Source organism: Streptopelia decaocto (assembly GCF_964273445.1).
Source record: "Streptopelia decaocto genome assembly, chromosome: 3".
Lineage (NCBI taxonomy): Eukaryota > Metazoa > Chordata > Aves > Columbiformes > Columbidae > Streptopelia > Streptopelia decaocto.
Window position 1 is genome coordinate 74,580,695 of NC_138656.1, and position 262,907 is coordinate 74,843,601.

Below are 262,907 nucleotides of genomic sequence, written 5' to 3' on the forward strand. Positions count from 1 at the left end.
CGGCAAAGTCTGCATTGTCAGCATGGTTGTGTAGCACGGGGGACTGGCACAAATACGACCCGAAATGGAAGACCCAGAATGAAGTGTAGCTGACAGCTCAGTTCACCAATGGGGGCATCCATACCCCTGCCGGTCGCATTCCTGACTGGGGCTGCAATGCAGGGTTTTGTTGCTCAGCTGTTTAAATACTGTGAAGTTAGATGTTTTCTTCTATAAAATAAATGGCATTGTTTTACATGCTGTATGAAAAAGGCACAGCACAAACTTTGCAACACAATTGTGCCTTTCCCCCCATTTTTTGAGTGAATAACTGCCAAAGTGCTATCACTACAATGTCTAAAAGGTAGTAACATCTTCCCTCTTTAAGTGATGCCATTTTGCTTCATGGCTTATCCTGTTGACTTCTGTGGGTGTAAGTCTGAATTTTAAGCATTAAACAAAATTCCACACTTGGTGTATAAACAAGTAAGTAACATAATGGCCTTTCCTTCTAGCCCCAGTTGCAGTGACCATCTGGAGACTTCCCTGTTCAACTTTGGATGAACTTCAACTGAAGTATGAGAGCCAGTTTAGCTCCATACAAGCTGTTCCAAGCCTCATTGTTGCTATTAGCAGTTTGTCTTAGTGACAAGGCTCCATTTTGCCTATTGAAGCTTTGGTTTTAGTGATTCAGCGTGTTTCCATTGTTCACAATTGAGAGCAGATCATTCAGGCTCTTATGTTTCCAGTGCTGTGGATACAAAGCAAAAAGGCAGGTCTTGTTCACAAAAGCTTATTATCCCAGAGTGGGGTTTTTTGTTGTTCTTTTTATGAGAGTGTGTGGATAGATGCACAATAGATGCAAGCTCTTTTGAGGGGCAGGTTCTTTTCTTGGTATCCTTGCACAGCATTTATCGCAACGGGGCTCTTTTTGCCTTCAGCCTTCAAAGCAAGCCAATTATGCAACAGAGCGAGGACCAAAACCCCAAGGTTTTGTTAAGGGTGGCTGCAGCTCCTCAGCCTGTATCTAGCTGTTGTCAACAGGCGGTGCATCATCACAATTCATCAGGGCACAGGTGACACTTAGAGAGGCCACACAAGAGAAACTGGATTTTATTGTCCTGTAAGTCCGTTGGCAACAATGGCTTGGACAATGTTCGCACTGAGGTTAAAGTTGTGGTGATATGTAAAGTTGTTTGAAGGACACATTCTTTGTTTCTGGTGACATGAAACTGGGAGTTACTGTCAAAACAGTGGAGTAGGACTCTACAGGAAAAACTGGAAAACACCAATAATTTGAATAGCAGTAACAAGGAGGAGTGCAGGGTCACGAACCTGGAGGCTTAATAATGAGCTCTCAGCTCATACCAGAAATGCTTATCTGTTGAAAGCAATGGAGACACAGAAAGCCCTGAGTGCATTGGTTAATCATCTATTGTCTTTGAACTATTGGTGTGGTGTAATGTGTGATTCCAGACAAGTGTGATTCCAGAGTGTTCTGAGGAAGAATTTTTCAAGAGTGATGGGGAAATATTAATGCTGTTGTCCTCGTAAATCTGCACCTGGAGTTGTCTTTACAATATTTGTCATCCATGTTGGAAGACAGATGAATTCAGCTGGAGCAGGTGCATTGAATGGCTACAGGGATTAGCATTGGGCACTTGTAATATACGGGAGTAAACTGGATGAACTTCACTTACTTGTTCTAGCAGAATAAAGGCTAAGAAAGAATGCAGCTGTGCTCTATAAATACAAGTGTGAATTAAACACAAGGAATGAGAAGGCATATTTAAACAAAAGAACAATGTTGCCTTGAGCAAATAGGTGTGTGGGGCTTGACTGTGATCAAAGTTCCTAACAAAAGGTTCTACAATACTCATAGGAGGAAGAAAACAAAATACTCTTTAGATAGGTTTTAATAAATGTATGGAAATGACTGTATGAAATAGTTACCTACAAAAAGAAATCAAGCCCACAAGGTCCCTTTTGCACTGTGATCCTAGGCTTCCTGAAGTATATAGTTAAGAACATGTTTTCATTTTGATTTTTGTTAAGCATGTATTATGCTTATCTGTGCCAGGCATTATGTGTGCCTGAACAGCACTCACTTTTGGACTAAGAGTTTGCAAATGCAAGTCTTAAAGACTCCAGTCTTAAACTAAATCAAGCAGACCATTTCAGAGAGGTAGAATTCACAAAGGTACCCATCTTCAAAGAATTCAACTTAGGAACATAGAGTTGGGGCCCCTCCTTCACCAAAATACTTCTGCTTCCTCATCCTCATGTCCTTTCTCTCTTCAGCCTTCCTCACCTTAGTCTCTGGCTTCTCAAATTTGTTACCTGTTCCTATGACACTTAATCCTTCCCCTCTTCCATGTGTTTTCTACCTCCCGGTGTTTCACAGCTTGCCTAGACAACATTTCTGTGCTTCTCTGTGTGTCTTCCCAAGCTGAAACATCCCTTCTTGGGTGGCACAACCAAGTGCCTAGTGCTTTTACTCCATACACCGCAGTGCAGGAGCTTGTCTCCCTGTTGGGATTAGTGTTGGCAAACGGCAGTTGCAGCCCAGCAGCTGCCCCAGGTCACAGTGCAGTGCTGGGGGGTGCCGGGCCAGTAGTCACCACCTCCCCACCTCTGCTTCTGCTCCCGTATGGCTGCATCTCTCACACCCGCCTGCAGCAGCCTTTCAGACAGTCTTTCCTCTGCCCTGTAACTCCAAGGGCTTCTTCTCTCCCACCACCATGCATCCTCCCCCAAAGAGAGGCATCTAACCCAGGAGTCGCCATCGCCATCCAAGGTGTCTGAGCTGGCACATGTGACAACAACCTGTCCATCACACACCACGAGCAGTATGGTGAGGCAGGCCACGCAAACCTGTCCACCGACCAACGCAGTGATGACGTGCAAGAACAGTCCCTCTCTAGCTTAACAAATTTCAGTTCCCAGCACCTTGAAGTCCTTTTCTGCACAGATTGTGCCTCAGCATTTGCTTGCGACTCTCAATAGCACTTAGACCTTTATTGTAGGGGTATCAGACCGCAGCCTGGGCTATAAAACTGCAGGCAGGAGCAGGCAAAGCCGCCTGGCTGGGTCTCTGCTGCTTCCTCTGGATGCCCTGCACCGCTGAGCTACAGACACCTTTTATCGCTGCTCAACAGTGAGCACGGGGGATGCTCATGCTGGGTGGGAAAAAAAAATGTTTACAAAAGAAATGGTTGGCTTGGAATCCCTTAATTGCATCTGGACACTAGTCAAGCAAAGGTGTGGTAAGCTAATTAAAATGATGGTGTTTTCATTTCCTGCCGCTAACATTCCTGCAACTGGATACCTTCCTTTTTAGTTGAGAGACGTAGTGAAAAATAACAAATTTAGGTAACCTTTTTTGCTACTCTGACTTCTTTTGCTTATTTCCCTGCCCTCTCTGTTGGCATTGTGGGCACTAGTTTAACATGAAGCATGACTGCTGTGTAACCCGAGCAGTGATTTTTAGACACACTATGCAGAAGCTCTTCATCCCTTCTCAGTTGTCCACCTCCTGCATGGGAGTCCAGTGGTATTGCTCTCAGTGTTCTGAGGGGCAGAGCTGAAAGGGGGGCCCTAGGACACCCCAGGGATGGTAAAAAGCTCATTCCCCAGTGCAGATTTTCAGACAGATCAGTTCCTAGGTGAATCATAAAAGTGATGGAGAAGTGACTGGCACTATGTAAGGGGAAGCTACAATGAAGTCATAGTAACTACTGAGTGTCCAAGGCCTGAAAACCAAGAAATGAGGGAACAGAGAAGTTGCAGCAGGCAGGGTAAATTTTCCTCCGAATTTCTTACCATGAGTCTGTTAAGGAGGGTGAGGGAAAAACACATACATAGATACTCCATAGACTGCAACATCAAACTGAAGTTGTACCTATAAACCTTACAGCAAAAGCTCTTAACAATTTTATTTTCAAAAGTAACTTTTCCACAATACAATGTCCTTACAGTTTCTCATTATCTGAAGAAAAAACTTTTCACTCTCAAACATTTAAGTAGATTGCTTGTTTGCTAAAGCTCCAGCTTTTGTTTCCTTCAGGAAACACTGGAATTACCTGGGTTTGCTGTGTGCTAAGGTTACTCCTACCCCTGCTGTGGCCCTACTGCAATGCCATAAAACTTCCAACTCTATCATTTCAGTAAATTGTTTTTTGAGGCAGCTGTACAAAATGTTTGCACAGGCAGGGTTTTGTTTTTTGTTGTTTTGTTGTTTTTTTTAACACCCTTCCTGCTCCCTGGATTTCTCTACTTCTTTAACAAGGGTTTTTGAGAGTCTAATTATCCACCATAGAAACTTTACTGTTTTTAACTCTGGAGCCATGACTTGGCACTAGTAGCATCTGCACAGAGCGCTGCTCACACATACCCCTCACAACCGCTATATCTACAGGTAAGCTGGGGTGTTAATCTACTTCAGGAACTGCTGAGGGGCCCTGAGTCAACTACTTTGAAAAGGTTTTCTAATACGAAGACAGAAAAAGTCTCTTAAATATCCTCTTGCAAAACTTGAGGAACTCTTGCTTACATCCTGAAGCTGTTCGACCGTGCTGGTTCCCAAGCTCTCACCTCTGGCTTGGTGAAATTCCAGCATCAGGTTGGGAAGGGCAGAAAGAATATCAGGTATGTGGTTCCCAAAAATGCCAAACAGCTGGGAGTGGCAGCAGGGCAGAAGCCTCGTTGGGTGCCTTTAATATAATAGCCCAGAAATTTCAGTATCTGCCCAGGAGTTTTGTGTTTGAGCCTTTACAACCTTTAATTCAAAGACGGGTCTCAACTACTAACATAAATGCCATGCTATTGAGAGTTGCAGAATGGATGTCCGTTTATCTGGTTTGTACCTTCTTTACTGTGTATTTCACTGCATAGTTATTCTGCATTCAGAAATCTACCAACAGAAGAAACTCTGAAGGGCCCATGTCAGAACAGCCAGCTGCTCTGCTCATCTGAATGCTGGAGACTGGAATCTGAGCATTGCTTTAAAAAAAAAAATTAGTCCCAGTGTAAGAACAGTTCCCCTTCACCTACCCCTGGGAAACATGGAGTGGAGATCTTTGCCTTGACCCAGTTTTTCCATCAGAGTCCCCTTAACGTCAGGGGAGGTTTTAAGAGAAAGATTGCCAAGCATAAACAGGCATTTTCCTCTGGGCCATAAGTCAGTCCAGAATTAATTTCCAAGGGAGAGCACAATTCTCTGCCTGTTTTCTTCTGTGAGTAACACTCCAAGGCTCTTCACATCCCTCCAGGAATGCTCTCCACAGTCACGATTTTATCTCAAAATCATGGAATGAGACAACGGTGAAAACAGTCTGTTAGGACTCTCACTTCATCATTGCCCACTAACAGAAAAAAAAAGTTCGCTGAAGACTGTGCTATGAAAAAAAGCCAGATAGCATCAGACTAGAAACAAGGTGCACCTTGATTTTTAATATTAAAATTTAATTTCACTTTTTAAATTTTAGTCATGTGGTATTTTTAATTGCATACCATTTTATCGTGTGGGAAAGGTATTGGAACAACTCACCTTGGGGTGTGGAAAATTCACCAATTCATTTGCAATTTTTAGGAATAAGGTGATTTTTTTATATATAGCTGACAGTACAATCCAAGACAAGACATAACTCAGGAAGATTCTGTATGTTACTATATCAGACTACATCTCAATCATTTTCCCCACCCTATACTTTTTACACGTGTATACACTGTAGACTATGACTGAAGGCGAATCTGATACAAAAACAAATCTACGAACTTAATCCTTCATACTTTTTCAACTTTCCAAAAATGGAAACAACATTCACAACAGGTTGAGTTGTTTAGTAGGTCTTCCTGTATACCAACATCATGGTCTGGAAATTTGTTTCAAATAGCTATTGTGTTGAATGACTGTCCATGAAGAAATAGGTGGGATTACTCTTAGGGAGAGTTAGACTGAAGAAGATAATGTCTTTCTTAATAAGTATTCATTTTAAGTGCTGATTACAAAGAACAGAGACAAAGGAAGAAGATAACTACTCAAGGACTACTAGGCATCTTTCCCCAGAAGAAATCTGGAATTCATCATTCTTACAGTGGATGTAACCAGAGTAATCTGCATGATTTGTAAACCTGGTGGTTATTTCACCTCCTGCATGAGTTTGTAAGAAGCAGGGACTTTTTTTTTTTAATGAACTATCTGTATGTTATTCCCATTTCCTTTTGTATTTACCTGCTGGTGAAGAGATCCTCGATACCTTGTTTCATGACAGCTTGTCTGGTTGTTGCCATTACAAAAGTCTATGGTCCAGAAGGAAACTAAGCCCTCTGGCAGCCACGCAGTTTTCACACTGAAGTCCAGGTTAGTTATTTAATGGGCCAGATACCTTACACATCCTCTAAAGACGGAAAAAAGCATCTCCACAGCCATAAGATACATAATTTCAACTTGGTGTTTTTAATATCAGTTAGAAAGGATTTTTAATAACCCAGACATATTTACTTAATGATTCACTTTGCCTTAATTACACAGTAACAAGCTATGTGATTCCATCCTGAATTACTGCATTTGGTCTTCTTAAAATGGATTATTATTTCTGCAAAAGAGAATTAACTGCAGGAGACCATTTTCGGACCAATCCATGGGCTTTCTTGCTTTAGCTGACTAGCAAGTCCCATGTTATGAAAAAGAAGCAGATTTCTGATGCTGAAAGACACCATGGTCGTGCCTCTTCACTTCTTCTAGCTGGATCATTGGGAATTTTACTTGTTTTTCAAACCATTTGGCTACAGTGAGAAGCTGCTTCTCCTGGAATGAACGTCCAATGAACTGAAGCCCAACTGGCAAGCCTCTCTCTGACAGAGCTGTAGGAACATTTATGGCTGGCAGTCCTGAAGGAAAAAAAGATATACATATGCACACTTACTATTAAACAAATCCAGTTGGAGAAATTTTCATAATAATTCTAAGAGAACCAGAAAAAACCCTATGTAGTGGAAAAAGACCAGTTAAAATAATTTGAGTCAATGAACTAAGGATATTGCTAGGTGATCACAATACATGAATTAGAGTGACTCAAGGAGTCAGCATCCTCTGAAAAGAGAATCAACTCTCCTTAGAGATTTTGGTCTCTGGAATGGATTCATCTTATCTGCAGCCCACACTCAGCTCCAAGGTGCCCCACTTTAAAATCTAGTCTTCCATTTTAAAGCATTTAATCAATAAACTAACCTTACACCTGGTTATCATTGTAAGACTTAACAACACAGAGGTGAAACATCTTCCTTCTAAAGAAGAGGTTAAATAGCTGAAAGGATGTACGTTAAAAATTACTAGGTGGGGACAATGTAGTTAAATCCCTGCCCCTACCCACCAGCCATATTTGCAGCCTGTGTTAGGATGTCATCTTGTGCGCTGCGGGTTCTATTGTCTTCTTTGATGAATTCCGTATATGGAGCTGCATCACTCAGAGTGGTAGGAGTGAGTAAAATATCAACACCGCTCCCGAAAACCTTCACAAAGTCATTGGCAATGAGCCGTCTGACTTTCTGTGCCTTGACAAAGTAATTTTCATAGTTCCTAGAAAGAAATACAGGCATGAGAGCCCGACACTTTAATTCCCCAAATACAGAACTTCTTAGTTACTGTAGAACAGACAAGCTCAGTATTCCTTCTGGTTAAAAGACTAACACTGGTACTTGAGTTTTTGATATACCAGAAGCTTAGTCATCAAACATGGTGTTTATGGCCTCATAGCAATGAAGCTGTCAGAGAAGGAAGAGATGAGGGCATACTGCTAAAGAAAGGTGAAGGGAAAACGAAACCTAGTTTACAATAATTAACTAAAAATCAAAACAACACTTATGACCATTCTGAAACTAAACTGTGTATTGAATTTCACTGCAGGGCAGCACAACAAAGCCTAGAAACAATACAGAACTAAACAGGCCTGGAAAAAAGGCATTAATCATTTAGGATTCAATCCAACAAGATAGTTAAAGCATGTGAAAAAGCCCCATCATCCACAGAGGACTCCAAAATGGACTTGAAACAATGTATATGTTTGTAGTATGCTTCTCTGTCGAATACTATAAAGACCTTATCTTTCCCTATCCTTTTTTTTTTCCTCATGTAAACATGTGCTCTGCGGATTTCAAAACTGTCTTTACACAATTCTGAAGCAGAAACAAAGTAGTCAGCTTTATGTGTATTTTTCCTAGTAACTTCATATGCAGAACTGGTAAATGTGGAATCCTTACATTGAGAGAAGTTCAGTTTCAAAAGTAATTGGTATCTAAAACCACAGCTGTCAAAAAAAGAAAAAAAAAAGGGAACAGGGTATTGTAGATAAAACACCTGAAACTGCCCAAAAGACACTTTGTTAGAGTAATCTAAAGATTTATGAAATCATTCTAGCTGTTAACTGCAGAAAGACCCTAAGTGCCACATCTGCACATCTTTTAAACACCTCCAGGATGGTGACTGAACCACTTCCCTGGGCAGCCTGTTCTGGTGCCCGACAACCCTTTCCATGAAGAATTTTTTTTTCTAATACCCAATGTGAACCTCCCCTGGCACAACCTGAGGTCATTTCCTCTTGTCCTATCTCTTGCTACTTGGGAGAAGAGACCAACACACTCCATACTACAACCTCCTTTCAGGTAGTTGTAGACAGTGGTAAGGTCTCCCCTCAGCCTCCTTTTCTCCACTTCCCTCACTGCTCCTCATCAGACTTGTGCTCCAGGCCCCTAACCAGCTTTGGTGCCCTTCTCTGAACATTCTCCAGCACCTCAATGTCTCTCCTGTAGTGAGGGGCCCAAAACTGAACACATTATTCAAGGTGCAGCCTCACCAGTGCCGAGTACAGTGGCACAATCACTTCGCTAGTCCTGCTGGCCACACTATTCCTGATACAAGCCAGGATGCTGTTGGCCTTTCTGGCCACCTGGGCACACTGCTGACTCATATTCATCTGGATGTCAATCAACACCCCAGGTCCTTTTCCTCCAGGCAGCTTTCCAGCCACTCTTCCCTGAGCCTGTAGCGCTGCCTGGGGTTGTTGTGACCCAAGTGCAGGATCCAGCACTTGGCCTTGTTAAACCTCATGCAATTGGCCTCAGTCCAACAATCCAGCAGGTCCAGATTCCTCTGTAGAGCCTTCCTACCCTCCAGCAGATCAACACTCCCACTCAACTTAGTGTTGTCTGCAAACTTACTGAGGGTGTAGTTGATCCCCTCATCCAGATCACTGATAAAAATATTAAACAAACTTCCTGAACAATAACCTAGTTATTTTCCAGATTTCAAAAGCAAGATAAAAATGATCTCTAAAATGCAACACTGGCAGGAGACACAGATGGTTTTTCTCTACTATTTATTCTAAGAATGCTTTCTGAACCCTGGGTTCTGTTCTTCAAAAATAAATCACCGTGGACAGGAACAGGACTCTCCTGCTCAGTCTTGATGGAAGCCAACTGTATATTCCTTCACGGAAGAGTGAACTACATGAATTTTAAAGCAGCCTTACGAAAACTGATCTGGACCATTGTAACCAGAAGGAGCACCCTTGGCAGGAATATCGGCATTCCATAAAATGCTGGTTGTTAGATACTGACTGACAACATTCCTGCCTCTAAGAGCAATTAGAAGTCACATCTGATGAATACTCTTACTGACAGAGCTCTCTCTGTAGTGCACTTCCTTTGAGACTGATTACAGGACTAATGTATCTGTTACTACCTGAATAAAGCCAGAGGAAAACAGCACTTCTACTAACATGAATTAGGACTGTTGGATAAGGACTGAAAACTAAGGAAAAAAAGTCAAATTGATCCATGTACCAGCTTCTCTACATGAGCTGGATAAAAATCTGTCTTCTGTAAAGACACCAGTTCAGTACTTTTGCCAGTGCCTTCCGTTCCCTGTATACTGAGGCAGAGAACTATAGTTAATTTAATTGCCATGTTTTCTGGCTTTCTCTAGAAGACCTCACTAGAATGCACATGCAGTTTTTCTATGTAACTTTAATGAGATTAACAGCTACAGAACTTTTAACACCAGGACAGTAAAGGCTTCAATGTGATAACACAGGATAGATTTTTGCTTAATTTAATCAATGGATGCCAGTAATACTTTGGTAGGGGAAGAAAAAAAAGTTGGTTTACTTATTTAATTCAGGAGACTCACTATTAAGAAAACATTTTCATTCATTTGTAACAGTTCACTGGGTATTATATAGATAAAGCAATAATAACAATACAAGTAGCTACTAGTGTAAGGACAATTTTTTTCATGTCATGATGAACAATTAATCACCATTTCTTAAAAAATTGTTAACTTGGTAAATTTGAGTTTCAAGATGTTCTGCTTACTGTTTTAGCAAGAAATAGTTTCCTGACAGAATTCTTCCTCTTACAACATCATTAAAGCCTTCTCGCCGTGTTGCAGCATACATGCTTTCTGTGGACTTGTTCATGTCAGAACGGTGTCCTGAAAAGAAAAAGCAATTTGGAAAGGAATACTTTTTGTAGTCCTTAAGATTTAACAACATAATGTAATGTTACATATAGTAATACAATGGGCCACTGTTTGCTGCAGTCTGACATGCTACTGTTCTGGAAAACCAATGAAGACTATCCCTGGCTTATTATAGCAATAGTAAACAGATTTTAAGCGCGGACACTCGTGTCTAGAAGTTAAATATATTAAAATCTGTATTTATTTATTCACTGTTATTTGGACAGGGCTTTTACTCTATTCTATCTGGGAGAAATAACACTAAACATTCAACCATGAAAGCATATTAAAACCAACACTTTTTAATGGCATCCAGCAAGGTTTCTACTGTCTGAGAAAAAAGTTTTTTGAAAAGCCTTACCGTATTCCAGTCCATCAAACCTGGCCATATTTGATGCCACTTCTGCTGTGCACAGCACATGGTAGCAGACAATTGAGTAACGAGTGTGTGGTAGACTCACTTCAATTACTTTAGCCCCTGCATTCTTAAAGAGGTCAGCGGCCTTTGACCAGAGAGCCAGAATTTCACTAGAAAGCCCTGGTGCGTGATACTCCTTAGAGAAAAACAAGAAGGGGAGTGATTTTACATACTGGTTTACTTCTAATGCCCACCAAAATGCAAATACGCCTTGCTAAAATACATCAAAACTATTACCTCACCACTATGTGATTTCAAGTACTTATTAAGATTCTTGCATCTACTAAATATTATACAATCAAACAGTATTAAATTAAGAGGATTCAGTCTTCTTAAGAATATCATGTTCATCTCAGTAGGATCAACCCACATATCGCAGACCATGGAATTTCAGCAGTTTCTTCTGAAGGAGAAATTGCCCAGTTATCCACTTATTTGTCTATTCATGGAGAACATACTGCACTGATCTGCAGTTCATGGGCTAAAATCCCAATTAAACCTAGTTCAGGTTTAAATCCTGACATTAGGGCTGCTGTGAGTAGGAAAGATAAAAAGAAATTATGGCCACAGCCTATCAATGGCAACCAGCAAACTAAAACAAACACCACAGCCCAACAAAGAAGAATTACAATCAAGGGGTTGGGAGAAGACTCAGATAAGCTTAGTTCCTGTTTAAGAGTGAAGTTAAAGATATTCTATTAAAATTTGGTAGTTTTGAAGATACTTCCTTTAGTTCTAACCCACAATATCGGGGTCATAATACTGTCTGATTTCTGAGTAGCTATGTCCCATGTTTAATATATGCATGTATCTGTTTAGGATAATCTTTAGCAGTAGAAAACAACTGTCTAAAGGATATGAATAATTAACCAATACCACTATTTTATATTTCTCAAAATCTAAACCGTATGCAGGTAGTTAATTTTCTAGGCACACAATTTTTGCATTTCACAGATTGTGCCTAAATTGCAAGTATCCTTATAGCTACAAACATGATTGAATTGCATATGTCAGATTACAGTTGTCTATTTAAAGATTAAATATTTAAATCCCTGTTAGAACTCTGCGAATCACAGCGCTTTGTGCCACTCAACTGCCTTTAAAATTCTGCTTCATATTAACATGGTGCCATTCAGACAAGTCTCTCAAAGCACTGCACAAAGCAGTACTAACCTCACCGTATGAGAAGGCACTAAGAGCAACTTGTTTGAGGTTATACAAGTGACTGATGAAAGACCAACAGAGAGAACAGAGTTCCTCATTTCCCTTGGAACTTCCTGACAGTGCTTCCCACAACCATGACAAAATGTTTTAGATGAAGCATCAGCATATGCTCACTCCAAATCGCCTGCACAGGCAACAGAGCACATACTACTCTTTTCCAGAAGCTGCTTGTACTGTCTTCACTGTTTCGGAGCATGAGAGACCAGGAGGTGGTGGTCAAGACAGAAATATTTGTTGGTTATGTGTCCTATCTGCTGTTCCTGTCCACAGCTGTTGACAGGATTTAAATGTTACCTTTGGAATGCCTATCGAGAGCTTGCTGACATCAGTCAAATTGGGTAGTTCAAATGGCTTAAAGTTGTCCTGAATTGTGGTGGAGTCTTTAGGATCATGCCCAGCAAGTGAACCTGAAATATGACACGACAGAACAGGAAAATGTACACTGGGCAGCCAGAATTCAATTTGTTTTGAGACAATGTTGTAAACAAAGGCATGTTGTTTACAAAGACATAGGAATACCTAACACAACTGCTGCATCATCCACACATCTGGTGAGGATTCCTGGCACATCCATGGAGTTCACTAGAGGAATGAGACCATGGCGAGAGATCAGTCCGTATGTTGGCTTTAAACCTACTACACCACAGTGAGCAGCAGGGTTTCTGGTAGATCCTCCCGTGTCTGACCCTAAGGCTCTATGGTTTCAAAAGGATCATCATTAGTAAAATAATTCAGAACATTTTAAAATAATAAAACTGTATGGCTTTAAGATGCATGGATTTAAAAACACATTAATTCTTCCAGATTAGAAGTCATAATCACACAGCCTAAAATTCAGTCTGCTCCCTATGTCTGCTATTTTTTATCTGTTCTCTTCTTTATCCTGGGGCTTCTGAATTAGTCATCAGGAGAGCCCAGTTCTCTCCACAAAGCAGAGGTAAACGGGCAGGATTTAGGCCATCCGAATATGGTCTAAATATCTACTTCTGCCTTCTCTGTTGGTTTGTTGTTCCAGTTCTGTAGACTCCAAAAGATATGTCTCATAAGATTTAGTGTATGTTTTTCAGAAACTTATATCTTATTTATGCAGTAGCCAATAGACTATGAAGCAGCATTTTCAAATATGCAAATAAATAGAAACATAGCACACTTTTTCCTCCTAATAAGAGGGCATACTTTTCAAAGTCTAAGATGATTTTCCTGTTTTCAAACCTACAAAGCATTGCATCAGAACTCCCAGTTTAGAGTAGCTTGTGTGCATTTTAAAAATACAGTTATTTGTGTTTGTTTAAGTTGACTTCTTTTTTTTGTTTTTGTTCCTTCACAGGCAAAACCTTGTTTTTTCTAAACTGAATTTTTTATTTTAAAAAATATAATGGAATTGGAAATTCATATTGAAGTGAAACCTGCTCTTCTCCTGTTTTTAATAATTTTAACTCAAGCACTATCTAAAACAGCTTCATCCAAATCTTTGCCAAAAATAAATTAAACTTCAGAAGGAGGTATAATTTGTATTGAAATGGGTATGTGAATTCTCCCATAGGCATTTGTTTCTGAGATGACTGAAACAATTCAATTGACTTTGCTGAAGTGGAATTTTTTCAAAGCTTTTGTGTTGATATAAAACATCCTCGATTTTGTAGCATTTATGTACATCCAAATATCAAATTGAAAAGCCAAATACTGGCAGCATTCCTGATGCTTGAAAGAAACGAATAGAGTGGATATACCATAACTTATAGGCAATAAAAAAGCTGGACAAAAAATCTCCCTGATCTGACAAAGTGCTGAGCAGCGTACACTGGGAGTTCAGCACACCCACCAACCTAAGAGAAGGTGCCAGACCCCATCAGAATCAGGCCATTCTGACCAGCAGCCCCTGGGAATGGCTGCACCGAGTTCAGCTTCAACAGCAGTAAAATGTTGAGTAGACTACATCCTAGCAAAGGGCAACCTGATGAAGAAAGGTATAATTTAAAAAATAATAATAAGATAAATTGGGGGTTGTATATAAAAATATGTTTTTTTAAAAAGCTCTAATCAATACCAGCAAAAAATATTTTAACAATAAAATAGATACTTATAATATACTCTGTGGGGAAACAAGGACAAAGTAACTAAAGAGCATTCTTAAATACCTTCCAGTTAAGAGGACAACTGAAATAATCTTCTATAAAATGTGCTTCACTATGTAGCTCTAAAAGCTGCACAAAATGAAAGGTGTAAAGTTTTAAGGATCAGATTTCTTTTAACAGTTGGATGGAGAAGACAGTATAGACAACTGATTTGTTAAATAGTGTGCTGATATTCCATGTGGATAACAATTGTAAAAAAAAAAAATCCGTCTTGTTTAAATTCCTTTAAAAAAAATAAAAAAGAACCCCCCAAAACAAGCAAACAAACAAAAAACCCCCAAACTAAAACTGTCTTCTAACTTCTAACGACAGACAGGTTTGTAAGGTTTGTAAGTATTTGTGTAGTAAGTATTTGTGTATCCCTTTGTTAAGACAGGGATTTGAAAGCTTTTAGAACCCCAACCTCATGTTTTATTACATATCTTGGCTATAAAAAGCAGGGAGGAAAGACTACTATACTGTTATAAATTAAGGGATCTTCTCATTTACTGAATTACATTTTCAGGGTATATTTGTGTAATGCACTTACTGAGGAAGAGGATGTGTCACAAACCCCATGTTAATTTTAAGACAGTACATGGGAATAACAATAAAACTGTTGTTCCTTTACTGTCATCACCATTTTACTTCAGGAAGTCCAAAGTGGTCGTACCAGTACACTGAATAACACTCTAAAATGAATGAGCCTGAATTTGGCTACACGGATTCCTTCTGGCTTCATGATATGCCACGAATAAACTAGGGATGCTGAAATAAATTCTTTCGTGCCAGTGCAAATAGCCCTCCCATTTCAAACTAGACTAAGAGAAAAATTATCAAATTAAAACCTTGCAACATATTTTGAGACATTTAATTAAAAAAAAAATTAAAAAGCCTCTTACGCAAAACATGTGAAAGATGACACAGCAGCCGCACTGCCTCCTGAGCTCCCTCCCGTTATTACCCAGTTAGACTCTTCATCCTCAGAATGGGATTTTGGGACAGATTTTTCCTTGTACTGTCTTGAATAACTCCAGGGATTTCTGACTGGTCCAAATACCCCATCTGTACTCCCAGATCTAAGATAGTCAGACAGGACAAATACAGACAGAAGTGACAGATGACACATTGCATTCACCAAGTTTTTTTTCTTTACCCAATTCCTTATCCTTCATCCTAAAAAATTCAATTTCAACACAAAAAGACTGGTGTATGTAAATCCTTGTGCAGTCAACTTCAATGTTACGCAGAATACTAAAGTTTATAGATCTTCATCCCTTTCTGACACAGAACCTGAACTCGTACCTCTTTCTAACTTCTGCTACTGCCTCTGAAAAGAACATAACCATAGAATCGATTTAAGCAATGTAAGAGTAATGTTGCATGTCTCCTTCAAAACAAAGGTCTTCTGATCTCCTAACCCCACATTCAGAACACGCAAAGAAGACGACCACAGTCTTGTGGAAAACCATGCTGCTGGCAGATGGGGGGATGTGGAAAACCTTGCAGTAGCAGGAACAAGCACTTCTCTGTAAATAACACACTATTACTCACTCTGTAGCCCTCTCCTGAGGCCACAGTTTGCTGGTTCAGAGCACTAGACTGGCTTCTCAGAAACTGGTTTTAGTAAGCCTGTGACCACCTAAGTGTGAGCTGCCACCAGGAGCGAAGGCACAGGGTACTTTCCTCCTTCCTTGCCATCATCTCCACCTCATGCTCCCCCTGGCTCCAGGGTGCCACTGTCATCAGCGAAGTCATCAGAGTGCGCAGCTGAAAATTAACCTTACTGAGACATCTTTACTATCAAGCTGGATCAGCTCCCCGATGCAGCGGCGTTGCTGCTAGCATAAGAGATCAGGCAAACACACAGACCAGAAATGAGAAGACGGGGTGCGACAAGCTTTTTAAAGAGAATCCTGTGCTTTAGTGAGCTTCGGCCAGTTTAACATTGCATAATCAGTTTTTTTCATGCTTTTGCCCTACTCTTCCTCTGAAGAGTGTCTCTTTGACACAGAAATTACTTTATCCAAACAATACAGTCAAAGTACTTCCACTCCATCCACGTGAATTCCCAATCAAACCTCTGGTTTTGGTTTAGCTAAAATAAAAACAAAACCAAAACACAACACTCATTGTTTCTCACAGGTAACTAAAGTCCCAGACATTCCTTTCCAGACCCAGCAGCTGCAGTGATAGAGACTCCCATCCCTAACAGCCCAATTCTGTTCCCTGCTATAGCTTGGCTGCTTTCATCCATTTGCTGGAGAATCAATTTGTGAGAGCATTTTCCAACGCGCTCCTGACAAAAAGTCACCAACATTAGCTTAGCTAATTTAAAGTGCTGCTCTAGATTAGCATCTTTGCAGCAAATCAGGAAGTACTTGTACAAATTACTCCAGTGGCTGACTGGCAGAGGCAGTGATTGCCATTGGGGGCATGATAATAATTAGCTAACAGCAAAAACCACCAGTAATGAGAGAGAAAAAGGCAGCAATTAACTGGCAATGTAAGCAATTCTACTAACACACGACTTGATCTGGAAGAAGTCTGCTTGTCCTTGGCTTTCTGCAAAGGCTGTATCGCTTCCTCCCCCTCAAACGCAGTTATAGTTAGACACTACGTTCATAAAACTCAGCATTTATATCATTTACACAACAGTATAAATATTCAGGGAGAAATTCATATAACTCTATATACTCTTCACAGGTAAGTATTCATTCTTTTCTGTTCTCACAGAAAGGAGTTAAGCATTACGGGAACAGAAGGTGTGTATTCTGTTTAATGTGCAATCACACATTAAAAATAATAAACATCACTCACCCCATTGCAAATTCATCTAGGTTTGTTTTGCCTAAAAGCACAGCTCCCTGATCCAGTAACTTCTGAACTACTGTAGCATTGTAAGGAGAAATATAACCTGAAAACAATCAGAACAATTAAACGTGACTGGTTAGATACAGTTGATTTTTAGAAGTAGCTACTCCGAACACTTCAAAGTTGTCATTATTTGTGCGTAAGAATTGTTGGTTCACAGCGCCAAAATTTTGCTTCAAGATAACATGAGTAATGGATTATACATTTCTAGAGTGTAGAGCTAAAACTTCACATAAACAAGTTACCACAAGGGTAGCAAATTACTATATTCAGCCAATTTGCAGGAATTGTCTAAAATTAGAAGTCTCCCATTACCATGAGATAAAGGAGCATATGGTTCACCACAAGCTGAAATACTAACTGGCTATCCTGTGATCAGACCCTTGACCACTTAGACCTTACATAAACTAGGATGAGAACCATAACACTTAAATGAGATCCCAAGTAGCAACCAATTCCTTCTGTGAATATTGAGAGGGGTTTCTCCACCCCCACCTTCAACGGGAACAAGGAAAATATCATTCCTAATACTCTCAGCCACTACACTGCCATCAATCACAACAGGTCTGAGAATGTGCTTTAAGGAAAAGTACCTCAGGTAATATAACACTTTTTAAAATGGCAAAGTCACATTTTGTTTCTTCTGCTATTAAAAAACCCCATAATCAGATTCGGGTTCTGCTAATTTACTTCAGCTATCTTCCATAAAACTTTTCAGTTCTGCTTTGTGCAGAATAAAAGAGATATAAGAAATGTTTTCTACTTTTGCTTTTACTATGATAACATTCTAACGCCTTGAAAATGTTAATGGCATGTTAATAGAAACAATGAGCTTGGGAAATTTCAAAAAAATTAAAACACCTTATAGAACATGTCCATATATCAGGAATATAGAGAAAATGTCTACTCTTACTTAAGTCAACAAGACAGAACAGCAGCAAATGGTACTGACTGCTCTCCTACAGACCTAAAAGTAACACAAAGGAAAATGTGAACTATAGAAAATTATATTTTAGCATATGGGCTATAATAAAGATTATGTTGTTAAAAGCATGTAACTATATTAATAAAGGAGATAACGTGCTTACACAATAAAAAAGATGTGTCTATAATACCAGACAAGCCTGGCAGAAGAATTTACACAAACATGTTTTCGCAAATTAGTTCAGCTAATTTTTTTAAAATATTTAGATTTCTGGAAGACTCCATTCCATAATCCCCCTAAAGAAAAGAGCAAGAGCTCCAAAATGAGATCTGATTTTATGTTAAAAGCTCTACTGTACCTTTTAGCATGTTTGATGCACATGTTGTCTCAATGCCAGCTGTATTAAAGTTGTCTTTTACTGCAATAGGAATTCCATCTAAAACACCCAGTGGCTGACCTGCATTGGGAATTATTGCAAAGACAACAGCGATTAAAGCAAAGTGTGCTATATGTATAGTCTTCTCATCAATTACAACTTATTTTACATGCTCCTTTGGGTGTTTATTGAAAACAAAAACGCTAGCCACTTAGCATTTGATGGTGGTCAGGCACATTTGCAAGAATCACCTTCCATTCTTACTCTAGCATGGAACATTCTGCCCAGACCAGACTTGGACCTGCAAAGAACAGCTCTGCCAATGTGTCTAAGTCTGCAAGACAGGCAGCTGCTTTCATAGAGGTCAGCTATCCCAAAGGAGTGCTTACCTCTTCAAATGTGACCATGTAATGCTTATTTCAGCCATAGGTGCTGCCTAAATCTACTCTATTCCCAGGCTGGGAGCTATAAATTCTGTCTACCTGACATAAACGGCAAATATGATCTTAAAAAAAATAAATTAAAAAATCACTGAAGTAGAGAAAGTCTCCCCTACGTGATCGATTTGCCACCATCTAGAAAAAATAAATTTAAAATGCCTACATCAGGAAGCAAAACACTCTGGCTGGCAATTTTCTTCAGCTGTCAGAGGACATCAAGTGTCATCCAGGAAAGACAAAAAATTACCCTATTAGGTGAAAGTTTCCCTTTTCTGTCTTCCAGGAACTGCAAAGGATAATAAGGATGGTCAGCCTCTAAATGCTGCAGATGACAGGATTTAATGATGCTCTGTTCACCAGCTCATCACTGCAACGAACCTGCTTTCTTAATTTAAAACCTGATAGGCTGAGCCAGATGTTTGTCCACAGGCCTGCAAAAGACCCACTGCATTTCCCTGTGCATGGGAGCTGCTGGCTGCTGATTTAAAATAACTGGGGGAAAGAAGAGGCAACCAGCAGCTGTGCAGGTCAAGAAGCACAGAGCCCATTTTATGCACAGTGCTCACCTGGTTTGGCCCACATTTTGCCTTTGATTTTTTAAGTGAATACACTAGTGGGTGCCAAACATAGACCCATGAGCACGGACTCACTGAAGCATCAGCCGCAATCCTCATCCCTTAACAGTTAAACCAGCAGCACATACACATGCTTTAAACAGCAAAGTTGCTTCATCTAAGATGAAGAGCTGCTGTATGACAGCTTTTTATGGACTAGTACCAAATAGGAGCAAACATAGAATCACAGAATGTCCTGAGTTGGAAGGGACCCACAAGGATCATTGAGTCCAACTCCTGTCCCTGGCACATACCTCTTCTGTATCTTTCCTCCGATTCTTCAGCCTGCTTCAAAGCAGATTCTTCCGCCACGGTGATGTAAGCGTTGAGAAACTTGGTGCTTTTGATGAGGGAAAGGCACCTCTGGCAGAGCTCCGTGGGGGTGACATGTCCGTCCCTCAGGGCTGCCGACACCTGGAAGCACATCCATTCCCCTATCAGGGCGCCCCGGTGACAGAGTCCGCGGCGTCAAGGGGCTAAAGCGCGATCCCCGCTACTGCTTCGAAACGGCGGGAAGGCTTTTCCGGGCCCCGCCGCGCCTGCTCCCGCGCCGCCCCGGGGAGCGGGGACGTGAGGGGACACCGCGGCGGGCCCGCTCACGCCGGTCACCTTGGCGAGCCCGCCCCGCCGCCAGCCCGCCCCTTGGCGCGCCATCCCGCCGCCGCGGCGGCTCGCAGGGCGGGCGGGCGCCACTCACCTGGCGGAGGGAGGCGCGCAGCATGCCGGCCCGCTCCGCTCCCCGCCGCCGCCTCACGCCCGCCGGCTCGCCGACACCCCGCTCCCGCCGCGGCGCCTGGGCGCCGCCATCTTGCCGCAACACCGAGCGGCACCATTGGCAGGGCGGCCAAGAAGGCGGTCTCCCATTGGCCGCGGGGGCCGCCGGGGCGAGGGAGGAGGGCAGGCCGGAGCTCCGGGGCTGAGTGCCGGAGCCAGGGGACAGCGCTGCGTCGCAGCCCGATCCTGCGCGGCCCAGCTCCCCCAGCCATGCTGTCGCGGGGGGCGGTGGGCGGGAGGACGCTGCGCGGGGCGGCGCGGGCGGGGCTGCAGCCGCCTCTCCGCGGGCTCCGCGCCTCCCCGCGGGCGCGGTCCGCCATGCCCTCCTGGGTCATAGACAGGTACGGCCGCAACGATGTGCTGCGCTTCACCAGGGACATGGTGTTCCCCACCATAGACTTCCCCAACGAGGTCATCATTAAGGTTCACGCCGCCAGTCTGAACCCCATCGACCTCAGCATGAGAAGTAAGTTGCGCGGCCAGGCTGGCCGGGTGGCAGGGGCTGTTCTTGGACTGAGGCTTCCACGGGTCCCCCCCGGTGTCCAAAATCGCCCAGACGTTGTCACCGACCTGCCCCGGTGGGCACCTGGCTCGGCAGTGCCAGAGCCCCAACGTCCAGCCCTGTGGGAAACTGCCTCTCCGAGACGAAGTGCTGAGGAAAGAACGGTGCAAAAAGACATTTCTGAAGACGGGAGTGTGGGTGTCGAGGGGAAAAACTCTCTGAGTAGGAACAACCCCAGGTTCCAGTATAAGTTGGGGAACGACCTGTTGGAGAGCAGCGTAGGAGAAAGGGACCTGGGGGTCCTGGTGGACAGCAGGATGACCATGAGCCAGCACTGTGCCCTTGTGGCCAGGAAGGCCAATGGCATCCTGGGGTGTATTAGAAGGGGGATGGTCAGTAGGTCGAGAGAGGTTCTCCTTCCCCTCTGCTCTGATGAGACCACATCTGGAATACTGTGTCCAATTCTGGGCCCCTCAGTTCAAGAAGGACAGGGAACTGCTGGAGAGAGTCCAGTGCAGGGCAACAAAGATGATTAAGGGAGTGGAGCATCTCCCTTATGAAGAAAGGCTGAGGGAGCTGGGGCTCTTTAGCTTGGAGGAGACTGAGGGGTGACCTTATTAATGTGTATAAATATATAAAGGGTGAGTGTCACGAGGATGGAGCCAGGCTCATCTCGGTGACAACCAATGGTAGGACAAGGAGTAATGGGTATAAACTGGAACACAAGAGGTTCTATTTAAATTTGAGGAGAAACTTCTCAGTGAGGGTGACAGAACACTGGAACAGGCTGCCCAGGGAGGTTGTGGAGTCTCCTACTCTGGAGACATTCAAAACCTGCCTGGACACCTTCCTGTGTAACCTCATCTAGGTGTTCCTGCTCTGGCAGGGGGATTGGGCTAGATGATCTTTCAAGGTCCCTTCTAATCCCTAACATTCTGTTATTCTGTGAATAGCTAATTGCTGTTCTCCACAGGCTCGCAGCTCACAAGCCAGCTTTGTTCTGTCACTAGCATCACCATGGTGGGGTTTGTTTCCTGGCCTTCTCCCCATCCCCATCATCTGGGTGTTGGTGTTTGCTTGTCAAGAGACTGGTCCTTCCAAGGAGCAGCGTTGCCCCAAGAGGTGCTGGGTTTTCCCATCTCTTTGAGGTGAATGGGGCTGAAGGTCAGTTACAGGCTGCCCTGGGAAGTGGTGAAGTCACCATCCCTGGAGGTGTTTAAAAGACATTTAGACGAGGTTATTAGGGACGTGGTTTAGTCCTAGAGTTAGGTTATGGTTGGATGCGATGATCCTGAGGGTCTCTTCCAACCAAAACGATTCTATGATTCTGCCTCAAGGTGGGCACGTGTGAGCTAAGCCAGACCACATTCATCTTCATGCACTTTCTTCTGAACCAGTATCCAAGTACCTGCTGTCATCTGGCCCAGGATATCTACATCCTTACTAAATGACTCTTTGTATTTGACACATTTTATCAGAATTTTTTTTTTTTTTCTTCCTTAGTTTCAAGGAATGAAACACAAGAAGGAAGCTGTAGTAGTAGAAGACCTTATGCTTCATGTTGAGAAGTGACCTTCAAATTGCCTGTCAAATCAGATGCAGTAGCACATGCAGAGATACCTGCAGGCAGCCTACTGACAGAGCTGTTGTTTGTGTTTTGGGTCTCTAACAAAATCTTTGTATATAATTGTAGGTTTGATTATGGAATTTTTGCTATCTCAAGATTCCAGCTGAACAGCCCACTTGACCTGCAGGGCTGCTACTGGTATTTTGAGTCAGTATAGAAGAATTTTGAAGAAACTACATTTTCATTGTGCTTTCAAGATGCCTGTTTTTGTGTGGTTTTTTTTTCCAGTATAAAAACATTCTCTAGAAAAATAGATTTCTCCAAATGCTTGAAAGGGCATACATGCCTGAATGTAGACTTTTTGGGGCTGGGCGGAGTTATTAGATGGGTAATTTGCAGCATTTAGCTATTGCTTACTGAATAGAGGTTTGGGTTAATCATCTTAGGCTATGTGCCTTAATAATTTTTATTATTATTTCATGTTGCTTTGTTTACAGTACTTAATTTGAAAAGGCAGATTTCCATTTTGGAAGTTCTTTTGGATTCCTACCTGTTGGAAAATGGAGTGTATCACAGAATGTTAGGGATTCTAGCAGACTTCTTAGAATTTCTGACGGTGTTACCACATACTAAACATTTTTATAATGAAAAACCATTTCATGGATAGATAAGCCAGAACTGAGATTTACTCTTTATTTGTAAAATATGTAAAAGTATAAAATATTGCTGTTTTTTTGCATGCTGAAGTTATAACAGAAGTGAGGCACATTAGGTAAAGACAGTGCTTTCTAACTGGAATTGTTCAGTTAATAAATGAAAACCCTGTCAGTATGTCATAGTTAATTTCATGTTTTGCAGGCGGTTATGGTGCAACTGCATTAAATATGAAGCGGGATCCCCTGAAACTCAAAAGTGCGGAAACTGAATTTCCACTAACACTTGGACGAGATGTCTCTGGTGTTGTTATGGAATGTGGACTGAGTGTGTCTTATTTCAAACCTGGAGATGAGGTGACATCACCATTCTTTTTTTTTTTCTACAATGTGTAGTTAAAATATACTATGAGATGTTCAGCTTTCATTTTCCTTTGAAAAAAAAAAATCTTAATTTTTTTTTGCACTCTCCGTGAGGATTATCTGGAAGTAAATCCCTAGAATGCTTTCTTCCCTACCTTTTCTCTCTGAAAAACTTGCTCTTTCCCAGACTTGCTTCTGCAAGTTGATTTCCCTTCTGGTTTTCAGTTTCTGGTTCATTTCAGTGGTGGCAATAGAGGAATTTACTTATTTATACCTGCACACTCAAGATGCTGCTTCATTTTTGACTGGAGATAGAATTCTAACAGGAAGAGATTAATTGTGTGTGTGTTTTGTTTGTTTGTTTTTCTTGAGTAACTTCGGATAGTAACTCTGGCATAACCCAAGAAACACTTCATGAGTCCCCACATAAATACTGGTATTGTTTGCTTACCCCTTTACCTGTTGCTTTCACATTTCAGCAGTTTTAGTATAGCAAATTCTGATTCCTCCCCTCCAATTTGAGCTTTGCTGTCATGGAATTAGTTTGCGTTTTTTGAAAAGTTATGTCTTATACACAGTATGGTGCAATTTATTTACATAGCTCTGCAGTACTTCATTTAGTCAGTCCAGTGATGCTTTTTGTATAAAGAGTAAGCTGTACTGGTTTCTGATAAGCAATAGTGGAGACATTCTGCAAATTGGAAAAAAGATTTATTTAATGAAGAAAACTTTTCTATGCAGGTACAATCATGTGCAAAGTCACAAAAACTGATAGTTGTTTTCTGTTTGGTTTTAGGTGTGGGCAGCAATTCCTCCATGGAAACAGGGCACTCTGTCAGAGTTTGTGGTGGCTAATGGAAACGAGGTAAACCTCCAGAACTGTGCCTAAAAGACAAAAAATTATGTCTAGGTAACTCTTTATTTCTTAGTGGATTGATTTAGACTCCAGCTAGTTATGAAGATAGTTGAAAATGTGGAATGCACAATCTGCAATTCACTAAAGCTTGTTTAAATGATTCAGTGTCACGAAACATTTAACTCAGTGTCACGAAACGTGTGACTCAGATACGATTGATTTTATTTCAGGTGTCTTTTAAGCCCAAGTGTCTCAGTCACGTAGAAGCTGCCTCCTTACCGTATGTAGGTCTCACAGCCTGGTCTGCAGTGAACCAAGTTGGAGGACTGAACCGAAATAATTGCAGTGGGAAAAGGTAAGTAATTAGTTCTGGTGTTAACACTTTAGAGTTTCATTTTCTTACTAATTAGCTGCTTCTAAGACATGTCCCACAGTGATGAAGACTATTGTACCTTAAACACTGACAAGGACCAGCTGGCCTGAAGATGCTGGGTTCAATCTATACAACTGCTGCTAGAGACTCAGACAAGGACCCTAACTGAAGTGTACCCAGTCACTTGCTTCCTCTATATAGTGACTATATGGAGGTAGTCCTACTGTGTATCTCATGTATAGGACTATATAGAGAATTCAAGGGTGGTATCTCTAGGAATTTGTAGGGATTTTGCCTTTCTGTCTGCTAGGACAGTTAGCCAAATATAATATTCTCTCAGTTGTTTTGGCAACTTGCAAAAAGCCCTCTTACCTGCAGAGATGTGGTTCACTCAGTTTCTGCATGCATGGGCCATTTGAAACATGCTGGTTTTCCAGCTTTTTAGAAAAAATTGAGCAGGTGCCTGGGTCTCATTTGACCTGCAGGCCAGAACTTTGATGAGGTCAGGAGCAGACAAGAGAAAAATGTGTAAGATGATCAGCCGAATCAAATAGAAAAATTGGCTTTGTTTATCAGCCTGTTAATCTGACAATGGCAGATGGAAGACAGAAGAGGAAAAATGCATTGAAAGATTAGAGCAGATACCGTTTTTCTCCCAATAATTGAAATTTGCGGTTATTTTGGCCTTTGGATATTTATGTAAATAGATAGCAAAATCTTCAGAATGGGAAGAATGGCAAAAGTAAAAATACTGAAATTGAAAAATAATAATTAAAATTACTCCGCTGCACCAAAAATTTAGGTCATACAGTAATTACTGGGCAGTAGGAGTCTATTAACTCTCACATGTAAATAGAATTAACCTAAAGATATTTTGATAGGCTAGCCTTGTTTAAAGTATCTTTCCAGTCTTCAAGCAAGTGTTTAGATTGTTAAAAAAATGAAATTCAAACTGCATTTGTATAATGTCTTCACATTTAAGGTTTACTTTTATGTTCCAAATAAATAATTACTCAGTCAAGCAAAAAAAAATTATTGTACTTACAAAATTATAATGTTTTCCATCTAGTAGTTTTGACTTGTAAAAATGGCAGATAATGACTTAGGTGATGGTAGTTTTATTCCATTGAAAATTTTTTTGTAGGAAAATACATAAAATGCATGAAGGGGTTGTGCAAAAGTATATTCCATGAGCTTTATATTATTCTCTCAAGGCACTAATTTCAAAAGACAAGAATTTACATAATGTTTCTTTGTTTCTTGAAATAATTTAATATGTTTGGTAAGAAGGTACCTACTTATGTGATTCTATGTTGGTCTTTTTGTCTCCTGTAGGTGCATGTAAATAGCTATGTAGAAGGGTGTATATACACACAAGTGTGTGTCTTATTTTGAAAGAGCAGCTGTATGCCTTGATGAAAACTACTTCACTGATCCTTTATTGCAGTGTTAACACATCTTAGAAACAGCGAGATTTTCTATTGGTGTGTATTATTTTCTTTGCCTCTTTAAGGTGGAAGAGGGGGGGTTACCAGAAATACACGCCAACAGTCCAACGTCTGACTGTATGTTGATGTGACAGGAGTATCTGCTGCACCTGCACACACTTTCACAAATTTTGTTTTTACAAGTTACCTGAAGTGTGCTCCAGTTGTTCATTTCTGATGTCTCCTGCTTCATTACAACACTAGTTGTTTCTCCAGAACTTTTATCCTATACCAGTGCAATTTATGTCAATATTGTTGTATAAGCTAGAAGTGAGTGTTCTTGTTATCCAAAACATTCAGAGTAAGTCTGTTGTTTTCTGTGGATAATACCTGGAGAGCTTCCCATACGTGCCAGTGTCCTGTTTCAGTAGAAAGGGGATATGCTTCTTCAGCAAGAGCTGTTAAATATCTTGTTTGCTGTATTCACAAAAGGCCTGATAAAACCAAACCTGACAATTGGAGAAATTCTTGAAAACTTTCACATTAAGCAAAGGTCTTTTATATAAATGCAAAGGGAATATTTTATACATTGAAGTATTCTGGGGAGAGATACTGGATTCTGCTGCTACCAGGCTATTAAATGCACACTCCTGTTTTATATCATTACAATGATAGTTTTCATGATGTAATACCCCAAGACAATAATTTTTCAATGTCTGTGTTATTTCATCATTTTATCTATTGAGAAGTATGAAGTGAATTTAGGTTGTAAAACTTATTGATAGGGTAAACACTTCTTAATACAAGAATAAATCTCTTAGGGACATTTTATTGGCATAATCAAATGGAATTTGATTTTATATAGATATAAACTTGATATATTTATTCAATAAATGTATATATATTTGATTTGGCATGTAGCTAAATAATTGAAAATTGTTAGTTGTTTATAATCTGGAGAAAGTGCTAGTTCTTGATCTGTACACCCACTCCCCACTCCTCTGCCCTGTGACTTTTTTTGGGGGGGGGAGGGTCTGGTGTCACAGCTGAAACAAGTCCTGGCTCCTCAGATGCTGATTTCTGATGATGCCGTATTTCTGAGCAGGGCCCAGGGAGAAAGGCTAAACCTAAATCCTATGGTATGATCATCTGGAGAGATCTGCTGACCCCAGTCATTTGAACAGCTAGAGCCTCATATGGGGCTTGGTGAATTATGTGCCTCTGTCAGAAGGGAGCAGAGCCTGGGCTATGAACGTTTATTTTGTTCTTTAGAGAATCAGTTCTCTTGGATCTCTGTTCGGGTCAAATAATTCATTAGTTTGTTCCCTAGTTGTGCACACACTTACATATTATTTACTCAGAGCTCACCTTTGCAGTGAAACAGGTAGTGTCTCTGTTATTTTTGATCCTGTATTTTCCTGATGCAATGCAAACAAAACTGGGCCTGTTTTGGCACTTTCCACCATCTGTCATCCTTCAGTACTGTCCTAACAGGTCCTACACCTTCAAATGCTTCAAACACTTGTGTTGTGCCCAACAACATGTCTTGCTGTCCCCAGTGCTGTTAAAATGCTGATCTGCAGAGCTGCAGCACATGGATCTCTTGAGCAGACATCATTTGTCTCCGAAGCAAACAGCTTTCTTAAAATCACAATGTATGAGAGAGTTTTAATAATTGGAAGGTTTGGTAAAAAGTAGCTCACATAACATAGGAACAAACCAAATCTGGACCTTATTTCTACCTGAAGAATCTCAAGGCCTTTTATTGAAGAGGAAACTAAATAAAAGTCCTACCCAAGCAGCTCCCCAAGACTGACAATGTTACCTAAATCTTTGAGCAAAATGTACATTCTAAAATTACAGCTTTCTCCAAAATTTGAAGTGGAAGAAATGCCCTTTAAGCAAGGAGTAAAATTGGAAAAGCAGTTTGACAAGGTTTCTTTGAAAGGATTTAATTGTGACTGTCCTTTGTAAGGATAAAGATGGGCTTATCCCCTTGTCTTGAGTGTAGCATTCCTGAGTCTTTTCAAGTATAATAAAATCTAAATATGAACATTGCTTCAGGCGTCTGTCCTTAGAAGTGTGATTCTGAGGATAAGTACTTTTTGGCAGATTTAAAGGCTGCAGGCATTGTGGTTTCAGATTCCTAATCTGAGTTTTGCAGCTCGGATCAGTGAAATAGGAGGGAACAGAACCTGATTGGTTACAAAAGAGGAAGCGTTTTAAAATGGATACTGTGACCAAAGCCAAGTCTCTTAGGTTACTTCAAAGAATTTTTGTAAACTGAGACTCCAGATTGTATACTCCAGTTTTGCACTGTAAAAGCCAATTTCCTTCAACATCCAGCACAGTGAGATTTTAAAAAACAGGAACATCACCAGCTTCTGAAGATACTCAGATTTTTCTGGCAAACAGAAGTTCTGAGAAACATGATGTTCCCCAGTCCTGTGCCAAGATTTCGCCTTGGATCTTCCTTTTGTCCTAGAATTAGCAAAAGTGTCCAAAGTACAAGCACTGTTTGTAGCTGCAGCGGCAAGGCTTTCTTACTAATTCCCTTTCTGAAGTTTAGTTATTTAATAAAATATCTGGATAAAATTTTTGAGCAGTGATTAGGCTGCTAGCAGTACAGGTCTCACGCTGCTAAAGTCGTATTCATTTTTATGAAATTTGGGATAGGGAGCTCAGTTAAAATGAATTCTCACTTGCTAATAATCTGGTAATATACTCTTTCATTTTTTTGCTTGTGTGCCAGTTCCCACAATCTGGCATTTACACAGTCTTGTTGAGTTATACTGAACTAGAAAAATTCTACTGCCTTTTTTCTAAAGAAAAAGGCAGATATCTTAATTTAACAGAACTTAGACTTGTTTATGGTGAGGCTACTTCACTGTATTTTTGTCTTTCTTTTAGATAAATACTATGCAATATGAGAAAATTACGTTCCCTATATTCTGAAGGTCTCAGTCTCCCTAAATAATGTAATCCTAAACCACTTTTTCTCTTAGATAATACCAATTTTTGTAAAATCTTGGTAAACCAGATTTTTTTTCCTTAGGAGATATGACAGCAGAGTCTGGGAGACAGAAGGACTCTTGACCAATTTGATCCCAAACTAAAGAATTACATTCGCTAAAGTTGAGGACAGTGACAGGGGTTTTGTGTGCTAAATGTTGCTGCCTGACACTCTGCCTGGAATTAGTGGAAAGCACGTGTCAGGAGGTCTCTTTGTCTGTGTTGAGATAATGCTCTTGGCACAGGAAACACGATCAGCAATGTTAAGTCACGTTACTGGCTAGCTGAAGAGTTAACCGCTAAGTTAATGGAATGACAAGTACAATCTTTTGCTTAAAATAATTTGGTATTAGAGATGTATAAGAAGCATTAGAATACGTAGTTACTATAGAATTTATTTAAAGAACTATAATATGTTTTAATTTTCTTTTACAGAGTATTAATATTAGGAGCTTCAGGAGGAGTTGGTACGTTTGCTGTACAGGTAATATAAACCAGCATGCCCAGGATGCAATATGAAAACAAAAATTAACAAGGGAATTGAGGGAAGGAATAGTGAAATAGCAAGCTGCCAATCAATCTGTATGATCAATCTGATCAGTATTTCCAAAAGTGAGATATTTTCAGATTTATTGCTTCTGCTCATTATGTTGTGTAAGTTTAAAGTAGGAAGCAAAGACTTTTAAAGAAAGGAGTTGTGAGCGTAGGTAGTGAGAGATTACATTTCACAGTTAGGGTGCAGGAAATCTCTAATTGGTGTAACTTGAAAGATGTAGCCTGTTTTCTTTATCTTTCAGTCAGCTCTGCTCCATAAATATGAAAAGAACTTGGTGTATGAGTAGAAAAACTGATGGAGAATGTATCATCCACCATAACTGTTGCATGTGGTGAAATGATATGAGAGGTATCAGGATTTTCTGTGCAGTGTATGTAAAGCTCAGTGGCTTCAATTAGCTTTCCCTCACTGTCTTTGCCTCGCTGTCCTTTTGTCTGTCTTCATTCCAGCAGCTCTAAACTTTGAAGACTCAACACGCTCTTTTATTGACCCATTAATTGTGGAACATCCTCGTTTCGTGCTCTCATTTGATTTGGGGATTTTGGTTCTAATCAGTGTCATTTCATGCTGAAACATCTTTCTCTTGAGAATATGAAAAATACAGAAATTGGGTGATTGTGTCGCTGTGTTCTGTGTTAGTAGACCATAAGCACAGTGGTTTTGAAGAGGTTTGCAGGAGAATTTTTAGTGGTGTGCTGTTTGCCTGATCTGTGATAAAGCAGGTGGCTGAATTAGATCTGCATTGAAGGTTGACCAGCCACTCACTAGTTCTGATTTCTACCTGATTAATCCTGAGTAAACTACATGAATTAATCCAGAATAAATATAAAAAATATTATTGTGAATGAAAAATGAGATTGCAAAAGAGGTAAATAACTAGCAAAAATCCTTTGCTATAGCTTTTGGAGTAGAAGATAACCTGACATCTTCCCTATGGTACATCAGAGATGAGTGCCTTCTTTTTATTTAAGATATTTACAGTGAGGTAGATATATGAAATACTTAATGAGCAGGTAGGAATATAAAATATTTAATGGTTGATCGGTGACAGTTTTGTAGGTGGGTAACTTGGACAGTACCTCTTGGTATACATTTAGCTGACAGATTCAGATGGCAAACTGAGTATTTTATTTGAGGCCTTATTTATCCTGAGATGTGATATCTGTAAGTGGCATTAAAAAAACCCACCTACGTTCCTCCATACCAACTCCTCCCTCCTCAAAACCTCCTTAAATGCTGATAAATTCTAACCATTTGTCTGTGGCGTGTGTGACAAGTTACCGTGTGTTGGAGCACAGTCTCCCCACTTCTTAGTAAAGGTGGTCATTTATTATATAAATGTGAGACTTTGGCTTTTTAAGTTGTTCTCAATGTTTCACCAAATTTTAAACTTTGAACCTTTTTTTTATGTGATTGTTTTTTAGCTACTGAAGGCCTGGGGTGCTCACGTGACAGCAGTTTGTTCTCACGATGCCAGCAAACTGATGAAAAAGCTTGGAGCTGATGATGTGATTGATTACAAATCTGGAAATCTGGAAGAGCAACTTAAATCATTACCCTTGTACGTGTTTGTGTTGCTTAACACTGAGATGAAGGAGTTGGCGTCATCCCTTCTGCTTTCTGATTGCTTGACACCAGTCTACCAGAACTTTTTTTTTTCTCTTTTTCCCATTTCTAAAGCGTTACTTTATAAAGCAAATTTATCTCAGCCCTTTTTGAATGCAATTTGCCAAGTGAGTATCCAAAGCACAGATTTCATTGTAAGACTAAGCCAGTTAATTGGGCTTGTGGAGGCAAGCTCACTTTCACATGCTTCTCTTCAATGACTGTGAATTGAACAGTTTTGTCAGCTTCCATCCAAGGATCTTGGAGGATTTACAAAGCACGACTAAATTAAAATAAATCTCAGAAATCCTCTGTGAGGTTAGTAAATAGTAAAATTGATCTTCTAAAGGGAAGAACTCTGTCATAAAGCAATTAAGTGACTTGCCTGAAGGTCTTTAGCCACTGTGCAGCTCAACTGGGAGTAAATTTCTCTTCTATAACATTGAGTACTGCTGCCTCTGATAAACAATCACACTTATCTTGTCACAGCAGTTATATTTAAACTAGCTTGGGGGTTTTCTCTAGAACTGAAGGTTTTGGTTTTTATTTTTCTTTTATAATCTTTCCATCTGTTTAAACGTGGTTTACTGTGACTTATATTTGAATATGGTATTTATACTGCTCTTTTTAGTTAGATTTTAGTTAACTTTCTGTGAGGGGAAATAGAAGCTGTTTAATCTATGAAAGAATCTTCCCGATAAGTGTGCTAAGAAGGCGTGTGCCCTTTAACTATGGTGTGATTGTCAGCAGGCCTGAGATTAACAGTGAGGGTGCCAGCAACGTCTGTATGGGCAGGATGTGCAGCAACTAATTTAGCCATTTGCAAGCAGTGCTAAATTTGTCTTTGTGCAGTTCAACATCTGAAATGCCAGGCACCCATTCCTGCAAGTGACCCTTTTTAGGAGCTCTCAACAGCTCTGTCTTAGGGTGCAGTTTTATGGGATAGCTAAGCCGATCAGCCAGGTATGCTAAGAGGGATGGTCCTTCTTCCCTTCCCTTTTCAGTTTTACTGACTCTTCAGACCCCATAGCGAGCTAGCTTTTCCTGGGCAATTAGTTTTTTTTATTTTAGTTTCTCTTATTGGCAGCTACCTGTTAGAGTGACTGAACTTTAACATGAAATCACATCCTTGGAAGACAGGCAGGAAAGCTCTGTCTTTCCAGAGAGAACAACTTTTCTATTTCATTTCAATAAAGTATTTTCTCTCTTATTTGTAGGTTATTTCGTTTAGTTCTATGTGTATATACATATCTATTACAATCTGGAGATTCTGGACATTTACAGATGGAAATGACAACAAGCTGTGCCTCTAACAGAGTAGGTGCATAGCTCCCTGTTGCCCTATTCAGGCTTTACAGGCTTACATGCTGGGATAATGAGAAGGAACGCTGACGCTGTGGCTTGTTGCCAGAGGGTGCACATGCCCATTCCACGGGAAGAAGGTTTTAGACCCTTTTCACTGTTAGCGTCTATGTCAAATAGGTAGATTAGAAGAAAAGAATTGTGAGTAATAGTAAAATGGTCCCAAAACAAATAGGGAGGTCAAAAAATACCTTTGGAAGTGAAGCTGCGGATCAGATCACAGAAAAGATGTGAGGAGGTAAGGATTAGTAGGGTAATGTGTTTATGTAACTTTGGACCCTTCACGTGAGTACAGTGTGTACAGGAGATGTTCCTAATCAGGGTGTGAATCCAGACTAGTTTTTACACGCACATAGCGTATTGTTCAATGCTACGACCAGGCCCCAAAACTGTTCCAGTGGTCTCAGTGGGAGGGCTGAAGAGACAGAGCTCTAGAGGGCTTTAAGCAAATGGAGAATGTAGTTGTGCATCTAAGAGTCTACCTTCTGGAGTTTAAGAGCAGTTTAAGTTGCATAAATAGCCTGTGTCTGCTGTGCAGCGAATGTGCAATAGCTCCCATTGTACAGTAAAGCTGGGATTTAGCTGAAGTCCTGGGATTTTCTTGCCACTGTCTTGCAGGCAGTTATTTTAATGCGTTGCAGTGATACGTAAAAATGTAAACTACAACAAATTTCTGATATGAATTAGCCTAATGATGATGAAATTATTTTCTCCATATCATGATTTTAAACCTGTTCTTTGTGTGTCTGCAGATTTGATTTCATCCTAGATAATGTCGGTGGATCCACTGAGAAGTGGGCTCTAGATCTCCTGAAGAAATGGTCAGGAGCAACGTATGTTACCTTAGTGACACCTTTCCTGATCAATATGGACAAACTTGGAGTGGCTGATGGCATGTTACAAACAGGAGTCACTGTTGGTTCCAAAACTGTAAAGGTATTTGACAAAATTCTATATACTTTAATATTACGTAGTACTCTAGTGGCTTCGTTTGTGGCTGGTGTGCTAGTCATGTGTGTCTTATTTTCCTCATATATCATTAAGTATACTTCAGATGCATTTTTATTCTTTCCTTCTGTGTTGCACTGGAAAAAAAATGTGTTGGGATAGTGCTCATTGGTGTATGTGGTAGTTTGGGGTGCTTTGAAGTTTTAGTTTCTTACTGTGCTTTTCATTGTGACCTTCTCTATATGGCCTCCCTGGTGAGTCCTGCTGACAGCGTGTGTTTCATGGTAAACAAGCACAGATCCCTTCTCACTGAAGTGAGAGTAATTTTGCTACTTGCTTTAGACCAGTCAGGCTTTCTCTCAAAACATTGTTCTGTGACTGACTCTCTTCATCCTGTTCCAGCACCAGAGAGTAATAAAAGTGGTTGAGGGTGGCCAGAAAGTCTTTCATCTCTTTCATGTTCATGTGTCTGGATGGTGATACTGATTTTTCTAGTTTTCATAAGTGGACCTTAAAATGTTCAGCCAGTGGCCAGATCAGTGAGGCTTTTTAGAACTTTTTCTTCTCTCAATGTGTGTACTTGCTCTCCAAATGAATACTTTTCAAGCAGTTGCCATGGTATTCCTGTGATGGCATGGTTGAATGAGATTCTAAGTCCTGCACCAACACTTGCAAAGGAAAGCTCCAAAACAAAATGAAAAGGCTGGGCAGAAATCATGTAATATTATTTCCCAGTGTGCACATTTCCATGATGAGGGCATTGTATGCCATGTATTAAAAATTGTCTGTCTTTGGCAGATGAAGGCTCTTATTCCTATGATGACTTACTTGGAGGAGGTGTTCTTTACATCTGCTTGTGAGGTTTTCCCAAAATGCTTTTCATGTGAGCTGCCATCGGTCATTGGATGGTGATGACTTTGCCAGATGTGATGGTGGAAAATTTAATCACTGACACTGAGGCGGAGGATTCTACATGTCATATTTCTGGGTTTATTTCACCCTCTTTGTGGATGTGTATGAACATATAGCACCTTTTCTCTTGTACGTAACAAATAATGCTGTTCCTAGCTGCAGAGACAAGGTGGTTGTTTTTCTCAACTAGCTGACTTGTGCAATTGGACACAAAATTCACCCTGATCCTATTGTGGTAATACAACATCCCTGTCTGTACATTTAATCCACGTGCTTAGATGACTTTTTTTTTTCCAGACAGTAGCCTATAATTTCTGTGTCTTTTTCTTAAGTTACTTCTCTAGTGCTTCTGTCATTAATTTTAGTTCCCATTTCAGTTTCATCTCATGATTTTCTGATATATTTCTGATGTTTCTTACAGCATCTCTTTAAAGGAGTCCATTATCGATGGGCATTTTTTATGCCAAGTGGCCCAAGTTTGGATGAAATAGCAGAACTAGTTGATTCTGGAAAGGTATGTTAATAATGGTTATTTGGCTCTTTGTGCCTTTCAGCTCTTACAAAGGTTCTGCTTTGACTCACAAATGGTGTATTTCACAATTAGGTAGTAAAATGTTAGGAGAGTCACAGTGAGGAAAACTAGTTAAGAATTTACTTGCTCCAGTTTCTACCTTCTGCCTTTTGCATGGAATTTAGGAGTTCGTAATCCTTAAGACTGTTCTACCTTTTTCCTCTCCATGCTACCCTTATTTTTTAAAAAAACAAACCTTACTAAGTTATGATGAAAGAATATCCAGCGATTGTTTATTTTTGCCAGTGGGAATCATTTGGCGTGAGCACTGGTGTTGCAAATGAAATGTTTTAAGAGGCCTCACTTGGTTCATTTGGTCAGAATGAACATGACTGTGTGTATCTGTATATGCAAAACTGCCTAGTCCCACCCATAACGTCTACAGAACTAGAATATTCAGCTTATTGCAGGTCATAGATGATCTACATTGGCAGAGTGGTGACAAGAATATTGTGTTTCATTACTTTAGTGCTTCAGAGTATAATGTTTGGGCTAATTCAGCATAGTGACGTGCAATACTGTGAGTGTTCATAAGCTTTTGGGGAATCTCTTACTGGACTTGGGGAAAGGTATGAAGTGGCAGAGAGATTACTGCTTTTCTGATCTTTTCAGGTTTATGAGCTTCTTACAAAATGTGTGTCAGTGTCAGCGATCAGTTGCCTGTTTATGGGACAGTGTGGTACCGTAGGTCCTGGCAGTGTCCTCTTTTGGAGAATTTCATGTTGGCAAAATTCTCAGAGTAGAGAATACAGACAGTTGCTGTTAATCTTTTTATGTGGTATCTAAGCGGAGGAGGAAGCAGAGTCTGCCCTGACAGCTGGTAATTCTAATATGTGCACTGTCAGGCCACCTTGTGCTCAAAACTTTTGCATATTAGAAAAAATAAAATCTCTCAAAGTTTGAGCGTTGATCTCCTTTTTCGCTATGCATTATGTTTCAGAGTTTGGAGAAGAGTAACTAAATAGTTGTACTTAAGGCCTGATTGCTTCTATTTGCCACCTCAGTGCTGCTGCTGAGAATGAAAATCTTCCTGAATTGAGCCACTCCTGTTCCTCTGTTGTGACCAGTGTGCTGCTGACAGAGCCAGTGGAAAGTCAGTGTTTCCTAAAAAGTCTACTTGTAAACAGAGGCTGCAGCAGTAAATAAGCTGTGGTGAAGCATGTTCCTTGCTACAGCTTTGCACGGCTCTGCTTTGCATTGCGTGCAGTGCTGTAGGTGTTACCCATGTCTGAGAAAGAAACCCTGGAAGATACTCCTCATTCTGTGATTGCATCCAGTCACACTACTAAATGATAATTAACTGAGAAACAGAAATGCCCTTGTCTTTGTTCTTACCATTTGTCCTGATTCTTAGCCAGTTATTGTTTTGTGTTCCGCTCCTACCTTGTATGCAAAACAAATGCAGAATTTGCCCATAAAAGCTTCTTGGGAAACACCTGTTTATGCAATAGAGATAGGGCTTAATCGGTGTTCTCTGCCTGATAATCTGGGCAGGTGAACTGTAATGCCATGTAAAATGTACGTCATACATATACGAGTGTCCTGATGTACTTTTTGTTGTAAGATGATTGTGAGAACAAAGATGTTTGCTTGGTCTTTTATTGTCTGTCTGCAAAAACAGGTCATAATGTCAGACTGTTTATCTGCACGGTCATTCTAGCAGTATTTTACTCTATTTTGTAAAATGTTGTAGACACCCATGCTATCATCAGTATAAGACCCAGATGTGTTCCATTTAGACAGATGTTAAGAATAAGACTATGACCTTCATTGTCTAGACGCAAGAGTTCTCTTGAATGGACAGATCATCCATTCAGAAGAGTAGGTATTCAGAAAAAAGGCAGGAGAGAATTGCTGGAGGAAGTGTACCATAATTTCCCATAACTAAATGAAAAGAAATGCTTATGTTTGAATAGGAGTATAATAAATAAGTAATAATAAAAAACCCGAACAAACAAAATAAAAACAAACAAAACCACCACCACCAAAACCAAACACGAACACCACAAAGCAATAAATGTAGCAAGAAGACTTGGGGAAGCCAGCAAAGGGAGCTCATGTAGTTGAACATAGTTTTGAGTCATGCAGATTTAGTTATTTTGAAATTTCAATGAATTGTCTTTTTTATTGCACCCATCTTAATTTTTAGATTGTATGAAGTATGAATAGGAGAGCAACTGGAGAGCCCCTGAAAATGAGAAGATTTTTTTTTAGGAAAGTATTAATCATGATGGGGGAATTAAGTGAAGGAAATTTAAAAGAGCTGATGGTTAAAAGAGATATTACAGTGGGTGATGCTTTGAAGAGCATACACCTGAAGCAGTTCCAGATCATATTGAGTTGTCAGTGTTTTTTCTTTTAGTCCTTTTGCACCAACACAGATTTTTGATTCTGATGGGTTCATTATCTTCCTTTGCGAAAGCAAAAGCGTTCTCAATCCTTTAGTGGATGAAGAATAAGCAAAAAGGGTATTTTGCTTAAAGATACTTGGTTTTCACATGGATGATCTTTGCAGGAAGGAATAGAGATTTACAAAATGTCAGCTGGTGAGTTCTTTTAACAGCATTTTTAAAGGGAAGAAGAAAGAGAGTAGTGCAGCTGGTGGTACAAGGAAGGAGAGTAATTTTCCTTTTGTAATTTACATGCACATCAGCTCAGTTCTGGGGATTATAAAACCATTTTCTGTTTATGAGCTGTTTTCTCTGCCTTGCAGCTGAACATCTTGCAAAGAGACTATTGTTGAGACTGAGGGGCTGGGAGGCTACTGCAACAGTAGTGGGCATGGAGAAAATCAAGTATTTCCTTGTCAAATTTTAGAGATACTGGCTACTTTCTGTACTGCTGGAAAGTCCCTGTTGTGGGTTGAACTTTGCCACTTAATTACGAGCCAGTAAGGACTGGCTTAACACGAGCTTCACCACATCAGTTGATGAAGCGCGTGTCCAAAGCTGGGGATCTCTTTCCATGGCAGAACGTTCCTGGTGAATGATCATCTAAAGACAAGTGAGATCAACAGCACCGTTAGTTCAGGACACAAATCTGCTGGCACGCTGTTTGCTGAGGCATCGGCACTGGGCTCTGCTGCCAGCATCACCGCTCAAAGGCTTGTTAGAAATCAGATGGATGTATCTGTGGTCTGTGTTGTGGGTTTACCATTCACAGTCTTGGGTTTCGCTACTTGCTTAACTTTTTCCTCCTTTCTAAGGATGTGCCACTTAGTCCTTGGTGAAAATGTACCAAACTCGTATAACTACGTAAGTTTGTAGAAAGCCTCTAACTTACAATTGAGTTTTTACTTTGCCTTTTATAAAGCCTGGTGGAAGAAGGTGGGCTCAAAAGACTCTTTAATGTAGTAAGGGGAAGCACTAAGAATGTTGTATATTGCTGCTGGACCATGATGGGATGTGGGTCAACCTGCAGCCCTACAGAAATTAGAAATTCTCATTTTAATTCAGTGCCATTTAAATGCAGTGCAGGTGTGTGAGTGTGCAGTATTTCTGGTGGCCTAATACTCTTTCCTTCAGAGCAGAGCTGCATCAGATGGGCTTGAAAATTGGTTTTGCAGAAGAAAGGGTAAAGGACAAGTAGAGTCTCTGATCATGACATGAATAGGTCATTCTCTGTGTTGTTTGCTTTCTAGATAAATGTTACAGCACAGGCACACGTAAGATAAAAGCAATTGCATGCTTTTATTAATGTAATTTGTGGGTAGTGTTGATTATACATTTTGCTGAAGGCATTAGATGCTTTGGCCTTAGCACCTGCTGTTGTGGTTTGGAGGACAGGATGATGACTGTTCTCTGGCCCGGCCGCTGTGTTCCTGTGTGATGCTGTACAAATCACATAACCTTTTGTGACCATAATTTCTTTATCTACTAATGAGGGCTAATGCCCTTTATCCACTCATGGTGATTTGCTCTTAGATACCCTGTTAAAATGTGGAATTCAATTGTTTTCTCTTGCTGGTCTTGGTTATTCAGAAAATAAACACACGTGGATACGGTAATCCACTTTGACGTTACTTGGTTTTTCAGTTGTTTGGATGGCCATGATTCAAGATGGTTTACATTCCTCCTGCAAGCAGAGGTTATCGCAGCTTCTTGGCTCTGTCCTAACCTGTGTGTATTGATTTGCTTACAGTTCATCTTGTTACAGTTCTGCAAGTAACTTTTCCCTTGGCTCTTGTTGCACAATTGTTGCAGATTTCTCTCATCTGTATGAATATCAAACAGCTAATGTAACATATCGAGTCCTTGAACATTCTCCAAATCTGGCATCTCTAGATGTGGCCTTCTCTGCAGTAATTCCAGTCTTTGTTTTTATGGCTGTGCTAAGGCATCTTGAGGTACCTGAGGTGACTTGCCCTTGGGTGGTGCTGGCTTTACTCTCCCTGTCTGAAAAAGTACACTTTTTCTGTACTTAATTCTGTACTTAAATGTCTAAACTGACTAGAGATCAGTTCTTCCCACTCCCTTTAGCCACTCACACTTGTTCTGATGACCATCTTTCTCCATGCTAAACTGCAAAGCTTGCACTTTTAAAAATCTGGTGTTTTCTTGTTGCAGTGCTTCTGCTTGCCAGGTTGGTTGGCTAGAGCCCAGAGATGTTGATTAAGGAGAGGTTGCCAGAAGCTCTGTTAAGTCCTTTCTCTTCCAGAAAGAACCTCTATCTGCATTTTGTCACAGTTACCAAAAACACCACTGTGATTTTTATTAAAACACATCTGCTCCTCTTCCTCCAGGACATGGTAGCTTGCTTATGCTCTTTATGAGAGTGCTGTGTGATTACATCCTAAAATGTCTGTGAGCAAGACTAATGGAAATTGTCCATACTGTGGAGAGAGATAGGGTTTGAATATGCAAATTCACATAAACCACAATGAGGTGTGGAACAGCTCTCGTATGAGGACAGGCTGAGGGAGTTGGGCTTGTTCAGCCTGGAGAAGAGAAGGCTCTGGGGAGACCTTATTGTGACCTTTCAGTACTTAAAAGAAAGATGGGGACAGACTTTTTAGCAGAGCCTGTAGTGACAGGACAAGGGGTCATGGTTTTAAACTAGAAGAGGGGAGATTCAGGCTAGACATGAGGAAGACATTTTTTACAATGAGGGTGGTGAAACAGTGGCCCAGGTTGCCCCGAGAGGTGGTAGATGCCCCATCCCTGGAGACATTCCAGGCCAGGCTGGACGGGGCTCTGAGCAACCTGATCTAGTTGAAGATGTCCCTGCTCATTGCAGGGGGTTAGACTAGCTGACCTTTCAACCCAAACTGTTCTATGATTCTATGATTTGTTCTGTCTTAATTACATGGTAGCATTGCCCCAGAGTGATTTAATTACCAGCATAAATAGCAGGCCAACTACCACGAGTGTGAGTGCTAGAGAATTCCAGAAAAGAGAGTGGCTCTTATCTTCAGGTAATAGTTTTTCAGTATAGTTCAGTAGGTAACTAAACCCAGGATCTTACTCACTTCTACTGATAGAAGCTTGGGCTGGGCTGGCACACACTACAATTCTGGGCTTGTTCCAATTTCTTACTGCTCTTGTGTTCTGTAGAATCTGTTCTGCCAGGCCTAAGTAATGAACTAGAGATTTTTTTTAAGCTGCTTCTATACTCCAAACCATACTCTGATAGCCTGCTTAATTTAGATTTATCTTCTAGCATTTTAGTAATTGTAGATGATACTCATGAGTTGCTGTAGGCTGCTGTTAGAGGCTTTATATGAAAGAATGTACCTTGGCTTAGAAAACAGAAAAAAACCCTGGTAATGCAGTTGTTTGTAAGAGGACACGTGCCTTCTATTCCCATGTTTTAACACTGCACGACCATTTTATGGGTGTATGAGACTGCATCATTTTTCCTTCTGTTAGGCATTTGGGAGAAAATTATCATGTACCCAATACCCTTTAATGTGCTTTTGGATGGAAATGCATATTCTCTGAAACTCAGGTTAGTAAAAAAACATAGTATTGTGTAGTTGCAAAGCTACCCATACAACATGCAAACAGAGCCAGCTGTTCCACAAGTTAGGAACTTTAATCTTTCTCTTCAGTGAGAAAGATCCTAGACCCTAATGTTGGCAAGCAATAGTAAGCTCAGCGTACATTGCTGTGTGCCATTTTAAGGGGAAGGAAGGATAAAGAAAGGGGTGGGATTGAGACAGAAACAGTAGTGTTCCAAATCAACATTTTTTTCCTTGAGATGACAAGTACTGAATGGATAACTAAATGTGTAGTTACAGGACAGGGACTGTTCTTTGTAATGATTTCTGTTCACGTCTGTTTAAAGGGAGACTCAGTCAAGGCCAGAGGGCTTGAGTATCAAGCTCTGCATTTGTGCTTATATACCACATTTGGGCATGGTGGTAATTTTGGGAGGAAGGCAGCCTTTATCTTCTAACTCAGCTAGCCAAAATGGCAAGCAGATCTTTTCCTTTGTGGTGAGCCCTCGAGAGGATTTTGAGGTCTGGTGGAGCGCATCACAGCTCTCATTCTGTGCACGTGCAAGTATCTTTTCCAGAGCATGTACAGGAGCCGTGAGGCACCCCGCAAAGCAAGCCTGCCCTGCAGGTTTGACACAGCCATCCTTTACAAACCTGGGGGAGAGCCAGTGCACTGTCATAGCCCTTGGATAAGGGCACTTGTTTTCTTTTCTGCTTTGAGCTGGGCTTGCTCTGAGGGCCTCCCAGGTTCAGTTCATCTCTCCTCTGAGAAATCCGAGGCTCTGGCTCTCCCTCCAGTGGCGGGATGCAGCTCCACACTTGCTTGTTGCTAATACGAGGGTCAAAGCCATCCTCATTCCCTTCATATTTTCTCACTTGTCAGACTGTGTCCTTGCTACCACAGACCTGCAAGGGCAGACTTGAATTTGCCATAAGCAGGACTGTGTACCTGCTGGCCAGTCAACTCCTGCTAGGGCCTGTTCACTGCCCGCTGTGTTCAGGGCTGGCTTGTTTGGGGTGCCACTTCTGTGCTCTGTGTAGGATAGCCCTAATCAGCATCAGCAATTACTCTTTCCATTTTTTCAAACACATGAGTTCATTTCAAGAGACCTGAGGTTCATTTCTATAGTATGTCCTGCATTGGAGAGAATGAAGAGGAAGAAAATACCTTTCAGGCCCAATCTGTTTTCAGATAAACATTTCAATGCGGGTCTGTTAATCCTTTCTCTCCCAGACTTTAGTTTAATCCCTTTTCCCTGAACAAATAGGTGTCTCCTGGCAAGGAACTGATGTGTGGCTGTAAATAGGCAGTGTTTTTATTATCCGGTTAATCTCCATTTATTATCACACATTCAACAAACAGCAGACGCTCCCCTACTTGTTTGTCTGTTCACAGGAAGAAATTTTATCTTAGTCAGTGGATTATGGTAAAGGCTGAGTGAATCACTGTGCTGCAACATGGTCAGCCCTTTCAGGGTTATTCAAACAATGGGACTGACCAGCCAGCCAGATAAAATATTTAATGCTCTGCATTGTCAGGATCATCAATTCAGTATTCATGTCTCTCTATAGCACAGCCTAAAGCCGGCATTTAAATGGCGCTAGAGGTTACATCAACGTAGCAGATGGGCTTTGAGTATGTGGTGGCTGCAATACACACGGTGTTTTGAACTGTGAGGCTGAATTCAGGGTTCCTCTGAATCCCTGTGTCACCACTTTTGAAATGTGACGCTTTGAACTTTATCTAATTGGCTGAGGACGTAACATACTTTGTTCTGTCAGGGTTATAAAATGTAACGTACCATAAATGGCCTGCAGGTAGCAGAATGCTGAAGTGTCTTGTTTGGTTTTTTTCCTTAGTGGCTGCAAGTGTCTGAAATTAACTTCTGCCTTTTCCAGGCATCCCTTGTGCTTCACATCCCTTGCTTTGCTGCCCTGCTTTCTTCCCCAAGTACCTTTTCCCCTCCTCCCAGCCTCTTGGCCTGCGAGGGTCAGCTGTGTCCATGCTCCAGCAGGCTCAGTTTCTGTATTTTTTTTTTCTTAACTGAAGCACAGTTTTGTACGTAACTGCCATTAACAATAAGTACTTGTACAAGTGCTGCACTTGTGCTTGGCTCAAAAGGTTACTGAATTGTTTTGGTTTTGTTTTTTTTTTTTTTTTCCCCAAGCTTCTGCTATGAAAACAAGGGTTTGTCTTCCCCAAAACAGTCGCTAGTGATCAGCAGCACGTTCCTCTTGCTGACAGTCACAGAAGCTGCAGTTCACTCAGATGCTCGGTTTATGCCAAACCATGGTCTCATTCAGTGTTTTTTGCTGCCCTGGGTCCATGCCCCTGAATTTGTTGATGCCCAAGACAACAAATCCATTTGGTGCTGGATGTTGGCCAAACATGCTTTTGTCTTGAACTCCGTTATTCGTGTGCCACATTACCTTCCCAGTTGAGCAGCAGAAAGTGTTACATGGTACCTTTCTGGCTGCTCTGCTAGAGGTCTGTCTGTGGAGATTGTCCTGGCAGAACAAGGGGAAGAAACTACCCAGTCTTGTACCCTGCAGGATGGCAAGTTTGAGGCACTTAGTGAATATATTTATTTGCGCAGTTGTTTTCATAGTGATTTGGCTGCTAAGTCTTGACTTTTTCTTTGGAGGGGTTCATTCACTCCCACTTTTCTGCCATGTAAAGCTTCATACTACTGCTAAGCTTGCATTAACAAAATGAAAAGGAAAATCAAGTGACAAGATTAGAAGATACTGTGGTGTAACAGTTTGATTATTTATGTCTTGGATTACTGCTATATAAGCAAAACCAGTAGTTATTTTAGTGCAATGAAGGGACTTTAAAGAAAGACACTGTGTATGAATAAAGAGAAAATTAAGTGGTGAGAAAAGGACCTACATGATTTGTTGTGCTGTTGGGGAGGGTGCTGGGCGGTCACTGCTGCGGCCTGGAAAACGTGCATACCCAAACCTTTCCTTGGTAGTGCTGCACGTTCACCTTCTAAGCAGCGTGTCTGAGTACGTAGCCCTTGCCTTCTAGTGAAAAGCAAGCCAGCAAGCTTTTTGAAAGACAGCACTGACACTGGCGAGTTGTCTCCTTATTGCTGTTGTATTCCTTCTCTATTTAGCAAGATGTGTCCCCTACCGGGAAAGGGCAGTTGTCAGCTCTGGACTATTCAACAAAATAGTGTGTACGCTAGTATTTGTGAGGAGAAAGCCTGAAGGTATTTTTTCACTGAGACAAGTAACAAGGATCTTTTTCTAGCACAGTAAATAGGGTGTTCGTTACTTCAGATCTTCATCACTGCAAAAACTCACTGCAGACTCATCTACGGCTCATGTCTTCCTCTCATCAGAGGACTAGGATCAGTTCATCAATGCAAGAACATGCATTGAGCTGGTGTTAGGAAATCCAAGAGACCAACCTCAGGGTAGGTTTGGAAGGATATGTGGGAAGTACTTTTGTACACACATCTTAGTTTGACTCAAAAATCTGATGATAGGAAAAGGGTCTTCCAGCAGTGGCAAGTATTTTTCAGAAGCAGCTGGGATTTCTTCTGCCTCTGTCAGTAAACTGTGACATCTAAAGAAAATACTTATAGGGTTTTTGGGCTCCTTAGTTAATAATGGGGACAGTGAATAGAGTGGCTTCACCTTCATTATCAGAAATGAGTCTAAAACAATCCAGAAGACTACTCTACAAAATTAATGCCGAAGTAGCAGTCAGTGCAAGCTGGGCTTAATGATGTGTACCTATTGGAATACACAGGGGCTGAGTTTTCAAGTGTATCTAAATGATTCAGCAACAAAGGTTTGTGGACTTTTTTTTTTTGTACTTCATTTGTGGCCAAGTCTTTTAAAGGTACTGAGGCAAGCAGTGATGCAGATAGGCACTAGATTCATTGGTATCTTTAAAACATCTCACCTTTTGAAAATTCCTAACAAGAAAAGCAGTAGAGATATCTGAGAAAAAAAAATGTTCTTCCTTTTCTCTCTGTGTCATTGTGGACAAGAAGTTGAACCACAGTGTCAGTTTATAAAAGGACTTAAAAGTTCGAGCCTTGTATGGTGACTGTATTGTTAAGAGTCCCGGGTGAAGGCTCTGAACTGTGCTAGTAGAGATGTTTCAAAATGTGGGCGAATAGCAGCAGAAAGCCTTCTCCTGGGTGCAGAGGGGTCCCTGAGAGAAGACTAAATCATTGGGCAACTTCTGCCCTAAATACTGTAAAGAAACCTCACCCCTTTCTTTATGGAGTTTTGAAATGTGAAGGTGATACATTATTCCTAATATAGTGTCACTTTTTCTTTATTCTGTAGATTCAACCAGTTATTGATCAAGTCTTCTCTTTTTCTGAAGTTCCAAAGGCCTTTCTGAAGTTGGAAGGAGGACATGCACGTGGAAAAACAGTGATTGATGTAATTAGTAAAAAATAAAGTTTCTCTAATAATTACTCTGCCCACTCTCGATCCTTTACTGGTAAATTACACTTGAACATGAACTGCTACGTAGCAACTGTTTTTTCTTTAAGAACTCACACAGGATGCATAACTTTTTTAAGAAGTCTTGTTTTAGAAAAGCCTCTTCGATTCCTCAATACTCTGCCTGTTAATAACTGCTAATATGCAGACAAGAAATACTAATGTCTCAGGTATTTCTACATTTGTGTTAAGAATGTAGTTGTGACTTCTGCAGGATGCTCCTCACTCTTGGACAAGAGGAATAACTGGCAGCATTTTCAGTTTGTAGATCTTGGAACTTTTATTTTCCAGATGTTTTGCCTAAGTACTGAAATGGTGAGGGATGCTTTTACCTAATTGTCCATATGAAAATTGTGCTGTCCTTTTTTTCCTTGGCCTTTCTTAGTTCTGCCCACCCTTATTAATTATATATTATGACTCAATTTAGTTCATTCTCAGAACCTGTGAACTTTTCCTCTGTTAAATGGTCACATTGCTATCTCAAGACCAGTACTTTAATCTTGATACACTTTGACCAAATCTCTCCTGCCATAATCCCAGTAGAAGCGTGGAACAAAATCAGTCTATAACTGATAATTATTTTAATTACCTAACTCCTGGCACAGATTCAGCTGCCTACAGTGTTCATGCAAGTAGGCTAGACATGATTTCTGTCAGTAATCAGGAGACCCTGCTCCTGCCATGCCCCTGCCACTGCTGGTGGGGGCGAAGTGCCTGAGTGGTACGTGTCTGTGGGTCTGGTTTTAAACGTATCATTTTGCCAGAGACCGGCTACGGAGTGACTTCCCCTGCAATTATGCAGGTAGATCAAAGGAAAAAGGTAATCTCTCAATTGAGAGCTGCGTGTTTACTGTGGTGCAGCTCCACTGATGGAAAACGATGTCATGCAGTGCTTCCACCAGAGCACAGAAGCAGCAGCCATGTGAACTGTGGCAACATGGACAACTGCACTGAACACGCGCTTGCACAGGAGAAGCGTCCGTTCCTCAGCGTTGACAGCTATTCCACAGCAGGTACTCACTCCCCGTTAGCTCGCTGTCACAGAGGAATGATGGACAGAGAAGAGCACAAGATAGAAGGAAAATCGTCCAATATCAGCTTTCTACCTTTAAAAATAATGTCAATAAAAAGTTACCTAACTTATATTTATTTGTAAAATGCTATATTATATATAGCAAGAGCGCATCAATATGACAAAGTACCACTGTTTGGAACCAATAACAACACATTTTCTATGAAGAACTAAAAGCAGCACATTTCAGAGCAACAAAACTTCAGTGCATCTGTACAAAAGGAGGAAAATTAGTAAGGCACTTCCTCTAGGGTGATAATAATAAAAGCACCAGTATCCTTTGAGGCAATACAATAGTAATGAAAATATTAACTTTAAACAGACTTACTATGCAAGACAAAGGCCTGGACGCTCCTAGGAGCAGCTTGTAGTAACACTGGTCTAAGCCAGAACAAAACACAGCAGCATAGTACACGACTTTGTATTTTACCTTTTTGCCAATGTTATTAAGGAAAATGAGCAAAACCGGGTTAAGAGCCGGGCAACCGAAGAACCTCCTGCAATCACCAGTATGTTTTACTTGTCATGAACTCTGTACTAAACCAGTAAACCTTACTGTGAATCAGCACAGCCCTTATGAATGGACCCATGACCAGGCTTGGAGCAGTCTGACACCTTCTCATCAGCAACTGGGAGCCAGCTGCCCACCGCAGACATTGCTCTCCACCATCACCAGAAATAGGTGGCAGTCCAGCACTCTCCATGGCTGTGAAAACTAAGAATTCTTGTTTTCTATATGATTTTGGAGTTCAGGAAGACTGTACTTACTGGAACTGTTTTAGAAGGCAAAAACTTGACTTGGCAAAGAAAATACCTCTAATTCAAAAAGTTAGGCAGCCTAGAAAATGGGCAAGTTCTTCACATTCTGATGTATCCTTTGGCCAGCCCTCTCTTTTTCTAACAAACCTACTAATTTACATAATCCCTCTAAATGAGAAAATCCAGATTTTTTTCTTAATTTAGGACTTACTACATTAGCATACTAACTATAGTTGAAGCCACATGTTAAAAACTCTTTGGATGTGCTGTGTGCTAGCAGTCTTTAAACTTTCAGTAAACGTAAGTTCGCTCCAGTGAAACAAATATATTACTTTCCAGTAGTAAATATTTCTCTGTACTACAGCCCATAGGTCAAGGTTGCTATACCCACATACACATTGCACTCCTGTCCTTTATAAAATAAGCTTTAATTATTTTTTAGCCCTTCTCTCAGTTAAAAATAACTTTAAAAAATAATTTAAAATTATGTTTATTGACTATTCTGGATTAACTACTCACTGACAACTGTCTCTCCACGGGATCTGTCCCACCTTTAGTTCTTCCACTCAGGGCATACTACCACTCACTCTCACATTGCATTGTGACAATTTTTATAGGGATAATAATCTTAGAGAGATGAACTCATTCTGTTGCTTGTTCTTTTTAAAATTGCAAAGCAAAGACAAAACTCTCATTGTCAATCCTGTATCCTTCAGAGACAGCAGCGCCGATTCTAGTGTCCAGAACAGTGGCCAATTCAAACGTCACCTTTGCTTGTTTGGGTTTATACAACAAGTGGTTCCCAACACTGCGTTAACTTTTCTTCGCTGACTGTGTTGACAACGACGTGGTCGCGATCATACTGTGTGCCCCCTGTAAAGAAAAATTTCAGAGTGTAAATTATCTTTGCAGCAAGAGATGTACTCTGGGCTTCACAGCAGCTCTAAAAGCGCTGGTGCAGACCGTTTCTCCTCTCGCCACAGCACTAACAAGACAACTCATTTTCGTCACTGCCTACTTATGGAATGAATTTTGAAAGAAGGGAGCCTGTCTGCTCCTCTCCACCCCTTCAGTAATGAAGTACCTCGGCATTTTCAGCCCCGATGGCAAAGGAACGAAACACTCCAGTACAGTCATGTGTAGCTACTTTCAGACTGTCACTTGCCAAAAGTCAAGTTTAACAGTTTGGTCTCCCATCAACCGTGTCCGCTCTCACTTTGCTCTAAAGATGATGTTTACAGGATGAACTAAGTCCTGCTACTAACAGGCAATACGAGTGTGACCACATGAGGGATGAGGTCTGGTACTTATTTACTTGCAGTCATTATTATATAATCCTGTATTTTGATCACCTGCATCAGAAGTTGCCATACTCAGAGTTATCACCCGACATTCAGCTGTTTCAACTGGCAGCTGAACATACCTGAATGAAAAATAGAAGCCTTTCTTGGAGGCTTAATTTGCTCACGTGATGCAATGCCAAAAATGTCCCCATAGAGAAGCACCATTGGTATTCTGACTTAAGAAACTCAGAAGCAAAGAAACATTCAACTGGAGCTAGAAGTCAGAACTGACATGTTTTTCTTATCACATCTCTAGTACATACACATGTGGCTGGGGCAGTATGACACACCTGCAGCCGCCTGAGCCGACCAGGACACCCCTACGGACACTGTCCTTCATTCTGCACCCCTACAGCCTTACCCCCTGGAATGAGCAGAAAACACACCTGGCAGCTGAGACCTTACAATGCATCTAACAAATACAGATTCTACCAAATCTCAGAAAGAAAATTTGCTAAGCCCTTGAGCCCTGCACATTTAAGAGCAGCTCTTTTGTACTAATGGCCTCTCAAGCACCTTAGCTGATCTCCAATTCAGGAGTTTGGGGGAGGCTTTCTGGTGCCACTGTCTCAAATCAGAAACGTCTCTGAGAAGGTTAAGAGCAACATGATTTCTCTCCTTCCCAATTACTGAAAAGCAGTGGAGATACACAGCAGAAATACTTGAGTTCTTCAGAAAAAGAGGAGAAAAAAGGGAATAGCAGATCAAATACTACTGCAGGAAGCAAAATAAGCAGCAGCTACAGAAAATAACATGGCTCTGTTATCACTGTAAAGGCAGAAAATATTTTGCAAGTGATGTCTAATAGAATGTAAACATGTTACAATGGGCAAAGATGGGATTTATTTCAGAACAAGAGGGTGCTCTGGACAAGGCCTTGCGCTGTGTGTATCCACCGGGTGGCACTGGAAACTGCGCAGCTGAACACCTCCCTTCATTTGCTGAAGAATTCAGTGATGCTCCATTTGTGGTCAAGAATGGATCCGCAGAAGTGGCAGAAACAGCTGATGCTCCTAGTAGACTTTCTCAAATAAAAGCTAAATGTACCTACTCTTTCATATTTACAGTACAGACATATGATTTTTTTAGAGTGCATCTATACTTTCATCACCAGACTCAACCATTGTGAAGTTTTAACTGCAGAATACATAATTGCTTTTAGTTTCATTACTTGAAGACAAGTCAGCATAACTGTATTTCTGCTTGTTTGGTGCCACTCAGAACTGACTTTAGGAAAAGTTATGCAGTCATTGTGACCAAAGACTCCCTTGAACTGGAGTCTTTTTGGTAAGTTTTTAAACTTACCAGTAGCTTTATATGCAGTAAAAAGAATTTGTGAATATTTGTGCCAGTGCTGCATCACAGAATTTTCCCACAATTCTGCCAGTGTTGTCCTTAGTTCCAAAGAGCTGACTTGTTCACCCTGGTATTTTTCTGTTTTTTGTTAATTGCTGTAGTTATTGTCACAGTATCAATCCAAAACTAATTTTAAAACAGCTAAAAAAGAAAAATTGAACAGCTATAGGAAATTATTACTCCCTACACCCCCAACGCAGTGTTATGTAAGATCTGATTATGCAAGTTCTGCTCATCATTCCATTTGCTGCTTTTACAGACCTTCTATGAAACTCTGAATACAAATAAATAGTATCTACATGAATCAAATTGCTGTACAAAAGTCAATGTAAAACATGCATCAAGTGCACACAGAACTTGGGCTCCTGTGGCAGAATCTCATGTTCGCAATAAAGGTGTAGCCATTAATAAACAAACGAAAAAACTTTTTGCATCTAATCACATCTCTGTACAACTTTCCCAATATCCTGTGGCTATTGCATCTACGACTACTATATAAGAAAATGTGCTCTATACAAATTAAAGTTAATGAGAAGCTAGGTTTTTCTTGCTTCAGCGTTTTTAAATAATTATATTCACATCACCCAGTGCCACGTAAAATTAGCTAAGGATATCTACAATGAGTGGACACTGGGAATACAAGATAAGCAAGTACTGTGAGTTACTAAACTCTATGTAGGAAAACTGAAATGAAGTCCCAGGGCCTGTATAATTCAGGAGGTCAGACTAGTTCATCGGGTCTTTTTTGATTCTAGATTAAAGTAACTATAACACCATCCTTAATTTATAGGCACGTTTAGTGCCTATCCCACTGTAAATACTATGTAATTAAGACACAATGTAATGAGATAACACATTTGCTTACCTTTGATATCTAAAACCAGCTTGGGTTTCATCTTGCTATAAATCCTGCCATCTGGACTAATACGCCAATATTGTTTGTCTTCGTTTCGCTCAAATGACAGACCAAGTTTAGAGCCAGGAGTTATAAGATTTCCAACAATTGTCAGGCAGCAATCCTCTGCCATCTGTATCATCAAAAAGACAACAACAATTATTCAAAAGGTCTTGCTTCTAGTATCCTCTGTTTTTTAATCAGATAGGAGAGACGTCAGCAGGTGAGAACAGAATCTAGAACTACTTTCCCTAAAGGAATGTATTTTTACCCCAAACTCAAGACTACTAATTTTTCTTTTGTTCCTGTTTCTCCTGACAGTCTCCACTACATAAGAACATTAAAATAACCATGCTGTATCAGATGAAAAGGTGCAATTAACATCTGCCTCTAGCAATGGCCAATAATAGATGGCAGGGAAGATTACATTCACTCTGCTCTTGTATGCAGGATGTTCCTGGTAAACCCTCCCAGTCTACAGCAATTTCCAGCCCAGAGACTTTTCCATGCTGAGCTGGTACCTTTAATATCTGGATGGTTTCTGTCCCATATGTGCATTTGTTAGTCACTTCACAATGAGATCAATGGAACCCTTTTACATGTACAAGTTTCTGTATCATAACCCTTCTGTGGCAAGCAGTTCCAAATCTTAACTACTATTGCTAAAAAAAATTAAATTAAAAAATAATTTGATAGACAACTACTAGTTTTATTCTATACTCTCCTCACCCCCCTTCCCCTCCCTTATTTTAAGGGATGTCTTGTCCATGCTACGTTTGCAGATACTTGAATAGTATCATCCCTCAAAGTGCCCCCTTTGCAGGCTAGAAGTCCAAGCTGTTTTGTCTCTTCCTTGCATAGAAGCCTCTCCATCTCCTCTGCTCATCCTTTTTTTGTTCTTTAATTGTTTCTAGTTCTGCAGTAACCTTTCGATATAAAGGACATAACCGCACAGTATAAAGTCTATGAATTTCATGGTGTATCACAATAATATTTTCTTCTTTGTTCTGCATTCTTTTCCTAGCAATTTTTATTACTTGATTTCAAAACTCTGAAAATGTCTTTATGACTAAAAAAAGAACTGGCAAAAATCAAGTTTACTTGAAAAAATTAAGGCTGTATAAGTAGTACACTAGAGTTAATTATTCTATGTGAAAAGTGATTTTCAATAGATCACCATATGACAGCTTGTAACTTCTGGATGGACTTCAGTGGCACATTAAAAAAATACCCATCTGCCATTGCTGATATGGCCCTAAATTATTAACCATAAAGTTTTGAAAAAGCAGTACTTCTTGCTATCATAACCTAGAATTGAAGTAAGTCAATTTAATTCTGCAGTCCTGAAATTCTCATGTGTATCTAGGCCATTCCTTCACCCATCTCCAAGAAACCCATGAAGAGCGAGGAAACCTGAACTCACATCTGCTATTTGTATCTGTCTCTGACAAAATCAGGAGAATGACTTTCATAAGCTGCTTACTCGTTATCCCACCTACCAAAACCACCTTCCTTGGAAACCTCAGGCGTACCTCCAGATCCCGTGACTCAGAGTCAGTGAGATGACCCAAGCTTACAGGAAGAAAAGCACGAGTTCTTCCAATGACCTGTCTCTGCCTACGTGCATGTACTTCCCCACTCACCAGCCTAATTTTCTTTTTAAAATGTGGTGAAAAGCAAATTTTTGTGCAAAATACATTTACTGCCATTCATTTAAGATGAACATTGCCAGCTTGCACTCCTCGCTGGGCTACCTAATTGCTATAGAGCTGAGCTGTGTGTTTTCTGTGCACAGAAAAACTGCTTTATGAGACGCAGAGATGGGGACAAAACCCAAGAGCATTTATCCAAAACCATATTACAGCATGCTGTCGTGATATGAGTGCTTTCAGTGAAATGTTTGAGAGGCGTTGTCAAGAAAGAAGTCTTTTGTATGCGATATTAAAGCTTTTAGCTTACTTTGCATCGTTTTGCTGTCTGCATAAATCCCTTTTACTACTGTGTGTGTCCTGTAAGCATGTCCAAACAATCCCTTAGCTTATTAACAGTAAGATTCTTCCCTCCAGCATAGATGACATAGTTATAAATGGCTTCTTTGAAGTTATACAATCCTATAGAAAACGTTCACATGATTCTTTGCAGTCAAGCTCTTTAACAGTATTAAAGTAACTTAATTTTCTTTGGCTGGCATCCCTACCTAAGACTGTTCATGCTTAAACATTATGAACTGCGCATACCTTTGCTCTCCTCAATGACAATTCACACATTATTAGTTTTATGGACTGTGAGAAAGGTACAACTTCATTTGGAAACTCGTATAGAAGAATGGAAAAGGGATGAATTCAACAAATATGTGGATAACCACAAAAAAACCCAAACAAACACCCCAAAAACAATAGAGTAAGATTTTATCTTTAAGCTTGTCTTAATACAGCGGAGGATATAACCCACATTACACTAATCAACCTGCCACAAGATACGCCCAGTTCAAAATATTATCAGGAAGGGTCTGCATTTTAAAAGGTCTCCCCTGCTTGGACATTTTTGTGGTATTTTCACTGTGGAGAATGAGGGCATGAAAGTGGAAGGAGCTCATGAAGAACAAGACAATGATCTTCTCGTGTTGACTGTGCTTTTGAGGCTAACTAAAAATCTCTCAAAATTTCAATTACATCAAAAGAGGTATCATACAACTAGTTCATATTACATGAAAAAGCCAGAGTTCAATACGAAAAAAAAAAGGAAAAAAACCCAAACTCAACCAACCAACCAGCTCCCGAAACCCATCAAACCCCAAACGAACCACCCTAAAGATGATATTACAGCTGAAAATGAATAAGCCTATAAAATAAATTAAGAAGATACAGTAGGAATTGAATTCAGAAAGCCCTACTATTGGAGAGGAAAAGAGAAAATTCACATTGAACTTGATCCTCACCTGGCACCTTATGAATCCATCCTGATAAACCCAGATCTGATCATCCGAGTCTGTATCTTCTGCCACCTGTATTCTGAGAAGATTCAGATTGTCTAAGTTTCCATCAGCTGACATGAATTTTCCTGTTTCCTTGTTTCGAAGCCTGAAGTACACACGTTTCTGCAGAAAACAACACAACTCTTTAAGTGCAGTCTCAGTGCAGAACAAAGCCTGCTCTGGTTAACTTCAAAGCAATTACTGTTCAGTGCTGAACCCTGAGCCTCCTCCTTTCTTTAAGAAAGCTTAACTTTTCTATTTTAGCATTTAATTCTAAAGTCCGTAAACGCCTAGAACAAGCCAAGCTTTGAGAACTTGTCATTCTGGCATGGAGAGTTTTAGGCTTTCCTGGGCACTGAAATCAGCACAGCAGAAAGCTAAGAATTTTTAACTCAGAGCAGTCCTAACTTCTCTCTGCTAATTTGTTTTATAGATGCTCTTGGCTCTCATTCAGGGTGCGCTTGTGCAATGCTGCTTATTTCACTGGCAGCAAATAACTATTACCCTGCGCATCCACGCTGCAGCTTGTTACACATCAACGTTTCTGTGCAGACAAGCTCTCAGCCAGGGCAGTCAAAATGCATTAACCCTAATTCTGCTTAGGGCTATGCAGAGGCAACACTATGACAGCAAGCAAATGCACTTGGCTATAGGTACAAGTAATCTGTGAATCAGAAAAAATTGTTTTCTGAGTGAAATATGGTGCAGCGAGGACCTCAAATGTTAAAGCTCACAGGATTGATGCAGCGTTGGACCAAATCACATGGTCCTTAGTTAGAAAACAAAATGAAAGGACACCATGAGATTAAGTTCTGTGAATTATGCTGCTATGTAATACGCAGGGGAGGACCTTTCCTCTAAATCAACACAAAATCACTACTAATTGAAGGATCTGATTTTGTTGGCCAATTTTCTTGTTGTTCCAAAAATAGTGCAGATAGTACAGACAGTACACCAGTGACCAGTTTGGGCGCTAACTAAAAAAACTTTAATGTATATATAGTAGTTATAGCTATTATAATAATGTAGCTAACCCTTTACATTCTGTCTTCTATACTTTGGTTTAAAGTATGCTTAATGAACAGTTTAAGCAGTAGAACTGCAAGGCCATGTAGCATAATCAAATAGATTTTATTACAAGAGAAACTGTAGAGCCATTTCGTTATACATTTGCCATTGCTGAAGCTCATGACATGCATCAAAACTGTAACATTGTTTCAAATTGTATAATGCCCACCCCCCTTCCCATTAAAAAATATAAATTAGTACTCAACAATCTCACATCAGAGCCTACTCACCTGCAGCAAAGGTCTCAGAGAACCTATCTGACAACAGCCACTCACTTTATACCAATCTGGAATGTCATTTGGTGATAACAACATCTGACGTCCCCTGTAATTACTGTGCTCATATATTACCCATCTATGAGAAAAAAGGAAAATAAAAAAGAAAAAGACAATGCTTTTACTGCCAAATCCTGCTTTGGAATCAATAAATTGGTTTAATAGGAATGTGTCTCACAAAGTAATAGTGTTTAGCTTTGGAAAGCAAATGACCTTAACAGGCCTTCAAAAATAATAAATTCGTGTCCTGATTTAGATCAGCAGCATAAGGATGAGTATATTAGATATTTAAAAGTCATGCTATTTAATAATTAAAAGCTGAATGAAGCAAAGCATTTTCTTGCCTTAAAAGGGAGAAACCAACTTTAAATATAATCTGTTTTGAGGAGGCACTGTGACTCCTCAAGGAACAAATCTGTATATGCTTCATATGCTGTATATGCCAGATTGCTGCATGTACAGAACCAGGACTTCCGTGTTTCTTAACTGACAGGCCTGACCCACATGGCAAAGAATCACTGGGGATGCAGATGGCAACAAGCAAATACTGGAACTGCAACAAGGTGGATTTCTCTAGGGTATTTTGATAGGATTTTATCTCAGAGCACCTTTTTCTTTCCAAATTCCCAAAGTGGGGGGGGCAGAGAAAGAGAGAAGGAAAAAAAAAGACACATAGAAAAAAATTGTTTATCATTCCCTAGCACTTGTGCAACCACACTTACCATCACATTGACAGCAACCTGTAGGGGTAAGGATACTTCGAAACCCGTACCTTGACACATTTCAGCAGCTGACACTGCTATAATGAAATAAGACTTTTCATATCATACTCTCTACACTTCCAGTGTTCCACCAGAAAAAAACATACATGTCAATTGGACAGGAAACATGCACAAGTCACAACTCCATTACCTGGAATCATGGTAACCATGTTCTTGGCAAGGAAGTAACTTGATTCTTGACTTCATGTTATGGAAAGTGAAAAATCACCTATACTGTGGTTTTGGTGAATCTCAGAAGACTTAAATACGGAGCATGTACCTTTTCTTATGACCTTTATGTGTCAAACTTCGGTGTGCTAAGGAAACCCTTTGACTGGTTTACCCAGATGGGGAAAATTGTTTGCTCTACAGAGCTGGTATCAGCTATCCACTTGAGGGCAGCCTTAAGCTATTCATCAGCATCTCTCTAGCACACACCTTGGAAATTTACCTCTTCCAAAGAACACATTTTAACACAAAACAAGATGGATCTATTGTCAAAAAAAAAGTCACATTCTTCAAGTTAGAAAAAAACTGAACATATACTTGGGGCAAGTATCTTGGAGGTAGAGCAGGAAAAACACAAGAAGAACAGGAAAAACACAAAAAGATAAATTTAACAGATTTGCTGAACGTTGGAAGAAGATAGCAAAGTAGTTTTCAAAATGCTTCCAGACAGTTTTTAAGCTTCATCATGGACTATTTTTTTTTACATGATTCTTCAAAAAAAATTTAGAGAGCACAACTGCTTAAAAATAGCAAATGAATTTAACTGCTAGATTTACAACCAAAAGCCTGACCCAGTTCCTGAAGTAAAAACAATTATTACTGAAGCCAAAAGGGGCCAGCTCATGATCTCATTGTACCACTGCGTCCATGACATCCAGGTAAAAGGATGAATGTGAAGACTTACTAGAACATTTTAAACTTATGACATGGATCACAAATTGAATGATTTTTTAATGATTGAGAGCTAAACCATGAGCACAGAAGTTGGTTTTAAGGATGCTGTGCAAGCTGGCTTTTATAATATGGCATAAGAGAAGCCATCAGTTTCCTTGTGAGCTTTATTCAAATTAATTTCAACTTCTAGTGCAAGGCACCAGTCAGTGATAACAAGTTGTTGAAACAGGATGTGAAAAGGTTCTGTAAGAAGAAACTGCATAAATGCACTGCATACATTATGATATTCTAATTTTATATTCCTTGGTTTCTAACACCTGTAATTTTTCTGTTTAATAAGTACATAATTCTAAGAAATCAAAAAGTGATTTTAAACTTACATGCCACCAAGGACTTGAACTGAAGCTATTTGAGGATTGTATCCCAGGAACTGGAGATTTAAGATTTCTGCACTGAATTCCATCTTCTTTCCTTGGAAACCCATCTTTTCAAAAAGAGCTATGCGTGGCTCAGACAGCTCCTGCAAAAAGAAGATGAGCACTTTTATAGGATGTTACAACTCCAGATGGTGCCTGTGAACATCATTACTCCACACAGCCCTTTTATTTCAGAAGTTTCTTCCTGAATGAGATCAAAGACCCTGAATAATGCTTTTGCTCTGCAACAGGTTACTTAAAAGAAATAAAAAACTAATAAAGTGCCCTTATAGAAAACACACAAGGCATCTTCTTGCATGGAACATAAAACTTCCTTAAGGCACACACAAATGTCTCTGCAGTTGATTCTTGCATAATATCTTGAGTATGTTTTAAAATACATTTTAATTAATAGCATATCCCTCTTCCATTGCACTAAACCCCACTCAGTGTAGGAATTTTTATCTACAGACCTGAACACACAGTAAGACAATACTGATTTCTACAGTTTCAAATGATGAAAGCCTTGTCAGCACCGCTTATCACTTACTGCTCTCATTTTTAATTCTTACAGTAGGTCATGGCAACATCAATCTCTGAATAGACAAAAGCTTTGAGATTCATACTTCTGAGGTGAAATTCATGACTCGGGCAAAAACTGTAACATCTGAATCATCCAAACTGCTGTGAGGAGATGATTCTTCTCCCTCTCTGTCAAAATGCTTCTGGTGTCAAAGGGATTCTGCCCACGAAGAAGCTCCCTCCATTACTGAATCCATCTTAAATGCCTTTTGGATAACAAACCTTGGGGTCTTTTTCCATGTAGCAAGGTATCCGTAGCAGACTGGAAACAAACTCACACAATTCAGGCCTTCCTCTGGAAGCGGGAAGGTAAGGGTTTGAAATCCCTCATTGATAAAAACAACCCTGCCAGGCCCTGTCTCACAAGTCTTCCACTGCATAAAACCAGTGCCACAGCCAGCAGAGCTCCTTCCTGCTGGCATGTGTTCAGCACACTCAAAACACGTCAACTGCATCAGGAACGCCCGACATGATGTGAAGTCTCGACAGATTCGCATCTGGCCTCAGGCATGGAAACAGGCCCTCCCAGGCAGAGGTGACTGTACATGAATGACAGCAGATATCCGCGCTTCCCTGTGACTTCGTTAGGCAAGGCCTCATGTCTACCCATTTCTAGAACGGTGCTTAAATTCCTCTTTAATCTTCCTTTAGATGTTTCAGGGCCTGGATGATGATGTTGCATGAGCGTCAACATTATCTCTGCAACAGGCCAGGTTATCACACAGCAGCTGAGCTGCGCTTCCTGATCGCACACAGGCTGTAGGGCTGTGGAAAATGCCAGGAGGGGCTTTTCAGCCTACTCCAAAATTAGAGTATGCTCACCCCCACCATGACAGGTTAACACCCCTTAGACTGTCGCGCTTCATCACAGGTAAAGAGCCCAACAGGAACAGTCACACCACGAAGATGTCCCAGTGTCTCTGACCCCTCAGCCCTTTTACAGACCTGCACTGTGCTCCCAGAAATGCAACTGGTCAGGCAGCAGCCCTTGAGCCATCCACAATACTTCAGAAATAACATACTAAGAAAGAAAACACCCAGACAGAAAAGGAAATCGTCCAGTTTTCTGCCACACCTTCCACTCTGGGCCTTTTTTAGATTCAGCAGCAACACTGTTATATAAAATGATCCCGACAGAGAGAAGCGCAAGGTCAGCTCACGAGTTTTCTTTCAGTACCTCCCAGGTACTGCGCTGTACAAAGCTGGTGCTCCTGTATATCTAGTTATTTCACAGAGTTGCCCATTAAAAAGAAGTACTTTCAGCATGACTGTTCAAGCTTAAACCACATTCACAGCTGTTTTTATAGTATGTTCAAGAAAAGAAGAAAAAATGCTGTTTTCTATCTACCTGTAGCACAACTATGTGGAGCACGCAAAGCAAGCAAAATCAAGCAAAGATACAGTGGTGTAAAAAAACAAAAAAAAACCCTTGAGCTTATGAACAAAAGCCCTTTTAACTTTCACTTCCAAGTTTATCAAATATCCCTTTCATTTCCTTTTTCTACAGTCCCTTACAAATGGATCCCTGCAAAGGGGAGTTAAACTAGATAGGTATAGTAATGTTACACATTAAAATAGCAAAGGTGCTTCTTGTATTGAAATGTCACAGTGAATCTCAAGGGAAGTTATGGGAACGGCAGATGGTGGGTAGGAATTAAGATTGGCGCCGCCAAAAAAAACAGTCCCAAAATAAATCTGACAGGTTAAACCAGTAACTAGAATAATAAGGTTCAAGGTTTTGTAAAAATTATGAAAAATGAGCAGTATATTACACTGATCATTTCCACCTAACTTCTTATGCTCTGTATTCTGGCTCATTAACAAACTGCTGAGCAAAGCAACCCATTTTCCTCTTCTCTGCAGGTAGGAAGCCTCTGAAGGAGGAAGAAGCAGCATGTGACCGGCAGACAGATGCAGCTCCATGCTACTGTATGAAGTCTGATAAACTGTAAGTCTAGAGCAAATTTCAGAAGTTCTAAGAACCTAAAGAGGCACAGAACTGGCATTTGGCTGTTTCTAACATTACAGTTTCTGTCACAAATAATAAATCTTCCAAAAGTAAGCTGATCCTTCCAGCTTGAAACAAGCATTTTAGACCCAGGAACTCAATACTGACACATACAAAAGAGCCTGTTTTAATTCATGGTGATCACCCACCAAGCTTGGCTAGAAACACATCTATTGTTGTCAATAGGATCTGTCTACTGGACAGTCAGAATTCAGAAGGCAGATATACTCACTGCAGATATTTGCTTACATTGTACACCCAAATGCTCCAGAGTCATGAAAGAGGGTGACACATTTTAAGTTCTCCTTCCCCAACTGCTACATCACTGATGGGTTACCAAAATTACAGTGGAGTGCAATAAAGTTGCCAAATTCAAAGAAGAGAGGCAATAGCGTGCTCCTCCTTTTTTAAAATGAGTACCACCTCTCCATGCTGCCAGAAGTTCCTGGATTCGTGACCACACTTTGCTAGTAATTATTTATTTTGATCTTAAAAGACACTTGCAGATTCCATACGTGATCCATCATAATGATTGGTTATAGCTTGAGCAAACTCATTCCTCACCACTGATGCGTCACAAAATATGTAAATGTTGTTTAGTTTGTATCCACAACACATACCACCACCACTGCCTGATTTTGCCAAATAGTACTGGGTGTTGCTTTACTTTATCTAGAAGGGTGGATTATTTTGTGATTAACTCAAACTGCATTTCCCTGATGATAGCAATACTGTTTTATAATTACACGTATTTAATGCAAAGTTGCTTGGTTAAGTCTGCTTTTTTAATATGCATAAAACCCAAGGTCCACAGTACAGATATTTCTTCACACTGTCCTACTGACATTTCTCAATCCACTCTAAGTCGTCTCTCCTACTGGGAAATAAAGAGTCTGACACATCCTTGACTCCTTTCACAGAAGTCCTTTTATAAGCTGTTACTAAGAACAGTGATGCCAGGCAGCTGCTTCTGTGATATCCTTTTGCAAAAACAGCACCGAGGTAAAAAAACCTGACTGCAGCTAGGACATTTAACTACTACTGCATAGAAAATTTTAAAAAATACTCCTCCATTGTCTATACATCCCTAGCATTTTCACTGTTGCAAAAAACAGGAAGGTCAGACTCATCAGTGTACTTATCTTTACAATATTTCTAATAGCTTTACTTACAATATTTATAATCTGTAACGATTTTAGAACTGTCTGGGGTGAACAACCCATCGCTGTCAGATCAGGATAGATTCCTTCTTCTAACACATACTGGTTACCGGCGAATTCTTCCTGGTCATACACTATGCAGCTGCAGGAAGAGAAGAAATTGCCTCTTAAGAATTCCATGCAAGTAAAACAATGCTAGTGTTTCTGTTTCTCAGTCTTTAGCAGAAACATTATCTACAATGTTTTGTCCTGATAAGCTAAAGCTTGATGTGTAAACTGCAAAGCATTGTTCTCTATTAGTCCCCATATGTGAAATCACTGCAGGTGTTAGAAAGCTGGTTGCTTTTTTAAAACTTTTACCATTTTAGTGATTTTTTTCAATATTCACTCAATATAAACTTACCTGCCATCTGAAACTTTTGAAGACTTCACAGCAAATGAATCAATACATCTTGTGTTTTTTCCAAATATCTGGCAGTTACCCTTGAATTCAGGCTCTGAAAATAACTGGACCTTTAAAAAGTTATAAATATATTTTTTAAAAATTAATTCATCAAACTTCAGTAACATGTCTCTGCCATTGCTTCTATAACTAGATTAAAACATACTTAAACCACTCAGATTTCCTCAGTTACATATATTTTTTTGTTAGTTCTTCAGTGCTGCAATCCTTGTTCAAGACAGAAAGGTAACAATACCAATAATTACTTCTGGCTGTAAATTACTCAGTAACATACAAAATAATTAACACAACACTAAAAAAGATAGCTCTTCTTCTGGGGAAGATTTTTTAATTCCCACAGAAAGGTCGGAATAGGTACATCTTTACTAAAAGGCCATAAACAGTTTTGTTCTGGATTATTAATCCATTTAATCTCCAAAACGCACACTCTTCCCTCTACATGAAAACTATCTGTCTCTCGGAACATAAACGGTGCATAATCTTGGCAAAGAATTCAGATAGCATGACAACAGGCATTGGTATACATTCCCATGGCAGATGGGCTTTACGTGCCTATTGCAGCTATAGTTACAGTCACGTCAGAAATTCTTTCTCTTCTCTGAGGATAAGAGGATACGGCACCCAGAGGCTTTTGTCCTTGTTAAAAAGAAAAAACAACTTCTAAGCAGCAAACCTGCCAATTTGGTTAGAGGATAATTAACCCTGATCACACAGAAGTCATTCACATTATCACATGCCTACCAGCTTTATTCACTCTTAGCAGAGATACGAGTGTGGGCACGTACAGTGTTCTCCAAAGAGCAACACGCTGAAAAGGAATGCCGGCTGTTGACTACAAGCCATTATTTCTTTGTTTCAATAGGATAAAGTCTTAATAGGCACATAACATATAGATGCAAGTATTTTTTCACGCACATAGATGAAAATAAGCAGCCTTGAGTTTTTTATTCCCCATAGTTTATATATTATCCCTATGCAGCAGATTTCAGTGAGGCATGATACTAATCAAGAATGTGAAATGAGACAGCTGAGACTTTTCTACCTCATTTTTAGTTCCATGACATATTCACCATTTTGACTGAAATGAAGAGTAACTTTGCACAGGAACGAATATTAAAAGGTTCAGACTTATGAAAGGATGAAGAAAGTTGCACATTAGCCTCATTGTCAAAACTACATATTAGTACTTGCACATAAGAGACAGTCCACATAAAAATATGTTAACTCACTGAACAGACAAGTTCTCCCTGCCATTTCCTTCTCTTAGTTATTGACAAAGATGGCATTAACTTTTAAGCACAACTTAGAAGTATTTGTGAGTGAGTGAGACTCCCTTAAGGTGCAACCACCATTAGCAGAACTGTTAACTAAAGAAGTAGGTTCAAGACGAATTAAATCACAACTGTACCATGAACAACAACCTCTAACCTGGCAGAGCCCTTGTCTCAGCAACAGATACCAGGTACCTGCACCCCTGCACAGAGGTCTGTGGGCTCCAGCTCCTCAGAACAACCACTGATACCCCAAAACAGTTCACTTGCTAAACCAAAACATTGCCTGTGCCCTGAGAGAGTTCTGATGGCAGCTGTGAATTAGATCCTACCTTCCTTGGGCTTTAATGTGCCTTACTTAAGAGGTCTGGTAGGCAGCCTTCCTTCATCTACAGTTCTCACTCTTTGTCTCCTTGTCTGACTAGTCAACCATCTGTGCAAATACGTGGGTGTTACACTTGACAAAAAGCCATTTCTTTATTTATACATGTAACAGACACTACACAGTATAATTCATGCACCTAAAGAAGTATCTTACCTTGACTTTACCCCTTTCGCTTCCAACAATATCCTGCAAAAGTTTGGAAGGGAAAAAAATATTTTAAACAGCGGTAAAATAACATACAAAAGTTGACTATTAGTTATTGTTTAAAAAATGTAAATAAACTCCATTTAGTAGAAAAAGTATAACTCCAAATACTTCAAAGAAACATGCAAACCAAGTATAAAATGAACTCCTTACCATAACGATGGGTTGAACTGAAGATATTTTGCAATTCTTTCCTCCCCATGCCTCAATGCTGGGATATAGCCCTTTAGCCAGTATATACTGCTCCCCTGTAAACTCAGGATTCTCATAAGCCACCCACCTAATAGAGACAGAAGAAGAGAGCGATGGGTAGAAGTCACACTACCTTTCCAAAATACAGAAGTCTATATTCATTACTGTCTTAATGTAAGAACAAATAAAAACTTTCTCCCCTCCAGTGCTAAACTGTGATGCTATTAAAACCCTAAACAAACCCATGTATCTGATACTCCAAGCCCCATGCAAATTTCACTTCCATTCGCCCTGCTATGTCGATATGAATCAGAGAGAATTAGCTAAAGCAGACCACAAGTTCAAATACATCATCTCTTAGATATCCTAAAAGCTGTCTCTAGTAAGATAATTTTGAGATGTTTCATAATTCTGTTATTTTATCTAGATCAAGTTCTCTGGAAAAACAGACAGATAAAAGAATACTATTTTTTTTTTTTAAATAAAGCTGATTTTCAGAGCCATCTGGGCAGTAAAAGACAGGAATGCTGATTTTTAATGTTGCCTGTACCTACAGTTCAGTTGTGTTCAAGCAAACACATACCACAGCAGAAAGGTGAGTTGTAATAACAGGCATATATGCTAACGAAAGCAAGCTGCTCCCTGCTAGGAGTCAAGGCATCAGTGGGAAGAACATCTTTGAAAGTTAAGAGTTAAAACCATCACAAATTTGACCCATTTACTCTATTTAAATTCAAAGCCATTACTATGACTACTCAGTCAGATCTCATGCCTGACACAGGCCACAAATTCAGATTTCTGCATCACAGTATCACAGTATCACAGTATGTTTGGGATTGGAAGGGACCTCAAAAGATCATCTAGTCCAATCCCCCTGCTGGAGCAGGAACACCTAGGTGAGGTCGCACAGGAACATGTCCAGGCGGGTTTTGAATGTCTCCAGAGAAGGAGACTCCACAACTTCCCTGGGCAGCCTGTTCCAGTGCTCTGTCACCCTCACTGAGAAGAAGTTTCTTCTCAAATTTAAGTGGAACCTCTTGTGTTCCAGCTTGATCCCATTACCCCTTGTCCTATCATTGTTTGCCACTGAGAAGAGTCTGGCTCCATCCTCATGGCACTCACCCTTTATATATTTATAAACATTAATAAGGTCCCCCCTTAGTCTCCTCTTCTCCAAACTAAAGAGACCCAGCTCCCTCAGCCTTTCTTCATAAGGGAGGTGCTCCACTCCCTTAATCATCTTCGTTGCCCTACGCTGGACCCTCTCCAGCAGTTCCCTGTCCTTCTTGAACTGAGGGGCCCAGAACTGGACACAATATTCCAGATGTGGTCTCACCAGGGCAGAGTAGAGGGGAAGGAGGACCTCTCTTGATCTACTAACCACCCCCCTTCTAATACACCCCAGGATGCCATTGGCCTTCCTGGCCACAAGGGCACAGTGCTGGCTCATGGTCATCCTGCATCAAGCCCATAACTTCAGTCTCAGGCAGAATAAGCCTTTTTGAAAGACACTGAACTTTTGAGATACACACTTAAAGTATTAGAAATGCAACCAAATCACTACACACATCTCTCCAACATTCAGTTACCCCTGTAGCGCTTTATTTCTAGTCTGAAGTATCTCCTACCAGCTAGTCTTGCTATGCATAGTCAATAAACCTATTACGGTGTTCTTCTAAACCTGGCTCCATACTGAAAGCCCAGATAAAGCATTCCCACAGACACTGCCTTTGGTTTTGCGACAACCTGCATAACTTCTGTCGCCTTTCATTGCCAGACTTCCCAGATTTTCCCATAATTACATTCTGGCTCTTTTTTAAACTCGTCCTTTTTTGTTGTTTGGGGTTTTTTTTGAGTGCTGATATTCAAACTGGCCACAGTAACAGCTGCGTTTCCTTCACTGTATTTATGCAGAGATCAGGACCTCTTGCTGGTTCCTAGTTTTACAAGAAAATCTTCTACTCATAGTCAACCAGCTTTTGATTTTAGCCATAATGAGCGTATGCTATAATAGCTTGTGCCAAAACCCACTTTCAGTGCAGTCTTCTTAGAGAGTTTCAACATTACCAAAAATTTCACATCATAAAGCAGTAAAATGATAAGGAACTTATCATTTGCAGCGGTGGCCAACTCTCACCATCTAAATTAACCATAAAATGATCTACATATGTCAAACAACCGGACTCTATTAAGCTGCGGTTTTATTGCAAGAACAAATGCGCAAGTCTCTGCAAATATAAGAAATGGGATAACTTCAAACCAAAATAAAGCTGCATCAACACATATGTACCAAGAGTATGAACTCTGTATTATTTGTCCATGGCAAACACTCATATAGTGATTCACATTTATCACTATTTGCATCTCTTGGTTTGCCTCAGATATAATCAATTATTCTAACCTGCTACACACTAATTATTTAAGGCATACTTCAAGGCACATTTCAAAATCACCTCATTGTAATTCATCAAAGAGACATCGGTATGTACAATAAATTGAACAGACAGTTTAAATGTCTCAGGTGTGTACCTGTATGCCACATACACCAAAGGCTGCAAAAATGAGGTTTCCTTCACCAATTTCTTCAGCATTCATTAGATTTTTCAATGCACAATTGCTACGGTACAACTACAATATATGACAGTTTAACTTGATTGACATTTACGCAAACAAGTGTTTCTTATATTCAGTGAACAATAAAACAAGCCAGATGCCTCTTAAGAATCTCTCAATAGCAGTTACTCCATTTTCCCCCCTCTAAAAAGAAGCCTGAATACAGAAGTAATCAATGTATCTCACTTTCAGCATATGTTCATGATGAAGCCAATGGGATTTAAATAAGTACCACTCTCCCATGCAAGTCAGCCCATGCACTTAGAGAGTTTCTAGAGTCAGAGCTTATTGGTGAAATACTTGTGTTTTTTCCACTTCATTCAGCAGCCCGTGCAAGCTGCTGAGAGTAGTAATAACGACATCAAGGACAGGCAGATGAATTCAGTACCAGCTAAACTTGTCAGACCTCAAGACTATCCCTAGGAAGAAGCTCTGCCTCAATCCCAGTTCTCACTAGCAGAAAGGCCTGGAGAGCAAGACATTGCCTCTGTATCTCAGCAAGAGTCACATCCCAGCTGTCAGGCACCACAAAAACTGGAGTACTGCTCTGCAGCATGGCAATAACAACCCTGCCCCACAGGGAGTGAGTTATCCTAACACAACAGTTTTTGTAACCCCCAGCCCTACAAATTGCCTTTGTTAGGCTGAGCAACACCTCAGCCCAGGTTGCTGGCAGGGAGGTGCTGGAGACCTTCACTTCCTGTACAATCCATGCCCCTGGAACCAGAAATGCACAGAAAAGTGTCATTTATATATTGTTAGTACTATTACACACACAGTATCTCTCCCGAAAGCCTTGTATATTTGGTGTCTAAGAAATGCAGCTCCAAACAGGGTCTGGAACAAACAGCCAAGAAAAGAACCCAGAGACAGATAACCTGCCAAAAATCAGCTTTGCCCATGGATTCATCTTACCTAACTTCACCTTTTAAAACAGTGGCCATTTCTCATCATACATGCTCTTTCAAATATTAGCTGAAAGGGGTAACTCCCCTTTTTGTGTTATTCAGACTCACCTTAGGACAGGATAGATTACCCGTGTTCTGGAAGGACCCTCTCTCTCAGCTACCAAAGAAATGGCAACATCTTCATTAAACTAAAAGCCATAGTTGTAGAAAGTAAGCTTTCAGGCACAGCAGCACTCCTTCAGGTCTCAAATAGAATCCACAATCTTTCAAGCTCAAATACTACATGGAGACAATGAGTTTAAATTGGCCTATACATGCCAATCAAACAGACCATGAAGGGCCAGGGAGTGATTTGTAGCATGATTAACCAAGAGGATGAGGTAATAAAATTCTGCTTATAAGAAAGAAAGAAAAACAGATTCTTTATCATATCCCTTTGTGGTTGTGATTCCTCGTACCCAGGTACCTGCAAACTTCGACTTTGTGACTCCTTGTAAAGTTTTTTTGAATATCTGTTCAGTTCAGAGATGGAGGGAAGTGGACACTTTGTTCAAAATGTTCTCCCACAGGGTACCCAAGAGCTCTTGCCCTTCTCAGCTCCCAGGGGAGGTTTGTTCTTGTACCTCATGTCTCTTTAGTTTCACCGATGTTACCTTCCCAAGTGCATCTATATTAAATTTACTACATTCTGGTTCCTGTATATGAACTACTCGTCATCTAATGATTTCCTTAATATCACTATCCATATGTAGAAGCAGCCAAATTTGCACTGTCAATTAATTACTTGAAAATTAGGGGAAAACCAGGCTGATTATAGGACCACAATAAAATGAATGCCTATGTTAAAAAAACAAGAAAAACAAACAACCTGGAAAACTTATTCCAATGAGTTCAAAAAGGTTCAACAAAAAGACAGGGGCTTTTTCAGTAGTTTTGGCAAAAGTTTGGTGTGTTTATGGATAAAGAAAACTCACATTTCAAACATGCAATTCCTCTGATTTTGATCACTATTAAATATAAACTTGAAGAGTTTTTAGGCAGAGAGGAAATCAAAATTGCACAACAGTTGATTTTGCTACTTGCTTAAACTTGTAAAGGGTGTTACCTGTTGCTAGTAAATACTTCCATTTTAATTCACTTAAAATTCTGCCAATTTGGAAGGGAAGATCAAACCTCACTTAAAAGAAGGCAGGCCCCTCCTATTTTCAGGCAGTCTGGATTGCTTTCTCCTGCCCCAGTGGCAGAATAATAAAATATCCTGGTTTTTATGCTTGGACAATCTCTGAAGAATGCTCATGAGCAAAACGTTTTCATTTTTAAATAAGTCAGTCCTTATCACCTTAGGATATTTTTTTGAGGATGTCTTTACAATGGATTTAGCAAAGATGTTAAAATATTGCTTGGATATATTCTTCAGAAATGCAATAGGCGAACATTTTAATGCAGCTAGCGCTCAATTACCCCAAAACGAAATATTCACTCTGCAAAAGCAGAGCTGGGCTGTCCTCAGCATACAGTTAGAGATGCAATTTAGCTTGAAACTTGCTCAGTAGTATTTGTGCACTGCAGTGTCAGGCTTTCTTTTCTTTGATATACCCTTTAAATTAAAGAGCAATCAAAGTAATTATGTGGGAAATACAGATAATTTGTTATCTGTTACTGCTGTAACTGCTTACCCCAGATACCTGTAGTTAAAAAATTGCTATGACAGGTTCATGGCTTCTAACTTTTTTTTTTTTTTAATAAAGTACTTTAACCAGAAAAGTTACTTCAAAATATTATGACAAGATTTTACTGACTCTGTCACAGTTCACTATGACATCATCTACATTACAGTCGAAACAGCTCAGGAAATTGCTCAATGGATTATTCATCGCTTTATGACTGATTTCTTGGAAGGAAAGATATAAAATTTTTCTACCTGAACAGTAACTTAACACTTAGAATAAAGCATTTTATTACCAAGCATGACTTAATGTGAATCATTCAACCTTTCTGACACATTAGTGTTTAGTAAGAACACCACCAAAACCCCAAACACTTACAAACTCTTTAGAAACAAAAGGGTCACACAAGACTGTTAAAGAGTTGAGTGCTTGTCACCTGTTATGAACAACGCACCTAAATTTTTAAAAAGCTTATTGCTACAAATAACATCTTTGAGAGACCACAAGGTGAGATTACAGGGGCAGTGGCAGAGTCTGTGGGACAAGAGTTGTGTTCGTAATGACTTCTAGCTGCCTTTACCAGAATATTACAGTCACTCTTAATTACCAGAATACTCAGACTCAAGCATGATTCCTATCTCAGCTGCAACAGACATTTACTAGAACAACTGCACAAAGGGCATGATAGGTAACCCACAAGTTGTTTCCCAACCTCCAGAGGTGACTCCCATTAATCTCCCTTCTGTAATATACCAAAGACTAAAGGGCACAGTGGCTTCAAAGGTCACCGGGCAGAAAAAAAAAAAAAAATTCACACTGTCGCACCATATTCATAATCAAAAGCATTCCTCTGGAATGCCCTGAGCTCTATTCTGCAATCTTTATTCTGACAAAACTTGCAGAGATAGCACACAGATAACACTCAGAAAGATGTAGGGTGTGGTTGGGTAAGGCAGAGATTTCAGCAAGTCACCTGCATTCCAGGCAGGCAGAGAGACTGCAAGTCTCATCTTCTTTTGGTTCTGCTACTTTAAGTAATTTTGAATGCTTGGAGACATGATTGCTAATACTTGTTTGTATTTCCAAAACACTTCGATACAGTCTGCAATACAGTGAAACTCCATCTGCAACTGACGTACTGAACAAATCAAACAGCAAATTCTGTCAACTTATCAACTGCACATGACAACACACGTGGCACAGAGACTAAGAGCTGTTAATGGCCATACCAATGCAAAGTTCTGGGAACCACTCTGTTAAAAAAACAAAAACAAACAAACAAAAAACCCAAACCCAACAAACAAAATCCAATAAAAAACACTGCCACAGTACTAAAACACTATTAACCTACAGCAGGGGTGTCAAACTCATTTTCAGCAGGGGCCATGTTGTGTTAAGTACTAACTTCTACATGTATATAGTCCTAAAATTACATTCGGCCCTTTGAAGGCAACCTCGAGGCTGATGTGGCCTCCGGTGAAAATGAGTTTGACACGCCTGACCTATAGGATTCACTGCAAAAGCAATGTTACTTTTCAGAACAGTTAAAGTCTCCTTAATATCAGAATGTATTAGTAAGCATGGGAAGAGTTATCCTCATTTTACATACAACTGAAAAAGAGCAAGGTATTTGCCTCTGGCCAAACATACAAAGCCTGGAAATTAGTTTCAAAACTGGAAATTAGTTCCATAACAATTTTGCTGTTGAAATGCTTTAAAAAAAAAAAAAAACAGCCGTGAGAACGAGCTATTTCTACCTCTCTGGTGAAATGTCATCCTTTATGCTTTCATACTTTCTGTATCAGTAAGATAGCACTTCCTGGGACCATCTGATCTTGTCGTGAGAAGAAAACCAACTTACTGCACGCATTCACAAAAACAATGAGCTTTTTTCATACTTTTCACATTCCACAGTCAAGGGCATAAAATTTTATCTGAAGATTACACAGAGATTTGAAGTCAGAGTGCTGAAAACCATCTACAAATACTATAACATTCCAAGATAATAGCACATTTAAAATTAAATAGCTGTTAAAAATATTACTTACACGCCACTTAGCACATTTATAGACTGTGTCCTCAGCCCATATCCAGTGTCCTTCAAATTGGAAATAATTCCTAATACATTAATACTGGAACCCTTTGATCCAAAGTCTTTTTCACTGTACATTATCATATGGGAGCTTGTGAAGTCCTGTTAAAACAAAGAGAAGCATCATAAGGAAAACGCAACGTGATGCCTCAGTGCACTCAGGAGATGCCTACTACATATTCTTGGAACTTACGCCAATAATTGGTCGCAGTGACTGCAACTCTTCATCATAGCCACCCCAGTCTGTCCAGTCCCGATATGCTCCTTCTTCCAGCAGGTACTGATGGCCTTCAAACCCAGGCTTCTCGTAAGCAACCCAACTAAACAACAACAACAGAGTCCGCATGTGAAAATGGACAACTGTAACTCTGCACTGTTATAGAGCAGATACAGATGTGTGAAACTTGTTTTTTTTTGCTGGGACTACTTGCATATTTAACCCAGGGATATGTCTAAACCCCAAAACATGTACTGTATTTGTCAAATACAATTTCCAATCTATCGGGTTACTACTTCTTTTGAAAGGGAAACATTACTGGTGTTTTCCCACACTTACACTCCTCCCAGTACTTTCATGGACCCCACTGATTTAAGTGGAAGTCTTGTCTTTTCTTCGGATTCCTTGTCATCGAGCATAAAGATTTCAGATTCTATTTCCACATGTCTCCCTTCAAACAAAGGCTTCTCATAAATGATTATCTGTAACAGAAATGAAGTAAAAGTTGCAGAGAGCATAATAAATTCAGCCAACAGTTTCTTTCGCATGGGCGCATAGAGAGAGAAGGCAAGATGACAAAAATAATTATTGGGATCTCTTTTTCTCTTAGAGATGCAACAAGAGGGCTTGAACGTTCACTACCCATCTGCATTATCCAGATGGCTGTTAATATATTATGTGATGGATGCATGAATGTGACCGGAATTGCAGCTTCATGGTGTAGTCCATACAGCAGGACCAGCCACTAAACCGTAAGTAGTCAGTACATGATCAAGATTTATTTATCTACCCTTGTGTAGTTCATGAGTTATAAAATACATTTGGGCAATCAAATAAGTATTGACTTTTACCTTTGGCTCTCGACCAAATTCAACTTTGCGGCCACCCTGTTAAGAAAAAAATGAGGAGAAAAAATAAGTTGTCTATTCTTACTTGGACCACTTATAGACAACTTTAAGTCATCACTCTTCATAAAAACACAGAATTAAGTTGAATCCTTGCTTGAAGAACACAAGTGAGCATAGGATTCAACGCAGAAATAGATGCAATCAAATGTTAAAAGTTCAAAAATGTTATAGGCTAAAAATTTTCATTTATAAAGACTTACATTATTTCTAACATAGAAATGCAGGTCACATAACCTGCAATGATAGTATTTTACCATTTTCAAGGGCCTCATAGACCTGATGTAGGCTTCCTTCTTCTCCCAGAATGATAAATTAGGATATTCACCAGGCTCCAACATTAAAGGGACTCCCTGGAAACCAGGTTCTTCATAAATTAGCCATCTAAAGTAAGAGGGAGAAGAAAGCAAAAGATAAAAACCCCAGAACATTTCTGAACAGTAAAGAACCAGACAACATGCTTATTTTAGAAAAGATGCTATTTTACTCTCAAAAAAACCCTCAGTTTCTTTGACTGTACCATCAAAATTGCCAACTACAAGCTGACATATTGGCAAACTTCTGTGTCGTTGCCAGAACCACCATCAACACATCTGTTTCATTTGAATGAGCTAAAAAAAAAACAGTACAATGAACCAACAGTAAAGAATTTGACTCTGTCTGATCTGGGGGCAAGACAAATTTTAGACTGAAGTTGCCAGAGTTAAGGTTAGTTACTGCGTATTATTTTTGAGTAGTTTTGAAGTATGCAGAACCAATTTTCAAGAAGTTGACCACTGACCTAGACTTGGATTTGTTGCAAAAACTTCTCAACAGAGGATTCTAAACTTCTATTATTTATTAAAATGTAGAAAAACCTGATGACTCCTCAGAAATCTACTTCCTCATGGTTTGTACCTGCTAAGTCTGCTTCGAAAGACATAATTTTAAAAACTCCTGACTGCAACAACAGAAACAGTAGTTCTTCAAAGCTTTTTCAAGAAAATCTTAACCAGTAACCACTTACTGGAAACAAAGAAGCATACTGTTGATCTCTGCATAGAGGATGACAATATATTTGTTAAAGTTAAATCTACTGACCTCTCAGAAGCGCAGCACGGAGCAGTATAAAACACATACTAAATAGGAACACTTACTGCAGCCAACCCTTTCATTGTGTAATGATCATAATGTATAAATCTGGTGATATCAAAAAGATGTTAAAATAATCACTCTACGATGTTTAAAAGGCAGATTCCGAGCTGATGTAAACTGGCACAAGTTGGCATAGTGTCATTGCAGACATACAGTTCCAAGAAACAAAGGAGGAGCTTTAGTTTTAGTGTTGTCTATAGCCAAATGTGTGATATATTGTGCGCTCTATAGCAGAACCACTCAGTAAGGCCTCAACTCCACTGCAGGAATTTAAACACATCGGACACCAAGGAGACAGTACAATCAGAAGATGAAGGTGCATTGACTCATTACTGTTGGCAGCTTCTAGTAAACAACAATTAAGCACCAACACTGGAAAACTTTTAAGAAGATACAACCACACCCACGTGGCAAGGTGACTCAGAGTCAGAGCCTCCCTCAACTGCCAACACAGTCAACTGTGCCTTGCCTGTAAACTAAAGGAAAGAAAAAACCCTGCAACATGCAAAAAAGCAGCAGCAATTTACTGAATTTCTCATGCAAGCAACTGGCAGAAGAGACTTCTTTCCACAATTGACTAACCAACTGGTGTCTGAGGAAGACTATTTTCAAAGTGTCTATTTTGCTTCCTGGTGCAAATATTAGTCTGTGTTTCCTCAAGAGATTCAAATGCAACTGAGAGAAATTAAGACTGTAAGAGTTTACCCAGATTTAGTGCAAAAAAAATGCTCTCACACTGATGCAAAATAAGGACCAGTTGTGTAGGATGTGCACAGGCCCTGCTTCCTTTCAAAAAAATTTGTCATTTCACTATTCACAGAATGCTTTTAAGCGAGGGACAGAAAAAAAAAGTGGAGAGGTAGATTAAGTCAATTAATAATCAACCTCCAAACAACATTTCTGACTCCATTACTTTTGGCAGACTTCTTCCTTGGACTAAGCTTGCAGTTCAACAGAAGCTCCTGACAGAGAACTTACTACTTGGACACTTCAAAGTTTTTCCTATATACCCAAGTGCTTAATTTTTTTCCCCAAAGATTTAATCAGATAAAATACCCTTTACCTAGCAACTAAAATGCCCTATCCATCATGTGGTGTACTGGAACACATCTTTGCAGTGGTATGTAGTACTTATCTTTAGTTAGGCAGTTATTGATCGTTAAATAGACTATTTGCAGTAAGGCAAATGCTGTAAGTGCCCAAACACAACATGGCCAACGGGCAGCAACTAAGGTTTGTACACCCTGTAGAACATCCTGCAGGACCCAACATCATTGAAAGCGGTTCCACTCTCTCACTATTTCTGAAAGCTGTCTCCCTCTTCTGCATACCTTTACCGGTATCACTTTGAGGTATATTTTCAGTACCAATTTACAAATTTGCTTACTAAGTTATCCAAGCTACCATTGGTACAGTGTCTGGATTATTCCTAAGAGGTCTCCCTTCTCATAAAAGCTTGTTTAGTTCATGACATACATTACACTCATAACTCATAAAGCTAGGTATTTTCAGCTGAGAGAACATACATGTCCTAAACATCACCATAAAACCACAGATTAAAATGTGCTGTGAAATGTAAGAATGATTTCCAGAGTCCACACATGACACTAAGTCATATTTTATAACACAAGGGCTCGAAAATTTTCTTCTTTTAGTACAGTAATTTCACGTTTAGAGGAAAGCAAGTGAGAAATGTGGTCGTATCACAACAGTTCATGCCCCGACTCTCCCTCAGGATAAGTTTGTCTGAATGAGAAAGAGCAGGAGAGGTAAACTCATTCTTTTGCTACAAACATAGAAGGGTTACTCTGTCTTACTACATGCCAACAGAAGAAAAACTGGCTCCAACACAAAACATTTTAAGAGGTCAGACTCTTCAAGGGTGAAGCATTACAATGATGTACTAATGCTACTGTCAACAAATGCTACCAAAATATAGGACTAGAATAAATATAGTCTGCTTGCATGTCTGATAGGTGTAACTAATGGTTTAAAACAAATTCCTTTCATAGCAGTACACAGTCACGCAGAACTACGCACTTACATGCCCCAGTGTACTTTGATAGAACAAGTCTTCTGAGTGGTGCCAAACACCCCGATTTCTTCAGTGTCATCAAAAAAGGAAGTCACGATTCCTAACCCTTCAGGTTCTGTATACAAATCAATTCGGCAAACCCTGTAATCCTGAAAAATTAAGATTGCCATAATCACTTAATCTGTGCTGCAAATTCTGTAATTAATATGGATAACTAAATCAGTTTGAAACACCTGTTTATTTTAAATTATTTCCCCTGTTGTCAATTACTACTGCTATTAGATACTTAGAAGTATAACTAGGCCAGTCTGCCTGTATCTGTCTGTACTAAGACCATCTCTAGGACTAGGTCCATCTCTAACCAACATTTATGTTGCTTACTTTTTGCCATCTAGGAATGCATCTTTTTTCATCAGTTAACATTCCCTCTAGCAAATTAAATCCTAATATAACACCAAGCAAGCCATTCTTGAAGAGAACTGCAATTTAAACAAGAACTGTAGTTACAAGCAATATATATTCTTCTTTTTTCCTTTACTAGTCAAACAACTTTATAGCTCATGCTTGTTGAGGCAGCCTGCAAAGGTGACTACTTAATAGTAGGTTAAAAGTGCATGTAGGAAGGCTGTTCCACCATATGTGAAACTCCCTGGTATGTCTGTGCATACAGGGCTATTTTTTGAGTATCACACAAGGTTTGGTGTTTGAAATTAAAGTTCATGTGGAGTATAAATTCAGTTTATATAAAAAAAAGAAAAAAAAAAAAACATACATGCTTTTGAAAATAGGAGTGTGGAACTACTGATGGTTTCCAGGGATGTTTTTCAGGAGAGACTGACCAGGCTAAAAAGCATAAGCTGTACATGTTTTTCTTTAGAACAGACTCCAAAAATCACACTTTTTTTCCCTGCCCTGGCCTTCCAGTGGATGTTACCATAATCCCCACTGTGCAACCCGCCCCCCCCCATTTTTGATTAAAAAAGAAATTCAGTGTGGAAGATTGTTTCCTACATTTACAACTCATGTTACATTTGTGTCCTTATACACCAGTCACTCTTTGTATCGTATAAAACACCACCAAACATTAAGATCTATATAAAATTTTCTTTACTTATATTACTTGCCTTAACAACATGTCTTATTGAACCAATCACTGCAGGCTTTAGGGATTTGCATTCATTTTGCTCTTCAGAAGTACCTGCACCCCAAATATCTGGGAGTTCCAGCTCTCCTTCTTCCAAGGGAATAGAGGGGCCTTCAAAATTTGGTTTCTCATAGAGTATCCAGCTTAAAATAATAATAGTAAAAACAATCTCATTTTTAATGGTACTTTATCAAATGCGATTTACAAAAATCATGCTCCCATTCAACAAATCCTTGCACAAGAAGTATTATTTCCAGACCCTTCCCACCACCTCAGTACAGCTTATGTGCCCAACACTGTTGACACAACCCATTTCTGGTCTGTGTGATACTTTTAAAAGCCATGATAAAAAACAAAGATGCCTACTGCTGACTTGGTAATTTCATCAAAAACTCCTCCACCTTTTTAAATTGATGACTTGGGGCAGCAAGACTACTCTGTCTACGAACACCAGACTCTTGCATAAGATACTAATCAGAACCAATCTGCAGGTTAGAAAATGTTGACACTGCAGACTTCTACATCATGAATAAACAGGCAAGCTACTTGGATCCTGTGAACAGCCACCTGGAGTTCCACAGGGGCTGGTGTACATGTACCAAAGGATGATAAGACTGCTCAGAAGACAAACACAACTTAACTTTTAATGGCAGGCTTCAATATATAACTCTATAAAAGTACATCCATCTGCAAATACACCTCCCCCCGCTCCGCCCTGTGCTCTCAGTTAAAGCGGGGGGGAAAACAAACAAAACAAACAAAACGCGGTCCCCTAGTCCCTGCTGGAATAGGTACCTGGTTCACACAGACCAAAAGATTTTCATTGCAGTTTTCTGAAGCCAAATAGCAATCGGTGTGCTTCCCAGCACCTCCTACTGCCGCTAGCCCATGTTTCCACAGTGTACTATCAGATCATTACTTTTGAGGACCTGCTATTTGACTGTATTATAGTCTGGCCACAACTTAACTTGCCACCTATCCACACCAGTAATGACTGTTCTGTTAATGTGACAAAGAATGTAGGAGATTAACTTGTTTTGAATTACCTGTAGGCAATCTAGTTTTTAGAGAAAAATCCCCCCTGGACTTAACAGAGAAAATGTTCAATTACCTCTACAGCATCACTTCATACCTTTGGACACAGAATTAATCTTCTGTATCCAAACCCATGTCAGACCTGGCTTTCAAATCCTTTGCCAGCCTTTAAGCCCAATCTAAATACTATGCAAAAACCCATAAAGGGGAGAGCAGTCAAACAGCAGCATAGGTGGACAGAATCTGCCATTTCATCTCACCTGGTGAAATGTTGCATCCCCATCCCTCCATATAGCAACACTCACTCAATTAGTCAGCAAAATACACTTCCTGGCCCAAAACTTCTTACTGCAGAGAAATGCCACATTTCTTGCTCGTGTTTACATTACATGACCACTTGCAAGGCAGACTTACTGTGAATTACATGCTGGTTCTTTTTCAAAAAGATTTTTGGATAGACCAGTGATAAAGAGTAAAAATTCATCTCTTACCATCCTCTGATGACTTTAACTAAAATTGTTGGTGACAGAACCCATGAACTGCAATCCAGAACATCATGGAAAACTTCAATACCATCCTTCTCATAGTCTGACTCACAGTATATCACCAGCTATGTTAAAAAACCAAACAAACAAAATCAAAACCCAAACATATAATTTCATCTTGCTATGCTTTAAACATACAGAGGAGCAATAAAGATAATAAAATTGATCTTACCTTGCCAGGTCGGGGATTGATTTTACTTTGTCCATTTCTTGAAAGTGCCTAGGAGACAATGGGGAGAGAAAAGTCACAAAACAAACCCCCAAACCAAAAACGTATTCAATAAAGATGCTCAGCTATAAAAAAGAGCCAGTGAAACAAAACAAAAATTAGTCTGAATAGTAAAAAACACTTCAACTACACCTACTTACTGCTTCAATTCCTTTTTCCTCCTGAAAATCAATATTTTGCTACAAATGTACAAATTTACACACTTAAAAAAAAAAAAACACCAAACCAAAACAACTTCAAATTATAATCTGATGCAACTAACCTCAGGCTTGAAATGCTTTAAAATCCTGATGATCAGCTTCCTATATATTCCACGAGTTTCATACCAAGAGACTACTTAAAAAACTGGCATTAATACAGTACATGTTCTACAATTATAAAGATATTAATGAAGATTTATATGTGTGGTAACCACAAAGCATGAAATAATTTTGAAGGAATTTATGAAAACACTTGAGGAGGCATGATGGCGTGTACATGTATGAACTAATTGGCATAATGAATTTTGTGCTGAACACCTTGTAACAAGATAGGTTTCTTCAAAAACCATGAGACTCTGACTAAAAATACTGAGAGCAAATAAAACACATTGAGCTGAACAAAATCTAAAGCAACACTGAAGTCAGGGGTAAATTACATGATATAGAATATATGGGACAATTGTGGTTGCATCACATCATCTTAAAACAAATGAAGTGTTTTAATTATGTGTTTGATTTCCTAGCAGGCACCAGAGTGCTCATTCTGGGACAGGGTTCTGCTCTTCTAGGAACTATTCAAACAAACAAAAAACCACAAAGAGATCCTGCCCCTAAATAGGTTACGTGCAAGGAACTAACGCAAACGTATCATTCAGCATGCAGCACAGGCAGTGGTCTCAGGACAGATTTCCTAAGCACCACCAGGTTTTTATAGGCATCATCAAGACATGCTGAAGCATGACTTTTTTTTTTTTAACATGTGCTCCAATGCCAGTCACAACTTGCTCTGAGTTTTAAGGAATGCCAAAGCCATTGTTTTGGGCTGCCCTTATTCTTTTCTTTCACACTGCCCATTAGGCATCACATCACCATTTTCTTAGTCAGTGGAAGATGCATAGCAGGCACACAACATACAAACATTTTCGGTTCCTGTCTAACTTGAGCAAGACACTTCAGAGTCAGCAACAGAACTGTAGATGTCCTGGAACCTAACAGAGCCTAATGGGCTTCTCTCAAGAACAGCCTTACGTGTGTACATACCCCCTTGCCTTACCAGGCCTCCACACTACTGAAAAATTGAAACCCACTCAGGGATAACATTTTAAGTAGCAAAAAAAAAAAAAGTCAGTACTAGTCATTTAGCTTTAAACTCAGGTTTTGAAATCCAAGCAGGACCATCCAGAGTAAGAAAGGCCCTTTAGCTGACAGCATAAGTCTACACCACTGCAAATAACCTCCCTAATTTTCACCCCCACACTAATTAAAAAACTTCGCAAAAAAAGGAAAATCTACATCGTCAAAATGGCAAAGTAGCATGGGTGATTTCCTTCTGCAAGGTGAAGTAGAAAAGAGTTATTTCTACCACTACCCCACCCTTTTAATAAAACTGTAACACCAGATAACTATTAGCTTTGGAGAAATATTTCTCAAACTTCTTATACACTGTTTCAGTTCCACAGATCATGTTAATGTGGCTAATAAACTCTGGAGATTATATTTCTTCCCACGCTTCTTTGATCTTCTGATTATAGTTTTCCTCTCAGGTAACGGTAAGGGCCCACATCAACAGAAACAACAGGTACTATAAGACATTGGTTCATCATTTTCAAAATAGAAATTACAAAGTTATCCTACATTAGGGTAAAGTTGCCTTGAAGGGAAAATGCAGGTCTGCCTTCACTCACGATGAAAAGATGCTCATAATCAGTCAAAAGAGCAGCCCTCCACTGTAGCGGCACTTTCAATAATCACTACTATCAACTCCTTAAAGTGTTCTTAAATAACACATATTTTCTATCAAATGCATAGGAATAGCAGGAATGAAAACGGAAGGCTAAGTTTGCCCTGTTACTTGTTTAACAGTGCAATGGCTGAACGTCTTACTGGAAAAGGAGAGATATTACTGACAGCAGAAGAAGCAGGCACAAGGTTTCTGGAGTTCATAGAAAACATTCTACTAATCTACAACAAAAAATAAAGTGAGGATGAGATTTGTTACAAAAATAATACAAAATCAAGTATGAAGACATATTCAAACACACACTTTCAATTAATACCTGTCAAGAGTCTCAAAATAAGGGCACTGTGAGGAAACATAATCATGTTAATAAATGCCATCTCATTTTCACGTGTAGACAACATGAGATGAAACTGGTATCATACCTACATTCATCTCTATGTATTTGTAATCTATGTATGTCCCTAAGAGGAGAAAAGAAACCAAACAATGTATGCATAGTGTCTATAGAAAATCAAAAAGCTAGATAGCTTTCCATGCAGATTTTAAACTACACAATACTTACATCCACATCTAATAAACCAGCAGGGACATTTGCTTCATATCTGTTTGGCCCTAACCAGCTGGAGAAACCTTTCTCAGGGTTCCCATAGTTGGGCATTTGTAAGCTTAGTTCTTTTTTCACACCATCTCCTTGCAGGTACTTCTCCACAAAACTTGGAAACTTCATATCTGAAAGAGACTGAATTGCAAAATCAAAATTAACAGTCAGTCATCAATATTAACAGTAGACAAAATTTTACATGGTTGCATTTCATGAATGATCTTTATTACCTCAGACTTTTGAGACATGCTGAATGGCCCAGAAGCTTCTTGTGGTAGAGGAGGCATCCCTGAGGAGTCAGCTGTAAAACCTGTTGCAGTGTTATTTACTGAAGTGACAGAAGGATTTAAAAACTTTTCTTTAGCCAGCAAGCTTGAGAAGAGGGAGCTTTTTTCAAGCCGGGATCTCTTAATTTCACCATCTACACCATCACCGTTCTCCTTTCCATTCATTTCCTGAGGGAAGGCAGGTTCCTCTCTACTACATGACTGCAGGGCTTTGAATATGATGCTTTGCTCTGCTGATGCACGCTTGGGCCTGACTCTGGCTATCGTTTCCAGGCTTTGCATTTTCATTTGTTGGGTCGGTAACAGATCCTGTGCTTTTTCCCTCCTCATTCCCAAACCAAAAGTAAAAACACTAGGATCAAATACTTTCTCTAAGTTGTCTTCATGAATGGGAGGCATTGCAAAGTGGGGTGCTGGGGACTTGGGAAGCTTTGACCTTTTCTTTTTCTGGGGTAAACAAACGGAGCTGTCCAAGTTTTTTATTGTTTCTGCAAACTTCTTCATGTCAGATGGGGAATCAAAAACGCTATCGTCTTCAGCAGATCCATTACAAGTTTGGCCCGGGCTCTTTGGTATATTGGTGTTGTGCTCTGATATCAATATGCTGTCTTGACTGCTGTCATCACATTGCAGTTCTGCGAGGCTCAAATCTCCTGGCTTTGCCTTTTTATCTCCATTTTCAATCTTCCTAAATGCTGACCTAGAAACCTGATGAGATGGTAGAGGATATTTATCATCAGTGCAAGCTGATAAAACTTCTGTGTTTGGCGGTATCTCTTCTTCATTTCTGTGGAATTCTGAGCTTGTGTTGTTTCTTTGGTGGGAAGTATCTTGAGCATTTTCACTTTTAGTAGGTGAGTGCAACGACAGTTTAAAAGGTAAACTTTCTTTTTTAGCTGTGGTTAATTCTGGATCAGGTTGCTTCACAGAGACACTACCAGCATCAATTTTGCTGTTTTGGTTAAAAAGGGATATTGCAGCTTTTACTTTGAGTTCTGTGGTCTTCCCAACATCCCCATGAGAAGCAGAGCCTTCTTCATTTTTGCCTTTTAATTCTGCAGTGCTTTCTTTCTCTGGTATGCCATTCTCAAATAACTTCTGGCGACTGCTTTGCTTATTTAACGTTTTATCAGGCTGTTCACTTTCCTTCGGTTGTTTTCCAAATTTTAGCTTTGCTCTGCCCACAAATGTGCTTGGTACAGTACTATTTTTTGAAGCAGGGATGTCAGTAGGCTTCTGGCTAGCGCATTTATTTTCAAACAAGGAAATTTTGTTGGCAATGTTGCTGTTAGTTCTATTAACTGGTTTTTCAAGAGTATCCTGCTCACTTTCTAAACTGTCTTGATTCGTAGATGCTTTAAAATTCAGCTCTACACTCTTCGGTTTGGCTGGACTATGGGAGGCAAAGCAATACAGAGTTACATCTTCGATTAATCTTGGAAAGACTGTAACAATCTTGAAAACAATAAGATGCAGCATTCTAACGAAATTTTCCGTAGTCATATTCAGTTTACGTTTTGGTACCTCAAAAGGAATTAACTAAAAAAGGAGTAACTGCGCCAACAACAAGAAGAAAATTAATCATTCAAAAGGAGAATACATTTCAAACATGTACGTAGTTCTTTAATGCTCAGTACAACAAAAAGCACAGCAGCCTTCACTATCTGCAATTGAGGTGGAGAATTTACTTATGAAAGACACTAAAATTTAATAGTGAATAGCAGAATAAATTATACGCATGCAATTCCCTACAGAGTTTAGGAAACAAATAGCAATTCATTAAGGTGATAATGAGTTGGTTAACATTTGAATATACCTCTCCAAGAAGTTTTGAAGACATCTGCCCAGATTATTTGCAGCCCTTACACTGCAGAGGCAACCTTAAATCAAGCGGAAGACCTCTGCTGGCCTCATTAGGGCTGGTGGAAAAGGTAACTGTCCCCAATCACTGCATCACCACTTGGCTAAGCAAACACCGTGTGTGAGGACCCTACCTTCAGGTAAAGTCAGCTAACAAATTGTGTAAGCCAACCCTGTTGATTTTACAACAACTGAGTCAGGAGACACTTGTAGAACTTCTCTGTTAGTGTGGATACAGAAGCACGTACAAGTACATAGCACATGGTGCTCATGTACAAGAGAAGATGGCTGATGACATGTGGCTGAGGGTTTTAAGCCTCTGAACACCTATGCCCAGGAAAAATCGTCCATGTCACTTGCTACTGAAGGAACAGCATGAATGGCTGGGAAGATGCAAAGGACACATCTTCAAAATTTATCAGTCAGATATCAGCAGTGTCAGTCAGCCCACCATCACCTCAAAGGCAGACCTGCTCTCCACAGAGAAATATGGAGATTTCTCAGCAATGGAAGAATAGGCAAAAACAGCACTTCATGAAAACTGATGGTGGTGGGAGAGAAAAGAAACTATAATAGCTTGCAGCAATGATCTCCAGAGCCTATCAGTCAACGGATGGTTCTGGTATTTAAGTGCTTTCTTTTTTACCTGCACAAACTGTGTTCACTGAGCTCTTAGACAGCTCTTTAGCCCATTTGCAGTAAGACTGTTTTTCCTAAACTTTTCAAAGTTATTTTTTTCTATGACTTTTCTTTTTTGGAAAATGAATATAAGTTGCAAGGGATCTCTAAAGGCCAGCTAGTCCAACTTCCTGCTCAAAACAGGGACAGCTTCAAAGTTAGATCACGTTGCTGAAGGCTTTGTCTAACCAAGTTCTCAGTACCTCTAAGGGTCAAGATCTGAGAACCTTACTAGGGAAGCATTGCAGCAGGTCAGCCACTGCCACTGTGAATTATTTTTCCCTTATATCCCACTGAAACTTCACTGTTGCAACTTAGAACCACAACCATTGCCCCTTCACCACACACCTGGGATGAATCTGGTTCTGCCTTCTCTATAATACCTCTACAGGTAGCAAGGGATGTTTGGGGTCTACCCATATGCCTTTCATCACGGTTGAACAAATCGAGCTGCTTCAGCTTCTCCTCATACATGGTATGATCTAGTGCCACTACCTTCTTAATAGCTTACCACTGGACTCATTCCAATTGTGAACATCTCTCTTGTACCAGCAGAAGAGAGCTGGAAGAGGAGCGAGAGGTACAATTCGACATAATGCCCCGGATGCAGCCTTATAAGCACCAAGTATCTTCTCCTTTGACCTGCTTGGCTGTGCTCCTGCCAATGTAGCCCTGCACAGGCTTGGCCTTCATCTGCTACAAACATGGACTACTGACACATGCTGAATTTGCTGTTCACCAGGACCCTTCATGTCCTTTTCTGAACAGAAGAAGGCACTTACCCACTCCTTCTACCTGTACTTTCAAGAGGTATTGCTACCAGCCTCATTATCTTAACCAACTCACTTCCATACCACCTTTTTGTCAGTGTCACTTGCACTTCTTGTGTATTTCAACATAACATATATCTTCCTAATAAAATCCGTATTTCCCTCTGTGCCTTGACACAAGCAAGTGTAATGGTTAACACTGATAGTTATCAGCCCCACCTAAAACCTGTTTTAAATTAACAGCTAACACCTCAAAGGTATAGTTTCAAAGTTTGCAAATTTACACAGAAACAACCACTTTAGCACTTTGCATTTTACATTCTGCGGTATTTCTGCACAGCAGCAGCAGAAAAAACAGCTGAGACTGAAGAGCAATACAAAGCTCAGCCCTGGAGCTCCATCCAGTACAGCTGGCCTCCTCTAATTTTTTCATTACTACTAAGAAATATTTATTTTATATACAGCCAAAAGATACGTCTTATTGCAAGAACAGTCTCTTCAAGCTTGTTTCAAAGGAGATGTTGTTTGAGTATCCTTTAGGCCTGCCCTCTAGCATGGGGGAAAAACATTGAAAGATGGATTCACTTAGCAGTAAAAACACTTTCTTACAAACAGCCCAATGTGGCTGATTGCTACCACCCACTGCTAATCTGCAATGCCAGGAACAAGCCAGCACAAGAGAAATACTGATGTCCCTCTCTTTGGTTACATCTTGCAGCTAACCTGTGGAAGCCAGCAGTTAAACCTCTCCCAGAACAGTCATACATGGAAGGTGAGTCACAGAGCTGAAGCATCCTGTCCAAAGGACCATGTCAATCACGTTAACCGATGCCAAAAAACATTGATGCCAAAACATCCGATTGAGGTGAGCAAAGAAAAACAGCACGTTAACAGAGGAGAATAATTCAACAAGTGGGCATAAATGCAAAGGCAACTACAAAACCATGTCTGAACATCAAATATGACAACTGAAGCCAAGTTTTGCGCTAAGCACATAAAAGTAACTACTGCCTGAGGTTTTATTTGCTGATTAAGATGTACCATCAACCTCAGTTTAGTCTCAAACCTGACAGATTTCCCTTTCAAAAGCTAGAAGCAAAGTATCCCGTGACTTCCAAATTGCCCAGTATACAGACATAAAAGGAGAAAAGAAAGAAAATGCTATCATCACTTGCAGGGAACCAGCCAACCTGACTTCTTCTAAAATTGTTTCTAAAGAAACTTGATTCTCAGAATTGGCACAATGTCATTAGCAAGACACATTACTCATTTTTAACTAAAAGCTACTTTGATTATACTAAATCCACCTTATAGGAGATAAATGAGTCTGTGAGTAAACAAGTATTTTTCAACCTGAAAGAGATTCATGTGAAGAATCTAGCAAGAATTTTTTTAATCCTTGAAAATGGAAAAGTTATCTGTTCTCTAGTTCAAAGCAATAACAAGAGAACAAAAACACACCTTCTTCTAATAATGGGACCATCTTTTCCTTTCCCATTTTACAGCAGCTTAATCCATATCCAGGTTTATAGTTCACATGGTCTGATGAATGACTGCAAATTATACCAGACGATCTGATCATATCAATTTGTCTGGCTAAAGAAAAGTGTGTGGTGCTGTGCAATGACAGCTCTTAGATGTATCAGGAACCCTGATACACAACACAGTGGTCCCCACCCAGGGCTAAAGTTCCTATAGCAGCAGATAAGGCCAAGACATGGAGTGCCACACACCCCAGAAAATCAGGTGAAACAGAATAAGCTGTTCATTCATTAAATCTGTCAGAAACTATACTTGTCTATTACTTTATGGGTACAGCAGAAGATAATTCACTGTACAGCAAGCCATGGAGATAGCAAGAAAAACAAAATCTAGATATGCAAGCATTTATAAACTTTGTCATCATTAATGACTGCAACACGAAGAAAAAAATATGAAAGTTACCTTTCCTTTGAATTTGTGAAGATAGAAAACTTCGGGTTTGTAATCTATACTGCCCAATGGCAAAGCATCACCACGTACAAAAACACCACAATTTAATTTTCAGTACTAGATGCTTTTAATTCAGTTACGAATGAGTAAATCAGATGTACAGTATTATAAATCGTGCACAGGACATTGCTCCTAATGCTATTATGCTTCTCACATGTGGGATGCATAGCTGGAAACGTATGTGTTTCTTAAGCCATAATGTTGAACCTTCACATCCCCCTAACACAACTGAATGACAACACTTGATGTACTTCAGGTGGACCTATAGGACTCAATGTACTCTGACACCTATAAATGAATGTATCAGAATGAGGAAAGTAATAATGGACAGAATATTGCTGTGACAATCAAACAACAGAAATTATGAATGTAATAAAACGATTCACTACAGAAGAGAACACACTAAAATCCAGGAAATCAATTGCTGGACTCATTCTAGTGATTACAGTTATAAACACATCCACTTCTTTATAATCCTAAGTAAAGCACCAATCACCTCTGTTGACAGATGACAATGTCTTTGAGTGTAAAACTAAATCCTGCAAACTGTATAATATATCATTCTGCAAATGCCTGATGTTATTCACATGCATAAAAATTTACATGACTCATCCTGCACATACTTATGAAAGCAACTATACGTATTCAAATTTCAAATCATATGATTTGAAGTATCGAGTTCTACATTGCATCCTATGTTTCTTCATAAAATAACAGCAAAACTTATGTTGTTTCAAAGAACAACTTGAAAACATTCCTTATTCAATGATTTTCATATAGAATGTCTTCCACCATATCCTCAGCTAGTTACAGATGGCAAAACTACATTAAGATCAATGACAGCTGAATTAATCTGAGCAACAACGAGGGCACTGATGGTGATGACAGAGTAGCTTTTATGTATGTTAATTTATTCCATATAATGGTATTGACATATAAAGAAACTCCATGCCTAAAAAAAAGGAAAATATTTTTCTAACACATGTAAACTAAAATGCTTGTCAAGTGATAAATGTAATTATGATTTTTTTTTTTTTTTTTAAAAAGGGCAGTTCTTAACTGAAAATAACCTAGATAGAGAAAAGATACATGGCTAATATTCCTACAGAATCCTAAACACAGATGCAAGCAAAATTACAGATACAGGATAAGGTAAACTGGTTTATGTTACTTACAGGCTAATCTTTGTCATGACTGTTCTGGAAGCATCCAAACTCTTCAGCTTTGAGCTGTCTAAATCAGAATTTGTCTGTCTCTCAGCCGACATACACAAGTCTCCATTTTTAATCCCATCAGTACGCAAGAAAGCTCTTCCATCCGAACCATTACCAGGTTTTACTGCCTTGGTCTCATTCTTGCCTTCAGCAAACACCAAGGCAGTGTCTTCTGTCTTATCAGACAAAGAAACTTTGGGAGACTCCAAGCTGTCTTCCCCAAAAGCCACAGGTATAGTTCCCTTTTCCACTGAAGTTCTTTTTGTCATTGGGTTACTCTCCGGTGATGGTAAAGGTTGCCTTTTTGAGGAGTTATCTTTTACCTGACCCTTCAAACCAGTAGGGGAAATGGGGACGGCATCTGACTGATTCTTTTTATATGATCTTCTCCTTGCTGGGGTTGTGTTTGAGATCTGCTGCTTGCCTTTGTCAGCTTCAGTTTTAGATGCCCCTTTGTGAGCAGATCCAACTTTTAGGTCCTGATTATTACCTGGGGAAGAGGAATTCCTTTCAGGAGTCTGTTGCGCAGACTTCGCTTTTCTTTCTGAGTTTATTATCTTGTCTGAAAACACCTCGGAAGGGACGTCATCCTCAAAAACAGACTCTTCTCTTGCAGTAGTGTCAGTCTGGTTTCTCTCTCCATTTGGAATGTCACTAGATGACTGAGATTTTCTCCTTTTTCCAGATCTTTTATTAGCAGCTTTTTTATCCATTGTGTCCGAGTCACTACAATTTTCTTCTGATGTAACAGTTACAGGTTCATTAAGGAGTTCATCTGTTTTTCTTAGATAGATATCAACTGTTAACACTCTAGCAGAATGCGTGTGTTCAGTCACTGCAGATTCCAAGTCGTATGGCAAATCCTTTGGTTTTGCATGCCCAGGCTCCTCAGACACCCACGTGTTCACGAGCTCCTTGTGGCTTAAGATACTCTTTTCTAAGTCTTCACTAGACAAATTTCTCAGGCTTTTAATGAAATCCGGAGTTGTGGAATTATTTATATCTGTGACAGATTCTTGAGTCTCCAGTTCTGGGGTTTCCACATTCAGGTTACCCTCACAGAAAGCGTTTTTAATGGTTTCACTGCTGCCACTCCAATCTGCTGACCACCCACTGTCAGAAGAGGCTCCCCTACTACTCCATTCTGAAACGGTATCGTGATACGGCAGTCCTGCTTCCCTACTGAAATTATACTCCTGTGTCTCAGAAACAGCACTCACGTTTCTCACTTGCTTCTGTACTTGAGGAGCTTCACATACATCCTTTAGGTGCCTACAGTATACCGGCTGCACTCTGTGAGGTGAAATCGACCTCTCCCTTTTCTCACGAGAAGTGTGTTCTAGTGAACTTTTGACAGTTTTCCTTTTCCCTGTACCAAAAAAATTTCCAAGTCTTTCCAAAACTGGTTTCTTTTTATTCTCTTCTCTGGAAGAATCTGGAAATTGTGAGGTGGACTATAAAAACAAACAAACAAACATTTGGTTAGTGTCAAAATTGTCTCTGCAATACATTTGTTTGCATTAGCACCACCTATAAATTAAAAGGACACAGTGAATGAGAACAAAACAACTTACTGAACAACACTGGCTCTCAAAAAAGAACTACAAGAAGAAAACCCTCAAAAAACAATTAAAATCCCACGATCTTTCTGTATGTTTTTGGCTGTGCTTGTTTGCAAGTACGCTCATCTTGCCTTACAATACCAATATTATGTCCCAAATCTCAAACTTTTGCACAATTAGTTAACGTCACCCAGAATAACACAGGAAACCTTGGTGTCTGCAAGACTGGGGACAACCTGCTTGGTCAAAATCTTCCTTACAAAAACAAGAGCGGGGAGTTTAACCTACTCTCCACATTGGCTAAATAAGTTTTGACGCTTGTGCTGGTAGAGAATAGTTTCAAAGGTGTAAGCTGCATTACAATTCATACATTTCTCATTAATGAAGTCAAATAAATACTTGGCTTGTGTTTTGGGATAGAAAACCAAGAACTATAAAAGCCACTGCATCAGTCAATGTGCATTACTGGGTCAAACACCGCCCTGGATTACTCCTGGTGAAGTTTTCTCTTATAACTTCTAATTAACATGGTAAACAGGAAACATGCAACAGCGTTGCCGAGTATACATACATATTTGCATTTTAATACATTAGCACTTTTTACGTGCCGGTACGATGAATACTTGTTTTGAGATGTCCATTTCAAAACACCGCCAGTATTTCCTACTCCGGCGGACCCGACCTCCCGAGGAGAGCACGTTTTAAACTTGTTTTTTGGTTTTTTGTTTTTTTTTCTGCAGATGCCGCGACCGCCTGCCCAGAGCCCAGGAGTTTCTACCCTGGTCGAGCGCCAGGCCGGGCGGCGCTGAAGCCCCTACGCCCCGCGCTGCGGGGCCGACAGGGCTCCCCTCCCGCCGCAGCCTCCTTCCCCGCGGAGTCGGCTACGGAGTACGGGCCCAGCCGCTGATGCCGGGCCGGAACCACCTCAGCACCCGCCACCCTGCGCGGCCCCCGCGTTACCTCCCACCCCCCGCAAGCTGCCGCCGTCCTTCCCCGGCCCTGAACGGAAGGAGCGGGCGGAAAGAACCGCGGCGGACTTGACCCGCACCGCATCCTCGCCCGGCTCCGCAGGTGCGGGCGCCTCGTCGCCTCGTCTTCCCGCCCGGGGCCCCGCCAACGGCCCCGACACTCACCGCCCGGCCCGGCGCGGTCCGGCGGTCCCCGCGCGGCGCTGCCCCACACAGACCGCGCCGCTACCCGCCCGGCTGCCCCGGCGCCAGCTGTCTGGGCGCTCCGCCTCCGCCCGCCCCCGCAGCGCGCCCCGGCCCGCCCCGAGCCACCGCCCCGGCCGCGGGCAGCGGCTCTACCTGGCCGCGCCACTTCCCTCGGTGGCGGAGGGTGGGAGGCGAAGGCTGACGGGCAGCGGAAAGCGCGGGAAAGAGGGCGCCCTCGGTCACGGGCGAGGCCGTCGAGGGGGCAACGGAGCGCGAGTGGGCGCCGCATCCCGTACGTGCCCCAGCAGCCCGCGCTGCGGCGGCTTCCTAGTTATTGAGGGCAAAACGCCGCCGCGGGCAAAACCGGCGAACTTTTGATGTTGAGGGAGAAGCGCCAAAGATTGAAGGCGGGCAGGCACGCCGCCTGGCTGCAGTGAGGGCTGCCCGGCGCGACGCAGCGCCTGGGCCAGGAGAGGACCAGCACTCTCCCTTCGCCAGGGCGAGGGGAAGGGGCGGCGCGGCCCACGGGCACCGGTTTGCCTCCGGCCGCCTCATGCGCAGTGCGCGCACCGGCTGCCAGTGTGCGCTGTCCGCCCGACGGCTCCGGGGCGCGGGGGTGCGCTGTGCGTGGGAGGGTCAGCCCGGCGGCCTCCCCTGGCCCCGGCCTCCCCTGGCCCCGGCCTCCCCCGGCCGCGCGGGGGTGCCGACCCCAGCAAGCGCCCGGGACTAGGCGTCGCTCTCCCCGACCCCGCGGCAGGGCCTGCCCAGGTCGGCATGCTGGGGCTGGCACCGCCCGGCGGCTGGGGCCCGTGTGGGAGATGTCGGTTCAAAGCCCTGCGGGGCGATGAACCCGCATTTTCCACCTCGCAACGGCAGGGCCGGCGGGCGCGGCTGGCTGCCGTCTGTGCCCGCCGCCTCGGCCTGCCCCTGGCGCGCCGCCAGCCCGCCCGGGCCCCGGCTGCAGGGGAGCGGGGCGGTTCCCCCCGGCCCGCCTGCCCCGTCACCGGCCGGGGCGGCGTGAGAATGGCTTCGCGGCCTAATGGTGCCGGCGCTCTCCCTGGGCATTCAATTAGTATTTAATGTTTAATGAATGCTAAACTAAGTCCTCTTCTAATTAACGCTTAATTACTTATATGAAGTGGAACAGCTTCGACAGGAAGGACCACGCAGGTCTCACTCGGGCGCGTTCGAGAGCTCTGCGCGGGGGCGGGAGAGACACCAGGTCAGCCTGCCCGCGGCTGGACGGGCGGCCCGGCCCGCGGCCTGTCTGACCCTCTGGCTAGTCAAGAAAATAAGGGCCTTTTCTACACGGTCGCTTCCTCCTCCGGGTGAAAAAGTATTAAGTTATTTTTGCTTCATCAGCAGACTAATACTTGGCCTCTGTTCTGTGAGTCCACCAAACGTGAGTTGAGAAACGTGGCCTCAGCTCTGGAAGAGCCCCACAGAGGCCGCTTACTGCCCAAGAAACGGTGTGCAGCAGCAAAGCTTGCCCGAACGTGAAAAATACAGAAAATCTGAACTGGGGAAAATGCAGAGTTAACTTATGCCACAATCAACCCAAAATCCACCAGAACCCTTGTCTTTCCCTGCCTTTCTTACATCTGTTACACAACTGATGAGTGACTACGACCAGTGAAGTCCTGTGTCCACACACATAGTGATCTTCCCCCAGTGGCTTTCAAATAGGCACGTCTATAATCATGACCATAAATTTAAGTTGTTGGGGATTTTTTATTTGTTGTTTCTTGTTGGTTGTTTTGGTTTGTTTTTTTGTTCGGGGGGGTGTGGTGGTGTTTGTTTGTTTTCCCATTGTTTGGGGTGGTTTGGTTTTCGATTTGGTTTGGTTTTGTTTTTTTTCAGAGATACTGAAATAATCTGCAAACGAGAAAATGTGTCTTTTCCCTCTCTTCGACAACTTTTTTCAACTGGAACCAAAACACTCGATGAAATAAAGAGCAACATTGAGGGCTGCGTTGAGTTCATACTGCTCAGACAGTTACTAAGTGCTTTAGTGATAACAAAAGCAACTATAAATTTCCCTATCAGATGCAACAATCATGAGTAATGCAGCCCAATTACTACCCAATTTCTTGATTCTATGTATTGCCAGTACTAATTAATTATAGAGAAAGGATAAGGAGATAGTAGTAAACGTTGCTAGCTTAAAAAAAAAAGTAAAAATAGGAAATTTTCAGCAACATTTAAGCCAATAAGGAATGAGTAATTTATCTGAAAGTTCATAAAAACTACAAGTGTAAGGAGGATGCATATATTGTTCATATTAAAAACTGGTGAAGCACCAAAATAGGGGAAATTTAACTTCATTATGGTGTTGATCTGCATGTTAATATTTGGATGTAAAATAGCTGTCAGTCCTTTAAATTAGTTGAGATTACATTATCAACCTGACCATCATTATTACACTTGCAGTCAAGTTTTAGGTTTGCAAGATTACACTTGGAAAAAAAATATAGTTACTTGAACTGTGGATCTGGATTTCTCTCTTCCCAGCAGCTGATTTTCATAAAGTCTATGGGAACTTAATTATCTTTGAGACGTCTTCCCCTTTAGAATGTAGTTTAAACTGTCCAACAAGTTAGAAGGTGTTGGATCGAAGGGAGGAGGGACAGCCAGCCAGTCCAGTCACATAAGTCTTGTTTCCTCAGGCAACAAGGCTAAAGATTTTTTCTTGATCTTGAAATAGCTGCCCTATGTAAACTGTTTTGAAGTAATTTCTTCATACAAAGTACCTTAATTATATACAGCTCTTTCAAAACACATAAAAGGCCGGGTGCTTGCCCTGAAGAGCTTGTATTTTAACTCAGATAAATGTAGGTGAGCCAGTATTGCCAGTGCAATAGGGCACAGAGACCAAGCTTCTCAAGAGGTCCCAAAGTGGGGCCCAGCCTGACAGAGCGCAGCACAGGAACACTTGATTTCAAGAGCACAGCTCTGAAATGTTTGTTTTTCAGAAGGCAAGGAGTATCCTTGCTCTGCAGATCAGGCTCCTTCAGCGTGTTTCTGCTCAAGCATTCTTACCCTTGAGACATAAGCTGTTTCAGAAATCCCTGATCAAAGGCGTTGGCAACTAAACAAGCCTGAGGACTTGCCTACCTATTGCTCGGACAGCATGGAGTACGCCCTTTCAAGCACAGTGCAAGAATCTTTAAAGCAGTGTTCTAATCTGAAAGCAAAACGCCACTTTCTTAACCAAGAAATGTAAGTCTTGTTTGTATTTATATTCATACCTCTTTATGTGAGCATTAAAATATTTCCTCTGTTTTTGGCTGTTTTTTTTTTTCTCATTAGTTAATATAAGTTGCCACAGCCAAACCCCTCATTTAACAGCATAATTAAACATGTGCTTTGCTGGTCTCCAGTGGAGAGAAAGCATAAGGTACTGTGATGTGTTGAATCAGAACTTCAGGCTGTGTCTCAAGGGATCAACTGGATGTTATTTTCTTAGATTAGTTCATCTGAGTCAGTTGAACATGACTGAAAACACTTCTTAGAGCAGACATGATAGAAAAAAACTAGTATTTTTTTTCTAGTCATTAGCAAGTCTGTGGTAACTAACAGGCACTAATATCTAATGTGGGCAGTTCTGTAATGGAAACATTTATTTGCTAGCATATGTTCACCTTCAGAGGGGAAAAAAGGATCAAACTATTTAGTGAAGAGAAGTTTGAGCTTTGCAATTCACTAAAAGGTCTTAAATAACTGGATTTCAAGTAACATGAAAACCTATGAGACCTTTCTATCTCGAACAATTCTAATAATGTAGAACCCTTCTAAATTCATACTGGAACACCAGGAACTTTGATTATCTTGAAATCACAGTATTGTAATTCTCCCAACCATGAGAAACAGAAAGCCTCAGAGTTCTAGCAGTCACGTGATACCCCAAAAAGTGCATTAGCCAAAAGCATTTAAATAAATATACTACTTTTCAGGCTCTGCAGCAGCTGAGGTGCAAATAATCAACACTGGAAGTGCCAGGCTTTGTTACGCTGAAAATTTGGCTGGAGTATTTCTGGCACAATGTGCTGTAAAAATGTTAGCAAGAAAACTAGAAGGAAGGATGTACAAATAAAAGCTAAGAGAGAAAAGTCTGAGCAGCACAAGACCCACTCGAGTCTCTGTTCCAAGTTCTACAGAGAGAAGAATTCATGCAGCTCTCCCACAGGTGAGTGCCCTAACTACTGACAGAGAGAGGGAGTTGTAGACAGAAATAAAGGTTTGCTGCTTTTGCTTGTGCTCTTATTTAAAAAGCATGGGAAAAATATAATTAATAAAACATTTGACCTGAAACTTTTTTTTTTTTTTTTGGTGATTCATTGAAGGGAAAAAACCAATTATATTTCAACTTCACCTAAACAATTTCTAAACTTAACCAGTTACCTTGCCATCAGTCAACTAGATCTGAATTACTTCAATTCGCTATAATAATTTTTCCTCATTTATGCTGACCTTTCACAAAGCCACAAAAGAGGGTTTCTATTACAAAAAGTACAACTTATGTTTTTTGAACCCACACACTGCCTCCTTCCAAATACCAAGAGTTTGGCAAATACACATTAAACTTTGTTTAGCATTTCTTTTAAATATATCAGGTTCCAGGTTGACAGTGTCGTCTTCAGAGGCAAAGAAAGCAATACACTTTAAATTCAACAAGTCCACTATAGCACAGAATTCACTCCCTGCCTCTTCCAGGTCTTTGGCTGTTACACTTTACAGAGGATATAAATAGCAATAGCTTCATTTTAAACGATTTCACCTGAGCTCTGTATACAGGGAATAAATGTGACACTGTTGAGCAGGGTGATGTGAAACAAACATAATTTTTCTTAACAGTAATATTTTTCTACAAACTACTTATATTTTATACTAAATCAGGATGTTTTAGCAAAGCAGTTCATGTCTTCAAGAGAATAGGACCTGTCTGCTTCCAATTTATTTTTTCAGTATAAAACTAAATTTTCAGCTCAAATGTACACTGAAAATTGACCATTTTGCAACAGCATATATACTAATGAGAATACTGAGCCTGCATGTTTAACTGATTTTTTGAAAGGAAATTGTTCAAGAAGCATAGATCCCATATTATAAATAAATCCCATATTATTTCTTAGGTGTCGAACATGGAGATTTAGATATTGGATGTATCAGCAAAACCGAAAGAAGCATATCATGCAAAATCAAATAAATAGAAATATTTCGAAAAAGCTCAGGAAAGACAAAGCAGCATAAATAAAAATTGAACAGATCCTTACATGTGTATTTAGGAAAGGAGGCTGAGAGAAAGAGCAGGCATGTCAGAAAAGGCATGCCTGCTCACATCTCGTTTTCCCCAGAGCTAGTTATTTCCATATACTAAAATCTTTACCCCCTCCCCTTCTGTCAACAGTAGCATCTGTCAGTTAAAGAGACACTCTGTAAAACTAATGGAGATCAGTTGATTTTATGATTTTTAAAAAATTAATCTTGTATTAACCTAAAGATTTCTGGTGGGATTTAAAGAGGGAAAAAAAAAAAAAGAGTGCCGTTTGCCTTACCATGATGATGATAATTCTTTTTGCTGTTACAGAAGAATAAACAAACTATGGTGTGTGAGATGCAGTCCTGTGTGTCATTAACCAAACCCTTTTTCTTAGCAATCCTCCCACACTTTAACCCCTTCTTTCTTCTGGCAGCACTCAGTTAAAAACAAGCAAAAAAGGAAGTAGTATCTGACTTGAGCCTTTCCAACTGATAAGTCATTTGGCAGACAAATTACAACTATGAAAGGGACTCAATTAGAGGATAAGAGAAGGAGCTGCAGAAGGGTGGCAGCAAGCCCTTCAGTAAGCGCCTCCACAGAAGGAGAGAACCTGTTGCAAAGAACTGTGAAGTCAGTGTTGGGCAGATGCCTTGCGCGCATTAATTAACATGCAATACTAGAACGCAGATATGCAACAGGAGGAAAAAATATACCACACACGTTGGTTCTCACAAACTCGATTACTGTTTGCTGATCCACATTTAAGATGGCTAAAGAAAAAATTATTTGTGCCTTTATTCAGTAAGAGACTGATTTATAAAGGCATCCTTGGTTCTTCAGCTTCCTGAGTTCATATATTAGATCTGTATTTTTTCTAGCAACTTGTGGTAAAATGATACTATAAAAGAGACTCAAAGAAGCAGAAAAGCAGCAGCACCAAAAGTATGAACAGGGATTATTCAACACTGAAGAACTGAGAGAATATTTAAACTTTTCTGAACTTGGAAGACTTCCAGATATAAAATTATATGCAAAAATAACATTAATGTAGATTATTGTACTTGTAACTCTTTGTGTTTCAATGTAAGAGAAAGCGAGGAAGTTCGATATTAGTTAGCCTCATATCTTTGCTCTCAGGATTTCAAGTCTTGCTGCTGGGTTAGAACTGTATCATTAGATAATCTACTCAGTGTAAAGATTCTTTTGAAGTAAAGAGTGAAAATAAACATATATTATCTGTGTTTTGTTCTAAGAGACAGGAACTTGAAAGTACTTTTTCTGTCGAGCAAGAGAGGATAAATGGCAAAAGCATTTGGGAGAGGAAGAGAGGGGCTTGGAAGTCTTTTAGGTTTCCCTAACCAGAAGCCACAACTAATAAATGTAACTCCTTTTTTTTCAATCCTGGATGCAATTCAGAATGATGAAGAATCTGTTACATAAGTAGTTTTGCATTTGTTAGGTCTCTTTCTTCTAGGTTTGTAGGTATTTCTTCTGTTTTGTGAGAGCATAGTGTCCTGCCCCTAACTCTGAATGGTGTTGATTGATAAGTATAGATTTAACATTAACGTGTCTAATTTAGATTTACAGCTGACCATGACACTTTTCAATTCCTTTTAGATTCAGTATTTACGTATAATTACTGGAGAGAGGAAATAGGATTATCTTGCTCCAAATCTGAGAGTGTCTGTACGGCAGATGAAGCTGTAAATCTCTGGAAACCAGCTCTTTCTTAGGCACCACCAATCTTGATCTTTTCCCCTTGCTTTCACGCAAAATTGTTGCTGTCAATAGGAGCTCCACAGTGTTGAAAGTACATGACTTTTGGAAAAATCTTGCAACATTTCAGCGCACATGCAAGAATTTCATAAAAGCATCAGTAAATTCCCAGAGCAACCCAAAATCAGGTACCATGGCAAAAACTGATAGTTTTCACTAATACTACTAAGCTTACAGTCAGGTTAGGTCAGCTAAAAATGCACAGGTGACAACTCATTGCATTTTCCATTCTGCGTTGTTCTCATCTAATAAAAAGGATTTTAAGTAGTGATCTGAATTGATTTCTTTGCTAAGCACTTAGATACAATAAAACTGATATACATTCCCAGAAGAAACACTATGTAGACTGAAAACACCTTTGAAATCAGACTGTGGAAATTGTATTAAAACTGTCAGACTCATTGTAATACTTGGATCTCATTCCAGATACTCAAATCCATCTCCTCAAGACTGTTTATACATTTGACATTAAATTATTATGGGACAAAGAGGAAATAATCCTAAGGAGCCACATATATTATTAGCCTTTTCCAAACACAGTACTGATGTGGCTGCTTTGTGCTGGCCAACTGGGCTGGCTCCTGGGCTCACTGGGGCATCGCTACATGATTCTGCATGTAGCTCAAGAGCAAGGCAGGATTTCTAATAAGCTCCTGTGCCCAGTCTTACTTGTTAGGTAGCTCTAAGTGCTCAGCAGATGAAGGATATAGATTGTCTCACTCTGCTTGCTCTAGTTAGGAAACCTAGGTCCTTCCCTGAAGTTTTAATTTGGTCTCAGGAAAATATGCCTAGGAGTTAGTTTATCTAACTTAAGCACCCAAGTGTTTTAGTCCTTCAGCAGCTCTAGCTCTAGGTACCTAAAACTAACTTGTTATGTCATTTGGAATTTAGAAAATTGGGGTTCTTTTTGTTGGGTAAAGCGGATTGTCTGAAACTATAAATGGAAAACTAAAAGCCTTTTGCCAGCAACATGAGGATTTTCCCCAGGTCAGGCACAGCAGAAGGTAAGCTGTCACAGGCACACAGGGCAAGAGGCAGAAAGGCATCCTTCTCAGCCCTGTGCTGTTAATGCGAGACTGTAAAACTGCAAAAGAATAAAGGCAGTAAACAAGCTGCAAATTGGACTGCTAGTCTGACCCAAGCCAAATTTCATAAACCTAACAACAAAGTGAACAGCATGTTTGACATGCTTGTTTTAGGAAGCAGATGTGACAATCCTGAAACAGGAAAAAATTACTGTATGTTTATGATTCTGAAAACCATCCAACAGGATGGAAAAAGACAAGATTTAACCAAAGTGTATTTAAATATGAAATTAATAGAACCTCTATGGAAGTTCTCATTAAATAGATAAAAATCACGCAATGTAACTTCTATTAGAAATTATTCCAGGGTACCATTTGGTATCTTTAAACAAACAGAACCTTTCAACTGAAATGTATCTCAAGTCAATCCCCAGTATAAAGGCACACAAGATAGCAGCTGCTTTGGAAAATTTGGGCTTGATAGACTATATGCTTTAAAGAGCCCTTTTGTAAAATGTATAACTTATTTATACCCCTTGATAACTTCTTTGATGTACAGATTTTCCATCACTTACAGATGAAGGGTACTAAGTACAAGGAACTATTATTACTAGAATACCTTATCCTGACTTTACAAAAATGGCTGGGCATCTCATTTTACATTTGAATTACAATGTTATAATTTAGCACTTATTCTAAATAACAGTGTTCAACTAAGGTTCCCAGAATTCCTCAAACTAATTATTATTATAGTTATTACAGAGAATTGCCTTATTATTAATCAGAATAAACTTTATAAAGCCGGTACAGAGAAGATAGGAATTACTCAAGACCCACTGGTTCCCTGCAGTGCAGTGGGCAAAAATTAAATCAAGTGGAATAGTCCTGCAAACTCTTTGCGTTTAATCCCACAATTACATCAGTATTGCCTAATACTCACCATTAAGCAAGAGAAACTTCTAAGAGAAAATGTTTTAATGAAATACCTTTATATCCTTAGGTCTGTTTATTTTAGGCTCTGAACAGAACTTAATAGTATATAAAACATTAAACTAAACAATACATGTCTGTCCAGAAAACAGATACATTAATACTTCTGAAAAAAAAGGGAGATGTATGTTTTCCTGCTATTACAGATGTATTATTACAGACGTGTTGCATTATCCTACTGTGCATTCAAACTACTAAACGTTAGCTGCTGAAGAGATTTAACTACAACAGCATTTAAATATCACTATATTGCTATTGTATAGTTGGATGAAAGTTCAAATTCCTACCTGGTATTGTTAAAAAAATTCAGGTTTTACCTCTAAAAATATATTTTGTTGATTAAAAATAATGCAACAGGGAATTGGATCAGAGTTAAGCTCTACCGTTCATAAATACCAGCATTTCCAGGAAAGGTCAAGATTATTGATTCTGCACTTGAATTTCTGCATAAGAGGTTAGTTTGGGCATAGGCAAATCCAGCATGCTCTAGGATTGGCTTTGGTGTCTGTGGCTTAGAACAAGAGACATTACAAAGGCAAGTTTAAAGTCAGCCCTTAGAAGCACCCTGATTAATCCAACACAGTTTTAACTAACACAGTTCTAGTGTTGGGATCAAACTATCTTAGATCCTTCCTAAGTAAAATGCCGTAAAGCCGCTCCATTAACATCTCTTGGGGACCACCTCGCATAAGCTTACTCCATTATTTGTCAGTGCTTGAGAACATAGGCGGGACCTGGTTGTCTCCCATGAAAACCTGGCAGCTGACGAGTGCTTCCTGCAGGCAGACGGCAGGCGTGTGTCTTCTCTCCTGCTCCTACTCCACTGCTTCCTTCCCACACCTTCTCGGCACCTGGTGGGAAGGGGGTGGGAAGACAAACCTCTGCTACTCCGCATGATTCTTCCCTTGGCTACCTACCCTTTCCACCTGCAAGTGACTCCATCTTTTGTCTCTGCAGCAGCTCAGGCTTCCCCACCCAGCCACATCAGGAACCTGACAAGTTTCTTCAGTCTCCCAGCTGGGTGCGAGGCTCCGAACAACAGCCAGCAACAAGCAGGGTGAGCTGCTGCTTCGCTGGGTGGCTGCTTAAGAAAAAAAAGCCCTCCCAAATTGCCTGTACCTTTTCCACGTTTGGAAAGTGGTTTTCTTTTTCAGGTCCAAGAGTCAGAAATTTATCTGATAAAAATTAAGTCTTACAAGCCAAAGGAAAAACATTATCCTCAGCATTTCCAGAAGCAAAACAATCAAAATTCCCCTGGAGTTGAGGGAAGGGGAATAGCCAGAATTACCACTAATAAGCCTCCTAAAATCACAAGTTTCTCTGGATGAAATCCAAAAAAGTAAACAGGTCTTTATGTTCTTTTTTATCTAAATTCTGGTTGCTAAACAATTACAATTTTAGTTTGTTCAGGTTTGTCAGACTTTTCAAAAGCTACACTTTTCAATCTCTGTTTTTCTCCTAGACTAGTATTCTCTTATTCAGTAAATATACCCTAGAAATCAAACTGGTAATACAAAAAGAAAAAAAAAAAGGAGGAGAATTGTAACAATGCGAGAGGAAAAGAGGCTATATTTTTTATTTGCATGTCATAAGGTTTAATTTAGAAGAAATTGCGATGTGAAGTTGCACTATTAAAAAAACAATATTTGTAGAACAATACATTATATTCTATTTAAATCTTCAGATATTGTTTGCAACCACAACAAACTCAAAACTTATCTGTTGAAATTTTACCCACTGTGATTTTGAAAATTATATGAGCAGTGCTAGTTTGTCAGAATGGTAAAATTATTTTAGAAAATCTCTAAATCATATTCAAACAGTAGTTTAGAGGCAATTCTTTATTAAAGTGCATCACACTTTGCCAATCTTGAGCCATGGCAGATCAAGCGCTTATTTTAAAGGGATTAGTGAACAAGCATTCCAGTTTATTCACTATAATTCAGTTCCAAAGAGAATAAAATCAGAAAGATGAACTTTTTCATGACTACCTTTTGCAAACCCATTATTAAACTGCTGCTGGAACTACAGAGCAATAAATCACACGTAAATGTACGTATATACACACACACACACACATTTCTAATGGTCATATGCATTATATAGCGTATAAAGTGGCAAAAGCCTGGTCAGGAGGAATGAACCATCACTAACAGCTTTGTGTTGCAATCTTCTCAGATCTGAGGGTGCACAGGTGTACTGTGCATATGCTGAGCCACCTGGTCACGTAGCATGGCAAAATGGAAATAGGGTCACACCCAAGGAGAGAGAAAGCACAGCACAGCTACCTGCCAAGGTCCTGAAAACCATTCCAACACATTGCACAAGTGTGGAAATGGTACAAGAAAAGCATGATGCAAAAGAGTCTACAGCTCTCCACACTGTGGACCAGCCTGGTGTGGAGGCCAGAAACAAACCCCTGGTGATTCAAAGAACAACTTCACAGGACTGTGCTCACCACGGGAAAGAGAAGGGAGGAGTATGCCCTTTGGGGAGAAGGCAGTAAAGTGCGTGGTGTCATCCTAAGAGAGAGTTGCATGAGCAACCCCAGTGAAATGCTGAAATGCTATGTAGCTGGCTGCTTGGCACGATGATACACAAAGGTGGGGCAGATAAAGGATGGCCACTGGTAACACTGGACTGCCTGGTGCACACTCCCATGTCACCATTACTAGACTCATTACATACTGTCCACGCTTGATCATTGATGACAGACCTTGTGCAATGCACAAATGGTTCATTGCCTTCCCTGGGCAATGCCACACTGAGCAGGTATCTATCCACATTACCTCACTCCTGCAAAGCGCAGTATTGTGCCAGTTTGATAGGCCTTTTATTTTGTCACTGCTTGGGGTACTGTAGATTATTCTGCAATCCAGCCCTGAAGACCTCAGCACTATTACATTCCTGGACCATTGCTTATGTGACTGTATTTTAAGCGGTCTCTAACATTCTCAAACAGAAACACATTTTCACCCATTGCATCCTCTAAATTTTTTCACAGTATTGCACAGACCATGCAAAAAAAAAAGATGTAATTCAATTCCAAACATAGCTCAACACAAAGACTATGCAGGATGCAAGTCCAGTGTAAAGTTAGACGCAGGCTTTTTCTAATTCTTCTGCACCAAGGTGGATGTGTTTAACTGCTTGAAAGGAGAGCTCTCCACTCCAAGTGACATCTGTCTTAAGTTGTCAGCCAAGAGCAAATAAACGTAAGCTGTCTGATATGTTGCAGGTTGTTGTTGGTGTTGTGTTTGTTTGGTTGGTTTTGTGTTTTGTTTTGTTTTTTTTTAACGGCACATAAAAAACCCCAACAATCTCCTCAATAAACTTCCTGCGTACTTGGAAGATGTCTATCAGAACAAGAATTTATTGGTATTCCTACTCTGCCTTCAAATTTATATTGTAAAGGGGTGGAGCAAACCTTCTTGACTTACTACACCCGTTGCCCTCTTGAATGCCAGAGTGTTAGACTACAAGACAGATTCCTCTCACACCAATATTCCAGGAGCTATGTTTCTTCTACGAAAATGCTAAATACCTCCATGTCATCTTTCCTCCTGTCTTTTGCACTTCTCCAAGGCCCAAGTTAGTTGTCAGCTGTAGTCCTGTACACCTGCAATCAACCACAGCTGGAATGCTCTTGTGCTAAACTCCTCACCAAAAAGCACTAGGAATTGAAAAGGTGTTTTCAAGGTCTCTTTGAACTAGCCGTAAGAACTGGACATAACCTAGAAACTAACTTTTAGGAACTAAGAGAGTTGGAAATAGCAAAATGAAAACCATTTTAAGTTACTACTGAAATGAATTTGTGGTTCAAATGGGGATAAGAGGAGTAATGAGCTGGGAATATGGAAAAAAGTGGACAGACAAGGAAATTGCAACGATGCCATCAGTCTAGTCAGCAGAATGGTATTTTATTAAGCAGAGAAGTAATTTTGTTGAGCAATACTCAGAGAGGTTCTGTCATGGATAGCTGAGAACCTCTCTTGTGCTGTAATTAGCCATAAATTTACAGACTTTTTGGAAGGTAAAAGGATGAGCAGATCTTTAGCGAGCTGTGTTACAAAGCCAAATCATAATAATCAGTTTTACAGTGGACCTGATGTCCAAGCTTTTTCACATTGGGACTTCTCAGAATTTTGGTCTCTGCCTACACAGTAAGTATGACCGTGTGTGTATTACTAGCTGCTGGATTCTCCTGTCTTCATTATTAACAAATAGGTTGAATTGAAGTTGCTTGGCAGTTTCTTCTCTGAAGGATTCACAGTTTTGTATCCAGAGCATCTCTGCTGCAATGCTATGGATGCTTGCTGTGTCCTGGGAAATCTGGGCAGAATGACGCTTAACCAGAGGTGCGTATCATTATAGATATGCTTAACTCGGGAATTCTTAATTCCGTTGTATGCCTCAGACAGATCAGTTATGTTAGAAAGAATATTCTGTTATGAATGGCTTAGTCTTCTGGGGATGCAATTACTAGAACTGTAGCTCTTTAACCAGAGATGTAAAATAAATCTGACTTACGGTAGAATCCTGGAAAAGCAGAAACCTGATATTGGTAACTGAAAGCACTTAAATGACAGATACAGCTTATTCAATATTCTGAACACTCCTACTTATCTTTTTGGGTTTGCTTTCTTTCCTTTCTGCTGTGAATTTAATCTATAAACAAGTAATTGTTCTTGCTTTGGGTTTTTTGCCTTCCTTTGGTGCAATCTTTTTGTTCTCTCCTCTCTGGTATCTCTCTTGTCCCCTCCCCTTCCTCCTGTTGAGGCCTTGACAAAGACAGAAACAGATAAAGCAATGGAAATGCAATTATCGCAGCCCAAAAGCAAAAGTGCTTGAGGTACACAAATTCATTTCACATTTATCTTTTTTTTTAAAAAGCAGTCATAATATCTGTCAGCCCAAGCAGCATCACCAGTGGTGACTTACAACTATGGCTGGCTATCCCAGTGTCCTGATTCAGCATTCCTACAGGTACAGCAGTACCCATGCCCTATTAAAAGTAAGTTGCTTGTATAGGGGCTCTGCTACTTCTACAGTTTTTACTGTCAATGTTGATAAATATTTATATTAAAAGACAGCACCATATGTTATTAAAACTAAAAGAATTAACAAAAATGCAATTCAGTCCTCTGCTGTTAGTTAGCATTGTTCTTTAGGAAGAGCTGGCCTACATGTGGGTTCTTGCTAGCAGGTGATATTACACAAAGAGTATCCGTACATGCTGGGGCCAGTTTTGCTTTCTGTCAAATATACTTACGTTAGTCAACACTGCCATTATATCTCTGTAGACTATGCTCTTAAAAGTTCTCCCAATGGAAAGCACTTTGATAGAAGCCATCTTCAAGTTATTCCCCCTGTACTTTCTGGGTTTTAACATTTTACCACATGACTTCAGGTTACTGGTTTATGACACTACTCACCAAATACTGTGGACAAGTAATTTAAGATACAGTGGCTTCTCAGAGCACAAGTGTTTGTGGGAGACATCACTGTGACTTAAATGGTCAGCATTTAAATTCTGTCCCAGTTCTGTATTTTCTGGCTTCCATGATGGTTTCAGTACTATTTAAATTCTGTTTGCTTCTTATTGTTTGTGGCGTTGTTGTGTTTTTAATTATGAATTGCATATTTATCAACTAAATAATTCTGAAATAATATTTCAGTATTAATCATCTCAAAATATTGCAAAACGTATGATGACTCAGAGCTAAACATCCTATAAAAATTTCAAAAGTTTAAAGGACAGAGGAAATTAAATATTTGCTAAGTGTATAAATCCTTTGTCAACCATGTAAGAAATGCTGGCATTGCCAGGACAAAATGAGGCATTAGTTTTTCCTTCCCACATCTCCCCACCCTACTCAACTGGTTTGGTTTGAAAATTTGATTACTTTTTTTTTTCCTCTCCATGAATTTCAAAGTAAAGATTTCAGTGTTCTTCTCCTTTTAACATCACCTTCCTGCCCAAACCACAGCATGGTTGCAGCCCAAAAATAGGAACAAATTGTGTAGATAGGATAAAAGAAAAAAAAAAAAAAAAGAAACTTAAGAAACTATTATAACATTCTCATGTTTTCCTAGAAATTTTAAACCACAATAAGGAGTTACTGTGCTGACAAGCACAATAACTTCCTATTAAAATCCATATTAAAAGCCATACAGACAATGAATAATGTAGATATTCTGAATGTTGTCAAAGAGCTTTCATGTGATCCATGCTTCATCATATTTAATCTTTTTCCATTCTCTCTATATACCGTTTTCTTCAATTCATATGAATATATCAGGACAGCAATCCCAAATCCATGGCTTACGGATAACATCCCCCAAACTTTCTTCAGTTCATACACACATTTAAGTATACATCCATACATATATATCCATAAATATATAAATGTAAATAAAATTCCTATATATATTCTAGCCTATAAAAATCTCCGTTGCTGTATTTTTTGATTGATCTTAACTGAAGAAATGTATTTCTCCAGATTTCCCATAAATTAGTGCACTAGAGGCACATAATACACAGATGACTGTCATAGGCAGACCTGGCTATTCAAAGAGTTTAAAAGTTATATTTTAAAATTTAAAACTTGCAAGGCTACTCTCTCCTCTGTAGGAATGACAATGGGGAGCAACATGATTAAAAAGTAGCCCTACCAGAGTGAGCACAAACATGACTAATTGAAAAGGGAGCAAGTGAATGCCAGCTTTTTTGTGGAGATTATCATGGGATTTTGAATCTATTGGTCGAGTAGCAAGGGGAAATTCCTGGTGAGAAAAAAAAAAAAAGGAAATTTAAAAGGAAAGGAAAATTATTCAACTTGTTAAGCCCAGGAGGGAGTCGGAAAGTGCAACCATTATTTCAGGGAAACAAGTTAGACATGGGGTAGGAGGGTGACTGGAAGCATCATACAGTAGCAACAAACAGTCTGCACAAAAGAAAGAGCAAAGTACATTATTTTATACAGAAGTTGAGCATAAGTGTAGTTAAGTAGGTAGAAACTCTGGCAAAAATCCAGATGTCCAGAACAGCACTGAGCAGGCTTTTTTCCCTGGTTGTTCTTTGGGTTTTTTTCAGGTAATACAATGAAACTTTGTCCTGCTGCAACATTTCATTAGCTGGAAAGGTATAACCTATTCCAAACAGTTGAGGGCTTACCTAAATTTTAAAAGAAAAGAAAACCAAGAACAAGCCTACTCCCCCACTCCACCTAGGCCCTTCTTAGGTGACTGCCTCTCATACCTTCACTCCAGCTCACAAGAAAAACATCCTGTAGTGTCATACAATTTTCCCTTCCTTTTCACCCTTCAGTCTTTGCACGAGGCAGGGTAGTGCTCTGAAACTGTTGTGTTTGGGGTTTTTTTTATGTCCTGTTATAAAACCTACACCAGCAAATATTATCAGCCCCTGTATGACTCACTTCATAGGACTTTGTCTGTAAGGTTTTGTTGGGGTTTCTGATTCCAGGCTGGAGAAAGATGCTTTCTCTTCTTTCAGTCTCGAGTTTTGGGAGGAGATCAGCTAACCACTGAAAGGCCTTATCTGTTAAAAATTGTGGTGAACCTTAAGGCAAAGACTTGCTCTCCTCAGGGCAGTCTCCTCTCACCTATCCACAAACCAATAATTTTGTTGTCTGTTACTTTGGAAAGTGGCTCATCTGCTTTCTCACTTACTTGGCATTGGAAATGTATCAAATGGCATATAAAATGCCTTGTTTCTACCATGTAAACATCACTCTGGGAGGTGATTTTATAACCCTGTGGGATCCCCAATAGACTTTAACTTTCATTATTTCTTGAGGAAATAAAGCACTGTAAGGAGAAGCAGTATTAGGACCTGGGCTGGATGTCTGGCTAACATTTCTCTAAGCAAGGCAGAAATGAAATTAAAGAAGCAGATCAGGAATCCTAAACTGAAAATATCCTAGACCTTGATGAACTATCATCTTGACAGATATGTTAAAAGAGCAGGAGGAATTAGGAATCTGCATATCTGCTGTCTCAGGAATATGGCAAAGGCAGTGATAGAATAAACTCATTTAATCCAGTAATTTGACACAGAATCAAAATGGGCTTCCAGAGCCACACCTGGGTGTTAGAAGTACTCCACCCAGTTTCCTTAGTTAAATATTCATGTCATAGGACTGCATCTTTGTGTGAAAGGCAGTGGCTGTGTTCAGGTAACAGGTAGGTGTGAGAACTCTTATCTAGATGGAGAATCCTGAGAAACCTTTAGACAGGTACTGGGTTATAGGTCTGAAAATATGACTAATCAACACCTGAGTATAAGAGGAGAAACAGCATTACAGCACATAGATGTGACTTAGAAAAAAAACCTGTTTAGACCTAAGTATCTATATGGAATTTTAAAGTCTAGACTTTTTTGTGATCATTAGTCCTAATGCACAGGAAATGTATAAATAATGAAGGATTACAAACTCTATTCACTCATTTTACTATCAGCAGAAGCCAATCTAAATTTGAAATAGTTCTCTGCAGAAATAAATGCCTCTCAGCTTAACTACGTGGAAACCTATCAGCTGAAAGCCTATTTAACTACATAATTTAAGGTCATTTGAGTTTGCCATATCACAGGTAGGAGTCCTTCTCAATTGGTATTACTATTTTGTCACCATTGTAGCTGTATGACTTCAAAAATACACATTTATCTGTGATTTGGTCCTCAAATAGCATTGTTTTTAATTTGAAGAGAACAGAATGAACCAAACATCCAGGAAGTTGTTTCTTCATTCATAGTAAGAACACTGGCCACATTGTTTTATTAAACAGTCTCAAAGATATAAAAAACCCACAACAGTCATAAAATTATGGCCACAGCTATCTGCATAGACATTCTAAATGTAAACAGCAATCTAATCAAGCTATTTTGGTTTCATTTGCAAACAAACTCAGACACTAAACCTTATTTAGCTCCATTGAGCCAAACTGAATTGTGCAAATGTAACCATGGACGGAATGCATTATTTGGGAAAAGAAATAACCTGAGTTTTAGAAATCTAGAAATAGAGTATTTTGCAGAACAGATATCTAGAAATTATTTCTCGTTTTTTGGGTTTTTTTGTTTTTTTTTTTTTTTATTTCAGTAGTTAATAGTGTGTTACCAAACTTCTGTTTGCCAAAATACCAAAAGAGAAACTGCTAACCTTCATTTTTGTAAAACAAATGTTTTGCACATTGAATAGCACAGGACTAGAAGAGTCAAGAAAATGACATTTATATTTCAATTTGTATGAGTTATTAATTTATCATAGACCTGGTTACCTCCAGTGATTTAATAAACATGTTACTTATATATTTGATAAGAGCACTTAAAAATCTTTCATTATTATATAGCTGACATTTTCAGTTGTTCAAATCAGAAGTTTGCAATAGAACAAAATGATCAATTCCAGAACGCCTTACAAAGAGAGAAAATGTGGAAATCCTTGTACAGATCTAGAAGTACACCTGAATCAGCATCAGAGGTATTTGATGAGAAAGCCATATTGATACACAAGGATCTTGCATTTCTCCTAAAACAATGATGTAGTGAGAGGAAATATTTTTGCCTTATACTTCGGGCAACACAACATTTACTTCACTGAGCAACACTATCAAACAAGTGACTTAAACCATTTTTAAATTTCCTGATGTTTTACCACCACTATTTATGAAAGTCAAACAAAAAGAAAGAGAACCAAAGCTGCACTGTATATCAAGAACAGTTGCTGTGAAGTACAGGAATAGGTAAGATGAAGATTTCTGAAACAACCCTGGAAGAAGATGAAAGGGGAAAACCGGGTTATATTATGATAGAAGTTTATTATACACTAGTTAATTGGGTGGAGAGAAGACTGGTTTTTGATCAAGCAAGGGAAGCATCCAAAAGCACAGAACCTGATGGCTTTAATTACTTCTTGGAATTAATTTTTTTTTCTGTTGGAAAAGAAATACAAGACAGAGACAGTCCAACAAGTTCTTGGAATATGCTGGGGACAGCTTTTTCTTCAGAAGGTGAACAAAACTATTAAGGGAGTGGCTATTTTAGATCTTCTGCTGACTAGTAGGCATGAACTGGCTGAGAGTAGAAGGGAACTTAGGTGAAAGTGAACTCCATCATATAATGATCACTACTACAAAAAGGAAAAGGAAAGCGGCAAAATAAAATTAGTTTGGCTTTTTTTTTTTTTTCCCCAGAGAGCAAAAGCAAATGTTAGAATGCTCCAGAGACTGATAAGCAAGGTGTCTTAGGAAGACTGTTTAATTAATAAAAGAATGCAGGAGTGCTTGTCTGTTTTAGTCATTGCTGGAGTCAGCTCTTAATTATCCGAGGTAAAGAGAATAACCTAAATTAGGGAAAAATAGAGGATAATACAAATTAGGCTGTGTAAATTAGTCTGCAAGACTCTACTTAGTATATTCACCTTTGAAATGCTTACAAACAGATTTCCGTAGAGAGGATAGCAGCAGAGAGGAACCTGGTGCAAACAGCGTATATTCTGCGTTCTGCACCGTTTTCTACTGCTTTCCCACAAGAAATGCTGAGGGAAGGCAGGGCTTCATTAAATCCTGATCCTCATGAACCATCTATCATCAGCAGGTGACTCCTTATCATTACACGCATTAGCAGATTATCCCAAGACAGAAGAAACTGCTGAATTCACACACACACCCCCACACCACCCCCCCCAGAATTTCCTTTATTTTTATGATTTAACTAACAATCATACCTATGCATCAACTTATGAAATTATGTAGCCTGCTTTGATGCTTCCTTTCATACAAATGGATTGGTTCCAGATTAGAGGAATGACACCCCAACAGTTTAACTTAGCTGTAAGTATAAGCAATTAATTCCAAAACAACAAAATGCCAACTCAGAGCTCACTAAATAACAACTGAATTCTGCCTTTCTTAAATTTCCACTGAAAAAAAATCAAACAAAATCAAACTTTCTTTTCTAGGAGAAGTCTTTGCAAGTAGCAATATAGAAGTCCATCCAAGACAGCAATAGGGTGAACAGCATTTTTTTCTGCTGGAAATCTAATTCCTCAGCTATCTCTACTGCAATAGAAATTTCAGCCCACCACAGTACTGCACCATTTTCCTGTTTCATAACTGTGAAGAACTGGGCTCTTTTTGTAGGCATGTTTCTACAGTATCAATAGAATTAAGATGCTAAATGAGACCACAAAGGATGTTTGGGGTTTATATTATTTGTGTAGTCATCTAACGACCAATGAGTCTTTTCCAAAGGCCTCATATAGAAATTAGTAGATGAGATTTTCTGGCTTGACAAGACTAGACAACACTTTTTTTTTCTTAAAGACAGAATATTTTAAGTCCTCATCAAATATATTCAGATGAACATTAGTTCCGCAACCAAGAAAAAAAGCAACTTTTGTAATTACTGGCCTGCTGTTTACCTCTGTTAATGTGGAAAAAAAGGTATTTCTCTCTGCATAGAAAGATTACAATAAAGACAAGAATGGCATTGCACAACCTTGTCTGCAATCTGAAATTAAGTTCTCACATTAGAACAGAAGTAATTAGCATTTTCCCTAGCTTGCTTCCATACAGTAACACTTCTGCCAAGCAAATGAGTAATACTACATGAACTACATGAACACTAGAAAATGAATGTGTAGCCATTTCTCCTTCTCTGGAATAAAACAACATAGACAACAGTACAGTTTAAGTGAAACACTGTAAAAGTGTAGAGCCTGTTCCATTATTATTTTGGCTTATGTATATTTTATGAACAAAAGGAAAAAGCCATATGGTTTGTGAGAGCATGTGGAAGATCTCCTCAAGCCATTTCCTTTGTTGGCTCTTCATGCCAGCTATAGTCATTATGTACCTTCTTTATTTCCGTATATGATATTGATTTGAAAATTTTCCAGTACTTCAAACACAGGTCCTTTTAAAGGAAGATTAAAAATATACCTGGCATTAAATTGTCTTTTCAGAATAGTCATCTTCTTTATGATATATGTAAATGTGTGTGTATATATATGTATATATATATATTTTATATAAACACAGATACTTAGTTTTCTCTTACCTTTCTAAGTGCTGCTGGTAATGAGGCAGTAGACATTGATATCGCTGGAATAACATAAGCATGTGGACAGATTACTGCTGGTATTTGGTTTTCTTGAACAGTACAGTGTCTGCCTGAGATATCATAGTACCTGAAAGAAGAGTAAACATTGCTCAGTTAAGACATCCTAGTGAAATAAAGTCTGAGCTAATATCTGTGTTATTTCTTGACAAAACACATTAAGCTGTTTTCTCCTGTTGTAGTGATCCCAGGCCTCTGGTACTTCTAAAGTTTATGGCTTTATTTTAGCCAAACTACTTGCTCATCTTCTTAGACATTTATTTATCCCAGATGCTTTAGCTATCTGAAACTCTTATCAGCTTTTTCCTAATAACAAACCAACCCAAAACTGAATACAATATTCATCAAGATAACCACATCAGAGCCACAAGGCAGAAATATCAGTCATCTTATGTCACTCCAACTCTACAGACACAGTACAACATTTTATTTTATAGTTCCACATTACATCACACGTTCTGTTCACCTTCCTTCTGGAAGCTGTCTTGGTAAAGAATCAGTTGAATTATTGAAATGGAAGGTCATTTATTGGGTAGATGCTGTCACAATTAAAGTGTATATGATCTTTAAATCAATACTTTAACTTTTAGCAACTCAGTCCTAAAGCTTAGTGGACCTAATTTTGCTTATGTTTATTCTGCAGTGTCAATTTTGAAATTCTGAATACAAAGAACATGGCAAAGTTCACTTAGTCTCCTCCTAAGAGAGAAATAAAATAGCAAAAGCTGATCAACTTATCTCATCCCTTTTATTTCACTCTGAAAAATCGAAGTAGCAAGAATACAGAATTCTCTGAAGATTGATTTCATTAAAAAGGTTCATAAAACATTGCATTTTATAGATTTAGTCCTTTAGATGATTCAACAATTAGTTAACATCCATAATTTAAAAAAATTTATCTGTTTTGATATTTTTATTTCAAAATTGGGCTGTATTTTTCATAGGATCATGGGACAATTCAGGTTGGAAGGGAGCCCAGGAGGTCTCTGCTCCAATGTCTTGCCCAAAGCAGGGTCAGTAACGGGATCAGACCAGGTTGCTTGGGGCTTTTACCTGTCAACTCTTGAAAATGAGACAGAGACGTCACAACTTCTCTGGGCAATGGCAAAATGTGTTGTTCCCTTACAGCCAGCCTGAATCCCACCTTTCTTAAGTTTTGCCTGTTGTCTCTTGTCCTCCCACCGTGCACTGCTGTGAAGAGTCTGGGTCTGTCTTCTTGGTGACATCATCATATGTATTGAGGGAAGTCCAAGCTCCTCATCACCTCCTCAGAGTTGCCTCTTCCCCCAGACTGAACAAGCCCCAATTCTCCATTCTCTCCTCACAGGACAAGTGCAGCCTCACAGGCAGCCCCCAACTGTACTGGTGGCCATCTGATGAACTCACCCCAGTTTGAAATACTGAGAGATCTTAAGGCAGAAAATACCCTCACCAAATATTTTACTTTCATGGAAAAAAAAAAAAAAAACAAAAGTGCCAAAATGTTTTATTTTGTCCTTCAAATATGTATATTTTCCATATGAGTTGGATCAAAATTCCCTTTCCCATAGGCCTGTTTTCCAGACACATCAAAGTCCCAAATCCAGCTCTGTTTGTACAGCTTTAGCTTCAAATTTAGCTTTATAACTGACTGCCAAAAAGAGTTTTCAAAGAGTTAATAAGGGAGCAGAAAAGCCGCAGGCATATTTATCATAGAATCATAGAATGTCCTGAGGGGTTTGGTTTATTGCATAATTGTGGTGAAAATGTTTTGACATTTTAACACATATCCTAATAAACGTGTGCAATTATTTTGTTTATTTAGCTATTTCTAAGGAAGAAACTGCATCGCTCTGAATAGCTGGTTACCTTCTCCAAGCCATAGCTGACTTTGAGCTTTCCAGCCTCATTTTCATTTCTTGCCTCCACCAGAGGAGGTTGTTTTTGGGGTGGTTCCACACACATTGTATATGAGAGAATTCAAAAGTCCTATTAACCAGCTAATCACCTAGTGCTGAAAGATCCTGTTGCACCCTGCCTTGTCTAATGTATATACTGGAGACCTCTCTAAGATTGCTCAAGGGAGCAACTGCAGACTGAGGACTATCAACTCAGTGGTAGATGAACAAGTGACAAATTCTAGTATGGGCAGGAGACTGCGATGGCGCTTGGTTGAAGTCCAAGTAAGAAGGAGGAAAATAACGTCACACCGTGGGAAGGGGATGGAAGAGCTGTCAAGCGCTGAGGTGACACCAACGCTCTGCAAGAGGCCACCATTCACAGTGGCACAGCTGGGCTGGTGCCAAGCATCTGCACCCCAAGTGCTATATAATGCACGTATGTCAGAAAACAACGTGCCACCAATCCCACATGTCAAAGTGCCAAGAGGAGGAAGCTCTGTGAGCAAACATTTCTTAGGTAGCAAGTCATGATGCTTCCCCAGGATCCCCCATGTCCTGCTGCGGAAGGGGGCTGTGTTGGTCCCCAGGTGAGCCGGCAACATCCACCTGGGAGGCAGCTGCTAGATCCCTTCCAGCAACTGAGGCAGGGGTCCCCCAGGGGGACCCCAACACCTCAGCCCCCTAAACCCACTCCTGCCCACAGTGGAGGACCATCAGTCCCCGAGACACCGTTAGACCTCAGGGCGCTGGCAGGTCCGTGGTGCAGTAGTCAGGAAGCCACTGCTTTCAGAGTACGGTGAGGCAGCACTTGCTTATTTCAGGCACCTTTTTTTTGAAGGTCACAATTTCACATCAAAAGCTGGAGCTGACAAAAGCAGCATGAGAAGTTTCAACTTGAAGACAGTACAGTGGAAAACAGCCAACTCCAGATTTCCAAATGGGTGAGAAGAAGCACTCTTTGAATTTCTTCACGGTTTAAGGTCTATCCTCCCAACAATCTGCTGATGAGCTGAGCTCACCAGAGCCTCCCAAAAGCTTTACTTTATGGCACCAGGCAGTTTTCCAGGGAAAGGCTGCGGTACGCTTCCCGCCTGAAGGCATGGGCAGGCACGCAAGCTCCCGGGGGCAGGCTGGGGTGTGAAGGCACAGCGCTGCACCTCCTCTGCCCTGACTGCCCAGCCAAATTCTCTCCTTCCAGCCCAAATACAGAGCAGCTTGTCCCAACCCACTGTGGAGAAACTCACCGTGGGGCAAGGGCAGGCAGGGGGACAGTTACCGTAGAGGAGCTGATGCGCTGTCAGCCTACACCCTGGCTTTCTTCACCTGGGCTTGTTTGTGTAACCATACCCACTCGCTCAGAGCCTCGAGGGCCCAAGGGAAAAAAAGGTGCTTGCAACATGCTAGGCATGTTATGAAACCCTTCCAGATGTTTTGCAAGGCCTATCAGTTGTTGGAGGCACTTGGAGAAGATCTTTGTCTGTGGAGGTAAGAATTTTTAAATCAGGAAAAATGGTGGGGTGAATATTTATGATAGACCAAGTAGTTTATTGTTTGCCATATGTTTGGCTAGCAAATAGTAGAGCTAATTATGTCAAAAACGCTCAGAGTATGTTTACCTGGTCTACAGCAATATGTGTCTGGCATGTTTTCATATAGCTAATGAAAATAATAACTGATTTTACAGTAGAAGCAAAAGAAGAGCAGGTAGGAGGCCCTGGAAATTACCACGCCTTTGAAGAGAGCATGAGGCACTAAGAGGAGGAAGGAGAAGCTTGTAGGTATATACATCTTCTCTTTACCAGTGCAGGGATACTGGTTCACAGCAGAGCTACTGACTGGAAAAGGAAAACATCATACAGGAATTAAAATGAGGTGTGCTCTCTTTACACTGCAGACCACACACCTCAGCCCCATTGCTTGTACCTGTCTGTGCATAAATCCCTAGTAGCGACAAAACGCTGTCCATTAACCACCTTAAGATATTGTCTTAAAAAATCGTGACAATTATGAAACATTTTGAAGGGAATTAACCTGAAGACAAAAAATACATGAAAACACTAAGATAGGACCAATAAGCAAAGAACTCACAAAGAAAAAGAAGAAAAGAGGAGATAGCCATACATTTTAAACTAATAGTGCTTACTAAACTCCCATCCTTAAAATTTTACAGTCATGGCTTCCCTCATAATCCATCATATTCAGCCCTGATATCCATCTCCAGTCTATTTTTTAGAACAGTCTTCAATCTGTACACGGTAGATGGTTCTTGCATATTAATTCCCAATTTCTATCAACACTTTTACACAGGATGAGATCATGATTTTAAAAAGAGCATGTATGAGCAAGAACAACTTGATTAAAACAGAAAGATATTTTGTTTGTTTATTCAGATCCTCTGCCCAGACTCCCTCCTCCCATGGCATATCAGCAGTTAAATTTTTCCCTTGGACAAGGAAGTATGAATTTGACCAGCAAAGTGTCTGTGCTAAAGACTTACTGCAAAACATAGAACAACATTAAGAGCAGTAAAGGGCTCTTCCCCGTCTCACCCGCTACCTAGGTGCTCATGACGAAGATGAGTGCACCTAGGTTCATCAAATAATTTACCTCCCTGGTTCATTCCCTGGTCCTGGTCCCCTTGTCAGCCATATTGCCCAGGCACCACTTTGTGCTTGGACTCTCCTCTGGAGGAAACCAACTACTTCCCTCCAAGGAGAAGCTGAGGCACAGCTCTTTGGATGGACTGCCCTACAGATGGCAGAGCAAGGATGGGACTATACCAGCTTTGGCTCCTCCTGCCCTACACTATCCCAGAAAGCCTCCTGCCCTCAGACACCCCCTGTGTGCCCCACACCCAACCCCACAGCATGCTGCATACCTTTGGCATAATGCTATAAAAACACCAGTCTTGCAGGCAGCAAAGCAGCCCTCACATTACCTCAGACACTTTGAACTGAAGCCACAGAAATATAATTACGGTCTTAGAGCCACAGGGGCATCGGGCCCAGGTCAAGTGTTAGGCAGCACAAGCACAGCCAGTTCACTCCAGAGGCATGTAATCTTGAGAGGTGTGGATGCATATATAAGGATCACTCCCTGGGACAGATCCTTTAGCAGTGTAGACTCTTATTTTAAACAAGTTTGGTGTTTTGTTTTGTTTTGGTTTTTGTTTTGTTTTGGGTTTTTGTTTTGTTTTCTTTTGGGGGGTGGTTGTTGTTGTTATTGTTGGGGTTTGTTTTGTTTTTTATTACACATTATTTGAGATGCTGTAGCATCTTTTGAGCATTTCAAATAGCCTGTTCCGGGTTGAAGTTTTCCATACATACTTTTTCAAAGCTACTGCTTGTTATGCTTTCTGTCATGTGTTCCACATAACCAGTATGTGGACTTCCTGAACAGTCTGCAGTGTGCGACATACCACATTTACATCACCTCTTCCCACCACCTCATCAGTCCCATTACTGCATCCTCAGTTACAGTAGAGAAGAGCTTCTTCTCCTCCCTTCATTAGAGCATTGTTCAGATCCAAACCAATTTCAGCTCCTGTACAAAGTGATTTGTCACACTGGGGTAACTAAACACCTCTTGTACCTACCTACCGACCCAGAAGTGAAAAGTCTGAGCATGCGTCCTTGAAGGGACATGTACTTGGACACGGCTATTGTATGACTTTCTGCCGTGCCGGTGACGGGGGAGGGATGTGCGTGTGATTTTTCCAGGAAATCTTCTCCGAGGCCCTGGGACTGACAGTGGCTCTGAGCTCCTCCTGGGACGTGGCCCTCAGAAGTGGCCCGGAGGCACACACCCTCTTGTGCCAGCGCCTGCCATCTAATGGCCAGGCTTCGGATTCACAGGTGAATCAAGTTTTACCTTTCTGCCTCCACCTTTCTAGATCCCAGAGATATAGAAGTCTGTTTAAAGTACCTTAGGTCACATCTTGTCAGGGCAGATGTATTCCTACTGGCTTACTTCGAAGTGGTTTGTCATACGTCTTAATAACAGGGTTAATACCTCACCTAAAAGCACCCTTTGTTATAGTTACTCTACTCTGTCTTACTATGTCAGCCTAAGTAATTCCTTTTGGTTTTTGGCAAATTCACACCATTTAAATATTTGCAGGCTTCAGCTGTATCTTTCACTCAGCCATTATTTAGCATAATCTTTCCTTTTGTAAATTAATTCCTGTGTTCCCCTCTGTTTCCCTCTGACGTCTGTCCAGCAAAAATGTGTCCAGACCTGGACACAACGTTCCCATTCTAGTCACATTAACAAAATCTCAAAAAGCAGGTCTGCTGCCTTGTTGCTTTGTTCCATAATACACTTGCAAACACAACCACTGCACAGAGCTTTTTCTGAGCCACTGTAACACCACAAACTTGTCATACTTGTTGTCCACTGCCATACCTACATGTATTTGTTTTTTTCAGCCCTACTGCCTTCCCACTACAATATATTAATTTCAGGTTATTAAATGTATTTGTTTGCATTTGGCAGTTTATTGAAGCTCTGAGCAACTGCTCATGAGATGAAATGGTTTCAAGCTTCTGGCTTTCTTGCGCTTCAAACAGCATGCAATTGGAAATACTACAGTCATTAGTCCTTCAAAACATGTTTTCCTGAGTCCTAACACAGATACACAGTGTTGCTCTGTAGCCAAACCTTTAATACAGTGAATCCAAGCAGCTTCTGGCTTCTTATTCCAAGGGACCCTTTTTTGTTTTGCAAAACCAAAAAGCCCCACTGTCATAGAAATTGTTGCAATTATTCATTATGTTAAAGTTAGCTTTAGCATCTCTATTAATTAGGAAATAAATCCAATACAGACACTTCAGACTGAGAGTAGCTGCATTTGAATTACAAGGTTATCTCCTGGATAATCTGGAAACTTAGTGAATAATGGTTTTAGCTGCACCAGAAGCACAGTCCTTATATAACCAGTTAAAATCTTCATGAATAGCAGTGTTGAGCTTGATCTATGCCAGGCCTGTACCAGATGCTCATCACCATTTCACTTTTTTGCCTGATAGTCTCAACTAAGGAATTTAATCACTGTAATAGATTAATTTTTGTATCTTGCTGGCATCATAAATACCTTCTCAGCAACTCCACTTTTTCCCTTTTTATATCTATGAACCAGATTATCAGTTTGTATTAATGGCACTGTGAGGAGATAAATTTCAGTTAACACATACCACAGACAATCACCTCTCTTTAGTTGTACCTCTAGCTCTTGTTTGCACAGGAAAACACACAATCTAACAAAAGCAACAAAAACAGCACCTTATTTTGGTACAAAAACACTTGATCATATACTGATACACTTTCTAAAACCTGGTTTCAAAGGAGGAACACATTCTGTCATTTGATTACTTGCAGACTATTTGAATTAACTGAAGCTTTTTTTATTCTGCAATTTGAAGACCATTAACAAACTGAGAAACTGAATCCTATGTGCTGATTATGAAGTAAGAAAAATAATAATAAAACAATTATTGTGAAATTCCCCAGTTGATTGTGCTTTTTTTTTTTTTTTTCCTTTAATTAGTCAGAAAAACTCATTTGTACCATCTGGCCACTGGGTGGCACCTCTACATAGATGCCAGATGTTCCCCAACAAACCACATTCCTTGTGATAACCAATCCATGCGTTCCACAGCCAAGTGTTGACATTACATCAGCTGCACACATGCAATCACATTTGTGAGACAGCTAAAGTTTATTACTAAAATTGACTTTGCAGAATATTCTTGAAATTTTCCAGTGTAATTTTTTTACTACAAATTTTTGAGAGAAAATGAAGCTGTATAAAATAATCCGTCAATGGAAACCTAATTCTTCGAATATGTGTAAGTACTGACAACTTCTGAGAGCATCTGACATTTAATTGGCAGATTTGACAGAGGAGATACATAATGACCTTTGTTGCTTTGTATTAATATAAAATAAATAATGTCTGACATTGCAGTAGCATCCCTGAGCCCAAGCAAAGTAAAATTCCAGTTTGGGTGGGCAATGAACAAGTATACACCAGTAACATCCTTGCCCCCAAAGATTATTTGTAACTCTGCTGCACTGGAGTATTGCACTGACTGCAGAGCTAATCTTTACATTTATATTCTGGTTTACCTTTAAAGCATTGTATGAACAATAGTCATCACATTGACTTAACCTAACAAAGGTAATATCTCATTTTATTCAGTAAGAAGTTTAAAGAGCCTGACGAAGCTGTTTGACTGAGGAGACGGAAAGCCAGCATCACTCATTTCTTTAAACACATGATGCTTTTCTTCCTTTGTTCATATTGACTCACCATGACTCGATGAACAGAAAAACCATGTTACCGCATAATTTTGCTACTTTCTATAGCTACATTGAGAGATACGAAAGTACTTCTGAACCTACAGACTCACACTTGCAACATTTTTCCCTCTGCTCTTTTATGCCGAGTATTAGCATTAGGTTCAAATTGATAGTCGGAAAAAAAAAAGGAAAGTTTGTGCTCACTGCTCTTTAAAGTTTGTTGTGAGCATCTAACAATCTGCCTTAGACTAAAGTTTCACTTTGAAAAAGTCCAGTTCTTCTGGGCATCTAAATACAGTGCGACTCCAGCAGCAAATAGGAAAGTCTTTAATTCTTAGAAAAAAGTTGCTGCCCACAAGAAGGGATGAAATAGGTTCACATTGCACCCAAACAGGCCTCTCAGGTTCCCACCAGCCAAATGTGAGAAAGCCCGTACAGGACGGGTACAGAGGCAGCAGGGAGGATGCAGGAGCTAAACACACCTGAACATGAGCCCTCATGGCGGGGCCGCATCTTGCCATACAGAAGCAATCACAGCACCAAACTGCGGCTGGGAAACCCAGCTTCCAGCAAGGACCCATTCAGCATGAGACCCTAGAAGATGACACAACCTTTCAGCCCAGTGCTCTGGCTGCTCCCTGCTCCAGCCTCTCCTGCACCCATCACGACAGCGAGGAGCCCCCCAGCTGGGTCCCGGGAGCTGAGGGACACTCAGGGGAGCGAACCCACAGCAGGAATGAGGAAAGAGCCAAATCAATGAGATATGCACAGGATTTGTGAGGTTTGGCTGGTGCTGCGGGAACTCATCAATTTACCCATTCGGCAAAATCTCCATAAACCGCACTCTGCAATTACAGCAAAGGAACTCACCTAAAATGAGTTGATTTCATGAGCTGAATTTACTCACTGTCCGGAACAAAGACAACCAACTAGTGTGGTACCAGCCATTTTACATTTGTGTCAATTACGGTAAACCTAATTGAAAATCAGGCTTTTGGCAACAAGCACTGAGCCACCTTTTGCCTAGAAAATAATACAGTGGCTTATATTCAATGGTGATTTGTGATTACAAATTGCATTAATATAAGAGTTTATTATGTCATTTTTGAGTGTCAAAAATCTAAATACCTAGTAAACCTATAAAACAATTCCAAACATGCTACATAAAAAAAGCAAATTTTTTTTTTTTTAAAGTGGCATTATAGAGGCATCAGTTAAGAATGTAGATTTGGAAATTAAGGTTTGAAAATTTGCCATTAAAATTTTACTGAGCTTTAAGTAGAAAGGAAGAACAATTTATTACAACAGTTGAATAAGTGGTTTTGATGCCAGGAATGGAAAACTGAATTTAAAATACATATTCAGTAAGAAGTAATACAATAACATGAAGTTCGATAAGTCAGCTCATGTAACGTGAGACATTTTGTTGTTTCCAGACTTAATAATGGACTGTATAATTTCAGGTTTCAAATAATAATAACTTCATTGCAAAATATATTAATATGAATATTCTCATTTTCCTGAAAACACACACCTGAAGAAATTTTAATATAAATCCTAACATTTTACTATTTTGGTTTAAGAAACCACTCTTTTCTCCCATTCAAATTCTCGGCATAATTCTACATGGAACAACTGAGTGAAGTTTGGATTGTGTCTTAAAGTAATAGGAGGACAATATTCAATCACAATTTATAAATGTGTTTGACAGGCCAGCAAACAATTTTCATGTTGTATCTGTATTTACTGTTATATTTCTAAGAAGAAGAAAAAAAACAAACCACAAACACTAAAAATGCTTTAAACCAGACATATTTCAAGATATAACTTAGAAAAATCTATTTTCCTACTTCCTATGGCTTTTCAAGTCATGAGTCCAGCAGAAAAAATAGTTCAGGGAAATCTTGGGAATCATCGAGACAGGATAACAATGGAGAAGGTGAAAAGGCGACTCACAAGCAATGTGTATTGACTGCAGTCACTGATGCAACATTAAAAAAGGTTTTGTCACAAACTCCAGCACAGCACCACCATGAGATACCACTTCACAGTGGATCCTGTAGCCCTACAGATTATCATCAGCACTCTTCAGTCTTATATTCTTTTGAGAGCAATTAATATAGATATTTAAATTGTCAAAAGGTACACATCAAATTAAACACATGGATGTGGATGGGCTTTCTTCATACCTCCACAGAGGACAAGCTTTCTGCCAGCTCAGACAGACATCATAACATCAATTTACACTATGAATGGCTTCTTTGAAGTCATGTTGGCTTTCCAGGAAGGACTAACTCACAGAGTGAGTAGCAGCAGACTTCAGGATTCCTCCTGGAGAGGAGCTCGCTGCAAGGCAGCCTACCTGCACCTCTGCATCTGAAGTCCATGGAGCCAGAAGATCACAGGCTTCACTTTCAGAGCTCGTTTTGCTTCACCTTTTGAGGTATAACAAGTTGTCTCCTGAGACTATTTTTGGCCTTTGTCAAGCCCATTTAGCACTTCTCTCTTTCACCTCCTTCTGTTTTCCACAGTTACCAAAAGCGATCTTGCAGGCAGTGAGGGAAGGTAAAAGAAAGGATGTAACAAACAGAAGAGAGGGAGAAATTAAAAATGAAAATGGGAGGATCCTGGGAAAGGAGGTGCAGGCAAACTAGAGAGAATATTTTTTAACTGAGATGCTGACAGCCCGGTTAATTTTGTGTAAGGTCTTGTTATTTAAAATGATGAGCATTTTGTTACAATTCAGTACACTTCCTTAATATTGCGTCCATTTTGCTCATTAACAGCTCTCTTCTGGATTACTAAACTACAAGGCCTTCAACTACTGCTCATGAACAGCTCACCCTCCAGCCTCAGTGCTTGATCATCCTAGGATGCTTAAATACCTCCTGAACAGGAAACACCTTCAAGTTAATTATATTAAATGTCTGGGATGGAGCCTGCCAAGCGGTTCTGAACACAGGAAAGCAGGCAGAGACTCCTTGTAATGAGTAAAACCAATGTGCTTCTGTAATGAGATAATTATATTTAAAAAAATCGTGAGAAAAAAACTACGGAAGTTTCTAACTCTGAGGAAGCCAGTTAAGACAAACTCTTTATTTCTATCTCTTGCACTGATCTGTGGCCACACCTCTATACAAGAAATACATTTATCTTGTCTCTTAGATTTAACAAACATATAGCCAGAGCAGAGGTGGCTTATCTCAATGCACATGCACTTCTGAGTGAAAACAAGTTTGGTCTGTCCACCAGAAGAATTAACTTTCGGCGACTGCAACTCTCCTGATTGGGTCAAGTCTGTTATTAATGAAAGCTCCCCCTCCACGTGACAAGCAAATTTAGATACAGCTCTCCTTATCTTTGATTAAAGATGTCATCTATAAAATTATAAGATTACTACAGTTGTGTTTGAAGTTGAATTAATAAGAAAAACTTAAGGGAGTGAACTTGCTCTTACTAGCCCGCAGCTATAGCAGCACATAGTCCCACCACGTCTACCTGACCTGGTCTGTACCTGGCAGGAGCAGCCTCCATGGCGTTTGCTGAAGGAGTAATTTTCATGTCTCAGTAAGTGTCATGCTTCAGGTCTTTGTCATCAAGAAATTAATTATTTTGGTATGGTGCAAAGTGACAAACTATATTGTTCAAGCGTGCACGCATACTATTTCAGGGATTCTGAGGCTTTATGTACTTTCAGTATGTAATCTCCTAAAGCTTCTAGTCTTAAAAACATCAGGTGCCCATTAAAAAAAAAAAAAAAAAAAAGAAAAAAAAAAAGAAAAAAGAAAAAAGAAAAAAAAGAAACAAAACCACGAAGAAACAAAAGAACCACATACCAAGTTTTCTGGTGTTCCTTTGGAACCAAAAGAGTTCATACCATCCTACTATCTCAGCAGGTTAGGTAGCTCAGTTTGGATCTGCGTCTTACGCAAAATGTCTAATTGACAGTTGAATACAAAGAGTAATTAAGTAAACATCTCGAATCACACAAAATAATTCTACTACAGTTTCAATCACACTTTAATTTTAAAAGAGTTCACACATTAAACTTTATCCTAAAGCATCATTTGCTACAAATGTATTATGAGTCTTGGACTTTATATATGAAATGCAAGTCATTCTGGAGCCAGTTCAAAGACTGACTTAAGTCATCTAGGACGTCCTATTTACAATAGCTTACTACGTAGTCATCTGCCGGCAGCTCTGTAGTTACCTGCTAAAACCTTCTATTTTAATTTCTGCATTTGCCTACTTTCAACCCTCTAAGGGCTTGAACCAGTTTAACAAGGCATTTGTCTTGTCATTTGTGACCCAGACAGGGCAACTCCTTCATAAGGGACAAAGCAACCAGAACCTCCCACAGATAAATCCTCAGAATTTGGGGGCAAAACACTTTTGGTACTGGGTTTTAGACTGCAGAGTATTTTGTCTTGACGATTTTTCAAAGTATATCATAAACCCCTCCTTTTGTAAAAAACCTTCTCCCAACTAAAGTAGCCACAGTTTCCTTTTCAAAACCCTAAGTAATCTCTAAAACAGAGCAAGAATAAACAACTAAAGTAATTTATGCTCTGTTACTAGCATCAGTTATGCAAGGGAAAAGAAAGAACATGGTCCTGTTTTTGTTGCATTATATATGTCGTGAAACAAGTGACAATTTCAAAATCTTTGGGCTCAGGCTCCAAACCCAGACCTTCAAGCATTCTAAAAGACTCTTCTGAGCTGCTGTGTGCAGTCCACGCACATTTGAAAAGACAGTTAACCTGGCAGCAGATCTTTAGGGCTGCAAAGTTTCTTCCTGCAACGATACACTCTGAAATCTCTGTCAATCCAATATCATGCAGAATAGTACTTTTTTCTGCCTTTGTATGAGATAATACTCACCTCAAAGAAGCCGAGAATCAGGAAGAGGCAACTAAGGATGACAAATAATTCCTAAATGTTTCAAGTTTATTTTCATGATAGATCATTTTATTAGTTCAAATGCTGTAAATTGCTAAATTATAGAGGTAAAACTACAATGGAATGATTTTGCTGAAGCATGATAAAGAAATGACCTTACTAAAAGACTTTATCTGAACTACGTTTCCATCAGAAGGCAGCACTGTAGCCTGGTCTGTAAGTCTGCTGATTACAAATCTTTCACATAAAAAAGTAAATGAAACATACCCTTTCCTACCAATGTTTCCATTCATTAATGTGGGAAAACAGGAGCTACAGAAACAAGAGGACACTGAGGTCTTGGTTTCACTAATTAAAGCTAGGTCAACATAATTTTAGTAACTCGGGTCTCACTAATTAACATGCGAGATAACACTTTTAGGAACTTCAGAACAACAGTGCCTGGACCTGTAAGCAAGACCCTATAATTGCCCAGCAATGATCTCTGGGGTAAGTCCAGTGGTATAAAATAACTTAGACAAGTATGCCTAATAGTCTTCTCCCTTAAAGATGTGTTACAAGACTCATGAAAATGAGGCAATAAAACTAATCAAGCTTTACAAATTTCAACACAAAAACCAGAATTAATAACTTTAATTTTACACACCCATCTGAGTATGAAACCAGCTTGTTCATTAAAAATGTATTTTCTTACCACATAAGTCGGTTTAATTTAAGTATTATCCCAAATCCCTTTTTATCCTCTCAGTATTATGTTTGATCAGAAGTCACAAAATGTGTTAAAATGCAAGGTCAGTCTCCTAAAACAAAAGGTACAGCCAAGGTATAACAAATATAGCCAAACACCTGTCTATGTTATGCATAATACAAATTAATAAAAGTAGTCTGTGTCAGTGATGCAGAAGAAAAGATGGAAGTCCTCAGCTAGTAGAGAAACACAGGAAGGGGCAAAACAACCTGATTATGTTGTACTCTGTACTGGTTTTAGCTTAATTCTATGTCCTTGGTCATTCTTTTTTAATGCTCTACTAAGCAAATACTCAAGAGTTGGCTCAAAAAGTAGTTTTGCTATAGAAACCTTGGCAGACACTTAGAAAACTATTTCTGTTAAAAGGCTCTGGTTGTCCCTAGTGACAAAGTGCACAGTTTTCATTAAATGAAAGCTCCAGTTGTCCTTTGGTTTTGCAAGCTGTACACAGTGGTATGTCTGTACCTCACTCTGTACACAAGTACAAGACAACAAGCACCCTGAAAAGCCTGGCAGACTGAACCATAGACCACAATAACACAAGACGCAAGATGACTGAAGGGTTTTGTTTTACAGCTAACTTCTGAAACTAGAACCACCTCTCTTCCTCAGCCCTCACCTTCATTATAAAATTGTAATTTGGGCTAGATTAAAGGACAGTGGACTAGCATGAAAGGAGGTGTGGAAAGCTAACCAAAATAAGCACTTAGGGAGACAAAAGATTATTGAGCAGATGAAAATAATGAGAGTGTTCCAGGTGTATGAGACATAGAAAAATCAGAGTGAAAGAAGTAAAACACTCCTGAAAATTTGAGATGAGAAGGGTACTTAAAGGAAAGGAAAAAGAAAGAAGGGTAAAGACTTTTTAAACAATTAATAAAAAGTGTCCTCAAGTCATTTTTTAAATCATGTATTTCTTACTCTTGAAGGAAATGGGAAGTAGCTTTAGGAAAAATGAATTTGCATAAACATTAAAGAATTGTTGGTACTGATTCAAGCTTTTGCAATTTATTTTCTGATGCATACATGCTATGTAGGCACTGTGTAAAAGCTCAGACCCAAATATTAAGCAATACAATGTAATCAACAGGTAAATCATATATAAACACAAAAAAGAGGGCATAAGAAGTAAAATCTGGCATTATTGTCACTGCAATTATGCTGGGAATCTTCAGAGTATCACTGTGGAAGTGGGAAGGGAGGAGCCACAATTATGCTGAAACATCTGCAATTATCATAACAGTTTCAGAATAGCAGCTGCTTCACCAGCTTTATCACCACCAAGACCCAACATCTGACAGGGAAGACTTGTGGCAGGAGGCATCAACGCCGGGTAACAGCAGGTATGAACATCAAAGCCAACTGATAGGATGCGAGCAAGCACCTGGGAGTCATCCAAGATACACAGAACATATGTACCTCTGTGGTCTTTCAAATCAAGATCATGGGACAATAGTAACAGTCGCCCAAACCTGATGGCATTTCTAGTAACCTCCAGGATAAGAGATGTATCGATGATAGCACTTCATTACTACCTAAGTAATGAGGCAGGACAGCAGGGAATGTCAAACTGTTGGTTGTTGCCCAGAAAGGTGGTAGATGCCCCATCCCTGGAGACATTCAAGGCCAGGCTGAATGGGGCTCTGAGCAATCTGATCTAGTTGGAGATGTCCCTGCTCATTGCAGGGGGTTGGACTAGATGAGCTTTCAACGTCCTTTCCAACCCAAACTATTCAATGATTCTATGATTATGGTAAGATATGTTCAGTTCTTTACTTGGACATGGATTAACAAACATGACTAGAAAAGTTCAACAAATCTTCCCCCCCCCAAACAGAGTGTACAAGGAACAAAGAAAAATTACACAAGAAGAAGTTAGAGAGTGAAACGACGTTAGATGTGCAAACCTGTGTTTCATTAAAGCATTAACAAGACCATATTTAATTTATTTTGTAAATAAAGTGAGGAAAATTTTCCTCTAATTTGCAACAGAGTAAATACAGGGCAAAAATAGTATTTCCTAGGCAATCTTATTAAGCTCTGAAGTCTAGGATTTATTTTTTCTTACTGTAAGCTTACTAACTACAAATGTTTTAATATGTAAAAATTATCCAGGACTTTTCTAAACCTGAGCTGCACCATTTGACCTCATGTCCACCCCAGGCAATTCATTTCAAGAGCTGTCAAAAGGCAATGTCATTTTTTCTTCCTTTTCAAAAAATCAGCCTTAAATTTCCTTGAATAATTTGGGGATTCTTTCATTAAAGATTCTGTGTGGGTTTTAAACATATAAACCAACATTGTTTATCATGTTTATAAAGAAGAGATTCATATATTTTCACCTTTTCTTGGGTAACTTGAGTTATTTCATACAGACCTTTCTGATCTTCAGGTCACAGCTATTTTACTCTTCTCAGTATGTACGTGCATAAAACTCATCACATGTATAACTATCGTGGTTCTTCCACCAACCTTTCAGTTCAGTTATGCCTTTAGTAAGACAACCCACAAACTGATATAATAAATATCTCCGTGGGCAACAAGTAACTAACTATGGGTAAGCACCTAAGAGCATGTACTGAGTTTGGTTGAGATGGAGTTGATTTTCTTCATAGCATCCCGTGTGGTCCTGTGGTTTAAGATTTGTGACCAAAACCAGTGCTGATAACACATTGATGCCTTAGCTACTGCTGAACAATGCTTGTACAGTGCCAAGGCTTCATCCATTTCTCACGTTGTGCCCCCAGCAAGTAGGCTGGGAGGGAACAGCTGACTCAAACTGACCAAAGAGATATTCCATACCACGTAACGTCATGACTAGCCATAAAAACTGTGTGCCTATGTGCTGGGATGTGTCTTTCCAAAGTCGTCGCTGCTCAAGGACTTGCTGGGCATTGGTCTGCTGGTGGGAGTTGGTGAGTGATTGATTGTGCATCTTTTTTTTATCCTTCTTCGCTTGTTGCACTATCCTTATCTTGACCCATGAGATTTTCTTGCTTTCGCTTTTCCAATTATCTCCCTTATCCCCCTATCTCCCTGGCAGAGAATGAGCAAGGGACTGGTGGGTCAACCCATCATGAATACTCAGACCTGATGAGCTTTTTGTAGCTGTGCCTATGCATTTGATGTCCTTTGTATGTAGCTTAATGTTCTTGGTATCAATTTCACACATGGCAGAGCATGCCCAAAATCTCAGTTTCCTCATGAGCATCTGAGCCCAAGCCGCCTTATCTGTAGAGAGAGTGGTCGCAGAAGGTGCTTGTGGACAATCTATCTTTAGGAAAGCTAAATAACACATTAAAAAAAAAATCCTTTCCTCTGACTGTCCACAGGCACACACATGAATAATTACAAAGGAATGATCAGTTAACTCAAAGGTGGGAAGTATTACAGAAAGAAGACTTGAAGGACTGTTTGGCTGAATATACCATCAAATCTGGATGCCCTGAGAAAATGTGTAGTATTTTTTGAATGTGGAACTGTAAAACTGTCCTTTGGAATGCTTAAATTAGATAAATACAGTTTTTAACCATGTTGGAGGTGCTACTCCTGAGCCTGAGCAGCCTTGGTCAGTTTGGCAAATCAATTATCCAGATGTCACTTATTTATAGGCACAGACACTGTTCCCAAGGCTGTTTGCTGAACTACCTTCAACAATGGCTGTCTCTTTGATGCAGTGCTATGTTGCCACTCCATCACATCTTAGACCTTAGCTCTGGGGAATCTTTTCACTTGCAGGATGCTCATCTACAGGTGATCACTTCATCTTGAGAGGATGAGCTGGGAACAGGATCTCCAACGCTTGTGAACTCAGTCACTGTCTTATAAATATCTTCTCGTCCCAGGGACTGCTCCTGGGTGGATGCAGGGCTGAAAGGTGCCTCATCAGGCCATCCAAAACACTCTGCACCTCTAGACTGTCTCAAAAATAATCTTTTCTTTCCGGGACTCACACACATTGTCAAAGGCAGAGAATATTTACACCCATTACATCCTTCTAGATTCCTGCAAATGGCAAGGAGTCACAGAGAAAGGCAACACCCTTCCTCCAGAGTGATAGCCTTGGTGTCAAAGGCAGCAGGGACATCACAGGAACTGAATGCCATCAGCAACGCAGTTTCAAGTCCTGGAGCATTAGTCAGTGTCACCTGCTGCTCAGATGCTCTGACATGTCCTGGGTTCTCTGTCAAACATAAGCTGGAACCCCGGCTTGTGCCAGCACTAGTTCTGATGCCACAGTGGTAACAAGGATCAGGCGACAAAATGCCATAGGGAGGATCAGTGTCTGAACTGCTTTTTTATTGTCATTTGCCTGGGATCGAGCCCTGGGAGAGAAGTAGAAGGCACCAGCAGTACCATAGTACTCGTTCCTCACCCAGGCACTTTGGAAGCAGGTCACCAACATTAAGAAGTTCCATGAGCACCACTGGAAAATATTCATGCTTCCAGTCTTGGGAGATGCCTGCTACTCCTCCACATGCCCCAATGACTGCTTTTTTTGTTCACGTGGCCCTCGGTTCCGTGAAATCTGTGACGAGGGACGTAAACCAATGGAACCAGGCTTATAAAAAATACTGAAAACTGAAGTTAAAAGCTCCCCAAGAACAAGAAGGTAGCACTAAGGCCAAGAAGTGACTGAAACACATGGAGACATTTAGGCCTCTATTCCTTTGATATGACGCAAAAGTGACAGCAGCATATCTACAGATACCTACAGATACCACTAGATTAGAAAGTTCTTATGTTTGAGCACAGTAATCACACACACATTCACACCTGAACACAGATGAGGACTATTGCTCAAAATCAAACCAGTCAATTTAGAATACACATGCAGAGAAATAAAAGGTTCTGGCCAACCCTTCTTCTGAGGAGCTGATTATGATGACTGTTTCTTTTAGACCAGTTTCTATACTCTCCTGTAAAAACCTGATCCTAAAGTTCAAAAACCAAGATAATCAAAAGACTCTCTAAATTTTCAGTGTTCACAGGCTAAAATTACAAGGAAAGGAGCAAGGGCAATGCAGGAAAGATATAAGAAATGCTAAATCAAGTCTGTCCACATTTCAGCAACCACTTAGATGATATTAAATTTCATAACATTCAATATCCTTTCTTTCACAACTGTTTGCTCTGACACTCTTTACATTATAAAATAAAGTTTAAGAAGTAATTCAGTGTGGGAATTTTTTAGTTTTATGAGGGGCATCCAGACCATCATATAAAGTGAGAGGCTTTTTAAAGCAACGTGATATACTAACACTACCGACAATACTACAATTTACTGAGAGAGACAAATATGCCCACAGAGAGTTCAAAAGGAAAGCTGGGTGTTGTAGTGCCTCAGAAGTCTGGAAAACATGACTGGAGAGGTAAAGTCAACCTCATGTGTTCTTCCCACAAACTGAGGAAGATGCTACTTGGAAGAGGTTTCAAAATTATTTTCAAAGGTAGAAATGACTCAGCCACTAGATGGAATATCTCATCATGAAACGACAAAATCTACCTTTGGAGAATCACACCCTGATTGCTTTTGAAATGAAAAAAGCAAGCACATGTATTTCATGCACACCATGGCCTGCTGCTGCAAACACGTGGCTGGTCACGCCTGCTTCATTAGATGACATGAACATCTAATTTGTCATCAACAGCCAAATTTATTTATAATCATCTTCAAGTGTAATGGACATCCTGCTAGTAGGAAAACACATTCAATAAAGCAAAATGTATATGTTAGAATGAAAACAAGTATTATGTGTTGTATATAAAATTAATTTTTATATTATTCATTTATATCTAATAAATCTACTCTACACACCTATGCTGCAATATAGGCTGTAAATCAGTGAGTCCTCTGAAAGCAGATAAAAATATATTTCAGAATTATGAGAGAAACAGATCAGATGGTGGACAGCCTGGGAAATATTATGTCCAGAGGAAGAACTGAAGAAATTGCACTTTGGTAGAGAAATCCATCCATCTCAGTTACAGAGAGACACAACCAGGACATAGATGTTAAACTCTATCAACTCTTACGTTCTGTGGAACAAAGTCAGAACTGATACCTCCCACTGTGGGAAGAAATTAATACACGCTAATAGCTCATTGTTTTGGCAGCTCTCCCAGGGTAATGACTGGAGGGTTGAACTTCAACTGGAAAAGCCTATCCAATCCATCATTAGAAGAGAAGGAATTCCATGGACCATAATAAAGAACAGTGGCAACACAGAATTTCTGGACTTTGATAAATCTTATGAACCACAAAGAAATGAATTATCAAAACATGGAGTCTTCAGAGCATAAAGGACTTGCTTTAAGGTGGATTCAGGAAAAGCACTACTTCTGCAGAAAACAGCACAGGGGAGTGTGGGGAAAACATTTAACAGAATTACACCAAGGAAATATGCCAAAGGTTGGCAAATAACTCTGATCTAACTTAGAAGAGATTAGACTTGTCCAAACTGGTACAGAGAGGTTTCTTTTAAAACAAAACAAAACTGTAGAGTACAGTGAGTTAGTCACAACTGTAGTGCTATTAAGGAAGGATTAGTAAAATCACCAAAAAAATGAAAACAATACCAAAGAAAACAACAGCTAAATAAGCCAAGGATGACAAACTAGACAAAGTAAATAGGTGGCCAGCAGTGAGAAATTATTCAGATACCTTTCTAACAGTAGTGAAAAACCTCTCATGGACTAATTGTATTTCGTATTTTTAAAATAAACTTGCCAGAATATTAAAATATAAATACTATCACAAAAATTCAGTTTAATCAGGCCACACTATATCATCAGAAATACTGTTGTGCTCAATATTTGAACTTGCTAGAGCTCATTTAGACAAAGAATTTGTGAATTTAAAGTTGCCGAGTGTTTGCCAGATACTCCCTGTTCAATTCCTCCTCAGCCGTCACAGCGAGCACCCCTGTAACATGTAAACGTCACTCAAATACCTCCGTGTAAGCCCTGAACAATTATTATTATTCTTCTGATGCTGCCCCACTGGTTTAGCAGCTAGTGGGACATTCTTGCAGTGCCTGATGGCTCCTGCCAGGCTCACACACAGACTCTGAGCACTGCACTCCAAAGTGGGAAGAAGATATAGCTCATTTAAACAAGGTTCGTTTGGGATGCAGAGCATTCAGATAAATACTCCAGATCTGAATTACTACACCATTTCACATACTAGTAAATATTCATAATTGCAGTAAATTTTTGCTCCTGTTTTCAAATTAGAACTCTTAGTATCACATTGTATTTAGTATTTACAGAAAAAAGAGAGACCTTTAGCATAACAAAAAACACTGCTGCCAAAAAATCACGTAATGAAGTATGTGCTGATTTTCTAGGGGTATTTTTAATTTATAAGATATTCCTAGCACACTGGCACACATGTAAAAGTTGTTCGGAATAAGACTCTTGCTTGTTTTGAACTTAAGTTTATAAAAATTAAACATTTTCTAAACTATGTTTTTATCCAAACATAGTATGCTTGTGCTAAGAATTACTTCTTGAAAGTCAAGATGAGAAGTCAGGTTTCTTGATAGAAAAAGCTGCATTTAGGCTTCAGATTTTTTTAATTCATTTTATTACCTGTATCAAGATGGCAGAGAGTACTGTTGTATATCTACTCATTTTTTTCCTTTCAGAGTGAATTGTAGTGAAAACATTAAATCCCTCCCATAGAATTTAGCTTACTCATAAATTTATCTCACATAAAACACTAAAACTCCTGCATTAAAACTATTAGTTCTACCTTACCTCAAAGGCTGTATATAGTAAAGATTTCTATTTGTCCCAAGCAAGGAAGATATAATCTAGATTTTATTAAAGAGCTGGTTAGTTCAACTGCTGGTCGTTCCAAGCCACAGATGTGTGGCCTAAGATAGTGCAAACGATAAGACAGACTCACAGGAATAATAGTACAACTCTGGCTGCCTTTGGATTCTTGCTCTACTAACAGAGAAGACAGAAACCTCCATAATTCAGTTTTGCTAGAACTTTGAAATATGAGCATTTTCCTGAAAACATCAGAAGATTTCATCCCAAATACAGAAGAGCCTACCTGAAGCCCTGGCTATGCTCAGTTTTTGACAAATGTGACGGGAAGAGAGAATCACAGAATGTTAGGGATTGGAAGGGACCTCGAAAGATCATCTGGTCCAATCCCCCTGCTGGGGCCGGAACACCTGGATCAGGTTGCACAGGAACGTGTCCAGGTGGGTTTTCAATGTCTCCAGAGGAGACTCCACAACCCCCCTGGGCAGCCTGTTCCACTGTTCTGTTACCCTCACTGTGAAGAAGTTTCTTCTCATATTCAAGTGGACTCTCCTATGTTCCAGTTTGCACCCATTGCCCCTTGTCCTATCATTGGTTGTCACCGAGAAGAGCCTGGCTCCATCCTCCTGACACTCACCCTTTATATATTTATAAACATTAATGAGGTCACTCCTCAGTCTCCTCCAAGCTAGAAACCCAGCTCCCTCAGCCCTTCCTCACATGGGAGATGCTCCACTCCCTTAATCAACAGGCATTGAGCTGTTCACTGGGAACCAGGCACGTGAACAGACTTACCACCTGCAGGACTGTCACTGATACTGTATTTAAAATACACCTCTGTGGAATGTTTACATGCCTCTCAGCCTCTGTCTTAATTCTTCACCTCATACACACCATTTAAATTACACAAGGACTATAAAGCCTGATGAGTTAAACTGAAATTGCAAATGATATGTATTCATTCAGAGCTTTTGAAAGGTGCCAACTTTTTTTTGGTCTTTAGTGCTGTTGTTTACTATTTGCATATAGAAGCCATAGTCAAAATCAGACTACATTATTCTAGACATTTGATAAACACACAACCCAAGCCACAGCAGCCTGGGAGAGATTACTCAGTAAACTAACAACATAGACAAAAGGTGTGAGAAAAAGTTTTCTTATTACCTAAACTGAAGACAGATAAGGTTGCCTCCCATTGAATAAGGAATCCAGCCTTGAATCAGAAGAATCCCACAAGATTAACTCAGAATATGTCTACAGGATGGGTTGAGGCAGATGTATGTGTTCAATGTGCCCAAGTTTAAACCAGCCAGGTAAAAAGCAGTTCTAGTTCACAAGCCATGGCGCTATGTTAATTAGGTGCTGTGTCTGCACATTTGTCCTTTCAGGCTGAGTATGTGAGCTTATTCTCAGTGCTGTAAAAACCCAATCAGTCAGCCCAGTCGATCAATACTGTAAGTTATCTGTGTCTATGCTAGCTACACTAGCCCATCTATGGCACTTCCAAACAGAATATACCTTGCTCCTCGACAACTTCTAACCCAGGAAGACCAAACACTCATAAATCTATACCTCTTCTCGCGACCTACTCTGCACAGGTAGGAATTCAGAGCTAACACCAAAGGTAACATGAGGGCTGCCATTTCAGCAATTCCACTAAATTATCTACAGTGTACACTGTCAAACATATTTAGAGAAGACAAACTTAACAATTTTTTCCTCTTTGCCAAGCACACAAATATTCTTCAAATAGAAAGAATGTAAGGTAGATATCGTTTCATTTCCATTCTTATTTTCTCCCCTACTGCTTCAGCTTTTGCACATAGCTAAGGGAGGACACAAAGGGGCTTCATCAGGGGACAACAGATGAGTTCCAGCATATATCTACAGGTGTCATCCCTACACCATGGAGTATGAATTATTTGTACTTTATCTGCAAATTGGTAATCATGGGTGAATCATCAAAACACTCTCCTTAAAGACAGAGATGGCACTATAATGTTACAGACTCCTATTAATAATCATACAGTTTGGGTTTATGCCAAACGTGCTTGCACTGTCCCAAAATTCTAAATATATGTTCTGCCACAAGAATTACTGGTTACTTGCTAAATGATTCATAAATGGCACAGGATCCCCAGCCAAGGGTAAGAAAACATGTCAGCACCGGTAATCACAGAGTACCTCCCAGGCTGTTGTGGAATGTCCGCTGTGAAATCCCAACTGATGGTTTCAAGGAACTAAACTTATGGAAACCAAACCAAATAGATCAGTAAAACCTCTGGAAGTTAAAGAATAAGAAACTACAGACTTCCCCTAAAAAATGTCCGGGTTCACAATGGCACTTGGCATTATCTTGTACTTCTCAGTGCCAAGTCTCTGCGAGTCCTTAGTTTTCACATTATTCTACTATGAGACATCATCAGCAGTGTGCCCTTCTGACAATGAAGGCTACCTGTACATCTCCAGTAGAAGAAAAGTGTACAAAATTGCACGAGCACAGAAGAGGCCCACCGAGATTGTTAGGTGCTTTGGCTACCTAAAAGGAGACAGCCTCTCCTCAGAAGTGCACAGCGATGGACCAAGAGGAGAAGGATACAAGTTGCAGCATGAGAAACACTGATTAGACCTGAGAACAAATTTTCAGTCTTCACAGAGAAGTTGTGGATTATCTGTCCATGTAGATATTCAACCCTTGACTAGGCAAAGACCTGAGCAACCCACCCTAACTTTGGGATGGGATCTAACATCGCATGGAATCTAACATCATAGTTGGCTCTGCTTGAAGTGGGGAACTTGCTGAAATGAGCTCCAGAGGTTTCTTGCAACTTATTATAAATGAACCCATTTTGTAAGTATGGTATATCGAGGAGAGCATTCTGCTAGTTTCATGCCAGGAAAAAACATATAATCTCCTTACTTCCTAAAAAGCAGCCTCTCCTCACAAGTCCACTGATATTAGAGGTTCTCTTCTGCTTTCTTAGCGTTAATTAGAAGTCACCTGTGACTCTACATGAGCCCTGAGAGACTGTGTTGTGGTACCTGCTCCTGGCCACAGAAGAAGGTACAAATGGAAAATGGCATCAGACAGCATTCCTGACCTACAGCCTTGCCTCAACAGCAGCACCACAGCTGCAGCACCAGCGACAGTCCAAAAGACTCAAGAGACAATGTAACAGTAGCTTACAAAGATGAAACAGCAACTAAAAAAAAATGGTTAAAGGATGCACTGCTTGCCTACTGTTCTTAAAGCATTTACAGAGTAAGACAGCAGAAGAAGCGCTGTAGCCAACATAAGGTATTCTTAAAGAGGAAAACCAGACTTTTTTTGTCAAAATAGCAGTTGTGCTTCTGGTGTTGGGCTCTGCCTGAAACATGGGATTTGGGGAATTTATCAAACATGCCTGATTTCCAGAATTTAATAGTGCAGGGCATTCTTTTAGAACTTAGTTTGACTGACTTTATAACTGTAATTTCTAAGTGAATAAAGAATTAATTTAGCAAAAACGACTACTTTATCCAACTAATATTATTTCATTTTCATTTCAGAATTTCCAAGTACAATTCCAAAGTGAGGCTGACAAAAATTACAACACTTTTGCACACATGGGAATGAAAGATATGGACAAGATGATAATTTTTCTTTAAATGAATACTGTCCTTTTTTGTAGAGGGCACCAATAGAGAGAACTAATTGATCAGTCTTTGCCTGTCTTTCCCTTCTTGTTTTCAAGGAGCACTGAACAATGAAATACTGATGATAGATTGTATTAGCTCACGGTATGTAGCTGCATAAGCAATCGTGCGTGAGAATTAAAACCGTACAGCAGAAAGTTTGCTAGGTGTAAGAAGTGACTGACGTAAGAATAGTATATACAAAGATACACTGTTATCAGCCACATTACATGCACACAAACCACTCATGACTTTTCTGTCTGTTTTGAAAGCTGGAGAAGGGACTTCTTTTCCTTTGCACAGAAACCTCTGACTATAGAACAGCTCCTTGTGTTATTATTCTATTTTAAAATGCAAGCTGCTAAAGGAAGAATTGCCTAGTGTAAACAGTTCCCCATCTTCCCCGTTATAAGATTCCATTTCAAGCAGCCTTTAACTTTCCTAAGCATTGCCATTTTGGCAGAAGTTCTGCAAATGAGACCCTAGGTCAAGTAGTGACCTCTCCCCTTTCTCCTGCTTCCCCTGATCACTCTCCCTAATCATCTGTGAAAGGTTTGTTTTCCACAACTTTGCCATGACTTGCTCAGCTTTCCCTAGGAAACACAGCAGAATTAGGGATCAACCCCAGTTCCCTAATGAAACTTAAAAACTGATAACCACAATCAACTTAGTAATACAGAAATTCTGCAGAATATTAGTCTTTAAAAGCAGATTGCTCATGAACAAAGAAGGTGCCTTAAAGTTGCACATACAAAATCAGAACGTAGTTTTTGAAGCTAGTGGCTGTTTGACTTTGCACTGTAGCATCTCCTGCATGTGGATTCCCCCTTATCAGGTAAGATGGATGGAATTCAGCTGTCAAAATTCAGATGTTGGAGGCATCACCTTCAGGCAGCTTTTAAAGTCAATGGGAAAAAGCTAGCACTTCTAAGATGCAATTCATTTAGCCTGCTTTAGACACTCACCTTTTGGTGAAATGAATTGCACACTACACATGCCTATTTGCCCTCCTTGATTATAATGTAAATAACTAGTTCAGATGTAGATATCTGAAATTAGAGGATATGGGCCCCACCTTGTATATGAAGTACATGAAACTCATTATATTCACAATTTCAACAACAGATTGAATTTATATCTAGAAGTGTAGCCCTGCCTATGCCTGAAGGCCATCACAGACACAATAACACATCCTTCTTGTGTTTGTTCCATGCAAGCAGGAACACACTAGAGAACGAAGGCTGAACTGCTTGATGCAAATCTCAAGAGGATGAAAAGTAATGGAAAGATGGGACAGAGAATTGTAGAAACAAGGGAACATGACAAGGAGAAAAGGAAGAGATAAGATATAGCAGTGTTAAGAAAGAGTAGAGAGTGAAAACTGTTGTTTTCACTTTTGGACAAATGGTACTCACTGAGTAGGTATTCAATATTTAATATTGGTTTTAGCGCTTCATGCATTATTAAGTGCCAACTGTATGTACCTGCATTCAATAGGAATTTTTTGTTTGTGCACCTTCGTGGGTGGTTTCCACAATGGGGTTTTATTTCTCAAAAATTTCTCAGAACACTTTGATATTTGTACTTGTCTCCATTTCAAAGTGTGGGTCTGACAGACTAAAACCAAAGGTGTCAAGACTGGCACCTAGTTCGAGAAGGCTACAACCTGCTTTTTCACAACAGTCTTTGTTTTAGTAGACGTTTAACTATTCAGGACAGAACTCTTATCACCTCAATGGTAGTCAGTACTACTATAGAGCAAGTTCACCTGAATACAGTAGGGTGCACCATCCCTCCAAAATAAACACTCAACAAAGATGGAAGCACCCAAACAAATAAGGAAAATTGTTTGATTTGTGAATGGCAGGAGTCCATCGGTTCATTTTATTTTTCAAGATCAATGTTTCTACATTTAACGGAAAACACATGAACAAAGAAAGTCAGTAATTCTTCTGTACCACAGAACTCAGGAATGAGATCCCAACCAAGATCTAACCTTCCACTGACATCCAAGCAGGCTGATCAGGAAAGCACCAGCAGTCTTACCAGTTTAGATGGTTTAGACTGTCATTTGATTTTTAAAACAACAAAGTAAAAAGGAGAGAGCTCTTCTACACACTGGTGTTTCCACAGCCACCAAGCCTGTGAAATCAGCACCACAGAAACACCAGGTGATGTTAAACTCATGCAGGAGAGACAGACTACTCCTTTCATGGCACAGATGTCATTATGTAGGTTTTCACGGAACAATATTCTTTACTTCTTATGAATACAGAGTAAGTGAATGTTTTAGCATTCTTACCTCTTACCTTACTATCTTTCTAGAAACACATTTTTTTAATAAGCACTGACTTCCTCATTAGGTCACAGTACAAATAAAAATTTGAGAAAAAAAAAAAAAGCTCTGCATTTAATAATTTGATCATAATAGTTTAAGAGGACTTCTTTCCTCTATAAAACAAAGTTAAACTAATAAATCTTTGCTCTTAAGGCACTATGCTTACATTACAGAGTACCAAGAATTATATGGCAAACATAATTACTCTTTTTAACTTCCAGCTCCCATGAAGTAAGTGCAACCAGGAACACCTGTAGACATCCACATTCAGTCTGACAAAGAACAGAGGTGAACGATTCCACTTTTTCTTTCAACCAGACAACTCACAAATGTAAAGTTACACATATAAAGTACACCGAGTTGAGGGTTCGTATTTTACTATTTAACACAGCTGACTGTATGATACTGTGTTCTTATCAATCAAGCTACTAATGTTCTGTGTTATTACAAGCTCTGTTATTCACAGGGTGAATCATTTGTTCTTCATCTTTCTGCAAAATGGGATGCTACATGCGGGCTGCAAAGCATGGTTTCTTCACCTCTCCTAATACAGAAGTCAAAGAAGAGTAACTCAAAGAATATCAAAGTAGGGAAGAGGTAACAGATTTTGGTCTCAACACCATGTTCTCCTCTCATAACACAACATTTCTTCACATTCAATCTATCTCCTGTACATGTGTGTTCCTCTACGAGATAAGGTCTAAGTAAGTCTCCTTGGATGTAGCCTACTAACTTTCCCTTCGCTTATTTTTATGCTATTACTGAACTCTAATTCATATTTGTCTTCCTGCCAAATCATTGTACAATAACAGTCATATAGGCTTATTTTCCTTCATGTATTTAGTATGTTGGTGAAGATGACCTGAGTTAAATTTAATTAGGGAAGAGGAAAGAGTAAAAATAAGGGTGTTGCTTATGGCAGCTGCCCTAGCATTTCAACATCAAGTCCAACACCAAACTATCACTATTTCTTGAAGCTGAAGAAGTAATATGCAGTAAAAATGTCCTACTCTTTACAACGACACATTTTGGGCAAGAATCTAGCTACTGACATTTATGTGTTAGCCAACTCATAACCAGACTGAAGTAACTTGTCTGGTCTTGACCATCAAATACCAAAAACTCCAGACACATTGTGAGAAAGACTGCTAAACAATCACACCCCAAAGATATACAATTTGTTTTGTCCTCCTGTACCAAACTTCCTGCTTCAAAATTCAAATCCAAGTCATTATCTTCATTTTTAAATTTGCCCTTGGGTGGAAATCATTCAAGATCCAAAAGAGGACTTCCAAGAGATCAAGTAAAAATCGGTTTATTAATAGTGTGTGGTTTTCTACAGCACAGAGGCAACTACAATTCTTTTTCATTATTCTCTTTCACTGCACCTTCTTCTGTGTAGAGTCTCCAATTTGTAGTTATTATCTCCAGGAAAGAGATTCTACAAGCTTTTGCTGGAAAAAGAGACCAGAGGAGTTCATTTGGCTTCCCCGATTTAACCCTGGACATCCATGAAGTCAAACTCCATCAAGGCAGGAGAATGCACACTTGTAGCCTCAAGTCTAAAGGAGCTGGGCTGCTTGTTTGTTTTTTATGGTAAGATTTTTTCATGCCATATTGGCTACTACTCTTCAAGATAAGTAACTAACAGCAAGGAAAAGTACTGACTACCTGAAAACATAACATAAGAATAGCAAAACAGCTCATCAGATAATTTTAAAGTTGGAGTCTCATATAAATAGGTGTCTTCAAACTGCCAGCTGTCATGTTAGTTATGTGAAAAAACATCTCTCTTGTAGCAAAAACCATGGTCAGTTATTAAGCATCCCAAATTTTCAAAATCATCACTGTTTAAATAAGGCTTTTATTTGCCCTATACAGCATTCTTGCAACCATGCATTACAGCCTACCATTCACGTAATAAAACTAAAATACTTCAAACAAAGTATTTTGAAAAACATAATAAAAATGCATTGAGTATATTAAAGTCTTTGCTTAGGTCATTTTTTAAAAAACGAGGGTGGTAGGAAGCTACACAAACAAGAGAAGTTTGTGCTCTCTGAAGACAACTAACTACAGTTAATGATGGTGACATACACGTTTATTTCCACATGTCACATTTCCACATTCCAACCTGTTATCAACAGTCAAAGGATTAGTTCCCTGGCCAAAAAGCAAAAAATACAGTATTTTGTAACAGGAGTTACAAACCTATAATTTCAGAAGCCTTGCAATTATTAGACTTCATTTATAGTCACAGAACTCGATAACAACATTACGCAGCAAATAATCCTCCATTTTTTTCAGATACAACAACTGAACCCCAAATCTCACAAAGCACTTCTTTTTTGGTTTCACACTGTAGGTCTAGCAAGGTATTTGGAAGAAAAAGGACCTCACACCAAAATTAAAGATTTATCCCACTTTTCTTGCCATTCATTTGGCCAGATCTAGATAAGGTGTTGATAAACTGAGGCAAGCATAGTCGCCCCAAGTAGTTGAGCATAGGGCCCCAAGATGCTCAGGGGCTGAAGCACTTGCCTTGAGAGGAAAGCCCAGGGGAGCAGGGCTGGTTCAGGCCGGGGAAAAGGTGACCACAGAAAGGACCCAGCATTTGCCTGCCAATACACATGCGAGGATCACCAAGAAAATCCAAGAGGCTCTTCAGTTGTGTATGTCAGGAGCAGAAGAGGCCATAAATTGAAAGAAGAGATGTTCCAACCTTGTACAAGGAGACACTTTCTCACATAAAGGCAGTGAAGCAGTTTGCCCACAGAAGTTACGCACTTTCAGCTCTTGGAAGATTTCAAAACTCAACTGGACACAGTCCTCAGCAACCTGTGTCTGATCTCAGAGCCAGTCATGCTTGGTCCTCCTTTCCAATCTGAACTACACTACAATCCCCTTCTTTTGGAAGGCAGAAGAAGATCTGTTCCTGGTTGAGGTCACCTGCAGCATCACTCTGAGCTTGGCCGCTCAACAGCACTGTGAAGTACATCATTTCCCAGTTTGAAAGTTCTCAGAAGCAGACTTCATTATTTTTTCCTACACATATGTAAACCTATGCTCACTTTTTTTTTTCTTTTATGAAGGATGCTGGTGTTAAAAGTTTTCAATAACACATTTCAATACCAAATGCAAGTATCATTAGCCTATAGTTAGTCAAGTCTGCATATCCATGTGATGACTACTTTTAGGCAAGTACTAGCATTTTCTGTATAACTTTTTAACATATATAAACACACAGAACTGCCCTTTCTGTAACTTACAGATTACTCGGTCTGAAGCAAACACCTCAGAGTCCAATAACTTATGTTTTTTTTAAATCCAGATACCACTGACATCTCCTTGCTCGGGTCTTGCTGTTCAAATCTGAGCAGTATTAACCAAAACAGTTCCTAACGGAGCCCCAAGTTCACTGTACCCTGCTGTGAATTACTTTCATGTCAAAAGGCTTTACTGCTCGCCAACCCCACCAATCTCACTGAGCTTCCCCATGCTTCGGCCACAGGCTGTCAGCTGCCCCCGGGGAATGCCTGTGTCCTCAAGAACTTTAAGCCAGCATGCATCAGATGATCACTACTTATGGGACACCTCGAACCACACTGGGCAGCAACAGCTACTACAGTACTACTACAGTACTGCAGAAAAGCAGTGCCAAGCCCTTCTCTCCCTCCTTTACTACGTCCAGGAAAAGCGCGCACAAAGCAAGTAAAAGCTGTTCATGCACGCCAGCCACACTTCAGGAGGCTGTTTGGGGCAGGAAGCCTCGCTCTGCTCCGGGCACAGGGTGACTGTTAGTTATTCGCACAGGCGCTGCTGTTTGTCAACACCGCTCAGGCGCCGCTCTGCCAGAATGGGGCAAACGCTGGACCCGAAGGCGGCTGCGGGACACCCGATTCCCGCCTCGGAAGTCAAAAAAAGCCCTGGACTCCAGCCGTGCCCTGCCCGCCGGCCCCCGGCACCGCGGGTCCCACCGGTCCCCCCGCCGCCCGCTCTCCCGCTCCCCGCAGCCGCCCCCGGGGAGAAGGCGCGGAGTCGCGCTTACCGCGGGTCCGGAGAGCCGGGGGGTGAGGCGGGCGGGGTCCGAGCGGCAGCGGCACCGCAGCCGCCCCCACAGGGGTGCTGCTCCTTCTTCTTCGGGCGCCAGTGGGGGAACGCGGAGCGCCTCTTGGGCGCGGCAGCGGACGGGCAGCGGCGTGGAGGGGCGGCCGCCCCTTCGGGCTCCGAGTCCTCCGACTCGCTGAAACCGAAGAAGCGCTGGAAGCGGCCGCGCCGCGCCATGCCAGGCTCCGTACCGCCGCGGTGGGCGGCGGGGTTGTGCGCGGCGGCAGTGCCCTCCCGCCGGCAGCCGGGGCAGGAGCGGCAGCGGGGTGAGGGCGGCGCGGGCGGCGGGAGCTGCTCGCAGCGCGGCGCTGCCTGCGGTTTCGGACTCTCCGCGGGCATGGAGGGGGCGGCGGTCGCAGCCGCCGGCCTCAGTGTATGCGTTTAATAAGGCGATTCCTTCCCTCCCTCCCTCCCTGCCCACCGCCGGCCGCGTCGGTCCCTCCCCGCCGAAGGAACCGCGCCGCAGCAGGCTCCCCGCCGGTGGCACAGGAAGGGAGCGGCCCGCGTGTGATCCGTGCCCAGGGTGCGCATTAGGGGTCATTATCTTGTTGTTGTTTCTCCTAACCCTCAGGTGTGCCCTGCCCCTCGGACACGCGTGTAAAGTCGCGGGGAAAGGCTGCGCGCCCTCCCGCATCGCACCGCGCAGGGGCAGCATCGGGGGCTCCGCATCCGCCCCCCAGCCCGGCCGTACCGGCTTCCCCACCCGGGGAGCCGAGGGGGCTCCTCAGGAGCCAGCACAGCCCAAACCCTGCAGCGCTGCTTTTTGTCCCGGTGTCCGCGACATTAATTAATTAGCTGCTTATCCCTCTCCCTGGGAATAAATTGGCTTTAACCGTCCTTCTGGTTCGTTATTCCGCCAAGTAGGGCCGGGGAAGTGTTTTCGCGGGGAGCCGTTCCCGCGGCACGGCTCGGGCAAGGACGGGCCTCTCTGCCGGCTTGCGACGGGGAGGATCGAATCAGGTCATATCGTGAGCAGCTCCTGGCAGGACGTGGTGATCCCCTGTGTCCCTCAGTGCTTTTAGGAATCTTCTCTTAAATGACCCCAAGGTTTTCTCCAGCTTTCTTTACGAGACTTGCTGTTCTGCACTGCAGGATACCGCCTCTCCTAAGTTGTCATCAGCACGCATTTGTCTGGTATAAGGAGTTTTTTAGGGTTTTGTTTGTTCTGATTTTGCTTGCTATTGATGGGACACGGAGGTTATAATTGTCTGCTAAAAACGCTAACATGATAAAAATGTCCGTGTGCTGGAAATCTTTAAATTCACTATTAAAAATTGTCATAATCAGCCAATAATTGACGAACCGTACATCAAGATGGACATAAATTTATGCTGGGGTCTTTATGGCAGGAGGACAAGGACATGAGCAAGGCAGGGGAGGACAAAATACAGAATAGGTTTGGCTGAGTAGGTCAGCCCTACCTATACCACTGTCTTACCCAAAGAAGTATGTATGGCGGGCAATTTGAGTTATTTCCTAAGTTGTGTATAATTTACTTGGCTAGTGATTAACTAAACAGATTAACCTATGAAGAAAGTTATTTTTTCCCAGAATTAAAATAGGTGATGAGTACTATATTAAATGTGTGATGACAAAATTGGGCAGAACCAATTGGGTAGACAGTTGTACCCTCAGGAAGTGCATAAGGGATTGAGAAAAAAATGTCAGTTTCAGTAAAGCAATTTATATAAGCATGGAAATCATAAAATCACAGAATACTTGAGGTGGGAATGGGCCTCTGGAGGTTGCTTATGACAGCCCCCCCTGCTCAAGCAGGGTCAGCAAGAGCAGGTTACTCAGGACCGTGTCCAGTTGGGTTTCAAGTACTTCCAAGGACAGAGACAGGAGACCTAAAGGAGATAGGAGACCCCAAGATGAAAGGTAGTATGCTGTCCTTGATGGATGGTTAGGATGAAAGCAGGAGGTCCTGTTTCCTGTATATGGATAAGATTTTTGGACACCGACTCTATACTTTTAAGATGCAAATAGCTACACCTTTTCTCTTATTTTAGCCTAAAATTATTCCTTTCTATTTCCTTGACTAAAGATCCACAGCTGGAATAACTATGGTACTTTATGACATCCACTGTTGAAGAAGCCAGATAAATATATTACCAAGTATTTGTACTACATTTCCAGTTAGGTCTCAGTTATAATTAGGATTCTGTTGTGCTGGAGTAAAGGTGAATATATTGGTGTTGGTGAGCCACTTCAGCTAAACAGCACTGGAGAGAAAGGAATCTGGGGCACTGCGGTCCCAGTTTCTCCTTTCTCTCCCACTGTGCCCACTGGATACCCACAGTTCTCAGCAGGCCAGATGGCCAAGGGTATGTTCAGCAGACTTGTGCTGCTTCATTCCACACCCACACAAAGACAGACGTGTATGGCCAGAAAACATACAGTTTAAATCACAGAACAGAAAAAAAAAAAAAAAGAGAAATGCAAGGCGCGCATCTTTTTAAACCCTTTTATATTACCTCAGCAGGGTCTGAATCAGCATTGGCATCATAGACTACCTAGAAAATGCGTAGAATTAAGTATCTCTCTGGAGCGACAAATATCAGAAATAAGCATGTAACATCAGCTTTGAGGTGTCCAACATTTCTGCCTCAGTGCTAGCATATGCCACAATATGAAGGTAGGTAAAGGGGATTTGGTTGGTGGGATTTGTTCATATTTTGACCGTATCAGAATAACACATGATCTTGATCCAAACAGATTTGTGGAGGCTCAGTACTTGTAGTACTACTTGTTCCTAGGCATATTTAGAAGATTTGGACCTCTTCTTTCAGGAAAGGCATTTTTAAGACCATTAGTTAAGACAGAAATTCATAGCCATTTAGGAAAGTTTAAGTCATGGTCATGTTTACATCATCAGTCCTAACACATGTCACAGAACAAGTCAGTCTAGCTTTTATCTGAACCAACACAGTTTTGCAACTGTTCATAGTAATTCATATCACAGAAAGATATGCAACAAACTATCCTTCTCCTGTTTGGTTTCATTCCAACATGGTGAAGGTGATCGGCTGTCTAGATTAGACTTCATCATATTCAATATCCACCTAGCCTGACTGCATACTGTAAGTGAGATTTACAAAAATCGCAGAAGCATACTAATTTTGGAATTATGATGAGAATCAGACACATACAAACTCAAAATCTGCAAAGCTGTTACAGAAACTAAATAACACACAAGTTGAGAAAACACGATTTATTCAAATAATTGTTCCTCCCTTTTTATTGTTTCAATACAGAAACACTGTTCTAATATAAAACTGCCAATATATGACAGACACAATATTCGTGAAAACAAAACAAACCAAACAAAAAAAAACCAACCCCACAACAATCTAAAGCCCATAAGTAAATTACAGAAAAATAGGAATGGACTATCATCAACTTTCTTGCCAAATATTTTATATTAATTTCCAATACAATAGAGGTTTGACATTTTCTCTAGAAACACTAAATTGAAGTTAACAATTGAGATCCAGCTAATTTACTGTCAGAATACAGGAAAAGTGGTTTGGATTCCCACACTTTGGTGCTAGTGACAAAAGAACAATAAAGTATTTGGGGGCCTAAATCCTGCCTATGTCCCACATAAAACATGGAAGACCCAAACTGTGATCCTGAAATCCTGCATTCATTTGACACCTAACCCTACAGGCACCTAAATTCCAGAGGTGCCTCCCTGTTTGTCTGGAATGTGCCCCAGGTTGTTAGGGATTCACCTCTCCACATGCACAGAACTGCCTCAGTCTTCACAGGACTGAGTGCTGGGTGCCTGGTTCTTGCCTAAGTCTGACAAGCAGCTAAAACACAGGTATTGCTTGGCCTAAATCTCCACTGGGACTCCCTGTGGTTGGCATATTTACGTCCTGTTTAACACGTATAATAATACCAGGCTCTGTACAAAATGCTGCTCTGGCTTCCAATTTTTTCCAGGAATTCAAAGGTATGATGTAGAAATAGGAGTGGAAATGGTGGCCTTAGTTCAGGAATATCCGACCTACAAGAAGATGTTCTACCTCACAGTCATATTGCCACTAAAGCTGTTTTTTTCTGGCCCAACAAAACTAGAGGTTCCCTGGCTATGCCTGAAAAGAGGAGTGAGTCCCACTCCATGCTTTGAAATAAAAGGCATAAATACATATCCTCAGTAAATTATCAAACATGGCAGGATGTGGGTGATCATTCTTGGTGGTTAAAGACAGTCTGGAATAAAAAAGGGAAAATGCAATGAAATATTATGACCAGGGAAAGTCAAGGCTAAGGCTAAGTTAGTTCAAGAACATGCCAGCAAGAATTGCAGCTGCAGCAATAGGTAGGAAGCCAGAAAAGCCAAGAGACCCTTAAAACAACTACCAGGGCAAACCCCATGAAGCTCAGCGGGTCTATATCACAGGGAAGGGCTTTGGAAAAAGCATGCAGAGACCGAATGAGAGTACGACTAAGGAATCTGGAAGCAAGAGCCAAGGATTTCATCTTCAACCAAGAAGTAAATTTTGAAGCCACGAAGAATTTGTGGGATTGCCTTACCTACCTGGCAGGTGGGGCAAAACATCAGTCAGGCTCAAATGGCAATCTTCACTTAGTCAATGTTACTGGCACGCCAGTTGCCATGACTTACCCTGGTCTATCAGGCAACCATAGGGCTGGATTGCCTGGGGAGACACACGGGTGAGCACGCAGGTGCTGGAGCTGGAGTAGATGGAGGCACTTCAGGCTCTGAGGGGCATTTTGAAGTGGGGATGAAATCCCATAACCTCATGCTCTGAATTTCTTCTTACTCGTACACACTGCACGTTTACTTCAGGCAGCACTTCAGCTTTGTGTGTTGGATGCTTTTGGTCTCATTTTGCGGTGTCTTGTTCTCATCATGGTCCAATTTGGGATCTTTGGCATTTAACACCATCCATGAGCTGGTACTTCTTTTGAAATCATACAATGCCCATCTCTTAGGTGCTAGTTATTGATCAGATCAAGTCAAAAATGCATATGATCCTTGTCAGGGTCAAGATTTCACCTTCATTCTTCTGATAGCTTTGGCTTGATTTCTAATCCCATTATATATGGATAGTTCTGCCAAATCCGTTGATACTCTAGGTAAGATTTTTATTGCTTAAACTGAGTAGTCCACAGCAGATAGGAGTGGATGGATTTAGTAACGGGAAATTAGCATATAAATAATTCAATTCAATTCAATATTAGCATGTTTTCTTATTCTTATTGTTGCTGTAAAATGCAAACAATTTATCTGAGAGTTTGAGTAGCCTATATATTCACATAGATGGAAGGTGTCGTGTAGACCTCCCCGCTGCTACCCACACACCTCCTGTCAGCTACTCAGAGAAAAATCCTGCAACCCATCTTTGGGCCTTTAAAGAGGCTTTAGAATTAGAATCCTACAGCTCAAGGGAAGGAAACAAAACAAGTCAGTATGTAGTTCATGGGGTTCTATAACTTCAGTGCTTACCATTAAAAGTGTCCCACAACATGGCCAAGGTGTAGCATGTGATCTTTAACTATAACATGGAGTTCTACAGTGTTATCTACAGCTATCCTATTTCTTTTAATGTAGAAGTGAACTACTTCTGTATTAGTTGCTACCTCCACATAATACTCCCATTGTGATGCTCACAGTGAGAGTGCTTTGTTTGAGATTAACGCCAACTAGGTGCAGCCCATGAGTCCAGGCAGATAGCCAAATAGATTTCAATTATGAAATGTTCAGGAGTTCCCGGCATAGGACATCACTTTCATTCTTGCTTATACAACTGTGGTAGTAGTTTTCTTTCCCTTTCCAATCAGTTTGCAAAAAAATGCTGTCCCACAGAAAACATTTCTTTCAGGAGTTTCCTTTTCTAATACCTGCTAAGCACTTTTCTCATTCCGTTAATGACAATCCGATGTTACTTTTCTCTTAATTGTAATTACCTTTCATTGAAGTGCAGTGTCAGTACAAAACCAGGATAACACATATATCCCACTTCAGTCTTGTTCTTAGTATCCAAGTATTATGCTCTTCTGACCCCCTGTAAAAGATACATTTTTTCTCTGTGCACTTTCCATCTCCTAGTTTCTTCAAAGCTTTCAATCATTTGACTTTTCAGTCTGTGTAAAGAGTTTGCATGAAGATTCTGTGCCTGGTCTCAAGCTGAACATTCAAGTCTCTAAAACAGTGTATGTATGCTATGTTTTCATATCAGCTCCCTTAATGTTAACATTTGTTCACTTTTCATTTGTTTCACATATGAGGTTTTTCAATAAGTAGTTTTTTCCTTCCTGGAGCTGTAACAGCGGAAGATAAAACAGCTATGAGAAAACAGACTCTCTAACTAGACTGAAACAAATGCTATGGAGGCTGCTGAGAGGAAAGAACCTTCCACATTGTGGCAAGTTTTCTTTCTCATCTCAGTGATTCTGTAGACTGAGAGAAAGTGAGTGGGAGATCATGCTGCCCTTGTGCATCTGGGGCTCAGGCTCCTCTGGAGTTCGATTTAAAAAAATAAAATTTAAAAAACGTTAGTTCTAGCACTCTGTTCTCCAGTAGTCACAGTGTCACAATTTAAAGGTGAGACCATAAATGAATGCAATTAAAATATACCAAAATTAACATAATAATGAGGCATTAGGAATTTAATACTAACAAATTGCTAATTTACTGCTTAATTTCAAGATGCGCTTATGTTTTCCTGAGTAGGTGTAGCTCTGCTGATATGTGTATATTCCCAGGTTAATATTTTGTGGCTTTGTTTCTCTTGCTTTCTAGTTTTCCACTAGTATTGCTATAATTTTATGTAGTATTGCTATACTTCTATGGTTGCCCAGAAGCTAAGCTATAGCTCATGTTCTTATTTTGCATCCTGATCTGTATTTTAATTATTCTCTAGGTTTAAATGAATTTGGAAACCTGTCACCTTAGAGAACAATTTTTAATTTAAGTTTGACTAAATCAGCATTTCCATTCTATTCTATTTTCATCATATTCTTGCAGAAATCTGTCAGCGAGCATTGCTTGAGTTAGGATATGATAATTCTCTTTTAGTTTTTAATAAATTTTAAAGTAATTATTTAACAGAGATTCCAATTATATTACTTAATCAGTAGCCCTGGAAATTAAATACATAATTATCAGTTATTTATTAGTATTTATACTAACAGATGAGCTGGGAAACGTACAAGCGTGCAGGAAGGCAGGTCTCTGTCTTCAGCAGTTTACACCCTAAAACCATAATGCTGAAGACTGAAGCATAAGTACAGCTGATTAATTTGCTATGGGATGTGAGTGTCCTGTGACAAATCGAAGAGCTATCCAGTCTTCTGGTTAAATGCTAAAGAATCTGCAATTAAATATTAAGCTGACCAGATGTAATTAAAAGCATAACTGTTCCTGTATATCTGCAGATAACACAGGAGCGTTACTCAGAAATTGAAACTGTTCATAGTTATGTTTACCAGTCACTTCTTCCTCCTGTGTCCTGTACATTACAGAGTCCTTTCGTCTGCCTGAAGACCCTGTGAAATCCATCAGTTGGCACCACTCTGTGCAGTCATCAGCTCGGTCTGCTTCTCAGGTGGATCTAAACCTCGCACTGTCCCATGAAAAGTTACCCAGAAGAAGAAGTGATGAAACAGCCTGATGAAGCAAACCAGTTATCAGGAGTCCCAGGGAATAGAAGCATGAAGTGGCAGAGCTGTTAGTCAGGATTTGCTTTTCCCATGATTGCAATCCCTGAGAATAAGGATGTAATATTTAAAACGAGCCCAAAGAGTGACTGTGAAAATGCAGGTCAGTGAATTTCTCCCATCAATAAACAATAATTAGGGAGTTATCTACTACCTGGTCTACATAAAAGTAGATGAAAGAGAATGAGTCTTCATAACCATGTCCTTCCCAAGAGGTTATCAAGGAAACAATATACTTATGAGTTGAGAGAAAACAAGGGCTGTCATAGACCAACAGAAAGAGTAAGAATAATCAATATGAGATGAAACAAGCAATGGACTTCCTTAAACATGTCTGATAAAATTATAAGATAAAATATTTATTTATGAGCTATGATATGTAGCAAGACAGTAAAATTCATGTGGGATAGAAAGTTTTGGGGGATAGCTAAAAATAAAAGAGTTCATGGGGAATTCCAGGGGTATCGAACAAAAACCTCCAACTGGCTGGAACCAGCACCATAAGGATGAAGTAATGGGTAACAGCGGCTAAGACTCCTTTCTCCAGGGGCCAGACCACCCACCTGCAGGTCAGGCCTGCTGTCAAGAAGCTAAGCCCTGATGTGGGACACTGCAGAAGGACCGACGGTGTCTTTGGGCCATTACTATCTATTTCTGTCTTTGCATTATTACTATCTATTTCTGCTTACCCATCTGGCCACAAGTGTTGCTGCCAAAAGAGACCTTGAGAAGATCAAAGATGGCTGCTGTGCTCTAAGCTGTGGAAAAGGGGCCAAGGTTGTGTTCCTTTTTGATCTTACCGGTCAAGTGGCTCAGCAGGAAAGGATGTATCTTGCAGATCAAAGCCAGTGTGGCTGGTGTCACAAGCAGGGCCTTTGGCTTTTATGCTCATAGACCATCTTCTGGGAGCAAGGACTGGTGGAGAGTGATGCCACCTGCATGAGAAAGAGAGGCAAGAGCATCTTTCCCAATAGTCTTGCTAATCTATTGAGAAAGGCTTTAAAGCAGGTACATCAGGGTATGGAGATCAAAGCCGAAAAAGAAGTGGAGAAACAGGTTGAATTTAGGATGCTAATGGATGTGCGGAAAGTACATGGTAAAGACCTGGACTTCAGGACAGTGGACTTCAGCTTGGTCAGGAAACAGGTAGGCGGGAGTCTCTGGTGAGCCAAGAAAGAAAAAAATCCCATTACAGCTGATCTTCAGATAAAATCCACTTGAAGCACAAGAATGGTCTGTCGTGGTTGTACAAGAAGATGGGCAGATATGGCAGGAGGCCAGGTTGGCTGAAGAGGAAATTTCTAGCTGAGCGCAGACACAGAAAGGAAGTATGCAGAAAGTGTAAGCAGGGAATGGCTACCAAGAAATCTAGCAGCATCACCCAGGCAAGCAAGAGTTGAATTAGGAAAGCCACACAGAGCTAAGGTTGAAACCTCCAAGGAATTTGGAGGGCAACATGAAGGACTCCTACAGGTAAGCAGCCTCAAAAGAAAGATGACAGAAAATGTAAGCTCGCTGCTAAATAGTGCAGGTAAGCTAGAAAGGACCCAGTGAAAAACAATGTGGAAAAGCCTAAAGTACTTAATGCCCTCTTTGCCTTGTTTTTTACTGGCAAGCCCAGGTCTCTGTACCTAGTAGCAAACTGGGGGAAAAGAGGTATTACCCATTGCACAAGAGGATCAAGTTAGGGAGAATTTAAGTAATTCTGGACATGGGACCAGATGAGGTGCATCCACAAAAGTTGAAATGGCTGATGTCTTCTTCATCTTTGAAAGGCTGTGGCAGTTGAGGGAATTTGCCAGTTGCTGGTAAAAGGCAAATGTTACATCAATATTTTAAAAAAAGAGGAAGGAAGACCTACAGCCTGGGCAGCTCCTGGGGAAACTAAGGAACAAGTCCTTCCCATTTGAGGCACATGAAGGACAGAGGTTGACTGGAACCAGCCAGCAGTGATTTATCAAGGTTAAATCATCCTTGACCAACCTGATTGCCTTCTATGATGAAATGGCTGCCTCTGTGGATGAAAGGAGAGTTACAGATGTAGCTTATCTGAAGCAAGACTTTCAACATAGTCCTTTATAGTATGCTGGTAGCTAAACCAAGGAGATGTGGACTGGATGAGTAGACTGAGGTGACTGAAAAACTGGTTGGACTGCTGGGCTCAGAGAGTAGTGGTTAATGGTTCAAGGTTGTATTTGGTTTGCATGGCAAGGTTTTGGTGGTGGGGGGTGCTACAGGGGTGGCTTCTGTGAGAAGCTGCTAGAAGCTTCCACCATGTCCCATAGAGGCAGTTCCAGCCAGCTCTAAGATGGACCCACTGCTGGCCAAAGCTAAGCCCTTCAGCAGTGGAGGTAGTGCCTCTGTGATAACATATTTAAGAAGGGGAAAAGAACTCGCACAACACTAGCAGCAGTCAGAAGAGAGGAGCGAGAGAGACAATATGTGAGACAAACAGCTCTGCAGACACCAAGGTCAGTGAAGGAGGAGGGGGAGAAGGTGCTTCAGGTGCCAGTGCAGAGATTACCCTGCAGCCTATGATGAAGTACATGGTGAGGCTGGCTGTTCTCTGGCAGTCCATGGAGGTCCACAATGGAGCAGATACACACCTTTAGCCTGTGGAGGACCCCATGGCAAAGCAGGTGGATGCCCAAAGGAGGCTGTGACTTGGAAAGCCCATCCTGGAGCAAGCTCCTGGCAGGACCTGTGTCCCCATGGAGACAGGAGCCCAAGCTGGAGCAGGTTTACTGTCAGGACTTGTCACCTCATGGAGGACCCATGCTGGAACAGTCTGTTCCTGAAGGACTGCACCCCATGGAAGGGACCCACACTGGACCAGTTCATGAAGAGTTGCAGCCTGTGGGAAGGACTCACATTGGAGAAGTTTGTGAAGAACTGTCTCCCATGGGAGGGACAGCACACTGGAACAGGGGAAGAGTGTGAGGAATCCTCCCCCTGAGGAAGGAGAGGCAGAGACGTGTGATGAAGTGACCGCAACCCCCATTTCCCATCTGCCTGCGCTGCTGGGTGGGAGGAGGAGTAAAGTTGAGCCTGGTAAGAAGAGAGGGGTGGTGGGAAGATGTTTTAAGATTTAGTTTTTATTTCTCATTATCCTACTCTGATTTGATTGGCAGTAATTTTCCCCAAGTCTATTTTGCACGTGATGGGAATTGGTGAGTGATCTCTCCCTGTCCTTATCTTGACAAGCTTTTCTTTGTATTTTCTCTTCCCTCTCCAGCTGAGGAGGGAAGTGATAGAGCTGCTTTGGTGTGTACCTGGTGTCCAGCCAGGGTCAACACACCACAGAAGTCTAACTTGAAGCTGGTTACTAGTGGCATTCCTCTGGCATCAATACTAGGGCCAGGGCCATTTACCATTTTTTCTCATTGACCTGGATAATGAGCTGGAACACACATTATTTGGGTTTTTGGGTGACACAAACTGTGGGGTGGAGTGGTTGATATGCTGGAGGGCGGGGCTGGATCCCAGCAAACAAGAGGAATGATCCAGTGGAAAAATCACGTAGTTCAACAGAGGCCAATGCAAACTCTGGTGCAGCAATGAAGGCCAAGCACGTACAGGGCTACGTTAGACACAGTGTGGCCAGCAAGTCAAGGGAAGGGGTTGTTTACCCCCCACTCCGCACTGGTGAGGCCACTCGTAATTATACTTAGGGAATCAGGTAGACTTTAGGATTTTTACTTTTTTCCCCGTCAACACTAACATCCATCTTCCTATTTTATATGCATTGCACATTTACCTTTTTCCTGAGAAATCAGAGTGATTTAACAACCAGCTCATATAACAAATGTTCTACAAATACAACAAAGAGAGAAAACAGAAGAAATCACATCCAATATTGATTTTAGATTCCCTAAAGTCTTTGAAAATTTAAGCCTCCTTAACACTTCATTAATAGAGAAACAAAGATATCTCAGAGCTTCAGAACTGGGGTTATCAAGACTTTATTACTATGAAAGGATCAAATTGAATTTGGAATCACTGAAAAAAATTATTTCCCTGGATTAAATTGCTAAAGATCATCCAGTCATACCACAAAAACATTTTTGTCTGAAATAGAGAAATGCTCTGTTTTATTACAAATTGGAAACATTTCTTTTCAGAAAGCTAAGAAAGAAACCATGGTCTAGGTCAGATGTTAATAGATAGACAGGTTTACTGAGAATAGAAAATTACTTTTCTGAAGCCTTGGTGACTTGTGTGGGCAAGGAACCTGGCCTGATGTACTTACATCACACTTCACACTGGTTTATCTGTAGACCCCTATGATACTTTAGTGCAATATTATGTCAGGTTTCAGAAGTTAGCCCATAGGTTAGGTTGTAATGAGTATCTGTGGGGACTGTGTCTAACTCAGATGCTTGAAATTATGCAACATAACATACAAATGAATTAAATTTCATTGAAAGGGTTTTAATAAAAAGCTGTACAACAATAAGGCTTCTTAACAAAGTAAAAAAGATTAGTTGTTGATAATCAGCAGTTAATGCTAGTTTCAGTTCTGGGAGTTCCTGAGTACGGGGTGACACATGGGTGCTTAGTGCCTTCTTGTACTGAGGACTGGACCACCCTTGTCTCAAAAGCTGACATCCCAACAACATTAACAGAAAGTTTCTGCTCAGATTGAGGGTGAAACTTTGTCTTGCCTAAAAATAAACAACCTAAAGCCTGTTCCAATAGCCAAACAGCATGGGATTATTATATTATCCTCCTTGTATTTTTGTTTCACTTCCTGGCCATGTGATGATGCAGCACTAAGGTAGTGTTGATCCTCAGTCATAAATGGCTAAATTTATGTATCACACATAGATGGAGCCAATCCTGTCACATACTAAGATAGTACTGACAAAACCATTAGCCTTTCAGTATTCCCAACAGAAAAAGAAAAAAAAAAGGGAATCATCATCATCCTGCTGCCTTTGGAATACCAGGCACTCCTCTTTGATAAGTGACAATATGTGGCAGAGTAAATATTACTTAGTTAACATGCGGAAGGATGGAAATCTAGCTAAGTGAACAAATGGGTGTTGGCACTATTAATGTATTAAAAAAGAAAGCTTATGATCTGATTTAGGTTCATAAGAAATCTCCATCCATACATACCACGTAATTCTTAAAAATTGTATTGCCCCACTCTTCACTAAGATCAAGATGTCTTAATGGGTCTATGATAAAGTAGCAAACACAAGAAATTTTGTTCAAGGTAAATAATAAGCAGCAGACTTAGAGCTAGGAGTTCCTAATGTCCAGTCTCTTGTTTTAGCAACAACAAAAAAATCTTTTTTAATCTGAAAGATGACTTAGGAATCTTACGTTAGAATTAGAATAGGAAATCAGCCAAGTAAAAGAGAGTTTACTGTGAGTGAAAACTAGGACAGCTGTCAGTATACTTCAGTTATTTAGACAAGCAAGAGTTTAAAAACAGTATAGAATATTTCCAAACCTATTCACGTGTTATAGAAGGCAAATATTAGTAGGTGAAGAAAGCATGAAAGGAGAAATATATCCAGTTAAGAGTGATTTTTTGCTTCCACAAACATATACATTTAAATTGGATCTGGAAAACATAAAGTGCCATCAGATGTGGTACTTGTGTCTTGTAATATTTCCAGACGGGTTTCAGATGAATGAATCAGCTTCTCATGTGATTAATCAAATTAATTCTTCAGTGGGAGTAGGCGACAATGAACTATTTAGCTAGATATAAATAGCAGTATTATGTGTTTCATTTGCCTCTTACTCACTGTTGCATGTTAAAAGGTGTACATTAATGATTCTCACAATCTGTTTTTGCTTACATACACAATAGACAACAGCTTAAGGAATTAAAACAAAATATGTTTTGCTTTCTATTGAAAGCTGTTAGGGAAACAAAGGGAAAATATTCATAGTAATTGCTGATCAGTTCCTAATAAAGCAACACTGGAATAAGTTAAGTTTCACATATCCTTGTGTGCTTTGCCATTGATTCACTGGAGTAAGGATTTTATACAATGAGGACCCAGGCCTGAATAAAAGGAATTTTTTGTCTACCTGCCAGGGTTCTTTGTTATACATATGAGTGAGCCTTTTTTTTATGTTTAATGTAGGTGCCATAAAATACCAGTTATATGAAAGCAGCATTAAATTCATTCCATGTGATTAAAGCAATCAATTATCCTAGTTATAGCAAAATATACAGGGAAATACTTCAGGTAACTTTTCAGCAACCAGATATTGACATTATTTGCCTTCATCAACATGATCTAACTTTGTAGCTCCTCCTGCTTTGAGAAGGAGTGTTGGCCTAGAGATCAGGAAGGGACTCCAAAGGTCCCTTCCAATCTAAATTACACAGTGATTCTGTTTAGTAATCTTCATCTCCACTACCATTACACAAAAACATAACTGCCCACAAATATGTAAATCATCTGTTCCATTTATCTTATTTCTGTTAGAATTAATGCATCTTTAATTATAATCTTGTTCTTTACAAGCATCTTCACATTCCATATGTACTCACTAACAGGTGTTTTGATTTGGGTGCTATTAGCCAATGACGCACTGTGTGTTGTCTGATGATGACGTTCAAGATGGGGAATATTGCTTGAGGATCTTTGGAATTGGAAATATGTTTCTTGAGCTCTTCCCCTTCCAATTTATACTCCATTCTGCTGAGTGATGGTGCAACTTAAAGCATTAGATAACAATGTGGAAAACAATATGCCAAAGGAAGTAATTACTTTTTTATTATGACTGTTTTGACATTATTTGTAATTTCTGGATTAATTATTTATAGTCATATTAATATCAAAGTTGGTATTCACTTCAGGTTTAATTTGTTTGTTCAGTCGTTATACTGTATCTCGTGTATTTACCTACAACTAAATTCATCTCACTAGTAGTAGTACCTAATTTACCTACAAAACTTTTGTTTTCATAATCTCACACAGATTTTACAATGTATTTTACTGATGGTAACCACATCAGCAGTTTGATGGGATGTTTAAATAGGAAGATACTCCAAATAGCAGGTTGTCTCACTTATAACTTACTGTGTTTTATTCTCTACTTAGCATCTTGTATCTGGATTCAGCAAAAGACTTGGGCACTCAATGGTGCTCCATTTTCAGCCTATGGAGTGGAATCTCTATGCCTGAGTCAGGTGCCTATGTTCCTTATATTATACATGAGGGAATAATGCAAAAGTAGATGTTTAATCTGTTTAGTAGTTGTCATTAGTAATCCACAGAATGCTGATTACACAGTCTAGCTGGGCAATGGTGTGCTGCAAGACCTGTAGCAGCAGAGGTTAAGTAAGATCTCCAGAGGCAAGCACAGGCAGAATGGGTCACATCCTCAGTGTACACACACTGTTAGTATTATTGCTAATAGCAGTGCTGGCAGACTTCTTCCTGACCAGCAGGAAAAATGAGTGCATGCAGTTGTGCCAGTGGATGTTTCTGGGCCATTTTCTTTTCCATGCAAGCTGGCATTAGTTTTAGTGATGCTGCTAAAATGATCGGTCGAACCATTCACCTTTTCCTATAGAAGTGCCCTGAGGACTCATGGGTAGAAAGGGCAAAGAATAAACATGTGGTTCTCCTTGATTTCCTGTAGCGAAATCCATATGTGCAAAGCTTTCTGAAAGTTTGTCTATCTTGTAACCAGGGCAAAGTACTTATTTTTGCAGTGGTGCTGGCACCCCACAGCACCTCCACTAGTCAATGCATCCTCACCAGACTGGTTTCAACAGACCCGTGACATCATTACAGGGGTTCCTTGCACAAATCCGTAAAGAAGCCCGTAGAAATGATCACTGCTTGTGGGATGAATGTCTTTTTAATTGTGGGATCAGTTCTGCACAGATCTCCATGGATGTGTCCTTCTGTATCCAGATGTTTCTGCCATTCCAGGCCTGCAAGACAGTAATTTCCACACCATCCATGCTGGTTAAACTGCTGTGAGTGCACAGGGAACATGTCTGCAGGAAGCCCTCTCCCTTCATCACCACAGCATTAGCATGCCCTTTAGAGGTGCTGCCCAACATGTGCACCCAACACAAGTGTATGTTGCCTATATTTGGGAGTATAAGGGAAGCGATCACTTCACAGTGTAAAGCCCTTGCAACATGGCATGTGCTTTGTGCCATCTTTCCCAATGCTTTGGGGTGTATCATACCAAATATGAAGTTTAATCCAGGTTTACACCAGTTTACCTGGGTTATTTTTCCAAGTGAATGTGTCACAAAAGCCTTGGAGAGCAGATAGGGAAAGTTTCACTGTGTATGTCCCAAATCACAGAAGTGTCATGACTAAATTTTTGCATGTAGGGCATGAATAAAAAAAAAAAAAGGTACTTTTTTCTAATAATAATAATTGGGGTCATGTTCAAAATGTTATGTTTTATTAAAAACAGGTTTTCATTACAAGTTTATTTCAACTAGAAGAAATAAAACAATTTCTTCAGACTTCTCTAATATTTCAGATGACTGAAAAAAAAACAACTAAAACTGCACAAATCATATGGCTGAGTCAGCAAGATGCATATTAATAAAAACGCTAGTCTTTGGGTAAAACCCACAAAAGTCAATAATCGGAATTCTTGAATTCCTCGACACCTTCAGCAGCAGTGGCCACTGCATGACATCTGGTGGCCACAAGGCAGCACAGCAAGAACATCACACCATTGAAACTGCAGTGTGGTGTGCCATCCATATCTGGCAAAAACACATTTTATCGGGTTTTGTTCGAACGTACACTGCCGTAACGTGTTGTAATACACTTGCTACAGTTGTACGCCTTGCCACAGGAGAACCCAGCTTTGACACTGCTAGTGTGTGACACATACTAGCAAGGAAGATGTGACACCGATCTTCCTTCGAATTAAGTTGTTCCCTCCCACCTGAAAAGTTCTATCCTTCTTGCTCACTCCTACAGTTGCCGGACATCGAGACTGGGAATTTGCAGAGTGACAGAATTGCAGGAGATTTTCTTTAAAATGCAGAGATGGAATTCACTGCGAACTTGCATCCATCGGCCCGATAAAAACTGATCCTGAATGATGCTTTGGTATGTAAGAGATGTCCCTGGTGGCAGCACATTCTCCTCACCCTCCTGTGATCACGGTATAAAATTATAGTGTAAAAATCTACTACATAAAGAACAGGAAAAGAGAACACTGGGGTCAGAGAACGGAGAACTGAAGTGGCTGCATTGTGCTCAAAACCCTCAGAAGGCCGTTTAACCCCATCAGCACCCAGAGTTTCTGCCTTCAGCTCCGCGGGCAAAGCGGGCTGTCGCAGGAGCGGGCCCGGGCCCAGCTGCAGCCCAGCAGGGGCCATGGCCTTCCCGCAGGGAGGCCCTGCGAAACCGACCCCTGCCCGCCAGTGTCGGGGCAGCCACCGGTCCCAGCTGTGTCGCGGCGGGCAACGCCCCGCCCCCGGCCGCCCTTGGGCCGCGCTCCGCCCCTGCCACACCCAGAAACCCCAGACCCGCCCCTCCCCTCTCTCGGGCCGCCCCTTCTCAGCCACCACCCTCCACTCCACTTCCGCCTTCCGGCGCCGGTTGGGGGCGGGGGTGACGCCAGTGCCTGCTGGCCAGGAGCCGGGCGGAAGCCGTGCGGCGGACAGCGCGTGCGCGAAGGGGTGGGGCAGGGGCGGGGTCATGGCGAGGGCGGGGCCGTGGTTCAGTTCCTGCCTGGCGCACCGCCTCACTCCGCGCGCGGCAGGTGGCGCGGGTCGCAGCTGAGGTAATGGAGACCTTTTCTCTCGCCAACCCGTTCTCACCCCTTTCAGGCGGGGCTGCGCGGCCCGGGCCCCCCTCCCCCGGGACGTCGCTCACCCCAGGCGGGTTGGGGCCGGGGTGGGGCCGCTGCGGCCCGCCCCCCGGCCTTGCCGTTGCCTGGGGAGAGCATGCCGGGGCTGCCGCTGTAGCGCTTCTCGGTCCGGCCCCGTGAGGCGGGAGTGCCGCCGCGCCGAGCGCTGCTGATTCCCCTCCGGGAGGCAGACCGACCGACGGACCTCGCGGGGCCTGGCCGGGCCGCTGCTGCGGGCGCAGAGGGCGGCCGCCGCCCCGAGCCTGCTGGCCGGGCGACCCCGGGTGTCAGCGCAGCGGTGGGCGATGCCGGGGCCCGTCCTGGGGCCTCGGTGACCCCCTCGGGCCGGCCCGCGGCCCCGCCGGCGAGAGAACTGCTCGCTTCGTCGTCCCCTCCTCTGCCCGTCCTCCGGCTCGTTTGCGGCCACCGGGTCTGCTGGCTGCCCGGGGGCGCCCGCCCGCGGTAAAGCCGGGGCCTCAGGGGGATGCAGGAGCTGCGGGGTGACCGCAAGGCGGTAACGGGAAAGGTCTCTTTACCTGTACGATTGGAGCGTGATGCAGGCTTAGAAAATGCTCATTTACTCGTCATCCACTGTGTGTTTGTATTTGGGAAAGAGTTGACTTGGAGGCCTTAACTCATCCCATTCATTGTACAAAGTGATGCAGTTAAGTGTTGATCGTGCTTGTGGGAGTGTATTATAGTTATGGGAGAGCCTTTAGCAAGATGTATTTTATTTGCAGTCATGCTGACTTGTTTCTTTTGGGTGGAATGGGTTACAGTTCAGGCTGAAGAAACAAAGTGATCTACATGTGCTTCCCTATCCATTGGAAGAATGACAGATGACAAAGATGTACTTCGAGATGTGTGGTTTGGACGAATACCAACGTGTTTCACTCTGTATCAGGATGAGATAACTGAAAGGGAAGCTGAACCTTATTATGTGAGTATAAAAAAGGTGGTCACAGATAGTCCAGTGCCATAGTTATGTTTGTTTCCTTCATTCTCATCATGTGTACTACTGCATGTTGTGAGAAAAAAAAAACAAAACCAAAGACAAACAACTCTTTTCTTCATATTCTTGGTACCTTCTGAAAGTAAGTGACTTATGACCATGCTGCGTCATTAGTTTCTCTTCACAGCAGGTTCAAAGCTTTACGCTTGTTTCACCAGTGAGATAAACTTATCACAGATAATTAAGAACTTTTAAAAATTATGAAAAGTAATAAGGTAAAAGGAGAAGGCTCTGCGTGTACTCATGGTGAGATTGTATGTTATTGGATAATGACCAGAAGGAGAGCTCTTGTATGTTACCTTACTACAGAAATAACTTCAGTCAGAGCTTTGTGTAATCTTAAACACTGAGATCAATCACCTGTGTAACACAAATTCCCAATTAACACTGGTTCCAGTATTTCTACTAATTTTTCTTTCTTAAATGCTAGCAGCCACGGAAGATCTAGTTCAGATATAGGAAAAGCAGCTATAATGTCTTAACAGTACAGTGCCTGGACTGGATTGCTAGCTGATGATAGAAACAAGGGTGAGGTGGATGTATTTGACTTGTAAACTGGAAGGACCTTCTATAATAATGTGGTATTTCTTTAGTGTGCTCAGCAGTCTTTCTCCTTTCAGCACCTAATAGAAATTTGATTGATAGAGAATGTTACCTGATTCAGTGAAACTTAAATTGAAAATGTAACAAGTATGTGGGAGGAAAATCTTGTACTATGAGTTTTTGCTTGATTCTGAAATCCTTAGGTCTTGTCATATGACATTCTACTCCCTTTGACAATATTACTGGATATATATATATATATATTTTCTTCTGTGTTTAATAGCATCTTTATATCATCAGTTTCTGATTTACATGTGTGCCCAGTGGGTTTTTGAAACCTAATAAAGCATTAGTGCTTTTTGTTCAGGGATAGTAGTGCTTATTCTGGGCTTTAGTTTTACCACTGGTAAAGCCAAAGCACCTTTACTTCATGCAGCTGACCTATTGCCAAATATGTTTGAGCTATCTAGAAGTCTCAGACTTTAAATTCTGTATATTTTTAATACAAATATGATTTTAAGTATATACGTATAGATTGTATGAGAGTTACATGAAAGGTCTCCATTTAAATATAGAGACATGCGGTCTTGATCTGTTTAACATCAGCATGGAAAATCTGAAACCATGTTACCTTCTTGGTGTGGCCAACTTTCTAAGCCAAGGAGATAGATTTAAGCTGGTAGGGCTTCTTTTACTTACTCTGCTTAAAGTGTGCACAAAAATTCACAAGTCTTAGTTCTCTGGTTGTTCTATTGATCTTGTTATTCACAGAATCACAGAATGTTAGGGATTGGAAGGGACCTCGAAAGATCTAGTCCAATTCCCCCTGCCAGAGCAGGAACACCTAGATGAGGTTACCCATTCATAGATCACAATTCTAAAATCTTAGCTTCTTCCTTTTTCAGGTCATGTTGCAGCTGATAATATAGCTTTGTCTCTTGAAGGGACCAAGTATTTATAATAGTAAAAGGTAGAATAGTGGCCAAGGTTTTAAATCATGGGTTAGTTCTCGTGGTTTCAGAGTTCATCTACATTGATGTTTTTTGTTTGGATGTGTGTTTTTGAAGCAAGTCTTAATCCTTTCCATTTACTGTGTCCAGGTTTGCATCACACAGCAGTCTCACAGCCCACAAGCTGAATCATTTTCATCTGAAGCTGATGCAGACGATGAGCCTCAGCTGCTAATGGGCATTTAGTTTATGGGATCAAACTAAAGCTAAATTGAAGTAAAAAAAATCAACATTCCCCAAACTGAATTTAAAAAGTTTATGTAGTGAACAGTCACAGCCCTTTACACCAGCTGTTCAGCTTTGTACCTTTCCTTTTATCACACCTCAATACTTGTTAATATAGATGTTACCTCTTTATTCAAGAGTGCCTTCCACAAATGGGAGGGTTTCATAGGAATGAAATAGTGGCATCGGTGTGATAAGAGGGGAATAAAGCTTCTGTTTTAAGAACTTTCTTTGTGAAGATGAGGATGTACACCTGGAGGGTGAAGGGTTAGAAAAACAACACAGAATCTGTGTGATGGATTTCAGTTTGTTGTGAATGGTGTGGCAGGGGACCCTTGTCTGTTAGATGTATTAGCACAGCACAGGACTGATGCATGTGTGTGTCACATTATGGCACTGCATGGGGGTAGCAGAGCTAATTTAAAATGAGTTTGTCTATCTTTTGGAAAGAGTAGTGATATCCAGACTAAGCAGCTCAGATAAAACACTGTCCTATTTCTTCCTGTAGTCAAGCCAGGTATGTTTCTGCAGAGTTAGGCTGAAGTTCCTTTGGATTGTTTCCTACAGATGCTTGTGTTTGCAGTGGAAGTGTAATAAGGAACAGCTAGGTTGAACTACCTTTCTTGCTGAACAATTTGATTTTTTTCCCTAGTCCTAAAATTGTCATGATTTTTATTTTAAAATGGTATACTGTCTGTCTCTTGGTGCAATAAACGGCTAGAAATAGAATGTGTACAGGAAGCAGACTACTCATTGGCTGAGATTTGTCAGGTGTAAAGAACACAATTATAACAGAAGGCATTCATAGAATGATGCTCTCCCCAAGGGGCTAGCCTTTACTGGGCTGTGTACTGGGCTTCAAGCCTCCCCAGTGTCAAAATGGTTGTTTATTAAGATGTATATAATAGTGAGCAAGGTGAAGCCATTCCATGTTAGGATGCTTTGTTTCTTCACCCTGGATGCACGGGTGATCAGACCAGCCCAATTCCTGTTAAATCTAGAATTTCTCTGTTTTATAATTTGTTTTGCATGAAAAATGTTGTTTTGCTCTGCAACAAAACCAGTGGAGAGGTAGCTGGAGAGGTACGGTTTTTACACTAAGGTGCATTGCAAGCATTCACTTAGGCATTCCTTGCATTTCATTAAACTTCTACAGAAAGCATTCCTGCTCATCGTGATTAAATACTGGAGCAATACACAGTATGGAAAAGGACAGTGTTGTGGTTTGTATAATTCTGGGGATGGCATGATCTAGCCTGCTGGGATTTATGCTGCCTGGTAATGTATTTGGAGATTTACTCTTGTTTTCTTAATTTAATGAGGCAAACTCCTAATCTTATTTGTTTGCGCCCCCCTGCATCAGTTTCATATAGCTGTTTTGGTTGAAGTTGAATGTATGTAAATCATGTGCATATTTTTCACAATTTCTTTCAAAGCTCAGGCTAGAAATAATATCAAAAGCAGTTATTATTATTGTGTCTCATTGTTAACCAAAGAACTAGTACCTGTTTATTCTAAAAGGATTAAATAATTACATTGGCTATGACCATTGACTTAAGAATTTAGATGTGAATATGAATTTTAGGGTTTTTTAATGTTCTCAAATGGTATTTTTTTAGTTGTTAATACTGAGTGATTATTTTCTCTTCATTACTGTTGCAATGGTCAGTCTGATCCCAACAGGCTATGAACATCTACTTGGCTTTACACCATGTACTCTGGTTACTTTGAGGGAGTTTATGCCAACTTTTTGTTTTTATACCAACTGGGAGAGAACTTACACAACTGGTTGCTGGAGGGAAGGGCACCCAGCCTCACATTTCAGGAATCCTGACTTGGTCTTGGCACTTAAAAGCAATTCACCCACTGACTGCTTTAGACTTCTCTTGAATCTTCTTGCAAATCTGTCCTTTCCAGCTCAACTGGAAGTGAGATTTTTTTCATTTAGGTTCCTTTGTTATGCAGTATAGTGAGCAGCCAGCATTATACTCCTCTGCCATTGATCAATGGGCAGTATGGCAGTAATTGCCTGACAATTTGAATCAAAACTGGGATTCTCTTCTTTTTAATTCCTCATGTGTTATATCATGCACTTTATGTGTTGGTTTAACTGTAATTGAGTTAATTTTCTTAATTCAGTTAGAATCTATTCTCCTTCATAGCTAGCGTGGTCTTCTGTTTAGGTTTACTGTGAGAACAGTGAGATAACTGTCTCAGCAACGAATTAGTGTTAATATTTTTTTCCAGTAGCTTTCCAGTGTTTGGGATTTGGTATGAGAAGAATGTAAAAACTCACTGATATCTTGGCTCTTGTCAGGGAAACGAAGGACTTCTTTGGCCCTCCAGCTGCACGTACAAGTTGGTATGATGGGGGCACATGCAGGACAGCACTGAGACTGACATCCATGTTGATCAATGAAATATGTCTTACCATTAGTGTCATGCTCAGTATATAATGCGAGTCAGATTTTCCCCTTCCCTCCAAAAAAAGTCGGAAGTGAGAGAGGGGCTGTCATGGTCTTAGTTGCTAGCTGGGCTTGAACCATGACACTTTCCTTTTAGTTGTTTTCTCTCATACACTATTTAAATGTACAAGTATTGAATCTATGCTAAATATGCACTCAGTCTATTTATTATAAACTTTGATACTACCTTGTGTGCATGTTTGCTCGTGCGGTATTGTAGGTCGTTTCATTTATGATGGACATTCTGTCTTTTAGCATATTATGTGGTAAGTTATCAGTCCGACATTCAGTTGTTACATTACTTACAATGTTGGATGTGTTTGATTTTTCATAGCATATAACCTTTAGCACAAAGTCTGCTGATAGAAGGTTATTTGTCAAAAAAACACAAAAGGCAATTGAGCAAATCTGACTTAGTGGAATGAATTTAACTTGGATAAATAAGTCTTGTCATATGATCATGTGGGGTTTTTTTTCTTAATTAGGTGTTACAGCCCTAACCCAAGAATTACCTTTATCACTGAATCATGGCTGTTGATTCCCAGCATCCAGCAGGATTTGTGTAGGATAACCAAAGGGTGAAAGGGTGTTGTGTCACTGGCCTGCATGGACTGGCTTAGGAGTTAGTAGCAGAAGCGTTTGTAGGGCAGGTGTCATTCTGGTGAACATGGCTTTGCCTGAAGGGAAGACTCCTTGCCACGTGGCTGAAGTGCTGGAGAAGCTTCTGAGTGTGTAATGGTCTAGATCAGGGGTGTCAAACTCGTTTTCACTGGGGGTAACTACTCCTTCATTTATACAGTCAGAAAATTACATTCGGCCCTTTCAAGGCAACCACGAGGCTGATGTGGTCCCCAGCGAAAACGAGTTTGACACCCCTGGTGTAGAAGGTGAACTTCTGTGTAGAAGTCTGATTTTTCATATAGAGGCTGCTATAAAACAACATGATTCTGTGCTCAGAGAGTTTACCTAAAGCCCAGCATATAGTTAAATACATTAAGGTGTGTGGTGGTTTTTTTTGTTTGGTTGTTCTTTTTTTTTATCTTTTTTAAAAAATATTTTTTAGTACTTTTCCTCTGAAAATAGTAATAGCATTTTAAAATTATAGGACTTTTGGAGTAAAAATGTTTGTGTCAACCTGTATCTTTCACTGAGTGTAGACAACTGGTGGAGAAGGGATATTAAAAAGGGCAAAAAAAATGAAAATGTCTTTAAACTATGATTTTAAAGGTCTCACTTGACAGATTTAGTATATTTGTAAATCTCTGGGATAACTAAAGCTAGAATAGTGATAGAATTGGGTTCTTTTGTGTCTCCCATGAAAGGGGAAGACTGTAGCAAGGTAGAATCATAGAATATCCTGAGTTGGAAGGGACCCACAAGGATCATTGAGTCCAGCTCCTGTCCCTGCGTATGACAACCCCACAAGAAGAGGCAGGAAGGCTAACAAAAGAGTTCAGCAGGTGCTGCAAATGCTCAGCATCTCTGAAAAACAGACAGTCCCCGTTAACCTGATTAACTGTTAAGTTTTGTACACCGAAGAGGCCTGTTGGGAGTGCTGGCCACAGTCTGTTGAATTCAGTTAAATGTTGTTTGGTTATTATGTGTGTCTTGAATTATGTTGAAATTGAAACTGCATTTTTCTTCCATAAGACAAACTGAAGTAAAATACTTTACAGAGGAAGTTAGTGATGCAGTTTAAAAGGTTATGTCAAACACTGTTGCAATCAATAATGCTTTAATATATACTAGGCATGAGACTTAAAAAAAAAAAAAGGGGGGGGGGTGAGGGAGTGGGTTGCAAATAAAAATAACACAGCATTCTGTTTAAAAAAATAGATAGTATACTAGAAAGCTGTAAGAAGGTGTCATGTTTCATCTGATAAAATACTGGGGTTTTTCTGTCTGATTTTAGTTGCTGGGCAAAGGTTAAATAGTGGAAGAGTCATCATAGTAGCCTTAAGTAAGACATTGAATTGGCAAACCCAGTGCAAAGAAAATGGGAATTGCCAGCTATTAGAAATACAAAACATACTTGGAAAGCAAACCATTAGCCAGCTAGATTTCACTCTTAAAAAAAAAAAAAAAAAAGTTGTAAGAATTTCCATTTTTAAATAAAGCTGAAACACAGTTGCTCATTATATTCAATAAGAAGTTAGAACACGTTCCTATCGGCTCATGTGAAAAAGGTTAAAAACTTTATTCTTTGGCCTGCTTAAATACAGAAAAGGAGAAATTAAATTACACTCTTTTCCCTTCGACCATACTAAAAGAATCAAGAACTCAAATTTAATTGTTCGGGGGTTGGGGTTTTTTCTGTGTGTGTACTAGTATATTGGATACTGCTATTCTGCATCTTCTGAGTACATAATTTTATAGCCTTTCATTGACCATTAATAAGTAAACTGTCTAAAAGACATCTTACCTTAAAGGGGGGGAGGGAAGAGTGCTAATTGAATTTTCATTATGAAAATGCATGCCTTGTTACAGATTTTTACTAATTTAATACATTTTATGCATAATTAAAGCTTCTATAATTTTTTCTTTCAGTTGCTTTTGCCAAGGATAAGCTACTTGACACTAGTAACAGACAAAGTGAAGAAACACTTTCAGAAAGTTATGAGACAAGAGGAAGTTACTGAAATATGGTTTGAATATGAAGGTACACCACTGAAATGGTGAGTTTATTTATAATAACTTTGTACCTTTACTTAATTTATCCTGTAAAGAGTTAGCAAGTGTCAGTACTTTTCCTAAACCAATCACTCCATTGGGTTTCAAAGAAGGCAAAAGTGGAGAAGGGTAAGAGAAGCATGTGGTTCGCGAAGAACAGAAGGTTTAATGTTGAATGTATTTTTGATTATTCTGATTGTATTTACTATGTGTATAAGGCAGAGGTTGTGCTGCACCTATTGTTTTTGTTCTAGCTGTTACTGTAATGCAAAATGCCTGTGGTTTTTTGCTTTACCATTTCTTGCAGTAGAATCACACAATAAATCTTTGTTTTGCTTATTCTACCTTATTAGAAGATGCCTAGTAACACAGATAGGAAGTATTTTTTCTGGAGTTGGAATAAAAGTAGGGTCTGTGTTTAAAGATAATAAAATGTGTGTAACCTTCACTTTTCATTGGTGTGATATGTGCTTGTGCAGTAAAACAGGTACTCTAATACTGATACACAGGCTCCTGTTGAATTCAGTTAGTTCAACTTTATTGAACTAGCTGCTGTTGATTTCTATTTTTGTTCTTTCATATGGTCTATTAAAAGTATCTTCCTTTTTTTCCTGAGAGGTTGGGGAATCAAACTGAGGTTTCATTTACTTAGTTTTTATAAATACTGTTTACCAGATTCTGTTTCTTTCTGCCATGAAAAGTTTTAAAGAAAACATTCTGAGAGCTGCAGTGTTTGCTAGCTCTGTATAGATAGCATCAGCTCTCCAAAAGGTGTTTAGCATTTTGAATGCTGAAGAGATTTTGTATCTCTCTTTATTTCCTGTATCATAATAGGAAAGAAAACTACCAGGGACTCCTTTAGCTTCTTGAACTTGGATTGGTTTGGGATTAGCAAGCATCACATCATGGAGTCCCTTTAGATTTGGCGATGCTGTAGATCTTTTCTAGTCTTTGGTTTCTTCGAGGCCAGCCTAGTGTAAACCTTGTAAAAATGTAAGAAGAAGAGCATAAAAAACTAGCTTTTTTTCACTTTTTCAAAACTGGCTGGCAAAATCTGCTTTAGAAATCTATTTAGATTATCTGGAATATAACAATAATTGGTTTCTTTGTGTGCCATAGTGACCTTAAGTCACGGATACCATCTAAATAAACACCAGGCTACCAAGTTTGTCCCAGTGTGTTCAGAATCTTACATGAATAATGGGAGGAAACTTTACAAGTTTTCACTGAAGTTGTAACAGAAAGGCAAGAGAGGCTTTTTAATTAAAATATAACATAAATCTATATTTTCTTTAAGTTTTCAAATACCCTGATGTTTAAACTAGAATTATAGAGTAAAAATATAAAAATCTTAGAATTAAGTGAAGAGTTAGTAAAGTCATTGAACATTTAAACGAAAATGAATAGTGTAATTATGATCTGCTAATTAAGGCTCTGATCTTTCAGAAAATCTAAGCATTTTCTGCCAGGAACAGGTCTGATTTCAGTGAAACTGTTTTTCTAAGGAAAATGCTATCTGCAAACTATTATTTTAAGAGAATGGTAATCCCCTCAACAGCTGAAGCTCGTTCCAGGGAAGGCCCAAATACCAGAACTGAGGATTAGATGGAGCTAGTAGTTTGAGGAAGAACAGCGAGCATTAATGCTTAATCTTTTTAAAAATTATTTCTTCATTCAGAATAAAATACAACTTGTGAATAATATTTCTTATTCTAATTATTTACTTTGCACTGTGAGGTCATAGCACTTGCAGTCAGTGCAGTTTCATGCCTGGTTGGGATGTGGTGTATCTCTTTCCACCTGCAGCTTTTCTGTTTTCCAGTGAGATTTTGGAGGAAGTATGAAACAGAGTTTTGACTTCATGGTCTGCAGCAATCAGGCGAGGCTCCTGCAGGAGGATGAAGATCTCCAGGTCTAGCACTACAAGGACCTGGGGCCTCCCACTGAGATTGTTTGGGCAGGGGAAGATGATCTGCTTGCCTGCAGGAGGTGTGTGCTAGGGGAAGGTCTGTGTCACCAAGTTGAGGAGCTGCAGGAAGAGATCATCAGCCTGTGCACCATCAGCAACTACAAAAGGCAACAGATGCAATTTTGTCCAAGACCCTGCAGTTGCAGGAGTCTAAACCTAGAACTACCTTGAAGGAGATGCAGGCAGCGTCTATAATGATTGAATTGGAAAATGGTTGAAGATATGGAAGGGCTGGGAGCTTATGGCTGCTGGCAACAGGAGGAAAGTTCCTTTTCCACCTGCAGTTCTGTAACTACAGGATAGGTTTGGTGCTCTGACTGCAGGTGAGGGACTGAAAGTTCTTCCAGTGATGCATCTGAAGTGGCTGAGCCTAAACTGTGCAGGGGCAGCAGGAGGAAGTGGCAAGTTAAGTCAAATGTCTGTGTTCTGCTTACTCTCCTTTATCAGCCTCTCCAGGATCTTGACCTCTGCCATTTCATGGTCACTACAGACAAAGCTGCCATTGATTATCACATCCATAACTGTTTTGTTAGTAATTAGCAGATTCAGCTGTGGGTCAGCTCTGGTCCATCCCAATACCTGTATGGAGGAATCTTTATTACTTGTGTTGCACCATGTTGCTTTTCCAGCAGATGTCAGAGATGAACAAGAACCAGGATCTGTGACACGGAAACTTCTCGAGTTGTTTAGGGAATACTTTTATCTACTTCCTTGCCTGAATTGCATGATCTGTAACAAACTCACCATGATCTTGCCCTTACTAGTCTATCCTCTGATCCTGAGCCACAAGATCTCAGCCAACCTGTTGTTTGTCCTGTTAAGTTTCATACATCTGAGCTGCTCCCTCATGTGGAAGACAACCCCCTTCCCTCATCTACCCTGCCTGCCTTTCCCGAGCAACTTATGTCCCTCCATCCACAACAGCATTCTAGTTGTGTAAGCAGTGTCACCATATTTCAGGTAGCCCAGCATTGTGAGAGTTATGTTACTGCATGTGGAGCTCTAGCTTTTCCAGCTTGTTTCCCAAGCTATGTGCATTTATGTACATACACTTGTGGTAGACTCTTTTCTACCTTCTTTTATTATTTTGAGATCTCCTGTAAAGCTGTCACCTTTCACCACTTGCTTTCCACTGATGTCCATTAATTTCTACTTGTCTGTGGTTTGTTATTCACACGCATATTTATGGTCTAAAGTTGTCCTCACTAGGCTGGGGGACTCCATCTCTGCCTAGCAGTCCTTTGTCCCCAAAGAGTGTCCTGTGGCTGTAAAGGCCAAGCCCTTGTCATGCCAGCTGCACTACTAGTTACTGACCTGCAGTTATTGACCAATGTTGACACCTCTCTGAGCCTTTCTCCTTCAGTGGCAAAATTGTGGAGATGCTGCCTTGCCCCTGGAGCTATGTAGTCAGTCTTCACACTGCCAGCAGTTAAAATTTGTGTCCATGTGTATGAACAGCAAGGGCTAATAATCCAAACACAGGACAAACCTTGCCAGTCTGTCTGCAACTTCTTAACAAGCAGCAAACCTCTGCAGGTAGCAAGTGAGTTTGGCAGATGGGGGCGGACTCCGTCCCCTGTAGGAGGGAGTCTCTTACCACTGTCACTTCTTCCCCTGGGTGTGGATGTGCTATTCAGGTTGCTTTGATCCTTTCTCAGAATTTGCAGCCAACCTTGTTGGCCATTGAGGCACTGACTGTATGTGGAGGAGCAGCCTGCCTTCTCTTCCCAGAGGTCACGAGACTCTGATCTTCCCTGTCTTCAGTCACCACTGCAAGGACTGCAGACACTGTCTGGATGACACCCTCTAGGCTGTTGCCATCCTCTTGGAGCACTTGCATGTGGCCTTGAGCAGAGTTTCTGTCCCCTTTCTGTGGATTGTGCTCCAGCCCTGGTAGTTTCATAGGTGTCTCTATTACCAACTGGATGGATGCTTGACCTTTCCTAATCAGGAATCAGTGGAAGACAAAAGGTCAGAGCACCATTTGATCAGGCATAGTTGACATTTTATTTGAAAGTGCTAGAGATTGCTTAAAAGATCTAAGAAAGAATTTTTTCTTACTGAATACTAAAGGAAATGGTGAGACTATTTCCCGATGCAGCCACAATTTCCCTTAATGAGGCATTTGTTCATAGAAATACCTAAACACCAGATTTTGGCCACTTGATACACTTAGTACCCCAAACAGTTCTGGAGCATAGGATTTTTTTTGTCCTGGATTTATCAGTTCATGTTACATGTCCTACTGAATTACCACAGTAAATTATTCTGGTCTGAAAATGACCTACCAACTTATACTGTCCCTTTCTGTCCTGGGTCCAGAAAGAAATTGTTAGAAGAATAGTAACTAATTTTCCTTACTGTCCATCTGTCACTTTCAAAAGCATTTTAAGTACTTAACGTGGTGTTTTCCAGGACTTCTCTTGTACTCTGAAACCACCTTCTGTATAATAACAGAAGCAGTAATAAATTTACAATGGCTGGAAGTCAAGATGCTGATGCACTTCTATAGATTGAAGACTTTCTAGAACCGTTCATTATTCTAGCAGCTTGTAAAAAAAGCTTTATGGTGTCTTGGACATTTTCTCTTTGATATTTTTCCCATTAGTTCCTTTGAGAAAGTTCTGTAGAGTCTGCCTGTCGTTGGCTCCCACTGTAGTTAAGACCAGTTTGATTTCAACCATCCAATAATATTTTTCCAAAATTATACATTTCTGGCCTGGATGTTTCCCTTTGCTGTTGTTTGGTTGGTTTTTGGGGAGGGGAGGGTGAGGAGGCACAAATCTTGAAAGGATCTCTTGGATTTTTGAATTTTTTTTTTTTTTATCCCTCTGATTACTGTAGATTCTAGAGAGCATTTGTGTATTTCTCTAATTGGAATGCCTATTTTTCAAATAGAAGTTCAGAAACAGCATTGCAGCAGTACCACTGGAAACAAGATCTTTAATGAGGGAATACTGGCTCATAGCACCAGGTAGATACATGCTTAAGAATGGAGTGAGGGGATGTTCATGAGGTTGGGGGTGGTTTTATGCCATGTACAGATTGACAAGTCCTCTTCTTTTCTTCTCAACTTTTTTCTTTATGTCTCAGTTCATAGTAAGGTCTTGGTGCTAAAAACTTGAGCTTTAGAAATGAATTGGGATAAATCCGGATATGCCTTATCTGTTTGTTTTTGTTTTTTTTTTCCCTTTGTCAGGAAAACACAGTTCTAGATACTTTCTTGATATTTCCCCCTAGTCTTTCTTTTAAGAAGTTCATAAAAATCACAGAATCACAGAATGTTAGGAATTGGAAGGGACCTCCAAAGATCATCTAGTCCAGTCCCCCCACCGGAGCAGGAACACCTAGATGAAGTTACACAGGAATGTGTCCAGGCGGGTTTTGAATGTCTCCAGAGAAGGAGACTCCACAACCTCCCTGGGCAGCCTGTTCCAGTGCTCTGTTACCCTCACTGAGAAGAAGATTCTTCTCAAATTTAAGTGGAACCTCTTGTGTTCCAGTTTGAACCCATTACCCCTTGTCCTACCATGGGTTGTCACCAAGAAGAGCCTGGCTCCATCCTTGTGACATTTACCCTTTGTATATTTGTAAACATGAATAAGGTCACCCCTCAGTCTCCTCTTCTCCAAGCTAAAGAGCCCCAGCTCCCTCAGCCTTTCCTCATAAGGGAGATGCTCCACTCCCTTAATCATCTTTACCCTGCGCTGGACTCTCTCCAGCAGTTCCCTGTCCTTCTGGAACTGAGGGGCCCAGAACTGGACACAATATTCCAGGTGTGGTCTCACCAGGGCAGAGTAGAGGGGAAGGAGGACCTCTCTCGACCTACTGACCACCCCCATTATAATACACCCCAGGATGCCATTGGACTTTTTGGCCACAAGGGCACAGTGCTGGCTCATGGTCATCCTGCTGTCCACCAGGACCCTCCAGGTCCCTTTCCCTTACACTGCTCAAGTTACAAGTTCAAGAATTGTAGTACTATTTTGTTTTGGTTTTTGTTTTGCTGTCGTGGTGGCTTAGCCTTAGCTTTGGGGTTAGCTCACCCGTAGAGGGTGCTAAAGCACTGTTGAGTGAGCATTTAGCAGGTCAGGAAATTGGCTTAGCGCAGATGCTTTTAGAGTAATGCCCTTGGTTATCGTTATCCGGACTGTCAAAACTTATATGTTTGGTTCTGCATCCTGTGATCAGTCCTATTTAATTCAGTGAAGCTGCTGAGTTTGCAGTTAAGTGTGTGTTCATCTATTTGTAGGATGAAAAGCTAGTATGGCTCTTTTAGTTAAGACTTTTGAAAGATAAAAGAACAGAGCTTGGTATGCTGAATTAAAAAAGAAAAACAAACCATCTTGCCAGTGTCTGCTTGTGAGGAAAATTGCAGAAGGACTTTTTCGGAGTCTTGGTGGTGGAAGTTTTATGTATGTGATACATATTCCTTGTATTTCTGGTGGCTGTTTCTTCTAATGAATTTAAAAGGACAAAGCTTCTTTTTTTTTTTTTCTCCCTTTCTATTCTTAATTTAATAGTAAAGATAGAGAATTCCTCTTTATTATCCTTTTTCAGCCCTTCTACAGATGTGTTTTTGCTTTACGACTTACTGTCTGCAATGACATCAGGCATGTGGGAGAGGGAAGAGATATGAAAGCTCAATGTGGTATAAAGCCAGGGCATTTAAGTGTGAAAACATGTTGACTTTTCTGTCAGACCAACTAGTCCTACCATTATCAATTTTTTAACTGAAATTATCGTTTTGAATGATTCCACAGGGCCGCTGTAGACCACTTATGCTGTTGTGAAACTAGCGGTGTTTTGTGGGCACAGCTTGGAAACCACTGTTTTAGATACTGAATGTGTAAATTCCAGACTTCATTCTACCAGAAATTGTCAGTCATTTATACTTGACTCGACAACTTTTCTGAATAAGCAATAATGGATATTAATTGGTGGAGTCAAACAGGTATCTTAACTGCTGTATGTAGAATTAAATGTACAGCTTTTATGTTCATTTAATATCTCTTAATTTTTAGGCATTACCCAATTGGTTTGCTGTTTGATCTTCATGCATCAAATACAGCCCTTCCTTGGAGCATCACAGTTCATTTCAAGGTAAAACTTAAATACACATTTGGTTAAAATCAAGCATAAAGTTACATGAAATTTGGAGGCTAGGAAGAAATTTCACAATTGTTTTATAAATAAATGGATGGTGTGACCTTTTTGAAGTGGAGAATGTTCCTTCTTCAAGGATCATCGAAAGTTTTCTGTAAATCTGCAGGTATTTTCCATGAGATTGTATGTGCTTTCAAATTACCTTCTTTGAAAATTATTCTATTATAATCTGAAAACCCAAAATTGTTTTTCAAGATAAGTTATGAGACTGTCAGTGCAATTGAGTGGATATAACAGAAAAGCTTTCTATGTTGTTTTTAATTCAGTCAGCTTGAGTTGACTGAAGATTGGGAAGACTAAGTACTCATCCACACAAGCATGGATGTGAGATACTGCAGCAATCCTTGAACTCAGGGAATGCCCTTGTACTTCATGTGGGTCCTCTTTAGAGACCTGAGTGAAATGAGTTTGGTCTTGTGACAGTTTAGTCATAGGAAAGACATTATTTTGATTACACATTGTAAAACGATTAGGTATGACTTCATAGCACTACTGATCTTTGCTCAGAAGAGTATTTGTGCAGGGTTAGCTTTGGTGCAGGGTTCTTCCATGCTCTTGAGATGTGTTGAGAAGGTAATACTAGGTGTGTTTTGAAGTCAAAATCAGAAGTAAATATCAGGGTATTTAACTTTGAAATTTCAATTTCTCCATTTAAAAGAAACAGTGCAATAGGAAAACTGATGCAAAGGAACACGCTGGGCTAATAGACTTGACTTTAGTGTGTGATATTTGAGAAGAAATTAAAAGCAAACTGAGGCGCAGTTGTGTTGAACATTTTCATTGAAACCGTTCTTCTCTTGAAGGTGTTTTAGAAAAGGTCTTGCTAACAGAAGTAGTCTGATACTTTTGGAGTGTACACCTAACACAGCCTAAGACTGTATGATTATTTTTACATATTGAAACTTTTAAAATGACTGACTGAATGAATCTGAAAATGAGGACATTTTTGAAACCATTATAATTGGTACACTCTGACATATGTCAGAGAGAGCTGTGGTGAAAAAATTTCGCAAGTGTTTTGAAGAAGCTGTAAGGCATCTATTTTCATAAATCATTATTTAATTGTTATGCATTCTGAGATCTGGAAGATTAGCAGTGGCAATATGTGGATGTTGCTACCTCAAAGCAGACCCATCTTGAGAAATAAGTTGCAGCGCCACGGTGCTTTTCCATTTCATGTATGAATGTGAACTGACTTAATGTCCTTACATTGATACTTGCCAAAGGATCAGCTAATTGAAGTTTATCTCAAAGGTGTACATTGAAGATCAGCAGAAATAATTTACTGCTAGGGCAGTACTATTTGAAAATATGTTGTAATTTAATTTTTAAAAATACAACACCTTGAATTAAGCACCTGCTTAATCTCTTTCTGGTTTTGATGTAATCTGAAAGTTTATTTAAATAAACCCCTCTTAATCCTTAAAGTCAAAACATAACTGAAATCACAGAATGGTTGGGGTTGGAAGGGACCTTCGGAGATCATCTAGTCCAACCTACCTGCTAAAGGAGGTACACCTGCTTTATCAAAGTATGTCAAAATATTGAAGACATTTTCACGTGTTACAGTTTCTTACAGATAAATAGTCTAGGTGTGGGATTCCTACCTGGATTGTTCTTTTCATTTGTGTGTAGTTATTCTTCAAAGAGCCATAATTTTTATTTGGCTTCATTGAACAGTATTAGATTTTTCTGGGGTTTAACTTTTGCTGTTGTGGCTTTCTTCTTTCTTTTACCAAAGCATGCAGTCAACAACAGATAGCTCTAGAACATCTGTAAAGACTGTTTGAAGTTAGAAACATGAAAAAAAGTTTATTTGTGGTCAGCAGAAGTTTAAAAGTTGACAGAAACTTGTGATTTACCTCCTCTGTGATTCATGCAGACCAAGTAATAAACACCATTTGCATTAAAGGAACAGTTTATTCATTTCTACTTCTGGTATGCAATAAAATAACATGCATTTATATCTCTAGTAAAGCTGAAATACAGTTGCCTTAAATAGTTGTAGAAGGACAAGGCTGAGCGGAGTACTAAGGTCTGAGAATTGTGAGAAGCCGTAGTCTGGGAAGTTGCTTTTGTTACGCACGTGTGGCCTTATGGGAAGGAGGAAACCTTTGTCCCATCCTGTCAAACTCACCTTACACAGCTCTGCAGCACGCTTAGCACTATCCATGTTCTCAGCATGGTAACCAGCTCTCCAGGTTTTGGGCAAGAGATAGGTGGTGAACTGCTCTGGAAATAGTAGTAGGAAGAGGAACTCAGGTGTGCTGGGGAAAGGCCTCTGCTTCTGCTGAAGCCCTTATCTGCTGGACCCAGCCTCTCCATCCATGACCTGATATAGAGGAGGAGAGACTGCATCTGTTTTTGTATAACTGTCAGCTCAAAATTGTGCCAGGCAAAGTGAAAAGGCATTGCTTTTCCTTGTAGAATATGGATATATTGTGGAACTTCTAGGAGACATTGTGGAAGCTGGAAGTATAAATGAGGGGTTTTAAAATTAATCTGTTTTGAAAAAAAGACTGCTGATAGTAAGTAAACATAAATATATGGATGTTTCCCTTGCTGTTGGATGTGTTCCTTATGGTTTTTAATGCCATATAATTGATACAATGTTTGACAAACATTGCCTAATGCAATCAGACTATCACAGTATAAACTGATGTTTTGTGAACTGGAACTGATAGATAAATATGGGTGGAACGGAGTTATGAAACCAGACTGTTGAAATTACCTGTGATGTTTTTGAAACAGTTTTTATGTGAGAGGGCATTTAGTGCTCGTGTTTGTACAGATGATACCTACTTCTTTATGACCAAGTGCTGCAAGTGCCTTACTGGTATGTGAAACAGAACTAGTACTACTTGAGCTTTCTAAGAAGATCAGAGCAAATCTTTAATAACTTTTCTTTCAAAGATACAGAACATGGATGGAGTAAGACATCACCAATAAGAGTACTTGAATTAAAGCAGCATATGGGATTTGTTAAAACTTTCTGCAAATCTCATAGCTGTGTAACCAAGGGTGGCTACCAGCTTGTTTACAGTTGTCTCTTTCTCCAAGCAACTGAATAAAGTTATTTACCTTTCACAGAATTACAGAATGTTAGGAGTTGGAAGGGACCTCAAAAGATCATCTAGTCCAATCCCCCTGCCGGAGCAGGAACACCTAGATGAGGTTACAAAGGCGTCCAGCTGGGCTTTGAATGTCTCCAGAGAAGGAGACTCCACAACCCCCCTGGGCAGCCTGTTCCAATGTTCTGTTACCCTCACTGAAGTTTCTTCTCAAATTTAAGTGGAACCTCTTGTGTTCCAGTTTGAACCCATTACCCCTTGTGTTTGATTGCTATTTCTTCAAGAAGGCAAGTAGAATTTAAAACAAATCCTGTGCATACATGTTCTATATTCAAGTAGAGAACTTATTCTGTGCCCTAGCTTATAAATCAGTGGGGATGCCATACTTTCTGTTGGTAGTCTCATGTAGGTGAAACTCTTTCATATGCTTCTTGTAGGCACAGCAGTGTTGTTTTCTAGGTTATTGCTTTCATGTTTAGGTTTTGCAGCTTGTGCTCACAGTACTGCATAGAAATGTGTCAGTGTTTTTCTTTTAAAGAAAAGAGTAGACAGCACTGAGGTTGTGGGAGTGCTTTCCAGTCTTCCACAGTGTTATTCCCTAGAAGCTGGGAAAATTAATCCTGTCACACCTTTGTACTAGCATGGCTAGGTTATTTCTACTAGTTTAGCTAGCTCTGACCAGTTTTAAGTATCTCCTTCCTATTCTGCAGACCATGCTGTGTATGTTTTCTGAAACACATCCCCAGGGAGTAACATTCCCTATAATTTGAAGTTCATTTGAAGTTAGTCAGCAGGGAGATGCATACCTGTAGAAAGAGGAATGTCCAAAAAAAGACCCTGCAGTTCAATTTTTAGACATACGTGTGACAAAACAGTTGTAACAAAACTTGTTGTTTTCACGAACATAACTAAAACTTCAACTTTTATTGTGAAAGTCAGTTTCTAGGTTCCCATATTACTCGGAATTAGGTACATCCCACTATTTCATCTTTTTTTTGAGCCTTGCCAGTGTCTCGCTTTGAATTCTTGTATATAAAGAGCTTTTTTAATCTTGAAGTATGCTATTTCTGACTGCTATTTTCTTCTGGATTGATTACCAGATTTTACTTTTTTTATTTGAGCAAGTAAGTGAAACTTCTAAAAGTATTTTACAAGCCTATACAGATGTCAGTTGGCAAGTAACAATCCCAGCAATGTTTTCCATTCATCTTGGGCCCAATTATACTGAGACACTCAGCTTTGTTGTAGGAGGAAAGGGAGTGAGGTCTGTCCTAGAAGGAGAACTTTCCTTTCTGTTCAGTCCTCTTTCATGTCTTTATACTTGGCCATCCTCATATGAGAAACAAGCTTTATCTCTGTCCTTAAATTTCTAGGCAGTTCTACATAGATCAGTCCTAACTAACAATAGCACTCCCTTTGGGAGTTCAACACCAAACTGTGGATACTTCAGTGGAAAAGATATTAGTTATCTTCTCTTCCCTTTATACTCCTGTTTTTGGAAGATGCTCGTCCTTGTGATCTACAGTTTCCAGAGTCTGGCTTCACTGTCGTAAGGAGGAACCGCTGTATGAAATTCCATTGTTTAATTTCCAGTTCTTTTCAATAACCTGATGAGGAGGGGACTGCTGTTCTTGTCCTCAGAATTTCCTTCAGGTAGGGCAATCCCCAGCTCCCTTTCGTGTTGCTAACTACTAGTGGTTCTTGAATATTTAGAGTTTCTGTAGTTTGAAGCAGTCTTCACTATTTTTCCTGGTTTTATGTGGAGGAGGGAAGGTATGGGTTTTTCCAGCATTGTATTGTTCCTACTGTGACATGTTAACTATGTTGTAAAACCCTTTGAAAAATATGCCATTATAGGTACTTGTATTTCCAAAATTATTTTTACAGCCCCTCACAAAAGCTTTTTTGAAAAGCCAGTTTGTAATGGGTTAAGAGGAAAAGTCCTCTTGGAATAACAGATGAGAATTAAAGTATAAAAAGAAGTGGCAAGCCCATGTTAAAAAGGGCAGTACTGATGCTGCTGCTCTGGTTTGGTTCTGGGAGTTTGTGCCATTCAGCATAATCATAAGCCACTGTGAAAACAAGATGAATAAGGAGGGGATGAAACATGGCAGGTTTTTAAACTTTTGAAAACTAAAGACAACTAATTTGTGAGAGTGAATGCTTGTTTTGTGAAATGGCAAATGATATTAAGTGTTAGAAAAATTAGAAGAACAACCCTAACTGTATACCTCTACAGTGCTGAACTTCTAGTGAGCTGATTTCCAGATTCTTTTTTTTTTTTTTTGTACCTGGACAAGATTTACTACTATATTTCCTTAATAAATGAGTTAGTAAATGACAGCTACCTTTCCTGAGGGGAAGAAAGTTACCCAAGGAGTGGCAATGCTGAATGCAGTGCGCCAGCTCCAACCAAAGGAAAGGGGGATGGAATCAAGCAAGGCCCATGAGCTAGTAGTAGGCATGTGTATTAGGTAAAGTTGGAGTTCACGAGGATTTCTAGTATAGTTGAGAAAAATGTCTGTAAATGGCATGTATGCTGTAGTTCATGTGTGCTATAGTGGATGATGATACTTGGAGGAAGCATTTTTTGATGGCTTGCATAGAAATGGGTGCTAAGGCGCCGTTGAGAGCCAATAAGAGTTGAGTGCTTGTCACTTAATTCTCCCACTTTTCTCCCATTCATTGCCAGAGAATTGAACATGTGCTTGAAAACATGATAAAACTAAATTCCTGAATTTTGGTTTTAAGGGCCTAAATACATCCACTGATGTATTTAAATGTATTTATCAAGTTTAGGTCAGGTGATTTGGAGTAATTTGTGGTTTTACGGAAAATCGTTCAACTTTTGTTTTTCAATGCAAAACCTTTCTTGTCAGCAGACTGAGAGAATGGTTGTTACCTTCTTCCATAAACAGAGGATTGCAGTGTGCTTCTTTTGTATGAATATAAGCCTAATAAAATTATCATTTCTTCATCTTCTAAGGTGCGTGATACATTTACTTCTCTTGATCTTTTTTTCTTTGTAGAATTTTCCAGAAAAGGATATTCTACACTGCCATTCTAAGGATGTGATTGAAGCTCATTTTATGGCTTGTATAAAAGAAGCAGATGCTTTAAAGCACAAAAGTCAAGTCATCAATGAGATGCAAAAAAAGGATCATAAGCAACTGTGGATGGGATTACAGAATGGTAAATTTGATGCATCAAGTATTAATTATATTTAGGTCTAGCATGCTAATAAATAATTTTCTTCAAGTTTTAGTCATGTACAGGGTATAAAGTATAATTTCAGATTTTTAGTCTGATGTCATAGAAAAGATCCATTGTTTTTAAAAAGTCACCATTGTTTTAAAAAAGTCACCATTTATGTGATAATCCAAATGTGGCTTGAAGAAACTAAATTGGGTCATGACTCTATTTTAGCAAACTAAACTAACAACAAAACAAAATAGGTAAATATTGCGTCCTGTACTTTTGTGCCACTAATGGTCTTTATTTAGGAAACACCTGAAGTACAAGTGTTGTTCAGTATTAACTGTCTTGGACTAGTCAGTAAAAAAGGTTGTCTCCTCTAGTTTATGTTAAGGATTGTCACTGATAAACAATACAGGTAAACTTTTTAAAAGTCTCCCAGTAGATTAATAATTTTACTTTTCCTTCTGCCATTTTTTTTTATTGCTGATGTTGCCATGGCTTTCACAAAGATTTCTGTATAGATAAGTGTTGACTTGAAAAAGTCAGGAAAATAATTCAGAACAGGATATTCTGAAATAATTAATATTCTTACTTTGCACAGATGGCATGAGTTTGTAGTGCAGTACAAAATATAACTTTTGTTTTTAGTGTCTCATCTTTCTTATTATGGTTCTTAGAGGCCCCTAAGTCAAAAAGCTTTGTAAGTGTTTTAGAAACTGCTATCTGAAATGGGTGGTAATGCAACTTTCAATGCATCTTCCTCATCTCCTGAAGCTGTCATTATATTATTACTGGTATATTTATTTTATGGAAGCTGTAAGAATGAGGGTGTTTCTGTGTTGAGATACAAAATATTGAACACCTTGAATTAACATCTTCTCATAGGTTTATAGGAAAAATTAAAAGAAACAGGAGAAGCCTTGAATGCAAAAAGACCTGAGGCATGTGTTTGCTTTAGACAGTGAGGTTCCAAATTAGTTTGGGTTTAATGTGTGTGTTTAATGACTGTGTGGGTTTCCTATTTTTTTTATTTAGTGGTACTGCCTTTAATATGAAAGGTATTCCTGTAATAATTTTGAAGGTTGAATGCTTATTAGAAACTCTGGTTTCTATTTTTTTAATTAGGGGAGAGTTAGAAATTGATGTATTATCTTAATTTGCCATTTGAGTGGTAAGATCTTGAGGGATGCAGTACATACCTGAGTGCTTCTTGAGAGATTCTGTTTTGTATAATATTAGTCAGCAGACTGACTGTAATATATTCACTTTTGTGAGTTAGCAGTAAATAAAGAGTTCTGATCCACTAGAAGCCAGAATCTGTATAAATACAGATGCTAAAAAGTATTCTGCTGTAGCAGTATGTGTCTTGCAAGCAGTTTAGTTCAAGAGAAGAGGAAAATGCTGTGCCAGCGTAATTTTGATTCCTCTTTCAAGAATTAGTAGCTTTATTGCAGAAAGAAATCCTGTCCCTTAGTCCTTGTGCTCAAGTATCCCAGCAGCACACTTTATGCACTCTTTTTATTAATGTTTTTTAAAATTAAAGCAAAAATACCTCTAACATGAGTTATCTTCACATCATAACTCATTATACACATAATAATGGCAGAAAAGTTGACTACATAATGAAATGGCATGAGTTAAGGTTCTTTTCTTAACCAGAAGTTCTAGAACCTTGATACCCTCGATATGCAGGGTAATAAACAGATACGCTGTGTGTTCTTTTCGTGCTCATCTTAGGGTCTATTTTTAGTTGATTCTTTGTCTAGGAGTATCTTCAGTAGGGAAACCAGAATTTTACTGTTTTGCTTTACAATGTTACGAACAGAGGTTGCCTAGCAAGGTTGATTTCAAGGAGGTTTTGCTGTACTTGATGAGAAATTGCACCTGTGGAATCTGACACCTAAATGAGAAGTTTAAACAATCTTTTGAATACTTTCAAATGCTAATTTTAATTTCTCAGCTCTTCATAAAAGAGAAACAAGAAAAGCTTGTGAAACCAAGAAAACTCTTTTTAAGCATGTTGTATCTTTCAGTGTGTTTTTATAGGCTTTCGTTTGAGATGTAATAATTTTAAACCTCTTTGTGAAACAGAATGAATGACCACAAAAAAGAAAAGAAAGTAGCATTCGTGATAACTGCCTTGTAAGCGATGATACATCTGCAGGCTTTTTTTTCTGTGAAACTTCAAACAATTTTCTTCAGTTCTTAAATATAGGAAGTGTTATTTGTTTAATGAGTGATAGCAATACTTACAGGATATGTATTAAACTTATGATTTTGGAAAACAAAATCCAGTTTTGCTTGTTAGGAGAAATGTAACTACCAGTTGCAAGTGTGATTTATTGTCAATGTTTATGCGGAGAAGGAAGTACTTGAACAGGTAGTGTGAGAAACTTTCCAGTTGCCTGTAATGGCTTTTAGGGGAAGAGCTGTAACAGTGAATTTGTGGCAAAATCTTGTGCTGGTAACAGCTGGTAGGTGTTCATAACCATCTTTACATCCCTCCTCCCACTATTTCTGCTTTTGTGTTAATCTGCTACCAAGTCAGGAAGGTAAACATGCTTTTCTGTCTGTTGCTTGTGCTGTGGTTTTTCTTGTTCTTCAGGCTTCATTTAGCCAGCTTTTGTCCATAAACCAGATATTTCTTAGCTAGACCTCTTGTTTGGAATGGGTACATTGATGTTGCCCTGATTTTGACCAGTGTTATGGATGTCTGACTGTGGTAGGGAGGTGATACAGGCAGGCTATACAGCTATACTGACCTCTGTTCCCTTGTACAAGTTGTTAAAATACTGTGATCAGAATTGATGGAAAGTGTTACTACTGTTGTTGCTTTTATAGTATTATGGCCATTTTTATCAAGGGTAAAAAGGATTTTCAAGTGGATATTTTTTTCTTCTTGCCTTTTGTATGGAAGAATAAAGACTTTCAGCTTGGAAACATTAAAACTCTGTGGGCCTAGTGATGACTCAGGATCAAACAAATGAAATCTCAACTGGTTTTAAGGGGAGAGCTGTATTTTTTGCATGGTTCAAAGACTTAATATCTATAACTTCAGTATATAATGGTTCTGATAAAGGAAGAGGGTTTGGATTCAACACAGCTGCTTCGCATCAGTTGTGGAGAGACCTAAGCAACTATGCCATGAAATTTTCACAGGCATCCTTTATAACCGGTAAAGACTAGACTTAGTATTTCTGATATGAGTGGGGGAAATAAACAGTAAAAACCCATAGCCATTTTTAAGGCTTCTTTATGTATTATAAAATATAATGAAGTCATTATTTTACTGAAAATATTATGGAAAAAGAATGTAATGCTCATTATTATGAGAGGGCTTACCAAAAGTTCAGTGGCCATATTGAATTGTTCTTATTAAAGGAGAAAAATCCTGCAGACATTCAGAGTATGCAATGTTTTATATTTTAATGCATGTCATCTCTTTCTTGTCTTACTGACAGAATCAGGCCTGTGTTTTCTTGTATTTCTTTCTAAATCGTGTATATTCCAGTTCTGGGGTTTTGAGGGTCAGAAGTAATTTTTTTTTTTTCTGGGTTATGACATTCCTGTTTAGAAGTGTTTGAACTGCCAAAAAGAAATAGTGTCACACATTATCAGCATCTCTTCTGTGCTGTGTGCACATGGCCCACTCAGGTTTGCTATGCATGTTTCCTGCTCGTTGTAGAGAACTGCTGGAACCGCCTCTGTTCTTTTCCGCAATACGAGATTATGAATGTGCTTTGGTAGCTGAACAAATCTCTGTAGCCTCAACTGGTCATTTGAAACATAAATTAGGCAATATGTACTTAAAAAATTTTCAGGAATTTAAAAGGAGAATGAATGAATGAGCCAACTTTTTTTTTTAAATCACAAAGCCATCTTTTTGTCTTCTTCCCTATATCCCTAACAAAATCTCTAGAGATCTGATGAAGTGTGAAGAAAGACTAAACAGTTCTTTTGAGCTTTGAAAATGTGTGTAATTGGTTTAAAATTATTAGATTTAAGAAAAAAAAAAAAAGGTCATTGCCTTCCTGGAGTTAAGATAGCATGACATACACCTAATGTTGTGGTTGCTGGAACCAGGGGGGTGCAGTACAGATTCAAACAGCTCCGCACAGCCAGCCCAGCACTGTTCTGTTGCTGGGCTGGGCTTAGACAGGCTGGGCCTGCAGGATGAACTAGATGCACTGGAGCAGACCTTCCCAGGGAGTTTTTTTTTTGGTGGTGGTGGTGGTTTTTGTTTGGGGTTTGGTTGTGGTTTTTCTTCTGATCATGGGCTGTGACCTAGACTCCAGTGCGAGTTCTGAAATGTTTACTGGCTTGTCACCCTTTCTGCACAAATGACTAAACTCATGCTCCACCCGTGTGGGTGCAGCATCATGACTCTAAACTGCTGTCCCCCCAAACTGGCTTTTGGCCTATTATTCTTCTGCGCTGGCCTGATGCCCACCTGTATGGCTGCCCTTTGTCACAGTGCAAAGGTGGGGGTTGGTGGTAGCCCAAATTCCCTCTGTGGCTTTCTTTTGCAGAGCTGCTGGGTTGGTGAGGCTAGGGAGAATCCGTGGGTCTCCCAGAAGAGCGTTAACTTTGTGAAGGCAGAAAAGGGAGGAAAGCAAAAGGCAACCCAGTGCCCACAATGCTCCTTTATACTGAAGTCTCTACTGTGAGAGGATGTTGACCAGAGTTAGGCAGACAGGGACAGATAGAGCAGCTTTCTAGTGTTTTTACCATCTCATGTTAGATGTCCACATGTCTAATGAAAACAGCTAAACACTGAGGGAGGAAGCTTGGAGGTCTCTGCATCTTTGACACGGGCCAATCCATTCATATATATTGGAAAGTTTGAATTTTATATACCTGTTGCAGTTTCAAGAGCTTTGTGTTTTTGTCCTCACTTGGACTTTCTTCCTCCTGGAATGACACCATTTCTTCAGAAATACAGCCACCTTCCAGATTTGCTACTGAAACAGGTGTGCCTTTCATCTTCAACCCAAATCACAAATATGCTGGTTCTGTACATTCACTGCTTCTGTCTTCAGAAGTTTTTTCAGATGTTTGCTAGACCTAGATTCAGATTGAGAGAATCTTTGACTGTATTTCTCTAAATCTATTTTACTTAGGTGTAAGTGATGCAGAACTTTTTTTTTTTCTGCCTCCTGCTTTCCTTCCTCCCTTCCCCCTCAAAATGTCATTTCCTGAAAGACATGTAAGGTCTAACTAAATTTCAAAGTAAAAAACAGACTTAATTTTTAAGATTAACTTTCTTCAGTTGTTGAGGATTTTTTGATTTGCAGTTTGAAGTGCTTCTAAGTTGCTTTCTGCTGGTAAACTCCTGAATTTGACAGATGCATTAATATAAAGGTTCTTTAACTTTTTAGAAAAGCTGGATTTTAGAAAAAGTGTAGTACGGAGAAAGCAAAGTAGGTTAGCAAGTTATACAGATATATGCTTCTCTGCTCTACTATCCTGTATATAAATGGAGCATAATCAGAGGCAAAGAGGGCATTAAAATATCCAGGCTTTCTAGACTTGGAGCAAAGAACTGGAGGATGGGTAGAATTGTCAGGTGTTCTTTTCCCTTTGACTTACCCAGGGAAGTCTGTAACAAGCCCTGCTGCTCTGTTCTTACACAACCTGTGGGTTCTGTGTTTCAAAAATGGATTACATGTTTTTGTTTAATAGTCATCAGAGCTTTCTTTGTAGCCTAAGTGACATTAGCAACAGAGATCTCCTGCTTTTAGGCTACACAGAAAGCTTATATTTGGTAGGATACATGTGTTTGCATATTTGAATACAGAAAAGTAGTCCATCTTGATGATTGCCTTCCCCTGAACCTTTTCCAGATAAATTGGTGACCTAGAAATGAAGGGAGGTGGTGTTAAGGAAATAGTGTACTTAAAGTGAAACTTCGTTTTGTGATTACATTTGATAAGAGAAAAGAATGTTGGTAAGGTATAGCTTGCTTGTGTATATTCACAGGAAACAGGGGGGAAAGGCCTTTTTGGGTCTGATAATCTGAAGTATGAAATGCTGATTTGTCATACAGTTTTCAAAATGTCCTGTTAACCTGCAAAATTAAAGCAATATACTTTTATTTCTTTATTGTCAAACTACTACTTTGCTATAAAAACTAATGAATAAATTACAGTGTAGAAGTAAATGTGTTAATACACTGATCTCAAACCTAACTGTACAGCATAAGGAGGGGGATCCTCCACTTTTTCTTGGGTTGCATCTGTAGCTCAATTTATAGTGTGGCTTATGAATTAATATTTTTTTAACCTAGAATTTAGATCTAACTACATAAGGAAGTTTTTCGTAATTGTCTTCTGCTCTTGGAAGTTTGTTATAGTGCATATAGGCAAGCTGAGTTGAGTTGATTTAATTAATTTACACAGTAATAGTACTAAAAAGGGGGTGACAGACCTAGGTAGCCAACTCTGAGGCCCATACCATGTACATGACTATTGTTAATACTTGAGCTAGTTAGCACTATGTTTACTTCTGTAGTGATTCAATGTCTTATTTAGTGTGGACAGGCCAAGTAAAGCCTATTTGGCTTTTACTTTCAAATGTTATGTTTTTTACTGCTTTCATGTGCTATTATATAACAACATGCCTGCTGAATGCAAATTTGGAGGGTATATAAGATCAATGGGCACATCATGCAGTCAAGATATTTCAGGTAATGACTGTTGTGTAATTACAAGGTGTAATTATGACTACTTCAGATATATAATTTCATGTTGAATGTTGTTACTTTGTTATCTGTGACATGAAGAATATTTCCACATGTTTATGTAGCTAGCTTCTGTCACATTAAGTCAAAAGAGTTCTGAAGTCCTATCTCTCTGTATCCAATGGTTACTCTAGTCTGAAAAGACTAGTGAACTTGTCTGCCTTCTTCAGTGGTGGATTTGTATTATGTGCCATGATCTGTCAAAATAACAAAGTAACCTATGCTTCTAATAGCAAGAATATGTAAACTGTGGGTGGTGGCAGTGTGTAAAATAGGAAAGAAAACAAAAATCTTAATGTTTTAATGATGCCATCCCAGTATTTCAAACTGTGTTCTCAAAAGGCTGTCACTGAGGTGTAGTAGTCAGCAGGAGTCAAATATGTATCAGTCTTGATAATCATAATTATCTGTGGTTTTATTGTACAAGAATAAGAACAATGAGTTTATATGACCTAAAGTCATTTAGAGACAGGTCTTTAAATAGCTGAGAAGTGCAAGTAACCAGCTGTAAATACTGTTTCTGCATAGCATGGTACAGTTAGTTTTGAAGTGTTTAAAATATTTATCTTTCATCAACAAAGCTGCTTCATGCTTGAGGTATACTGCATAAAACTGAACTTCTTATAAAACTGGATAAAATTACTCCCCAGTCAGCAGAACTATGTATGCATGTAGAATCTTAGTCTTCTTGGAGACAATTTGGAAGTAGAATCGATATTTTAGAAGACTCCTTTCTGGCTCTACCAGCCAAACACAGTGCTTGTTAAGAGCACGAGTCAGTAGAAAATATACTTGCTTTAATGTTAAGAAACTACACTTTGTGTCCTTGAGTTGCAGCTGTCACTCTCTGTACAGTACAGTTTATTATGGTATGTGATGGGTTAAACCCTTAGTGAGTTTATGATTAAAAGAAAACACTGATGGACAGGAGGGCAGATCTGCCATGCAGAGGGGCAGTGAGGAGCTGGAGCAGTTGTCAAGCAGGAGCCTCCTGGAGCTCACAGACACAAGTGCAAAGTCCTGCACCAGGGACAGGAATAACCCAACATGTTGGGGGCAGGCTCAGGACTGACTGGGAAGCAGCTTTGTGGAAGTGGGTAATGGTGAACAACAAGCTGAATGGAAAGTCTGTCATGTGGTGTTGTAGAGATGAAGATTAACCAGGGGGCTGCTTTAGCCCTTGCACCCCCCAGAATCAGCCAGATGGTGAGTAATTCTTCCTTTGGCTCAGCACTCACAAAGGTGTGCTGGGAATGCTGTGTCCTCTTTGGGACCCCAGGACAAAAGGAATGTGGACAAACAGAAAAGGGTCTAGCTGAAGAGAGCGGTGGAACTGTCTCGTTTAGCCTGAACATGAGGGTGCCGAAGATGGATCTAGCAGGTGCTTTCTACCACCTAAAAAGGAAGCCTTATAGAGCAGATGGAGTCAGACTCTGCTCACACATACCTCCATTGACAGGGGAATTGGGCAGTTACAAAAAACAACAACAACAAAATCCCCTCAAAAAATGGTTAAAAGTTGTGGCAGAAAGAAATCTGATGGGCTATTAGGGCAGGGGAAGTGAAAGTGTTTGAGTGGAAACCTGTGGAGAAGGTCAAAACTTGAAGGCAATGCCTTGAGCAAACTTGTTTAACTTTGTGTAGACAGCTCTTTTTTTTTCCAGGGCTGGAGCTTTTATTCTGAAGTTTGCTCTTCAAAGGCACGTCCAATCTTATGTATCAGAACCATAGGAAGACTTCACTTGGAGAGTCTTTGGCCTCTTAGTTAATGCTATGGTTGATTCTGCCCAAGTACTTCTAGCTGTGCATAATTTCTGTGGTTCATACAGTTATTAGACAGTGGTCAACCACTGAGAGTAGACAAAAGGGTTTATTTTTTAAAATTAAGGATTGGACACATTTTTATGCAAGCTGCAAATTGGTATTGCTTCCATAGAGCTAGAGATACAATTCCATTCCAATCATTTTGTCTTTAAATTTATATAATTAGATGGCTTTAAGAAGAAACCATGAGTAGTCAAGACAAAAAAAATCTTGAGTATATGCTACCCTGAGGGCTATACCTGTTTGTTCACTTTTTTTACTTTCTAAAAAGATATTAGAAGATAAAAGACATGAATTACTGTTTCCTTTTTTAATTTAAACAATCTTGAGTTTCAAAGAACGACTGTAAGACACTAGCACAAAATAAACTAATTTTTCGGGTTGTCTGAACAGCATTGTCCCCAGGTCTCAGCCTGAGAAAGAAGCCCAGCCTTGAAAATTTCAGCCTGGACTAATCCTTAGATGAAACTGCGTCGTGTAAAAAGGTTCAGCAGTTACTGTCTATTAACAACAAGCTGCTAACAGCGAACTACAAGCTACAACTTTTTAATGTACCAGTTATAAATTTGTTTTAATTTCAGTGGTTGCTAAAGGATCTCCAGTCTTGCTTAATGGAGGAAACAACAATTCTTCAAGTGTTTCCCTGTAACAGTCTTTCTTTAAGCTGTTTTAAAGGACTCTTTAAAAACATGAACAAGTTCAGTGATAGGTTTATGAACATTAAATGCATAATATGGCATGCTCTTTTTGTTAATTTATGTTTGAGGTTTAATTTGGTGCTTGCTTAATTTGTGTGCTGAGATTATTGTTATGGATGACATTAAGTGTGTAATTTTGCCAAGTCTTGCTATTTCTGTATATTTAAATGTGTTTTCAAAGCTGTTTTTAGATTCTGTTCATCTCTGTAGTACTGAAGGCTAATAATATCTGTCTGATGTTTGGACCTGCAGTGACTGCATTTCTAATAAATGAATATAAATATAAATATAAATATAAATATAAATATAAATATAAATATAAATATAAATATAAATATAAATATAAATATAAATATAAATATAAATATAAATATAAATATAAGTGCCTTAGCTGAAAGTTTTGTTGTTTTTTTTTTCAACTGGATTTCTCCTCCATTGTTTGGTTAGGAACTTCCTGATCTTTGACATAAAATGCAGGGAGAAAAGGTTTTATATTTCACTTTAGGTAAAGTTATATAGCAACTATCCCTGCTTATTTAAGAAGTAAGATTAACAGAGTAATCTGAAACTTTTATACTGTCACTAATCTGGCTTCTGTTTGAATCTTGTTGCCATTAATTTTAATATTGTAATTCAGATATGAACAGCTGCCTTTTGCAAGCAATAGGTTTTGCTAATACAGAAACTCTTTTAACACATTGGTCAAGCACTTTCTTAAAAACAGATGGATTGTGGAAAACAAAAGTAATCAGATTTGACTGTTACGGGAGTTTAAATATCACGTAGACTGCATAAGCTTTTCACGAGGGAGGGAGATGAGCGTGTAAAGTGCTTTTGCTGATGGGTACAGAACTCTACTTACTGGCTTGATGAAAATGCAGTTTTGTTTTGATTGTCAAATTTCCGGCCAGCACCTTCTGTCTTTAAGTCCTGTCTAGCCAAAGCACTAATTAGTTCTTATAGCTTGTTGTCGCATTAATAGCTTCCTTAAGTCTGTTTTGCATAAATAGGAGACACTGACACACAAAAATGAGCAAATTATGAGTTCATTTGCTTATCTTTTCAGGAGGATTGGAGGGGAGTGTTGGATGATGTTCTTTTTGGGTTTGTTTTTGTTTTGTGGGTTTTTTTTCTGTTTTAAGCTTTGAGTCTTAAGGGTTCTGCAAAATTAGGTGGGATTATTTATTTATTTATTTATTTATTTAGGCGCTTTAGGATTCTGGCATTTAGCCAATGCTCCTGGTATATATACCAGTGCAAACTGGATAGCCTTTTCCTGCTACCTGCTTTAAAAAAATTGTGTTAATTTTCTTACACCCAACTCAGTTTCCTGTGGTAAAAATATTGTATCCATGCAAAGATGCTTGGAGGACAGCAGTGTAAGATTAGGAGGATGAATTAGCTTCAGGCAGTCTGTAGATGTCTTCAGACAGTGCTGTACATGTGGTGGAGATGTGTCTTAAGATGTCTGACTCCATTATGTCTGGCTAATTTACTAGAAAGTTAATTCCCAGAGGTAGCAGGCGGATTGACAGAACATACTTGATTACAAAATGCAACAAGTTCATCATTCAACTGTTGCAGATTTATTGCTGTTAAATTTAGAAACTACAGAAACTATTAGAAATTTAAATGTCTTAATAGAACAATAGGTTGTCTTGAATGTTGGCTGTGTTTAGAGAATAATCTGAGAAGTATAAATCTGTAAATTTACCTGCCTTAAATAAGATTACTTATGATTTCTGACAGGTGAGGAAGCTGGAATGTGGAACTGTATGTCACTACTGTTTAACTCTTTTTGTCCTTCAGAGGTTCACTTGTGTGCCACGTATGCCACAAGGGTTAATACAATTAAGCTCCTGCCATAAGTCTGTTACTTGTTGAGAATTTCTTATTCTTCCATATGATATGCTGCTCATCCCTGTATAACTTTGAAGACAATAAGCTGTTTACCCAACTTTCCTAGTTACCGTAATATGAGCATTAAACAAGTAAATGAAATTAATGTTAGTTTTATTTTTGAGATAGGATGTCTCCAAATATGTAGATTCCTTATTTAAGAGTCTGCTGAAGCTCACTAGCTTAAGTAGATCTCGATTGTTTTGTTTTGTGTATCATCACCATAGTTAGTAGTTTTATCAACTGAGTTTATAGTCAGAAGTGGTAATTGAAGCATAAATTGATTAATGGCCATTATAGGTTGTATGTTCACACCATCTGTAGTGAAAACTGCAAGCTGTTCTCAACGCTGTCTTCAAGGATGAAGGAAGCACGCTAAGTCTTCACCTTCCCCTGACAGAGCTGGTGAGAAGGATGCAGCTGTTCTTCATGTCAGACATTGCAGGAGTAAACCTCTGCCTCTGTAGGCTGGGCTTCCCAAATCCAGCCTTGGTGGAGTAGAGTTGACTCCAGGGTTGTCATTGTCACTGCCACCTGCTGAGCTTCTCAGCTGGTGAGCTGTGGGGTGGGTAGCACCCTACTATGGGGTAGTCCATGCAGCTCCTTGTCTCAGGCAGGTGCCTGCGTGGTGGTGCTGGCTGCAGCACAGGTAAGTGCTTGTCAAGAGCCACTTGCTGCTAATGGGGAAACAAGGGTGTGGAAGTGCTTTCTGAAGTAAGTATCAGGAAATGCCTCTGCGGAATACCTGGCAGGAGTTTATGGCTTCTTGGAAATTCCTGCCTTGTGTGACAGTCAATCAGGATAAGCAGTGTGCTGCAAACCCTGCAATATATATTAACTATGTCTTTTAGTGCACTGACAGGCATCTGTGCTGGATGCTGGAGTGAAGCAAATCTCAGACTGTTCTGCAACTGCTTTAATTGTTATCAGCAGCTTTGGAATTGGGAAGAACCTTTTTTCAGCTAATAGATTTCTGAATTTTATCTTACTTCAGGGGGGCTGAATTCTGTGACAGTTACGCTGCCAGGCCTCCTGAGACTTGGCTGAATATTGTGCCGAGGAGGGAAAGTTGGAGACTCTCTGTTCTTTCTGCAGAGATGTCCACTGATTTTGATGTCTTGCGGAGTTTGGGGCTACACGGAAATTTACCCCTTGCTCGTCTTCTTGAGCTGCCTTCTCCAGTAAGGCTATAGCAGCAGCTTTATTCATCTTAGGTCTTCGTGTTCCTGTCACTTTTGGTATTATTGTTTGCTTGATTTAAGTGACTGATTTGCGTTTATAAAAGCCCATACTACTCTAGATCTATGCTGTCCTTAATACATTTTGAGTGCAATAAACTATTCAGTTCTTGTAATGTCTAAATACGATCAAATGGTGTGCTGCCTCAGGCTACTTTACTAAACCTAGTTACTTGGATAATATTAATAAAAATATGTTTCAAACATAAACTTTTATTTTCAGGTTGTGTCATGGAACTGGAAGTGTGTTTTCTGACTCTGTCATACATTGTTGCAGGTTATTTTAAGATTTACATATCCAAATATAAACCCCTCAAGAAGTTTTTCCACTGCTTTAGTTTCTCGGTACCTTACACCTATTGTTCATCTGTAGTTAAGAACAATTAGATGTTTATAACAAACTATGAGACAGTGTGGGCCTGTAGCAGCAGCGTGGAGAAGCAGACACTGTTGGCTGAGGTAATGAAATCCGTAATTTGTGGCACAGTATTTCCCTAACAGTGAGAGATATGTTATGAATTCAAGTTGCTTTCTCTTTCAGTTTGATAAGTTGCCACATCATTGTTTTCATAGGAGAATGCACATACCTTTGCCTTCAGGCTGAATAGGGAGGAGAAATGTGGTAAAAATAAGTTCATACAGGTCAAACTTCTGTAAGAAAAGTTCACTTGTTGTTCCAAATCGTGTCTCGTTTACCTCTTTTAGCTGAAAAAGAATATATGTTACCAATTTTAACAATCTAATTTTACCTTCACAGATAAATTTGAGCAGTTTTGGGCAATAAATCGAAAACTCATGGAGTACCCTCCAGAAGACAGTGGATTCCGATACATCCCATTTAGAATTTATCAGGTAGGAGACAATGAACTAAAAACAGTTTTACCAGACTCTTCCACTGAGGTGTCACGTATCATAATCTGTTTTCTGAATTATATGTTTCCTTTTCCAACATTATGGTAAAGCCTTGTACACTCATCTTTGCTGGACCCTTGAGATGTGTCAGTTAACAAAGACAAAACAGACTGCATTTATTCTTATAAGTAATTACCATTCATTATGTTGTGTGGAATACTTGAGAATGTGCTAAGGTTGGTATAGACTGTTTTTCTTAAAAAAAAAAAGCTGGTTCTGTCATTAAAAAAAACCCTGCCAACTATGAAGACTGTTTTGGATGCATAATACCCTCTGAAAGGTCTAAGTCAAACATTTCAGGAACAACACTTCTCCCTCAACCACTGTGTCAGCTTCTTTTCTTGTTGGCATTATAAGGTGAAAGTAATGGCATAAGTCTTGCATCTAGTTCTTCCTTTGTCTTCTAATTATATACTCTACAATCCAAAACTACCTTTGAATATTTTTTTCTGTTTGAATACACCAGTGCTCTATTTTTAGTTTATTTGAAGACATATTCCTTGGAATACTTACATTTTTTTGACATCCCCCTAGTTTTTATAGCATTAAGGTCACAATGAAATTTGGAATTAAATATAGTTAAAAGCTTATACAGAATTTGTTCTCTGTAAATAAAACAGTTCTGTGCGGTTTCATCTCTGAAACATATTCATCTATTTACATGTAAGTTTTGCACCTGTAACTATAAAAAAATATTGAATAGTCTGATGCTACTTTAGAATGGGTTTTAATGAGAATACAAACCTATACAATCTTGCAATGGGATTGAAGTAACATTTAATTTTAGATATAAGAGACATTTATTGTCATAGTGAAACCTTGGATTGAGAATGGAAGTCAGTTATTTTGTCAGATCATAGCAGATGGCAAGGTTTGTATAAGTATCAAAAATACTTATCAGGAAAAGTAGTTCACTCAAAGCATTTTGTTTGATTGGTAACTAAGTTGCTTGTTTGCTGATAGGTGTCTTTTTTTTAAGTCTTTTTGTAGAAATCATGTAAATGGGTTTGCAAAATGGAGGTTTTGTTGTCTGAATAAGGTACGGACCTTTAGGTCATGAGGAAAACTTTGTATGATATCACATGATTTCATGTTAGCAAAGGCCATTGTTGTTTTGTTTGTTATGTAAATTCAATAATACCTATCCCTTTACCCGGCAGTGTTTATTTTGATTCTCATTATATTTTCCATTGGAAACCTTTACTTGCTGTAGTTCAAACCCAAAATATCTAAGAATAGAAGACCAAACACAAATAAAGATGATGCTGAGGCAGCCTTTGAGAGGGTTGGTGTATATAATTTTCAGCTCTTAATATTTCTAATTTTCAGTAATGTTCCTCTTTTTAGAAAAGTGGATGCAGGTGTTTCTGGCTTTTTTGTTTCGTTTATTGGTTTGTGTACTGATTACTGCTCATCATAAAAGTCTGTGTATTTAAAGGAATTTTCAGAAAGTGTTAGGAAGGGTAAGGTGATAATTTGATTCTGAGCAAAGAGTTAATTCCTATAGTTTTGTTTTATTTTTGCAGTGCTTAGTGACAGACTTGCATATGCTGAAGTAACTGATTCAAAAGTATCAAGAGGCATTTAACACCACCCCAATTAGATTTAATTTCCATTAGTGCTGGTAGAAGTCAGCTTTGCATCCTAATTGGTTGCTTGCATATCCCTGCGTAAGTATTTGAAAGCAAATTTAACCTGGGTTCATATTACAGTGGACATTTATTCCTCATGTGTTTTCACGTAGTGTTTCTGTAGATACTTAAGGATATACAGGTGGGTGGCAGGAAATTATGAGGCATTGCCTTTGGTGGGGGAGAGTTCCTCCTCACAGTCTTCATATCTTCCAGTACCCCAAAATTATTAGAAGGAAATTCTGTGAACTGCCTAGATTGTGTTTTGGCATTATGAAGTGGATGAAATTATTTTCCTTCAAAGAAATGTGGTAGATTATTATATCAACTAAGAAAAATTAGTCTTAGCAACAATTAAATGTAACTGGGAAAAATTGCTACAGAAAAGCTGCACACAATAAAGTGATCTGGTGTGCTTTTCACTGAAGGCCGGATATTTTCAAAACTCAAAGGCTCTTTCAATGGTAAAGCTTGTCTATTAAAATACATTTCTAAAGAATAATATGAATCATACTTTGTGTGGTATCCAAATCTGATGGTGTGTGGGGGAGAAAGAGGTGGCAAAAATACGAATGTCATACTTGGGTAAGTCAGAACTAAACTAACCACAGGTAATTTTACAAGCCCTTGTCCAGCACCTCTTCTTTTAAGTGTAGCAGCTAAGATTGGACCAGAATCCTGGCATCTATTGTAGAAGATGGAGAAAAAGACTGAGTATCACTAAGGATCCACTCATTTGCAATTTTAAATGTTAGCTAAGAGATCCTGGAGATTCTGTTACCAGTGGTCATAGCCTAAACTGTGCCATATGGAACATGCACCAGATGAACTTCGACGTAGGTGGAAACTTTTTCCTACCAGAGATAGTTTAAAAATAGTGATTATACTTTTTGTGACACTTAATTGTGTCAAAAAAAAGGTGCCCCACTTCATCACTTCAGAGGTTTAAGCTGCTGTGTCTTCAGTTGACAGTTGCATGAAAACTTTTTTGCCTTTTTGTCCAATAGTACTGTTGAATAGAGTGCTCTTTTCACTTGTTCTACAATAGCAAGAGAGAAACAAATAGTAACGTTTTGAGTATATTATGCATTTAAGAGTGTTGCTTTTCTTGTACAGTATAGAGCTAGTTTGGTTTGATGACTTTTCCCCCATGTTTATAAGATCAGCTGGTTTTGCACATTCTGATTAAACAAACTACGTGGCTGAGAGATGGCAGGAAGTTTTCATCAGTCTTTGGCTCCAGATGCTGCGATGGGGCACGTTAGTCAGGCACCAGGGAGGAGTCTCTACGTGCTGATAGAGACCACCCTGTTGAAGTGCTGTCTGCTGTCTTAGCTGCAGATGGGAGCATCAGAGTCTCAGTTGTTCTGCACTTCAGTTTGCACTTACCCCTGAGTTTTGGTGTCTTGCCCTTTCCCCATGTTGTGCTCACCCACTTGCTCTTGCTTGCACTCGCCCTGTCAGTCTTCCTCCTTTCCTCTGCAGTCTGCCCTATAAACATATAGGGTTTAAACCTGTACATTGCATTTTGTTCTTGAGAATAAAATTTTAAAAGTATGTGAAAGAAAATCATAGAATAGTTTGGGCTGGAGGGACCTTTCAAGGTCATCTAGTTCAACCCCCCTGCAATGAGCAGGGACATCTTCCACTAGATCAGGTTGCTCAGAGCCCTGTCCAGCCTGGCCTGGAATGTCTCCAGGGACAGGGCATCGACCACCTCTCTGGGCAACCTGGGCCAGTGTTTCACCACCCTCATTGTAAAAAATTTCTTCCTCATGTCTAGCCTGAGTCTCCACTCCTTTATTTTAAAACCATTACCCCTTGTCCTATTGTGACAGGCCGTGCTAAAAAGTCTGTCCCCAAAATGCATTAAAACTATTCATGACAAGTTCTGAGCTTTTCTAGAGTCTCACATGGCTCAAGACAGGCTGGCTGTTGTGTGCTTGCCAGCCCAGGAAGGGCACTTTGTTTGCTTGTTCTTTTATTTGGGTACTGGGACATGCCATGATAACTGGAATGAGTATTTCCTTTAGCCTCCATTTTCGAAAGATTTCAATTAGGTTATTGATTTTACTACCTAATTACAAAGTAGTCCTTAGCTTTGAACAGGTTTTTCCTATTGTAAGTCCCTGAAGATGTTGTGATTAAATCGTACAGTTACAAATTGTTATGATGTTTTTCTGCCTTCGTAACATGAGTGAAATTCTCCATACTTAATAATCCATCAGTTAAATCCAGCACTTTGTTCTTTCTCTTGAAGCTGCAGTACTGAGATGTTGAAATAGATTTAAATGTATACCATGACCTGTTCTCTAAAAATAGCAAGGTGGGAGGGGGAAATGAAATATTCTAAGACATTATTAATATCTGGCTTAATAAATGAATCAGAAGCATGGCCCTTTTCCAAGCAATGGAAGACTGTTTTATTTGTATTTCTACCTTAATTGGCAGAGCTCAGATAATCAGTTGCAAAACCCACTACAAGCGTGCAAATCAGCATCACAATTTGTCCTGTGTTATGACAGCTACTTAACTGATCAAAACAGATTGTTTGGAAAGATATTAGGCCTACGTATGAAGTTTTCAAGTAATAATGAATCCATCTTTTTATGCCAGTAGGTTAAACTATTGTTTTGGGTGAAAAGTCTTTATTGCATTTCAAAGCTGAATTTGTCTGACTTCAACTCCAGTTTCCAGGTTTTGTTTTGCTTTATGTCACTTTAAAGTCGTCTGACTTTCTAACCTCCAAGTTCACTTACTTTGTGATTTCAGCAGCTTCAGTTTCCTTCGGTGAGCTGAATCAATTGATCTCTTTAAGTTTCTTGTCATGAGGCTTGCTCACCACTCCTGAAGTTGTTTTATTTAGTCATCTTTTCAAACACCAGCTGATATTTTTATAATCCTCAAGATTAGTATTAAAGTTAGGGAGATGCAGAGGCCAAAAGTAAAAGTCTATTTCTGTAGGATTTTTAGATCAAAAATTGTTCAAGCACTGGTGCGATAGAAGTGACGTTAGCTGCTACTTGAAACTGCAAATCTGAACTTTTTTGTGGAAGAAGAAATGCAATGTGTTGTCAAGCAAAAGAAGGAGAAAATATAAGTGCTGTTGGCCTGAAGAGGGCAACACAACACAGCAAGTTTCAGGATCTTGTTGGCTAGTGCAACATGCTCTTGGGTAGACCTGTGCCTAATACCTTATTTAACTTTTTTCTTATTTATTAAAAATTACATTTTCATAAAGGACCAGTGGAAAAGAGATCAATTTATTTCTTAAAAACTTCCTTTTACAAAAAGGAATTTTGGGTGGATATGAAAATAATGTGAAATAATGGTTGATTTGTGTAACGGAGCTGTGCTCAGCTGAATTTCTGTGGTGAAAAGAAAAAACACAGACTCCATTTCATCTTCAATTGAGTACATAAAATGACTTATTCTAATAAGTCTTCAGTTGTGAAGAAACATTAGCAAACTTTTACCAGTTTTCAATTATTTCAAAATCAAAGCTCTATGAATAAGAAAGTTTAAAAGCTTTGCTCGGTAAATATTTTTCCTTGTGCCTCATTACTGAAAACAAACAAACAAAAAAAAGCCACACAAACAAGCAAACAACCACAACCCCCCCCCAATTTTTATCAAGTATTGCATATGGACAGCATGATCCATAAGTTGCTATAAATTCTTGTTTTCTAAACTTGATTTCTTCGTTCTGTGCTGAAATAGCAATTTGACAAGTTGTCACCTTGAGTTGAAGCTCACTGTCACCACAGTTTAGGTTCCATAATTGCATAAGCTTTTCTGGTCTATCTAAGTGCAAGTTGAAACGGGCTATCTCAAACCAACACTGTTAAAGGTGGCTCTTTTGTGTATTTTTTTAATTAAGATATGTCTATACGGTTCTTTTAAAAGACTTAAGGAATCCACGTGCAAGATCAGTCTTGTGCCTTTAAGAATCTCAGCATAGGATGGGGGCTGTCAATCAGAGTTTAAAAGAAAATTCTGAGATTATAAAATGTATTTGTTGTCAGAGATGTAATTAAGTTTACGCAAATATACACAAGTTACCTGTAAAACTGTCAATCTGCTGAGTTCAAAGCTATTGTAAAAGTTGCGTAGTGCTCGTGGAAGGAGGCACAGAAGAGATGGGGCTATAAAACCTTGATCTGGGTCTCTTTGTTGAGCTGTGGTTGAACTGTTACCAAGCTTAGTAGTTTTACACTGGCTCAGGCTTGGCAATAGGAGCTACAGTAATTCTTCCGAGTTTAACATAGATGTCGCTTGTATACAAAAAATAAAGGAGTTTTGCTTGTATGAAAAAATAGTTTAAGGTTCTGAATTACATTATAACTAGTTTAAAGCAATTTAGGCATAGACTGGATTCTGCATATTGGGGAAAACTGGGAGTATTTTGTTTTAAATCCTTTTTTATCTTCTCAGATACTCTTAATCTTAGAAGGATTCTAGGTATAGCAAAAAACAGTAGCATCTCAATAGTTAATAAATTACCTTTGTGTAAACAGTTATATAGTGGGGGGGGTTTATTAGCAAAAGATAAGTCGGAATACATTTTGAGTTATGATGATATAATTAACACTTTTCGTGGAAAAAAGAAATTGTCTGTTCCTAATTTGAAAATGCCTTAATCTTACCAAATGTTTTATGTACTGCCTAATCACTAAATGATATTTTTAGCAAATTACTATTGCATAAAACTCTAATTTGTATTTTCTCTGAATTGTCTTATGATAATGAACTTGGATATAAATAAGTTTATGTAAATGTTCATGCTACAAATTTGAATTTAAACCATGAGGTTTGAATTCTTGTGGCTCTGTTTCCCTAAGCTGTTTTATTAAGCTAATACTCCTGTATATGTATATATTGTCCTAAATTTGTTATGAAAGTTAATGTATGCATGCAATTAAAACAAAATAATTGCACTTTTCACCTCAAACCTGAGTATTAATTCTTAAGAATATGAACATGTTGAGACTGCTGGGATGAAGACGATGAATGGAGCAGTAATACAGTTGAATTACATCTCTGTAGGGTTACTGTTAGATCTCGTAATTTAAATGCAGCAGCACTCTTTAGGATATCGCTGCCTTTTTTATCATTAGAGCTCTGATCACTTTACTTCTGTGTTTTACTTGGTTTAGTCAACCCAAACTGATTTGCCACTTTCACTACATACTGTGTTATGTAGTCAGACTCTTATTTTGTAGCAATAGGGATTTTTGCTACCTGAAACTTGCAATCCAGAGCTGTATTCCTCTGAGACTGGCTCTTGTACTCTGATGGAATAGCAGAAACTCCCCCTGGCTGGTGAACTACTTTGCACTGAGAAAAAGGGGAAAAGCAGATATGGAATTTTTTCTTCAGAGGGATAAGAATGTCATCTTTGAGGGCTGTTTCTGTGGCTGTGCAGCGTACACAGTGCCTATTGCTTAGAAATTAAACTAGAGAAAAGCGTAGCCTATGAAGGTGATGACACAAAAGTTAACTCTGTGTAGATGAGGGTCACAGTAGTACCTGTTTTGGTTTGTCCATATCAGTATGCCATTTTATTTTTCCTTTACAGTTTTTGAGTAGAATAGGTAAATAAAGCAGGTAAACTTTTGCCCAAATTTGAAGACTAAAAAATACAGAAAGTGTTCAATTTTTTTGAAAGTAAGAAGACTTTATTTGCACTTTCCAGAAGACTGAAAGCAAATTGTACACAGGTAAGTGTGGAATAGAACAAACCTATGAGAAAGTGGGATATGACACTGTATTCTAGGCATATATTATTAATTGATAAACAAATTTCTGAAATTTTGTTACCCTAGACTATAGGAGTTTCTTCTAGTTAATCATTATTGTAGAAAACTAAGGAGCATTATTGATTTTAGTGCTTTTAAGTAGACTGAAAACATTGTATGAGGTGGTGTGCTATTCATTGCTCTTAAGCAAACAATGTGATGTTTGCTTTTGTGGATGCAAAGCCATATCTTAAGTTTCTTGCTTCATAGGTAGTCAGTACTCAATTGCTTACTTTTATGTGAAGCTTAGGTCTGCATAGGTGCCTAGGACACTGAAGCTATGAAAAGAACTATAAATTTGTTTTCACTGACTCTTCAAATACCTTGAGATTTTACCAATTACAAATATAAAACCTTTTCTGGGACTGAAATTTAATACTTGAAGACCATGCTTATGTTATGGCCTCAAGTTGTGCCAGGAAAGGTTCAGATAGGATATTAGGAAAAATTTATTCACGGAAAGGGTTGTGAAGCAGTGGAAGAGGTTGCCCAGGGAATTGGGTACCACCATCTATCCTCCACCATCCCTGAAGGTGTTTAAAAGATGTACAGATGAGGTTCTTGGGGACATGGTTTAGTGCCAGAGTTAGGTTATGGTTGGACTTCATGATCTTAAGGGTCTTTTCCAACCAAAATGATTCTAGGATTCTATTTCTGGCCTTATGACTGTAGCCTGCTGTCAGTTCTGTGTGTTATCACTCGCAAGTGTTGACTTCCTTCTGCTTCTACGATCTGTACAATTCACTTGAGGTTAAATAATACAAATTCAGTTGTTCAGAGAATATAGGGATACTTTCCCTGCAAAAGCAAATTCAATGGATCATTTGAAAGAGCAGGCTACAACCAGAATGTGGTTCAACCATGCTTGTTAGGCATTTTGAAATGAAAGTGGTTGTGAGTGGTACTTCTGCAACTTTTGGGGTGGAGCTTCTGGCAATATACACACTTGCTAAAAATGTTCCACAAGGTATAACAGGACATTTGCTTTGGATGATTGTTCTAGGTTGTCCTAAAAACCTTTGATTTCTTGGTACGTTCCACCTTCTGATTTCAATGCCTAGAACTCTTATTTGTTTTCCTTAGACCCTTCCTGTAAAGCAGCTGGATCATTTCCACCTTTCAAACATTTGTTCCCTTTTTTTCATGCAACACAGACACTGGTTAGCTTTCACAGTATTACAGATTTACTATTTGCCTGTCAGAAATGTTGTATCACAGATGACACCCAGTAAAATGCCTATTTAGAGAAGCAGTTTGAGTTTTTTAGATTGTTATGAAGCAAAATTGCTGCCTGTAGGTAAGGTATTTTTTATTACAGCATGTAACCCTTTAATTCTAAAGGATTTTAGCTCTTTCTGACAAAGGTCACTTAGTTGGATGTATCTGGTAGATATCTGCAGATGAAGAGTTTTTCAGGGTTTTTCATTTACTTGGTTACTGATGGGCTTCTGAGAGATCTTTATTTCTCTCTCCTTCTTCTTCTGTGAGAGATCTTATTCAACAGATTCCCAGAGTGGAGAGAGTATGTTCTTAGTGTCTTTATGTTACTACTATATATTATTAAAGCTCCAAGCAAGTCTTTAAATCAAAAGGACTAGACTGTACAAGCTCTTATAGATGGTCTTTTTCGCTGCTTATAAGAACAATACAATATTTTAGACAATCCTAAATACTTAAGGTTTTCCTAAGTCATTATTCAAGATGCTGTGTTGCCAGAGTCTTGTCCATAACTGCATGCATCCTGAACTGAAGCTTTGCTGCGTATTTTTGCTGTATTGTGGGCTTTGTCTTTTGATATTGACTGGGGAGAATCCTCTAGGAGAATTCTTTGTCTGGCAAAAGAACTCGAAGCACTGGCCACTTCAAGACAGCTTTTTTAAATCCAAATATTCTGTTAAGAATTGTGTCCAATTTGGTCAGGATACAAGCAAGTATTGATTAGGGCTGAGTCTCCTTCAACTCTGGCAATATTAGTAGCCATCTTGCAGACTTAGGGAGATTCTTCGCATATTTGTTAATTTTCCTCACGTGATGGAAACCAAAATAACATGGCTTTGGTGGTGCTTGAGCCTTCATTTAATGAGGGACTTTAGAACCATTCTCCAAGCGATCATGTTCTGCAAGGAATACTGCTTGGAGTCACAGCATAATGAGCATTTTAAGGGTATTCTTTATTACACCTTGAAGAACTGATGTAAATTCTCAACCCAACATCTGTCCAACTGTTTTCTCACAGAAACCTTGAAGAAATATGAAATTCGTGGTTGAGAACTGAGGGAAGGGTAAACTCGGTCATTCCATGGCTGATTAGACAGCCTGCAGAAGAAAGATTTTCTGTGGGCATAAACCACATTTTGAAGAAGAGGAGTTACTTTTAAATGATTCGTACTTTCTAACAGCAGTGGAATTTATCAACCAGTTGCAGACTTGCTCAGAAACAGCAGTATGAAAGTACCCTACTTTTAAAGGGATGTGGTTATGTCATGGCCTTTCTTAATTTAAAGGGTCTGCAACTACTGTTACACACAGTAGACTGAAGTGTACGCAGTGGGACTGAGGTGCTACAACAAGAACTTTTTACAAAACAGTGAAATCCACTTCAGATGAAAGAGTACAATCTCTGAACATCTCATAAAGGTGAAGATTCTCCTGGATAACCTTTGAATTCAAAGAATATAGGGAGTTCAGCAGTGGGACCTATAGCAAGGAAGACTGACCAGTGTCCTGGGCTGCTTTAGGAGGAGTGTTGCCAGCAGGTGGAGGCAGGTGATCCTTCCCCTTTGCTCAGCACTGGAGTGCTGGGTCCAGTTCTGGGCTACCCAGTATAAGAGAGACATGGAACAATTGGAGAGAGTCCAATGAAGGGCCACTAGGATGATTAAGGGACTGGTGCATCTGATCTGAGGCGAAAAAAACTGTGAGAGAGCTGGAACTGTTCAGCCTAGAGAATAAAAGGCTCAGGCAGGAATCTCATCAATGTGTATAAATATTGGAAGTGAGAGTAGATAGAAGAAGAAGCCAGGCACTTTCCAGTGGTGCCCAGTAACAGGACCAGAGGTAATGGGCACAAACTGAAACACAGAAAGGTCCATCTGAAAGTTCGGAAGTACTTTTATACTGTGAGGGTCATCAAGCCCTGCACAGGTTGTCCAGAGAGGTTGTGGAGTCCTCATCTTGGAGAGTCACACGTTGCTTGCACATGAGTATCTGTGTATAGGCAGCCCTGCTTGAGCATGGGATTTGAACCAGGTGTCCTCCAGGTGTTTCTTCTAGCCTTAGCCATAGTGATTCAGAATCAACATGCTAGCATGCCGAAAAGCCATTTGAAAAACCCAAAAGATGTTCTGTCAAGCCACAGAAGTTTAAGTTGTTCCTTAGGAACCATTGTTCTTGTTGATTCTGTGACAGCTTTGCAGTATCAAGCAGGAGCCTAAAATCTAGCATTCCTAAAAGGATCTGAGAGAAGTCGGTGCCTTTTTTTCTCCTTTATGCCCTTACACAGTGTGATGTGAATATTTTTGACGTGGGCACAAAATCAATGTGGGCAGCATGATGTATCTTTAGAAACAGTTTCAGAAACTGAAGCAGTGTCTTCTATTCTGAAGTGTTACAATTAAGCCAAACCATGACATTTTTAATCACTTGAATTTGGCAAAGGATGTGTTCTAACTAGGCATATCTTATTCAGCTGAGTAGAATGTGTGCTAGGACTTTAACTTTGAGATGTTTTACATGGTTGTAATAATTCATTTTTTTGCTATTACATAAAGCTTTTTCTAAAAGATTGTAAGGAAGCATGTTGCCAGCTTATGGAAAAGGGTGGTATTTTAAAAGGTTCTAAAAGGCTCTTTAATCTTTTTAAAGATGAGCAAGTAATAGCCCTCAACAACATGCATGGGAGAATTAACTGAAATAGCTGCCATATTTCTTTGTAGGTGTGTAATAATGATAAATTATTGTTAATTGTGGAGGAAGTTAGGATAGAACTGCAGTTGCTTCATACAGTGTGCTCTGCTCAATGACAGGCTCCAAGGAAGACAGGAGTTTGTTGCCCGAGCATGATTAGGAGAATAGTCCTTAACCATTCATGACCAAAAATTGTTCAATATTATTGTCTAGACAATAGAATAAGCCCTACTACATAAAGTTTTAACCTTATTCCAGATGTGTTTACAATTCTAGCTGTGGCTTTAATTTGACAACAGTCTTGACTAAGATACTAGCTAATTCTGGCATTAAGTATTACTTGCATTAATTCTTGACATAACATTGACCACATAACAGACCATAACAAGTTAAAGCTTCCATCAAGGGAACCCATCACATAATTGCTCTTACTTTTAAAACAGTGATCATTAATGTTCAAAAACTAAAGGATTTCCAGCTTGTGAAATACTGTTAAGAGTGCTTTCAAGAATAACAGAATTTTTGCTTAACCAGGTATGTGTACAGGTTGTAATTCTGACCACAAGTTTGTATTTTCCTGATGATGTAAAGTATGCAAGTGTAAGAAAATCAGTTTGAGTTAATTTGGATACACACTTCTATAAGAGAAAAATGACCCACTGAGTAAGATTGTGTGTCCTTCATGTTATGCAATATTTGTTAATGGTGTGTTATTTTCATATTTTGTCCCTCCATGTTATTTCAAATCTTAGGAGTAAGAAGTTTTAAAGATGTATCCAAATACACATTTGTCATGACCACGTTAAAGCGTATGTACACGCATTCATAGAATTATCTTCGGCTTCAGTCTAGTGACATACTTCTGCGCTACTAATTTATATGACTGGTATTAGTGTGAAATAAATGTATAAGGCATAGCCTCTTTGTTTCATCATTTTGTTGTTGTTGTTGCATGACTCTTAAAAATATCAGGAAGTATAAAGTTCTTGTTTATCACCATAAAGACTTTTAACTTTATGAGGAAACCAAAGCTTCCTTCTCACCACAGAGCTACAGAAATTCTAACACAAACTCAAGAAAAAGTGAAAGGATGCATTTTTTTCTATAGGTTAGTAATCATCGTAATAGGTTATAATATTGTAATTTTTACATAGGTTATAATATTGTAATTTTTACAGCCACTGAAAATATGTAATTTATTAGAGGAATTTAAAATGTATTATGGGAAAAACGAGCCATTTGATATATTCTGTATCTTGACTTTCCAGGTAGTTCTGCAACCCACATCACATTCTATCAGAGAGTCAGTTTTTCTGGTAATTCTAGACAGGTGTGTTGAGCATGGTTATGCTCCTTTTCGACTTACAGTTTTCAGTTATATATTGAACATACAAAACCATTACTTAGTTCTTTTATTTTAAAAAATTCATTAGTTCTGTTTTGTAATGTGACATACCTTATTCTCTGAACAGTGTTGTGATGTTGCAGGTAAACAGTTCAAAATTCTGAATGCTAACAACAGCAGAAAAAATCATAACTGGAGCATCTGTTATGCAGAGTTTGCAGAGACTAAAGAAATACTAGAAAATAGGCTTTTAATTTTCTAGGACCGGAACAACATTCCAAACAACTTGGAGAATAAGTGAAATAGAAAAATCATCAAACATATACAATAAAGTGATGAGGTGTCTGGGAGCTTTGTGCGCAGGTACACTATACGACAACTCCGTAGTGAAAATGAAGTTACCTTGGTGTTGTGTTTTGGCATTTAAATAATGGATTTCAAGTTATGCTGTAACTTGAATCTCTATTCTTAGAGTATACAAGTGTATTTTTTCTTAGCACATTTTGAAAATATTGTTTCAAGGTTATCCTGACAGAAGCACAAAGTGATCGCTTATAAAATAATCAATAAAGAGAGTATAACAATGTTTTAAAATATTTTTGAAGCAAAATATAGAGACTCCAGCTGACACACAAATCTTTCAGAACTTATTTATTTAGAGGCATTTAGAGGCATAAGCTCTGCGAGGAAATAGTAGCAGTTGTGAATAGGGATTTTTTTTTTTAAAGTTTAAAAACACAAGATCGGACCATAGGAGAACAGATCAATTTAGTAAGTAATGCAGTGTCTCCCAAGTTGTTTTTTTTAATTTGAGATTAAAAATGAAAGTGAAAGGGAGAATTTGAAGTTTAACATAGCAAGTTTTTGCCTAGACTAGTATTTCCTTCACTGCATGCTTGACTAGCTCTTTTTGTAAGCTTTTATTAATTGAATAATGGAATAGAAATCACAAGTATCATTTAAGCAGTAATGATATTTCTAGCTACGTGATCATCTTTACTCTGTTGTAGAGTTAATTAGGATGTATCACAGAAGATTCTTCTGTCATCCTATCATAAGCTTATGATGCCTTGATAGCTGGAACATGAATTAATAATTCCAAGTATTGAATGGGTTGTATGAGCAAGAAATATGCAGGAAAATGCAGAAAAAGACTGCTATAGATATTGGCCAGCTACTTATACAGAAATCTTTTGCAGCGTTTAATATAACTTATAAAATTGATTTAATCTGCTTGAGTTACATTGACCATGGCAAAAGCAAATAGTTGGGTTTTAGTTTTGCTTTTGTTAAGAAAGGGCATGATTGGAGATAAGAAACTTAGAATAGCAGCACCGAATGGTGGGGGAAGAATTAGAAGTCTATGTGTGTACAATTTTGCTTATAAAGCATTTTATTATGTGCTATGATCACGAACTTGTGCAGCCTGCAGGCATCCCAGTAATGCAGCATAATGAACATGAGTTGGATGAAACATGCTCCTAGATTTCTTCACTGTCTAATTACCTGTTTGTTTTCTAGATTATGACAGTCAATATTTGTTCTGCTATTCAAATGTTCTTCTCCTACATCACTAATGTTATTTGTTGCATAGGCTGCCTTACTGGCTTGTTTTGGCGATCTAATGTTAGCTTTTTACATATGTAAAAGCTCTCTGTGGTATTTTTTATTCATTGGTCATTTTGTTTTTAAGCCAGTCAAATGTTTCTATTGGCCTTATTCTGCAGGTATCAGGATATATTAAATGAGCTTAAGAGCCAGGTAGCTCATCTTAGTATGTGACTGGTTTCTCAGTGGAAGTCAAAATATGTAGCAGTTGAAGCAACTGCAGATAACATTATTAAAATCATAAAACTTGGGACAAGAGGTAGGGCAAGTTCAGGATGGTCAGCGTTAGGCTAGGTCCTCCAGACTTGCTTTTTATACACACCCAGAAATACTTCTTTCCCATTCTGACACAAATTCTTGTGCTTGTTGATGATTTTTAGTCTTAACTGCTGCTTCCATTTAATCTTTTGGTCTGATAACCTGCCTGTCTGGTTTCCAGTGAGTGGAGTCTTTTTAATTTAAAAAAAAAAAAAAAAAAAAAAAAAACCAAAACATCGCTTGTGCCTTGTTCACAATTAAGTACTTGGTGAGTCTAATCTAATATTAAGCAAAAAGAAGCCAAAGATACACACCCAGAAATATCAGCTAAAAAAACTGCATTTCAGCACCAGTGTAAGAGCAGGATTTCAGATGGGGCTTTGCAGTTTCTTGCTTTCAGACAGACGCGGTATTGTGATGGTTCTGGGACTACAGCAATTTGTCATCTTTTCAATTAGTCACTTTTTCATTGTGCATTGAGATTTTTAATTGAAAATATTTTTACGAAGCAGAAGACATCTTAGAAAATGTATGGAAAATGTACTTTTGAGCAAATGTTTAATAAAATGTATATAATTTTATTTTCAGGGAATCGTTACTTTTCCTGTACTTTCCTTTTTATATAAAATAATTTAGATCATTATGCAAACTCTTATTACTTTTAGAGCTTCTTGGTTGAGTTTAAATCAGTTTAAACAAAATTATAAATCTAGATCATGAGAGTTTATTTTAGTGTAAAGTGGTTACAAAACAACACAGACCACGAATTTGACAAGTTACTGAAAATATAAGGGTGTATGTAGGGAAGTCTCAAATTTTTGGGGTTTAGGCTGTCACCTTATGCACATGTAGGAATTGTAAAAAAAATAGGTTTTTATTTCATGGGTTCAATGTATATGGTAACTTTAATTTGTTTGAATACTGTTGGAGTGGCAGCAAAGTTTTAGGCAGAAAATCCAAGTCCCTTAGTCTAGATGGAAATACTGGTAACTCTGTGATTTCCACACACACCCCCTCCCCCCCCAGGTTAAAACCCAGCAGTTCACAAGTTGTTTTTCATTTCGGGATGCATCCTGTATAAAATATCTGACTAATTAGATTGTGGATTTCATGCAGTGTTTGATGTTCCGTTGATGCTGAAAAGGACCAGGCAAGCTGACTGCTCTTTTTTGGCAGGATGATAGGGAAAAAAGAAGTTATAATTGCTGGCATAATATGTAACTATATAGCTTGTCTCCGATCCTGTGAGACTTTATGCTGCCTTGAAGAGCCTCTTGAAACTTTTCCTCACCTGTAATTCTTCTCAGTGCCAATGTACCCGAATAGGTAATTTTAATATATTTTTTTTCTCACTGTAGTGTGTTTTTTGTTTTCCCACTGCCACTTTCCTATCACTGTTATTGTTTAAACTTCCTTTAATAAGAGTAAAGTCTTCATTTGTTCTGCAAAGCACAAGATTTCTGGTACTATGTAGTAGTACAGAAGGATGAGAAATTTCAGTTGCAGTAAATAAGTCTAACTTTCTAGAATTAGTTGAATTTTTGCTTTGATAAAAATTTGATTTTTCACACTAAATGGTGGACATGATCAGTGGAAACAGACTGCAGATTTTGGGCCAGGTGATGGTCTTAATATGCTTGTATATTTGAAGGCTTTTCTTTGCAGTTGCAGATCTGTCCTCAGCTGTTACTGATTGTCTCTCACCTGTTGTATCCTGCAAATGCATCCAGCATCTTTTGAACAGCTCGCAGCTGTAATACATCTGGGCTAGACTGCAATATAAAATAATTTTAAAAGCACTATGTTCTGCTGAAGCTAATCTTAGTAGGAAAAAAAGGATGGATACTGTACAAGTACATGCTTTAGGCCTGATGTAGATTATTAAAATCATTGTCAGTTAACAGTTATGCAGTGAGGTCTTTGTGGGTTAGATTACAGATAGTACTGTTTTGTATGATTGATTAAGCAAATATTGTACAAAACAACATTATGTAAGTAATTACTCATGTTGGCTATTCCTGCATATGTTATGGAGTAGAAAGCTGTAGTCAAGTTGGGCTTATATTACTAGCTACCACACTTCAAAAGGGGTGATGATAAGATTTTTCTAAAATGATTTATGCTTCTGTATGACTAAGATACTTTGAAAAGTTATGCTATAAACATTCTAGGTTGTAGAATGGGACTTTCCTTTTGACTCTTTTAATGTATAAAGCGTCTGCTGCATGGGAGGGAAGAAGTGTAAGCATGTTGGGTTAATACTCTGCCTGTAGGATTGTATTTGTGAACCACAATCTTTGTATAAACAATGTGCAGTTACTTTTATTGTTTTAACATTGATGCAGACCAGTGATTTTTATTTACATTACCACATCTGTATTGCTCAACACTTATAAAATTGAATTCATTTTCTCTGATGTTTCATGGTAGCAGCTGAGGGTACTGCTTTGTAGCAACTATGTGGGAGATTTTAGAAAATACGTCTTTGGCTTTTTCCTCTTCATGTTAAATTATGATAACTAGGAAAAGACTGGATTGTAATTTATTAGTAATGAGAAGCTGCAGTATGCACTTGGACATTCTTATCTTAAAAGTCCATTGTTGATGACCACCTTTGCCTGCATCCTTCTTCTGGTGTTTATTTCTTCTTCTGCCACTTCATAGGGTAAGCACTTGGGAGCTGTGATTAGACTTCTGAATAATTTATTATTTTTTTTTAAATAAACTCGATAGAAAACCCTTTTGGCTATAACAGTGTTTTAGGGTTTTTGTCTTCTCCAGTGGATCTGTCCTCCCATCATTTTTCAAATGTTCAGACATTTCATTAGCACTGTTTGTATCCGAATTCTGCTACCCTGAGGACACAGGGAATTGACTACAGCAGCTAGTCAGCTCCTTCTGACCAGTCCTCATAAGAAAAACTGGGAAAAGACTATTTTTCCAGTTTTGGAGACTGTTGGCAAGAAGTAGCAAGTGTCTGCGTCAACAGTCCTGCCCTGGAGTCACTCTGAGGTAATGTACGTCTCTTAGGAAAAGACTCCTTACCCTGCTATTTCAGAGAGCCGAATGACAATTAACTTGTCATAGGTAATCTGCTGCTTGTGGCTTTTAATGTATGTAGGTGACAGCGACCACATTGTAACTTCCTTTCAAAATTGATTTTTAACTATCAAATTTTTTACTGCACTTGGCGTTTATTTTTTTTCCCAAAAACCTCCACCAGGAAAAAAAAAATTCCTGATGTTGAGTTGTGTTGGTTTGTTTCTGGTTTTTAATTACCATAATAGGACAGGAACCACTCTCTGAGCAGTAGGCAACTACACTTGGAAGGGGCAATAGCTTGTATTGCTTTTTCCAATTAAGATAGGATGTGATGAAAGCGTAATTTACTGGAGCCCAGTCACCCGTAATGCAGGCCACACCAGCTGCTTTCTGGTGGTAGCTGCTAACAGAAATTTGTCAGCAACAATTCAGAGATGGATTAAAATTTGAGGGTTGGTTGAATATGAGGGTTTTAACTTCTGCTTTCTGGCCCAGGCACCCAGTTCGGGAGATCAGGTTGTCAGGAAAAAAACCTTTTTTGGTCGTTTCAGTATCAGATGCTCACTGACCCTGAGGTTGCTTATACAGATACTCAAAGAAGGGGATTACCTTAATGTAACCACAGTTCTTCAATGAGCGCATCTACAGATCCCATAAGCTACTTGCTTCTTCTGCAGCATTGGGAGTTCTATTGCCTACATTGTGGACAGTCCTTGGCCGCACTTACTGCCACTTTATTTGCTTTTTTTCATCTCCAGAAGAAATTATGATGATGTGTACACAAGATCTAACAGGACCTATAGTTGAAACAATTCTGCAGCAGAAGTGGGTCAAATATGTTCTTGATATCTAATTCCTTAAGTAGGCAGAAGACTCTAGGTTACCTGTCAAAGCACACCACTTTTTTTTTTTAATTAGACTCTTTCTTGCAGCTGAAACAGTTTTAATTTTCCAACATAAAATCTACTGGAAAAAAATTTGCCTGGCCTTAGCTGTAAGGGTACTTGTTTGGCATTAGGAGTGCTTAATGTGTTTCTAAAAGGAGGAAGATAGGCTACTGCAGAAAGTATTGCATATTTGTTACAGTATTGCTTTGACTTGGCAAAACATATAGGCATATGTTGAGCTCTTAAGTTTGTGCTCACTGCTTGTTTTACTTAATTTAAGAATATATTAAAATGTTCTCTTCAAGCAGACTCATTCCCATAACAGGTTTTGGGTTTTTTTTGTTTTTGTTTTTGGTTTGTTTTTTTTTTTTTTTTTTCAAATTAAAAAAACCCAACACTTTTGTATCCATGACACAAAAACAAAACTACCATGGAAATGCCAGATATTTCTTCTTCTGCAAGCTGTTGTTCTGTCCTATCTTCTGCCTGTATCACGTAGTAATACTACATATTTGCATGGTCCTTAAACTTTTGTTTTTGCTAATTTTGTTATTAAAACAGGCAACAACAGAGAGACCTTTTATACAGAAGCTATTTCGACCAATTGCTTCAGGAGGACAGTTGCATACTTTGGGAGATCTCCTAAAAGATGTGTGTCCTAGTGCAATCACCCCTGAAGGTACTGTAGAAATAACTTCTGTCCAATAAGATAACTTTTTCTGTTGATTTATTGTTTGTTTGTCTTTTAATATGGGGATTTTGGAGGCAGAACTATGTCTCTGTAACAGAGGTTCAGATTTCACTCCTTCCTGCCCCTTTTGGGTGCCTGTTGTACATCACCTGCAGCATTTGGAGAGAGTAAGATTGAGTCCTTGGGCACTACTGAAAAAGTAAACTCTGAAAGTTTTGTTTTAGAATTTTTGTACTCCTTTACCACCATGCTGTTCTTAATAAAAACATTCATATGTTATTTTCTACATTTAAAAAAAATTCTTAAAGTACAAAGAAGTTTTATTTTAAGTTACCCGTGATTTTATATTACATAAATTTTTCATATGTGAAACTCCAAAATTGATAGAAATCGAATATGTTTTCAGAACACTTTTTTCCCTGTTGAAGCCCAACCTTTTAAAAATATACCAGAAGATGAAGAGATTGGTCTAAATATGTGATAGTTCGTGCATGATTATTAAGTAGTATTGTGTGACAAGAGACGAACTAGTTCATGTAACATTAGACTATTTCATACAATAGTGTTTGTTGGTCAACACTTATTCAGAAAACTAAGGATTTCTGGATGTTATTTTAGCCTCAGCGGCTAGAACTATTGGAACTTGGATATACTTTTTAGGTGGGATAAATATAACAGTTACATACTCTGCAAATTAAGATCAAAATTATTTCATGTGAAATGTTTTTCATCTTGTTCTTGTTGTCTTACCAGTATATGTAAATGGATAACTTTTTTTTCTCCAGCCAATAAATCGCAATTTGTTTTGTTAAGTGTCTGATATTCTAGAGAAGGTGTTGGCACAGAGTTTACTGGTGTAGTGTCAGCACCTTTTGATGGTAAAGCACTAAATTTGAAATCGCTGTGAAAATCTGTAAGATCATGTTGTACATAGAAGTTGTGTAATTCAGAAGCGAATTGTTGTCATGGATATTTTTAAGTATGGTGATCTTGGAAATCAATTGAAATCTCAAACAACATTTTAACCTCTGTTTAATACTTGTTAACACATGGAACCAATTTCTAAAAATAGCAAAATGTAAGAAAAATATGGAATGTTGCAAGCCGTGTGTCCATTTTTTCCTAAAGCTACTATGAATTTTAGAGCATAATTTTAGGTAATGCTTTCAAATAACTGTCCAAAAGATAAAGCAAGATACAAATAGATACTTGAATGTTAGCACAACCAAGTTTAATCATCTTGAGTGTGAGGAGCCTACAGATGCTAGTGAAAAGGAGCAAAGTGATGCATTTTTACTTGGAAGGCAGTCAAGAGCACGAATTAAATGAAGGAAACTCAAAAATACTGTTTACTCACTGGAAGCAAAAAATTATTATTTGGAAGAAACCAAAATAGGTACTATCCTTACACTTAGGAGGAGTGATTTGAAATTTCACAGAAGGGTTTCCTTGTGTTGGAATATACTTGTCCCTGTATACATCTGCTTAAATTTGGCCTAGTTTTAATCCTTAAGATTCTACTGAGTAACCTGCAAACTTAGTTTAATAAATTAAATAAATTTGATTCCTCACATGGGTGTGAACCATCTAGGATTCAGCAGAATTTCTTCTGTAATGCAGCTTTGTATTGTGTTGTTCAGTTGTTCCTCTTCTATTTGGAGTTTTCTCCCCTTGTGCTGGTAGGTAACAGAAGGAAAGCTGTCTGAGCTAAATGCAGAAAATAACATCATTTCTTGAGGAGGTGTGCGAGTATATTGATATATAGAGCCAGTGCAGGGGGAGGCAAAATGACCGAACAAGTAATGTGGGATAAAATGGCAGATCTGAGAGTCATGAAATGGCATGGGAAGAGTGACTGTAAACAATGAGGCAGGATGAAAGAGATTGCAGCAAAAGCCAAAAACTGGCATAATAAATGTGAACACCTGAACAGAGTAAGTGGGATGGAAGATTATAAAAGGATGAGAGAGAAAAAGAAGCATATTGCCTGTGGATCATACACTGAGACTGTTCAAGGCATCCATGGAAGAATGGGAGTACAAGTTCTGCTGGTGAAGTATTTTGGATGGTCTGGAGACTGATTTGGAGAAACACATCCCTGGAGGTGTTTAAAAGACACGTAGAAGAGGTTCTGAGGGACATGGTTTAGAGGTGGACTTGACAATGTTAGATTACCGGTTGGACTTAATGATCTTAAAGGTCTTTTCCAACCCAAATGATTGTATGATTCTATTATCTATATTGTTTTTTCTGAACAAAGGAGAAAAGAGTAGTATATCATCAAAACATGCTTAAAGACATAATAGACATTGATGAATTAAGTTGTTTTCAACCTTTTTAACTCTTGTTTTCAAAAAGTAATTTAGATATTTTTCCAAGATTGTTTTTTACCCCCCCCTTTAGTGAATTAAGGCATCAGTGACATTAGCTGCATACTTTTGTCAGTGCAACACAGTCAATATGAGCTTCTCTTTCTTTCTGTTTTTTTCCATCTGCTGAACTTTTTTCTTTTCCCTTTTTCCTCTATGATTTTCTCTTTTCCAATGATTTTTCATTCAACTGGAAGCATCATGGTAATTGTGATGATTGCTTGTCTGTGGTGACATCCGTAACCGAGCTTTGTGCCGTGGGAACACAACAAATATATGATTTTCAGACCCAGCATTTGTATCCATCAATGTGAGCTGTTCCTGCTGCCAGATACTTAGGGACCACCACAAGAAGAGGGAGGGAAGGGTTTCAAGAACCACCCACAGTGTCTATATGCCTTTGCTTTAGGAAACATGGATATAATTAAGTCTCTCTTTTAACTGTGCTGAGAAAAAATATTTCAATGAAAAATGTATTTATATGTACATGTATTTAATATATATGTTGATTAGTAGCTGTTTAAAACAGAATGTAAAAAATGTTGTCAGAAGTAGAACAGGTTGAATAGTGTCATTAAACTGATAGTGAAAACAGTCTTTGGAAAAATACTGTGTCAATATTACTTTGGACTGTTATGGACTGTGGGTAGCTGTTTAGATACTGTGTTTTATTTAAATTAGCTTATGAAACTATTTATTCAGGGCTTTTATTGTTTGACGTGCTTTAAAAAATAAAGAACTGAGAAGCCATTTTAGTTCTTAAAACTTGTGGCAATTACATTAATTATCTTGACTGTAAAGGATACCCTGTTCCTCTAGAACAATAAGGAGAGTGGCTACCTTTGTTAGTAGCAAATGTCTTTAAGAATAATAAAATGTTCACAGGATCGTAGGATAGTTGGGGTTGGAAAGGACTTCAGAGAAGATGCTCTTTTTTCACTTTACAGTGCTCCTACTGCAGTAGTGTACAGTAGTTTCTCCCAGAAAACTAGGTTAGAACTGAACTAATATAACCCTCTCTCTAATTTTTCTGTCTAAATGAGTATTTACACAACAAACGTGTTAAATTGCTTATTTTCTCATGCACTGAATAGTTTTTCTTTTTCCTTGGTGTGTATTTAGCTGCTTCACAGGCAGAGGTTGTGGTTATGTGGCAACAGAAATAGCAAGACCAAGCCATCACAGAAGGTGCATCACCTTGCATTTAATATTGATGCATTTAATTTCTTTCAGGGTTTTTTTATCCTTTGTTCTGCTCTTCCTGTGTTGATGTGAAGCTTGGGAATCAGTGAAATCCTATTTGTCATGTTTAATAAATATTAAAATTAATATTCTCCATCGCAAACTAATCCAGTAATCACTTCCTGTGTATTGCAGCCTACTGTGATGTCTCTTTAAGGCATGTAACTATTTACTTTTTAGTTATTGCAATAATAAATTGTAATTTATCACTTACCCAGCAGTTCATAAATGAAAGGCCTCAGTCTGAAGTTTTACTATAAGTAAACCTATACTGTGTATTAGTACATTTTTTTTATTTACTATATTTTGACAATTAGTGTCTATTTAATTTTCTCTGAAGGCTACATACAATTAGAATTGAACTTGGAAGTTCTATGGTTATATAGATAATGATTAGCTTGCTGTTCATGGACTACTATTCCTGACTTCATGGGGTTATTGGGAATCCTGACTGTAATATGTGCAATTTCATTTTCAGTCTTTCAAAGAAAAGCTTTGCAAGTTCTGCAGTTTGAGCACACTAAACTGTGTTTAGCTCTCAGTTGTGCTCGTACCCTGTTGGGGGGCTGTGCTTGGTTTTGCATTTGTTTCTCCCTAGTTGTTCATACTTAAAACCAAGGCAAGCTGGTCATTTAGGTTTTGGGCAATGCTTAATTATTTCTGACCTTGATCCCAGCATCATGGAAGAGTGGCACTTAATCTTCAGTTCTTTTTTCAACTTGTGTTGACCCATCTTACATTATTTCATGTCAATGGCTCTACAGCTGTTTCTTTGTTTTTCCTGCCTCGTGTCCCTTCAGTACCTCTATTCTAATCATACATAACTCTTGCTGTCCTTTGTTACTCTTTAAATATCTGGTTTTGCATCCCTTGAAATTGGCTCTACTACTTCTTTGACTAAGCTCAGCACAATTTGTATAAATATTTTTGTTGTTTTTCGAACCTTAGCTGATTGCCTGATATAAATAGATCTAGATCATAAGGGAAGTAGTTAGTCATTGTCACTTCTGCTTCCTTTCCTTTTTTTGCCCCCCCCTTGTTGTTCCCCCCCCCGCCTTGTGGTGTTCCATTGTCTATACTTCACTCTCCTTGAGTTTTCCAACAATTTTTTTACCGTTGAATATGAAGCTCTAAAATATTAAGATACATAGGGACCATCTCTGTCTATCAACTTTCTTCCATTTCCCAGTTTAGATCTCTTGGTTTTCTTTCTTATCCAAGACTAAGATCCTGGTTGCTCAAGGAGATCTGGAATAAAATTGTCCAGCATCCCCCTTTTCACGTACACTCCTGAAATGGTACAAAGATCCTTTCCAGCCAACAGTCTGAAGTCTGAGTTTTACTTGTCATAGACTGTGCATCATCTAGTTTTGAATCTAAGCTCATGACAGATGTCTTTTTTATTATAATATAAAACATCCATTCATGAGGACTCCATGGTTAGAATCAGATTATTCTGATTATTCATGCTACAGCTTGTAAACTCTTTGTCTGATCTTTTTTTTCCTATGCTTATGGATGCCACTTGCACAGACAAAAGTTGATCCTTTAATTGGATCGTTCTTGTGTGGTAAAGTGGAATTGTCAGCAGTAGTTCTAGTTCTGGAAAGTTAGGCAGTTGTTTAAATAACTTGAGATTTATTCCTCTTTGTGAGAAGATTTCTTGTATTATGGAGGAACAGACTAAGATGAAGCTTGATATTGCCTGTGGTCTCTTTACTGCATAGTTATAGTTTGTATATAGGTAAGGAAGAGAAGATGTAAGACCATGTTGTTGCCTGCAAATATAGCATAACGTCATGTAGGTGATATGGTAGAACACATTACTTATGGGTATTCTTCCTGAAACTGCTGAATCACAAAATTATCTGTGCCTGAAGGAAAGGGCACTATGGCTATTTTTGCCTACTGTCTGATAACCTCCGTCTTACTGAGATTAGGTAAATTAGGCTACCTGCTTACAGCAACGATGTCATTTATGACTGGTAAATAAAATTGTTATCTATCTGTTGCTGCTAGAGGGATTATGCTACATTTCCTTGCTGTTTCATGCATCTAATGATAGGTGCTCCTGTTGCTAATTAAGGGGCCTGTGTTTCCAGCAGTAGTGATATCAGTTCTGAACTTCAGAGTTTTATCAAATTTGAAAAAAAAAAAAAATGTGAATAATTCACAGCAATTAAAAAAAAAAAAAGTTTAGTAGACATTTATGAGGTTCCTGTAAGAGAACTTCCTAATATTGTAAACAGTTCATTTAGAAATGATGACTCATCTTATTAGAAGGGGCTGAAAACAGTATGATCTTGCATAACTACAGATCAACAACTGCAAGGGGAAACAGTGAGTTCTACAGAATGCTTTGAAGAGGCAAAGGGTTAAAATGATAGAAAACAGAGTTATTCTGGGGGGAGGGAAAGACTTCTTTCCTCTTCTACACCAGAAATTTAAGACATTGTGCATAATGCAAAGATAAAAATTGTATAATGCAGAAGGAAATGCCTTTCTTCCACTGGTATCACGTCTAAACAGTTCTGGATACAATTTTAATTTGCCAGTGCTGTTGAAGTCTTCATAAAACTTGTTTTGATTTTTGTCTCATGCTTCCTTGAAGACTCAAATGGTAAACATTTGGACATAATGACGCAAACAGTAGGCTATCAATCAGTCCCAGTTTTCACAGCATTGTTGTTCATTCAGAAAAGCTGTGTGAACTGACCTCTTTCTACATCAGTGTCATTAGTTCTTTCAGAAATAAAACAAGGATCAAAAAGACTTCCAGGATTTTTCTCTTAAGACTTGCTGTACTGAATGATTTTGTAAAATTAGGGATCAACTGTTTTCAATTAACTCTCATCTTTTTTTAATGTATATTGTATGAGAGACTACATATTAATTGGTTTTGTTCTCCCTCAGTTTTCCAAGCACTGACTTCCAGTAAATTAGTCAAACAGAAAATTTAATTTATATTAGATTTGCAGTGTAGGCCTTCAATTTTGATGCAAGTGACAAATAAATAGTGCAATAGAAAGAGGTAAATGTATGCAGTGTGAATATCATTGGATTGACATAAGATATAACTGGGTTTGCTCTGTTTGAGGTCAGAACTACCTGGACCTGGGGTTTACCATGGGAGCTGAGAGGAGCCAGTCTTGGCTGCTCCAGTGGTGAGCCGGCTTAGGATGCTTTTGCTCCCCATGTCAGGCTAGTGGAATACATCTGACTGCTTGTGCTCTCGGCAGGATGGTCTCTGCTGCTCAGTGCTGTGCATGTACAGTGCGGAAATGCTTTTCCAAGCTACCTGAATTTAGAAATACAACTACCCCTCATCAGTTTTAGCCAGTTTATTAGCCACAGTTTCATCCCAAATGGATATAGCAGTATTGCAAATGGTTGCATGTCTTGTAGCGTGCAGGCATGCTAAAAGATGACCGAAAGCTCACCAGTGATATGAATTCTGATCCACTGTCTCCTCTGCTGTGAGAGTCATCATGCAGGTTGGACCTGAACTTCACACCACTGCTTAAGCCATTCTGCTCTCCTTGTGTCCTTGACTCGATGGTGCTCTCCATGTTAGAGGAGGTCATCATTTACGTCTCCTTTTTGGTGTGAGTCATTGTTTGTGCCTGTTATCTTTTCCTAACCAGGTCATCTGCTTGGATTGTGCTCCTGCATCTGCCTTTCATCTGTCAGACTTCCAACTTCTTGATTTTATTTTTTTTTTACACCCACACACACCTGTCTGCCCCAGTTGCATTTTTTTTAAGTTGAAGTGGAAAGATTATTTTTTTTCTGTGTTAAAATTGCATGCCTTTTGATTTATTAGTTCTTTTTGATCAAAAGAGGTGGAAGTCCAGAGGTTGGCTTGAAACTATAGAATTAATAGTCATGACTACAGAATTAATATAGAATTAATTTGTCCTGACTACACAGAAAGGTGCAAATAATCTGAGAGTTAGTGTGGCAGCTGTGCTGTTTATATGGCTTCTTGTTAGCCTTCTTTTCTAAACAAGTTCTTTGTATAATCAGAGGGAGCTTCTGTGTGTGCAGAGTATTCTGGCTTACTTGCTTGCAGAAGAAAAGAAAAAAAACCTGGTGGAGATATGGGGCTGGTTATCATCTTTCTGCATAGAATTTCTCAGGAAACAGCAAGCACAGCTTGGTTTGAAGGATTGCTCCAGCTCTACCTCAATCGACTCCACAAGGATTATCCGTTTGGTAGCTTGCGAGCCCTCTGCCCCTTTCCTAGCAGCAGATGGATGAAGTGTAACGAGTCCAAATGCTGGGCCTCAGCACCTGGGATGCCGTAATGTCAGGTGCAAGTATAAACTGGCAGCCAGGAGGGCAACCTGCATCCTGGGGTGCATCAAACACGGTATGACCAGCTGGCCCAAAGAGGTGATTATCCCACTGTGTTTAGCATTGGTACTGCATGCAGTTCTGGGCCCCACAATTTAAGAAGGATGTGAAGGTCCTTGAATGCATCCAGAGGAGGGCAATGAAGCTGTTGAAGGGGCTGGAAGGCATGGCCTGTGAGGAGCGGCTGAGAAAACTGGGTTTCTGTTGTTTGGAGAGAACGAGGTTGAGGGGCAACCTCATGGCTCTCTGCAGCTTCCTGGGGAGGGGATATGGGAAGGGAGGTGCTGAGCTCTTCTCCCTGAGATGCAGTGATAAGGCACATCAGAATGGCTCAAAGCTGTGCCTGGAAGGGTTTAGACTGGACACTGGGAAGCATTTCTTTCCTAAGAGGGTGACCAAACACTGGAACAGGCTTCCTAGAGAGGTGGTTGATGCCCTGAGCCTGTCAGTGTTTAAGAGGCATTTGGACAATCCCCTTAACAACATGCTTTAACTTTTGGTCAGCCCTGAATTGGTCAGGCAGTTGAACCAGGTGATCATTGTAGGTCCCTTCCAACTGAAATAGTCTAGTCTAGTCTTTCCTCTTCCATCCAGCAATTTTCCTAACATCACAAGAGTAATGTGCTTTTTCTTTGTGACTGGTTTCTGGGCATGCACATGCATGCACATTCTGAAGGGCAAAATATAGAAAGAGGTAGAGCAAATAAGGAAATAATCCTGTTTCTTGGACAAGAAATTTGTTCAGCTTCAGCTAAAATTGTTCTGTTGGCCACCCAATAAGTTTTATTAGTATCAGACTCCAGACTATTCTCTTTAAATTTGTCAGAAGGCCAATGACTTTATTCAGGCACAACAAAGTTTAAGTCCATTTTTAACAGCAGTAGTATTAAATGGAGAAAGTAAAACCTTCCATAGAGGAAAATAACTTTTTCAAAATTCAGCTTATTCTGTTTGGAAATCACAAGCGAGCACTTCTGAAGTTCTCTGCAGAGGAGAGGTGGGATTTTTCATCCTGGATCAGTCTGCTTCATGGGCTGCAGTAGAGCTGCAGTTCGTTGGAGCATCAGTGTCCTACCCCCAAATCCCTGATGAAATGCTATGGATCTGAAAATCGAGGCAGTCAAGAAAAGACTGTGGAAAATTACAAGAAATTGGGCAAGTTTTCTGTCAGTAGTCTACCGCGCATATGAGTTTCAGGAAAACTGTTGGAATCAAAGCATCTTGATAAAACGTTTTTGTTGTGGTGAGTTTTCAGTTTTTAAAGGAATTTTTTTGTTTGTTTTTAGGAGTAAACCTCAGGTTCTTTATGCACTGTATGGACGTTGCAGTGTGTTCCCATAGAATGTACCCCTTAGACAAAAGATGGGTGAAGGGAGACAAAAAGGAAGAAGAAATTAGAGGCACGGGGTGATGTGACTTGCACCTGGTTACACTGAGGTCAGTAGCAGAGTTAAGAATTGCATTTTTTTGAATCCAGATCTAAATCGGTCTGTCTCACCCCAAAGAGATCACAGGTGTCACTTGATGTGACTAAGCCATCAAAAACTTCACGACAACAAAACACCACAGCACAACTTTGTTACAATTGCTCATATCCTTGCTCACAGAAACAAGTATGAGAGCAACAGATAAAGTACACACTACATAGACCTACAGGATATTTTTTTTATGGTTAGTTTCATAGAAGATGTGAGAATGCTCCAATTGGTTTGTTTTTTTTCATTAGGGGTCATCATCCTGTTAATGTTCATACGCTGTATAATCACTGCTGCATTTAGTGCTGTAACTGGTGCAAGCATAACTGGAGATTTTAGTGGTTCCACCAAAGCTTTCAGGTCACCACAGTAAACTTCTGTGAGGACTTGCAATGTGAAGTTCTCAACCAGGACACTGCAGTGCACAACCAGATTTAGACATTGTGGTGTTAGTGTTTTTATTTGTACTAGTAAACAAAAGAGGGCTAGAATTGTTTGTGCTGTATGACTGTTAGCAGTTTTCTGGCATAATCTTGGTCTAGACCAATTACTACTCTCCCAGAAAACCTGAGCACTGTTCATGGCTTAACAGCCTGAGGGCTACTCTCAGCAATATGGAGGGAGAGATAATTTAGCTGAATAGGCATGAGCTGTTCTCTGGCACTTGCCCTGAGGTCCAGAGGGTGGCTTCTGGTCCATTTTATGAGCTCCATCTATACCTTTAAATTAGGTATATGTACTGTATCTTTACAGGGAGTCAAGAGTGCTTCTCTCTTGCACTCTTGTTCTATTCTGCCTTGGTGTGTATAGGTATAACATAATTTTCTCAGGAGATAAACATCTTATAGGGCTACAAATAAGAGAATCTGCAAAACTAAAGGACCTACAAAAAATAGTTAGGAGAAAAGCAGCAACCTTACCACTCATGAAAAGGAGAATAATCCGCTAATAAATGCTATTTACCATGTCCTGCTCTTCTCTAAGGATTCAGCAGCACTTGTTAACATTAGTTGCGTCCTTGAATACCTCATGCTAATCAGAGATTTTCGATGACTCCACATTCAGTGGATAAATTGTACTTCCTATCTTTTTTGACACCTGTGGCAATTTGGAGGATATTTGTAAGAAAATAGAAGTAAAACTTTTCCTTATGTCAAAGCCAAAGTCTTCTGCAGTGGCTTTGCATGTGGTGCTGTCGTCATTGAGGATTTGAATGCCTCTTGTGCTCCTTGCCCTTCTTCCTGACGGTATCATCACCACACTCACTGTGGCAAAACACAGCCGGTGTTTATGCTTTGGGAGACTAAGTCCAGTATCTTAACAACAACTGTTACTCACTGGCAATTTAAGCAACAAAGCCACATGTATGGACCAGATACACAAATAGGTGCCATTCTGCCACTTGTGATGTTGGCATCGGTATCCTCAGATGGAAGAGTGGTCGCAGAGCCAGCGCTCTTTAAAATTGCAAACAAATGCAGCAAAATGAGCTGTAACTTGTTTCAGAGCTATGTGCCTGCAGCTAATGATTCCTAGTACCAGTACTGACTAATTAATGATACTAACTTTGCAAATTCTGTTTGCAAATGCTATATGTACATGTTCTAAGTTTTATGGATCTACTTTTCTGCTTTAAAGTGGAAAAATACTTCCTGAACTCTAAAATAAAAAATACTTAAGTTAGTAGTCAAACTCTTTAAAGAATATATGACAATCTATCAGCTTTGAAGATCCCTTCATATTTTGGAAAGGAAAAATGAAATTAAAGTTTGGATGAAAATTTACTTCTAATCTTAACTCTGAACAGGTAGTTGTTTTGTGGATTTTTTTTTAAGTTACTGAACAGTGTAAAGCACCCTTCCGCTATTCCATTACTCCTTTATCCATCCTTCCTTGAATTTTTCAATACTAAATTGTTAAATTTTATTGTGGTAGAGATCTCTAAATACTTTTATCTACTAGCTATTCAAAGGAACTTACAGTATGTGTGGAGAAACATGTATTTCATGTGTGCAAACTGTATTGCCTACTCATTAAAGAATTTATTTTTCATTGAGTAAGGGCCCGGAAGAAGGTAATGTAAGTATTTTAGCAAGGGTTTGTATTTCTCTGATAAACAGCACTCCCCTTCTGTTTGTGATCACAGGATGAAAGCTCTCTAAGCTTGTATATGTACATTTTTACTGCTACATCATGTAGTGTGCTCTTAAGATTGAGATCTCATTCCCCAGGAAGCATTTCTGTCTGAGATTAATTGCCCTTTTAAAATCGGTGTTTGATGTATTCCTTTGGCTATATCCTGACTCACTTTAACCCTCTTTGACCTGACCCCACTGACTATTACCGCCATGGCTGAAGCAGAAATCCTTCAGCTTGATGTATGTGGTACGGACCTGAGCCTGTGGTTTTTCACAGAGATGGATTCAATTAGCCGAGTTTTTGCTGATCAGCTCAGCAGAGGTTGAAGAATTTGTCAGACATGGAACAAAACTGTCTATGCTTTGGGGGTTAATTGAATAGCTCATCTCCATTTACATGTTTAGTTTGCTCATGGAGTTTGCTTTGTTAAATAACACAATAACATTGCTGGAAGTAGCATTTTAAAAAGGCAAAACCAGTTTATTTTTCTCCAGTTAAACAGAGAAAGATACAAAACAAGAAATAGCAACCATTAAGCCTTTGATCTGTATATATTGCTTATCATTTTTCAGGCAAATGTTTTTAAGTTGTAGTTATGTCTGAATGTCCACTTTTCAATTTGATTTATGAAACTGGACAGATAAACTAATGATTAGCATTATCGATGGATAAAAACAAGTAAACTTGCTGGTCTTTTCTGTTTTGACAGTGGTTTTGCAGCAACAGTAAGCTGTCTTTGTTTTGCCTTGCTAGGAATACTTCATCATTTGATTAGCTGAAAAGTTTGTTATAAAAGATGGACGGCCATTAGAATCAAAGAATATTTGCGGGCATGATGTGAATTATAGTAACTTGAAAATGAAGTAAAGTAGAGGTTGAAAGTTCAAGAATGCCATTAAAAAACTTTAAAAGTGTATGAATGTGCATGTGCATAGGGAATATGTAATATGATTGTGTAGAGAATTTGCTATTTAATTGTTTGGCATAACAGTACTTTGAAAACAGTATAAAAGTTCTCACAAACTATTAGTAACAAGAGGTCTTTTACAGCAAATTGATTTGCTTTATACCAGTCTTCATAGAGAAGAACCTTTATCAAATGTTTTTATGTTTTTCAAGAATCATATTGATTACATTTAACTCCCTAGCTGTATACAGAGGTAGCCTTAATTTCTGAAAGTCTGTTTTATACAGTTTAGAGGGAAAGGAAACCTCAGTTCTAATGAATACCTGGTGCATGAAAGGGTTAACTTATTGTAAGTCAAGATGCCTGCTGTTTAAAAAAGCTACACAACTCTTAAAAGTGATTTAGCTCTCTCTCAACAATGGCAAACGCATCATGGAGAGCTGGGCTCAATTTGTCATGCATTCTAGAGCTTACCTTTTAATGCACACCTTGCCTGGTCCTTGTATACAAAAGTGCATTGTCTGCTTGCTTGTTACATGGAACAGCAGCATGATTTGCATTGAACTTTGCTGCTTGGTTCACATGGGTGTAGCCAAACTTAAAGGTATTGCAGAAAATTGTTTTATAAGCTTCAGTTGCTAACCCCAGTCTTTCATAAGCTAACACAGGCTTATTGCCGGTTCAGAGCTGAGGCGAAGGCACTGATGCTGAGGAAGAGGGTATAAGAATATTTCCTGGGAGTTTCACCTTATAAAATTTCTTTTTAATTCCTGCTGATGCTAGGTGTCTGATGGGAAGCACCTCAGGCTCAGTGTCTATAAGGTTGTCTTAAACCTTTTAACCGTTAAAATGTTAGATGTTTAAGAAAAGTATTTTAGGGTTCAGTCATAAATTAGGTTGGGACCTATTACAGCAACCTCATTAAAAATATTCTATTATATATAAGAATAACAATAAAATTAAATTTAAAAAAAAAGTTTAAGTAAAGCTCTCATTTCCATACTCTGCTTTTCCGTTGAGCTGCATGAACTCTTTTACAGAAGGAAAAAAATACCCTTGATTGTCTCAGATGCCATTACTGTCAGTATCAACTGTTTTAAACTGTATGGAGAATTGTTAAAAATAGTCTGCTCAGGCAACCTGGAATTGCTGGTGTTTGAGGCCAAATTTGCTTTTTCTTAAAACGTTTTCAATGGAATAGGAAAAAGTTTTCTAGTTTGTTTACCTATCTTCTGGCAACTATGAGATTAGAAATGTAACCCAGCTTCTCATAAACTTCTCCAAAGTGTAATAAACTTTCACTTGTGGTGATGAGTTTAATCTGCATTTTTTGTTATGTTTCAGAAATGTCGCTATCTAACCTGAGGATAGACTTGAGGTAGAAGATACGAGGAAATAATGAGAGAGAAAAAAATTGCATGGAGAAGAAAAGGATGAGTAGGAGTGATGCCAAGTATTTTATTTGATCTCCAATTTAATGATACTTAATGTAGATTATAATGTTGTGTATTAGTCTACTTCCATTTTGAGGATAGAAAAAGCTCAGGCTCTGCTGGAATATAATCCAGGGAAGCTAATAATACTGAGAACTGTGACAGAGAAACTTTTTTCCTCTCCTTAAGTCACAAATGTCTAAATGCAGGTAGGAGATCTTTATGGCACAAAAAGATCATGTTGAGATCAAACAACTGGCCTGTGTCAGAACCACGTAAAGTACAGCAGTAATTAAAGCCGAATCAGTGAATATGGACTTTATGACACTGTCACAATGGAGGAATACTTGAGATATCTTGCCTGGAGTTATGCTTTGGTACTCAAGTACTCTGCAAGAACAGACTTCACTGGGGTTGATATAGGTGTAGTTCTGTCATGGAATTTTTGACTAAGAAACTGTAGCTCTTATTAAGGGCTCTGGTAAAATGGCATCGAGGAGCTGTAAGGTTGCAATTAAGACATGTAATATGATTGACAAAACACTCCAGGATGGAGTGAGGCTTAGGTTTTGAACCGTTTATTTTCTGAGAAGAATTTTTTTAAAAAATCAAAATAATGACTTATCTTTAAGGGGTAATTCAGTAAATGTGTTAAAATTAGCATTCCTTTAAAAAGATAATTTTAAGCAAAATACGAAGTTGTGGATTTTATTTACTGTTAGTTGTCTTCAAGCCCAGGAACTTGCCATAGTTAAAAGCTGTCTGGGATGTTTGCGTGGATATCAATACCCAGAGCTGAGAACATACATTTAAGAGCACTATGACCTTCAGTTTGAGCAATTGAACTCATGTTACTACCAACAGTTAAAAGGAGAGATATTCCCATGTTGTTGCCAGTTAACCAGATCTACCTGTTTGTATATTTATATTTGGCAGTTAGGTTATATCAAGGAACTGAAGTTCTTATTCTCCAAACCAGATCTTGGGTTTAGAACAATGTTTATTCCAGATACAGAATAATTTTGAGGAACATGATGATTTGTTTTGACTGGTGTATTGACTCTATTTCCTTGTGCAAGTTCTTTACCTGAAATCAGCATCAGTGGCTTTCCCAGGGCTGGCAGGTTACGTGGGCAGGAATGAAAAGTCAATCCTGTGCTTCTGTGTCATGTATCAGCCTCTAAAATCTTGAGGTCAGAGGAACCTTTTGTTGTGATTAGCCTATTTTGTGCTCTTGGTCAAAGGGTACTGAACAGCAGATCTTGCTGATTGCAATCCAATATATCAGAAGGGAGTAAGGATTTGGGTAGTTTATTTATGATTGAAGTCAGGTGAAAACTATGTTAAGATTGCTATGGAAAATAGGTCACTTCTGGCAATGGAGCTTGCTACTGTGACTAACAGGGTCCTTTTTGCAATAGGGTGGAATTCACAGAAAAGTAAGGAAAGCGTGGGCTGTAATAGTGTGAAGCTTCTGAAAACACATACTAAGAATTTATTCCTGTTTGTAAAAATTTAACTAAAAAAAAATCCTGCTCAGTAGAATGTGTAGTAATCTTAGGCCTTGAAGCTATCATTTCTTAAATATAAAATATTTTGTGTCAGTAAAGAGAACTCAAGTGTTCACTGTCTGAAGTACTTGTGCCGAGTTCCTTCCAAGAGCAAGTGATCATTTGACCAAGAGATGTGACGAAGCTCAATTTTTTTTGTATGCACTTCCCATAACATTGCATAGGTATTGAGCACCTGTTAGTACTCAACTGAGTAGGTCAAATTTGTTTAAAATACAAGTTTGTTTTTCTATTTTCTATTTGAGATCTTTATATTGATGTCATCATTAGTGTGCAATCTGAACATCTCAACATATTTCTGTACTTCAGTCACTATTACACATAGACGTGCCAGAAACTGATTGCAGAAATGTTCCAGTTAGATTCAAGTTTATGAATGGAAAAGCCTGAAATATGTTTTAACTTTTTTTTTTTAAGATAATTAAGAAAAGCAAAGTATTAATATTTGGTTTATAGGTGAGTTGAATTCATTCTGTAGCAAAGCTTGTTCACTGAGCAAAGATATTTTGCTATAAACTAAAAAACATGGTATCTGGTTAAAGTAAGTATTATAAAAGTGATGTAAAAATGTTCATAAATACCCCTTACCTTACTTTTTTTGAAGTTTATGGATATTTTGTGAGCCCACGTGTGGGTTTTTTTTGTAGCACACACAATGAAAATATTATGAAGCTTGTTTTGTTGTAAATGGTACCCAGTCATTGTCAATGTTAATGTCAGACACTGGAACTGGTTTCCATTTTGGACAGGTTGCTGTTGAAGAGCTAGATGCTGTTCATCAGTTTCAGTGCTAGCAGTAGAAAGATCCCTGTATCAGATTGAACCGTTACTGACAATATTGAGTTTTTGGGTTTTTAGAGATGTTACCCAACTGAAAGTGCAAAAAGTATATTAATCAAGTGCTTGCTTGTTTATATTCTGCTGCTGTTGCAGGAGTCACTGGACTTTAGAGCATGAGGCTTGTTTGGGGCTGTCTCGTCTCTGTGTATCCTCCAGTATCCAACCTGAGGTGCTTAGAGAGGGGAAGGATGACTTCAGCCACCATCCAGTTCTTTATTATCAGCTGTGGTTGTGGGTTAGAACACAGTCTTTGAATGTTCTTGCTAATGTAGAGTGGTCTTTTGTAAATAATGGCACATAGTTTCATATGTGATCCTCTGTGCAAGACTACAAGTCTAGTTGTCAAGAAGGAAATGTTCACCTTTGCTTGCCTGGGACTTGGTCCCACCCAGCTTTGGCTTTAGGCTTTAAAAATTTGAATTGGCGATATCTGTCAGTAATGAACTTGGTGGTTGCATCTACATGGGAAGCACCGTATCTGTAAGTAATTTCCTAAGAGGTCCTAAGGAGGTAAATGAAAATCTTCCTGGTGAAGGTGGGGATGGGTCTCTTTGGATTGAGAGCTGTCCCACGCACCAGCTGCCAAGCACACTCGGTGAAGGAGCGCTGGGGCTGCTCCTCAGTGCAGGTGCCCAAAGGCCTGTTCTGCCCAGTAACCTGAGGAGCAGGAGAGGTGCGAAGGAAAGCAGTAGCACCATTGCCATAGAAGGAGAACGCTGCTCCTTGTAACGCTACCCAGAATGAGCTTTTCTACAGCGTGGTACAACCTACTGTCAGGAATACTTTTAGTATCATCTAATCCAGAACATATGATGCATCCTGAAGATAAAGAAGCAAATGTTTGTGGCCCACTTCACAGCTGAAAAAGCTGGAAAACTAGTTCTGTTACATTCTTCATAAAGCTGCTACAGCATGACACTTCCTTTGGTTATATTTACTCCTTACGCTTTTTAGTGTGCTTGTCCAATATAGTCCTTGTATTGTGCAAAAAGTGCATTATGTGCTCCTAGTTTGGAGCACTGGCTTCTATTCCCCTTTTTTGGGTTTTAAAGCCAGTCTCCTAAGTGGTGCAGCCTTGGGTAAGCAGCTGTGGTTTCTGCACTGGCCATTTTGATGACTACAGGCATGTTCTGGGACCTGCTGTGCAGAGCTTTTGCATACGGACGATTCTAGTTGAAGTACTCCAGGGACATTTTTTCCAAATCCTGAATATCTTGTATTGTCTATTAGTGAAAGAATTTAAGCCAGCTAAATTACCCTGACAGGTGATAGCTGGAGGCTGCAAATCGGAACAGAGGTATTTCATCCCACTAAAGAATTTTAAGTAGTGCATCACAGTTGTAGCCTGGCTAGAGAAGCTAATCTGTGTAGGTAAAGGGGAGTATCTAGCAGCAAGGTTGGTGAGCATTGTGGTGCTAATCTGAGTGGAAAAATGGCTGAAACACGTATTTTTGCCAGAAGTAGTGCATTCTCACTGTTCTGCTCTTAAGTACTTTAATCTGTTTACAGCATGCTACCATGACATTGCACATCTTCCTACCTTCTCTGAGCACTACAGATTTCTCTCTTCCTTGTTCTTTGTCAGTCTCTCACTGATTCTTGAATGTTGAGGGTTTTTAGAAGAAGTTTGGGCTTAGCAACAGCAAATATTGTAATAGTGAGGGCATTCTGCTTAAAGAAGGGAGAGTGGACTCAAGCAGCCTCAGGTTGAGAAGGGTTTTGAGCCATGACCTCAAGGAGTCTGCTGAGTTGCAACAGCTGCTCTCTCTTGCTTCTTTCCAGCAGATCTCTATCTGTAAAAGAGAGCCCTTTCTCAATACTTTCTTTGGCAGGATCAGGTTGGTTTCCTGATCAGGAACACTGAGGTACCTTAATAGATGGTAGAGAACTAGACCTCTTCTTCCACCCTTCACTTCAGAGCTGCCTGTTCCTCTCCATTTTCTGTAGAGTTGGAAAACTTCTGACTTGATGTGGTACAATTTATTAGCCTGGGTCAGGTACTTAAAGTGTTGCAGCCTTTGAGTTAGTGTCTAATTAAATCATCTGAAATGTCTCAAAAATATCTTGGTACACAATATGTAAGCATAGTTACCTGCCTTCTGAAGATGGAATATTGTTAAATTTTACCAAAAAGCTTTGTAATCCGTGCATATCACTTGTGGCTAGTGACTTTCAGCGGCTACAGTGCCTTTTATATTCATGGATTTCCATAAGGAATGCAAAGAAAAATCATTTAATCTTGGGACAACCACTCTGATAGGAGATGACTTAATTGGTTTTGAGGCTTTTTTTCTCTAAATACTGAAACAGTATTTATTATTTGTGCATGACTTCAGTAATAAAAAAATACTCTGGTTTTAAGTAAATAGTTACTGTGATCACATATTATAAAAACTTCCTACAAAACATGCATTGCTATGCTTTTATTTTTCTGATATTTCCACTTCATCTTTTTCCTGAGATTAGTTTGCAGCAAGTAAACCATTTTTAGTTGGTATGATAGCTAACATGTAACTCGGTTCTATCATCATTTTAAAAGGAAAATAAAAGTCAGTAAGATGACTGGAAAATTTGAACTTCTTGGTTTCAAGGAAATCCTGTTTTAAAGCTATATTACTGAATATTGTAAAAGGGGTATTGACAGTAATTATGTTATCAGGTCTGGACTCCCTGCACTACAGATGAGCAGAGTTATTTGCCCTAATTTTTATAGGCCTGGTCCAATGACTTAGAACAGCATTAATCTTTGAAATTAGGTCAGTTAAATCTTATACCACTCATTTCAATATATGCTGTGTTTAGCAACTTGTACGCTTTTATAGAGGCATTTTGTCAGTATTAAGAAGACTTTGTTATCACAGAATATGGTGCGGGGAAGAAGAGAACAGCACGTGGTGTGTCAAGATGCATACAAAATAATCCGCAGCTCTTCAGACTTATGAACATCAACAGAAGGAAAAAATTATGTAAATCTATTATATCTACAAACCAGGTGGATGAAGCTTTCATGATAGCTAGCAAATCATCCAGAACCCAAATCACAGTGGTAATGCTGGATACGAATTAGACAGGATTGGACTAGATGATCTTTCGAGGTCCCTTCCAATCCCTGACATTCTGTGATTCTGTGATTGTGTGAGCTGTTGAGAAAGCAAAAATATTTTCTGGTAATCTTTTTTAGTGTATTTGGTGTTGACAACTTTTTGCCACATGAAGCTGAGGAGCAATCTATAGGAGAGACACTCTGTATGTGAATCAAAAGGGGAAGTTACTGAAAACATGATAGTTGAGGAAAGTTTGGGTAAATGTGACTTAAGTGAGAGTTTAGATCCCTAGTAACAAAAGGAGGGAAGAATGCTGAAGGAAAAACAATGAATTTTGTGAAAGAAGGCTACCGTAAATACAGAATTGGTAGATAAGATCTCTTTAGTCAAGCCTCAAGGGGAAAAGGAGTTAAGGAGAAGTGATGCTTTGTCAGAGATAATACTAAAGCACAAACAATGCTAATGCAGAGATTTAGACTTTAATTAAACTGTAAATTCTTCACTGACCTTTGAGACTTTCTCACTTTGCTGAGGAACAAAATAAAAGATTTGTGTGAGAAAGGAGCAGGGAATGGGGACGGCCAGATTAACTGCATTTCATTTTTAAGCAAGAGGCATCAAGTTAGTACACACATGCATACGCATCCAAAAATGTTCTGTCACACAGTAAAAGATGTATCAAGGAAAGTGTTTATAATTTATAAGCCTTTCCTCCTGTTACAAGAAGACGACACTGAGGTTCCAAAGCTTTTAATCTATTTTTTGTGTGAGCTTTTGCTAAAAAGACAGCTATGCATAGGTGGCTAGCAGAGCACTGATGTCTCTGCCATCTGTCTGCGTATGCATGTTAGTTTTTTCTGAAAATTAAGTAATATTGTGGAATGTAAATAAATGTCACCCACTCTGTGGCCAATTCATGGAATACCATAGACAAATTTTAATTTGAAAGGGTTAAATATATCTCTTTGGGAGTTATTATAATATTAAATATATTTAGATGTTCCCTAACTTCTCAGTGTAAAAATTTGGGTTCTGAGATACTTTATTTTGGAGTTTATACCTTTGACAATCTGACTGGCAGTCTTTCAGCCCAATAAATACCTGCTGTGGTTGGAAATACCAGATTATTTTTAAACGATGTGCTGCATTCTTCAGACCTGTCTGCAATAAAACCAGAAACCAGCAATTGCTCATGCTTCATTTAGTGTGATAATGTGTGTACTATGCCATTTAGAGAATCAAGCTTGATGTATTTAATAAAAAATTTGTACAGAATATGATACCATATGTAGATAACATGTAACTAATGTATAATGCTTTATTTTAGGCAAACATAGCTGTCTGCTTCTGCAGGCAGAATTATCAGTAGCGTAAAGTCAGCAGCGCATTCAAGGCTGATTGTTCCTCGTCTAATTCAGCCTGTGCTGGCACAGATACCCGGTTACAATACAAACTTCTTCAGGCAGCTGCCAGGTCATTTTGGTTACCGAAGAAAGAAGATTTTTTTATCTATGTTATAAAATAGGAATTATTCTACAGCTGGGGTAGCTGAATGAAAGAGCCAGTCATGGTACCTTCACTTGTAGATTCTGCTCTTCTTCCATGCGGCTCTTGGGCAGCATAGTGGTTCCTTCTGTAATATAGACAGTTGAGGTGGGGGGGGAAATGCCAGTTTGACAAGGCAGGGATATTTTTGAGCACTGAATGTGGATTTCACTGTGGTAGGTCCATCTGAGAATGCCAGAGTATAGTATAATAACTGTGATAGGTCACTGCCTTCCTTTTTTTTTTTCTTCCCCTAACCATTATTTGAAGCACGTTTCAGATGTTCTTCTCATCTCAAGGCTCCGAAATATATATATATATATATATATATTTTTAAGTTCATTTCATGACAGTTATGTCAGTTGCATTAGCTGGTTCCCATCATTTGAATCAAAGGATCAAAGCACTTGTATCCTCTGGGACAAGTATAAATAAAAAGAATTGAAATATTCTTAGAAAATATTCTTGTCATACTGGGAATCATTTGCTAACTTAGATTTTTCCAAGACACGAAATGAAGTGAGAAAAAGCTGGTGCCAACTCAGCCTTCTGAGTAACTCCGAAATATTTCTAGAAACTTAAGTGAATTATTCTTAGCAAAACAAAATTACTTCAGGAATATTACATGTATTACAAGAATGACATACTACATGTAGTTCAGCTCTTTCAGGAGATCACAGTATTAGGCAAACAACTTTATTAACATGTTTTAGGAAGTTCAACATCTTAAGCATGATCTGTGCAAAATTCATATGGCTTATAGCCAGGCGAGATGGATATGCATTAACTGTGTTGACATCAAGCTGTGATCACTGTAGGAAAGAAACTTGCAACTAATAAAGAAGAGTGGCACTTTCATTAAGTTTTGGTTTTTAACCCAGCTTTTTCTTGGAAATAATTTTGACTCAAAGTTTCTGGTTTAGATGATAGAAATCTCAGCTTTCTCCATACCAATATTTCCTGCTTTTCATTCTGTTAAATGTTAAACTCTGTAACACCAATTAAGTCTACCGTAAATTAAGTATAAGTAAATGTTTAATCTTTCTGTGAACTTTGAATGGTCTATTAGTGGTTTCTCTTTTTCTTTGAATTAGATGGAGAGCAGAAGACTCAAGTGATGATTCATGGAATTGAGCCAATGCTGGAAACACCCATACAGTGGCTGAGCGAACATATGAGCTACCCAGATAATTTTCTCCACATTAGTATCATTCCCCGACCTACTGATTGAAACTCAGCTATATTGGTATGAGGATCATTCGCAAGCTGGAATTATATGGGCACGTCAACTTCTTCCTTCTGTCACTCTTGACAGAGGCAGCCTGACCAGAAAAGAAAAAACAATGAAAACTGAAACAAAACACAAAGTCCTCACTGCTGCAAGCCAAACAGGAAGAGAGATCGTATCATCAGATAAGGGCAATGGGGCTGATCTTATTTTGCATCACCGCTGCTTTTCTTCACCGCTGTAATTAAATCAGTTGCGATATGAAAGAATTTACAGGACCTCTGCAAGTCTGGTGTTTTCTTGTAAAATATAATGAAGCCGAAACTGTCAGCCGAAGAGCAAATGGAAATATGCCACTTGATTGTATTTCTGATTAACAAATAAACAGGGCTGTTTCCTAAAGCGGTAGTGTTTCGACTTTGAGAGTGGAAACATTGGTTTAATTTTCTAGAAAGTTAGACACTGAGAGATTCAGTTACTAATAGCTTTTTGTAAAAGATCAAATTACTGTAAACCCATCTTTCCTTAATGAGAAGTTCATGTTTACAGTATGCGTATTGGTATGCAAATGATCTTTTAGCTTTGATAACAAGCAGTGAGAGATTTTAAAGTGAACCCATGAGCATGTTTTGTCATTTAAAAACATGCACAACTTAATAATTTACAAATATTTTCGATTTGTATGCTGTCACTGAATACTCCAGTATGTTTATTATGCAAACCAGTTTTCATAGACTAGCAATGATGTAGGATAATTTGTCTCAGGATTTGTTATGGCATTTCTTTGTGCTCATCTGTTTTTTTTGTTGGTGTTTTTTTTTCCCCCTCCTTGTAAGAATATTTTCTTAGTTTAAAAAGTTTAAAAAAAAGTAAACGGATGTTGCAAATGATTGTATCCTGCTGTTTATTCCCATAGACTAGAAAACAGTTAAATCATTCAATGATGAACAGATTTATTGCTTTTTAATAATTTTGAATTTTGGAAAGCTGAGGCTTTTCCAAGCTAATACTTCCTTACATCTGAGTTTAGTTTTCTACTGTGGTCCCTGAGCAATCGGTCTGAAATTTGGAAGCTTCTAATCTCATTGCACAGATTTTTCCTTAGTTGAGCAGATGTATTTTTGGATTATTGGATCGCTTTGGTTTCTAAATGTTCATTACCATTGCAGCTGCTACTAGGACTCTTAGAACTTTTTTTGTGTTACGCTGAATTCATCAAACTGTGTGCTATATTGCTTTGTCCAAGGTTTGTGGCTGTTCGTAGCACAAGACTATGTTTGTAGTAGACATATTATCAAATATGTCAAATATTATCAATTATAAAGAAAGCATGGTATTTTTCTTTCAAAAATAGTAACTGTTGAAGTTCCTACTCAAAGTTCTGGCTTGCAAATGTCCCAGTAACTCCCAGTGCTGTTCCCATTCTGCTTAGTTTCCATGCTCCCTTTATCATGGGATACTTACCTGTATCTGAAAAACAAGAAAATGAAAATCAGTCCAACAAAAACCTCTTTAAGAAGCAAGAGCGGAAGGATCTCCTTGGGTGAAGATAGAATTGAAGCTAAAAAAAGCCCTAAGGGCAGAAAAAGTTAATAGAAAAAATAGTGGTTTACATGTAAATTAGTAAATAGCATTAAGGAAATGGAAGGGAAAAGTTAAGGAAATGAGAGGGAAAAGATAATAGTGAAATAAATCTATTCTTCATTCGTGAAGAATTTTTAAAACAAAACTAACCATGCTGATCTGTGTTTATTCAGAATTGAAATATAATATCCTTATAGTGGGATGATTTGACTGAGTTATTCTGATTTCCAGTTCTGTTTGGAATTTTTGTTACAGTGTTGGACTGTCATTTATAAACTTTCTTGGGCAGACACATTTAAATATTCTGGAGAATTTCAAAGTCTTGCCAATGGATAAAGCAAATATTGTGTAGAGTCTTCATATTAATTAAAAAAATCTGTAGGGATAATTTTTCCATTGATCAGGATAAGAGACAGGGCATTTTAAAAACTGTAAAGATTGTGTTTCCTTTGTTTTAAGTCAGTAAGTCACTGGCTATTTTAATATATTCTGCACCAGCATTTTTAGTACACATCTCTCTTCTCATGGCCCTTATTTGCTAGTAAATCCAACTTTTAAGGCCTAGCATGGAACAAAGAGAGAGCTTGGCTTTAAAACATACTCTTCCCTCTTATTTTAACTATTTACACTTTATTAAAAAGTAAAACACAGTTTGACTCTGTCTTTATTTGCAGCTAAATAAGGATCTTCGCAATGGAGTGACAAAAACATTTAATTAATACTTCTTAAAGAGCTGGTTGGGTGACATATCCAAACAAAAGCACATTATCACAAAAATGAAGTGCTGTCTTTGCTTTACCTGATTTAAAACACATTTTTGTCGTTTCTTACTTAGTATGTGAATAGCAATAGCAACAGAAGGTGTGTTGTGGCTTAATTAGTTTGCTTTGAAATGCTGTAACTTCTGGAAAAACATTTGGTCTAAATTGGTCAGAATCTAACATAATGCTCACTAAATTCATTTCAATGCTAAAGAAAAGTGTCAAATACGCACAGACCCTCCTACATTTAGAACTGAAGTATATCTGGTGAGCAAGTTAAGTCATAGTTTGAAAAAGAGCAAAACACAGATCTTGTTGCAGTCATCACTGTATTTCATGTCATTTGGCAATGGCTACCTCTATTTTTGAGTGTTCTGTGAAGAAAGTTAATTTTCCAGTGATTTCTTTGATAGCACTGGCTGTCAGCACACAAGGTGAGGCCCTTTCATTCAGAGCTAGAAATTGCTTGGTCCAGTTTTAAATTCAGTTCCATGAATTCTTGTGGGGGGGGGGCGGGGCAGTAAATAGGAGCATACTAAATATAATAAATTTGTACTAGTAAAAAGTCAGATGACATTGCCACTGCTGGGAAGAATGTGAACTGGACATCTGAAGGGCCGGTAGGAGAGATTTGGGCTGGTAGAGCGACTGTGCTGCAGAAATGCAAATGCTGCTGGGTGTGTGTTGATGTGATTGGGAAATCTTGCAGGAACATGATGAAATACTAAATCTTAAGGACAGAGGCACAGGAACAGGCAGTATGAACTAGTCATTAATAAATGTATAGAACGGACAACTGTTGAGCTCCTTCAATTTGCTTCTCCACTAAGAGTCTGGGAGCTGTGGAGGCAGCTGGTGCAAAGGTCAAGTTACAGAAAGGGTGAGAGCTGGTTGTCAGTGACTGGGAAAGTCCTTTCAGTTCTGTGCTCCTGTATGTTTTGCTCTGACAGCCAGATAACTCTCAGCTGATGAAGACTCTTGATCATCACTTCCAGTATTATTTATATCCGGCATAATAATTATGGCCTCTTTTTTAAAAAAATTTCCTTATATGTTGAATGATGTCTGGATGACAGCTCCTCATTTATGGCACTGACGATAGCTGGTGTTTTTTCAGTTTCGATATTTAGGAAAGTCTGCGTCCTGGCTGTGTGTGTGTATTAGCACATTCTTAGAAGACTTCCAGGCCTAAAAAATGACTAGTCACTTTAGAGAATTCTTTAAGCGTATTTCACAGCTTGCCAGTGATACCCTACTAAATCAAGGGACTGGGCAAGAAAAGGATAGATTAATCCCTATCATAAGTACTCTAAATTTAACATTTTTACATGTAATGATTTTAAACTCTTCAGATAACCTAGATGTTAGTTTGCTTGCAAATTTAGCAGTAGCTAAATGTATTTATTCAAATGCTACCACATGTAGATGTTAAAACTGATTGCGTACTTGTATAACTCTAATATTAATATTGATGATTATCAAGTTATGTCAGAAGGAGAACCACGTTAGTGATGGTGAGGGCTCCCATTGCTCTGGTGCTGCACATGGATGAAATGTGGAGACTGAGTGGATCTCTGGTGAGTGCTGCCACTTTCTCCAACTTCAGCCTCCAGCAAAACCAAAATTACTTTGTCTTTACTGAGAAAATGTATTTATTTTCTTGACATGGCTAAAATGTATTTCAGGGGAAAGTAGTTCCAGTATTTCCCAGTATTTTTGATTCAGAATTTGTGACCGTATCGGAATAATACGGCTTTTGGAAAGTTACTTTAGTCATTGATTTTAGCAGTCCCTGTTTATTTTGACAGGAAAATGATTCCTGGAGTGATTTTTTTTATTATTATTATTATTATTTTTTCTCCTTTACTTAGGATGAGAAAGGGTATGCACAGAGGTTCATAGACCATTACATATAGATTTCTGAATTAAAGCAGGTAGGTGTCTTTTCTGTGGTAAAACTTCTGTTTTTGAGACAGGGATGGTGACATTTCAAAATGTCACACTAAACCTGAGTAATATCTCTTGAGACAGACAAAAAAGATGTGAAGTTTCAAATGCTCCGAAGTGTATTTCAGATTTCCGTACTTTCAAGTTGCACTATCAAATTAGCTTGCGGAAGAAGAATTTAAAATGAGAGAGATGTTTTCTTTCCTTCCCTTGCCTTTCATGTGTCCACGATTCAAGTAATTAAGTCCTTTAACTGTGAAATGAAACACCAGTTTCTCTAAACAGTAGATTAAAAAACACAAAACTTCTTTCAAATACAGCTATGCAAACAGATACATGAAAAGTTTTGGGTAGTTCAGGCTTTTGTATGTAAAAAATATGTATAAAATAACAAGCAATTATATGATGTTAAAAGGTATGATTTTTCCATGTGATTTTAGTAGTATTTATATAGATGAGAAACACTTAGAGAGGCAGTCAAGCATCATGTTAGGGTTGGAGGAGCTTGACTTTACTGCACTTGAAACTGCCAAAAAATGTGTCATATTAAAATCGCACTTTCCACTGGAGATGTTTAAAGCCTTAATCCTTGCAGCATTTCACTAATATAGGTCAAGAGATAACACATTCGTTCCCACAACATATTCATTTTGTTTTATCTAGCTACTAATACACATATTGTCACCTTAGCATTCACAGTAATTGTTAGTATTGTGCAGTGGAAAGGGTAAAGCTGACACATGATACAGTTTGGATTGTCTGGAATTGGGAGGATCACTTGCTAGACTTTGTCAAATATGTTTTGTAAGTTCACATACGTGTCTTAAAGCTACTAGAAGTTAGGTCTGCTTTCAAAGAAAACCGGACTGTGATGGGACGGGGAAAAATCAACAGCATTGTTCACTAAACCTCTCCCTTCAGTGGGTGTCTGACTGAAAGGCAGGTGGAAAGAGTGCACGTGCGAAAGCTGGTGGTATCTTATTTCATACAGATATTAATATAATTTCTCCTCGTGTGTATTGAGATCTTGTTGCTTAAGGTCAGTAGTGTCCCAACTGCTATTAAAAAAAAAGACAGTTTGTAATTCATATAGACAGAGGCACTCACAAGTGTTTTAATTGCTACAGAATTAAAGATCAGAATGGAAAATGGCTGAAACTTGCACCTTATATGCTCTTCTAACTATAATTAAAATCATCTGCACTTCAGAGGTTTGATTTCCATCAGTCATATGTACACATGCCCTCACTGGAGTTTTTCCGCAGTTCAAAATTAAGAAAATAAGCTGGTCTTCCTTCATGTTAAAGTTTATCCAAGTCTGTGCAAGGCAAATGGGAGACAGAGACCAGGCCGTGGGAGCAGGCCTTCGGTCCTGAAGCGCCACGTGTCCCAGGAAGTTACACGGTTTGTTCGCTATTTCCACTGCAATAATTTTATCACAAGTTCTGTCCCTTACTCATAAACCTTTCTTTAATTTGCAGCTTTTCTTTTTTTTAGCTAATCCCTGCCCTCACAGAGCAGAGATGGGGTTGAAGCTGTCCCTGTGTCTGCCTCGCAGACCTGCTCTCGGCAGCTGCTGGGTGAGGGTGACTAAAACCCCGATCTCTGGAGCACTCCGTGACCCTTCTCGTGCAGCCTCTTCTTCCACATCCGAGGCGTGAGCTCATGTCTGCTGGTGGTTACCACAAACTGGGTAGCCCTGGAAGAAAACAGCAAGAGAAAGGTGCGGAGGAGGGCAGAGGGAAACGAGAAGAATTAGAAAAGCAGTGAAGGTGGGGCTGGAGAGAAAAATACGTTGTGGGGAGTGTAATGATAGAGCTGGATTCTTGATTTCACCCGGGTTTCTCGTTCACTCATCTGATAGCTCCCACCGTGTGCTTTCCTTTCCGTTCTTTCCATGGCCTGGTGTTGCACTGGCTTTCATCTGCAAAGTGAAATGTCTGGCACCTTTGGTGTCACTGTCAGACATAGCTGCCTTCTCCTCGGAGCCAGCAGTGCACTCGAGAGGGTGTGTTTAACTTTGTTGTTTTAGCACGTTGCTTAAGACAACCTTTATTTACAAAATTTGGTGGAGAGTTTCTTCCTCTGCAGCATGTCCTAGGCCTGGGCCTCCCTCAGCTGCGAGGAATCGGGAGGTCTGGCACAAAACGGTGACATGGTTTGCACAGGCACATCTTCTTACTCTTTAATATGTTGTGTTTTGGAAAAGCAAATCATCAGCATTGCTTTTTTATTCAGAGGGTGGATGATGGAGTCACTCGAGGACCTTTGTGTCGTGAAAATTACTGTTTCATAGTTCTGAAGTTTTACTTTGTACTGTTATGAGTTTTTCATACAGAACAGCAGAAAACATTTTCAATGTGTGTAATAAATACCAAACCCAGTTTTGGTCACAAGTCTTTTCTGTTTCATTTTCCAGTCAGAGTAAGATTCCATTATATTGGGTTTAGTTGTAGAAAAATATGTCTATTCATAATCAGGCTACATAGGCAGTAGCAAGAGGATGTGTCGCTTTTAATCATCAGCATTTCTGCACTTTGTCTTGACACCTTTCGATAGAAGACACATGAAGACTTCTACCTTTCTGGTGAGGTGTGTTTTCGCTGAACCACCCAGGCAGTTTCTCCATCAGTTTGGTTTTATTATATATAAATTTATACTTGACAGCTGTCGAGGAAATCACTGGAACAATAGCCATAATGGTGATTTTAAAAAAAAATCAGCTAATTTATTGCTCTCAAGTCCTTTGCTATGAAATCATAATGTCAGTTTTTAGTTAAATTAGTGATGTCTTCTGGTTGTACATTTAATTATTTTGATGGTAAAAGGGCACAGTCCTAATGAATCAGCTTATAATTTCCTTGAACTATGTGTGGTTTTAATTAATATAGCAATAAGAGGAATTATTTGGTCTTAATTTTATCTCTTACTGAAACTTGAATGCATCCATGGGTTCTGCTGTGACTGGCCTCCTTGGGGAGGTCCATCAGGAGTTGTATCCCCTCTGGCCTCCATACATCATGTTGGGTTCAGTGTCTTTTGGGGACATGGGGGAAGATATTTCAGTTCTCTGAAGCCTACCTACTTGTACTCTTCCCTCCTTCCTTCCCCAAACCAGATGGCACAATTTTCTATAATGCAGCCCTTCCATTTTTTGTTGCAGGCTGTGAACAACGAAGCAGGTGAACTATAGTTACTGGGCATAATGATTAATTATTCAGCTATCATTTCAGGGGGCTCTGAAATTTAGGTCTTTCAAGTTTCTGAGCCACACCTCTAACAGGGATGTGATCTGGGGTAACCAGGTGGGCTTCCAGCAAGATAACACAAGGCGTAAATTAAATTCTCTTCAAAAATTGGCACTCACGTAAATGGAAGTATCCACAAAGGCTGATACCTGCCTTCATTCATACTTGTTTTGCTGTCTCTATGTAGTCAGTTTTCTGTATACTTTCAAAAAGCAAACCCAGTTGAGATGGTGAGATGGCATATGGAAGTGTCCTCTTGCACAACTCCCCTCCCACAGCCTGCGCCCACGTCAGCCCTTGCTTGTGTCACTGAAGGCAATTAACAGTGCTGCAAAACCACATGCGGCTCCTATTCCAAAATGCCATTTGATGGTATCAGGAAGCCTGAGAGTTCAAGTAAAAAAAAGTTTATTTTTTTAAAAGGGAGTTTATTCTTCATTGTTAGAAGATGCTGAAATAATCAAATGTGTTGAGTGTGCAGCATCAGCAAGTAGATTTTTGCTGCAAGGTATTGTCTGGATGGGATAAAAATGCATCCTTCATCTTTAAGATGTGCTTGAACTGAACCGTAACATATTTAGGTGTTCTGCTTTGATCCTAATGGGTTGTGGGGCGCTACGCTGACATGGATGCAGATACCATCAATAAAGGAGAAGATCCTTAACATCTTAACACATGGGCATGTGCCACAGTTGCCACAAGATAAACAAGGGTGTGAGCTTTTCAGAGCTGCTGGAGATGGGGAACTTTTACCTCCTTTTGTCCTTGGGATAAACAGGTTGCTTGCATCTCCAAGAGCAGCAGGGTGCTTTCTCTGCAGCTGGCTGAGCAGGGAGAACATGAAGATGAGTACTCTTGTGGATTTGCCAGATGCTCCATGTGTCTCAACCCAGTAGGAATGAATCTGAGTGTTCATCTTTACTTGCAGGATTTCTTCTGACTGATTTTGTTCTTTATGTCAGACAGGGTTTTCAGAGATTTGAAGTAACCTCAGGACAGGGATCATTTGTAGTAGTATTGTTGCTAACTATTTGAAGCAAATCAGTTGCTGGGTTTTTTATTTAATTTCACTGTTCAATGACGTGAGTGTCAAGTGTGAATGGTGTGGTTGAAAATTTCTTGAGAATTATTTGAGTTTATTTTGCAATGGCAAATAGGATCACAGGAACAAGAGAATGGGCATGCCTTTGCTGTCTTTCTGCTGAGTGTTTTGGTGGGTCACTGTTTGCGTGGAGCAATGAAGTATCCCTCTGCCATTCAGATCATGCAGTAAGGGTGTTGTACTGGTGGAAACATCTCCTTCCCCAAAGGGCTGACCTAAACCTGAGTCTAGTTCTTCTGAATTCTGTCACTAATACCCTCCCTGAGCACAGCCATGTTGTTGCTGGCTCAGCACAGTCTGCAGCTTTATCTAGATTAATTACCTTGCAGAGATAAAGCATGCTATTTAGCCTAAAGAAATCCTACCTCAACAAATGAAGAACATCTTAAAAGTTTTTCAAACTGGAGGCAGAAGCCAAGTGCTAGGAGGAGCTAGCAGCAACTCCCATGATTTACCAGAAAGAAAGGAGCTCAAATCCTGCACTTTTCCTCACTTCACAAGCTTCTCAATGCAGCAGGAAAGTTTCTCAAGGAGTTGTCTGGTGTTCAGATATGGAAGATCTCACTGCTGCTTATGTTTTAATGTCAGTACCTTGCACTTTGCAAGTGGAGTTTCTCAGCTGGTGCTGTGAAATCTGCTGTCCTTCCTCTGCAGGGATGTGGAAATTCAGCTTCCAGAAGAACTATCATTTCGGTTTTGCTGGGGGAATGAATTGGGAAGTTTGGGAATAGGAGACGATGCTTAGAAGACTACTTATGGCAGAAGGTCCTTTTTGAAGCCTGATTTAACCCTGCTGTGGAGCAGGCACTAGTCAGAACTGCCGTTACGTGGAACCATCTGCTGACACTTTGAGTGAGCTTGTCAGTAATATCTTGGTGATGGTTTGGAGCTCAGGAGTGTCAGGTGCTGTCAGGCTTTGTAGCACACAGTTTAAAGGGCATGTGACTGAATTTGCAAGACAGCCTAGTTTAGTAAATGCTGTACAGCTCGTACAGTTTCTTTATGGGATGGGTCTTTCATAGCATGGTACTCCATTATTAACATGAGAAGTATTGTTTTAATTATCTCAGCTGATGTTCTTCTGAAACTGCTCGGTGGGTAGTTTTAATGGAAGCAGTATGGAAATCATTGCACTGGTAGGTACAATATCTGTTCATCTTATTTGCTTACAAATGTTCCAAGCAATCAAGTATGACACCTTCCTGCAAAGGAGGTAATTCCCACTCGGTGCTTAGGCCTCTAAAGAAGAAAACTTTCATATTGTAACATTAAAGGCAGACGCTTCGTTTTAATCACTTGCCAAAACAGCTGAAAACAATTATTAATTAATAGGAAACATTGACTTTTAACTTTGCAAGCTCTCCGAAGAAGTGTCTGTGACAACTTGCATCTGGATTTATGGATTAAATAATCCATGGATACAGTGAAACTGGGCATCATACTGCAAAGGTTGACTGCTTTAAATTCATTTTAAGTGTACACATAGCGCTCTTAAAATTAATATGTTTATAAACCTAAATTGGTTCTGTTGAATGCCTTTTGTTCTCTTTCTGGCTTCATTTGAAGCAACAACAAAAAGCTGTGCTTGTTTGTGTGTTTAACCAAAATGTTAAATGCAATTAATCTACCAAAAGCACACAAATATTTTTTGAATAATAGAGGCGCCCATTTCACAGTGTCTTTGGTATTTAGCACTATGGTTTGGAGAGTAGAAGGCAACTTTTTCACATCTCATAAATAAAATTTTAAAAATCTTTTGCTTGGCTTGTTTAGTTTGAACAAATGCAGCGCAGCACCCTCAGATTTTCTTGACTGCCTTGATAATAAGGCTGAGGTTAGTATGTATGGTTAGGGGGAGGTGGCATTCCTAGTATTTTAGATCCTGGATCTTATGTTCCCTTCTGGAAAATACTGTGTCTGGTAAATGCATCTCCCAATAAATAAGAAGGGGGGGATGAATGCTGCAGTGTGAGACAGAGCTCCTCTTTGATCTGACTTGGAGGGTGATTATGTGGAGATTCATCATGCAGATCTACTGGGTTTGCCTCTTTTGTCAAACAAAATAATAGAATTCCTTGGACTGTCAGAAATAGAGAATATCCAAAATATTTCAACAAGATCAGACCACAAGAGCTAGTTTGTTATCTTAATTGAGGATCTTGAGACATCCCAGTTATTTTAACAATGGGAGAGTGGCTGCCTAGCCTTTCTGCTTCTAGCCAGTCCACTGCTCTGTTATTGAGAAATTCATGGGGAATACTGTGACAAGTTTAGTAACTGCAGATTTTTCATCAGTTAAAATGTCTCTTCTAGCAAGCACAAGAGCTTTGCTTTATGCATTTGCTACTAACAGAGACTCTTCAAACAAACAAAAGTGTGTGACCTCATCTTTTATTTAAAATTCTGCTAGTCCTGCTAAACCAACAACTGGCTCTTTGCTAAGTAATTCAATCTGAGCTCATCTTCCCTGTGTGGGACTCAGTCTGGGCGGCTGAGGTTTTGCTGGTCACACCAGTAGCTTGGGTGACTGACAGCCTGGGCATAGAGAGCCAGGTACCAGACTTCATTCATGTCATTTGAAGATAGGTCGCCTGTTTCCCTCGTTAGCATGCTTACTTCTCAATAGTTTATAATGATTGAGAATCTGCTTAGTTGTCCTTTTGATCAACATGCAACATTTGTAGCCATTCATCAAGCTGTGGAAGACAGAGACAGGTCTATGTAGCCCTATATTTATGGTTAAGAAGAAAATGGTTATGCTTTTGAAAGGTTATGTTGTGCCTTTAGATAATAACCCTTTGCTTTTCCTAGAGTGTTTTACACAAGTTGATCATAGAGAGATTGAACTTGTCCTTGTTTTATCAAATAGTCTGGGCTTAAATGGCTACAGTGATGGTGCCTACAGCTGGTTTCCCTTTCTCTTCTCCACCCCACCCAGCGCTGTGCCCCTGTTGGAAAGAGGGTGGATGGTGCAAACATGTGGATGGAGCAGCTTAAAAGACAGATGTGTAGGAGTGAGGGGCAGTGCTGGTGCATCGATGGAGTGACACCTCTGGTCTGGTTGATAGTGGCCAATAATCTTAAGGTCAGTGACCAGCTAAATATCTGGGGATTTTATGGGCTGAACTATGGCAACTGCATTACTTAAATCAATGTTTGTATGTGCTGTAGTCCTACGCATTTATCATGAAATTACTTTTTCTGACAAACAGTGGTTGCGTGCACAAATAACTTCATAATCTCAAAGCAATTATCTTTCTGCAAGTAGTTAATTGGGTCATTACCAGCTTTTCCTCAAAAGAAGGGGAAAAAATGATGAGTCTAGTACTTTTCAAATGCAGACCGAAAGGAAAGAGTAATTTCTGCAGTGGGTCAGCATTTTATGCACTTCTCTTTTCTTCCACCTGCTGCTTGATATACTACTCAGTCTGGAGACAAATACCTAAACATCCACCCTACCAGGTGTGGCAGAACAGTGAACAGCACTTGTGGCATCTGCAGAACGTTATAACCATTTGTGAAAGAAAGCAGTAGCTTGCCTCTGGTTACTCACTAGTGTGTGAGATTTCTACTAGCTGAACAATTTTCAGGTTTCTAGGTTGTGTGTGGCAGATGGAAATAATTGCTTTCAGTATGCTCTGGGGTATTGCTGCTTCTCTGTCCCGTCACCCAGGGTTTAGGATATGCCTAGTCGGAGCACAAAGAGGATCTGGGTTGATTCCTGAGTTTAATTTTTGTGGTTTTCATAATTTCCACAGAAACAATTGAGGGATAAATGTGAATTCCGAATGTCAGCTTCCTGGGAAGGTGCGAATCTGATCTGTGATGGCACTTGTTGAGAATTAATTTGATCTGCTCATACTGCTAATTTTTTGCATGGGTTTTTGTATGGGCTGCAATGATTCACGGTTTGTCCATCCCACTGAGGTTTCTTTACACCAGCACTGGTTTGTTCCTTTTTGAGCAATGTCCTTTCCAAAGGCCGTGCCTTGGTGCCTAATCCCAGGGACAACCCCTGTGTAGCAGCAGAAACCTTCCCCAGCTTTTCGGTTTCCTAGGCTCACTTTGGGATTGCAGCATCCTCTGACGCTTCTGCGTGTAAGAAGTTGTTTGGGTTTGGTCTGTTCCTCTCCCAACACTTTCAATCTGCCAGCTCTGTGAAAATAGTGAGATGTTAAAATTTAAAAATTAAAAAATAAAACGTGAGGAAATTGTTAGACATGCCAGCTTCAGAAGACAAGTGCTGATTACAGGATACTTTTCTGTGCTGCCCTCTTTGTGACTGCTGTTTTCTGTTACTACGGTAGAATGAAACTTGTGGTGTTTTCAGTGTTATCCTGTGCTTATGGGAAATGGGAACCAGCAGATATCTAGGTATAGAAATCCAGAATTAAACAAGCGATTTGTTCATTTTCTGTGGCTGTCCAGAAGGTAGAATGTGTTGTGCTACTGCAGAGGAGTTCTCACGGTGCTCTTTTAAATTGACAAGCTGTTTATTTTCATTTGCCCATCCTGCTTAAAGCACAAAAGTGACTGCTGAGTCTCCTTTGTGGTTTTCATCTGTATTTGTGGAGAACTTTGCAAATGAAAGCTGAAGGTTTTGCCATCCTTATGGACAATATTGCAAACCCCAGTTCCAGAACAGGGAAATGCCTCCCTGTCCACACAGGTGGAATTAAACAGACGATGAATTTTGCAGTTGTTTTATGTCTCACAGCGTAACAGCCATAGTACAAACATCAAGAAAAGAACTTTTTTCATCAAAACTCTCAAGCAATCTTGTGAAGCAACGCTGCTACTCCTGTCCTGAAGAGAACATTGGTGAGAGGGATAGATTTGCAGCAGTGAATTAGAAGGTTTGGTCTAACTGGTCTTTTTCCTTCTGTAAGATCAGCAGAAAACTGTTTGCCATGGAGTGTTGTTGAAATCTTTAGTTGTTATGAATGAGAGCTAAAAAAAGCACTAATGCTTGTTCATTTTTTTTTTTAAATAACAAAAGGCTGATTTGAAGAAAATCAATGGAAAAGAATGCAGGAAGATGCTGATGTGGAAATTTTTTACACCATGCCAAGAAAACCTTTTTATCAACTTTTTTTCTCTAAGGTGTGATTTTGCAAGGTTCTTGCCCATTGCGTACTGATGGCAATGTTTTGCTGCTAAAGCTGGAGGAAATGAGGCTGACAAAAATTTTCTGTGTGAAAACCTGTAGAAGTTGACTTCAAACAGAAAAATATCCGTAAAACACGAATGTGGCAGAGATGTTCCACAGGAATGTTTCAGCTCTCAGGAATATGAACTGCATTGTGAGTATTTCAGATTTGCATAGATGGAGATACGTTGATTCAAAACAGAAGGATTTTGATGAACAGACATCAGCTTCAGCCATAGCTGAGTAAAGAGGAAAAAAGGTAGGTCACATTCAAAACAACGGAAACTCAACAGTGTAATTATACGCTACAAATGGTCCTACTTCTTCAGTCAGCAAAGGTGGAAAAGTCCTTTGTTAAATGTTATTGGTACACACGAAACTGCTCTTTTCAAGCCAATGCCAACTACTTCTGAAATCACAACTAATAACTGCAAGCTATGCTGCAATTTCTTTCCTGAAATCATGTGTTTTAGCCTGTAAGTGAAACTTCATGGGGTCAAATGCAAAGATTTGGATTTGATAAATGAGCTGGTATATATCTTGTGAACTTTTGTTGCTGCTCTGCCTTTTCAGTGAAGAAATACTGAAAACTTCAGACAGGATGAGTTAGTGAAAGTAATGCAACAACTTAGATAATGTAACTTTCATGATGGCTAAAGGATGGCTCAACATCAATTATACATGATCAGTAATAAGAGTAAGAGAAAATTATAGGCTGACAGTGCTTAGGAGGGGACTCTAAGGATGTGTGTAATATATTTCCCTCCTTCCAAAACTTGTCGGACTAGCAACCTGACTACAGGAGAATCATTGTAATTCAGCTTTTGTTTGCAGTATCGGCAGTGGAATCTGGGGCATAAATACATTGCTTTGTATATATCTCAGCCCAGATCTAACACAGAAATAAGTGAATATGGGAGAGTTTGCACTGTTGTCTCTTCTCCTTTTCTTAAACAGGAACAGCTCAGGTTTGGTCATGCTGGAAAGCAGACGCACTTTAAAACATTACCTTTATTTCATCCCAAATATCCCTTATGAGGAAAGGCTGAGGGAGCTGGGGTTCTTTAGCTTGGAGAAGAGGAGACTGAGGGGTGACCTTATTAATGTTTATAAATATATAAAGGGTGAGTATCAGGAGGATGGAGCCAGGCTCTTCTCAGTGACAACCAACGGTAGGACAAGGGGTAATGGGTTCAAACTGGAACACAAGAGGTTCCACTTAAATTTGAGAAGAAACTTCTGAGTGAGTGTAACAGAGCACTGGAACAGGCTGCCCAGAGAGGTTGTGGAGTCTCCAGCTCTGGAGACATTCAAAACCCCCCTGGACACATTCCTGTGTAGCCTCATCTAAGTGTTCCTGCTCTGGCAGGGGGATTGGGCTAGAAGATCTTTCGAGGTCCCTTCCAATCCCTAACATTCTGTGATTCTGTGAACAGAGAGATGAGCACAGGTTTTATTGAGACTAATGCAGGACTGCTCTCAAGCTGCCTCAGAGGAAGCACTTGGGGGAACCCATGGTTCAAGGTTTCAGGCAGGGCATGGGAAGGCACCTCTCATTGCACCCAGCCATCCTCTGGGACAAAAGCAGTAATCATTGCTCTCTGGCCTGTGCCCATGCCTCACTTCTGACAAAAACATTCCAGTTTCCTTCAATGCAGTCACTGGAAAACCTCTGATACAGCTTTGCTTTGTGATGTGTCTCGGGCAGCGTTTGTTTCTTATGGTAGGCAGAGACTACAAACAAAGAGTACTGTGGGTCTTGGTCTTACATTCTGGAAGAGTAGGATAGCCAAGCTGTATACTGGGTGCATTTGGTTCCAGCTCCTGTGAGCTAAGGAAGCACACGTGGTGACATGTTTTGCCAAATAAGTTAGCATAAGCTGACTCAGGCCAGCCCCAAGTGCGTCACTGTCTGCTTTGGTGGCTCTTTTTGCCCTGCTTGTAAAAAGTCAAGGAATTGGTGTAACCTGAAGAGCCAAATGTTTGAGTTCGTGCCAGCACACACCTGTTAACAGGGCTTTGCCAAGGTCTTTGACCTCCGAACGGAGATAAGCTGCTCTTGCGGGTTAGGAGATTTGGAACCACGGGGCTGAAATCCAGCACGTTACAACCCAAGCTCTTTACCTTTTCCTTGGTTAATAGGTGCTTGAACTATTTGGCAGGGAGCCAATGAGGTCTGCTGGGCCTGCAATGGGGCAGTTATGTTAAAAGACCCAGTTTCTAATTAATCCATGGCCTTTGTAACTCTATAAGTGGCTTGCCCAGAGTCATGCCGGTGCAGGGTTACACTTGTCCTCTGAGTGCAAGACAGAGTAGATGAGACCTCCAGTTCTTCTAAACACTGAATTTCAGTACAGATCATTAGCATTTAAAAATTATTCATTCAAAATTGCTAGATAATTATCTGTGCGATTATATATTAGGGGGCAGAAGCCAGAGTAGAAGTGACTGGCTGCTGTTTCTCTCTTGGGCTGGAGTTCAGCATTGCCCTGTGCTCTCTTCTGAGACTGTGTTTCAAATGAAATAGAACTTTGCATGGAGCTGTTCTTGATGTAGGTTGTGTTTAGAGGACACAAGAATGAGGGGTAACTCATACCCACAATTTAGCCTAATGTTTTTTCTTCTTTCTGCATTTCTGATGGTAGGCACTGGACGTGGGGAAATCGCTTTGCTGCACTGGTCTGGAAGTGTTAGTATGGCTTTGACAGGGGTTGCAGGAGATGGTCCTTGCTGCAAATGTGCCTTGGCTTTGCTAAGCTACATGATTGGTTTTTATATACTTGTGATTCATGGCAAGTGTCTTTCAAAGGCAATCTGTGCCCTCTGGTGCTGAAGAATGTCACGTGTGAAAATATGATGACCTGGTAACTCTAATATATGACAGAGCTTTTTGGTGTAGTAGTATCACGGTGAATATGCCTTTTCAGCAACTGAGATGGGGTTTGCTAGCAAAAGACATGATTAACACCATACTTGTACGATCAAATGATCAACAGATTCAAAGCCATGATTAGCAATCCAGTACTGACAGTGCAGATCACCTCTGAATTGGTGATCATCTGCAATCAATTACAATTCAGTGCAGACCCTTAATATACCTGATGATTACTTTAACAATTCACCTTTACAGGAGATTTCAGGTCCCTCAAATTTTACTTGCTTGAAGAAAATTAATTTTTTAAAAAAACAGGCCAACAAGAAGATTCACACAGGAAGCTTCTTTTGTTCATTAATGTAGTGTGTTTGTTAACATGGTATCAATTGAGTTGAGATAAAAGATCTAAGAAACAGAACTTGGGTTGCTTGAGTCCTGTGTGGTGTATGTTTAATGAATTTTCACTTAATCATCCATCAATATGTATGATAAAAATAAGCATGGCAATTGAACAACACAGTACCAAATACTGTTCTGAAAGAAAACCACATTGGGTAAACTAAAACAACTGCATTTCTTACTAATCTACACAATGCATTTCATTTAAAAGGAGAATTTATAGTATTTGAGATATCCTACCACATACTGAAACTTTTAGTATAAACTGCCACTTTCTGACTATCACATATTGAAATACTTGTGGCGCATAGTGAAATTTATGTTACATAGTGTAAAATATATAGTGAAACCGAACTGATGTATAATGAGACACACATGTGCCTGCAATGACTTATCAGTTCCATTATTTTCTAACTAACATCACTTTCACGGTCAAGTTTTTCTGGGTCAGAGGAAGACAATGGTGAAGACCAGGGCTGGTATTACAGTGGAAGGTATAGACCCAAACTTGCACAAAAACCCCATCATGCTGAGTTACCCATTGTCCTTTTCTGAGATAAATTCTAAATGCAAAGTCTGCTAATGGTTACAGTGTGTCTTTCTTTCTCTGCCAAAGCTTCATTACAAACATCAACATCACCCCAGCCAGGGAAATACCACCAGCCACAAGTAGAGAGGCCGAGCGCCCAGTTCTCAGCATTTTTTACCAGTACGGGGCTGCTGCATAAGTTACCCTGGTGAGTTGTGTGGGGTATTGCAGGACCACTCAAGCACAGGTTGGGTCATTCAGACTCATGGGAGGGAGCAGCTGGGCGTCTCACACCTGACCTCCTTCATCCACCAGCACTCCAGACCTCCCATGAAGGCTCTGGGTGGTTGGGCAGCACCAGTGGTGGCTGCAACCTGCAAAAATTCCTTCTCTGCTGCTTAGATTTTTCTTTTCGTACTTGAGCCAGGTCCTGACTATGCAGCCAGGCATCCCTGCTGGGCAGGGCGGGCAGGCCGGCCACGGGGTGTGCCTTGCTGTTGCTGGAGGACGGCTGTGGTAGCCGGTCCGGTGGCTGGTGGCCACCCAGCAACCTGGGGCGCTCCTCTGTGAGGCTGTCATTTGCAATTCACACTTGCTCTCCAACCTCAGTGATGGTTTAGGCTGAGGATGTAGTATCCTGGGCCAGCTGGCTTGGGAGGTGGTTTTATCTCTGTCCTGGTAGGCTGACATCTTGCAGATCCCACCCAGTGCAAGGCTGCAGGACTTCTCCAGCCCTGCCCGCTCCTGCCCAGGGCTTCCCACTGCACTTGGACCCCAAAGTGCTGTCTCCAAGAACTGTCCAAAAAAAGAAACCGAGATCCCAATACTCCTGAACCAAAAGAAAGAGAAATAAACCACAAATCTCATATCTCCTTGACTGGTCCTAGTCCAAGCTTCATCAGACGTGTTTCTTTTTTTGGGTTATCTTTTACCGGTTTTGCACCAGTGCCAGTGTGACCAAAGCATTTAACACTCTAAAAGTGGGAACAGCAATGAAGTTCAAGTCGAGGTGTGTTTGTCCCACCCCAGCCATTGGACTACTGGCTTTTTGCTAAACCAAAACAATCTAGGCCATACTGAAACTGAAAGAAGACCTTCCCACTTCATGGCTGTTGTGCAATCAAGGGTGGTTGAAGGCACAAGACAAAACACACCCTGCGTTTGAGGGTAGGGTATATTAACCTTTCCACTTGGAATGTCTAATTGCTCAAATAGTACCAACATCGTTCAAACTGCCAGATATGTTAGGGAACAGGCAGAACTGGAGGGACAACTCTATATAAGGGGTATGACAAATTTATTGGGTAAATTGTATGGGAGCGCTTAACCCTTCTCTCTGTTCTGTTTTGGTTGTTTGTTTTTTTTTTTTGTGAGGATAACTGCCAAGTAGAGTTGATAATGACTAATTCATGTGAGGAAATAGCACAGAGAAGTTAAACAGCAACAACCAGTTTAATTTCACTTGTTAACAATAAGACCTAACTTCAGTTTCAAAAGGACATAAAAGGTATGTTTGCCATTTACTCTCTATGCTTTAAAAGCTGCAAGGGAGCTTGAAGAGAGATGCACTCTGCATTATTAATGCCACCTCTGTCTTTACAAAAGGGGGAGGAGACAAACACCATTTATTTCCTATGTCTACCAGGACAAAAGGTCTCTGAAGCATTGTACTTGTCTTTCATTTTTGTTCTTTCCCGTTCCTCGCTTTTAAAAATCATTCTAGAGAGGTATATTAGTTATCCCTGAAGCAGGGCAGAGCATATATGTGCTCCTACATATCCATGCCAAAACTGACCAAGGTGATATAGAAATGATAAAGAAGAAATTGTATTGAAGGGAGAAGGAGAAGTAAGCAGGAAACGTATCTTAAGTACCTGGGCATCAACTCTAGCAAACAACATATTAGGCATTGAATATTTCACAGGTGGTACAATCACCTGCTACCTCTTTTTTTGACCTATCTTCTTACCTCTCATGAATCAAAGGGTGTGACAATGGTGACAAAGAATAGATGAAGTACTATGTATTTAGACAACATTGTAAAAGATGATCTGTCACCAGGGAAACAGAAATAGTTTTGTAATGCTAGGAAAAAAATTCATAGAGTAATCCCAGAATAATAGATTTTTAATCCTTGGTTGTTTCCTTGTATGACATAAACTACCAAGTGTCATCCACTCCTTCAAACCTCTCTGCAACTTCATTGAGATAGACCATTTCCTTTTGAAAGATGCTCAGTCCGGACTGCAAACACACACCAATTTCTTCATCTCTTGTGGCTAGATTGTTCTTTTACTAGAACAGAATTAAGCAAAACCATTGCATTTTTTCAAAGTTAGTATATAGAATTACTATCCCTTTAAGCTAACATAAGCAAGCCAAACACGTGGTTGAGCTTTCATAAGATCAGACTTCAACACAGTTCTCTTCATTTAAAATGCTTCTGCATAAACCAATCTTGTTATAAATGTCCACTATGTGGGTTGCAGATGAAGACTGTCCAACACAGGCTGCCAAGCTGGAACTGCTCTCTGCTGAGCTACATGAGTCCCTGTGAGGAGACCAAAGGCAAATGGCTCTTGCTTAGCAGCTTAGTAATGTTCTCACCATCCCCAGGAATGCTGGTGGTTATTGCTTGCCAGTAAAGGGGACACTTTCCTAGTGTGGTCTCCATTATTTTCTTCCCTGGCTGCCTGTATGCAGCCATGGAAATGTCAGTGTGTGAACAAGAAGAGCAGCTCCACACCACTGAGTTTTCAGCTCCTGGGGGAAGTATTAGCAAAGTATGGTGCATTGAAATAAGGAAAACCCTAAAATAGAGAGTAATTTGGCAATAACAACTTAGTAAAACACTGAAGGTAAGCTTTGTCAAGGTGGCAGGAGGCTTCTGAGGAGCCTCAAAGCATTGTGGATGTTATGGTTTGTCAAGTCATGGGTGAAATTTCATGCCCCAGAGTAAAGTCAGAGATGAGAAACTCTGGGCCTTTCAATGTGGGAGAGCTGAATCTATCAAAATAGTTTCACTTTGCATCTACAGACTGTGAAAATATATTCTTCCTTTTTTTTTCTCTTGGTATTTCATCTCACCCTTGCCCACAGTTGTGTGGGTCCCCTCACTTAGGAGGCAACAGCTTTTCCAAAGAAAAGGTGCCCTTTCACAGCTTCCTTCCACCAGGTTGCGGCTGGGGAAACTGAAGAAGCCGATGGCCACCTTCCCCTGTGGCTGGCATGGTGGCAGGACTGGCAGCACCAACAGGGAGCTGGGAGCCTTGGGGATGGTCACTGAGAAGGCAAGAGGATGGGGCTGGGTGCAGGGAAGGGGAGGATGAGGGAGGTAAGAGGGATGGAGAGAAAGAGCATGAGGCTCACCACTCACCTGTGTTAGTCTACATCATGGGTGGCAGGCTGCTCCGGGCAGCAGTGCCATGGCCAACAGCACTGATGGAAAATGCCAGTCCTGCTGCATTGTCCTGCCATACCCCAGGCCAGCCACAGAGCAGGACAAGTCGTGCTCATGTGTGTGGTTTCCAAAACCCAGGAGCTTGCTCAGGCAGCCAGTGGGAACAGCACTGAGGTAGCAAGCTCAGAAGGTTGAGAAAAGCCAGAATTAAGGTTGAGTCAAGCCCCTAAGGATGTGAGTAATGATATGGTCTTCACAGGATGCTCGTTATCTTTCCCCATGGCCTTTGCCATCAGGAGCCAAAGGAGGCTCCAATCTGTAAAGCCCACACCTTGGTGGTGGTCTCTGTTGAAAGGAGTGGGGTGGATGGAAGGGCCAGGGAGCTGGTGCTGCCTGGGAGAACATGTTCTTCACTGGCTGTTACCCAAGAAGTTGTGCTTAACATGGAGCAAGTCACTTCACCCGAATTTTCACAGGCTGTAGAGTATAGGACTCTCCAGTTGAGGTGCTGAGGATTCCCAGTGACTCCTGCAGTTAGGATGAGCTATGCTACAGTCAAACAACACTTAGTTGGGATAAACTGCCCTGTAAGATCTGGGCACCCAAAGAGAATATTTGACTTGCAACTCCCCTGTTTTGTTGCTTTTTCTGTCATGTATAGGGATACCACCTTCCTCTCCCGTTGAATGACACAGGTGGAGCCTTCAGCCGTCCTCCCGATGGGCCCACCGAGAGCACCAAGGAGCAACCAGCCCTGGCTGAAGAGCGGTGAGGGAGCACGAGGACCAGAGCTGCTTGGCCAGCGACAGAGACAGGAGGAGACAGGAGGCATCCCTTTCCTGTCTCACACAGGACAAGCATCTCCCATATGGCATGCTGAGCAGGTAGCAATTCTGTGGGAAAATCAGTGCATGGTCCTGTGAGCAAGGGGTGCTCGTGAGGCCTACATGTGGACAAGCTTAATTAATTCTGGCATTTCATAACTTCTTGGTGCTTGACATTGCAACCGTGCTCGCGTTGTGTTAATAGAGGGAGAGAGGTGTGTGTATGCGAGCAAGTGAAAGTAGCACCAGCGTTTTGATTAGAACAAGGTTTCCATCAGATACAGACACATGTCCAGCCTGATACCCATTTGTTTCCAAGCCATGTGAAGTGAAGGCCCACTCGGTTTCAGCACACTTCTGGGGGCCTGGGCTTTTAATAGTGTGTAATATTTCTGGCAACAGATGAGAGCTAATATATTGTGTTTAAATCTGGGATGAGTTGTTGACCAGCTGTGGTCTATGTGCAGAGATATCAAATGCTTTTCTTTGGGTAATGTCAGTTCTAGCCTGCAGCCCACATGTGGGTCAGAGGCAGGACTGAAGATGGGCAAAAATAACCCATTTAATCTCACAAAGCCATCTCTCTCCTGCAGTGTGTTTGGTGTAGTCGTCCTCTAATGATTTAAACTACTCAGAAAGTTCTGGGCAAGCTGGCTCCTTTTTCAGTGTTGCATGTTGGTCGACAGTGGTGGGAGGTTTCTGCCCTGCTGTCTGCACCAGAGAGGTAAATTAGTTAAGCAGAGGCACGAATTATTTGCATGCAGCTGAGGTGGCAAATGTGTTATCTTAACAGCAGAAAAGGAAATGGTTCTCTATAGATTATTAGTTACTGAAAAAGCAAAGGCATGTATTTTGTTACCACCACACCACTGGTCTGACTGTTGAGTAGATACGGATCAATATCCCCCTTCCTCCTTGCCCCCCCCTTCACTCTTCACATTTTCACTGAGGCCGAGGTGAAGAGGTTTCACTTTAATTTCTGTCATTCTTGTATTGCCAAATGGCATGCCAGAGCAACCGAACCGGGCGTGATCTGACTCTCTGCTGTGTGCTCTCACATGCAATCCCCTCGTGGGAAAATGCTGAGAGAAAATGGAAATTTAAGCTCTGCACCTAGCCACTGTGGTTTTTTGGGTTTTTAATAGTGCTTTGTTTGTAAGCTCCTTGGGGCAGAGAGAGTTTTTGTTGCGTACGGGGTAGTTGTAGCCCATACGTGAGGAGTTTTAAATGTTACGATATTGCACATAGTACTATAAGAAACCTGTTCCCTCTACAAACAACAAAAATACATGGTGTTACATATCAGAAGATCTCAAAACAAGGTACAAATATTAGTCTTATACCACAACTTGCACAAGGCTTGTACCTATTCTACAAATGAGTCGGGTGTTGTATGGGAAGGTCAACTGACTTGTTCCAGACCTTGCTACCAGTTAGTGAAGGTACCAAACCAGAACCCAGCTGTCTTGGCTCCTAGGTCCCTGTCCTTGCTGCAAAACTTACCTCTGGCCTTGAAATACTGAAATTTCTAGATAGATTAAAAAAAAAATCATCACTCTAAACATCTATTATGAAGATAAGCTTAAACTTGGATACATTCCCCTGCAAAAATGGACATCACTGCCTTTATGTTTAGATTGATCTAAAAAATTACATTAAAATTAATTTTAAAAAAAGAAATGCATTAGGAGTGTCTTTAACAGGCATTCCAGGACTTAAACACCCCAAATCTGGGGGAAGTGAGAACCTGTAGCTGAACTCTGTGGCTGGGTCCATCCCTGATGGTGCTTTTGGAGTCAGACTCACATGGAGCTGGGGTGTTCCCATGTGGCTAATGGGCACAGGGGGAGTTGTCGGGCAGGAGGCCAGCGGCAAAGGACTGAGATTTGGGATGTTCATGTCTAACAAGGCTCTTAGAGTGTTTGGCGGCTGTGCATGCTGCTTCAGAACAGATTTGGTGGTCAGGGAGGGCCCTTGTTTTCTGGCCTCCTTAATTTGGACAGGGAGCTAAGATTTTGAAGGAAAGCAGAGAGCACTCTGCCTTCAGTATGGTCTGCACCTTCAGCTCTTCAGCCTGCCGCTCTGTTGAGTGGTTGCTGGCGGAATAAGGATGGTAATTCCCACCCCAGACAGCAGAAGGACCTGTGCCACATTACCCCTGCCCTGGAGAATCCTGACCTGCTTGTGTGCAGCAGGGCAGAGGGAACTGTACCTGCAGCCAATGCTTTATCTCACCTCCCAGGCTCCTTTTTGAGCTCAAGCAAGACAAGTGACTATGCAGCAAATGACACAGTCATTCCTGAAGGTTGTATCTGGCTGGGGAGATGGATTGAAAACCTCAATCACATCTGAGGGAGGAAATCTGCATGTCACTCTCAGCTGCGATGTAGGTCATAACTTCATTTGAGAAACATTCAGGTATTTCATGAACAAGCCTCCCAGCCGATCACAGTGCGTGGCATCCAAGCAGAGTGGAAAGAACCCAGGCATCTCAGGTGAACTGCATTGAATTCCTCCCAGATGGCTCCACATTCAGTAGGACATCTTTCTGCAGACTTCAGCAGCAACTGCTGAAGCCACAGTGGGATCTCTCTCTGCAGGGAACAGGCTTTTCTTGAGGGTGGCGGACCTCCTGGGCTTCTGCCACAGGGCGGGTGGCCACGCAGGACCTCCAGGAAGGAGGTGCAGGGATGGAGGACATCAGACACCGCTCAGTCACAGCCCTTCTGGGGACAGCAGGACAGGCGGCATGGACATTCGTGTCTTTAGCAAACAGATGTGAAGATAGCATTGCTCATTGGGAAATCAGCTGCATGGCAGCACACAGGGATTATTGTTGAGACCACATGTCTTTGGAGCCAAACAAGAGCCACTTCCCAAGGGCCATGGAAGTACCTGCCCTTCCCTGTGCTCGCTGCTGTCTCTAATCATGGGCACAATTTTGGTCAGTGGCTTGTGGCCTGGCTTGCTCAGGGCCAGCACTGGGAGCCAGCCTAGGGAGGAATGGGGACAGGCAAGTGCCTCCTGCAGCTGCCCAGTTTGCTGAAGCTGGGCCCCCAGTGCCCCAGCATTGGGGCAAGGGGCCAGAGGAGGCTGTGCAGGGGCTTAGGGCAGTGGGGAGGTAGGAAGAGAGCCCCAAGAATGAATGGGGTCCTGGCTCTGCTTCCCAGCATCCCAGCCTGGGCCTCTCTCAGGATGGTGCTGAGTTTGCGGCTCTTGAGGGGGCTTATTGCCCCATTGATCGAAGTGCAGAGGTTTCAGCATATTGGGATGCTCTGGGGAGAAAAAACTCCTCTGATCGTCCCCTCACTCACTTTGCTGTGCTTAAAGTGTATTTTCTCAGTTTGCAGTGTCAGGGGGCCGGGTGCACCATGAAGCTCTTCGGATTCTGTCTTGATAAGGCGAGTGCAAACTGTCCCCGCAGCTCTCGAGAGCAGAATCAAACTGAAACTTACCACTCAGAGTAGAAAGCACATAACACCCACAGCTACAGACATGCACAAATTGCTGCAATAAAGGTTAGAAAAGGAGCCCTGTTCTGCACCCTCTGGTCTCATTAAAAACACACACATGCACACAAAATCTTCTCTGAATGACTAAAAGCACCAGCGTGTGTTCCTTCCTAAACACCCAACAAACTTGTAACGGCTTATTAAAAAGGCAAATTTTCACTTTTCATGTATCCTTGCTCCCTTTTGCACCTGGTTGCAGTTTCTACAACATTTTTAACTTCTGTTTTTTTTGTGACCAGTAAACTGAGACCTCTCAGGGATGCCACCCAGCCTGGTTAGCTGGGCCTCCACCTGGGGACATGGACCAAGTGTGACCAGAAGAAGACAAACCTCCCCCACTTACTAAAGATTTCTGCATGGGCCTCTGAGACTGACAAGAAGAGCAGATCTTGTTTGTAAAGATGTGCAGGACCTGTCCTTTGGAAACAAAAAAAGAAAGTCCATCTGAGTACACAGGTAGACTAAGGAAGGGGAAGGCAAATGTTGCCAGCAGTTTGCAGAGGGACAGTCCTCATGCAGAAAGTTTTGCCATAGGAAATCTGTAGGGAAGCTGGGAACTGAGACTATTATGTCCAAGAAATCCCCTATTGACTGCTTCCTGCTGTGCTCTTCTGCCTGCCCTCTGCTTTGCTCATTTGAGTTAGGATTTATCGTGTAAATCCTGGTAAAGGCAGGAACGTTGGGGATACCCTAAACCCAGTATCGTGTTGTGATGGCTGAGTCCTCAGCACAGGCAAACCAGGACAGAGGTCTGCAGCCTTTGATTTTGCTGTGCGTGGTTTCAATATTGCAGGAATCGCTTCACTTCCCAGCGCAATGCAGCCACTTTGGGGCAGGAATGCTGTAAGGAATCTCACTCAGTCCTTGGATAAGGAAATGATCAAGGACTTGCCCATTCACAATTAATGGGAAAAAAAAGAGCTGAAGGCCTTTATTAATCCTTGCACAATAAGGAAGTCATACTGGTTTGGCTCCCTGCAATAGGGCTATTTGGTCACACCTACCTCAGTGGTTTGGCATCCCAACCATCTCCCCTCACACAGCTGGAGAGGAGGAGGGAAGGGCCACTGAGTGCCACCAAGTGCCACCGAGGTGCCTGGCTCCCAGCGTGTGGGGCAGGGAGCAGCGAGCATCTCCTTCTTGATGGGCAA

At 39.7% G+C, this 262,907-nt stretch overlaps 4 protein-coding genes across 6 annotated transcripts; 2 read left to right on the forward strand and 2 right to left on the reverse strand.

The window, feature by feature from the left end:
• Positions 1-6,415: 6,415 nt before the first annotated feature.
• Positions 6,416-20,319, reverse strand: QRSL1 (glutaminyl-tRNA amidotransferase subunit QRSL1). The gene is made up of 11 exons (XM_082049234.1): positions 20,178-20,319; positions 19,735-19,894; positions 18,409-18,507; positions 17,072-17,168; positions 15,154-15,330; positions 12,657-12,832; positions 12,432-12,544; positions 10,857-11,049; positions 10,351-10,468; positions 7,353-7,558; positions 6,416-6,870 (listed from the first exon to the last, which is right to left on the reverse strand). Exons 1-11 carry the CDS (start codon positions 20,199-20,201, stop codon positions 6,659-6,661), a joined length of 1,575 nt encoding a protein of 524 aa, XP_081905360.1. The 5' UTR covers positions 20,202-20,319; the 3' UTR covers positions 6,416-6,658.
• RTN4IP1 (reticulon 4 interacting protein 1) lies at positions 20,311-45,344 on the forward strand. Of its 2 annotated transcripts, XM_082049235.1 has the most exons (9): positions 20,311-20,720; positions 23,182-23,333; positions 24,136-24,204; positions 24,426-24,550; positions 29,443-29,491; positions 30,988-31,124; positions 33,283-33,466; positions 34,812-34,904; positions 45,211-45,344. In XM_082049235.1, the coding sequence occupies exons 1-9, from the start codon at positions 20,465-20,467 to the stop codon at positions 45,325-45,327; spliced, it is 1,182 nt and encodes a 393-aa protein (XP_081905361.1). In that variant the 5' UTR covers positions 20,311-20,464; the 3' UTR covers positions 45,328-45,344. The 2 variants fall into 2 exon arrangements, with proteins under 2 accessions (XP_081905361.1, XP_081905362.1); XM_082049236.1 differs by lacking the exon at positions 34,812-34,904.
• A 1,283-nt stretch (positions 45,345-46,627) lies between these two features.
• Positions 46,628-111,211, reverse strand: CRYBG1 (crystallin beta-gamma domain containing 1; the record flags this gene model as incomplete). The annotated part of the gene is made up of 23 exons (XM_082048157.1): positions 46,628-48,076; positions 50,768-50,930; positions 53,736-53,894; positions 55,070-55,193; positions 57,159-57,298; positions 60,957-61,086; positions 61,348-61,457; positions 63,217-63,249; positions 63,421-63,547; positions 70,696-70,841; positions 70,933-71,059; positions 71,296-71,438; positions 71,808-71,843; positions 72,119-72,245; positions 75,040-75,179; positions 76,155-76,317; positions 77,701-77,819; positions 77,927-77,974; positions 80,487-80,663; positions 80,756-82,205; positions 82,629-82,679; positions 87,288-88,780; positions 111,176-111,211. 23 exons carry the CDS (start codon positions 111,209-111,211, stop codon positions 47,988-47,990), a joined length of 5,331 nt encoding a protein of 1,776 aa, XP_081904283.1. The 3' UTR covers positions 46,628-47,987.
• Positions 111,212-160,316: 49,105 nt separating this feature from the next.
• ATG5 (autophagy related 5) lies at positions 160,317-238,660 on the forward strand. Of its 2 annotated transcripts, XM_082049664.1 has the most exons (9): positions 160,317-160,406; positions 161,252-161,412; positions 168,275-168,402; positions 175,391-175,469; positions 181,633-181,795; positions 194,957-195,051; positions 214,148-214,265; positions 223,531-223,681; positions 236,293-236,418. In XM_082049664.1, exons 2-8 carry the CDS (start codon positions 161,305-161,307, stop codon positions 223,653-223,655), a joined length of 816 nt encoding a protein of 271 aa, XP_081905790.1. In that variant the 5' UTR covers positions 160,317-160,406; positions 161,252-161,304; the 3' UTR covers positions 223,656-223,681; positions 236,293-236,418. The 2 variants fall into 2 exon arrangements, with proteins under 2 accessions (XP_081905790.1, XP_081905789.1); XM_082049663.1 differs by lacking the exon at positions 223,531-223,681 and having other exon boundaries at positions 236,293-238,660.
• Positions 238,661-262,907: the final 24,247 nt, after the last annotated feature.

Bases quoted from the DNA above. Each gene is read 5' to 3' on its own strand.
- QRSL1 (XM_082049234.1), bottom strand. From the start codon at position 20,201: ATGCTGCGCGCCTCCCTCCGCCAG. The intron at 18,508-19,734 runs GTATGTGCCAGG...TTCCCAATGCAG, and splicing joins GGAGGAAAGATACAGAAGAG to GTCAGCCACTGGGTGTTTTA. The intron at 6,871-7,352 runs GTGGGTAGGGGC...TTTTTCCTTCAG, and splicing joins ACAGGCTGCAAATATGGCTG to GACTGCCAGCCATAAATGTT.
- RTN4IP1 (XM_082049235.1), top strand. From the start codon at position 20,465: ATGCTGTCGCGGGGGGCGGTGGGCGGGAGGACGCTGCGCGGGGCGGCG. The intron at 20,721-23,181 runs GTAAGTTGCGCG...CATGTTTTGCAG, and splicing joins CATCGACCTCAGCATGAGAA to GCGGTTATGGTGCAACTGCA. The intron at 23,334-24,135 runs GTGACATCACCA...GTTTGGTTTTAG, and splicing joins ATTTCAAACCTGGAGATGAG to GTGTGGGCAGCAATTCCTCC.
- ATG5 (XM_082049663.1), top strand. From the start codon at position 161,305: ATGACAGATGACAAAGATGTACTTCGAGATGTGTGGTTTGGACGAATA. The intron at 161,413-168,274 runs GTGAGTATAAAA...TTTTTCTTTCAG, and splicing joins GGGAAGCTGAACCTTATTAT to TTGCTTTTGCCAAGGATAAG. The intron at 181,796-194,956 runs GTAAATTTGATG...TTACCTTCACAG, and splicing joins GTGGATGGGATTACAGAATG to ATAAATTTGAGCAGTTTTGG.